This window comes from Tamandua tetradactyla, chromosome 6 (genome assembly GCF_023851605.1).
Source record: "Tamandua tetradactyla isolate mTamTet1 chromosome 6, mTamTet1.pri, whole genome shotgun sequence".
Classification (NCBI taxonomy): domain Eukaryota; kingdom Metazoa; phylum Chordata; class Mammalia; order Pilosa; family Myrmecophagidae; genus Tamandua; species Tamandua tetradactyla.
This window is the reverse complement of record NC_135332.1, coordinates 82,875,021-83,156,771: the sequence shown is the minus strand read 5'-3', so window position 1 is coordinate 83,156,771 and position 281,751 is coordinate 82,875,021. Positions and strand designations below refer to the sequence as shown.

Here is a 281,751-nt window from a genome sequence, read left to right as displayed (position 1 = left end):
TTTTTGATAAAATTCAGTTTCTCGATTTTTTTTTTTTTGTCTCGAAGACTCCAAGGCATCTGCTTTTGGAGTCCTATGGAAAAAATCTTTACCTACCCCGCGGTTATGGAGATATTCTAGGTTTTCTTCTAGAATCTTTATAGGTTCTGCCCCTACGTTGAAGTTCTTGACCTGCCCCAAGTTAACTTGAGAGTGTAGTGTGAGGTAGGGAGTGTCAAGGTTAACTTTTCCCCTGTTTTTTCAGCACCATAAACTGAAAGAAATAGAAACTTTTTCTTTACCCTTTATATTACTTTAGATTCCTTAGGATTTTCCTATAAGCACAATCATGTCATTCTTGAATAGTGACAGTTTTACTTCTTTCTAGTCTTTGTGGCCTTATTTCTTATTCTTGCCTTCTTCACTGGCTGAGACCTCCCATAAAATGACAAAGAGAAGCGGTAAGAGCACACATCTTTGCCTTGTTCCCAGTCTTTTGGAGAAAGGGTGCAATTTTTGGCCACAAATATGACCATAGCTGCATAGCTGCATATGCATGTGGACGTTCTTTTCTGTTCGTCGTTTTCCTGAGGCAGGACTGAAACAATATAGTTTTACCATGTAGGCTTCTTTGTTTTGCTACTGTGGTGGTATATATCGATTCGTTTCAAATGTCTGAGGAAGAGTTGGGGAAGTCATTGTGACCAAAGCTTTCGAAAGGAAAAGGTAAAAAAAAAGAAAAGAGAAAAAAAGCTCAAATTTTTTGAGATGCATGTTCACAAAAATATTTAGCAGTTAGATGTAACCACTAGTCAGTCTTAAAAGGAAAACCTGAACAAACAGATGTAGAAACTGTCAAGTTTAGTGGCTTCCCTGCTGATGGACAGGACTGGTGAAGCAGTTGGGAATGAAAGTTGGTGCCACAGCAGCTGCTGCTGCAGGTGCTGCTCTGGAGAGAGGGCGAGCTCTGCTTTGACGCTTCCCAGCCTTGGATGCATTTACTGCAGCTGGTAAAGTGCAGATCAGCTACATTTGTGGTGATAAATTCTACCTGGTCATGGCATGTTAATGATGTTTATAAATTGCTAGATTTGACTTCCTAGTATTTTAAGAATTTCTATATCCATGCTTATGAAGGATATTGGCTGTCATTTTCTTTTCTTGTAACATCTTTATCAAGTTTTGTCAAAGGAAAGCACTTGTCTTTCCTCTCCGCTCTGTAAGGTTTTTAAAGCTTGGCACATTTCTTCCTTCAGTGTCAGTAGAGTTCACCAGTGAATCTCTCTTGCATTTACTGTTTAATTTCTGGGGAGGTTTTTAATTAAGCTTCAATTAATTAACAGATAGCAGCTGTTATTGGCTTTTTCCCCTCTTGGCAGTTTCATAGCATACTGTTTTTCAAGAAATGTGACCACTTCATCTAAGTTGCTGAACTAGTTAATGTCAGGTTGTTCACAGTCTCCCTGTAGGAAGCTTTTGGGGTCTGTAGGATCTGTGGCGAGATTGCCTTTTTCATCCCTGATGCGGGGCCCAGGCAGGGACCATCGCACTACAGCCCATTATATCTTTTCTCAGGTATCTTTGGGACTGTCCTGTCCTGCATCTTGGGGCTCTGAGCTTTGCCCAGGAGAGTTGGGATCTGACAGGAGGGCATCCAGGTCTGGAGGAGGGGGTACTGAATCTGCAAATCTGAGCAGATCAGGCCTTACATGTAGGGGATTTGTAGCTTGTTCACTGAAGTTGTGCAGCGTAGCAGGATTTCCTGACCTGGGAAGGCTGTGAGTTGGGAACTAGCCTAAGAATGTTTCCCACGTTTTTCTAGTTTGCTACCTGCCAGAATGCAATATACCAGAAACAATGGCTTTTAAAAGAGGGGAATTTAATAAGTTGCAAATTAACTGTTTTTTAGCTATGGAAATACTCCAATTAAAGCAAGTCTATAGAAATGTCCAACCTATGGCATCCAGGGAAAGATATCTTGATTAAATAAGACTGATGAAGTTCAGGGTTTCTCTCTCAAGTGGAAAGACACATGGCAAACATGGTCAGAGTTTCTCTCTGGGCTGGAAGGGCATATGGCAAAGATGGCATCTGCTAGCTTCCTCTCCAGCTCCCCGGGAGGTGTTTTCTTTCTTCATCTCCAAAATTTACTGGTCGGTGGACTCTGTTTCATGGTTCTGTGGTATTCTGTCATCCATCTCTGCTCCCTCTGAATCTCCTCCTTTCTCCAAAATGTTTCCTCTTTTATAGGATTCCAGTAAAGTAATGAAGACCCACCTATCCTGTTTAACAGCAACTCTTGATTGAGTCATATCTCCAGGGAGATTCTCTAAATAAAGTTTCAAACATGCAGTACTGAATAGGGATTAGAAGAAACGGCTGCCTTTACAAAAAGGAATTAGGATTAAAACACGGCTTTTCTAGGGTATGTACATCCTTTCAAACCATCACATGCACAATACCATGAAAATGGGCCATCCCTGTCCTGTGTCCTGGGGAGGAGTCGGGCTGCCTTGGTTGGGGACTATCATGGTCAGGTTCATGTGTCACCTTGGCCAAGTGGTGGTGCCTGTTTGTCTGGTTAGGCAAGTGCTGACCTGTCTGTTGCTATGAGGACATTTTGTAGAATTAAATCATTATTACATCTGCTGTATCCACAGCTGATTCCATTTGTAATCAGCCAAGGGGCGTGCCCTCTGCAATGAGTGACGTTTAATCTAATCATTGGAAGCCTTTTAAGGAGGATTCAGAAGAGACAGTCTCTGTTTCTGCTTAGGCCAGCGAGCCTCTCCTGTGGAAGTTCGTCCAGACCCTTCATTGTAGTCAGCTTCACAGCCTGCCGTGTGGATTTTGGATTCTACATTCCCACAGTTAGGTGAGACACATTTATAAATTTTTTATCTATGGATATTTCCTGCTGATTCTGTTTCTCTAGAGAACCCTAACTAATACAGGGAGTTAGCCCTAGACTCTCCAACTTGTATTTACAGCTAAGTTCTTGGCTTTCAGCTGGAAATGGTTGGTCCTGGCCATCATTTGTTGGCAGCCTATGGCCTGCTTTTGGTATTTTGGAGTCTTGTGTGGGTGGTAGCCAACCCCGTTTACCTAACGTGACCCCACCCTCCTTCCACCCCCGAATATCCCATCGATCTGGTAGAAGTTGCTGACTTAGGGAGTAAACCCTGGGTGTGTGTGCATGTTTGTAGTTGGTTTTTCCTGAATGCCCCTTGGTTCCCTGTTAACTGGGGCGCCTTTTTTTATTTTAATGTGTCTTCATACATATATTATGTGGGACTCTTGGGGTCAGCGAGGGGGCTCCCAAGCTGGCTGCTCTCACTCACAACTTCTTTGTCCCTCAGATTTGGCTGCTCTCCTCGGAGGGAGCCCACATACTGGTCACTGTGCAGCTGCTGCTGTTCCCATGGAGGTGTCCCAGGTGAGTTGGGGGGCTGCCTCTGCTCAGTACAGCTCCCCCTCTTCCCTGCAGGCCTGCCCAGGCCCCAGTGCCCACTGTGGGGAGGGGGGATGTAGGGGACTTTAAAGACCCTATGGCCATACCTGCCTGTTTGCTTGTATTTTAGGGAGGAAAAGAAAAAAGAAATGCTTTGTTAGGACACTTATGCACGTTTATTATAGAAAATACATCCACATTCTTAATGTCTTCTCCTGCCTTGGCTCTGGAATTCTTAAGAATTTACTTTTTGGGGACTGTTCCCCTCCTCCCCCTCCCCTCCAGATGCTGTGTCCTGCTCCTCCTTGTGTCTCACCATGTCTGATCCTGATTGTTCATGACATGGCACTGTCTGTTGCAGGAGCTGGTGACCTTTGAGGATGTGGCCGTGTACTTCTCAAGGGAAGAATGGTCATGTCTGGACCCTGGCCAGAGGGCCCTCTACCGGGACGTGATGCTGGACAATTTTGGGAGCCTGGCCACGTTGGGTAAGGCTGTGCTCTTGGCCTCTGGGGGGCCAAGCTTGGGGGGCTGGGAACCAGAAGATCCTGCCCTGGGTTTCCTGGAGGGACCTCCCCAGGGCTTGCCCTGTTGCTGCTGAGGGCATCTCCCTCATGCCTGTCTCGAGGCCACCCTGCCTTCCTTCCTCAGGTCTGTACTCCAGCAGACCCTGTTCTCCCTTTCTGTTATCTTTGCTTAGGGGTGTTTTCTCCAGGGCCAGCCTGGCTCCTCTTGCTTTTGCCAACCCAGGGGCTTCCCCGAATCCCTTGAGCCTCCCTTTGTTCCTGTGCAAAAGAAGTTGTCTATTTTCTCTCCCGCAGGATTTTGTGGCCCCAGACCGGACCTCATCTCTTGCTTGGAACAGTGGGATGAGCCATGGATCGAGGATTGGGAGGGACCTACATTCCAGGAGGTGCAGCAGGGCTGCCTCCCAGGTGAGCCCCCAGGTGAGCGCAGCTGGTCTTGGGCTCGTATGGCTGGTCCTGTTCCCTCCCCACCCCCGGGTCCCGCAGAGAATGTTGGTGTACTTGCTTCCTTTTAAGTCTTTGACTTAACTTAAAAATCATGAGTTTTCGTCAGTGGGGGATGAATGTGCTTTCTATAGTAGGGAGCCTTGAAAGCACATTCCTGCCACCGAGCTCTGATGGGGTCTGCAAGGGCTGGGTGATATGCTTCTTGGTGCCTGTTTCAGTTTGCTGAAGCTGCTGGAATGCAATATACCAGAAATGGGCTGGCTTTTCCAAAGGGGATTCAGTAGGTTACAAGTTTACAGTTCTAAGGCCATTGAAAATGTCCAAATTAATTAAGACATGAACAGGATGATACCTGGACTCTGAAGAATGGCTACTGGCATCTAGGACACCTCTGTCAGCTGGGAAGGCATGTGGCCAGCATTTCCTCATCCTTTGCTCCTGGTTCTGTTGCTTTCAACTTCTGATTCCATTAGTTTTCTCTCTGTCCTGTGGGTCTTCTCTTAGTGTCTCCAGGACATTTTTCTTTCTAAGTGTCTGTGTTTCCTCTCAGCAAACTCTGGATTTCATCTCCTAGCTTCCCTTGGCTCTTTTCAGGTTCTGGCTCTTTCAGTTTCTGTCTTCCTCTTAAAGAACTCCAGTAAATTAATCAAGGCCCAGCTTGAATGGGTAGGGTCATATCTCCGTGGAAATAATTAATCAAAAGATCCCACTCACAATTGGGTGGGCCATATCTCCATGGAAGTAACCTACAGAATTGGGTCAGGATTAAAGGCACGGTTGTCCCTGCAAAGATTGGAGTAGGATTTAAAAGGGCCTGGCTTTTCTGCAGTATCTAACAGATTCAAACCAGTGCAGTGCCTGATGGTGACCACCACCCAGGCTGAGTCTCAGCACAGGCTTGGAGCCCTGAGTGTGGGGCCTGCTCACAGGGTCACTGGGGCGTAGCTTCGGAGTTCCCTTTACCCCATGTACTCCTCTGTAGACCTGGGGGCACCACGAGGATTAAATGAGGTAGCTGTTGTAGTAGGGTGATCATGGCTATCACAGTTGCAGAGGTGCTCGCAGCTCCTCCTGCCCTCCCACTGACCATGAAGTCTCCCCTCCGTGGGCTGTCTCCCAGTCCCCTTCAAGGGCACTGTGGTCACCCCCCTGCTACGTAGATGAGCCTGTGACCTGGAAAGGGGGCAGCCCCGTGGGTCCCCCATGTCACAGCCCCCATGGTCCCACCACTGGGAGGGTGAGCCTTGGAGGGTGTGGAGCACCCCAGCCAGAACCTGAGGCCAGTGGGTGTCCCCAGCTTCTCCCGGGCCGGGGTGACAGCAGCGAGGCCTGTTCCCCACCTACCTGCCCCAGGTGTGCTCATAGCTCCACAGCAGCTTACAGCAGCCTCTCCTTGAAGGAGAGGAAATGGGATGTTTTGTTTTGTTTTGCTTCTGATGTTAGATTCCCTCAGGAGTGGAATGAGGCGGGCGTGTGAACCTGAGCCAGGCTGGGAGGATGCTGCGTTGTGTGACACTGGACGGTGGGGAGGCGCTCAGGCACCTGACTCGGGGGCAGCCCGTGGCTTGGAGGGTGAGTGATCCAGATTCACGTGGCGCTCATGGCTTCCCAGCGGTGGGGAAGTTCTTGTTGAGGACGTGAGCAAGTTTGGAGTGAATTCTCTCAGTTTTAACTAGATCCTGGTTTCTAGACAAAGGTGTGTGTTTATGTAATGACATGCCACGGGCATGTGCTGTCGACTGCAGCCTGAGTCACTGCAGCACTCACGCCCTGTTCCCCAATCTGGCTGAGCCTTGTGGTTCATTCTATGTGGCAGGCTCCCCTGAACGAAGTCTTTACTACTCACTGCCAGTTTCTTGGCACGAACTCCCTAGTTAGACGCAGGGGAGCCAGTGTGACACATCTGGTTGCTTTTCTTCGCGTTTGTAAGCTCGCCCCCGCACACATGCTCTGAAGATAGACCTGGCCGTGCATACGTGTGTCCTTTTCTCCCACAGGGTTCCTGGCGGGGAGTGCCATTTACCAGAAGAGACGCTGCACCCAGCCGACCTGGGCTCGCAGGGAGGGCCACGGACAAGAAAGAGCCAAGGAGGATTCAGAATTTGGGAAGGACCTTGTCCTGAGCTCAGACACTGTGCCCTTTCCTGTGGCCGCCCCCGGGAGGCAGGCAGGCTTCCCGTGGGAGGTGTGCGGGCAGCACCTCGAGCGCCCGGCCCCTCGCGCCGAGAGCCCCCGTGGGAAGAAGCCCTTTGAGTGTCTGGTGTGCGGCCAGGCCTTCCGGTGGGTTTCAAACCTTCTGCGGCACCAGAGGAACCACACCAGCGAGAAGCCCTTCCGCTGCGCGGTGTGCGGCCAGGCCTTCAGTCTCAAGGACCGCCTCGTGCAGCACCAGAAGGTGCACTCCGGGCACAAGGCCTACGGCTGTGGCGACTGCGGCAAAGCCTTCAAGCAGAAGTCGAACCTGCTCAGGCACCGGCTGGTGCACACGGGTGAGAGGCCATTCTTCTGCCCCGACTGCGGCAAGACCTTCAGGACCAAGGAGAACCTCACCCACCACCAGCGCATCCACAGCGGGGAGAAGCCCTACACCTGCCCCGAGTGCGGCAAGGCCTTCCGCTGGGCCAAGGGCTTCAGCATCCACCAGCGGCTGCACCTGACCAAGAGGTCCTACGAGTGTGAGCACTGCGGGAAGGGCTTTCGCCACCTGGGCTTCTTCACGCGGCACCAGAGGACGCACAGCCGAGGCGAGCTGTAGAGACGCCGGGCGGGCAGGGCTGCGGGCAAGGCCTCCCTCCTCGCACCGTTGCCTGGAAGGAAAGCTTGGCAGTCCCACCACTGCAGGGAAGCCACAGTTCCGAGCTGTATGGACCTCCCATTAAAACTGCCACGGGGCAGAAGCGGCTGTGGGCAGCACATGGGGCCAGGTCAGCGGGGCCGGTGGTCCCTGAACACCCCGGTGAGGTGCCACTGCGGCACGGCTGGGTGTGTGCGGGCCCATATCCACTTGGGGTCCTGGCTCAGGGCACAGAGGCACCGTGCGTGTTCACCCCCAGCCCTCCTGTGCCTGCGGCTGCCTCCCCCACCGCCGCCCAGCCCCAGCATCCTCTCAGCCTTACCTGCCTCCTTCCAGCACACAGCCTTTGTCCTTCAGCCTCCGCCTTCCTCATGCGCAGCAGGTGACCAGAATGTTTGCCCAGAAAGGAAAGACCGTCCTGTAACCTCCACCCACAGGGCTTAGAAACGAGCACCTTTTTAATACTACAGGCTTTATCCAAGAAGACAGACTTGTGAGTTAGAAGAGTACAGAAAGGCCTTCTTTGTCAGCAGTTACTTAGAACCAGAGCTGAGGCCAGAGAAGAGTGGGCAGGTTTTCTGTTTGAAGAGAGACCTTGTGTCCCCATGATTCTCAGAGCTCTGGTTGCTCAGTTGCTGAAAGTTGAATTAACTCACAAATAGGATCTTCAGTAAAAGTACTGCGTGTCTTAATTTTGTTTCTTTGTATTTATTGATACAAGGAGGAGGTGAGAGATTTTCACCCAGTGCCATGAGATTAGGCAGTGGCATATCCATACCATACCTGACACCGTGGGTGGTGGTCCTGACTGCCCTCTCACCCCCGGGCACAGCCGGCTCAGGTAGATAGCAGGGAGATACCTGGTGTGTTCAGGAGGATTGTGCCCTCAGGCTGTGCTCAGCTGCAGGGGGTTCTGGACAGGTGTTGGCCCCCAGGTCCAGGTGTGGTCTGGCAGCTCTGGAAGGTCCTCACCAGCCCTGAGTCCTGCACAGGGACACAGGGAGAGGAGCGGCTGCCCCTGTCCCCACGGGAACACCCCCCACAGTGATGCTGGGTGGGGTGGGAAGGGTAAGCACGTCCAGGGAGGAAGTCAGCCTGGATCTCTGAGCAGCAGGAGACAGCCGTGTTTCGCCCAGGGAATTTGATGCGGAAATGACAGCCCTTTTGTCCTGACCTTATGATGTCCAAAAGTCAAGTCTGTTGAGGGAGGTTTGTGAGGTCACAGCTGGGAAGATGAAGGGGTCCAGCACTTGCCCTCCCACTCCTGCAAGCTATAGCTGAGGTTACCCAGACATTCCATGAAGGAACATTCCTTTTGGTTTCTTTTTTTTTTCTTCTTTTAAGAATTCTGGCTAACGAGTACAGATGGAATGATAGAAATGAGCTTATGGGAAATAATGGGGATGGAAGAACAGGTTCAAACACACCAAGAGAAAGCACCAGGCCAAATCCAGATTGGGAGATGCTACCGGACAAATGACCTTTCTCCAGTTAATCAAGCTTGGAGAGGAGGTGGAGGCTGCGAGGACACATGCAGGGTGGGACTGATGCTGCTTGGGACAAACCAGCCATGAAAAGACATTCCGAGACAATCATGGAAATTTGAACTTGGACTGGGTATTACGTGGGATTAAGGGATTCTTGTCATGTTGTATTAATGACATGGTCCTTAATAAAGATGTTCTGCTGTCTTTGGATTAAACAACGTGATGTCTGGGATTGGCTTTAAATTTCTAATGAAAAGGAGAAAAATGCTGGGAAAACAGTAGTCATTGACTTTGGGTGATGGATATGTCTGAAAATTTTTATCTTTTTTTTTAACAGGATATTTATATTTAGTTTATTAATGCATACTGAAGATAGTTTAAAACTTCCATTGAGTCATTAAGTTACAAAACTGCTTGGGCCAGACCTGGCAGCAAACCCAACTGGAGGAAGGCGTTGCTCCTGCAGGCTGAGGTGAGGGGGTTCGGGGTGGTGCCCGCAGCAGCTGTGGAGGTGTGGCCACCAGGTCCAGGGCTGGGGGTCATCCTAGTCTCCTGGGGCTGCTGTAACAAAATACCTCAAACTGGTTGGCTTAAAAGAACACGTGTATTCTCAGGTGTGGGAGCTGGACATCCAAAGTCCAGATGTGAGCAGGACCCATGGCCTGTAGGTCAGGGCCTTCTTTTCCTCCTTGCCCGGCCTCGGGTGGCCCCGAGTGATCTGGGGCTTGTGGCCACAGCACTCCAACCTGCTTCTACTTTCCCATGCTGGCCTCCCTCTGTGTCTCTGACTGTGGGTCAGTACTTCCTCATATGGGGTTTGGAGCCCACTTTAAGCCAGTAAGATGTCATCTTAATTCCCCCTTTTCCAGGAAAGGTCACAAGCACAGTTTGGGGCTTGAACATAGCTTTGGGGTGGACACAACTGACCCACAGCAAGGGCCTCTGCACTAACCTGAAATCTACAAAACAGAGCACTTGCATGGCCTTTATTTTTTATTTTTCAGTTTAAAAAATATTTATTGTGTGGGGTGGTGGGATGGTGGCTCAGTGGCAGAATTCTTGCCTGCCAAGCTGGAGACCTGGGTTCAATTCCTGGTGCCTGCCCATGTAGAAAAATATATATATATATTGTATATATCAACTGAGTAAAAGGCACTATGTACATATGTATGAGTAGTGGCAACCCTTAAATGAAAAGCACTGATAGTACCTGTCGTGGCCTTGGCACGACCCCATCTTGTGTGAGAGTGCACATATTGTTCCTCCATTTAAGGCTGTCTGGGCCGGGAAGCCTCTGCCTAGTTTCCTGCATAGAACCAAAGGTGAGGAGCCTCGAAGGCTCTCAGGTGCCCTTTGAATGCAAGTATGAATGGGCCGTCTTGGAATGGAGGAACTTAAATCTTCGGCTGTGTGGGGCTTGTGAAGACTTGAGTTTGGACTCTCCTGCAGGAACCAGCGGGCCTCGTGTCTGGGGTCACCTGTGTCTTCCTGTTAATCCTTCATGATGCATTGACTTCACAGTGCAATTGTACAGGATTAAATAAGAACGGTTCAGAATCCTGTAATGAACATGCCGATGGTCAGTGGATACCTATAAGCTATCTTAGCACTTAGGGGCAGATAGACAGTGTAGTGTCAGGGTTACAGTTACGTCTACCTCACACCTACTGCCTAATTAGGTTACAATTTTGGCATTTGTCTTAGTTTTACATTTCTCTATGGGCTGCTTAGCATGGGCCCTGGATGGAGAGAGAAGTGTTTCCTTTTTGGATCTTTCCATCAGGAAGCAGGACTGGAGCAGACTGTTAGAGACAGTCATAATCAACTGACTTTAGATTATTGCTCCGAGGCATTTTTCCTGCTAATATTTATGCATTGCTTGCTGTTTCACTCAGACATCTGAGAAAGTTTTGCTCTTAAAGAAACCTTGGCAAAGGTCCTTGGGGTTACAAACAATGCATATTTAACATATCAGGTCTTTACCTTATTGTGCCCTTACCATTCAATAGTATTAACTATCTTTTCATAAGAGAAAGATAAGTACTTCATTTTTTACTCTAATTGATAGCTAATACAAATGGGCCAGGCAGAGCAGGGAGGATGGAAATGCAGAAATGAAATTTTGTTTTGTTTTTTTATTTTTGTATGGGCAGGCACTGGGAATCAAACCCAGGTCTCTGGCACGGTAGGTGAGAATTCTGCCACTGACCCACTGTCACACCACTCAGAAATCAACTTCTTAATTTCTTAGCAGGCACATGCACAGGGCTCCTTCACTATATTACTTTTTTAAAAATATTTTTTTGCATGGGCAGGCACCGCGAATCAAACCCAGGTCTCCAGCATGGCAGATGAGAACTCTGCCTGCAGAGCCACTGTGGCCCATGGTTTTTGTTTTGGTTTGGTTTGGGTTTTTTTATTGTGAAAAATTACATGTATACAAATAAGCAACACGTTTCCAAGTGCATTTTTTTTTAGATTGGAATTTTTTTTAATAATTAAAAAAATTACAAGAAAGTAAGCAAACATCCTTAATATATGCTCATTCCATTCTACATATATAATCATAATTAACGATATCACATAGTTCCATATTCATCATCATGATCATTTCTTAGAACATTTGCATCAATTCAGAAAAAGAAATAAAAAGACAACAGAAAAATAAAAACAGAAAAAGAAAAAAAATTTACATACCATACCCCTTACCCCTCCCTTTCATTGATCACTAGCATTACAAACTGAATTTATTTTAACATTTGTTCCCCCTATTATTTATTTTAATTCCATATGTTCTACTCGTCTTTTGACAAGGTAGATGAAAGGAGCACCAGACACAAGGTTTTCACAATCACACAGTCACGTTGTGAAAACTATATCATTATACAGTCATCATCAAGAAACATGGTGTTCTAGTTTGCTAGCTGCCAGAATGCAACACACCAGAGAGGTATTGGCTTTTAATAAAAGGGAATTTATTTTGTTAGTTCTTCAGAGGAAGGGCAGCTAACTTTCCATTGAGGATCTTTCTTATATTGGGAAGGCACAGGATGGTATCTGCTGGCCTTCTCTCCAGGCCTCTGGGTTCTAACAACTTTCCCTGGGGTGATTTCTTTCTGTGCCTCCAAAGGCCTGGGCTGAGCTGCGAGTGCTGAGATGAGGAATGCTGAGCTGCTTGGGCTGTGCTACATTGCGGTCTCTCATTTAAGCACCAGCCAATTAAGTCAAACGTCCTTCATTGCAGCAGGCATGTCCTTACTGCAGATGTAAACCAGCAACAGATGAGGTTCACGTATCATTAGCTCATGTCCGCAGCAACAGAACTAGGTACGCTCACCTGGCCAAGTTGACAACTGAATCTAACTACCACACATGGCTACTGGAACATAGCTCTAGATTTTCAGGCAGGTCCCTCCAGCCTCTCCATTACATCTTGGATAACAAGGTGATATTTACTTAATGCGTAAGAATAACCTCCAGGACAACCTCTCAACTCTGTTTGGAATCTCACGGCCATTGACACTTTGTCTCATTTCACTCTTCCCCCTTTTGGTTGAGAAGGTTTTCTCAATCCCTTGATGCTGGGTCTCAGCTCATTCTAGGGTTTTTCTCAATCCCTTGATGCTGAGTCTCAGCTCATTCTAGGATTTCTGTCCCACGTTGCCAGGAAGGTCCACACCCCTGGGAGTCATGTCCCATGTAGACAGGGGAGAGTAGTGGGTTTGCTTGTATTGGCTGGAGACAGAGGCCACATCTGAGCCACAAAAGAGGTTCTCTGGGGGTGACCCTTAGGCCTAATTTTAAGCAGGCTTGACCTATCCTTTGTGGGGTTAAGTTTCATGTGAACAAACCCCAAGACGGGGGGCTCAGCCTACAACTTTGGTTGTCCACACTGCTTGTGAGAATATCAAGAATTCAACTTGGGGCAGTTGAATTTTCCTCCGTTCTCACCATTCCCCGAAGGGGACTTTGCAAATACTTTTCCACTCACTGATCAAATCATTCTGGGATTCATCAGGGCATCACTTTGAACAAACCAATAAAATCTCATGTCCTACTCAAGGTTCCATGTACTTATGTTGTTCAACCAACTATCTACATAAGTTATATTAGGGGATGCACTAGTCAAAATATAAATTTTGTACCAAATAAGCATTATTTTTTATTTAGTCTCAACATAAGTTGAAATTTTAAAATATTAATTACCATCTATTTTCAGCACCCTGCAGTAATGACATTCCTTTGTTCTTCCTCATGCAAAAAGATTTTTAAAATTTGTACATTTAGTCACTATTATTATACACTCTAGCCATTCCTAGATTATACCATCTCAATCTTTATCGTCTATCTTTCTTTGTGATTTCATTTATGCCTCCAGCCCTCCTCTCTCTATCATTCTCACATTCAGCTTCATTCAGTGTTTTAACATAATTGTATTACAGTTAGGTAGTGTTGTACTTTCCATTTCTGAGTTTTTATATTCAGTCATGTTGCACAATTTGTATCCCTTCAGCTCCAATTACCCAGTATCTTACCCTATTTCTATCTCCTGATGGTCTCTGTTACCAATGAAATAGTCCAAGTTTATTCACTAATGTCAATTCATATTAGTGAGACCATACAGTATTTGTCCTTTTGTTTTTGGCTAATCTCACTCAGCATAATGTCCTTAAGGTCCATCCATGTTGTTACATACTTCATAACTTTATTCTCTCTTACAGCTGCAGAATATTCCATTGTATGTATATGCCGCAGTTTGTTTAGCCACCCATCCATTGATGGACATTTTGGCTGTTCCCATCTCTTGGTAATTGTAAATAATGCTGCCATAAACATTGGTGTACAAATGTCCGTTTGTGTCCTTGCTTCCATGTCCTTTGAGTAGAGACAGCATATAGATGGGTCTTGTTTTTTAATCCATTCTGCCAGACTATGTCTTTTGATTAGGGAGTTTAAGCCATTAACATTTAGTGTTATTACTGCACGGGTAGTACTTTCTTCTACTATTTTGCCTCCTGGATTTTATATGTCATATCTAATTTTCCTTCTTTTTACCTTTACTCATAGTCTTCCTTTCTACACTCTTCTCCATACCTCTCTCTTCTGTCTTTTCGTATCTGTCTCTAGTGCTCCCTTTAGTATTTCTTGCAGAGCTGGTCTCTTGGTAAAAAATTCTCTCAGTGATGTTTTGTCTGAAAGTGTTTTAATTTCTCCCTCATTTTTGAAGGACAATTTTGCTGGGTATAGAATTCTTGGTTGGCAGTTTTTTTCTTTTAATAATTTCAATATATCATCCCACTGTCTTCTCGCCTCCATTGTTTCTGCTGAGAGATCTACGCATAGTCTTATTGGGCTTCCCTTGTACATGATGGCTTGCTTTTCTCTTGCTGCTTTCAATATTCTCTCTTTCTCTTTGACCTCTAACATTCTGTTTAGTAAATGTCTTGGAGTAGGTCTATTTGGATCTATTCTCTTTGGGGTACGCTGCACTTCTTGGATCTTTAATTTTAAGTCTTTCATAAGAGTTGGGAAATTTTCAGTGATAATTTCCTCCATTAGTTTTTCTCCTCCTTTTCCCTTCTCTTCTCCTTCTGGGACACCCACAACACGTATATTCATGCACTTCATATTGTCTTTCAGTTCCCTGAGTCTCTGCTCATATTTTCCCATTTTTTCCCCTATATGTTCTTTTTCTTGCTGGATTTCAGATGTTCCATCCTTCAGTTCAGAAATCCTATGTTCTGTCTCTCAAAATCTACCATTTTAGGTTTCCATTGTTTTTTTCATCTCTTCTACTGTGACTTTCATTCCCATAAATTCTGTGATTTGTTTTTTCAGACTTTCAATTTCTTCTTTTTGTTCATTCCTTGCCTTCTTTAATCCTCCCTCAATTCATTGATTTGGTTTTTGATGAGGTTTTCCATGTCTGTTTGTATATTCTGAATTAAACGTTTCAGCTCCTGTATCTCATTTGAATTGTTGGTTTGTTCCTTTGACTGGGCCATAGCTTCAATTTTCCTGTGTGATTTGTTAGTTTTTGCTGGCGTCTAGGCATTTAATTACCTTAATTAGTTTATTCTGGAGATGGCTTTCACTTCTTTTACCTAGGGTTTTCTTGCTGGATGAATTTGTTGTCTATCTGTTCTTTGACATTCAGTTCAGCTTTATCTGGACCTTTAGCTTAAGTTTTGTTTAACAGAGGAGAATTTTTCAGTTCTTGTTTTCTTGTTTCTTGCCCTGCTTGTATGGTGCCTTCCCCCTGCCCCCACACTTAGGAGGGTCTACTTAGGTATTATAGACTCCATCCGGATTTTCCCAGACCAAACTGTCCTCCTATTAGGAGGAAAGAGTTACCTGCATCGGTTTTCCCTGAGGGTGAGACCCAGCAGGTTGAAAAACTTTCCTGTGAAGTCTCTGGGCTCTGTTTTTCTTATCCTGCCCAGTATGTGGTGCTTGTCTGCCTGCAGGTCCCACCAGCATAAGATGATGCTGTACCTTGAACTTTGGCTGGGGGCGTGGTGGAGACAGAGGAGAGGTTGTAGGCTGTTTTTTTTTTTGTGTGTGATCAAAACTACAGGAGAACTTTATTAAATGTATAACTTTGTTGCACAAAAATTACTCTTTTCAGAGCCTGTTCTTTTTTTTATTTTTTATTTTTTATTTTTTTATTAACGGAAAGAAAAAAAAAAGAAATTAACACAACATTTAGAAATCATACCGTTCTACATATGCACTCAGTAATTCTTAACATCATCACATAGATGCATGATCATCGTTTCTTAGTACATTTGCATCGGTTTAGAGGAACTAGCAACACAACAGAAAAAGATATAAAATGTTAATATAAAGAAAAGAAATAAAAGTAGTAATAATAGTAAAAAACAACAACAACAAACAAACAAACAAACAAGCAAACAAAAACAAAAAAAACCCTATAGCTCAGATGCAGCTTCATTCAGTGTTTTAACATGATTACTTTACAATTAGGTATTATTGTGCTGTCCATTTTTGAGTTTTTGTATCTAATCCTGTTGCACAGTCTGTATCCCTTCAGCTTCAATTACCCATTGTCTTACCCTGTTTCTAACTCCTGCTGAACTCTGTTACCAATGACATATTTCAAGTTTATTCTCGAATGTCCGTTCACATCAGTGGGACCATACAGTATTTGTCCTTTGGTTTTTGGCTGGATTCACTCAGCATAATATTCTCTAGGTCCATCCATGTTATTACATGGTTCATAAATTTATCTTTGTAGGCTGGTTTTAATGGCTTCAAATTACCAAGCCCTGCTGTCTGAATTCCTTGAGAGAGGGATTCCACCTGAGTTGGGCTTCACCCCTCCCCTGGGGAATGCACAGACTCCAGACAAGCCCTCAAATGTGTTTTTTTCTGCCTGTGCCTGGTGCGGTTACAGCCTGAGTATCCCTGCTGCTATATCCAAAGGCAGTCAAGCCTTTGTAGAAACACAGCCACAGAAACCTCTGTTTCCTTCTCTTTTTTTCCCTTTTTCTGTCAGCCCTGCCCCCTTGGCACTGGGGCAAAAATGAGCGACCTCCACTTTGACCAGGTTCACCTGAGCTGGGGGCCTATGTTTAGTAGTCAGAATTTGTTAATTAATGCCACAATTGGTGTTTGGTTGGACTCAACCCCTGCTGCTTTTAAAGTCTCTTTCCTTTCCTCTCTGGGAAGCAGCCTGTGGGGGAGGGGCGCCGGCCGCCGTGTCTTGGGGAACTCACGGTTCTGGGGAGGCTCATAGCTGGTCCAGCTGGTCCAGACTGGGGTACACTGTGTGTCCAGTCACTGACGTGGCCCCAGGAGCTGTTCTGTACTGTGTCAGGTTATTTAATAGTTGTTCTGGAGGACGAACTAAAATGCACACATTGCTAAGCCGCCATCTTGGCTCAGAAATCCAAGTGCATTTTAACAAGTAGTTATACAACAGATTTCAAAGTTTGCTTTGGTTTGCAGCTCCATAATTTAAGGTTTTTCCTTTTAGCTGTTCCAGGATACTGGAGACCAAAAGAAATAGCAATATATTGATTTAGCAGTCATATTCATTTGTTAAATCCTATCTTCTCTAATATACTCTTCCTTCTCTTTTTTTGTGAAAAATAAGATATACAAAAAAAAAAAACCCAAAATTTCAAAGTACATTACAGCAATTAGTTGTAGAACAGATTTCAGAGTTTGGTATGGGTTAAAATTCCACAATTTTAGTTTTTTATTTCTAGCTGCTCTAAGATACTGGAAACTAAAAGATCAATATACTGATTCAGCACTCACACTTGTTTGTTAAATCCTACCTTCTCTGTATAACTCCACCATCACCTTTGCTCTTTCTCTCACTCTCTAGGAATATTTGGGCTATGACCATTCTACCTTTTTCATGTTGGAAGGGGCTGTTGATAATATGGAGTAGGGGGTTGGAACTAGTTGGTATATATTACATCTTGATAACAAAATCTAATCAAGACATCCTCATCTCTAAGTAGAGATGGGGTGGGGCATTGAAGTGGGGATGAACTTGTAGAAGTGCAGGGGAGGGGCCAGGTCTTCAAATCCCCACTTTGACCAGTCATTGGATGTAGACTGGTTTCAGGAAAATGGAGTAAATTGGGCCAAGTGGCTTGCTTCAGCTCAGGGCAATTCCGAGAGGACTGAGATGCAAGGGTTCTTAGCCAGCAGCACTCCCAGTTACAGCTGGGGAGTAACTTCTTTATTCCTCAAGGGGAATTTAAATGGTGATACAGCGTATCTTACAAACACCAAAGTGTTGAATTTAATTTATAGGATATTGGGGAAAAAACTGAATCAGGGAAATTGGTGCACTAAATTTGTACATGTGAACTAAATGTATTTAGCGCAATTGTAGAAAAAGAGCTGCCTTGAAGGGTAAAATAGAAGATTGAATGCATACAAAATATCTTTAACTATGATGGAATGAAGTTAGAAATTAATAACAGAAGAAAAGCTGGAAAACTCACAAATATGTGGAAATTGAACAGCACACTCTTAACTGTGGGTTAAGAAATCACCTGGGAAGCCCAAAAATAGATTGAGACTAATGAAAATGAAAACAACTTACCAAACCTTATGTGATTAAAAAAGAAAAGTTGAAAAAGGAAATTTGTAGCAGAAACATCTATATTAGAAAAGAAGGATCTCACATAGAAGCCAGAGATGGGTGAACCATTAGCTAATAAAGTTGAACTTCAATGTAAGGGAATAGATAGGAGTGAAGATGGTTCTCTAGTGTGTCTATAAGTAATATTACCATATTGAAGATGAACAAGATTGAAAGGGGTTGTATAGACCTATGTGTCCCACTGATTCACACTAGAAATAGGAATTAGTTCTTGCAAGAATTAGTTCAAAGATATGATTTTTGTACAAAGAGTGTTTAAGTTCAAGGTACAGGGGGAAAACTGCTACTACACGCTATGAGCTATGTTCAAAAGGAAACCATCAGCACTACCACAGCAACAGCAGAGGTAAATATTGGGGTGAGGGACAGGGATTAAGAGAAGGTTTAGATTTCCTATTTTGAGAGAGTGTGTTTGTTCATTTTCTTTCTCTTGGGAACAATGAAATTATCTAAAATTGAGAATGTTGATGGACTGTGGACTTTGGGCCCTCTACATGATGCCCATGAATGCAGGTGGCTGAAGGATGCACTGATGGAGAAGTAGATTGGTGAACATGGTGTATTCTTATGAATGAAGGCCATGGTGCTACAAAAAGGAACAAAGTCGTGAGGCATGCAATGATGTGAATGAACATGTGGGACATGTGGTGACACAAAATGAGCCAGAAACAAAAGAACAAGAAAGGTATGGTCTCCTTTAGAAAATGCTTATAAAAGAACAGGCCTAGAGCAGACAAATTAAGTCCAGAGTGGTGATTATTATTTCTGGATTTTGAGAGGCTGTTTTAAATACATAACCTGATATTTAGAGATAAGAATGAAGCTGAATAGGTTGGGGTTAAAGTAATTCAGAATATAGGAGTAAGGAGTGTCTGTATTTTGAACCACACACTCTTTGAGACCAATGGAAGAAAGGTTTATTTGATCTGAAACTGAAATTCTCTGTAGTGCATAATCTAATTCAATCTATCGGTATAGCTCATTTAAACAATTGAAACACAGGGAGCACAGAATAAGAAAGAGGTCCTTTAATCCTGTATAGATTATTGTAATTCCTGGATACATCCTACAGTATATTAAGCAGATAATCAAGAAATATTGGCAAAGCACGTTCTTGAAGATGATTGTATAATAATATAGCTTTCACAATGAGACTGTGTGATTGTGAAAAACTTGTGTCTAATGCTCCTTTTATCTACCTTATCATCAGATGAGTAAAACATAAAAATAAATAATAGGGGGAACAAATGTTAAAAATAAAAATAAATAATAGGAGGAACAAATGTTAAAATTAATTAAGATTGAAATGCTAGTGATCAATGAAAGGGAGGGATATGGAGTATGGTATGTATGAATTTTTTTGTGTGTTTTTATTTCTTTTTCTGAATTGATGTAAATGTTCTAAGAAATGATCATGATGATGAATATGCAACTATGTGATGATATTGTGAATTACTGATGATATATGTAGAATGGAATGATCATGAGTTAAGAGCGTTTGTGTTTGTTGTTACTTTTTTTAATTTAAAAATTAATTTTAAAAATTGGATAAAAAAGCCATGTATATATATATTGGCAAAGTCCCCTGAGGAATGGGAGAAGGAATATGGAACTATTAAAACTTTACCATCAGGTAACCCCCTGATACTGTGTCAAACTTTAGGGACACCCAAATTAATAGGCCATGCCCTCGATCATCAGGCTTACTCTAGGTAGCAGGGAAGCTTAGACTACCTACCACGCCTGCGAGTTACTTCTGGAGGACCTCTTTTGTTGCTCAGATGTGGCCTCGGTCTCTCTAAGCCCAACTTAAGCAAAATCATTACCCTCCCCCCCTATGAGGGACATGACATCCGGGGGTGATAATCTCCCTGGTGACATGGAAGATGACACCCAGGGATGAATCCAGAGCTGGCACCCTGTGATCAACAATTCCATCCTGACCAAAAGGGGGAAAAGAAATGTAATTAATAAAGTGTCAGTGGCAGAGAGAGTCGAGAGGCTACTCTGGAGGTTGCTCTTATGCAAGCTTCAGTTAGACCTTGCTACCTATCATAACCTGCCAACCCCCAACCAGAACTATTCCAGCCAATCCTAAAGAACACCTAGGGCAATATATAAGATTCCACAAGGGTTCCATGCACTAGAGTAACTTTCCAGAAACCTACAACCTCCAGATGGGTCCCTGGTCCAGATAAGTCCTGAAACTTAGCCCATCCTCTCCAGAACATCAGTTAGTTCCATCTCTCTACCCCATATTAGTGACAGACCCTTCCAATTTGAAAAAATTAGAATTGCCATAGCCTAAACACCCCTAAAGAGGAAATGGAAAGATCAGAGGTGATGGAGGAGTTATACAGAGAAGATAGGATTTAACAAATGAATATGAATGCTGAATCATTAAATTGCTATCTTTCAGTCTTCAGTATTTTAGAGCAGCTAGAAATAAAAAACTAATATTATGAAATTGTAACCCATGTCAAACTCTGAAACATGTTCTACAACTAATTGTGGTGTTGTGCTTTGAAACTTATAGCTTTTTTGAATATATGTTATTTTTCACAAAAAAGAAGGAAAAAAAGTCGATTGTGATGATAAAATATGTAACCCTCTAGTCTCCTATTTTCTGGAGCAGCTAGAAGGAAAAATATGAGAGGATGGTATGGTAGCCCACGAGAAATTCTGGAATCTGTCTTGTAACTACTTGTTGAAGAGTGCTTTGAAAACTATTGCTTTTTTATTTCTTTGCTTTGTATATATGTTATACTATACAATAAAAAAAGCTAAAAATAAAAAAAGAACCTCAATAACTTCAATATACCCCTTGAGGAACTATAAAAAGAAAAACAAACTAAACACAAGGTGAGCAGAAGGCCTAAACAGTAAAGATTAGAGTAGAGATAATTGAAATAGAGAACAGAAAAACAATAGACAGAATCGATGCAACCAAGAGTTCTTTGAAAAGATCAATAAAATTGACAAATTTTGAGCTAGACTGACAAGGAACAGAAGAGGATGAAAATAACTAAAACCAGAAATGAAAATGGGAGCATATACTACTGAACTTACAGAAATAAAAAGGATTACAAGAGAATGGTATAAACAATTGTATGCAAAAAAATTAGAAACCTAGATTAAGCTCTGCTCTCTTTTTAAAAATTCTTTCATCTTTTTGCTCCTCAGACTGAATTATTTCAATTGTCTGATGTTTGAGTTCACTGATTGTTTCTTCTGCTACCTCCAAAATACTATTAAAACTTTCTTGGGAGTTTTTAATTTCAGTTATTGTGTTCTTAACTTCAATGTTCTCTTTGGTTGCTTTGTAAAATTTCTGTCTCTTTATTGAGATTTCCATATGGTTCATTAATTGTTTTTCTGATTTACTTTATTTCTTTCTCCGTTTTTCCCTTTATCTCCTTGAGAATATTGCAAATCTTTTTTTTAGTCTTTGTCAAGTGTGTCCAAAATCTGGTCTTCTTGGTTGATGGTTTCTGGATTATTATCTTGTTCCTTTGGATGAGTCATCATTTTCTGTTTGTCTTTTAGTCTTTTGTTGCCTTTCTCCCTGTGAATTTTAATATTTAAAGTGTTACCTTGGGATTTAGTCCCTTAATTCTGTTTCTTAAATTTGTATCTAGTTAGTGATATAATAGAGATTTCCTTGGGTGGCAGGAGCTAACGAAAACCAATGCAAAAACACCTTTCAGTCTTTGCAAATTGACTTTGCTTTGGTTGGTGGTCTCCTTTGGATGTTAGCCCTCTGACCAAGAAGATCAGCCTGAGGTGAATGCAAAGGGCAGATCCCGCTCAGTTTTTTTTTTAATTATTATTTTTTAAATTAGAGACGTTGTGGGTTTATAGAACACTCATACTTAAAATACAGGATTCCCACATACTACCCCATCACCAACACTTGCATTGGTGTGGAAAATTTGTTACAATTGATAACACTTTTTTTGTAATTTTATTTTTAAAAAATTTTGTAATCCTGAAATATATGCAAAAAAGTGATAAAATTCAAAGTACTTTTAAGAAGTAGTTGTAGAAAAAATTTTAAAGTATGGTATGGGTTACATTTCCATAATTTCAGTTATTTCCTTCTAGCTGCTCAAATACACTGGAGACCAAAAAAGGAATATATATAATGATTTCAGTAGTCATAATCATTTATTAAATCCTAACTTCTCTGTTACATCTCCTCCCTATCATTTGATCATTCTGTCAATCTTCAGGGATATTTGGGCAATCACCATTCTAACTTCTTCATGTTAAAAAGGGTGTCAGACTTCCAGGGGTGTGGACCTTCCTGGCAGCGTGGGACAGAAATCCTAGAATGAGCTGTGACTCAGCATCAAGGGATTGAGAAAACCTTTTTGACCAAAAGGGGGAAGAGTGAAATGAGACAAAATGTCAATGGCTGAGAGATTCCAAACAGAGTTGAGAGGTTATCCTGGAGGTTATTCTTACCCATTAAGTAGATATCACCTTGTTATCCAAGATGTAATGGAGAGGCTGGAGGGAACTGCCTGAAAATGTAGAGCTGTGTTCCAGTAGCCATGTTTCTTGATGATGATTGTATAATGATATAGCTTTCACAATGTGACTGTGTGATTGTGAAAACCTTGTGTCTGATGCCCCTTTTATCTACCTTGTCAACAGATGAGTAGAACCTATGGAATAAAAATAAATAATAGGGAGAACAAATGTTAAAATAAATTTAGTTTGAAATGCTAGTGATCAATGAGAGGGAGGGGTAAGGGGTATGGTATGTATAATTTTTTTTCTGTTTTCTTTTTATTTCTTTCTCTGAATAGATGCAAATGTTCCAAGAAATGATCATATGATGAATATGCAACTATGTGATGATATTGTGAATTAGTGACTATATATGTAGAACGGAATGATCAAAAGTTAAGAATGATTGTGTTTGGTGTTTTTTTGGTATTTAAAAAGAATTTTTAATTAAAAAAAGGTGTGTCAACATTATGGCATAGGGGAATGCAACTGGTTGTGATGTTCTTGAAGAGACTCTGCTACCTCTGGATTTCAGGGAGTTCTAATTTTTAACAGTAGTCACATTTGTTGGAATTGAGGAAAGATTATAAACTTGTATTATAACTATTGTCCATAGTTTACTTAGGGGTATTTTCCTCATATTCCCAACCTGATATTTTTTTCATGCATGTCTTTATCTACCCACACACTAGGTAAAGGAAGTATCAGCCACAAGGTTTTTACAAGCATACGGTCACATGATAAAAGCTCTATAGTTATACAATCATTATCAAAGATCAAGGCTCCTGGATTACAGTTCAACAATTTCTGGTATTTCCTTCTTGTTAGTCTAATGCATTAAAAATGAAAAAGAAGCATCTATATTATGAGTCAGCAGTCATAATCATTTGTAAAATCCTAGTTTCTCAGTTATACATCCTCCCTCTCATTTTATCATTCTCTCAGTCTTCAGGGATATCTGGGCAATGACCATTTTAGCTTCTTTGTGCTGGAAAGGGATGTCGACCTTATGGGGTAGAGGAATGAACCTGGTTGATGTTCTTGGAAAGGCTGGTACCTCTGCATTTGAGGGCTTATCAGGCAGAGGAACAATCTGGAGGCTATAAGTTTCTGAATAAATAAACTTACTAAGTAACACTTTATAGAGTCTTAGATAATGCCCAGGGTATTCTTTTATTTTTCTTTTTAACTTTTTTATTGTATACTATAACATATAGTCAAAGCAAAGAAAGCAAAATCAATACTTTTCAAAGCGCTCTTCAGCAAGTAGTTTCAGGACAGATCCCAGAGTTTGTCATGGGCTACCATTATACTATCACAGATTTTTCCTTCTAGCTGCTCCAGAACATTGGAGGCTAGAAGAAGTAAATGTATTTTAATCATCAAAATCGACTTTTCCTTCTCTTTTTTTTTTTTTTTGTGAAAAATAACATATATACAGAAAAGCAATAAATTTCAAAGTGCAGCACATTTAGTTGTAGAACAGATTTCAGAGTTTGGTATGAGTTACAATTCCACAATTTTAGGTTTTTACTTCTAACTGCTCTAAGATACTGGAGACTAAAAGAAATATCGATATAATGATCCAGCACTCATACTTGTTTGTTAAGCCCTACCTTCTCTGTATAACTCCACCATCACCTCTGATCTTTCTCCCACTCTTTAGGGGTATTTGGGCTATGCCTAGTCTACCTTTTTCATGTTGGAAGGGCTGTCAATAATATGGGGTAAAGAGATGGAACTAGTTGATGTTCTGGAGAGGCTGATCCCTCTGCATTTCAGGACTTATCTGGTCCAGGGACCCATCTGAAGGTTGTAGGTTTCTGGAAAGTTTCCCTAGTGCGTGGATTTTTTGTAGAATCTTATGTAATTCACTAGGTATTCTTTAGGATTAGTTTTGGTTGGAGTTTGGCAAGTTATGATAGGTAGCGATATCTAACTGAAGTTTGCATAAGAGTGACCTCCAGAGCAGCCTCTCAACTCTATTTGAACTCTCTCAGCCACTGGTACCTTATTTGTTACATTTCTTTTCCCCCTTTTGGTTAGGATGGAATTTTTGACCCCATAGTGGCAGAGCCAGGCTCATCTCTGGGAGTCATTTCCCACATTGCCAGGGAGACTTTCACCGCTGAATGTCATGTTTCAGGTAGGGGGGTGGGCAGTAGTTTCACTTGCTGAGTTCACCAACTAGGGCAGGCACCAACAATCGAACCCGGGTCTCCGGTGTGGCAGGCGAGAACTCTGCCATTGAGCCACCATTGCTAGCCCTCACCAACAGATTTTTGACAAAGATACTAAGTACATGCAGTGGGGGAATAATAGTCTTTTACACAAATGGTGCTGGGAAAACTGGAAATCCACATGCAGAAGAAAGGAGTTTGACCCCTATATCAAACAATATACAAAAATCAACTCAAGGCAATATTTTAAGTTTTGAAAAATACTGTTTATCTCACAGGACATGGAATTATGAGAGTGTGAGCTGCATGACAGCCATATCTTTCGATCCTGGTATGGCTGCCTTGGTGCTTCAAATGGTTCAGAAAAAGGTTCAGTAAATGTTGGTTTTTGTGTTATTTTTGCTCAAATCCCTGCTATCTGACCCTGAAGACAAAGCCCACTTGGGCTCTCAGAGGGGAGTCTTCAGGGTTCAGGAAACCCCTGTAGGAGCGCTCCTAAGAAGGTACAGAAAGGTCTCAGGCCTCTACCACCCCACCAGAGTCCCTTGGTGATTACTAAGAGATGGAGGATGTATTAGGGTTCTCTAGAGAAACAGAAACAACAGGAGATATCTGTAAATATGAGATTTATAAAGATGTCTCACACAACCGTGCCAATGGAAGATGCCAAAAGCCAGTGGGGCAGGCTGTGAGGCTGGTGGTTTCGACAAAGGGTCTGGACAAACTCCACAGGAGATGCTCACTGGCTGAAGAAGCAGTGCCAGAGTCTCTCTTCTCCCCTAAAAGCCTTCAACTGATTGTGTTATCCCATTATGGGAGGCACGCCTTAGCTGATCACATATGTAATCAGCCACAGATTCAATCAACCAATGATTGGATCAACCAGCCATGAATTACCCTTGCAGCAACAGTCAGGCCTCCTGGTTCTGCCCCTTCCCCAGTGCACAGCCTTGGGCAATTAACAATCTTTTCAATACTGGCTCTCATCGTGAAACTGGGCAAATGATCCCCACCCCCTAAGTCCTTGTGAAGATCAAAGAAGAGTACATGCATGCCCTCAGAGAAGTGCCTGGCGGGCGTCCGCGCTCAGCAACTAAATATTAAATTGTGTGAGTTCCAGCCACCACTGAGCATAAAGTCTGACACCTGTTTCCTCCAAGTGGATTCTCTGTCCTTCGCCCCAACGCTGAGGATCCTGCTGGTCTTCCCACCCTGAGTGAATTATAGTCTTAAATGAATGATAGATGTTGTTTAAGGAGTGGATAAAAGTCATAAAGTTTTAAAACCAGCAAGAAGAAACATGGCCGCCTTCCGAACTATGTACAATTCCCAGGACTGACTGCTGCCCTTGCTCGAGTTCCGCTCACTTCCTTCAGTGAACTTCCGGCCCTTGTGGGCGGGGCCAGCGGAGCTGTCCATCCGGCACCTCCGCTAAGGAGGGGAAATTGCCCAATGAGCATCTCCGCAGAGGAACCCCCCCCCCAGGCGGAAATGCGTCATTTCCGTGGTTACATCAGCGTCGCGGTTGATTTTGACAAGGAAGGAGAGAAGTCCCCGCAGTTTGCCGGAGGTCCTTGGCCATAGACGGAGCTTGTGGCCGCGATCTGTCACCGCAGCCCGGGGCTCATTGCAAACGTGCAGGACATGAGCTGGGATGGGACTAATTACCTTTCATTCAAACTGCACGTAGCAGGGACGAAAGTTTCTAGAACAATTATTGTCAGTCCTGTCCGAGAGAGAATCTGCACCCGGGGATGCTGCTGAGACCGGAAGATGCAGAAGGGAGGAAAGAAGGGGGTATAGAAGAGGGGCAGGCGGCTATGAGAGAAAAGGAAAGACACAACAGAGAATGGACTGGAAAGCTCCAATAAAGAGAAATAAATAAAAGCAAAAAATTCCTTCATGGTAAAAATGTTTAACAACATGTGAAGAGAACAAGCTTTCTAGAAGAATCCAAGCTTGTATCTCTAAGGAGAAAAAAAAAAACAGTTCATGTCTGGGGGAAAATTGTAGTGAAGGCTGTGAACCATGGATTGTGCATGTTGGATGATTAGGTGGTATGTGAATATACATATAATTGATATATATACAGTATATACCAATAAAATTGCATTAAAATAATTTTAAAAGCTATTGTGAAGCAACTAGAAGGAAAAACCTAAAATTGTGGAAGTGTAACCCATATCAAACTCTGAAATCTGGTCTAGAAATAATTGCAGTGTGCTTTGAAATTCTTTTGAATATGTTATTTTTCACAATAAAAAAAGAAATTTTAAAAATTGTAGTGAAGGGAAATACATGTGTGTATATATATACTTGTGTATGTATTAGTATGTATATGGTATATATACATAAATAGACCTTTTTATACTACATATATCTTTATATTCCATATGCATGAAATATATTGATAGGTTGTAGTAGGAATGTAGGAAGGACCAGCAAAGGGTGGAGGAATCTAGAGGCTCAGAGGGCTGGGGGTGGGGGTGGGGTCTTTTGTTTTCTCTTCTCTGTCCCTCTTCCACACTCCACAATCCTGTGTGTTAGTCAGGGTTCTCTGGGAAAATAGAATGAACAGGAGATATCTGTAAATATGAGCTGTTATTAAAGTGTCCCATGCAACCTGGGGATACAAGAGTCCAAATTCTGTAGGGCAGGCCGTGATCTGGCAACTCCGATGAAGGTCTTTGATGAATTCCCCAGGAGAGGCTAGTTGGCTGAAGTGGAGAGATTCCCTCATCTGACTTCTCCTTTAAATCCTTCAACTGATTGAATTAAATATCTATCATTGCTGAAGGTACTCTCCTTAGTTAATTGTAGATGTGATCAGTCTTTGAGGCAAACAACTTACTAATGATTTAAGTCCAGAAAATGTCCCTGCACTAATGGTTAGGTCAATGCTTCCTTGACCAGACAACTGAGCACCATCACCCAGCCAAGTTGACACATAAACCGTCACACCCTGTAACTGCTCCACTGCCTTCTGACATGGGCCTGTACCATGAGCGTCGGTGCAGCAAAAATACTTTCCTGAGTACTTGTGAGGGTGTCTTTCTTGCTAAAAAGGGAAAAGAGGCCCCAGTCGTTACTAGTATTTGGTATCTTTGCAACCTAATGATGAAAGCTTAGAACCAGATTCAACTTTTAAAAAAAAAATTTTTATTCTTAAATATAACATATATACAAAGAACAGAAAGAAAAAGTAATGATTTTCAAAGTACATGTCAACAAGTAGTTACAGAACAGATCTCAGAGTTTGTAATGGGTTATCATTCCACCATTTCAGATTTTTCCTTCTAGCTGCTCCAAAACACCAGAGGCTAGAAGAAATATATATATTTCTTTTTGTGAAAAACAACATGTATACAAGAAAGCAATAAATTTCAAAGCGCAGTAAAATTAGTTGTAGAACAGATTTCAGAGTTTGGAATGGATGACAATTCCACAATTTTAGGTTTTTACTTCTAGCTGCTCTAAGATACTGGAGACCAAAATAAATAGCTATATTATGATTCCACAATCAAAATTATTTGTTCAACTCAACCTTCTCTGTATAACTTGACCAACACTTATTTTTAAATTAATTTTTTAGAAAATATAGCAACAAACAACCACCAACATTCTTAACATATGGTCATTCCATTCTACATATATAATCAGTAATTCACAATATCATCACATAGTTGCATATTCATCATCATGATCATTTCTTAGAACATTTGCATCAATTCAGAAAAAGAAGTAAAGACAACAGAAAAAAATTCATACATACCATACCCCTTACCCCTCACTTTCATTGATCACTAGCATTTCAATCTACTAAATTCATTTATTTTTAAAATTAAAATTTTTTTAAATACCAAAAAACACCAAACAAATGCAAACATTCTTAACTTTTGATCATTCTGTTCTACATATATAATCAGTAATTCACAATATCATCACATAGTTGTATATTCATCATCATGATCATTTCTTGGAACATGCGCAGCTATTCAGAAAAAGAAATAAAAAGAAAACAGCAAAAAAATTATACATACCATACCCCTTACCCCTCCCTTTTATTGATCACTAGCATTTCAAACTAAATTTATTTTAATATTTGTTCCCCCTATTATTTATTTTTATTCTGTATGTTTTACTCGTCTGTTGATAAGGTAGATAAAAGAAGCATCAGACACGAGGTTTTCACAATCACATATTGACCATCACTTTTGATCTTTTTCCCACGCTATTTGGGCTATGCCCATTCTTACTTTTTCATGTTGGAAGGGCTGTCAATAATATGGGATAGGGGATGGCACTAGTTGGAGTTCTGGAAAGGCTGGCCCCTCTGCATTTCAGATTTATCTGGTCCAGGGACTCATCTGGAGCTTGTATTTTTCCTAAGTTATCCTAGTGCATGGAACCTTTGTAGAATCTTATATAATGCCCTAGGTGTACTTTAGTATTGGCAGGAATGATTTAGGTTGAGGTTTGGCAAATTATGTTAGGTAACAATGTCTAACCGAAGCTTGAATAAGAGTAACCTCCAGAGTAGCCTCTCAACTCTATTTGAACTCTCTCAGCCACTGATACCTTATTTGTTACACTTCTTTTCCCTTTTTTGGTCAGGATGACATTGTTGATCTCATGGTGCCAGTAGCAGGCTCATCCCTGGGAGTCAGCTCCCATGTCAATAGGGAGATTTTCATCCCTGGATATCATGTTTCATAGAGTGGGGGATGGCAATGATTTCACTTGCAGAGTTGGGTTTAGAGAGAGAGAGCAATGAAAGCGGTTCTCTGGAAGTAACTCTTAGGCATACCTATAGGTAGACTAAGCTTCTCCACTACATACATAAGCCTCAAGATCAAGGGCTTGGTGTATTCATTTGGGTGTCTGTCATGGTCAGATTCATGTCGTCAACTTGGCCAGGTAGTGGTACCTGTTTGTCTGGTTGGGCAGGTGCTGGCCTGTCTATTGCAATGAGGACATTTCATAAAATTAAATCATGATCACGTCAGCTACATCCACAGCTGATTCCATTTGTAATCAGCCAAGGGGAGTGTCTTCTTTAATAAGTGATGCTCAATCTAATCACTGGAAGCCTTTTAAGGAGGATTCAGAGGAGACAGGCTCTCTTCCTGCTTCCGCCGGCAAGCCTCTCCTGTGGAGTTCCATTAGAATTGTTATCTTCACAGCCTGCCCTACAGATTTTGGACTCTACGTTCCCACAGTTACGTGAGACACTTTTATAGATGTTATATTTACGAATATTTCCTGTGATTCTGTTTCTCCAGAGAACCTAACTAATATAGTGTCCCTAACGTTTGACACAGTATCAGGAGTTCCCTGGTGGTTAATTTTAATAGTTCGATATTTTTTCTCCCATCCCTCAAGGGACTTTGCCAATCCTTTTTTTTTTTTTTTTTTTAATTAAGATCGATTTAATGGTTAACACTAAATTGCTTGGGGAAGAAGCATAAACAAAACACAATCAATCAATCAAACAAAAAACTCCACTACCAAAAGTATGATGAAAGAAAAAAGTGAAGGAAAAAGGTCAATGATTTTACATTGTGATACTTTCCTTTCAATCATTATAAGCATTTTTCAATTATGATTTTATCATTTTGCCTTTTAAATTTAAAGTATCCTGACCTCAATATAGGATGCTGTACAAAACCAGTGTTTTCACAATGTTTATGATGAATTCTAGACTGATTCATGGTTGAATAACAAGTTTACACTAAATGACGGCAGATGACAAATATAGGCTGCTCTTGGAAGCTGTGTGTCACACGGGTTCTGAAACTGACTTTGCAATTAGGTTTTACTGAGTCAGTGGGAGTAGAGGAGTTCATGCAATTTTTCAAATTATGGTTCAGAAAAAGATATATCCATATCTTATGTTTCTATTAATCCATATCTTATTTTGTTATTAAAGTATGTTGTGAACTCATATATATGTAAATATATACATGTATGTGTGTGTGGAAAATGCTTGTAAATTTCTTTCACAGACAGATTTAAGTAATACGTTTCACAGATTTCATAATCTGAGACAGTGCAATTCTATAGGGTCAAAATGGGACTAGAAAAGTACCTTTACATAAGCACTTTTTCTCAAGCACTTTGCACTTATTTTAATCCTCCTTAAAAGGTCAAAATCAAACTCTATTTTACTCACTTTGTAATAATCAGACTAAGGCATAGAAGGGTAATTTAGCCCAAATTCAACAAGTTGGTGAGAGCTAGGTTTAGAATAAATGAACACACTTTTCTAACTAATACTTTTTGATTAAGGCCAGATTCAACTTTATTAGGAAAATTCAATAATGTGGTATTTATTGCAGTTCAATGCTATGGAACAAATTCTTGCTTTTATATTTATTATTCCCTTTAAACTTTACAACTCTTTGAGGCGGGTGTTGTTCATCCCTTTCCAATGGAGCAACTGAGGCAAAAGGAAAAAAAAGCTCCTATCTATTGGGTGCATTAGCATGGAAGGACCCAGGGTTGGAAAAGTCACTGTGATGTGGGGGAATGATTTGGGTGAACATAACGGAAAATTTATTAAGAATTTACACTTTAAATACAGCCACAGTATCAACCTCATCACCAGCACTGTCTGGACATTCTGAAGTAGCACAGCCTGTTAGCCCACCCTCCAACCTCGACACTCAGGACTTTCAACCTATGTCCTCTGTATGCCAGTATGTCCTGGCCTCCAGCCCACTGGTCTTTGCACTTTCTTCTTGTCCATTAGCCACTTCCAGTTTTCACAACGTCCTTCTCCCTGGAAGATTCCCTAGTTCATCCTTCAACCAACATCGTAAATACCACAACCTGTTCTTCTTTCCTCCTTTCTGCTCGGCAAAATCTCGACTTCCTGTCTCTTCCAGACCTGCTTTCTTGCCTGTCTTATTGGATAAATCACACAATCCTGGATATTGTGCCACCATAAACTTATGGTCAGCTCCAACACTGCAGGAAGTCAGTCGTTCACTCAGTCATTCCATGTAAATTCGGTGCATGCCTTCTGAATAGTTAGAATACAGCACTGTACAGGACAGACAATGCTCCGTGCCATTTGCAACCAAGTATTGGGCCAAACTTTTCCATAAAGGGTCATATATAAAAACATTTTAGGCTTCGCAGGTCATCCAATCTCTGCAACAATTTCTCAACTCTGCCACACTAGTGAAAGCAACCACAGACAATATGTAAACAAATGCGCGTGTTCCAAACGACTCTAAAAATAGAATTTCATATAATTTTCACACGTCATTCAATTTGTGCTGTTCTGAATTTTTCTCTGCCATTGAATCATGTGAAGCCTCCTCTTAGGCTGTGGGCTGTGTAGAAGCAGGCAGAAGGTAACATTAGGCACGCGGGCTCCGGCCAGACCATCCCTGCTTTACATGGCTCTTCCTTAGCCAATGTTCTCCACGTCTCCAAACTTCCGCCTCCCCACCACTTCCTCAGCATAGGTGCGGGGTCTCACCTCAGGGCAAGTACAAGCCCTCTGCTCGGGGTTTTCCCTCATCAACCCTGGGGACAGCCTCACCTCCAGCCTCCTTTTCTCCTGCTGTGCTGTCACACACCCGCCCCGTCCTTACTTGGCCCGAGCTGGGAAAATGGCTTTTACAGCCCCCAGCCAGGTTTCCCTCCGGGGTCACTTTTGGTTTAATAACCCACCTAAGGACACGCCTAGCTGTTCAATTAAGGACCCTGGGGCTGCCTCTCGCTGCTCCAGCAACTGCGCTCAAGGCTCATCAGCACATCCCGGGAGGAAGCCACTGCAAAGGGGACGGCGAAGACCCGTTGCCTGATGAGCCCCGGAAGTCCCTCCCCGACTTCCGGCCCGCGATACCGCTCTAGGTGGTGGGTGGGCGAAGCCACTCGGTGGTTCCGCCAAGGTCCGTGCTGCAGAGCCGGGAGGTCTCAGTGGTTCCCTGCACTCAACAAGGAACCAATAAAGTGATGAAAATAATAATGGAGTCTATTAGAAATGCACCGAGAACTAGATAGAGTAGTAGGAGATTTTAACACATTCTAGGTCGGAACAGATGCAACTTGGCAAAAACATAAGGGCCCTCGACCTTAAGGACTGAGCCATTCAATCGATACATGACTTGACAGATTTAGGGGAAGATGTGTACTTCTGGGGGAATGCGCACGAACACCTACAAAGACTGAGTTACTCTGGGATGATATAAATAATGCAAATATTTTAAGATATGTGTTTTAAAGGTAGATTAAAATGATAAAAATTAGGAATATATTGACAAAAAAATAACGGCTGAAATTTAAGAAACATTGTCTAGATAACCTTTAGATAAAAAAATGACATTGACCTGGAAATTGCAGACTATTTATAAATCTACAAAAACAAAACCTTTCATTCTCCAATCTATAGGTTTGAGAAAAATATATATCCTTAAATGCCTTTTTGTTACTAAAGAAGACAAAAACGTTAGTCTTCTGAAGTGTGAAAAGGACCAATAGCACCTCTCTGCACCATAATAACCAAACAGATAATATGATATAAAAAAAATAGAATGTCCTTTGTAATAGCAACAAAAAAGGTAAAAAATATTGGAGAACTAACTTAAGACCTCTGGGAGAGAAACTCTGAAACTCTAATAAAGAACATGGGTGATGATTTGAGTAAATAGATATTTCTTGCTCTTGGATAGGATGACAAGATTATAAAGACATAAAGTTCTCCCTATTTAATTTATAAATTTGCTGCAATTCAGTCAAATTCTACTTGGATTTTTTGGATACAATGCAATGCATATGGGAAAATAAAAGTCAATGGCTAGCTAAATCAACTTTAAAAAGAAAAAAATGGAGCACATCCTATCAGCGTAGGTCCGAAAATTAACAAAGAACTAAAGCAGCAGCACAAAGAGCTTAGGGTCAGACTACTGTATACGTGGAAATTTAATAAATGTTAAAATGGTACCACAAATCAATAGCAAAAAAAAAAAATGGTTTATTTAGAAGGTGTGGAGAAAATGAGCTCATCAATGGAGAAAAATAGATTCCTATTTAACACCACACACAGGAATAGTGTCTGGATGAGCTAACAACCTAAATATGAATAGTAAAGTAATAGTTAGTAGAAAAAAAATATGGGAAATAATGTTTGTGACCCTGGGACAGAAGAGATGTTCTGCCAATTCCCATCAGAAAAATGCAAATTAAACGACAATGAAATGTCTCTTCACACTCCCTGGACTGGCAAAATGTAGAAACCTAGATCCCGCCAGCATTAGCATTTCAGGTCCAAATTATTTTTCTCTCATATGAAGTGAGAAGGTTGTATGGCATCTTCCCCAAGGCCACCTCCGGGAACCCAGTTGTCACCCCCGGAATGTTCTACCAGCCGCTGCTGCCCAGTTCCTCCATCTGGCCATCTCAGCAGCCAGGATGCGAAGCCCCTGCCCATAGAAGTCACCCCAAACCATATCCAGGCTTCTGGACAAGGCGCAACCCTCCACCACATCCTGTCACTAAAGTTCAAGGATATCCTCCATACACCTTCCTCCACACACCTGACCTTCGACTTGAAGGTGGAGAATGGGGGCCACCAGCAGTGGCCCAGCCTTGGAGGCATCATTAGGACCTGAGGCAGACAGGGAATGCTTGTTTTCACACCCCAAGGGGGTCAGCTGGTAGGCAAGGATGGAATTTAAGGAGAGAGGCTGCAAGTGGTGCCACATGGGATGCCCATATTTGGGTAGATGATTGGCTGGCGGCTAGGAGCAACATCAGTGTGGGCATGGCACCTTTTCCTGACGAGGCCCCTTAGGAAGCTAGAGTGCTTATGCTTGGCAGTGCCTGGGATCTCGCTCCACACTCCTGGCCTGGCACTCGGGAGGGCTGTCCTTGTCCACGATGTCCCGGGAAGCCCGAGGAGGGGCAGGGAACTGCACAGCTCCTGACGCTGGCTGGGATTGGCAGGCCAGGCTTGGAGCTTCTCTGAAAAATGGCTCCGTCCAAGGCCAGCTGGCTTCCTTTTAGCTCCACGTGCAAAGACCTCTTCTGGACATGGGTTTAATCCAAGGGCTATTGTGCCTTCTGTATGGGCCTCAATGCTCGCCACCCTCCTCTCCACCAGCTTGAGGCCACCTGGATGCCAGACTCGAGTGGGAAGGTGATACCTGATCTTGGCCATTCATCTGACAAGGGCTCATAGGATGGCCCTGTGGGCAGGTCCAGCTTCACAGGCTGGGGTCCGGACAGCTGCTCCAGACCTGTGCACAGAAGGCCCTGCACTTGGGTGGAGCTGGACTGACACCCATAGTCTGGCGACGAATCCTGAATGTTTGGGGGGGATGTGTGGCATGGACTTTCCTTGTTGCTGCACCTCTGCCCCTAGCCCCACCTTGTCAGACCCCCATCTGGGGCTCAGAGGAAGCTGGCTCTTTCGGCCTTGCAGGGCTTCCCTTTGTCAGACCTTTGGTCAGCACAGATCACAGGCCACAGGGGATGGGGTGAGGGGGGCCCTTAGCCAGCTGACTCCCCTCCACCTTGGCCTGACACTGCCCTTCTCTAGCCAGAGTCCTTGCTGAAAGTGACAAGAAGTAGTCAATACTCCACAATATTTTGGATTGTTTTCAATCTTTTCCCTTTGAATGATAGTTTTAGTGACATACAGTCTACTTCCTAAGATGTCACAATCCAGTGTTTTCCCATGCTTAGCAAGAATCGCCAGCTTCCAACTTGTGGTGTCTCTGGCCTCACTGCCTAACCTTTAAGCCAACTCCACATATAATAGATTCTGTTTTGCACCACCCTACTTCCAGGCTCTGAGTTTTGAATTCGTTAGAATTAAGTTCAAGGGATGAAAAGGAGCTGCAGTTTGAGCTGGCAAGATGGCTGTTCCAGTTGGTGCTAGAAGTGTCAGTGGCAAATAGAAATGCTGTCTGGAGCCCTAGGCAGGGCCCTATAGGAGAATCCCAATGCAGACCCTTAGGATTTTGGAGCAAAGCCTTACCATCTGCTGCAGATGTTTCTCCTTTTGAGAAACAACTTTTGGCCTGCTACTGGGCCTTAGTAGTGACTGAACGCTTAATCATGGGCCACCAAGTTACCATGAGACCTGAGTTGCCTATCATGAGTTGGGTGTTATCTGACCCACCAGGCCATAAAGTTGGGCGTGCACAGCAGCACTCTATTGCAAAATGGAAATGGTATATACGAGATAGGGCCAGAGCAGGTCCTGAAGGCACAAGTAAGTTACATGAAGAAGTGGCCCAGATGCCCATGGTTTCCACTCCTGCCACATTACCTTCTCTTTCCCAGACCAGAGCTATGACCTCTTGGGGAGTTCCTTACAGTGAATTGACTGAGGAAGAGAAAACTTGGGTCTGGTTTACAGATGGTTCAGCATGATATGCAGGTACCACCGAAAGTGGACAGCTGCAGCATTACAACCCCTTTCTGGGGTGTCCTTGAAGGACAGTGGTGAGGGGAAATGCCCCCAGTGGGCAGAACATCGAGCAGTGCACCTGGTTGTTCATTTTGCTTGGAAGGAAAACTGGCCAGAGGTGCGTTTGTATACCGACTCATGGGCTGTTGCTAATGGTTTGGCTGGATGGTCAGGGACTTGGAAAGACCATAATGGGAAAATTGGTGACAAAGAGGTCTGGGGAAGAAGTATGTGGATAGACCTTTCTGAATGGGCTAAAAACATGAACATATTTGTGTCCCATGTGAATGTGCACCAGAGGGTGACTTCAGCAGAGGAGGATTTTAATAATTAAGTGGATGAGATGACCCATTCTGTGGATACCAGTCAGCCTCTTTCCCCAGCAACTCCTGTCATTGCCCAATGGGCTCATGAACAAAGTGGTCATGGTGGTAGGGATGGAGGTTTTCCATGGGCTCAGCAACATGGACTTCCACTCACCAAGGTTGACCTGGCTACAGCCACTGCTGAGTGCCCAATCTGCCAGCAGCAGAGACCCACACTCAGCCCCCGAAATGGCACCATACCCGAGGTGCCCAGCTAGCCACATGGTGGTAGGTTGATTACATTGGCCCACTCCCTTCATGGAAGGGGCAGTGATTTGCTCTAACTGGAATAGACACATTCTCTGGATATGGGTTTGCTTTCCCTGCACACAATGCTTCTGCCAAAACTACCATCCATGGGCTTACAGAATGCCTTATCCATCATCATGGTATTCCACATAGCATTGCTTCGGATCAAGGAACACACTTCACAGCAAATGAAGTGTGGGAATGGGCACATGCTCATGGAATTCTCTGGTCTTACCGTGTTCCCCATCATCCAGAAGCAGCTGGATTGATAGAACCGTGGAATGGCCTTTTGAAACTCAATTACGGTGCCAACTAGCTGGCAATACCTTGAAAGGCTGGGGTAAATGTTCTCCAGGAAGCTGTATATGCTCTGAATCAGCGTCTGCTGTATGGTGCTGTTTCTCCCATAGCCAGGATCCATGGGTTCAGGAACCAAGGGGTGGAAATGGGAGTGGCACCACTCACTATTACCCCTAGTGATCCACTAGGAAAATTTTTGCCTCCTGTGACCCTGAGCTCTGCTGGTCTACAGGATTTAATTCCAAAAGGCGGAGTGCTTCTACCAAGAGAAACAACAATGATTCCATTGAACTAGAATCTAAGACTGCCACCTGGTCACTTCGGGTTACTCATGTCCCTGGATCAACAAGCCAAGAAGGGGATTACATTATTGTCTGGGGTGACTGATCCTGACTATCGGGGGGAAATAGGACTGCAACTACACAATGGAGGTAAAGAAGAGTTTTCTTGGAATATAGGAGATCCCCTGGGGCATCTTTTAGTACTACCATGCCCTGTGATTAAACTCAATGGAAATCTGCAACAACATAATCCAGGCAGGACTGCTAATGGGTCCGAAACTTCAGGAATGAAGGTTTGGGTCACCCCACCAGGCAAAGAACCACGGCCAGCTGAAGTGCTTGCTGAGGGTAAAGGGAACATGGAATGGGTAGTGGAAAAAGGTAGTGAGAAATATGAACTTCGACCACATGATCAGTTACAAAGACGAGGACTGTAATGCTGTTTTGTTCCTGTTACACTATTTAAGTTGTAAGAGATCAAGTTTAAGAATGAATATTACGGGCGGGCCACGGTGGCTCAGCAGGCAAGAATGCTTGCCTGCCATGCCAGAGGACCCGGATTCGATTCCCGGTGCCTGCCCATGTGAAAAAAAAATTGGAAAAAAAAAAAAAAGAATGAATATTACCCAAGGACTTGCACCCTGTTCTGGACAGAGTTACTGTGTTTCCAGTTATATTCAGGACAGTTGAGTACTGTTAGGTGAAAGAAAAAAATGTGTGTTTCAATGTTTTTTATTTAGAAATTAGGTATTGTTTAAGGTGATATATATAGCTGCCAAGTTGACAAAGGGGTGAACTGCCATGGTCAACTTTATGTGTCAATTTGGCCAAGTGGTGGTACTTATTTGGTTGGGCAAGTGCTGGTTTGTCTGTTGCGATGAGGACATTTCATAGAATTAAATCATGACCATGTCAGCTGATTCCATTTGTAATCAGCCAAGCGGAGTGTCTTCTGCAATGAGTGATGCTCAGTCTAATCACTGGAAGCCTTTTAAGGAGGATTCAGAAGAGACAGGCTCTCTTCCTGCTTCAATTGGTGAGCCTCTCCTGTGGAGTTCATCCAGACCCTCCATCGGAATCGTTGGCTTCACAGCCTGCCCTGCGGATTTTGGACTCTGTGTTCCCACAGTCACGTGAGACACTTTTATAAATTTTATGTTTGCGAGTGATCCCTGTTGATTCTGTTCCTCTAGAGAACTCTAAATAATAAACAGGGTAAAGGATTATTGTCATCCACATTTTAAAACTTCAACTTCTGTGTGAGACCAAAGGGAGAGATGTTTATTTGGTGCAAAATTTATATTTTGGCTAGTGCATTTCCTAATTTAACTTGTACAGTCAGTTTAATTGAACACCATAAGTACATGAAATCTTGAATAGGGCATGAGATTTTGTTGGTTTGTCCAGGAACCAAGATGCTTTGATAAATCCCAGAATAATTTGGACAGTGAATAAATAGTATTGGCAAAGTCCCCTTGAGGGAATGGGGGAAAAGGGGGCAATACTCAACTTCTCCATTTGGAGAATTTCTGATATTCTCACAAGCAGTGGGGACAACCAAATTAATAGGATGAGCCCTCAATCTTGGGGTTTGCCCCTATCAAACTTATCCCTGCAAAGGACAGGCTAAGCCTACTTAAAATTAGGCCTAGAAAAAAAAAAGAAAGGGTTGACCACAGTAGCTCACTGGCAGAGTTCTCACTTTCCATGCCAGGGACCCAGGTTTGATTCCTGGTGCCTGCCCATGTTAAAAAAAAAAAAAAATTAGGCCTAAGACTCACCCCCAGAGAACCTCTTTTGTTACTCAGATGTGGCCTCTCTCTCTCTAAGCTGACATGCAAATGAACTCACTGCCCTCCCCTGCTGCATGGGACATGACACCTGGGCTGTAAATCTGCTTGGCAATATGGGACAGAAATCCCAGGATGAGCCAGGACCCAGTATTAAGGGACTGAGAAAGCTTTCTTGACTGAAAAGGGGAAGAGAGAAATGAGATAAAAAAGTTTCAGTGGCTGAGAGGTTTCAAATGGAGGCAAGAGGTTATCCTGGAGGTTATTCTTATGCATTATACAGATATTCCCCTTTTAGTTTATAGAGTATTGGAGTGGCTAGAGAGAAATGCCTGAAACTGTAGAGCTTGTGTTCCAATAGCTTTGTTTCTTGAAGATGATTGTATAATGATATAGCTTTTATAATGTGACTGTGTGATTGTGAAAACCTTGTGTCTGATGCTCCTTTTATTTAGGGTACGGACAGATGAGTAAAATATATGGATAAAAAATAAACAAATAATCGGGGAAACAAAGGTTAAAATAAATTCAGTTGATTGAAACACTAGTGGTCAATGAGAGGGGAGGGTAAGGGGTATAGGATGTATGATTTTTTTCTTTTTTCTTTATTTCTTTTTCTAGAGTGATGCAAATGTTCTAAAAATGATCATGGTGATGAATACACAGCTATGTGAGGATAATGTGAGGCACTGATTATACACCATGTATGGATTTTATGTGGGTGAAAATCTGTCAATAAAAACATTTTAAAAATTATTATGACCTTTTAAGGCACAAAAATAATCATTACTTGATTTTGATGGCTATGAAAAAAGCTTTGAATATACATAGATCGAAATGGAAGAAGAAAATTGCTTGCTGTGCTCACTGAGTCATGACACTCATTGTATCCTGCAGACCATCAATATAGAAAGGTTTTTGTTTCAATAATGCTAGGACATTACAGTTTTCTGTGGCAAACAGTTCTTTTAAATTCATCGAAACAGTGTCTTTTCTTATTTTTTTAAAATATATTCAAAGCCTTTTATAACACTTCATTTAGCATATTTTTAAGGTTTGGGCTGGATGAATTGCATTTGCATGCATAAATATGAGAGGCTTAAGGTCACACACGTGATTCCTATCAACGAAATCATATAATAATGGAAATACTTCCAAAAGCTCCTGCTATAACAGAGGGTTCTTCAGGAAAGATAGATCTTTTTCACTTCTTGTTAAAGCATCACTTTTACTTTGAAGGAACTGTTTGAATTTTTTTTGAATTTTTTATTTTTAAATTTTGTTTCTTTTTTATTTTTTGTTTGCCTTTTGTTTTGTTTTGTTTGTTTTGTATTTTATTTTACAGGAGAGCGGCAGCATGTTACTGACAACCATTTTCATTCTTTAAAAAATGCTTCAGATCCATGGGCTTCGGCGAAGATGGTGGAACAGGAGAGACCGAGCTCACGTCTCCGCTGTGGAATAACTAGAGAAAAGGCAGAAAAGACCAGACAGCGGTTCCAGGGTTCGAGCAGCCAGAGAGGGACTTCCACACCGTAAAGGGGGACCTGGGTGGAAAAGCGGAGACGTTACAGCTGAAAGGATGGGGTGGGTTCATTTAGTCGTGATGGACTGAGCTGCCCGCTCCCGTATTCCTGTCTCCGCAACCAGCTGGGGAGACGTCGCAGAGCAAAGCAGAGCAGAGGCGATCTGACAGTCAGCAGGTGGGAGAGGCACGCTGTTACTCTTCCGGTGTCCTCTGTCCACCGGATTCCGCAGCGCTCACGATGTGCGCTGACAGCGAGGTAGGGACGAGAGAGAGAGAGAGAGAGCCTCAGGAAAGCACCAGCAGCCCCGCCTCCACCCCCGGGGCCCGCAGGTACAAGGGGCAGGGGTCCTGCGGGGCACCGTTAGCAGGGCGCTTCCCAGCGGCTGCGGGCTGGGGAAGGCGAAGCTTTCAGGCCCACAGCTCGAGGTTTTTCCAGTCGGAAGCCTGGGAAGCACCAGACCCATCCTGTCCTCACGTGAATTCTCCGTGGCGGTGCACAGCCCCCCCCCACCTCACCCCCGGCTGGCGGTCTCCAGCGCACAGGAGACCTGCTTCACTGACAGGCTTTTCACCTGGTTTGGACCCCGCCTACCCGGCTGCAGCAGTCAGGGCAAAAGGGGTTTGAGGGGAAGAGGGGGCCCAAGCACGCCATCTGCTGGAAAGACAGGCGAAGTGTAATCTTGCAAATTGCTTTTCTGCCAAATCACTTAACAGAAGTGCAAATGGGCTGGCATCTTCCGCAGTAATTCACTCTAAATAGGAATCAATTCAGCCTGACAAGGAATTGCTGATCAGCCAAGTGCCAAAAGAGACCTTCAACACAAGCCCAAACAAATGTAAAATCTTAGGTAAATAAAGGAAATCAACTTTCAAAAGAATCTTAGCAAGGTAATGAAATGCAAAGAAACAGCAGGAAATAACAACGAACATGAAGATGCAAGAAGACATGGCCAAGCCAAATGACCAAATTAAAAAGCAAGCGGAGATACAGAATTTGGAACAGCTAATCAAAGAAGTACATACAAATCTCCAAAATAACTTCAACGACATAAGACGTAAAGGATATGAAGAAGACACTAGAACAGCATAAAGAAGAATTTGGGAGAGTGAATTGAAAAATAGCAGGTCTTATGGCAATGAAAGTTACTGTAGATCAAAATAAAAATATCCTAGAGAAACAAAACAACAGATTTGAAGAAGCAGAAGGAAGACAGTGAACGAGGGTACAGGGCTATTAAAGTGAACACACAAAAGAACCAATAGTGGAAAAGAAGGAAAAATTGAACTGGATTTCAAGGAAATGATGGACAACAGGAAGCACACAAATATAAGAAGCACTGATGTCCCAGAAGGAGAAGAGAAGAGTAAAGGGATAGGAAGAATATTTGATGAGATAATTGGGGAAAACTTCCCAACCCTTATAAAAGACATATTTATGCAAATCAAAGAAGCCCAAAGAACTCCAAATGGAATAAATCCCAATAGACCAACTCCAAGACACATACTAATCAGATTGACAAATGCTGAAGAGAAAGAGAAAGTCCTGAAAGCAGCAAGAGAAAAGCAATTCACCACAGACAAGGCAAGCCACAGAAGAATAAATACTAACCTCTCAATGGGCACCAAGGAGGCAAGAAGGCAGTGGTATGACATATTTAAGATTCTGAAGGAGAATAATTGTCAGCCAGGAATACTTTATCCAGCAAAACCGTTCTTCAAAAGTGAGAGAATTGATGCAAATGTTCTAAGAAATGATCATGCTGATGAATATACAACTATGTGATGAAAAATAGACTGTTTATATTGTATGTTGATTGGTTTTATTAATTTAAAAAAAATTGAGAGAGAGTTTAAAATTTTCAAAGACACATAAATGCTGAGAGAATATGTTAATAACAGACCTGTATGTTGGCTGAAAAAAAAAAAAGACAGGAGAGGGAGAGCCAGAGAAGGGTGCAGAATTGAAAAGTATTAGTAAGAGTAACTTAAAGGATAAAAAGAGAGAAAGGAAAAAAAATGGATCTGGCTCTTCTAGTTTGCTAGCTACTGGAATGCAATATACCAGAAACAGAATGGCTTCTAAAAAAGGGAATTTAATCAGTTGCTAGTTTACAGTTCCAAGGCTGAGAAAATGTCCCAATTAAAACAAGTCTATAGAAATGCCCAATCTAAGGCATCCAGGGAAAGATATCTTGGTTCAAGAAGGCTGATGAAGTTCAGGGTTTCTCTCTCAGGTGAGAGGGCACATGGTGAACACAGTCAGAGTTTCTCTTTCATTTGGAAAGGCACATGGTGAACACGGTCAGGGTTCCTCTCTCATCCAGAAGGGCACATGGTGAACACGGTGTTATCTGCTAGCTTCTTCTCCGGGCTTCCTGTTTCATGAAGCTCCCCAGGAGGAATTTTCCTTCTTCATCTCCAAAGGTCGCTGGCTGGTGGACTCTGCTTCTCATGGCTATGTCGTTCTGCTCTGCTCCCTCTGAATCTCCTCATTCTCCAAAATGTGTCCTCTTTTATAGGACTCAAGAAATTTATCAAGACCCACCCAAATGGGTGGAGACATGTCATCACCTAATCCAGCTTAACAACCACTCTTGATTAAATCACATCATCCAAGGAGATGATCTGATTGCACTTTAAAACACACAGTATTGAATGGGGATTATTCTGCCTTTATGAAATGAGATTTTGATTAAAACATGGCTTTTCTAGGATCCATACATCCTTTCAAACTAACACAGTGGCAAATAAAAACCAAAGGATAAGATGGTTGGTTCAAGTACTGCCTTTACAGTAATAACTTTGTGAACAGATTAAATTCTCCAATTAAAAGATACAGATTGGCAGAATGGATTAAAAAGTATGATCGACTTCCAGAGAAGATGGCGGCTTAGTAAGACGCGCGGGTCTTAGTTCCTCCTCCAGAACAGCAACTAAAGAAACAGAAACAATACGAAACAGCTCCCGGAGCCACGACAGAGACCAAAAAGACAGCGTACCCCATTCTGGAACGGCTGAACGGGCAGGGAGAATCCGCTGCGGTGAGATACCCGAGGGGCGCGCGCTTTCCCGGGCCGGGGCGGCTGGTGACCGGGGTCCCTTCCACACACGTGGCTTCCCGGTCCGACTGGGAACGTTGGATAGCGGGGCCCTCCCGCCACACTTGGCGTCTCGGGCCAGCTGGGCAATTTGGACCGGTACTCCCCCAAGCCGCGGTGGCCGGCGACCCCCCCTCCACGCGCAGTTTCCCGGGCCGACTGCGAGATTCGGATTGGCAAGTTAAAGGAGCCACAGCATCTTTTACTGGTGGGACCCGCAGACAGAGGAGCGCCACGAGCGCCACCTACTGGGCAGGAAAAGAAAAACAGAGCCCAGAGATTTCACAGAAAAACCTTTCAACCAGCCGGGTCCCACACCCAGGGAAATCTGATCAAATGCCCAGACACCAGCAGAAAATAATGGATGACGCTCGGAAAATTGAAGATATGGCCCAGTCAAAGGAACAAACCAATAGTTCAAATGAGATACAGGAGCTGAGACAACGAATGCTGAATATACGAACAGAAATGGAAAACCTCTTCAAAAACCAAATCAATAAATTGAGGGAGGACATGAAGAAGACATGGGCTAAACAAAAAGAAGAAATAGAACATCTGAAAAAACAAATCACAGAACTTATGGGAGTGAAGGACAAAGTAGAAAAGATGGAAAAAACAAGGGATACCTACAATGGTAGATTTAAAGAGACAGAAGCTACAATTAGTGAACTGAAGGATGGAACATCTGAATCCCAAAAAGAAACAGAAACTATAGGGAAAAGAATGGAAAAACTTGAGCAGGGGATCAGGGAACTGAATGACAATATGAAGCGCACAAATATACGTGTTGTGGGTGTCCCAGAAGGAGAAGAGAAGGGAAAAGGAGGAGAAAAACTAATGGAAGAAATTATCACTGAAAATTTCCCAACTCTTATGAAAGACCTAAATTTACAGATCCAAGAAGTGCAGCGCACCCCAAAGAGATTAGACCCAAATAGGCATTCTCCAAGACACTTACTAGTTAGAATGTCAGAGGTCAAAGAGAAAGAGAGGATCTTGAAAGCAGCAAGAGAAAAACAATCCATCACATACAAGGGAAACCCAATAAGACTATGTGTAGATTTCTCAGCAGAAACCATGGAAGCTAGAAGACAGTGGGATGATATATTTAAAATACTAAAAGAGAAAAACTGCCAACAAAGACTCCTATATCCAGCAAAATTGTCCTTCAAAAATGAAGGAGAAATTAAAATATTTATAGACAAAAAGTCACTGAGAGAATTTGTGACCAAGAGACCAGCTCTGCAAGAAATACTAAAGGGAGCACTAGAGTCAGATACGAAAAGACAGAAGAGAGAGGTATGGAGTAAAGTGTAGAAAGAAGGAAAATCAGATATGATATATATAATACAAAAGCCAAAATGGTAGAGGAAAATATTATCTAAACAGTAATAACACTAAATGTTAATGGACTGAATTCCCCAATCAAAAGACATAGACTGGCAGAATGGATTACGGCCCAGCAATACCACTGCCAGGTATCTATTCAAAGGACTTAAGGGCAAAGACACAGACGGACATTTGCACACCAGTGTTTATAGCAGCATTGTTTACAGTTGCAAAGAGATGGAGACGGCCAAAGTGTCTGTCGATGTACGAGTGGCTAAGCGAACTGTGGTGTGTACCTACGATGGAATATTATGCAGCTTTAAGACAGACTAAACTTATGAAGCATGTAATAACATGGACGGACCTAGAGAACATTATGCTGAGTGAGTCTAGCCAAAAACTAAAGGACAAATACTGTATGGTCCCACTGATGTGAACCGACATTCGAGAATCAACTTGGAATATATCATTGGTAACAGAGACCAGCAGGAGTTAGAAACAGGGTAAGATAATGGGTAATTGAAGCTGAAGGGATACAGACTGTGCAACAGAACTAGATACAAAAACTCAAAAATGGACAGCACAATAATACCTAATTGTAATGTAACTATGTTAAAACACTGAATGAAGCTGCACCTGAACTATAGTTTTTTTGTTTGTTTGTTTGTTTGTATCTTTTGTTTTTGTTTTTTCTTTTTCCTTTTTTATATATTTTTTATTATTATTATTATTTTAATTTTCTTCTCTATATTGACATTTTTTATCTTTTTCTGCTGTTTTGCTAGTTCTTTTCCTAAATCGATGCAAATGTACTAGGAAATGATGATCATGCATCTGTGTGATGATACTAAGAATTACTGACTGCATATGTAGAATGGAATGATTTCTAAATGTTGTGTTAATTTCTTTTCTTTTTTTAATTAATAAAAAAATACAAAAATATATATATATATGAGTAACAAAAAGTCTTATTTCTACTTTCTCTACATTAATATTCAGTATAGCTTTTTTTTAATGCCAGTTAAAAACTGATGAGCAACTGCTTCTATTTGAAATGCTGTGTTCTGGTTGTGGCCGGAAGCTTTGAACTGCAACTTGACCTATCCTTTCTCCCATGGAACAATTGCCATTCAAACATGACAGATTCAGCAAAATACTAGTTAGGTTGAGCCCTGCTTGCCTCTACTCTATCACCTTTGAATGAATCAAATGTTTTTTGTTTGTTTTTTTAAAAAGTTTTTAGCTGATGTTCATGAAGAGCAATGTCCTTAGAACTATGCCATAATTAAAGAAAATCCTTTCTCAGAAGGTGCATCTTCACCAGAGCTGTCACACCAACCTTTGGGCCCTCTGCTGGAAAAGTAGAATCAAGTCTCAAATAATGCCTTCTTAATTGTATCCTCTAGTATTATAGGACAATAATGGTATCATACCTCTGTGAATGTAAAATTCCTGCACCAGCTCTATGATATGTAGTAGTGACATGCTGTATCAGATTTGTTTTCAATGACATTATTCTAGAATTTTTTCTTTCCAGATGATGATTGAGAAGCTAATAAAATATGATGTCAAGTACCATAACAGTAATAGAATTTGCTATTTTTTTACTTTTTTTAATGGGGTATGCTAGATGTCTCTATAATTTTGTTCAGATGCCTGCAGAACCTGGAAAAGCTGCTGTTATTGATATACAACATACTGTTACTGGTCTTTTTACATAAATTTGAATTTTTGGAAACTTTAGCTCTGCTATCAACTTTGGAAAAAGTATCCCAGTTGTACCATGTTGAGTTGGCATTGTACAGAAATTAGCAGTCATATTAGTCTAGAAAAGTTAAACTTCTTTTTTTCCATTTGTACAGGGGTAATGCACTGTATTAAATATGTAAGGTCTTCTCTACATGGGTTTGATTATGGAAACGAGTATTCTCTAAATAATGAAAAAAATGATGAGCATCTAAATATAGCATAAACTTGCAATATTTGAGTATTATGATATAATCTCCAAAAAATACTTGAAATAAATTATATGTATATTTCATAATTCAATTCATGTTATCATATGATCTGATTTAGAAGCAATGTTTGCTTAAATTTTTAAAAATCTGCCATATTTAATAATCTTATGTGACACATTTATAGAAACTGAAACAATAAAAGTGTAGTCAATGAACAACAACAAAAAAAGTATGATCCATCTACATGCTGTTTACAAAATGCTCATCTTAGACTCAAGGATACAAATAGATTGAAAGTTAAAGGATGGGAAAAAAATTCCATGCAAGCTACACCCAAAAGAAAGCAAACAGATTTTAAATGCAAAAATGTCATAACAGACAAGGAAGGACACTATGTGTTAGTAAAAGGAACACTTTACCAAAAAAAATAACAATTATAAATGTTTATTCATGCAATTAAGGAACTTCAAAGTACATGAGGCAAACATTGGTAAAACCGAAGGGAACGATAGACCTCTCCACAGTAATAGTAGGAGACATCAATGTACTACTCGGTTCTATAAGATAGAACAACCAGATAGAGGATCAATAAGGAAATAAAGGAGACAGGGAAGATGGCGGCTTAGTAAGACACCCGGATCTTAGTTCCTCCTCCAGACCAGCTACTAGGGGAGTAGAAACGATACAGAACAGCTCCCAGAGCCACAACAGAGATCAAAAAGACAGCGTACCCCATCCTGGAATGGCTGACTGGCTGAGAGAACCCGCTCCGGTGAGATCGCCGAGGGGTGCGGGCTTCCCCGGGCGGGGCGGCAAGTGGCCAGAGTCCCTCCCTTCTTCCTTCCCGGGCCAGCTGGCAGAATTGGGCAGGCGGTCCCCTCAAGCTGTGGCAGCTGGAGCCCCCACCACGCGCGGCCCCCCAGACCAACTGAGAGAATTGGATCGGAAATCCCCAGGCCGTGGAGAATGGTGACCGGGGGGGTCCCTTCCAAATACGTGACTCCCTGATCCGGCTGGGAACAGTGCACTCTCCCGGGGCCGCGGCGGCTGGCACCCTCCCGCCACGCTTGGCACCCCTGGCTGACGAGGAAATACAGATGGGCACTCTCATGGGCTGCGGCGGCCGGTGACCCTCCCCGCATTCGGACCCCCGGGCCAGCTGGCACTCTTCCAAGCCGCTTCGGCTGGCGAACCCCCCCCCATGGCAAGAGTTTTCCAAAGTTAAAGGACTCACAGCACCTTTTACTGTGGGACCCACAGACAAACGTGTGCCACGAGCACCACCTAATGGGCAGGATAAGAAAAACAACCTAGAGATTTCACAGAAAAAGCTTTCAACTTGTTGGGTCCAACACCCAGGGAAATCTGACTAAATGCCCAGATGCCAGCAGAAGATAACGGATCACGCTCAAAAAATTGAAAATATGGCCCAGTCAAAGGAACAAACCAATAGTTCAAATGAGATACAGGAGCTGAGACAACTAATGCTGAATATACGAACAGAAATGGAAAACCTCTTCAAAAACGAAATCGATAAATTGAGGGAGGACATGAAGAAGACATGGGCTGAACAAAAAGAAGAAATAGAAAAACTGAAAAAACAAATCACAGAACTTATGGAAGTGAAGGATAAAGTAGAAAAGATGGAAAAAACAATGGATACCTACAATGATAGATTTAAAGAGACAGGAGATATAATTAGTGATTTGGAGGATCGAACATCTGAATTCCAAAAGGAAACAGAAACTGTCAGGAAAAGAATGGAAAATTTTGAACAGGGCATCAGGGAACTCAAAGACAATATGAACCGCACAAATATACGTATTGTGGGTGTCCCAGAAGGAGAAGAGAAGGGAAAAGGAGGAGAAAAACTAATGGAAGAAATTATAAATGAAAATTTCCCAACTCTTATGAAAAACCTAAAATCACAGATCCAAGAAGTGCAGCACACCCCAAAGAGATTAGACCCAAATAGGCATTCTCCAAGACACTTACTAGTTAGAATGTCAGAGGTCAAAGAGAAAGAGAGGATCTTGAAAGCAGCAAGAGAAAAACAATCCATCACATACAAGGGAAACCCAATAAGACTATGTGTAGATTTCTCAGCAGAAACCATGGAAGCTAGAAGACAGTGGGATGATATATTCAAATTACTAAAAGAGAAAAACTGCCAACCAAGACTCCTATATCCAGCAAAATTGTCCTTCAAAAATGAGGGAGAAATTAAAACATTCTCAGACAAAAAGTCACTGAGAGAATTTGTGACCAAGAGACCAGCTCTGCAAGAAATACTAAAGGGAGCACTAGAGTCAGATACGAAAAGACAGAAGAGAGAGGTATGGAGAAGAGTGTAGAAAGAAGGAAAGTCAGATATGATATATACAATACAAAAGGCAAAATGGTAGAGGAAAATATTATCCAAACAGTAATAACACTAAATGTTAATGGACTGAACTCCCCAATCAAAAGACATAGACTGGCAGAATGGATTAAAACACAGGATCCTTCCATATGCTATCTACAGGAAACACATCTTAGACACAAAGATAAACATAGGTTGAAAGTGAAAGGTTGGGAAAAGATATTTCATGCAAATAACAACCAGAAAAGAGCAGGAGTGGCTATACTAATATCCAACAAATTAGACTTCAAATGTAAAACAGTTAAAAGAGACAAAGAAGGACACTATATACTAATAAAAGGAACAATTAAACAAGAAGACATAACAATCATAAATATTTACACACCGAACCAGAATGCCCCCAAATACATGAGGAATACACTGCAAACACTGAAAAGGGAAATAGACACAAATACCATAATAGTTGGAGACTTCAATTCACCACTCTCATCAATGGACAGAACATCTAGACAGAGGATCAATAAAGAAATAGAGAATCTGAATATTACTATAAATGAGCTAGACTTAACAGACATTTATAGGTCATTACATCCCACAACAGCAGGATACACCTTTTTCTCAAGTGCTCATGGATCATTCTCAAAGATAGACCATATGCTGGGTCACAAAGCAAGTCTTAACAAATTTAAAAAGATTGAAATCATACACAACACTTTCTCGGATCATAAAGGAATGAAGTTGGAAATCAATAATAGGCAGAGTGCCAGAAAATTCACAAATACGTGGAGGCTCAACAACACACTCTTAAACAACGAGTGGGTCAAAGAAGATATTGCAAGAGAAATTAGTAAATACCTCGAGGTGAATGTAAATGAAAACACAACATATCAAAACTTATGGGACGCAGCAAAGGCAGTGCTAAGAGGGAAATTTATTGCCCTAAATGCCTATATCAGAAAAGAAGAAAAGGCAAAAATGCAGGAATTAACTGTCCACTTGGAAGAACTAGAGAAAGAACAGCAAACTAACCCCAAAGCAAGCAAAAGGAAAGAAATAACAAAAATTAGAGCAGAAATAAATGAAATTGAAAACAATAGAGAAAATCAATAAGACCAGAAGTTGGTTCTATGAGAAAATCAATAAGATTGATGGGCCCTTATCAAGATTGACAAAAAGAAGAAGAGAGAGGATGCAAATAAATAAGATCAGAAATGGAAGAGGAGACATAACTACTGACCTCACAGAAATAAAGGAGGTAATAACAGGATACTATGAACAACTTTACGCTAATAAATACAACAATTTAGATGAAATGGACGGGTTCCTGGAAAGACATGAACAATCAACTTTGACTCCAGAAGAAATAGATGACCTCAACAAACCAATCACAAGTAAAGAAATTGAATTAGTCATTCAAAAGCTTCCTAAAAAGAAAAGTCCAGGACCAGACGGCTTCACATGTGAATTCTATCAAACATTCCAGAAATAATTAGTACCAACTCTCCTCAAACTCTTCAAAAAAATCGAAGTGGAGGGAAAACTACCTAATTCATTCTATGAAGCCAACATCACCCTCATACCAAAACCAGGCAAAGATATTACAAAAAAAGAAAACTACAGACCAATCTCTCTAATGAACATAGATGCAAAAATCCTCAATAAAATTCTAGCAAATCGTATCCAACAACACATTAAAAGAATTATACATCATGACCAAGTAGGATTCATCCCAGGTATGCAAGGATGGTTCAACATAAGAAAATCAATTAATGTAATACACCATATCAACAAATCAAAGCAGAGAAATCACATGATCATCTCAATTGATGCAGAGAAGGCATTTGACAAGATTCAACATCCTTTCCTGATGAAAACACTTCAAAAGATAGGAATACAAGGGAACTTCCTTAAAATGATAGAGGGAATATATGAAAAACCCACAGCTAATATCATCCTCAATGGGGAAAAATTGAACACTTTCCCCCTAAGATCAGGAACAAGACAAGGATGTCCACTATCACCACTATTATTCAACATTGTGTTGGAGGTTCTAGCCAGAGCAATTAGACAAGAAAAAGAAATACAAGGCATCAAAATTGGAAAGGAAGAAGTAAAACTATCACTGTTTGCAGACGATATGATACTATACGTCGAAAGCCCGGAAAAATCCACAACAAAACTACTAGAGCTAATAAATGAGTACAGCAAAGTAGCAGATTACAAGATCAACAGTCAAAAATCTGTAGCATTTTTATACACTAGCAATGAACAAGCTGAGGCGGAAATCAAGAAACGAATCCCATTTACAATTGCAACTTAAAGAATAAAATACCTAGGAATAAATTTAACTAAAGAGACAAAAAACCTATATAAAGAAAACTACAAAAAACTGTTAAAAGAAATCACAGAAGACCTAAATAGATGGAAGGGCATGTTCATGGATTGGAAGACTAAATATAGTTAAGATGTCAATCCTACCTAAATTGATTTACAGATTCAATGCAATACCAATCAAAATCCCAACAACTTATTTTTCAGAAATAGAAAAACCAATAAGCAAATTTATCTGGAAGGGCAGGGTGCCCTGAATTGCTAAAAACATCTTGAGGAAAAAAAAAAACAAAGCTGGAGGTCTCGTGCTGCCTGACTTTAAGGCATATTATGAAGCCACAGTGGTCAAAACAGCATGGTATTGGCATAAAGATAGATATATCGACCAATGGAATCGAATAGAGTGCTCAGATATAGAACCTCTCATCTATGGACATTTGATCTTTGATAAGGCAGTCAAGCCAACTCACCTGGGACAGAACAGTCTCTTCAATAAATGGTACCTAGAGAACTGGATATCCATATGCAAAAGAATGAAAGAAGACCCATATCTCACACCCTACACAAAAGTTAACTCAAAATGGATCAAAGATCTAAACATTAGGTCTAAGACCATAAAACAGTTAGAGGAAAATGTAGGGAGATATCTTATGAAACTTACAATTGGAGGCAGTTTTATGGACCTTAAACCTAAAGCAAGAGCACTGAAGAAGGAAATAAATAAATGGGAGCTCCTCAAAATTAAACACTTTTGTGCATCAAAGAACTTCATCAAGAAAGTAGAAAGACAGCCTACACAATGGGAGACAATATTTGGAAATGACCTATCAGATAAAGGTCTAGTATCCAGAATTTATAAAGAGATTGTTCAACTCAACAACAACAAAAAGACAGCCAACCCAATTACAAAATGGGAAAAAGACTTGAACAGACACCTCTCAGAAGAGGAAATACAAATGGCCAAAAGGCACATGAAGAGATGCTCAATGTCCCTGGCCATTAGAGAAATGCAAATCAAAACCACAATGCGATATCATCTCACACCCACCAGAATGGCCATTATCAACAAAACAGAAAATGACAAGTGCTGGAGAGGATGCGGAGAAAGAGGCACACTTATCCACCGTTGGTGGGAATGTCAAATGGTGCAACCACTGTGGAAGGCAGTTTGGTGGTTCCTCAAAAAGCTGAATATAGAATTGCCATACGACCCAGCAATACCATTGCTGGGTATCTACTCAAAGGATTTAAGGGCAAAGACACAAACGGACATTTGCACACCAATGTTTATAGCAGCGTTATTTACAATTGCAAAGAGATGGAAACAGCCAAAATGTCCATCAACAGATGAGTGGCTAAACAAACTGTGGTATATACATATGATGGAATATTATGCAGCTTTAAGACAGGATAAACTTATGAAGCATGTAATAACATGGATGGACCTAGAGAACATTATGCTGAGTGAGTCTAGCCAAAAACTAAAGGACAAATACTGTATGGTCCCACTGATGTGAACCGACATTCGAGAATAAACTTGGAATATGTCATTGGTAACAGAGTCCAGCAGGAGTTAGAAACAGGGTAAGATAATGGGTAATTGGAGCGGAAGGGATACAGACTGTGCAGCAGGACTAGATACAAAAACTCAAAAATGGACAGCACAATAATACCTAATTGTAAAGTAATCATGTTAAAACACTGAATGAAGCTGCATCTGAGCTATAGGTTTTTTTTTTTTTTACTATTATTATTACTTTTTTTCTCTATATTAACATTCTATATCTTTTTCTGTTGTGTTGCTAGTTCTTCTAAACTGATGCAAATGTACTAAGAAACGATGATCATGCATCTATGTGATGATGTTAAGAATTACTGATTGCATATGTAGAATGGTATGATTTCTAAATGTTGGGTTAATTTCTATTTTTCCCATTAATTAATAAAAAAAAATAAGGAAATAAAGAACCTAAACAATGTGATAAACAAATTAGACCTAACAGACATATATAGGTCATTGTATCCCTTACACCAGGATATACATTCTTCTCTAGTGCTCATGGAATTTTCTCCAGGGTAGATCATATGCTGGGGCACAAAACAGGTCTCAATAAATAAATAAATAAAACATTGAAATTATTCAAAGTACTTCTTCTGACTATAATGGAATGAAGCTGGAACTCAAAAACCACCAAAGAAATAGAACTTTCACAAATATATGGAGGTTAAACAACACACCCTTAAGCAACCAGTGGGTCAAAGAATTAATGGCAAGAGAAATCGTTAAATATCTGGAGACTAATGAAAACGAGAATACAACATATCAAAATCTATGGGATGCAGCAAAGGCAGTGCTGAGAGGGAAATTTTTAGCTCTAAATGCATACATTAAACAGGAAGAAAGGGATAAAACCAAAGACCTAACCGAACAACCGAAGAAGTTAGAGAAAGAACAGCAAACTAACCCTAAAGCAAGTAGAAGAAAATAAAGAACAAAGATTAAAGAAGAAATCAATGAACTGCAGAACGGAAAAAAAACATTAGAGAAAATCAATAAAACAAAAAGTTGGTTCTTTGAGAACAACAACCAGATCCACAAGCACTTAGCTAGACTCACAAAGGAAAAAAAAGAAAGAGAAGATGCAAATAAACAAAATCAGAAATGAGAGGGGTTTCATCACTATGGATCCGGAAGAAATAAAAAAAATGATGAGGATACTAAGAATGCACACCAATAAACTTAGAGAAAATGGACAATTTCCTAGAAACACATTGTGATCGTTAGTTCTGGTGTCAACCTGGCCATGTGATGGTGGTCAGACAAGCACTGGCCTGACTGTTGCTGCAAGGATAGTTCATGCCTTGCTGGTAAGCCAGAAGGTTGGTGTATGAAATCATCAGTCAGTTGGTTGCAGCTCTGGGTGATGACATCTGCCATCAACTAAGGCGTGTCCCCCACTAACAACATAATCCAATCAGCGGGAGACTATCAGGGAAGAAGGGATACTCTTTCACTGCTTCTTCCACCAGGGAGCCTCTCCTATGGAGTTCATCCAGACCCTTCATCGGAGCTGCCAACTTCACAGCCTGCCCTACAGATTCTGGACTCTTCCATTCCCATGGTTGCATGAGGCAACTTTATAAATCTCATATTTACAGATCTCTCCTGTTGGTGTTGTTTCTCTAGTGAGCCCTGACTAATACGCTGTGGCAGTTAGGTTCAGGTGTCAACTTGGCCAGGTGAAGGTGCCTAATTCCATTGCTGTGGACAGGAGCCAATGGCATGTGAACCTCATCTGTTGCTGATTACATCTACAGTCAGCTAGGAGGCGTGTCTGCTTCAATGAATGATGTTTGATTTAATTGGCTGGAAGCTTAAATGAGAGAGCTCAATGTAGCACAGCCTAAGCAGCTCAGCATACCTCATCTCAGCACTCGCAGCTCAACCCAGGCCTTTGGAGATGCAGAAAGGAATCACCCCAGGGAAAGTTGTTGGAACCCAGAAGCCTGGAGAGAAGGCCAGCAGAGATCACCCTGTATCTTCCCACATAAGAAAGAACCTCAGTTGAAAGTTAGTTGCCTTTCCTCTGAAGAACTATGCACTTTTAACTAAATAAATCCCCTTTTATTAAAAGCCAATCCATCTCTGGTGTGTTGCAGTCCAGCAGCTAGCAGACTAGAACATACACATATGAACATCCTACACTGACTCAAGAAGAAATAGAGGACCTCAACAAACCAATCATGAGTAAAGAGATTCAATCAGTCATCAAAAACCTTACAAGAAAAGCCCAGGGCCAGATGGCTTCTCAGGGGAATTTTACCAAACATTCTAAAAAGAACTAACACCATTCCTGTTCAAACTCTTCTAAAATTTTGAAGAGAAAGGAACTCTACCTAACTCATTTTATGAAGCTAGCATCACTCTAATACCAAAACCAGATGAAGATAATACAAGAAGGGAAAACCACAGGCCAATCTCCCTAATGAACATAGATGCAAAAATTCTCAACAAGGGCGGGCCGCGGTGGCTCAGCGGGCAAGAGTGCTTGCCTGCCGTGCCGGAGGACCCCGGTTCGATTCCCGGCCCCAGCCCATGTAAAAAAACAAACAAACAAACAAAATATAATAAAACAAGAAAATGTTTAAAGATGTTTCCCTTTCTTCCTCCCTTCCTTCCTTCCATCCTTCCTTCCTTCTCTGTCTTTCCTTCCCTTCCTCCCTCTCTCTTTAAAAAAAAAAAAAAAAATTCTCAACAAAATACTTACAAATAGAATCCAAAGGCACACTAAAAGAAGTATACACCATGACCAAATGGAGTTCATCCCAAGCATGCAAGGATGGTTCAACATAAGACGATCAATGTAATAGAACACATTAACAAATCAAAAGGGAAAAATCACATGATCAACTCGGTTGACACTGAAAAAGCATTCGATAAAATTTAGCATTCTTTTCTGATAAAAACACTTCAAAAGCTAGGAATTAAAGGAACTTCCTCAATATGATAAAGGGCATATATAAAAAACCCACAGCCAGCATTGTACTCAACGGCGAGAGAATGAAAGCCTTTCCCCTAAGGTCAGAAATGAGACAAAGATGCCTACTGTCAGCACTATTCTTCAACATTGTGCTAGAAGTTTCATCTAGAGCAATCAGGCAAGAAAAAGAAATGACAGATGACATGTAACTATGTTTGGAAAATCCCAAGAAATCCACAACAAAGCTACTTGAGTTAATAAACAAATTCAGCAAAATGGTGGGATATTAGATTAATGTGCAAAAATCAATAATGTTTCTATACACTACTAATGACCCAACTGAGAAGGCTCTTAAAAAACTCCTTTAGCAGTAACAACTAAAAGAATCAAATATCTAGGAATAAACTTAACCAAGGATGTAAAGGACCTTTACACAGAAAACTATAAAACTCTGATAAAAGAAATCAAAGAAGATCTAAATAGGTGGAAAGATATTTTGTGTTCATGGACAGGAAGTTACAACATCAATTCTACCCAAACTGAGCTACAGATTCAATGCAGTAACAATAAAAATTCCAACAATCTACTTTACAGACTTGGAAAAGCTAGTTACCAACTTTATTTGGAAGGCAAAAAACCCTCAAATTGCCAAAAGAAAATCTTTTAAAAAAAAGAACAAAGTGGTAGGACTTATACTTCCTGATTTCAAAACTTATTATAAAGCCACAGTGGTCAAAAGAACATGGCATTGGCACAAAGATAGATATATTGATTAATGGAACCAAACTGAGAGTTCAGAAATGGACTGCCAAATCTATGGTCAATTGATTTTTTTAACAATGCTCCCAAATCTACTGAACTGGGACAGAATAGTCTCTTCAATAAATGGGGCTGGGAGAACTGGATATCCATAACCTAAGGAACAAAAGAGAATTCCTACCTCATTCCCTATGCAAAAATTAACTCAAAGTGGATCAAAGCCCTAAGTATAAGAGTTGATACCGGGCGGGCCGCGGTGGCTTAGCGGGCAAGAGTGCTTGCCTGCTATGCCGGAGGACCTCGGTTCGATTCCCGGCCCCAGCCCATGTAAAAAACAAACAAACAAACAAAATATAATAAAACAAGAAAATGTTTAAAGATGTTTCCCTTTCTTCCTCCCTTCCTTCCTTCTATCCTTCCTTCTCTGTCTTTCCTTCCCTTCCTCCCTCTTTAAAAAAAAAAAAAAAAAAAAAAAAAAAAAAAAAGAGTTGATACCATAAAACTCCTGGAACATGTAGAGAAGCATACTTAAGACCTAATAATAGGAAGTAGCTTCTTAGACCTTATACCCAAAGCACAACCAACAAAAGAAACAAATAAACAGAAACTCCTCAAAATCAAATGCTTTTGTGCCTCAAAGGACTTTGTCAAAACCTGAAGAGGCAGCCAACTCAATGGGAGAAAATATTTGGAAACCATATATCTCATAAGGGCTTGACATTCAGGATATGTAAAGAAATCCTACTACTCAAAACAAAAGAAAAAACAACCCAACTATAAAATGGGCAAAAGATATCAATAGATTTTTCTCTGAAGAGGAAATGCAAATGGCTAAAAAGCATAAGAAGAGATGTATTTTTAGGGACATCTAGCTACTAGGGATATGTAAATCAAAACCACAATGAGAAATCATCTCACACCTATAAGAACAGCTGCCATTAAACAAACAGAAAACTACAAATGTTGGAGAGGATGTGGAGAAATTAAAACACTTATCCAAGGCTGGTGGGGATGTATAATGATACAGCCACTGTGAAAGACAGTTCAGTGGTTCCTCAGAAAACTAAATACAGAGTTACTCTACAACCTGGCAATCCCACTACTTGGTAATACCCAGAAGATCTGAAAGCAGTGACAAGGACAGACATTTGCACACCAATGTTCATAGTGGCATTATTCACAATTGCTAAAAGATGGAAACAATACAAATTCCCATGGATAACCAAAATATGGTATATACATATGACGGAATATTATGCAGCAGTGAGAAGAAATGAGGTTCTGAAACATATGACAACATGGATGAACCTTGAGGATATAATGCTGAGTGAAATAAGCCAGACACAAAAAGATAGACACTATATGATTTCACTAATATGAACTCCCTGGAAAATGTAAACTCAGACTCTTAAAATGTAGGGTGGAGGGGACCTAGAGACAGATGCTAGAGTAGGTGGAGCAGTTAACTAATATGCACAGACTTGTTAACAAGGTTGAACTTAAGGTCTGATAATAGATAGAGATATTGGCAGAGGTTAGTGGGATTATAAATAATATTGCCATATTGAAGGTAAATATGATTGAAAGTGGCTGTTTAAAGTCATATATCTCATCGATCAGTACTACAAATATAAACAAGCAATTGTGTGAACTACTTTAAAGGTATGACGTTTGTATAAGAAGTTAATAATAGCATATGGGAAGAACTAGCCATTACATACCATGGGTTATGTTTAACAGGAATACCTCCCTAGTATCACAGTAATACCATAGGTAATAATTTCAGGGGGGAGGATAAGAGTTATGGGGTGTTTAGGATTTTCTCTTTGGTGTGGGTGTGTCTGTTACTTTTCTCTGTGAAACAATGAACATTGTCTAAAATTGAGAGTGATGACTGTACAATGAAATGAGGATCCTGTGAGGCACTGATCACTTATTTTGGATAGAATATACGTTATGTGGCTATACCCGCAGATTCAAAACAAGCATAAAGCGCCCACCTGCAATAGATCTACACCCACAAGGATGGATTAAAAGAACTTAGGCTTTTCTGGGGTACAAACCAGATTCAAACCAGCACCCCTAGACGCCCAAAAGACATGTCCTTTTCATATGCAAAATGCATTCATTCCATCACAAAAGCTTAAACCATTTCAGAAAGAACAAATAAATACAAAGTCTTATTATAAAAAAATGCTTCAGTCATTCCCAAGTTGAATAACCTTTAAGTATTTTGTGAAGAAAAATATAATGGAAGAAAATCCATATATTCTATTACAAATATTCTGCTTCAAATTATTTATTTTTTTTAGGTAACTTCTTAGCCAACTGTTTAGTTGGTTGTTGCCTCAAAAGCCAACATGAGGCTATCTTCTTGTGGACTGGGTGATTGCATGATTCAAGTTAATTTCAGCTTGATTCATGAATCTTGTAAGTCACTTTTCCATTCTGTAAGGATTAATTTAATTAAAACCAGAGAATATAACCTGTATGTCCATGTAACTGATCTCTGTAAACTGCAAGACAGTACAAAGTGCTGAAAGCATATGGAGTGAGAGTTCTCCTGCGATGCTCTCTGCAGGCAAGTGAAGACTAGTACATCCCATCCTGGATGTGGGACTGTCTGGCAGAATGGTTGAGTGCTGGTACCAGGGTTAGTCCATATGTCATATGGCTACAACTCAGCTACATTCTTTCTTAATTTTTAGGTGAAATCAATATAAATTTAGTCCCTAATGTTTTCTTACAACACCTTTGAAGATAACCATTTGAACATACACTTACTTCTGTGGAGTTGATAACTGATGAATTAAAACATGGTTTACCTGCAATATAAAATGAGATGCATCTATATGAACTGACATGGAGGTTTTTGGACCTGCATAATGCTAAAATACTGAAGTGCTAAGTAATATCTTTGATAAAGTAATGCTTATATAAAAACATATAGGATAAAAAATTAGATGTAAATATAAATAAAGTTGCAAAATGTTAGTAAAATCTTAGTCAAAAAATTAAAAGAAAAAATCTTAACAGTTATTATCTCTTGAGAAGGGACTAGAACTGGAGAGTTAACCACGAAAGGCTGGCGAGGGGGCTTTCATTTTTTGTTTAGTGATTGAATTTTTAATATTTTAATATAGTTTTTATCAGTGCAATAAACTTATGAAACCCTTGAATAATTTTTAAAACATTTTAAAAATGTTCTTCACTATTCATTCCTCAAAAAACAGTCATCATGGTGAGTCTTTCCTTGCATTCTTTTCTTACTTTCCCCAATCACGTCCTCTCTGGTAGCCTCCTCCTGACTTCTTGCTATTTCTTTTCTCTTATTAGTAGTCCTGTGCCTTCCTTCCATGGAACCATCACTCCCCTTCTTCATCTTTTTTTTTGGGGGGGGGGGGAGGTGCATGGTCCAGGAATCGAACCCGGGTCTCCCACATGCAAGGCGAGCATTCTACCACTGAACCACCCATGCACCCTCATTCTTCATCTTTTGATCTCTACAAGTCACCAGAGAGAGCAGATTCTCTTTTAGAAGATATGATTGAGAGAATAATTACACTTTAATTTGTCGTGCATGGTTTGAATAGTAACTATTTATCCACATTCCCAGCTAGTGTATCACACATGCAAAATGAGCAACTCCATCCATGGCAGTTCTGCCATTCCCATTCTGAAGGTCTTCTTTTAAATTTTTCTACAGTGCCCTTTTATGTACATGTTTTAGTTTGTTAAAGCTGCCGGTATGCAATATACCAGAAACGGAACAGCTTTAAATAAGGGAGTTTGTTAATTTGCAAGTTTACAGTTCTAAGGCCATGTAAATGTCCAAATTAAGGCACCAACAAGAGGTTACCTTCACTCAAGAAAGGCCATTGCCATCCAGAACACCTCTGTTGTCTGCTAGCTTTTTCTCCTCATCCCATAAGGCTTCCTGAGGGCGGTGAGGGGGAGGATTTTCTTTCTGCATCTCCAAAGTTCACTGGCTTTGTGACCTCTATCAGCACTGAAGCATTTCCCAAAATGGTTCCCTATTAAGGGAGTCCAGTAAGCAACCCCACCTTGAATGAGTTAAGACACATCTCCATGGAAAATTCCTAATCAAAACTTGCCACTCCTAATTGGGTGGTTCACATCTCCAGGAAACAATAAAAAAATTTCCCACCTAGAAATACTGAATGAGGATTCAAAAATATAGCTTTTCTGGGGTACACAACAGTTTCAAACGGGCACAGTACAATAGTTTTAAAGTTTGATGAAATCCAATTTATCTTTTTTTCTTTTATAGGTTGTGCTTTGGGTATCATATCTAAGAATACATTGCCAATGTCATAAAGACATGCCCCTAGGATTTCTTCTAGGAGTTTTAAGGTTTTAACTCTTAAATTTAGGTCTTTAGCCCATTTTGAATTAATTTTTGAATATGGTGTGATATGGGAGTCAAAACTTCATTCTTTTGCATGTGGATTTTCAGTTATCTCGGCTCCATTCGTTGAATAGTCTGTTGTTCCCCCATTGAATGGTCTTGGCACTGTTGTTGAAAATTAATTGGCCATAGATGTGTGGGTTTATTTCTGAACTTTCAATTCTATCCCATTGGTCCATATATCTATATTTATGTTAGCCCCACAATATTTGATAACTGCTGATTTCTAGTATGCTATGAAATTGGGAAGTATGAGTTCTCCAGTTTTCTTCTTCTTTTTTCAATATTGTTGTGGCTATTTGGGGCCCCTTGTAATTTGATATGAATTTGAGGATACTTTTCCATTTCTACAAAACTGGCCACTGGGATTTTAAAAGGGATTTCATCAAATGTGTAGATTATTTTCGGTAGCATTCACATTTTCGAACGTTAAATCTTCTGAGCCACAAACACAGGATGCTTTTCCATTTATTTAGGTTTTTTAAATTTATTTCAGCCATGGTTTGTAATATTCAGCATGTGAAGTCTTTCACTTCCTCGGTGAAATTTATTTCTTGTTATTTTAACCTTTTTTATTTCATTGCAAATGGAATTGTTTTCTTAATTTCTGCTTCAGAGTGATCATTGCTGGTATATAAAACACAACTGATTTTTTGCATGCCGATCTGCAACTTTGCTGAATTATTTATTAATCTCTAGTAATGTTTTTATTGACTATTTGCGATTTTCTATATACAGGATCATGTCCTCTGAAAACAGAGATAGTTTTACTTCTTCCTTTCCAGTTTCAATGCCTTTTTTTTCAAACCATTAGTTCATTTATATTCAATATTTATATTATACTATGTCTTTAAAGCTACACATTTTCCTCTAACAATTTAAATACATCTCACAAATTCTGAAACATAGTGCTATTGTCATTTATTTCTAAAGAGTACTTACTTTCACATCTGCATGTTTTTGTAGGTGCTCTTTATTATTATTATTATTTAAATATTTTAATGTGGCTATTAGAAAATTTTAAATTGTATTTGTGGCTCCCATTATATATATTTTTAAACTTTTTTATTGTATAATATAACATATATAAAAAGCAAAGAAAGAAAAAAGCAATAGTTCTCAAAGCACTCTTCAACAAGTAGTTACAGGACAGAACCCAGAGTTTGTCATGGGCTACCATACCATCCCCTCATATTTTTCCTTCTAGCTGCTCCAAATATAGGAGGCTAGAAGGAATAAATATTTTTTATCATTACAATTAACTTTTTTGTGTGAAAAATAACATATGTACAAAAAAAGCAATAAATTTCAAAGCACAGCACAACAATTAGTTGTAGAACAGATTTCAGAGTTTGGTATGGGTTACAATTCCACAACTTTAGGTTTTTATTTCTAGCTTCTCTGAGATACCAGAGACTAAAAGAAATATCAATTTACTGATTCAGCAATCATATTTGTTTGTTACCTTCTCTGTATAACTCCAGTATCATCTTTGAGATCTGTCCCTCTCTTTAGGGGTGTTTGGGCTATGGCCATTCTAACTTCTTCATGTTGCAAGGGACTGTCAATAATATGTGGTAGGGAGATGGAACTAGCTAATGTTCTGGAGAGGCTGGGCCCTCTAGGTTTTAGGACTTCTGTGGCCCAGGGACCCATGTGGAGGTTGTAGGTTTCTGGAAAGTTACCCTAGTGCATGGAACCTTTGTAGAATCTTATAGATTGCCCCAAGCATTCCTTAGGATTGGCTGGAATGGTTTTGGTTGGGGTTTCACAAGCTATGATAGGTAGCAAGGTCTAACTGAAGCTTGCATAAGAGTGACTTCCAGAATAGCCTCTCAACTCTGTTTGAACTCTCTCGGTCACTGATACTTTATTAGTTACACTTCTTTTCCCCCTTTTGGACAGAATGGAATTGTTGATCCCATGGTACCAGGGCTGGACTTGTCCTTGGGAGTTATCATCCAGGCTTTCACCCCTGGATGTCATGTCCCATGTAGGGGGCAATTTCAATGCCTTTTAGTTATTTTTCTTATCCAATTGTTCCAGCTAGAACTTCCAGTACACGGTATATCAGTGATAAAATTGAGCATCCTTGTCTTATTTCTAATCTCTAAGGGAAAACTTTCAGTCTTCACCAATGAGTATGATATTAGCTGTGGGTTTTTTCATAAATGCTTATCATGTTAATGAGGTCCCATTTTATTCCTAGTTTGCTTACTGTTTTTATCATAAAAGGGAACTGAATTCTGTCAGATGTTTTTCCACACCAATGGATGTGATTTGTGGTTTTATTCTTTGGTTCTGTTAGTGTGGTACATTAGTGTGGTATATTATATTGATTGCTTCTCATATGTTAAGCCTCTCTTGCATTTCTGTTGCTTCCTATGAAACGGAGCTCGAACATATTAAGGAATGATGAGAAAGAAAGAAAGAAAGCCAGAAAGAAAGAAAGAGACCAACGGGTTCAGGGAGTCTGAAGTTTAGCCATAACAGACAACAGACAACTTTATTCTTAACTAGTTCCTGCTTATATACTGCAGGGTTTAGGTGACTAAAAGCATGCATATATTTCGTAAAAAAACAGTGCCTACTTATCAGTATATTACTCTCTACATACAAGAGATAGCTAACAAGACCTTGGGACTTAAGAAAAAACATTCTCTCCCACTCAGGCTGTCCTCCAATTAAGCAGATAGCAGTCTCCACAGTTTATTGCCGATGCCACTCCAAAGCCAGTTGCTCCCAATAAATTCCGCAGGTTTTCCATTAACCCTGGCTCCTACACATTTCCAGGAATAATCCCACTTGATCATGGTGTACAGCCTTTAATATACTTCTGGATTCAGTTTCCTAGTATTTTGTTGAGGTATTTGCATTAATAGTCCCAAGGGAAACTGGTCTGTAATTTTTTCTTGTGCTCTCTTTGACTGGCTTTGGTATCAGGATAACACTGTCCTCATAGAATGCGTTAGGAGGTGTTCCCTCTCTCCTATTTTTTGAAAAACTTTGAGGATTGGTGTTAATTCTTTAAATGTTTGGTAGAATTCACCAATACAACCATCTGGTTCTGGGCTTTTTTGTTTCTTCAGAGTTTTCTTATTAATAATTCAAACTCTATTTGTTCTGGGACTATTCACATGATCTATTTCTTCATGAGTCAGTTTTGGTAACTTGTGTGTTTCTAGAAATATGTCCATTTCCTCCAATTCATCAAGGTTATCTAATTTGTTGGATACACTCATTCATTACATTTCCTTGTCATCTTTTTTGCTTCTTCAAGGTCTGTAGTAATGTCTCCACCATGGCTTCTGAGTTTAGTAACTTGAGTCTTCTCTCCTTTTTTCCTAATTAGTCTAACTCACACCAGGGTGATCAATTCTTAAGCATTTATTAGGGAAACTTACAAAGAGGTGCAGCTACCTCACGATGGTCAGCAAGACAGCAAGAAGGTCACTCAAGTTTGCCTGCACCCATGGCAACCACTCTTTAGATTTTATAGGGAACTGGGACCAGGGACCCACACTGGGAGCACTGGCCAGAGACAGTAAGGGGTGCAGAGGCACCAGCCAGTGTGCCCCAAGATACTGCTACTTTTAGGTATCCTTTTTCTTTATTTGATACTGGCCCTGTTATTGCAGTCCTTTAACTGTTCCTTGGAGCTTTGAGAAAAAATGTTCCTGCCGGTTCTTGCTGGTTATTCAAAGCTTCGTGGGGGGAGGGAGCCCTGAAGTATCTCACTGATACTTTTACTGTGGCCCATTTGTTAGATTTTAGAATGAGTTATAATTGCATTAGCAAACTTCAAGATGACTCATAAGGTAGCTTTTAAAGAATATTTTATATATTTGATGTGTTTTAAAATATTACATGTAATATATCCACATTATAGTATATATTATGTTTCCATTCATTGCAGTAATTAGTTTTGATGCTCAAAGTGTTCCATTTTTATATTTCATAATACAAAATGTTTAAAAAAAAACAAAAATGTTCCATTTTTAGTCAACCAGAAGCCCTTCAGTTTTATCACTCTGTCCTTCCAATATGATCTTCTGAAAGGGTTCGGCAAGCTTCCTTGCTTTCTGTGACAACAACATGTCCCAGGCTCATTGTGTATATTTCCTCCCCGAATCACAAAGGAGCACTACTGCCTTTTAATGGGTACTGGTTATGGGAATTTGGGGAGGCCTGGATTTAAAGTAATGTCTCCCCAGACAATTTGTGGGCCTAGGACCACCACCAACCCAGAACCATTTTTAGGCTAATCTTTCAGCTTGGAATGGGTGGTATGGGGTGGTGGAATCAGGGCACAAAGGTCCTGTCAAGGTCAGATTCATGTGTCACCTTGGCCTGGTGTTGATGCTTGTTTGGGTGGGCAAGTGCTGGCCTGTCTCTATGAGGACATGTCATAGAATTAAACCATGATCACGTCAGCTGCATCCACAGCTGATTGTGTTTGTAATCAGCCAAGGGGAGTGTCTTGTGCAATGAGTGAGATTTAATCTAATCAGTGGAGGGTTTTTAAGGAGGATTCAGAAGACACAGTCTCTCTTCCTGCTTTGGCAGCGAGCATCTCCTGTGGAGTTCATCCAGACCCTTCATCAGAGTGGTCAGCTTCACAGCCTGCCCTATGGATTTTGGACTCTACATTCCATGGTTATGTGACTTTCATAAATTTTATATCTACAGATATTTCCTGCTGATTCTGTTTCTCTAGAGAACCCTAGTTAATACAGGTCCCATGGTGAGAAAGCACAGGATTTCTACCTATTTTCTCTGTTTGGGGTTCAGGTATTTCCTAGTTCATTCACACTACCTACGGTCCTTGAAGCATGGACCTTTCTTAAAGCCCCTGATCTGCGCTTCTGCCTCCATGGGGCCGCTGAACGGTGTCCTGCTGCCTGGACGTGGGCGTTTTGCGTTCCGGTTCTCCAAGAACCCTCTTGCCTTCCCACCGGGCCACTAGCACCGTCGGTGTGCCCCAAAGCGGGGCTTCGTGGTCCAGTCATGCACCCTCCAGGGAGGGCACGTTGCCCACCAGGTCCAGGAACAACTCCCAGATACCTGCGCCTCTCCACAGTCTTTGCGGCCACAGTTTTCGGCCTCACCACACTTTCCCGGGCCGCTGAAGCACAGGCCCAGCGGGTTCCATTCATCTGTCCCCACCGGGCCCCGATCGGAAGTCCCGAAGGACACTCTAGTCGCCCTGCATCTCGCTGGTCAGCCTCTCCCCGCTGCGCGCGCACACGACCCTCAGCGCGCTCAACCTCGGGAAGGCCCTTCCATTACTCGTCACCGCCCTCGGGACGAAACCCCTACACCGTGGACCCGCAGACAGGGTGCACAGCCTCGCGACCTAGCTGACACGTGGGAGGATTTTAATAGCCGGCCTGGACACTTGAGACAGGGCGAGGAAATGCGACGCGTGGACCTGGAAGGGGGCGGGCCACAGAGGACGTTTCTGGGAACTGTGGCAAAAGCTTTAACGTGAGCCGTGGATTAATGTTCTCCGCAGGCAGAATCTCCTGATTTTGGTCATTGTATTGCGGTGATGTAGGAGAATGTTCTTGCTCTCAGGAAATGCACACTGAATATTTAGGTCTCCAAACTAACCTCAGATAGTTCAGGAAAGTGCACGTATAGAGACACACGTGGAGAGGCAGAAGGAATGGGGAAAATGTCAAGTTTTGCATAGCCCGGTATATGGGAATTCCTCCTACTACTCCCGTACCTTTTCTCTAAATTGTAAATTATATTGAAATAAAAGTTACAATATAAAAAGATTAAAAGTAAAACCTCTGGTGGCTCCCCCCAGCCCTGTACCCTTTCCCCAGACCCCACGTCGGCTCTGCCACCCACCCCACCGGGTTTCTTCCCCGCGTCTGTCCACGTCTGCAACGTCTGTCTCCATCATCAGACTGTCAGCTCCCTGCGCTTCCTCCGTCCCGGGCTGCAAGGCAGGATGTCAGTTGTTGGTGGTTAGATGTATGCTGAGTCCCGACAGATGCACAGTGGAGAAGAAATTTCCCGCTTAGAAATTGGGAGCCTGAGGCGCTGCCCCTCTGCCAGCTGGAAATGCCAGAGCAGCGAGGACAGGCGCCCTGGAAATGGGGGTGTCAGACTTTTATTTAATTCACTCACCGACTGAGCATCCCGTCCACACGCACCTCCCCGCCCCTAGCTCTCCTTGGCCGCCCTCCTGTAAGGCTCAGGCTCTCCCGGCGGCGGCTTCTGCGGCAGGGTCGGTGTTCAGGGTCTCCTTCACCTGCGGAGTTGAAGGGGCCCCGGGTCGGGGCACACCCAAGGGAAGCTCGGGGCGGAGCATCTGCGAGGAGCCCGCGTCATCGGAGGCCGCACGCGACGAGCACCGCGAGGAGCCCCTGGAGCATTCGCGCAACCGAGCTAGCGAAAGGGCGCTGGAATCACCGCGCGACGTGGCCCGTGAGCCCGCGCGCGATGGGACCCTCGACGGGACCAGGGAGTCTGCGTGGGATGGGACCAAAGACGGGACCCGGGAACCCAAATAGGGCGCGATCAAAGACAGGGCCCGGGAACCCACGTGCAACGGGTCCAAAGACGGGCCTCGGGAGCCCGCGCGGGAAGGGACCAATGACTGAGCCCGGGAGCCCGCATGCGACGACTCTACGGAGGGAGCGAGTGAGCCAGGGAGCGCCGAGGGCGGGACGGCGGCGGGTGGTGGTGGTTGTGGCGGCGGCGGAGGCGGCTCCCACAGCGGCGGTCCCCCGGGGCCGCGGCGCAGCCAGCCGTGCACGCGCGCCAGGTCCCGCGTGTCCTCGTGCTCGCGCCGCAGCTGGTCGCGCTGTTCCAGCAGCTGTCGCCGGGTGTCGTGCAGCACTTGGGCCCGGCGGAGCAGCCGTAGCAGCTCCTGACGCAGCCGTCCGTTGTCCGCCTTGATGGCCTGAGTGTGCGCGACGAGAGCGCGCGCCGCCTCCCGCTCTGCGCGCCGCGCCAGGGACTGCACGCGCTGGCGCGCCTCCCGCTCAAAGGCCGCCTTGTCCTCCAGGAATCGCCGCTTAACGCGGTGCAACAGCTGCGTGTGTTCCACGCGCTTGTGTAGGAGCTCGCGCTCCAGCGCACGGATCCGCGCCAGCTGCTCCAGCTGCAACTCCTGAACGGGGCGGGCGCGGGTCAGCGCGAGTCAGCGCCCGACGCGCGCCCGAGGCCACCCGCCCCCACCCCCCTTCGCGGCTGTGCGCGCACTGGCCTTGTAGGGCTGCAGTTCCTGCACCTGGCGCGTCATCTGCGCCGCGCGCGCCTCCATTTCCAGCAGCTGCGCGCGCACACCGTCCTCGCGGCCCTGGTAAAGCGCCGCCAGCTCCGCCCGCTGCCAGTTGATCTGCGCCAGGTCCACGCGGTTCTGCTCCTCCAGTCGCACCACGGCGTGCGCGCAGCGCTGCGCGCGCGCGTTCACGTAGCTGGCGTAGAGCCGGTTCTCCTCGCGCAGGCGCAGCGCCTCGCGCTCCAGAAAGGTGTTCTCCAGCAGCACCTGGTCCACGCGTTCTTTGCAGGCGTCCAGCTGCTCGCTGAGCAACGCGTACTCGCGCTGCAGATACCGCGCGCGCTCTGTCAGCGGCTCCGCACCGTCGCCCGCCGCGCCCCGGCGCTCCGCGCTAGGCCCGCGCTTCTTCTTAGGCGCCATGGCTGGGACCTGGGGCACCCGGATGTGTGAGGGCCCCCGCCCCACGGCCCCGGCCCGGCCCCTCCCGCTGAACCTCCTGAGTACTCTAGGCCCTTAGGCCAAGGCGTGGGAGGAGGTTTGGGGTAGGCAAGGGCAGAGGGCCACCGGGTCGGGGCTGCGTCTTCCAAACTTTACCCGTCGGCTCCTTGCGGACCTTGGCGGTCAGTCCGGGCGCACAGGACGGTGATGTTGTTGTGCAGCGGGCACAGTCTCTATGGAAACAGAACCCAGTCGCCCTCCCCTCCCCCACTCCGTTGCTTGGGCAACGGCCTGACTTCCCCACTCTCCGGCCGTTCCCCCCAAGTCGGTGCCTGTGCCCCGCAGGGCTGGGGCCTGAGACGCGCCCAACGTAGGCTTCCAGAGGATGAAGCTGTACTGCCTTCCGATACTAACAAGGCCTCGCGCAGCTCGAGCGGTCCCCCAACTGCTCCCAGGCCGGAGACTTGTGCCCTTCACTTGTGTCGATCGGTGGGATCTTTCCCCCGGCTGTCCCACGTGGGGAAGGGTCTTTGCTCGGCTCCTGGCCTCCAGCGTTGAGCAAGCTCTTCCCGAATCCGCAGCTGTAAGTCTCTCTCTCGTTGAGTGGAGCGCTTCCGAGAGCTTTTTTCTCCAGTTTTCATCTGAAGCATTTCGTGAATCCCTTACTCGGCCCCTTCTTTCAAGGCGGGGTAAGAGTTGGGGTTACAAGGGGGCAAAGAGAGCATTCAGATGTCATCCGATTAACTTGCTCCTCTCCAGAGTTCCTTCCCAGCAGGCCTGGACTGCTTGAAGGGAATGGGAGACAGCAGGGATTTGACTGTCCATCTTTTAGCTGCTTACGCTGTGGAAAGAGAAAAGCACAACCCCCTCATTAACTCTGAGGCTCGCAGTGCTTAGCTGGGGTAGAGAAGACAGCACACTGCAGGCCAAGGCCACCGGGTCCAGCTCGCTGACCCTGACAGATGCCTCTGGAAGAGGAGCAGCTAGACAGCCTTAGACATACAGCCTAAATCTATATTTATTTTGAGTCTTGTCATCATATAAATTAGTTTCTGTCCATATTTGTTCACGTTTGCTGGATGTTCTAGTCTGCTAGCTGCAGGAATGCAATATACCAGAAACGGAATGGCTTTTTAAAAGGGGAATTTAATTAGTTGCTAGTTTACAGTTCTAAGGCCGAGAAAGTGCCCCAATTAAAACTAGCCTATAGAAATGTCCAAAAAATCAAAGGCATCCATCCAGGGAAAGATACCTTGGTTCAGGAAGGCTGATGAAGTTCAGGGTTTCTCTCTCAAGTGAGAAGGCACATGGTGAACACAGAGTTTCTCTCTTATCTGAAAGGGCCCATGGCGGACACGGAGTCATTTGCCAGCTTCTTCTCCTGGCTTCCTGTTTCATGAAGCTCCCCAGGAGGCATTTTCCTTTTTCATCTTCAAAGACTGCTGGCTGGTGGAGTCTCTGCTTCATGGTGCTGCAGCATTCTCTGCTCTCCCCGAATCTCCCATTCTCCAAAACGTTTCCTCTTTTATAGGACTCCAACAAACCAATCAGGACCCACCCAAATGGGTGGAGACATGTCACCTAATCCAGTTTAACAACCACTCTTGACTAAATCACATCATCCAGGGAGATATGATTACAGTTTCAAACATACAGTATTGAATAGGGATTATTCTACCTTTATGAAATGGGATTTTATTTAAAACGTGGTTTTTCTAGGGGGCATACATCCTTTTAAACCAGCACAGTAGACTATGGACAGACTCGAGGATTGTCGACTTGTAACTTTGGGCTGGAAAACTGCTTAGGAAAAGATCTTTGTAACAGGGGCGGGCTGCGGGGGGGAGGCTGGTTTTAGAGCTGTGGTCCTTCACTCCCACTGCTGGACACCTGCCCGAAAGGTGCTGCGAAGTTTTAAAACTAGAAACACAAGGCATTTTAAACCCCCTTGTAAATTTTTATTTTAGAAGTAACAAATGCATAAACTTAGAAACAATGCAGAAACTCCATTTAACATTTCCAACGTTGAAGAAACATTGAACCATAAATTCCTAAAACTGCAACTAAACGTTGGCTTTAAAATACTACCTTTTATTATGAACGTATCTAACTTCTGGAAAATTGGGGAAAGACCAAGTAGAATAAAAAAAAAAAATCAAATATCCCCTAGCCCCTGGAGTGGGGACTCCGCTGAGCCCATTTTGGGCATTTTCTTCTCCCCAGCCTGTCCCCAGCCCGGGCCTCTGCAGCCCTCGCTGCAGCCGCCTCCCCTCTCCGCCTCGCCCCCCCCCCCCCGCAGGGCCCGCCTGGGGCCCACCAACCCCATTTATAGATTGGGGAACCCAGGCTGCGAGAGGTGAAGGTCTGCAGCCGCTTGCTTGCCACCCCTCTCAGGCTCCTGTGCCGCACACATCCACCGCGGGATTTTCGGGGTGGTCTTGGCCTTTTAATTTCTGTTTCGACGTGAGGGACTCCGCTGGGCAGAGGTTCTGAGTGTTTAAATCATCCCAGCGTCCCGGGTCTCTCGGTGACTTCTCACTTCAAAGCACAGAAATGCTTAATTCCGGGGAAGGTTCGGTGTGCCACTCCTCTCTTTCTAGCTCCTTGCAGACTTGGGTCTTACTACTTCCTCTACAATCAAGACAGATACAATTTGGACAGCTGGGCAGGACGTCCTGCCGGGGTGGGGCCCGAACCTCTAGCCCCGCCCCTTCTATCTCCAAGTCCTGCCCCATTGGCCCCGCCCCGCCCGAACCTCCCGCTGGGCCCGCCCCCAACCACCCCCAAGTCCCGACACTGCCCAAGCCCCGGCCCCGCCCACCTCAGGTCCTGCCCCCGCCCGGCCCCGCCCCTCTGACCCAGGCCTCTGGGAGCGTGGATGACTTCAGGAATTACCTGGCTCCGGAACCAACCCCCACCCCCGCAGCTTCTCTCTGTGTTAGTGGGGGAGGGTCGCTGATGGCAGAGCAGTTCCTGCTGCCTCCCGGGGAGACAGAACTCACCTCCCGGCCACCGGAATCCAAAGCCAGGCGTTACCTGTGACATTACTCCCCGCCCTGGGGTCTCTATCCTCCCAGAAGCTTTGGTCCCAGACCACAGGGCCCCAGCCTCAGCCAGGAGAGGGTCTGCACTCACTCACCTCTTGGCTTGGGCACGGAGCTGGCAAAGGCCTGAGAGGAAGGGACCAGCTGTCTGTTCAGCCTGTGCCAAGGCTGCTGTCCTCTCCCTCACCCCACTGACCATTCCCATCCCCTGGGCCTATCTGTTGGAGGGGAGATGGTTCCTGGGACCCTGGAAGCTGCAGGCAGCACGTGGCATCTGAGGCTTTTCCTGGCTTACTGGCCACTCAGCTGGCTGCCCTCCAGGCCTGTTTTGCTGCTCCTTCTGCCCTGGCTGCCATTCCTAACTTCTCTTCTAAGATTTGGGTTGAGCTCCCTCCTCCCGAGCTGGGCTGACCCCAGGCTGAGCTCTCAGCAGCCTCTGCTCCCATTTCACAGATGGGGAAACCGAGGCACAGGAACACTGGGACTGGAGAGCAGAACCAGCCGCCCCCTTCATTGAATCCCACCCCATGGCAGCGGGGGATCACTCCCCTCTCCCCACCAAGGCCAGATGCACCCATGGAGTCAGGGCATATTTAAGTGGCTCCGAGCAGGAGCTGGGATCCACGGAGGTGGCGAGATGCTGGCCAGTTGCAGGGGTCCCAGGAGGCCTGGCGGAGGAGGAGGCCCGGATCCCCCCCCCCGCCCAGGTACCTCGCTCTTCCACCAGAAGCCCCAGGCTGATGGCGATCACCATGGCACAGGGGACAATGGGCATGAGGGCCAGCAAGGTCCAGCAGAGCCTGTCTGTCCACTGTGTCCTCTGGCCAGGGTCGAGTCCTGCAGTCCCCCAGGCCAGCTGGTTGCCTGGACTGTTCACCCCCAAATGTCCCCTTGCCTACACCCCAGTTCGCATTCTGCCTGTGGGCCTGCTCCACCCCTGCCTCCCCCTGGAGCTACGCCCTGCCCCTCGTGGCTACCCCCCACCCCCGGACCCAGGTACCTTTGAACCTATGCCAGATCCACAGCAGGCTCACGGTCAGCCCCAGGTGGAAGGCCCAGACCCAGGCCACGACGTGCGTCAGCTTCCACAGCCAGGGTGGCCCCCGCAGGAAGCGCTCTGGCCAGGCACACCCGTGTGCACAGACACACGCACACAGACGGCACCGTGAGGGACACGCTGCAACCCCTACCCTACCTGGGTGAGAGGACACGGCCCGAGCCAGCAGGAGCCCAGTGGGGTGAGGAGCGGGGGAAGCACAGGCTCTGCAATGGCATCTGTGGCGCCCCCAGGAGGGGTCGATAAGACCCCGGCCTGTGGCCCGGAGCCCAGGGCCTGGGAACTTGTGGCTCCCCAGTCTTCCCTGAGGGGTCAGGGCAGGCTGAGGCCTGGGGTGCAGCCGGGAGAGACTGCGTGTGATCCCCGCCCCCAGGAGAGTCCACCTACCCCTGTTCACGAAGAACATGATGAGAAACAGGAGGACACCCAGAATCCAGAGCCCTGCGTAGCCCCCGATGAAAATGCCCATGCCTAGCTCCACTCTTGGGCTCAAGGAGACCTCTGACACAGGGACTCATGAGAAGGGGGGGCCCCAGCTTGGAGCATGCCGCCCGGGGGACCCTCAGATCTGAAGCACAGGACCCGGAGATAATGCCATGACCACAGCCCACGTGTGCCTTGCCAAGAGGGGCCAAGGTGAGATAGCCGAAGTGGCTGGGGCCCCGGGTACCTGCATCCATAGCCGACGCTGGGAGCAGATAAGAGCACAGGATAGCTCTGGCGACCCAGGTGCTGGAGGAGCCCTCAAGGTCCAGGCCAGCAGGGTTGGAGAGGTGTGCATGAGGCAGAGGCAGGACAGTGGGCTACAGCTGTGACAGATGGGGACAGGGCAGTGGCACCCACTTGGACAGTGGCCCTGGTGGATGGGCGGGGCTGTGGCCCTCACACATGGACTGTGACATGGGTGGGTGAGGTCATGGCCCCTACACATGGTAGGGGAGCGACAGGGCCCACACTCATGGGTTTGGGAGATGGGGAGTGTGATAGTCTGGCTTCCTGACATTTGTGGAGGAGGCTTGGCCAGAGTTTCAGCCTGGGCAGTTTGCCCAGTTGCACCCTGGAGCACAGCAGTTAGTGCTCCCAAATGGAGCACGCCCATTCCCCCTCACCCTGAGTCTCCTGGCGTATACCTCCACAGACCATCCAGATTTCCTCATAGATTGGCTAAGAATTAAATACATTTTTTTTAATTTAGTGCAGGGTAAATGTGTGTTGATGATATGCTCAAAATAAAGCTACATGCAACAAATTTATGATTGACTAAAAGTGATGGAAAAACAAAATCTTCTGGACAAAATTTAGCTCTTCAAGGTGTGTCCTGGGGAAATTGAACTTGGGAGAAATAATGGCCCCCAAAGAAACCTCATAATGGCAGGCTTAAAGCAAACAAAAAACAACAACTAAAGGATGAATCAAATGTTTACCGAAATAAGTAAATAGAAAGAACTAATCCAAATGGAAATGATCACCGTGAAATAAAAAAGGAAAACCACAAAAGAAAATTATTACAGTGAAATAAAAAAGGAAAACGGAAAAAGTTGGAAATGGTTTGATTTTGCCCTGTAGACAATTGATGTCATAGTTCAACAGACATAATGAGGGTCATGCTGATGAATTCTTTCTTGCGGAAAATGCCCTGATGTTGGTATAATCCTGCTCACTGAAGGCAGGGTCCAGCCCTCCTGCACCCTAGGGAAGGCATTCGGGGGCAGGGCAGGGCTTGCTGCAACCTTCCGTCCGGCCAGGGAGTGTGGATTTTCAACCAGTCTCTATCCTGGTCTCTTCAGCCCCACTTGTGGACTTCGCTCGCTATAAGCACATCCAACCAGGATTCCTGCAGCTTACCAAACCAGTTATGAGTCCTATGTCTATTTCCCATTTTCCAAAACTCTGTCTTTGAGGCATCTGTAGCTTCTCCATTCATATTTATATTTATTATTAATTATATTGGGTGATACTACAACTTGTTCAATGAATTTCCCATTTCATCTAAGTTGTCACATTGTTGGTGTGAAGTTCTTAAGAATCCCTTATTTTTACTGTTTGCAGTTGTGTTGGGGGTGCAGACAGTAACAGCTCTCATTTCTGACATTAGGATTTCTCTCTTTTTGTTTTTCTTTTTTTTTTAACATTTTGTATTGTGAAATATACATACAATGAAGCAATTAATTTCAAAAGACATTTTAACAAGTACATCGCTACAGAAACAATTTCAGCGTTTGGGATGAGTTACAGTTCTACAGTTTCAGCTGTGTTCTTCTAGCTGCTCCAAGACTCTGGAGACTAAACAGAAATATCTATATGATGATTCAGCACTCATACTCACTTGTTAAGTCCTGTTTTCTCTGTTATAACTCCTCTTTCTCCTTTGATCCTTCTTCTGATCTTTAGAGATGTTTGGGCTATGCCCATTATATCTTTTTCATGTTGGAAAGGGGTGTTGACAGTATGGGATAGGGGGATAGAATTAGTTGAAGTTCTTGGAGAGGTTGACCCCTCTAGGTTTCGAGGCTTACCTGAACTAGGAACCATCTGGAGGTTTTAGTTTTCTGGAAACTTTTGTAGGAGCTCAGATAGAGCCCTGGGTGTTCTTTAAGGTTAACAGGAATGGTGGTTGGGGTTTGGCAAACTGTGGCAATTAGCAATATCTAGCTGAAGCTTGTCTAAGAGTTGCCTCCAGAATAGCCCCTTGACTCTATTTGAACTCCCTTAGCTACTGATACCTTCTTTTGCTACATTTCTTTTACCCCCGTTTGGTCAGGAAGGCCTTGACTCATCCCTGGGAGTCCTGTCCCACATTACCCGTGAGATTCACACCCCTGGACGTCATGTCCCACAGAGTGGGGAGGGTAATGATTTTACTTGCAGAGTTGGGCTTAGAGAGAGGCAACAAAAGAGATTTTCTGGAAGTAACTCTTAGGCATAATTATAGGTAGGCTTAGCTTCTCTGCTACAGAAATAAATTCCGTAAGAGCAAGCCTCAAGATCAAGGGCTTGACTTTATAACTTGGGAGTCTCTAGCTTTTGACAAAGTATCAGGGTTTCCTAGGTGGGAAAACATAATAATTCCATATTTTTTCTCTAGTCCCTCAAAGGACTTTGCTAATCCTTTTTAATTATCTGCCCACCACACTCTGGGATGGGTACAGATATTACGTTGAACTATACAGAATTACAAAACCTCGTTCCCATTCGGAGCCCCATGTTTTGGGGATATTTAAATGAACTATTGAGACTGGTTGAGTTACACTGTATACTACAGAACATTTAGGTTTGGGACAAAATAAAGCTCTCTTCCTTTGGTCTCATACAGCGGATTAAATTTTAAAATACAGACACTGTTATCCTTTACCCTGTATTCTGATTTACGTTAGTCCCAACCAGATCGTCTTCGTTCTTATCTCTAAATGAAGCCTGATCTGTTTTTTGGTTTCCTTAACAGTTGTTGTAGGTAGCACTGTTGACTTTCAGAGCTTCAGAACTCAAACTGTTAGGTGTCACGCAGGTACTCAAAGTTCCAGGGAAATTCTCTTTTAGTTTTAACCAGCATAGCTAGATATTATTGAGCTTTTCAAAGAATAAGATTTCAGTCTTATTGCATAGCTAGATTTTTTTTTTTTTGGCATGGGCAGGCACCGGGAATCGAACGTGGGTCTCCAGCATGGCAGGCGAGAACTCTGCCTACTGAGCCACTGTGGCCTGCCTAGATTTCAGTCTTATTGGCTCTTCCCATTTTCATTTTAATGAGTTCTACTGCTATCATTATTTCCTTCTCTCTATCTACTTTAGGTTTCATTTTCTCTTCTTCTAGTTTCCTTAGGTGGAAACATAAATCTTTCATATTTTCTAATATAAACCTTGGAGTGGTAAATTTCCCTCTTAAGCATTGCTTTAGCAGCATCCCTCAAATTCTCATATGTTGTATTTTCATTGGTTTTCCATTCAAAATAGTTTCTAATTTCCCTTAGGATTTCTCCTTTAACCCAATTTTCACTTAGAAGTGTGCTATTTAATTTCCAATTCTTTGGGGGGGGGGGGATTTTCCAAACTTCTTCCTGTTACTTATTTCTAATTATATTCTGTGAAGTTAGAGAATATAATTTTCAATAATTCTTTTAAAATTGTGGAGGTTTATTTTATGGTCCAGAACAAGGTTTATCTTGTTGAATGTTTGCTGCACACTTGAACAGAATGTTGTTGTCGTGCTGTGATTGGGTGGTACCAATGTCAAACAGGTAAAGCTGGATTGTAGCATCATTCAGCTCTACTACATCTTTATTTTCTGCTTACTCGTTCTGTCGATCACTGTATTAGTCAGGTTTCTCTAGAGAAACAGAACCCACAGGAGAAAATAAGATTTTTATAAAGGTATGTGAAGGCTGCAAGGCTGGTGGCTTGGATGGAGGGTCTGGACAAACTTCACACGAGAGGCTCGCTGGCTGAAGATGCAGTGAAAAAGTCTCTCTTCTTCCTTAAACGTCTTCAACTGATTGGATTATCTTGTTGCTAAGGGACACGTCTTAGTTGATTGCAGATGTAATCACCCACAGATGCAATCAACTAATACACCAGCATTCTGGTTTATCAACCAGCCATGAAATATCCTTGCAGCAATGGTGAGGCCAGTGCTTGCCTGACCAGAGAACTGGGCATCATCACTTGGCCAAGTTGACACCAGAACCCAACCATCATAATTATTGAGAGAAGAAAGTTAAAACTTCTGACCGTAATTGTGGATTTCGTTAATTTTCTTTTCAATCCTGTCAATTTTTGATTTATCTATTTTGAGGTTTTGCTATTAGGGTATTCACTCAGGATTATAATATCTTCTTGAGGAATTGATGCTATTGTCATAACAAAATGTTCTTTTTTAATCTCTGGTCATATTTAGTGTCCTGAAGCCTACTTTATAACATGTAACACAGATCTCTGATGACTAATATTTGCATGGTGTATCATTTTCAATCTTTTAAACGTTAACCTAGCTGTGTCTTTATAAAGTGCATTTCTTATAGATAGCACATACCTGGATTTTGCTTTTTAAAAATAAAGTCCAAAAAAATAAATTCATTAAAAAATAAAAATCAAGTCTTAGAATCTCTGCCTCCTAATAGGAGTATTTAGGCCATTTACATTTTATGTGATCATTGATATGACTGAGTTTAAGTCTACCATCCTGCTGTTTGTTTTCCATTTGTCCCATCTGTTTCTTGTTCCTTTTTTCCTTTCTTTTTCTGCTTTTTCTTTTCTGGATTTATATAAATATATATTTTTTAGTAATCCATTTTATCTAGACTAGGGCTTATTAGCTATATCTGTTCATATATATTTATGTTTATTTAAGATACAAATTTGTGTCTTTAATTTATCATTGTTTATCTTCAACAATAGTGTTTCACATATAATGAAAGAACTTAAAATAGTATATTTCCATTTTCCCCCTTCATATTTTGTATTGTCTTTATCATACATTTTACTTGTACATTTTACTCCACAACGTACTGAGTTGGGGCCACCTTCCTCTCTGGCTCCCCTGGCCTTCCTGCTTCCACCCTTGCCCTTCAGTGTGTCCTGTGCCCAGCACCAGAGTGACCTGTCTCCTCACATATGATAGACGTGCCACACATACACACATTTCATTAACGGTAACACCCTCCCATGTTCTGCCCTCTTCATCTCTTGATACGTTTGCTCTTGCCCCTGTGCCCCAGCCACACCTGCCTCCTTGTGGCCCCAACGTGCCAGGCACACACCCACCTCAGGGCCTTTGCCCTAGCTACCCCCATTGCCCCTCCTCCAGCGTCCAAAGGCTTGTGTTCCCACTTCCTTCCCTGGCATCCCCGCCAGACCCCACCCCCCACCCCGCCTTACTTTCTCCCCACCCCCACCTCATCCTCAAGCTCTGACCAGTTTCGCGGTGACCTCCGGGTTTTAGCAGCATCTTTCTCAGCAGACAGTCCTGCAAACTCACACCTGTCCAGCTTCCCTCTCCCTGCCCCTCTTCGGGAGCCTTGGCCTCTGGTTCCCACCCTCAGGCTCTGCCTGTGTACAGAGAGTCCAGGAAGTCCCAGGCCCTCGCGGAGCCTCAGATCCTGTGCACCCCAGGCATGAGCGGGAGTCCCAAAGAGCCCTGGAATGGAGGGTGAAACTGCGAGTGACACCCTAAACATGAGGACTACCTAGCAGAGCCCACAAGAACTAAGGTGGAGAATCGAAAAGCCCTGCAGGCAGCGGGAACAGCACGTGCAAAGCCCTGCGTTCACAGGGAAGGTTCCAGAGGCTGCAGAGCCTCCTGGATAGGGTAGGAGGGGTGCCCGCACGGCGCCAGGACCCAGCCCTGGGGGGGGGGGGTGGAGACTGGCAATGGGAGCTTGGAGGGAGAGGATCTGAGTGGGGTGGCTGGAGGGGGAGCCTGGAGAAGAGGAAACCTCGAGGAAGGGGGAGCCTGGAGGAGGGGAAACCTGGAGGAAGCGGAACCTGGAGGGGAGGAAATCTGGAGGAGGGGAAGCTTGGGGTGGGAGGAGCCTGGAGGAGGGGAAATCTGGAGGAGGGGGAGCCTGGAGGAGGAGGAGCCTGGGGTGGGGGGAGCCTAGAGGAGGGGGAGCCTGGGGTGGGGAGAACCTAGAGGAGGGGGAGCCTGGGGTGGGGGGAGCCTGGAGGAGGGGAAATCTGGAGGAGGGGGAGCTTGGGGTGGGAGGAGCCTGGAGGAAGGAGAGCCTGGAGGAGGGGGAGCCTGGGGTGGGGGGAGCCTGGAGGAGGGGAAATCTGGAGGAGGGGGAGCCTAGAGGAGGGGGAGCCTGGAGGAGGGGGAGCCTGGGGTGGGGGGAGCCTAGAGGAGGGGGAGCCTGGAAAGGCTCGGTCGAAGCCCGGATTGGGCGGAGCGCAGCCCAGACACCGCCCAACCTCCCGGCGCAGGCGCAAGGGGAGGTGCCGCGCCGCCGTCGGTTCCCAAGGCAACCGGCGCCCAGCCTCAGGCCCCGCGGTCTGGAGAGAGGCGCGGGCATGTGTGCGGCGGAGGTGGACTTGCACGTCGCCCAGCGATACCTGCTCAAGCGGCGGCTCGGGAAGGGGGTGAGCCGGGCGGGAGCCGTCCCGCTGCAGGCAGAGGCGGCCACGCCAAGGTCTGCCCTGAGGCCCCTGGCGGAGACGCGGGGGCTCTCCGAACTCCACCACCTGGGGGTGCCCGAAAGCCCGGCGCCTCGGTGCCCTCCCCGGGTAACAGGGTTCCAAGCGCAGCACCCCCAGGGGGCAGCCAGGGTGCCCCATCCCCCACCGTTCCCGCCTTCCTGGGCCCCCGGTGGTACCGGAGAGGGAAGGGGGAGTCCCAGCCTCGGGCAGGGCCGGACTGCCAGGCAGGCCAGGCTGGGGTGGTGGGAGACGGGCCCGGACCGCGTGTGAGTTCGTGTGCGTTTGTGACTGTGTGAACATGTGGGGTTATTCGTGTGGGTGTGGGTGTCAGTGTGAATTCTGCGGGTGTGAGTGTGTCATTCTGTCTTTGAAGGTGTGTGTATAATTCTCTTTGAGTGTGCAATTCTGAGGGTGGGTGTGAAGGGTTGTGTGAGTGTGTAATCCTCTGTGTGAAGGGTTGTGTGTGTGTGATGCTCTGTGAAGAGATGTGTGTGAGTGTAATTCTCTGTGTGTGAAAGGGGGTGTGTGTGTAGTTGTGTGTGTGTGTGATTCTGGGCTGGGACAAGGGGAGGAAGAACATTCCAGACCCTGTGCGTGCACATGCAGAGGCCTGTTGGAGAAACAGCTGCTGCTGTGATGGTGGGAGTGAGCTGGGGGAGAGCAGACAGGCCAGGGTGGTGGAGAGGGTGGACCCGAGGACTCTGGGACCTGCCAGACCCTTGGTTTTTTCTGGCAACATGAGTAGGCGCTAGCACACCTTGAAGGGCCTTCCTGCATTACGTGAAGAGGGGGTAGAAGGAATGGGGAGCAGAAGGTCTAGGAGGTGCTGGAGGGGCAGGGGTTGGGGGGCTAGTGAGGCTCAGCAGGGCAGAGGCCGTCGGAAGTGGCCGAATTCTCTATATCTTCTGAAGGTAGAGCCCTTAGGACTGGCAGGGGGCCTGAATTTAGAGGGGGATGAGAGAGGGGTCCCCGGTGCCTGAACAAGCTTCAGCATCTTCCCCCCAGGACTTCCCACCCATGACCTCATGGCCCCCCTTCCTCTCTCCAGCCCCTCAAGGTCTCACCCCGCCTTGACTCTACCCGCCCCACCCCCAGCTCCCCTGGCACACTCAGCGCCTCACTCAGCGCCTCACTCAGAGCCCCAGCCCCCCACCACACCAGGTCCCAGAGTAGGAAGGAGGAGCCTGTCTGCAGAGGGCAGCCTATGAGGGCAGGGGACGGTGGGCAGGGCTGACCCCCTCTCCCCCAGGCCTATGGCATCGTGTGGAAGGCGGTGGATCGGAGGACTGGCGAGGTCGTGGCCATCAAGAAAATCTTTGATGCCTTCAGGGATAAGACCGATGCCCAGGTGGGTGGGCGGGTGGGACGCGGCGGGGGAGGCTGGGGTGCGCCTGGCAGTCTGGGGCTCCCAGGGTGAAGGTGAAGTCCAGGTGCCGCAGTGGTTTTCTGGTGTTTCTCAGAATGGGGACCTCTCCACCTCCACACTCTTGACCCACCCCCCTCAGGTCGTGCAGTGTGTGCGGAGGTTTGGGTGGCAGGATTAGTCCGTTTAGCTCTGCTCAGGATATGGGCTTCCTTGGGGCTCAGCCCCTCACCTGTGTTTCTCTCTTACTCCAGAGAACGTTCCGGGAAGTCATGCTGCTCCAGGTGAGTGCCAGCCCATCCTGCCCACCGCCCGTGGCCCAGGGCAGACTTCTGTAGCAGCCCCTGACTCTCTTCCCAGGAGTTTGGGGACCACCCCAACATCATTCGCCTCCTGGATGTGCTCCGGGCAGCGAACGATAGGGACCTTTACCTGGTATTTGAGTCCATGGGTGAGTGAGGCCCCACCCCTGCCTCAGCACCCCCTTGCCCTGACCCCCACCCTGTGTGGCCCCCCAGGAGCTCTGTAACTCCTTGTCCAACCTTCACCAGATCCATCGCTGCAGCTTTCCCTTTTCCGCTCATTTCAACACAAGTGCAATGCAAAGTGAAATATTAAAATAACTTAAACCTTTATTGCTGCACCAGCAGAGACAGTGAAGGGGACTGAGGGGCTATAGGTCTGCTGGGTGGTCAGCGCCCGGTGGGTGCCAGTGACGGGTGAGGCAGGCCAGGTCAGGATGGGGCTGAGCTGCCACCCACTTCCCGGATTGGTCTGATCACTCTCTCCTGCCCCCTCATTCCCACGCCTTCCCCAGTCTGACCTCTATGCCCTAACCTGACTCCCCTGCTCCCCCAGACCCCGACCCCTGTGCCTCTCCCCTCCCCCAGCCTCTGACCTGTGGGCCCTGCCCCTCCCCCAGACCCTGACCCACACACCCTCCCCCTTCCCCTGACCTACACGCCCTGTCCATCCTCACAGACACTGACCTGAACGCGGTCATCCGCAAGGGTGGCCTGCTAAAGGACATCCACAAGCGCTACATCTTCTACCAGCTCCTGCAGGCCACCAAGTTCCTCCACTCGGGGAATGTCATCCACCGCGACCAGAAGGTATGACTACCACCAGCACTGCCCCTGCTGCACGCAGCGCCCATGCGGCCCCCAGCCCCCTGTGCCCCTTACCCGGTATGCACCCCCCTCAGTCCCCACCTCCCCTCCCCAGCCAGCCAATGTGCTCCTGGATGCCAACTGCTTGGTGAAGCTGTGTGACTTCGGCCTGGCCAGGTCCCTGAGCCACCTCCCCCTGGGGCCTGAGGGTCAGGCCCTGACTGAGTATGTGGCCACACGCTGGTACCGAGCTCCAGAGGTGCTGCTGTCTGCACGCCGGTAACAGCAAGACCCCGGACCCTGCCCCCTGCGGAACCCCCACAGCCTTCTGAGACCTCCATGACCCTCATCCCCACCTTTCCAAGTACCCCACTCTCGTTCCCCTCCAGCGCCCCACCCTGTTCCCTCACCATGTCTGCCTCTGGGGCTGGCCAGGCCTGCTATCCCCATGCTGCCATGCCTTCCTGCCTCAGGTACTCCCCTGGGGTGGACATGTGGAGTCTGGGGTGCATCCTGGGGGAGATGCTGAGGGGGACTCCCCTGTTCCCGGGCACATCCACCCTCCACCAGCTGGAGCTGATCCTGGAGACCATCCCGCCGCCATCCGAGCAGGGTAAGTGTGTTGGGAAGGGTCCCAGACACAGGGGTTTCTCTGCTGGGGCCTCGGTGCAGAGGAGTCAGCACACAGTTATGGGGACAACACCTGACAGGACTGTACAGGGAGGATGGGGTGGAGGAAAGGGACAGGGAGGAGGGGTGGCAACCAGGAGGAAGGGTGGTGACAGGGAGGAGGGATGAGGACAGAGAGGAGGAATGGAGAGGAGGGACAGGGACGGGGAGGAGGGATGTGGAGGGCCCAGAGAACAGAGGTGGAAGCCTGGGGCATGCAGGAAAGACAGCCTCTGCAGATGGAAGGCCCGGTGAGATGGGCCCGGGAACCCTAGCATGGGGCTGCAAAGCTGGCCTTGGGGACCCCCATAGAGGCCAAGCTGCAGAGGGTGCTGCGGAGGGCTGGGAGCCAGGAAGTGGGGATGGCAAGGCAAGGACCCAAGCTTAGGCCGTAAGAGGCTACGGCACCCAGAGCTAGGCAGGCCAGGTTGGGGAGCTGAGGCAGGAGGTGAAGGAGGAGGTAGCTGGAGGGGGTGGGGATGAGGGCATGTGTGTGTGGATATGTGCGCATGGGCACGAGTTGAAGGTGTGAGTGTGCAACAGCAGGTGCCCATGCAGGTGTACAAATGGGGTCCCATGACCAAACATAAGGAGTTTGAATCCTGCCTGTAGACACCCTGGGCACCCCCAGCCTCCCCTGCGCCCCCACCCAACAAGGCCCTACCTGGTCACACCACCCTCTGCCCACACTGCAGACCTCCTGGCTTTCCACTCGAGCTACAGTGCCTCTGTCCTGCAACATCTGGGGTCCCGGTGAGTGGGGGCGCCTTGCAGGGGCTGCCGTGGCCTTTCTTGCACCGTTGCTGGGGTTGGCCTGGGTCAGTTGTCCGCCCTGGGGAAGGAGCTCTCAATGCAGGTGCTCCAACAACGAGCCCCAGCGTTGGCCCTGCTCTGCCTGGCCAAATACCAGGGGCCAGCATGGAGGGAAGGAAGGCCAGAGGGAGCGCTGACCGAAGCCCAGAGTTGCTGAGACAGGGCCAGGAGAGGACTGGGAAGCCATCAAGACAGGAAAGTGGGGCAGGGCCTGACTGGGGAGTCCCGGGGCCGCAGGTGGGGATTGGGGTGGGGATAGCAGGCCGGGGCCCTGGAGAGGGGATGATGCACACGCTGCCCACAGGCCACGACAGACGCTGGATGCCCTCCTGCCCCCAGACACCCCTCCAGAAGCCCTGGACCTCCTCAGGCAGCTCCTGGTGTTTGCCCCAGACAAGCGGCTCACCGCAGCCCAGGCCCTGCAGCACCCCTACGTGCAGAGGTGGGGGAGAGGGCGTGGGTGGGGCCATGGGGCGGGATCACAAGGGTGAGCCTACAGTGTGCAAGATGTGGGCAGGAGCAGAACTGGGCAGAGTCACCAGGCTGTGGAGGGCCAGCCCGCAGACTTCGCTGCTGCCCGTGCCTCTGCCGCACCTGCTTCACTGGCTCCCCGCAGATTCCACTGCCCGGCCAGCGAGCCCACCTTGGAAGCGGATGTGCAGCTCCCAATGTATGAAGGAGTCCAGCTTTCCGCGCCCGAGTACCGCAGCCGCCTCTACCAGGTTCGGGCCCATGACCCTCCTCCTTCCCAACCCACATGCACCCTGCACCCTCTCCCTACCTCACAGGACCCCGGGGTCCCCTGGGCCAGGCCTTACACCTCTGAGCTCCTCCTCTACCCCTACAGATGATCCTGGAGCGGAGAGGGAACAGCCGTGTCTGGACACAGGGGGGCCTGAGGGGTGCCCCCCTGGGGGGCAAGCCCAGGGACTCCTGGCCCCAGGCACCCCCGCTCAAGCCTAGAGCCCTCCCCTTGGGGTCGCTCGCACAGAACCCCGCACCCAGGCCCCAGAGCAGCCACAGTCCTGACCCCGCACCCGGTGTGTGACCTTTGACCGGCACCCACGTGGAGCATGGCCCCTGGCCCTCTTGCCTGAGGCCCAGCTGTCGCAGCAGGACTCTAACCTGAGGCTGATGTTTCCACCCCACAGAAGACCCCGTTGGAGCCAAGAACATTCCCAGGCAGAAGTCGCCCCCCCTTCCCCAGCCTCCGCCTGTGGGAGGTCTTGGGAGGGGGACAAGGTCCACTGGGGCCACGGCAGAGGCGCCCTTGGCTCCTCCCTGGGTAGGTCCCCCTCCCAGCGCTGAAACTTTCAGGGCATCCGAGGTGCTGATGCCAGGCTGTGACCCTGCCATGCCCCATTCCCAGGTGAGGCCGAGCATCAGGGGGCCAGCGCCCTCCCTGGCCTCACAGGCCGCCGCCAGGGTGGTCAACCAGGCCCTGATGCGGAGGGACCAAAACGGGCCACGTGGCACAAGGGCACTCGGTGCCCGGAGGGTGAGTCCGGGCTTCCTGCTCGGGTCCCACCTGTCCACCCCCTGGGCTTGCTATTCTCGAACCCTGTACCTGCTCCTCGGCTCCCATCCAGGTACCTCACCTGCTTCCCCAGGAGGTCCGGCTAGAACCCCGGCCTGGTCGGAGAATGTTCACAGCCTCTGCTGCACAGGGGGCCCAGGCGGCTGCCAGGGCCTTGCTCGGGGGCTACTCCCAAGCCTACGGCACCGTCTGCCACTCAGCCCTGGGCCACCTGCCCCTGCCACCAGGATCCCACACCTGAGCCACCCTTTCTTCCCTCACCCCAGCTCTGCCCCAGTTCCAGCTCCAGCCCTTCAACCTGCACCCCTCAAGTTCCCAGTACTCTCTACCCCTGCCTTCCTCCTGCCACCCCACCCCCCTTGCCTGGCCATTCACGTTCTGGGGAACTTGTCTGGGCCTTCACTGAGGGCTAGATGAAGTGCCTACCTGTAGCCAGCCCTGGAGGCTTCTTCCAATAAAGTCTGGCTGTCCCCAGCCTAACTGCCCCTCTTTCAGTCTCCAGGGAAGGACTTCCTTCTGAGGCTATATCCGCCCCCCCATCTGAGGACCCTCTACCCCCTCCAAAGGCCCTCCTGCCCCTTCTGCCCCAGCACGCAGCTTTGAGCTTTCCTGGGGGCTCCTGTCACCTAGGAGTGGCCTGCAGAGTGCCCATGTGCCCAGCTCACGTCCTTTACCCATGAGGCGCCCTGGCTTGGCCCCTGGACAATGCCAAATGTGATCCTTCGAGATGGACTTGTGTACCTGGCACCTGCGACAAGCCTCGCTGAGCCGGGGAGGAAAAAGGGGCCTTGCCTAGCCACATCCAGACCCCTAGGAGACCCCAGTCCATGCCCTACCACCTCAGGTCTGGGACCTGGGGAAGGCCGAAGGTTTGTCTCCAACCTTGGTGGGGGGAGGAAATGCCCTGGGTGTCTTGTGGGGCTCAAGGCCACCAGCTGACAAGGGACTGGGTGGGGGTCCAAGGTGGGTACAGAGGCCTAGTGTTTGGCGGCTGACCCGGGTTGGGCTGTGTTCAGCAGGGCTGCAGACCTGGGCTCCCTCTGCTGCTTCTGGGCAGCAGACATGGAGCTCTCTATCCTTCCCGTGGCCTCACCTGTCCCCTGCTGGGTTCTCACCACTGTCTGCCTCAGGCTCTTGGAACTCAGCACACTGACCCCCTCCTCTCTGCAGCCCCTCAGAGAAGGAGCCTTCTTCATCTTCCTCTCCCTTGCCCACCCACCCCATCCCGGGTCTCTTGGCAGTTGGAGCGCCAGCAGTCCTGACCTCTACCCTTGCCCCCTGGATGAGTGCCTGGGTCCTCTTGCCACCAGGCACTGCACTGCATTCTCTGTTCCTGCAACCAGGCCACACCTGTCGGACAGCGAGCTCTCAGGAATGCCTCCAGACCAGGCGCTCATGGAAATAAGCTTCTTGTCACAGCCTTTGAGACCCAAACCCCTTCCCCTCACTGGGCCCCCAGTGACCTTTTCCACCCGAACAAACGTCCCTGGTCTCGCCCCCCCCACCACCACCCACTGCAGGCGGTGGCTTTGATGGGACATGGCGGCCCTCCCAACCTCCGGCTGCCTGAGGTCAAAACTGCTCCTTCATTTAGTGACTTTGTTTATTAAATCCTTTTTTTGTGTGTGGGGTGAATAGCAAAATAGATATACAGAAACGCTAATATCACTTTGGAGGTTTTCTATAAGCACTTGAACCAAAATGTGTTGTTCCACATCAATTAAAATTACTCTCTGGAGATTAAAAAGATACAAGAGAAAGGCAAGGGAGGTAGGGCTCAAACAACCTTTGCATTTCTAGGAGAAAGATGAGGCAGGAATATAGGTGGTGTTGGGGTCGCTGGGCGCCCACAGGGCAGAGACCATCCAGTGCAGAGCTCAGAGCCCCATGGGGTCCAGCCCAATGAGGGGCCTACTGTGCCCTCGGACACCACCAGTCTGTCCTCAGCCTTTCCTGGGTAGCAGGTGCCTCTGGCCCCATCTGTGAGGGGACAGGCACTCCACATTCAGGGCGGCAGGGGGCGCTTTATGAGGCCGAGCTGCGCACTGCGCATCCAGATTGGCTTCAATGTGCAGCTGAGCCAGCGCCCGCCCCTTACCCTCCCTGTAAGGACTGCCTCCCAACCATCACCCCAGCTGAGGCATCCTTTGGGTCTGAACCCATGACCCTGCACCCATCCCATTCTCAAACTGCCTGCAGCTGGCCTTTCCTTCCCCAAGCAAGAGGCTAAACCACAGAGAAGGCTGCTAGGAGACAGAGCAGAGAAGCGGCCAGGCACCGGGAGTCCAGTTGGGGAAACAAGTGACAGCAGCTGGAGATGGAAGCGGGAGAGGAGAGGTCCCCAGAGGGAGAGAGTCAGGATGCAGCAAAGCTGGAAGCCTTGAGAGGGAAACCCTGAGAACACAGAAGCCCTGAGAACAGAGGCCCAGAAAGTGAGGCTAGAAACTGAGGCTCAAAGAGCCTGGGGCCCCTAAGGTGAGGGCTGAGCCCACAGAGAGTGGAGGCAAATGGGTGAAGAAGCAGAGAACCCAGAGATCAAGGTGCCAAGAGAAGGGAGTTGGGGAACAGGGACACTGGGCAGTGCACAGCTGCAACCCTGAGGGAGAAGAATCCAGGTGAGCCTCGGGTGGAATGGGCCCAAACTGCCCCTGACTGCAGGCTCAGCCCGCCCTCTCAGGCACAGGGGCCTGGGTCTCCCTACCTGCAGGGCGCTCTGGGTGGCAGGATGTAGGCACCCTCACTTCTTGCCCTTGAACGTACCCAGGATCTTGGGCATGAACTTGCCCACCTTGCTGTCCCTGGGGTCATCCTCGGCCCGGCCCTCTGCTGCCCCGGAGCCACTGGCCTCCCCCTTGTTGCAGAAGACCTCGAAGCGGCTGTAGACGCGCTTCTCCTTGCGCATGCTCTCCATGCGGCGCAGCAGGCGGTCGCGCTCCTCAGTGCTGGCCGGCAGCGTGCGGCTCAGGCGGCCCTGCGTCCCTAGGCTGTCCGAACGGAAGATGGCTGAACACTTGTCCTTATCGGACATGTCTGGGGCCAGGACACCGACAGCTGGTGGGCTGCCGAGCTCAGGACTACTGTGGGCTGTGGCAGGGCCTGGTGCGGGGGCCCCGCGGTGCTTCTGGCCGTGGGCGCTGATCTGCTCGAGAATGGCCTTTGTGTCATCCCGCAGGTTGCTACTGTACAAGGCATTGGCGGTGGCTGAGCCCAAGCGCACCCGCGAGCCCCGCTCCTCTCCTGCAGCGGCCTCAGTGCTGTCGCCCCGGCCCAGCGACGGTCGCTGGGGGCTCTCCGGCTGCCCATTCTCCTGCGGTGCCAGGAAGCCACCCTCATCCTCGGCCCGCCGATCGCCCCTGCTCAGCAGCTGCCTGAGACGCAGGGAGCCCTTGCGCAATGCCTCCATGGCACCGCCCACTGCCTCCTCAGCGGGCCCGCTCTTCGGATCCTCCCCAGAGAAGGTAAGAGTGAGGCTGCCTCTTCGTTCGGGCACAGGAGGCCCTGGGCTGGCCCTGTGCTCGGGCACGGGAGGCCCGGGGCTAGCCCTGCGTTCGGGGTGAGTGGAGGTGGGGCTCCCCTTCTGCTCGGTGAATCCTGGGGTCGGGCTGCCTCTTCGCATGGGAAACCCAGGTGTGGGGCTCTCTTTGTGCTCAGGATAGGCTGAGGTGGGACCCCCTCTGGGCTCAGACTGGAGCGCCAGCTGTGTCCCGGGCCTCTCCGAAGGGGAGCTGTCCCGCCCTTGCGGGGAGACGGTGCGGCCTTGAGCCGAGAGGAAGCGGGAGGGCAGCCGGTCGGCGCCGCTCCGGCCCAGCGTGTCGAGTAGCTGGGTGGCAGTGAGTGTGGCAGCTCCTGGCTGCTGCTCGGCCTCCTGGTGCAGCCGCTGGGCAAAAGAGTTGCGCAGGTCCAGCAAGCAGCTCTCCAGGCTGCGGCGCTCGCCTCCTGTCCCGCCAGGGGCCGTCACCTCCTCGCGCCATGCCTGGGACATGACAGCTTGGCTGTGGTTGGCAAAGGTGACGGCAGCCCCCGCGGCGGCGGGGTCGCGGGCTGGGCCTTTGTACTTCTCCAGAAGCTCTGCCACCTTGGCAGAGGTAGAGGAGCGTACAGTCTCGCCGCCCAGGCCCAGAGTCTCGCTAACTGTCTGCTCCTTGTGCAGCAGCTGCACCTTCTCCGTGGTGGCTGCCCCGGTGCCGGCGGTGCCCTCAGCCTGCGATGCGCTAAAGATAAGTGAGGAGCGCAGCCGCGAGCTGCGCTGGAGCAGCGGGTTTAGGCGCAAGCGAAACGAGTCCTGCTTGGCCAGGCCCGCTTCCTCGGAGCCCTCGCGCTCTGAGCTGTCACCGCCATCGCCACCACCAGACCCGGGCCCAGGGCCCTTAGCTGGGAAGGCCGTGGGACCGCGGTGGGTCAAGGGAAGCAGGTCCCCAGCAGCCACCCTGCCCCCGGGGCCTAGAACGTCATCCTCATAGGCCTCAGCCTCCATGGGTGCCGGCAGGCCCTCCTCACCAGTGTCCTCACCATGGCAGCCACTCAGGTAGGAGGCGAGACGCCAGTGTCGCAGCCCAGCTCGCCCCTCTGGCCCAGCTCGGTGCTCAGGCTCCGCCTCTGGTGCGGTCTCCATGCCAGTCCTGGCCACCGCCTGACAGGGGAAGCGCTGGCCCAGGTTGGGGCGCTGGGGCCCACTGAGCTCCAGACCGTGAGGGCCGAGTCCGAAGGCGGGGTCCGAGCCGTGGCGCACCTCACGTGAGGCGCTAGATGGCACATAGTCCAGCCGCAGGTGCCCATCTGGGCCGAGCTCAGGGAAGCGTGGCCTGCTGCCCAGTGCCAAGTCCTCGGGCTCAGCAAAGCCGGGGCGGCCAGCCCGCAGCTTCTCAAACAGGCCCTGCGGGCGTGTGGGCGCAAGCTGCGGGTCCCACTGGTAATGCTGCTGGTAGAGCTGGTCGCGGTGGAAGTGGCTGGTCTGGAAACGGAAGTCGTCGCCGTGGCTGAGGAACGTCTGTCGCGACACCTGCCGTGCCGCCGCGAAGTTCTCCACGGCCCCTCCACCATCGGCTGCGGCGTAACTTTGCCGCTTGAAGGTGTCCATCTCCATGTGCCGGGTCTGGAAGAAGCCCCGTGGGCCTGCGAGCTCCCCGCCTGGCCCGGCCTCGGCCTCCAGCCGCCGTGACAGCGGTCGCAACCCCCCGTGTGGCTCCAGGGCACCCCCGGGGATCCGGGGCGATTCCTCCCGGCGGAAGGCTGATAGGAAGTGGCGGTCAGGGTCAAGGAACGAGGGGAAGCCCAGGCCCTCTTCCCGGGGTGGTGGGAACAGGAGGTGCGCGCGCTTGGGGAATGAGAAGGGGGTATGAACCCCGGGTACCGGGCCGCCCATGAGGGGCCCTGCACCAGCGTAGGGGGCCAGGGCATAGGTGTCCATGCGGGCCAGCGCCCCGGCGGAGGGCACCAGCGGCTCTGACTGGGCAAAAAGGATGCGGAACTCCTCATCAAAGCTGGAGACCAGTTCACCCTGGAACACGTGGGCCAGGCTGCGATGGATCTTCTCGAAGGACCACATGAAGCTGTGGGCGAACAGGTAGAGAGTCAGGGGCTGGGGCTGAGGTGGGGTGGGGGCACAGCGGATGGCTGGGGCAGCTGTGCGGGTGTCTGTGGCTGTCAGGCCCTGCAGTGACCCGGGCTGGGGCAGGGCTGGGATGCGGCGCACCTGTAGCTCCCGCTCATCACCACGGCGCAGTCCACCAGCAGGAACTTCTCCTTCACATGGCCCTTGAAGGACTTCCCGGTGCGACAGTAGTAGGTGGGGCCTGCCACGGTGCGCACGCGCAGGAACTAGGGGAGGGAGGGCAGTTAGGCCCCCTGCGAGGGTCTCTTCCCCCACCCCACCGGTCACTCACATCGACATGGTGCAGGTTGACGTGACACTTCTCCGCCATGTCCAGGAAGTGCTGCGCATTCATCTCGTCCAGCAGGATATAGACTGGGACACGGCGCCCGGCAGCCTCAAGGAGCTCGCTGAGCAGGTCCACATCCGTGAACATGTCCATCACCACGGCCACCACCTGTGGGGGGCAGGTCAGGGACCCAAGGCACACTGCAGCTGCCCCCACCCCTTCCTTCAGCCATGCCTCCATGGCTCAGGGGGCCTCAGGATTACTCACAGACACAGCTGGCTGCCAGCTGTCCCAGGGGAAGGTAGCCCACCAGGGAGGCAGAGTCGGGCCTTGGCTGGAGGGGCCTCCAAGGGAGCCTGGGCAGTGCTGGGGTTGGTCCATGGAGCCCCTGCATTCCTACCCCCAGGGATGGCTGAGTGCTGACCCCAGGCCCTAGTTCTTGTGGGGATGGGGTTCCTGTCCAAGGCCAGTGGGCAGGGTCCTTAGCATCTAAAGCTGCAACCTCAGTGGCTGGTGGGTAAACTGGGGGCTTCCTTTACTTTTTGCTAACTGCTTAGTGGGGGTAAAGTAGTCCTCAGCTGGGTCAGAGGCCGTTGGGCAAGATCAGAGAATTCCCAGCACTATCAACCCAGCTGAGTGGGGATCCTATCACACCATAACCCGCAGAGCTCCTGAGTTCCTGGGCACTGGCTAACCCCTAGATCTCTGCAGACCCCCACGTACCACTTAGCCTCACCCCCATTGCCACGGTAGTCCTTTTACTTTATCGCCCCTTTGCCCTCATATTCCTACTCATGCTTCAAGGCCCTTTGCCAGGCTGCCCTTCCCCATGGCTGTGTACCTGCTGGGCAGAGCGGATCATCCTGCGAGCCTCATCCTTGATGCTGGGGCTGTCAGGGGGGGGCGGTTGCACCAGGGTGGTGACCTCAGTGCCCTGGAAGCCGAAGGTCAGAGGCCAGCCCAGGTCAAGCTCAGGCACAGCCTGGTCAGAGTTCATGGGCCAGTAGGTGCCAGAAGAGCCATCCATGTCCACGTCCGGGGGGCTGCCGTCAGGGGGCTCACGGGCAGCATGCTGTGGGGGCTGCAGGTGGCGGGTCACATGTTCCAGCTCTTCAGGGCACAGGAAAGCAGGGGCCCCCTCGGATGCCAGGAAGCGGTTGTAGGCCTCAGGCCCGCCCTCGGCCAGTGCATCCACCGCCAGGCGGTAGTACTCTTTGTAATGAGGTGGCAGGTACCCAGGGGCCAGTGGGTTGTCCCCCTGCGAGGAACTCTGGGAGCGACGGGCCATGGCGGGACCGGGGACCTGGGGAGGGGGTAGGGAGATGTTACCAGTGGGATGTTCCCAGTGACCTGGGGTGGGCTTGGAGTTCAGCCCATGCTTGAGACCTGCAACACCAGCTGAGCCAGACTCCCAGAGAGGGCAGCCTCAGCTCCAAGATGCCCGCTGGGTGGAGACGCTGGCCTTGGCTGGCTGGGCCCTGCCTTCACTGGGATCCAGGCCAGATTCATTATTACTATTTTATACTTTTTTTTTCTGATTTTAAGACACATTTTTCTGGCTCCTGGTGTGATACCTACTGGACAAGCTGGCCTTGCCCCCACTACCTGCACCCACCACTGCCTGGGAGACCCAGGCAGGGCCCTTTGCCTCCCTGCACATTATCACCACCAGAAAAGCACCTGTCACAGGATGACATGATTCTGTGCCTGGGACGGGGTGAGTTGAGTATAAAGGATCTACGGTATCTATGACTGCCGTATTCTGGGGAGCACAGCCTTCAGTGACACCCCCGCCCTCCACCTCTGCCATTCCTCCTCCCCATCCTGGGCCTCATACTTACCCTCCAATTGGCTCCCACGGCAGACCCCTGTCCCTCGTCAAACAGTACCCTCCATCACTGCCTGTCTTTGGGCCCACCCCTCCACCCCTCCCTTGCTAATGTCCTCAGTGTTAGGAGCATTGAGCCCAGCCCACACCACTGTCCCATTCTGATAAAACCTCAGGGCCTCTGCAGGTCCTGCAGCCTCCTCGCAGCCTCTCGCCCTCTGCCTGGTTTGGAGTCCTTTCACCTCACCCCTGTCCCCGTATCCTTCCAAGTGTTCAGGGTCACTGTGTTCAGTGCCAGGTCCTGGCCTCCCCCAAACCTCCTGTGCCCCCCAGCGCTGACCTCCATGGGGTCTGGCTACTCCAGGAAGCCCTCAGAGCCAGCTGGGGGCCTTTCTTGGTTCCCGGCACCCATTTGCAAATGACCACGGAGACGCCTGGACAGCAGCCAGGCCCCTGCAGCCCCATCCCCTACCCTGGGCAATGCTGGTGGATAGGAAGTAGGGGAGGGCCGGCTGCATCAGGGTTGGGAGGAGTCACGTGCCTCAGAATGTTGGAGGTCAGGACCCTGCCATATGGGATGACCCAGGAACCTGTCCTGTCTTGTTTCCTTGGGGAAGCTAACTTGGGGTAGGGGGAGGGGTATACTCCTGTGCCATTCTGCTGTTTGACATTCCTTTGTGGGGGCCACTGTCTTATCTCACTGCATCCAGTGACCCCACTGCACTCATTGTGCCAAGCCCCAGAGAGTAAGGCCATCCTGGCGGTACCAGGTCAAATGGAGGCTGACAGGAGGCTGACTGCAGGGTGGGAGGGTGGAGGAGGGGTCACTCCTGCCTGAGTGCAGCAGGATTTAACGCTGTACCTGACGATGGGGAGAGGGGGAGGGGGAGGGGGAGAGGAGAGAGTTGAGGCTAGGGCACCAGACTGGGCTCGCACATTTACCACTACCCTGTGTGACATACCCTGGGCTCAGCGTCTGACCATACAGTGTGGGGGATAGCCTGTCTCCAGGGGAAAGGCTCTGCCCTGTCAGCTTATACTGGGGAGGGACAGCAATGTAAACTGTCCCAGGTATATGAGTGGGGTGAGGGAGGCTTCCTAGTACATGGAGGGCAGGAAGGGAACTGACTCTGGCAAGATGACGCCTGACCTCAAGCAACAATGATCATCCATCCCTGTAACTTTATTTCTTCCCTTGTTCCCCTCCTTGATCCAAATGCCCAGGGCTGGGGACTCTGCCAGCAGCAGTCACTCCTGGGCTTGCAACGGGAACTTCTCTGTGCCCCCTCCCACACAGGTACCTACCAAGGGCCTGCCCCAAGGCAGGGAGGGTCCCTGATCCCACCCCTGCAGTGACTCAGCAGGAAACCTGACCTCTGACCTCTTACGTGCATTCCAGACAAAACCTCCAGGCACTCCTGGCTCCAGGGGGGGGTCTCCCCTCACCCTCCAAGGACCATGCCTTTCCTCCCACACGGACAGGGAGTGGGGTTAAGGGACTTGAAGGAGGAGCCCGTGGGAAGGGCCTGGGGCTAAGGTGCAATGCCTTGCGGCCCTGCCCCAGCAGAGAAAGCCGCTGGGCGCCGAGGGGATCACCGTGGCAAGGCCAGGAAGGCATTAGGACCCGGGGAGTGGACAAAGGAGTGGGGGTCGGTAAATGGGGCGCTCCCGGGAAGGCCGGGGAGCTGTAGTTTACGGGGCGCTCACGACAGGGCTGAGGGGGTTAGCGGGCTCCAAGAAGTTAGAGGCGGGCAGAGAGGCTTCTCACTCGCCCGGGGTTCCACGCCAAGGCCCGGACCGCGCTTGGTCCCCCCTGGAACCTCGCGGCAGTGGGCAGGAGTCCCCAGGGAAGGGTCCAGGCGGCGCCCAGGCCTCGCCACCCGCTCCAGCTAGGCCGCTAGGGAACGAGCCAACCATAAGGCCCTTTCTCCCTCGGCGACTCCCGGGCGGGCGTCGTGCCCCCGCCCCGCATGCGGCGCCCCCTCGAGCCCTGGGCCTCGCCAGCGTCCCTCTCCCCACCGCAACCGACTTGGCCCGGCACCCGTACCTCCCATCGCGCGCGCCAGCTCTGGCCCAGGTGCGGGCGGGAGGGTGCCCAGGTGGGGCCGGGCCGGGGGAGGGGGCCCTACCTGGGCAGGTGCGCGGGGTCTCGCGACACGGGCAGAGGAGCCGACCGCCGCCCAGCGGCCCTCGCGGTCCGGTCGGGCCGGCAGCCACTCCCTGGCGCGCGCCCCGCCCCGCCCGCCGCTCCTGCCTCCTGCCTGCCCGGGCAGCACCTGGGGGCGGGGCGGCCCCACCCGCGCCGCGCCCGCATTCCGCCCGCCCGCGCCCCCCGGGTTCCCCGGCCCGGGACAGCGCCCCGGAGAGGCCCCGGAGAGGCCTGGCCCCGCGACCCCGAGCGCGGCCCCGGGATCGGTCCCCAGGACCCCGAACCCTGGGCGCCCATCCTGTGGCGGGAACCTCGGAGGCCCCTATGGCTGACCCCTGACCCTCGCCCCGGAAGTCGGTGTGAGTCGGAAGTTCCTGCTCCGTCGCTAGGAAACCGGCCAGCCGGGCCACGGGGGCGGGGCTTCAGGGCTCGGCGGCGACTTGGGGGCGGCAGGTGAGGCAGGTGAGGCTGTAGCGGCCCCGCCGAGCCCGGGATGGGGCCAGGCCCCGGGTCCCCCACGCGCACGGGGGATCGGTCCGCACGCACAGCGACTCCATTGTACAGACCGCCTCTCACGCGCCGACCTCGCCTGGACAGGGGACCTCCTAGGATTCTGGCGCGCGCACCGCCACCCACACGTATAGGCAGCCCCACAAGCACACAGGGGTCGCAAGGACAAACCTCCCGCATGGATCAGCGGACCCGGCACACACGAATCCCTGCACACTGACACGCCCCTGCCCGCTGCACACACCGAGCCCCCCCGCCACACACCGACCCCAGCTGGCACAGGAAGCCTTCGCTGCCCCATTCCTCAATACCCCCCAAGCACCTCAGACCCTCCCAGAGGGCATCCTGCCCTCCTTAGCCCCTGCCCTGACTGAACTATCTGTCCAAGCACAACTTACCTTCTTTCTGTCAGTCTGGAGACACCTCCTTTCTCCTCACTTCAGTGACCCTATTCTCTCTGCTTTCAGGGCCATCTTCAGTTTCCTTAGTTCCTCAAACCCTGGGTGGCACTCACCCACATGCTGAGTGCCCGGGCATGGAGTCACAGTGCCCAGGCAATTGTGGCCCAGGAGAGGCCTCCCAGGCGAATAAATGTTAGGTTAGCTGGGGGAACTTGGGGAGCCCTGACAACAGCACATGTCAGAGCCAGGGCAAGAGACGGCCGGGGGTGTGAGCAGTGCTTTTGGGTGGACTGGGTTCCAGGCATCTCTATCCCGAGGAAGGAGGAGAGGTACAGGGGTATCAGCTCTGACTTGTGCATGACAATCAGCTTGTCCAGCTGGGAGTCCAGTGGTTCAGAGCAGAGAGTTGGTGTCAGGACCCAGGTCCTGGGACCAACAGGATGGGGGAGGCAGCAGTGGGGCCATGCCCAGGATGAGGGGGCAGTCAGTTGGGCTGTGGCCAGGTGGTCTTGGCTAGCATTCCTAGGCCAAAGTCCACCCTGTAGACCCCACATCATGCGCAATGCTACCCAGGGGCCCATCCTCTGGCCACTCTGAGCTCACCCTCCATGGACCTTTCCACTGCCCAGGAAGATGAGCAGTAAGAAGGGGAGCCCCAAAGCCACAGCAGGGAAGTTGCAGAAGCCACTCCCAGAGGCCAGGCTGAGAACCACTGCTGGTAAGTACACCCTCTGGCTCCCAGGGTATCCCCATTGAAACCCTGACCAGGCCAGCTCCTCTGAGAAGACCCTTTACTCTGAGAGTGGCCCTCAGGGGATCTCTAAGTTGGGCTTGGGTGTGATAGACCAAAGGTTTAGACATCAATTCCAAACTCTAACCCTGAGTTTTGTACCCCTAGTGGCAGGGGTAGGGGCCAGGGGCCAGTGCAAAGGAGCACAGCTCTAGAACACATGGTGATGGGAACAGGGTAGAAATAGGTGACAGGGGCTGGTATGGCCTGAGTGTGTGTGGCCTCAAAGAGTGCAGGGCTTGAATTTATGTCGGACGTTCTCAGCTAAGTGTGTGGTCCACTCTGACCCTCTGCTCCACCCGAGTCATCCCGTTCTTTTCCCCACCTGCCACTTCTCTCTCAAACCATCCTCTCCATTAACACTTCCAGACTGAACCATGACATTTGGCCCTGGGGTGTCAGCCCTGCTGTGGGTCAGGAAGGAGACCTTCTCCCATGCCCATCATCCCCTAGCTGGCACTCCTCTTGTCCCCCCCCACCCCCACCCCACACCAGTTATCACTTCCGTTCTTGGAAACACATTTACATTATGACACTTTTCTTCATTGTCTGCTAAGCTGTCACTGCCCTCCAGACCTGGGCTCCTCCAGCACTCAGGCCTGTACTGGAGCCCACCTCACCCTGTGTTCCCTTGGACACAGCCCCTCTGCTTGCCATTGGGCCTGGCCCAAGGCCTCGGACTCCAGGGGGCATTCCAGTCCACAGGGCTGGCAGGGTGCTGGGAACTGTGCTCTTTCTTCCCTCCCAGGCTAGGTTAGACTCTAGTTCCCCCAAAATAGCCCCAGCTGCGTCTAAGGCTGCAGCCCTCCTGGAATGAGGATAATGGGCACCAGCACAGCGTACTGCTGGGCACACGCACCCCAATAAATGGGCAAGCAGACCAGGAAGCTAGCCTGAAAGCTGTCCACCTTGCCCAACCCCTCACCCCTTGCCCTACCCTGGACGGCTCCTGCAGCTGCCCAGGACGCCCATCCACGGCAGGGATTTGGTACCCTCCATGCTCCAAGCCTCATACTGCCCTGAACAAGTTTGCTGCTGCGCAGTTTTTGTGATAACCCTTGTAGCAGGCACCAGCCACTTTTGCAGGTGTGAAAATGAGCCCGCAGACAATCTTGCGGTCAGCCTGGCCACAGCATGCAGTCCGCAGGGTGCTCGTGTGACCACTGTAGCCCCATAGACTGTGGAGCCCCTCTTCCCTGCCCATGCCCCCACCCCTACCCATGCCCCCCAGCCTTACCTGGCTATGGGTTTGCAGCACCTCAAGGCCCCCACTCCCGAGCTGCTCCAGGGCCATGACCAGCTCCAGTCCCTCCACACGTACCCAGGCCTGTTCCTCTTGCAGCTGCTTTAGCCACAGCTGCTCCTCCTGCCACAGCTGCTCCCGCCACAGCTGCTCCTCCTGCCACATCTGCATCTGCAGCTGGACCTGCCGCCGGCGGTCCTCCAGCAACAGCTGTTCCTGGGCTAGGCACAGCTGGACCTCATGGAGCCTGAGTAGTTCAGGGCCCAGGCCCAGCATGGGGGTCCCGCAGCCCTCCATGTCCACAGTGGGGACTAATGCCAGCTCGGACCCCGGAGTGGTGGGTTCCTCTGGCCCTGTGGCTGCCTGTGGCCGCTCTGGACTGGCTGCCCTGGGGTGTCCCAGGGGAGCCGGCGGGGTGCTGGTCACGTGCCTCGCGGGTCCCACCCCCGCCTGGTCCCCAGGGCCACCTGCAGTGGGGGGCGGGGGCTTTGCCTCAGGGCCCTGCTTCCCAGCTCCCCGCTGGGCCCTGCCCGCCCTCCTGGCCCTGGGTTTGCGAGGTCGACCACGTTTCCCAGACATGGCCCTAGATCCAGCCCCTCTCAGCAGGCGCCTGCTCCCGGGGGGCCCTGGCCCATCGGACTGTCCGTGTGCTCAGGCCCTGCTTCTGCCAGGGTGCCCGCGCCCGCCCCTCGCCTGTGCCTACAGCGCCTGCTCCAGGCTCTGCTCTGCCTCTGGGCCCTCACGGGGCCCCACTCCGCAGGGCCGGGCCACGCCGGGAGTTTATAGGGCCCCAGTGGCGCGGTCGCTAGCCCGCCGCGGAGGCTGACTAACGTGCTGACACAGGGAGGCGCGACTTTCTGGCCGGGGCCTTGTTGGCCAGCCTGGGAGGGAGACCGAGAGAAACTGGAGGCGGCAGCTCCCCGCAGCCAGGCTGAGACCCATGGTGTGCTTAGGGACTTGTCTGTTCCTGTCTGGGGCGGGCACCCGAGCCTCCCCCACTCCCCACCCACCCCCGCCCGGTCCCTGGTCGCGGGAAACTCAAATCCCCAGTTCCAGGGCCCAGGATGCGCATCGCCAGCCACGCGCTGCCCATCGGAACCCAGCCCTGTCTGGCCTCAGGAGACCCCAGCCTCCCCAAACACCCTAAATCTACCTCGACTGAGGCTTTCCCACCCAAATCCTGCAGATCTAGACCCAGCCCACGTTTTCAGAGGCGCCCAGCCCAGGGGTCTCCTGCTGGAGCCAGGGTGGGGCTCAGCCAGCCAGGGAGAGGAGCTCTGTGGACTTTACAGGACAGAAAGGACAAGATCAGCCTGCCCTGCCCCCACCCCCCACCCTCGGACTTGCAGAGGCTCTGGGTGCCACCTTGGTTACGGGGCACTGGGCATGGAGTCAGGCCCCCCTGCCAGCTGCTGGAACAAGTGCCAGAGGAGCCCTGGCCAGCTGCCTCTGGGTCCCCAGGGATTGACCTGGGGCCGGCGGTGGGGGTGGGGGTACAACAGGGCCTGCCTGAGAAGCTGGCGTTGGCTGGACTTCCTGCTGGGGGGCTCTTGGGGCGTCCTCCCCAGCGTTTCCCCAGCCCCGGGCCGCTGACTCACCCATGCCCAGGGCCCAGACCCTGTTGGACTGGTTCACCCAGCCCAGCCCTTCCCAGCACCCATCTTCTCCACCCCACCCTTCTGCTTGGCCCTTGGCCCCACAGGCTGGAAGAGGAGAGCAGGGAGCACTGGGGTGAACAACCAGAGAGGGAAAGGACGGGAGCCGGGGGCTAGGAGGGGCCCTTGGAATAGCAGGGGCTTGGGAACAGCCCTTGGAAAGCCAAGCGCAGTGCCGTTTTTGCTCGCGGGCACTCACCCCGCACCCCGCCCCGCAACACCCGCGGGCTGGGAGCTGGTGTCTGCGGCTGTGGGACGCCGCCCGGCAGCTCGTTAAGTCCTCGCGTGTGGTTGCCTCATGAGGCCGAGGGTGGGGGCGCTCGTTAACAGCCAGGACTCAGCAGTCCTTCTGGGGCCCCATAAACCTGCCCGAAGTTGATGGGGGTGGGGGGTGCACACCCTAACTGCCCTGACTGAGCCCCCTCCCCAGGGAAGCCTGGCGCGGAGCTCCAGCCCCACAGGAAGCCCGGAGAGCCGCCGAGGAAGCCCCGCGTGTACCGGCGCGCCCCCCCAGGTGAGCGCGCGCCTCCAAGGGCTCAGCCTCGGCGCCCCGCAGAAGCTGCGCGCACGGCTCGGGTCCAGGCGGGTCTGCGTGTGCGCGTGTGAGGGAGCGCGCGTCCCCGCCGAGGGGGAGGGTCCCTCCCGCAGGGGCCGGGGGTGGAGGGCCCACCTTCCCGGACAGTGTGGTGAGGGCGTTCGCCCTCTTGCCACCCAGGCTCCTCCCGGGAGCCTCCACCCAATGGTCCCGGTTCGGCGGGTGGGCGCCGCCTTGTGGCAGGAGAGGGCGCCAATGCCGGGACGAGGCCCAGGTGGGGGGCGGGGACAGGGGCGGGCCTTCCATCCTGGGGGTTTCCTCCCCACTCCTGGCTCCTCGGCTCGGCCGTAGAAGCCGCTGGGGCCTCCTGGGAGGTTCTGCGGTGTCTGCAGCTCCCCATGACCCCGGGTGTGCACTAGCTCCAGCCTCCACGAGTGCCCAGGCCGTTCCAGGAGCGGAGGCGTCCAATGTGGAGTAGGTGCAGCTATGAGTAGGTCTCTGTGCCCCTCCTCCCCCAGGGGTTTGCGGGCAGTGGGGGTCCCACACAGCACCCTCGTCCACCATGCAGGTGCTGCACCTGGCCTGCTGGTCTGAGCAGCACCCACAGCCTCCCCTTGTTGCAGAGGCCCTGACTGCTCACCACCCCACCCAACACTGCTCTGCTTCTGGTTTCGCAGTAGGTGGGTTGGAGCAGCAGTTCTAGAGGTGGTATGCTTGGCCTTTAAGTGCTGGGCCACCCTCTTGGAAGGGTATCAGCTGCACCGTTAACCTTCTGTCTTAGGGTATCCTGGCGTGGGATCCATGGCCCCCTAAACACTTCACCAGGGCTTGTCTCCCCCGCAGGCGCCAGGGCCAGTGTGATGTCAAAATGGCCAGGGTCCCGGCCTGAGTTTCCTGGGCTGTTGTAAGTTACTCCAAAGCTTAGCAGCTTAAAGCAACACACATTTATTATCTTACAGCTCTGCAAGTAACGAGTCCAGCACGGTTTGCTGGGCTGCACTCAAGGTGTCAGCAAGTCTGTGTTCTTTGCTGGAGGCTGGAGGGCGGTCTGTTTCTAGCGGTCACCTGCATTCTTTGGCTTGTGGCTCCTCCCTCCATCTTCAAAGCAAGCGATGACCTGTTTGTACAGTCACAGTCCTCCCTGACCCTCCTTTCCCACCTTCTGTGGACCCTGTGGCTGCATGAGGCCTGTGCGGACAGTCCAGGGTTACCTTCACTCCTCTTTGCTAGTGACCTAGCACCATCACGGGCTCCAGGGAGCAGGATGTGGGCATCTTTGGGGTGCTGTTGTGACAAGTACTATACTTTGGATGGGCTTAGAATGAGCACTTGCCATCTTGCAGTTCTGAGATAAGAAGCCCCAAATCAAGATGTCGGCCAGGCCCGGCTCTCTCCTGGGATGGGTTGTGTGCTGCTGATGGTCAACCCTATCATGTGGCTTCTTCTCACTGACTGCACCCCACCTTCCCCTCTTCATGGGGCCTCCCACCACACAGGCTAAGGCCACCCTACTTCACCTCAACCTCATCCAAAATAGGGCCTTCAAGAAGCCTGTTCACAAACAAGCATCTGCAGGGCCCTGTCTATCCCTGGGCTTACACTCATGGGAATGCAGGTGAACACTTGAGCCTTTTTCTTTTGTGGGGGACACGAATCGATCCCCAACAAGGGCCATTATGCTACCAGCCGCAGACCCTGTGAATGCGATTATGACAGAAAGCCAGAGAGTAGCTCCAGCTCCGAAGGAGGTCCGTGGAGATGCACCGCCCTCTGCCATGTGAAGGTGGTCCCACCGCTTGTGGTCCTTCTGATGGTGGGTGTAGAGAAGAAAGCATTCGCCAAATCAGAGGCCCAGCAGAGGTTGTGCGTCTCTGCTCCGACAAGAGCTCTGACTGGCTCTACCACCCATTTACATATTTTGTGGTCCATCATGTTCTGCCGTAATTTAGAGTCTGCAGAAGGCAGACAGGTGAAGTGAATGGACGTTTGGGGGACCATCTCTCCTCCTTGATGGTGGAATGAATCTTCAGTCCCCCTGGGAAAGCATTCTTTCCGCCTGGCTCACTCTTGTGATGAGAGTGGGGCAGTTTCCTGGGCTCCTGCTTGGCCACTCCCCACTGGCCAGGGAGCCAAGTGAGCATCCTATTGGCAGCCACATGTATCCTAGTACATGGGCAGGTCCACAGACCCCCTGGTCCCACTCAAAACAGAGTTCCTGGATGTCCTCGCAAGGCTTCTGGGACCAGGGTCAGCTTAGTTTACCTGGCATCCTCAGAAGGCCCGCATGCCCTTTTCCCCACACACCTCCCTCTCGCACATGGCCACAGCCCCCTTCATGGGGGGCCTGGGGGAATACTGGGTGTATGAGCTCTGGAAACTGGCTGAGAGGCTTTGGTGGCATATGTCTGATTGCCAGTTGCCAAAGCATGATATTTTATCATTATGCAAATTGAGCTGCACCTGGATGGCATCCCATAGACCTTACCCTGGGAAACACCTATGTCTCGGTCATCAGAGCAGGTTCCTCTAGGCCCAGGCTTCCTGATGGCCACCCAGTGCGCCCCTTGACCTCTCCTGGACATTCACTGCCCCCCGACAGGAGGGAACTCGGCTGCATGGCCCTCCCTGCAACCTCCAATTGCTTTCTGGTCCTGCACATTTGCTATTTCTAGTCACCTCTAGTACATGATGTACTTTTTTCCCTTATATGCCTAACTTATTTCAGTGAACATAAAGTTTTCAAAGCTCTTCCCTGTCTCAGAACTTCATTTCTTCTTATGGCTGAATAATATTCCACTGGGTGTATGTATCACGTTTTGTTTATCCATTCATCAGCTGATGGGTATTTGGGTTGGTCTCAGTTTTTGCCTGCTGGAAACACTGGTGCACAAGTATCTTTTGAGACACTGTTTTCAGTCTCTTTGGATACATATACCTAGAATGGGAGTGCAGGTCATGTGGAAATTCTATATTTAACTTTTGAGGAGCCACCAAACTTTTCCACCGCAGCTGTACCATTTTACATTTTCACCAACAGTGCACCAGAGTTCCAATTTCTACCCATCCTTCCTTTGGAATTTTTATGAATGCAATCATTATCTGCAAATAAAGACAACCTTGTTTCCTTTTCATTGTGTCTTTTTATTTTTTCTTGCCTATTGGCTAGGACCTATAACATCTTGTAGAAAAGCACTGGCATCTCATTCCCAATCTAAAAGATAACACTTTCAACTTTTCACCATTAAGTTTGCTAAGAATTTTGCAGATTAATCTTTTATCAGATTAAGGAGGTTCCCTAAGAGTGGTTTTTTTTTAATCAAGTTTTTTTCTATTTTGAATAAGGTGAACCTATGATTTTCTTATTTAATTGTTAATGTGGTAAAAGGCTCTATAGATCAGACCAGAGAGAGTTTGCTTTGAGAATAACCCCCCTCCATAGTCTCAATGCTCGACACGACAGTCCTGGCCAGCTCACACTTTTTGCCATGGTGCCAGGGTCCCTGTGCTGTCTTCTTTTTCATTCCAGGCCTGAGGTTTCTGGGGAAGCTGTCCCTTGAGCCCTGCTCGTCTTAGTGGCAGAGGAGCTGCTTTATTTACAGTTCACCCTTACTACTGGGATAGCCCTTTGGGATTCCACCCAAAAGCTTTAAAGCATGTTCTGAATGATCATTTCTGCCCCCTTAGCCCTGCAGCCTAGCAAAGGCCTGCTCTGCTAGCCTTGCAATGGAGACTGTGCCTTCAGAACTGGCAGTCAGTTCCTGGTGCTGGCACCCACAATTCTTCACCTCCTTAGCATCTTTCCAGCCCTTTCAGGCACAGTTCTGGGGATTGGGTCGTGCCCCCAACAAAAGTCATGTTCAGGTCCCAGCCTCCAGCCCCGTGTATGGAAACCCATTCGTAGGCAGGACCTTGGAAGATGTTATAAGTTAGGGTGTCCAAACCAAATGAAGGCGCACCTTAATCCATGTGGCTGAGGTCCTTATAAGCCAAGGAAATTGGACATGGAAGGAGAAGTCACCGGGAGAGCCAGAAACTGGAAGTCAATGGAACCTAGAAGAGAAGAGAGAAGATACAGCATGTGCATTGCCATGTGACAACAGGGGGTTGCAGGCAGCCAGCCCCCAGAGGCCACAGTCTTCGCAGAGAAAGTACCGCCTTGCTGACGCCTCGATTTTGGACTTCTCTTAGCTTCAAAACTGTGAGCCAATGAATTCCTGTTGTTTAAGCCAACCCATTATGGTATTTGCTTTAGCAGCTAGGAAACTAAAACATACATTTTTTTAGTCAGTTTCCTGCTTTAGGAACAAGATGCCTGTGTACAATCTTTGGTTTGTTCTACTTTAGTTTTTTGTTGTTGCTGTTTTATTTTACTTTGTTTACTGGTACTAATGACATAAGAGTAATTTTTAACTTAACAACAAAATTTTCAAATATGAACGATTTCAAACTTTTCAGATTAGTTTTCAGCCATAATCCTAAAACATAGGATATCATAAAGCATATATTTTTAAAAACTTTTTATTTTAGTATATATATTACTAAAATAAAAAGTTTTTAAAAATATATGTTTTTAAAATATATATATATATATATATATATATTTATATATATACTAGTATATATATTGTGCTGGTTTGAAAGAAAGTATGCCCCCTAAGAAAAGCCATGTTTTAATATAAGTCCCATTTCATAAAGGTAGAATAATCCCTATTCAGTACTGTATGTTTGAAACTGTAATGAGATCATTTAGGAGTGTTTACATTTGCGATGTTGTGCTACCATCACCACCATCTATTACCAAAATTTTCCATCACCCCAAACAAATTCTGTACCAGTATTTCCCCAATTCCTACCCACTCCCAGCCCCTGTTAACCTGTATGGTAGTTTTTTACTCTATGAATTTACTTATTCTAATTATTTCGTATCAGTGAGATCATACAATATTTGCCCTTCGGTGTCTGGCTTGTACGCAATATCCTCAGGGTTCATCCATGCTGTCACACGTGTCAGGACTTCGTTCCTTTTCATGGCTACTATGCCATCACATGGATAAATTCCATTGAATGTGCACACCACGTTTTGTTATCTGTTCATCTGTTGATGGACAGTTGGATTACTTTCACCTTCTGGCTATTGTGAATAACGCAGTGATGAAAACTGGTGGACAGCTATCCATCCGAGTCCCTGCTTTCAGTTCTTTGGGTATATACTAGCAGTAGAGTTGCCAAGTCATATGTTATTTCTATATTTAACTTTTGGAGGAAACACCTGTTTTCCACAGCAGCTGCACAATTTTACACTCCACCAGTAGTGTATGAGGGCTCCTGTTTCTCCACATCCTCACGAACACTTGTCATGTTCAGGTTTTTGCTTTTTTTTTTTTTTTTTTTTTTTTTTTAATAATAGCCATCCTTGTTGCTGTGAAGTGGTATCCCTTTGTAGTTGTAATTCTTATTTCTCTAATGGCTAACGCTGTTGCACATTTTCATATATTTAGAGGCCATTTGAATACCTTCTTTGATTCAAAACCTTGGCCAGTTTTAAATTGGGTTGTTTGACTTTTTGTGGTTGAATTGTAGTTTTTCATAAAGTCTGTATATTATCCTTTACTAGATATATGGTTTCTGAATATTTTTTTTCTTTTCTTAGGTTATCTTTTTACTTTCTTGATAATGTTCTTTGAGGCACAAAGGTTTTAATTTCGATGGAGTCCATTTTATTTTTATCTAACTTTACTTTCATTTGTTGCTTGTGTTTTTAGTGTAAAATCTAAAAATCCATTGTCTAGTACAGGGTCCTAAAGATATTTTCCTATGTTTGTTTTTTTTAAACATTTTTAAATTGTGAAATATGATATATATATATATATACATATATATATATACACACACACAAAGAAAAGAAAAAAAAAGCAATAATTTTCAAAGTACCCTTCAACGAGTACTTACAGATTTCAGAGTTTGTTATGGGTTACCATTCCAGCATTTCAGATTTTTCCTTCTAGAAAGGAAAAATTTTTGGAGGCTAAAAGAAATATCAATATAGTGATTCAGCAGTCATCCTCCTTTGTTAAATCCTTTTACTCTGTTAAAACTCTTCTTTCTTCTTTGATCCTTCTCCCAATCTATAGGGATCTTTAGTCAATGTCCATTCTGACTTTTTTGTATTAAGAAGGGGTGTCAACACAGTTTGAACTAATTTGTTACAGCAGCCCTTAATAGACTGGTACACTCAGTAAAAAGGAGTTATATTTCTAAAAAGATAGAAAGAACAATATTAGAGGACAATTGGCAGTGTCTGCTAGAGGGAGTGAGAGAGGATAGGAAATTGACGTCTCCATTGCAGTGGCGGAGCTGGTGGGGGCGCAGCTCCTCTCAGAGGGGAAGGGCGTGAAAATGCCCATCACACGTGGTCGGTAGCTTCCCCAATATCTGCTTTTCCCCTTCCTTTCTAAGAGGGATCTCAGTTTGTTCTAAGGCATACCTGCTTGGCCAAAAAGTTTGATCTTCCAGTTTCCCTTGGGACCCTGAGAGATGAGCAGAAGTTTTCTGGAGATTTCTGGACAGCTTTTGGTTTCCAGGGGTGAATTCCCTGCCCCTTCTTGCTTCCCTGCTCTTCCTGTTCCTGCTGGACGCTCAAGAGTGAGGCTGCAGGGGCAGCAGCCATCGGTCAAGCATGAGGGGGAGACAACGAACAGGAGTCTCTCATCTGTGGACGGCCTAACCCTAGGCTTCTTTCTGCCCGAGAAAATGGACTCCTTACTTATTTAGTCCTCTTCATCATGGCAGTGCTGGGTCTCCCGGGCCTGCCCACCTGCTCTCTGCCCTTGTATCCAAAAGGTAACATGCAGATCCGCATGCTCTGCCCAGGTACACACAGGCCACGCCTTACCTTTCTTCCAGTGGGTAGGCGGCCTGGGGAGGAAGGAGACCACAGGAAGCTGCAGAGAAAAGCACACCTCCCACACTAACCAACCTAACCCTTTATTTTCAAATGCGAAATACCATTCAAGGGCTCAAAAGACATTTGGGGAAAACAAACATCACAAAAGCAAAGGACCAAAATGGATAAACTCAATACTTCATTAAGCTATTAACAGATAATTTAGGGAAGAGAAGAAGAAAATGTTTTCACTCTAGTTTGTAACTTCAGGAGGATTTGAATAGATCACTGTGAAAATGGAGCAGTCAGAAAAAAGAATAGAGCTTGCAAATTAGAAATATGGTTACATTTAAGAATTTCAAGAAATGGGTTGAAAAACAAAATGGACATGGCTGATGGCAAAATTAGTAATCTGGATGACAGAATTAAAGAAATCTTCCAGAATGTAGACTGTATAGACAAAACTGGAAAATAAAATTTAAAAATTGAGACAGAATAAATCCAGGAGGCCTGATCTCTGTATAAAATGGGAATTTCATAAGAACAGAAGACAGAGAATGGAGGGAAGGAAATAATAAAAGAAATGCAAGTGCAACAATTCACTGTGCTTCAGAAGAGACATGAGTCTTCAGGTTAAATAGACTCACGTGGTACCCATTAAGTCACATACTGACAAACTCCAGGGAAAAATTTTAACACTTTCAAAATAAAGAGTCTATCTACCAAAAAAAAAAAAAAAAGAAGAGGTGTCAACAGAAAAGGTTAGGGGAATGTAATTAAGTTGATAATCTTGGAGATGCTGGTCCCTCTATTTCAGAATTTATCTGGCCTAGGAAACCTCTGGAAGCTATAGGTTCCAGGAAAGTAAACTTAGTGCATGAGACTTTTATAGTCTTAGTTCGAGCCCTAGTTTCCCTATGTTTTTTTGTAAGAGTTTTATAGTTTATCTCGTTAGGTCATTGATCCGATTTGAATTAACTGCTGTATAAGGTGAGAAGTGAGGGGCCACATTCATTCTTTCACGTGTGGATTTCCAGTGTCCCAGCACTATCTGTTGAAGACACTATTTTTTCCTCATTGAATGGACTTGTCAAATATCAACTGGTCATAGCTGTGTGGATTTATCTCTGGACTGTCTTTTGTATTCCATTGGTCTATATGTCTGTCCTTATGCCAGTACCACACTGTTTTCTTTCCTGTAGCTTTGTAGGGCATTTCAAAATCAGGAAGTGTGAATCCTCCAACTTCATTCTTTTTTTTTTCAAGATTGTTTTGGGCTCCTTGCATTTCTATATGAATTTGAGGGTTGCCTTTTCCGTTTCTGCAAAAAAATCCTGCTGGGATTTAGATAGGGATTGCATTGAATTTGTAGATTGCTATTTGACAATATTACATCCTGCCAATATTAAGTCTTCCAATCCATGAACATGAATTATTTCTATTTATTGAGGTCTTCTCTAATTTTTTATCAATATTCATAGTTTTCAGTGTACAAGTCCTTCACCTCCTTGATTAAATTTATTTCTAGGTATATTATTTTTTAAAATCCTGTTGTAAATGGAATTGTTTTCATGATTTCCTTTTTGGACTGTTCACTACTAGTGTATACCCAACTGACTAATGTGTGTTTATTATTATATCCTGCAAACTCTCTGGATTTATTAGTTCTAGCTGCTTTCTTCTGGAATCTGTGTTTTTTCCTATATATAGGATCATGTCATCTGCCAATAGGGGTAATCTGACTTCTTTCTTTCCTATTTGGATGCTTTGCCTGGTTTTCCTGGCTAGAACTTCCAGTACAATGTTGATTGTCATCGGTGACAGAGGGCGTCCTTGTCTTGTTCCTGATCTTAGGGGGAAAGCTTTCAGTCTTTCACCATTGAGTATGAGTTTGCTATGTTTTTTTTTTTTTTTTTTTTTTTTTATCAATACCCTTTATCATGTTGAGAAAGTTCCCATCTATTCTTGGTTTTCTGAGTGTTTTTTTTTATCATGAAAGCATGTTGGACTTTGTCAGATGCCTGTTCTGTGTCAATTGAAATGATCACATGTTTTTCTCCTTAATTCCGTTATTACACTAATTGATTTTTTTTAATGTTCAGTTATATCCTTGTGCTCCTGGAATAAATCCAATTTGGGCATGGTATAGAATCCTTTTAATATATAGTTGGATTCAGTTTACCAATATTTTGTTAAGCATTTTTACATCTATATTTATATGGGTGGGATGTTGGTCTGTAATTTTGTTTTTCTTCTGCCATCTTTGTCTGACTTTGGTGTCAGAGCAATGCGGAACTCATAGAATGAGTTAGGAAGTAATCCTTCTTCTTCAATTTTTGGAAGAGTTTGAGAAGGATTGATGTAAAATAGAATCAGCAGTGATTCTATTATTTTATACACAGTATATAGATGGATCATAATTTTTCATCCAAACTGCCAATATCTGCTTTTAATAGGGGAATTTAATCCACTGACATTTACAGTAAAAACTAGAAGAAGAAGGATTACTTTTGCCACTTATATTTGTTTTCTGTATGTCTTGTATGTTTTTTCTTGTCCCTCAAATAGTACATTTTACTGCCTATTTTGTATTTAGTTGCTTTTTTATAGTGTATCATTTTGATTCCCTTCTTCTTTCCTTTTCACTGTTTTTTTAAAATTTTTTTATTAATCAAAAAAAAAGAAAAGAAATTAACACAACATTTAGAAATCATTCCATTCTACACATCCATTCAGTAATTCTTAGTATCATCACATAGATGTATGATCATCATTTCTTAGTACATTTGCATCGATTTAGGAAAAGAACTAGCAAAACAGCAGAAAAAGATATAGAATGTTAATATAGAGAAGAGAATTAAAATAATAATACTAATAAAAATATATATATATAAAGGAAAAAGAAAAAACAAAAACAAAAGATACAAACAAACAAACAAACAAACAAAAAACTATATTTCAGGTGCAGCTTCATTCAGTGTTACAACATAGTTACATTACACTTAGGTATTATTGTGCTGTCCATTTTTTTTTTTTTTTTTTTTTTTAAAGGAAAGACAGAGAGAAGGAAGGAAGGAAGGAAGAAAGGGAAACATAGACAGATAGAAGGAAGGAAGGATAGAAGGAAGGAAGGAAGGAAGAAAGGGAAACATCTTTAAACATTTTCTTGTTTTATTGTATTTTGTTTTTCCGTTTTTTGTTACATGGGCTGGGGCCGGGAATCGAACCGAGGTCCTCCGGCATAGCAGGCAAGCACTTTGCCCGCTGAGCCACCGCGGCCCGCCCTGTGCTGTCCATTTTTGAGTTTTTGTATCTAGTCCTGTTGCACAGTCTGTATCCTTTCAGCTCCAATTACCCATTATCTTACCCTGTTTCTTACTCCTGCTGGTCTCTGTTACCAATGATATATTCCAAGCTGATTCTCGAATGTCGGTTCACATCAGTGGGACCATACAGTATTTGTCCTTTAGTTTTGGGCTAGACTCACTCAGCATAATGTTCTCTAGATCCATCCATGTTATTACATGCTTCATAAGTTTAGTCTGTCTTAAAGCTGCATAATATTCCATCGTAGGTATACGCCACAGTTTGTTTAGCCACTCATCTGTTGATGGACATTTTGGCTGTTTCCATCTCTTTGCAATTGTACATAATGCTGCTATAAACACTGGTGTGCAAATGTCTGTCTGTGTCTTTGCCCTTAAGTCCTTTGAGTAGATACCTAGCAGTGGTATTGCTGGGTCGTAATCCATTCTGCCAGTCTATGTCTTTTGACTGGGAAATTCAGTCCATTAACTTTTAGTGTTATTACTGTTTGGATAATATTTTCCTCTACCATTTTGGCTTTTGTATTATATATATCATATCTGATTTTCCTTCTTTCTACACTTTACTCCATACCTCTCTCTTCTGTCTTTTCGTATCTGACTCTAGTGCTCCCTTTAGTATTTCTTGCAGAGCTGGTCTCTTGGTCACAAATTCTCTCAGTGACTTTTTGTCTATAAATGTTTTAATTTCTCCTTCATTTTTGAAGGACAATTTTTCTGGATATAGAAGTCTTGGTTGGCAGTTTTTCTCTTTTAGTAATTTAAATATATCATCCCACTGTCTTCTAGCTTCCATGGTTTCTGCTGAGAAATCTACACATAGTCTTATTGGGTTTCCCTTGTATGTGACAGATTGTTTTTCTCTTGCTGCTTTCAAGATCCTCTCTTTCTCTTTGATCTCTGACATTCTAACTAGTAAGTGTCTTGGAGAACGCCTATTTGGGTTTGTTCTCTTTGGGGTGCGCTGCACTTCTTGGATCTGTAAATTTAGGTCTTTCATAAGAGTTGGGAAATTTTCAGTGATAATTTCTTCCATTAGTTTTTCTCCTCCTTTTCCCTTCTCTTCTCCTTCTGGGACACCCACAACATGTATATTTGTGCGCTTCATATTGTCATTCACTTCCCTGATCCCCTGCTCAAGTTTTTCCATTCTTTTCCCTATAGTTTCTGTTTCTTTTTGGAATTCAGATGTTCCACCCTCCAGTTCACTAATTGTAGCTTCTGTCTCTTTAGATCTACCATTGTAGGTATCCATTGTTTTTTCCATTTTTTCCTCTTTTTCCTTCACTCCCATAAATTCTGTGATTTGTTTTTTCAGATTTTCTATTTCTTCTTTTTGTTCAGCCCATGTCTTCTTCATGTCCTCCCTCAATTTATTGATTTGGTTTTTGAAGAGTTTTTCCATTTCTGTTCGTATATTCAGCATTAGTTGTCTCAGCTCCTGTATCTCATTTGAACTATTGGTTTGTTCCTTTGACTGGGCCATATCTTCAATTTTCCGAGCGTCATCATTATTTTCTGCTGGTGTCTGGGCATTTGATCAGATTTCCCTGGGTGTGGGACCCGGCTGGTTGAAAGGTTTTTCTGTGAAATCTCTGGGCTCTGTTTTTCTTTTCCTGCCCAGTAGGTGGCGCTCATGGCGCTCGTCTGTCTGCCAGTCCCACCAGTAAAAGATGCTGTGGCTCCTTTAACTTGCCAATCCGAATCTCGCAGTCGGCCCGGGAAACCGTGCGTGGAGGGGGGGTCACCGGCCACCGCGGCTTGGGGGAGTGCCGGTCCAAATTGCCCAGCTGGCCCGAGACGCCAAGCGTGGCGGGAGGGTCCCGCTATCCAACGTTCCCAGTCAAACCGGGGAGCCACGTGCGTGGAGGGGACCCCAGTCGCCAGCTGCCCCGGCCGGGAAAACGCGCGCCCCTCGGGTATCTCACCGCAGCAGATTCTCCCTGCCTGTTCAGCCGTTCCAGAATGGGGTACGCTGTCTTTTTGGTCTCTGTCGTGGCTCCGGGAGCTGTTTCGTATTGTTTCTGTTTCTTTCGTTGCTGTTCTGGAGGAGGAACTAAGACCCACGCGTCTTACTAAGCTGCCATCTTCTCCAGAGGTCGCTTCACTATGTTTTTTTTTTTTGTTTTTTTTTTTTTTTTAAATATTGCTGCATATATAATCTGATTTTATTCCCATATCTCCATCACCTTGAGCAAGTTCTATCACTTTTTTTTTTATTAATTAAAAAAAGAATTAACAAAACAATTAGAAATCATTCCAATCTACATGTACAATCAGTAATTCTTAATAACATCACATAGTTGCATATTCATCATTTCTTAGTACATTTGCATCAATTTAGAAAAAGAAATAAAAAGACAACAGAATAAGAATTAAAACAATAATAGAAAGAAAAAAAACAAAAAAAACAAAAACAAAAAACCTATACCTCACATGCAGCTTCATTCAGTGTTTTAATATAATTGCATTACAATTGGGTAGTATTGTGCTGTCCATTTCTGAGTTTTTATATCCAGTCCCGTTGTACAGTCTGTATCCCTTCATCTCCAATTATCCCTTCTCTTTTTTTTTTTTTTTTTAATTAACGGGAAAAAAGAAATTAACCCAACATTTAGAGATCATACCATTCTACACATGCAATCATTAATTCTTAACATCATCACATAGATGCATGATCATCATTTCTTAGTACATTTGCATTGGTTTAGAAGAACTAGCAACATAACCGAAAAAGATATAGAATGTTAATATAGAGAAAAAAATAAAAGTAATAATAGTAAAATCAAAACAAAACAAAACAAAACAAAACAAAAACCTATAGCTCAGATGCAGCTTCATTCAGTGTTTTAACATGATTACTTTACAATTAGGTATTATTGTGCTGTCCATTTTTGAGTTTTTGTATCTAGTCCTGTTGCACAGTCTGTATCCCTTCAGCTTCAATTACCCATTGTCTTACCCTGTTTCTAACTCCTGCTGAACTCTGTTACCAATGACATATTTCAAGTTTATTCTCGAATGTCCGTTCACATCAGTGGGACCATACAGTATTTGTCCTTTAGTTTTTGGCTGGATTCACTCAGCATAATATTCTCTAGGTCCATCCATGTTATTACATGGTTCATAAGTTTATCTTGTCTTAAAGCTGAATCCATTCTGCCATTCTATGTCTTTTGATTGGGAAATTCAGTCCATTAACTTTTAGTGTTATTACTGTTTGGATAATATTTTCCTCTACCATTTTGGCTTTTGTATTATATATATCATATCTGATTTTCCTTCTTTCTACACTTTACTCCATACCTCTCTCTTCTGTCTTTTCGTATCTGACTCTAGTGCTCCCTTTAGTATTTCTTGCAGAGCTGGTCTCTTGGTCACAAATTCTCTCAGTGACTTTTTGTCTATAAATGTTTTAATTTCTCCTTCATTTTTGAAGGACAATTTTTCTGGATATAGAAGTCTTGGTTGGCAGTTTTTCTCTTTTAGTAATTTAAATATATCATCCCACTGTCTTCTAGCTTCCATGGTTTCTGCTGAGAAATCTACACATAGTCTTATTGGGTTTCCCTTGTATGTGACAGATTGTTTTTCTCTTGCTGCTTTCAAGATCCTCTCTTTCTCTTTGACCTCTGATATTCTAACTAGTAAATGTCTTGGAGAACGCCTATTTGGGTCTATTCTCTTTGGGGTGCGCTGCACTTCTTGGATCTGTAAATTTAGGTCTTTCATAAGAGTTGGGAAATTTTCAGTGATAATTTCTTCCATTAGTTTTTCTCCTCCTTTTCCCTTCTCTTCTCCTTCTGGGACACCCACAACTATATTTGTGCGCTTCCTATTGTCATTCAGTTCCCTGATTCCCTGCTCAAGTTTTTCCATTCTTTTCCCTATAGTTTCTGTTTCTTTTTGGAATTCAGTTGTTCCATCCTCCAGTTCACTAATTGTAGCTTCTGTCTCTTTAGATCTACCATTGTAGGTATCCATTGTTTTTTCCATTTTTTCTTCTTTGTCCTTCACTCCCACAAGTTCTGTGATTTGTTTTTTCAGATTTTCTATTTCTTCTTTTTGTTCAGCCCATATCTTCTTCATGTCCTCCCTCAATTTATTGATTTGGTTTTTGAAGAGTTTTTCCATTTCTGTTCGTATATTCAGCATTAGTTGTCTCAGCTCCTGTATCTCATTTGAACTATTGGTTTGTTCCTTTGATTGGGCCATGTCTTCAATTTTCCGAGCGTCATCCATTATTTTCTGCTGGTGTCTGGGCATTTGATCAGATCTCCCTGGGTGTGGGACCCAGCTGGTTGAAAGGTTTTTCTGTGGAATCTCTGGGCTCTGTTTTTCTTTTCCTGCCCAGTAGGTGGCGCTCGTGGCGGTCGTTGGTCTGCGGGGCAGTCGGCCCGGGAAACCGCGCGTGGAGGCAGGGGTCGCTGGCCGTGGCTTGGGGGAGTGCCGGTCCAAATTGCCCAGCTGGCCCGAGACGCCAAGCGTGACGGGAGGGCCCCGCTATCCAATGTTCCCAGTCAGACCGGGGAGCCACGTGCGTGGAGGGGACCCCAGACGCCAGCCACCCCAGCCGGGAAAACGTGCACCCCTCGGGTATCTCACAGCAGTGGATTCTCCCTACCCGTTCAGCCGTTCCAGAATGGGGTACGCTGTCTTTTTTGGTCTCTGTCGTGACTCCGGGAGCTGTTTTGTATTGTTTCTGTTTCTTTAGTTGCTTTTCTGGAGGAGGAACTAAGACCCGCGTGTCTTACTAAGCCGCCATCTTCTCCGGAAGTCTCCAAGTTCTCCTCCACTATGTTTTTAATATTTCCTTTCACTTCTGTTTTCTTGGTGGTTACTTTTGTAATTGCAATGATTGTCTTAAAGTACTAACGACGTAGTTACTCTAGTACCAACGAGTTTCAGTAGTATACAGACTCTTTCCTTCTGTGTATCTTCGTCCCTATTCCTCTACTTTGTGATTGTCTCAGATTGCATCTTTATGCACTGTTGGTCCAATTAACATAGATTTAGAATGTTATTTTACATATTTTCCTGTTAATTCATATGGGGGCAGTGACAAACCAAAACTACAATAGTGCAATATTTTATAGTTACCTATGTATGTAGTTATCCTCACTAGTATTCTTATTTCTTCTTATGGGCTTGTGTTACTGCCTAGTGACCTTTTATTTCAGCCTGAAGGACTCCCTTTAGCATTTTTTTTTTTTTTTTTTTTAAAGGAAAGACAGAGAGAAGGAAGGAAGGATAGAAGGAAGGAAGAGAGGAAGAAAGGGAAACATCTTTTAAACATTTTCTTGTTTTATTGTATTTTGTTTCTCCTTTAGCATTTTTTATAGGGCAGGTCTTCTGGTAATGAACTCCTTCAGTTTTTATTCATCTGTAAGTATCTTAAACTTCATTTTTGAAAAATAATTTTTCTAGATAAAAAATTATTGGTTGACAGTTGTTGGTTTTTTTTTAAGGACTTAAAATATGTCATCCCACTGTCTTCTGGCCTCCAGGGTTTCCAGTGAGAAATCTGCTGTTATTCTTATTGAGGACCCCTTGTGTTTTGGTTTGCTAAAGCTGCTGGAATGCAATGTATCAGAAATGGTTTGGCTTTTTCAAAGGGGATTAGGTTACAGATCTACAGTTCTAAGGCCATAAAAATATCCAAATTAAGGCATCAACAGGATGATACCTGGACTCTGAAGAAAGCCACCGGCCTCTGGGACACCTGTGTTAGACAAGAAGGCATGTGGCTGCAGGAGTATAGAGGGTCACATTGGGCGGGCAGGAATGGAGTACAGCTCCAGCGGGGCTTGGGGCTCCCCTGTCCTCTAAGAGTTGTTGGCACGAACTCTTCCACGCTTTGGCCCTGTGTGACTGGCCTTTCAGGGAAGGTCCCTGCTTGGGACCACTCACCTCACCTTTCCTCAGAGCCCCTACCTATATGTTTGCCAGATGTCATGGACCCAGGCCAGGTGGGTGGTGGGTGTTTAGGAGGCGTGCTGCACAGAACTAGGGACATGTGGCTGTGCCATGCTTGGGGACATGGAGAGCATTGTTGAGTCTGCACAGGAGGTGAAGGAGAGCCTTTGGGCCATCTCACCCTGGAGCACATGAGGATGCTGCACACAGGGGAAGATGGCATCCACCCAGCTGTGCCCTTTCACCTCACTCAGAGCCATCCAAGGAGGATCAGGCGGCCACGGTTATCCAGTGTGCCTTCCGGCAGCTCCTGGCCAGAAGGGAGCTCAGGCGGCGGCAGCAGGCCCACCAAGAGTACCTGGAGCAGATGGAGAAGTTGCAGCGGGAGGTGAGGCCAGGGCCAAGTGGGGCAGCCATGATTCCCTGTGCCAGAGGCCAGCGAGGTTGGAAGGAAATAGGTGAAGTCAGGGGAAAGGGGCAGGAGCTCGGGATGGAGGGATCATGATCTCGGGTCAGGGGTCATCACTGAGTAGGTGAGGTTAGAGACCTCAGGCCTGGGGGGGCAGCGACGTCAGAACTATGGGGGACAGTGACCTGAGGCTTGGGGGGACAGTAACCTCAGAGTGGGGGGCAGAACCCTTGAGGGGCAGTGACCTCAGACTGGGGCAGGGACCTCAGGCCTGGGGGACAGTGACCTCAGACTTGGGGGCAGTGACCTCAGACTCGGGTGCATGGACCTCAGTCCTGGGGCGGGGACAGTGACCTCAGACTTGAGGGGCCGGCAGGGACCTCAGGTGGGTGAGGGCGCGGGTGGCGTGCCCCTGGCCCTCAGAGGCCCGGGCCGCAGGCCTTCGTGGCCGCGGCGCACCAGAAGCAAGCGGAGGCACGGCGGCAGCGCGAGGAGGAGGAAGCAGCACAGAGACGGCGCCGGGAGGAGGCGGAGCGGCACCGGCGCCTGCTAGAGGCCGCATTCGACGGCAACCTGGGCGAGATCCGGGCGGTGCTGCAGGAGGTGAGCCGGGCGGGGGACGGGGCGAGGGGCCAGGGCTTCTGCGGGGCGCCGGGGCCCAGGTGAGCGCCCTCCGCGGCCCGCCCAGGCCGAGGAGCTGCTGACCCAGGAGGGCGTGGGCCGCGACGAGGCTGGCCAGGCGCGGCGGCTGCAGAGGCGCGTGGCCCTGGTGGAGGGCGCCGACAGCCACGGGAACACACCGCTGTCCGAGGCGGCGGCGGGCGGCCAGGCCCTGGCCATCCAGCTGCTGACCGAGCTGGGCGCCAGCCCCAACAGCAAGGTGGGCGACGCCCCCGGGGCCGAGGGCAGCCGAGCGGCCGGGCCTCCTCCCGGGCTCAGGGGTTCCCTCCGCAGGGCGCCTTCGGGCGGACGCCTCTGTTCCGCGCTGCTTTCGGGGGCCACCTGGAGGCCGTGGTGGTGCTGCTGCAGCTCGGCGCGGACCCCCGCATCTATGACGATGATGGGAACACTCCAGAGCAGGTGCCCAGGGGACCCCCCCCCCCCTGCCGCGGACGCCCCCAGGCCCTGGCAGGCCTCTGCCTGGCCTTTCCTGGAAGCCCTCAGTTTAAACCTCCACTGTCCCCCACGGTTGAGGAGTTGCTCCTTAACATTTTTGGAGCTACTCTCTTCTGTCTCTCTTTAAATCCCCTGCTGACCTTAGCAAACAGGATTGCTATCAGGGCTGGGGAAACTGAGGCTCCCACTTCAGGCCTTGGGAAAGGGCAGCAGGGACCCACCCATGCGCCCCTTACTCTCCTCCCTGTTTCCCCAGGAAATGGAGCCCCAAGGTTGGATGCACTCCCCAGCCCTGGGGTTTAGTGAGGCACTTGACAGTTACCCCCATGCACTGAAACCACCTCAGACCCGTGGGGAGTCTGCCTGCGGGTCAGCGGTGGTTTTCCAGGCGCCCTGGACACTCCCCACTGGGCAGTGCAGCCTGGGCAGTGCTCACTCTGGCCCGTGGGAGCCTGTGGGTGAGCGAAAGTCCCCTATCCTGACGTCCTTTAACTCAGCTCAATTTGAACCGCAGCCCCTCTCCCTGTCATTATGTGCTGCCCCCATCCCTAGCTAGGATCTGCCCTAATCTGTGAAGCAGAGAAGCTGCCTGGAAACTATGGGGCGCCCCCCATCCCCAGCTTCTGCCCAGTGGTCCAGGTCTTGGCCAAGCAGGGTCCCCAGGCCTGGCCTACTGCACCCTCAGGCCCCCCTCCTGGGGATGCTGCCTCAGGGCCTGGCCTCCGCCCTCTGGACCCAAGGGGTCTTTAAAGAGCCAGGAGCCTCTGGCTGCCAGTGCCCCTTCCAGGGGACAAGGCACCTGTCCCCCTTAGAAGGGATGGGCAAGGCCCCCAGGAGCCCAGGGTGGACATCCTCCTGCAGAAGTGCTGGGACAGACGTGCCCAGGATGGATGAGGGGACGAAGGTGAGGGGTGGCCTTCTGGACTGGTGGGATGTGGGTGAGGGGTTGCAGGAGCATGCAGGTGGGGAGCCTAAGAACATTCCAGAAAGAGAGAGCCCTGCTGATGTCTGCTTCTGCCAGGCAGAGGCCAGTGGTCTGAGCGCAGTGCTGTGAAGAGCAGATGAGTGTGTTTTAGACAGATGGAAATACTTCAAAAAGAAAATGGAAAAGAAGGCCCCTTCCCCTTTTTTGCAGAGGTTGCCTGGCTTTCATGGGTTGCTCAGGTTTTGGCAGCAGACAGGCTGGCATTTTAAGCTGTGTGGCCATGGGCAAGTTGCTTGACCTCTCTGAGTCTGATTTTTCTTTGTAAAACCAAAATAATAATAACTACTCTGAAGTAGCGCGGTAAGAATGAGAATTAGTGAACAGTGAATATAAAATGTCTGACTTGGAGCACACCACACAGGGTGTGATGTAATCATATAGTGTGAGGGGAGAGGGATGGAGACTGAACTAATCCCATGTGTTGAATCTCTCCTTTCTTTGTAACTGCCATTAAAATTACCAAATAACATAGTAAAGGTTAAAAAGAAAACCCTCACATTGCATCACGAAATCTGGGCAGGCGCAGCGTCCACCTGGAACGTTCTGGGGTGGGGGGTGCAGATCAGGTTGGGAGGAGGGGACCATGGAACAGACTGTGGAGATCAGCAGGGAGGTAAAGAAGGCAGTGAAGGCCTCAGACTCCAGGTCAGGGCCAGCGAAGGAGGCCAGAGGGCGGCTCGCTCAGGCACAGGAAAACCTGAGGTCTGTGTTAGCTGTGGAGCCCAGACAGCTCAGGAACTGGGAGGCTCGGAGCACTTCAGAAAGCAGGGGTGTTTGGTAGCCTGGTCTCCTTTCCCACCCCAGCAGAGGGCTGTAATTTACTCTCTGGAGTTTGAAGCCAAGGGACCCTGCCCCAAGAACATGAGGTCGAGCTCTGGATTGGAAGATGGGGATTAGGGGACAGTGTGCACACTGAGACCTCAGGCCCTTCCTCCTCTTGGTCTCCACAATGCTGGCTGCAGGGGTTCGGCCTCCACAGACACTCAGGTCAACTCACCACTCCAGAAAGAGGGCCCACAGGTTCTGGCAGCCGAGCAGACTCCTGATGCAGGGCCCGCCTCCACGGCCCACAGAGACTCACCCCCCAACCACCATGTGCCAACCAGCCAAAGACAGCTGCACATCGCCACGTGTGTTCAGCACACCACGCAGACAAAGAACCTGGAGGGAAAAAGTCGATGGACAGAAGGAAAAAAAAATCTAATTCATGTCTTCAGAGAGATAAGAGAAGATTTTGTATCCCAGGAACAAGAATAGGAGGCTATAAAGAAAGAAAAGCAGCCAACCAAACAGAACACTAGAACTCTAGGAAATTAAAAATATGATGGATATTAAAAATTCATTAGGAAACCTCACAGAAAGTAGAACCCCCACCACAAAAACAAATAAATAAATGGATGTTTGAGTTTGCTCGACTGTTGAAAGCAGATAATGTAAAATGGGTTAGCTTTTTTCATTCTTTTTTTTTAGGAATATATATATTTTTATTACCAACACAATCAACTTTTTTTTCTTTTTTGTGAAAAATAACATAAATACAAGAAAGCTATAAATTTCAAGCACACCACAACAATTATAGAACAGATTTCAGAGTTTGGTATGGGTTACAATTCCACAATTTTAGGTTTTTACTTCTAGCTGCTCTAAGATACTGGAGACTAAAAGAGATATCAGTTTTAAGATTCAGCATTCATATTGGTTTATTAAACTCTATTTTCACTGTGTAACTCCAGCATCACCTTTGATCTTTCCATCCCTCTCGTTAGGGGTGTCTGGGCTATGGCTTTTCTAAATTTTTCATATTGGAAAGGTGTATCACTAATATGGGGTAGGGAGATGGGACTATCTGATGTTCTGGAGAAGCTGGGCTAGGTTTCAGGACTTATCTGGTCCAGGGACCCATCTGGAGGTTGTAGGTTTCTGGAAGGTTACTCTAGTGCCTGGAACCTTTGTAGAATTTATATATGGCCCTAGGTGTCCTTTAGGATTGGTAGGAATGGTTTTGGATGGGGGTTGGCAAGTTACGGTAAATATCAATATCTAACTGAAGCTTGTGTAAGAGCAGCCTCCAGAGCAGCCTCTCAACTCTATTTGAACTCTCTCTGCCGCTGATACTTCATTTATTCACTTCTTCTCCCCCTTTTCATCAGCATGGAATTGTTGATCCCACAGTGCCAGGGCCAGACTCATCCCTGGGAGTCATCTCCCACGTCTCCAGGGAGGCTTTCAAGGGGTTTGGCTTTTAACAATGGGAATTTATTAGCTTACTGTCTTGAGGCTGAGAAAAATGTCCAAATCAAGGCACCATCAAGGTCATGTTCTCTCCTGGAAGGCTGGTTGCTGGTGATCCTGGCCTCCTCTACTCACGTGGCAGGGCACATGGCGGCATCTGCCAGTCTCTTCCGGGTTACTTTGCTCTCAGCTTCTGGCTTCTGTCTCCTCATCCCCTTTCTAAAGGTCTCCAGGAGTAGGATTAAGGCCCATCCTGGAGGAGGTGGGCCACCCCTTCACTGAAGCAGCCTCCTCAAAAAGCCCTCCTCAGTGGGGTCACACCCACAGGGATGGATTAGCTCTAAGAGCATGCTTTTCGGGGCGCATACAGCTTCACACCACCACAACAGACAACGGGAAACAAATTAAAAAAATAGATTTTTCAATCCAGCGGTTTCAGAAAGACAGAACGGGGTGGGGGGGGGAATGGTGAAAGAAGCTAATAACGAAGTTGTTCAAGAACGTTTCCCAGAGTTGCAGAGCGAGTGTCTGAGTTGTAAGTGCCCAAAACCCAGTGAAGTGAAGGTTGCAGCAAGAACTGTGACCAGGTAGCCACGGAACACAGACAGTGCTATGCGGAGACCCTAGAGGGCTTCCAGCAAAGCAAAACAAAAAAACAAAGGCAGGTCCCATGCAGAAAAGCGGGACCCTGAATGCCGGCTGCCCGGCGGCCCTGGGGCTGCCTCAGTGGACCAGCCAAGGCCTTCGATATTTTGAGAAAAAAATGCTTTCCAGCTAAACCATCAAGTGTGTATATAAAATGGAGATATTTTCAGACATAATTTCAAAAACATTACTTCCTCATCAGTGAGCGGAAAAGTATCTGCAAAGTCCCCTTCGGGGAGTGGTGGGAACGGGGGAAAATCAACCTCCCCAAGCTGAATTCTTGATATTCTCATAAGCAGTGTGGACAACCAAAGCTGTAGGCTGAGCCCCCAGTCTTGGGGTTTGTTCATATGAAACATAACCCCACAAAGGATAGGTCAAGTCTACTTAAAGTTAGGCCTAAGAGTCACCCCAAGCGAGCCTCTTTTGTTGCTCAGATGTGGCCTCTCCCTCCAGCCAACATGACGAGCAGTCTCACCACCCTCCCCCTGTCTACGTGGGAAATGAATCCCAGGGCTGTGGACCTTCCTGGCAACGTGGGACAGAAATCCTAGAATGAGCTGAGACTCAGCATCAAGGGATTGAGAAAACCTTCTCGACCAAAAGGGGGAGGATTGAAATGAGACAAAGTGTCAATGGCTGAGAGATTCCAGACAGCGTCGAGAGGTTATCCTGGAGATTATTCTTATGCATTAAGTAGATATTGCCTTCCTTGTTATTCAAGATGTAATGGAGAGGCTGGAGGGAACTGCCTGAAAATGTGGAGCTGTGTTCCAGTAGCCATGTTTCTTGAAGATGATTGTATATTGATATAGCTTTCACAGTGTGACTGTGTGATTGTGAAAACCTTGTGTCTGATGCTCCTTTTATCTACCCTATCAACAGATGAGTAGAACATATGGAATAAAGATAAATAATAGGGGGAACAACTGTTAAAATAAAAAACAAAAACATTGCTTCCTCCTTTTTAGACTTTCTTAGGATAAGGGAGGATGAGGGAGAAAAGCAGAAAGTGAAGATCTGGAACTCAGAACACAGGGTCCCAGCACGAGGCTGGGCACAATGACAACTCCAGGACAGCCGCTGAGCGCCAGGCCTCGGACAGGCCCTGCCCCTTTATTCCAGGGGGCTTTTCCATGACAGACCGGAGGTCGACAGTCCCAATGATGTGTCTGGTTATTTTCCGATACATGGAAAAATGCAGTGATAGGCAGGAAACTAAGGACAAGGAAAAGTATTAACTCCTCGTGAAACGAAAAGTTATACGAGAAGGAAATGAATTCAAAACATAATACGTGACTCAGAAATGAATAGTTTTCCTAGACACAATCAGGCAAACACAGAATGTCGGTTTAGCCAAAAATTAAGGCCTAACTACTGAACTTCATTGCATCTAAGATGCCATCAATTGCAAGATTTTGACACTATTTTATATAGTGTTAAAAAGGAACACTCTGTGTCAGTTTACTGGGAACTGTGATTTTTTTAAAGTGTACATTTCAAAGGAGCATTTAGTAAGTTTATAAAGCTGTGTACCCTCACCTGATCCAGTTTTCAAACATTTTCATCACCCCCAAAACATCCCTCAGGCCTGTGTGCAGTCAGTCCCCAGTACCGCACCAGGCCGGCAGGCACCTGTCTCTCCATCTCTCTGGATATTTGTAGTGAAACCGTGCTCAGTGTCATCCTTTCTGTCCATCAGCCACTGAGCACACTGTTTTTTTTTGTTGTTGTTTTTTAAGTAGGAAGCCTGCTTTTATTACAAATTGTACTTGACAAAGAATTATATTAGTGATAGAAAAAGGTAAAAACAAGGGTGAGGAGCCAAGTTCTGCATGGAGATGCTCATGGAGGATGCAGAGAAATGTTTGGAATCGGGTGGGCATCAGCAGTTAGAGCTCCAAGAGGGCAGGTAACTCCTATTCTGAAAACTGTCTTATGTTTTAGATTTTCCACGGCCAATCTGTCAGCTTCCTCATTGCCTCTGATGCCACGATGAGCAGAACATATTGCCACTGAATGTCCATTCCTCAGGAAGCTTGATCAGTCTTCTCAAGATCTGCTCTGTTGACAACATCTCTTCTGGAAGCTGTTTTCCATCCATTTTCTTTCCAGTTATCAATCCATTCTGTCATGCCTTTGATGTCAAACTTGCTGTCTGTTCCAGCAGTGAGTTTATTCAGGTTTTGGCCCTTCGCTTGCTCAATTGCTTTGTGGGCCGCCTGCAGTTCAGCTCTTTGGTTTGTCTGCCATCCAGAAACCCTCTCACTTAGATTTAGAGGATTGTCAGGTCCCCAGTAGACTCCCAAGTCCTGCTTTTGCACCATCTCTTTCATTTTTTTAAAAAAATTATTTATTAATTAAAAAATTAACAAACGAACTAAAACATTAGCATATATAATCAGTAATTCACAATATCATCACTTAGTTGCGTATTCATCATTTCTTAGAACATTTGCATCAATTCAGAAAAAGAAAAAGACAACAGAAAAAGAAATAAAACGAAAACAGAAAAAAAAAAGATTATACATACCATACCCCTTGCCCCTTGCTTTCATTAGCATTTCAAACAAATTTATTTTAACATTTGTTCCCCCTATTATTTATTTTTATTCCATATGTTCTGCTCGTTTGTTGACAAGGTTCTAGTCAAAATCAATTATAAATTCTGGGACTGAAAAATTTATTAACTGAAATTAAGAATGCAATAATTTGTTTTGTTCATTTAACTTTTTATTTTGTAATAATTTTCAACTTACAGAAGGTTGGAAGAATAGTACAAAGAACCCCCCATTCCCTTCACTCACATTCCTCAATTAATTTATATGGAAATGCAAAGGACCCAGAATAGAGTTAGAGTTAGATATGAACCAAAAGTATGAATGACTCAAAAGGGAAAAAAAATGATAAGTCAGATTTCATCAACAGAAAACATTTCTGTGCTTCAAAAGACACCATTAAGAAATCTCTTTTCTTGGATATACCATCTACTGGCATTTTAAAATCTGGATCACCAGTTGGTCTGTTTGCACAGGGTGACCCTAATGGACATAGAGCAGTGATTTCAGCAACTGCAGAAAACACTTTTTTCCCCAAAGTGAACCCGGAACATTCACCAGAACGGACCACATGCTAAGACATAAACCACATATCATGAAATTTCAGAGGTTTACTACAGTAGTCTATATTCTCTAACTTTAATTGAGCAAAGTTAGCAATACATAACAAAAAGATAATAAGAAAAATCCAAATGTTTAGAAATTAAGCAAAAACGAGTCAAAGAAGAACCACAATAGAAACTGAAAATATTTTGAAATGGAATTATGACATCAAAATATGGAATGCATATCCCAGATGTATGATTGTGTGAAAATATATGACCTGAAAATGCATATACTTTAAAAAGAAGGGCTGACAGCATGACAAGCAAACTCATTGCCCTCCCCCTCTCTACTTGGGACATGACTCCCAGGGGTGTGGACCTTCCTGGCAACGTGGGACAGAAGTCCTAGAATGAGCTGGGACTCGGCATCAAGGGATTGAGAAAACCTTCTCGACTGGAAGGGAGAAGAAGTGTCAATGGCTGAGAGATTTCAAACAGAGTCAAGAAGTTATCCTGGAGGTTATTCTTACACATTAAATAGATATCACCTTTTTACTTAAGGTATAATGGAGAGGCTGGAAGGAACTGCCTGAAAATGTAGAGCTGTGTTCCAGTAGCCAAGTCTCCTGAAGATGATTGTACAATGATATAGCTTTCGCAGTGTGACTGTGTGATTGTGAAAACCTTGTGTCTGATACTGCTTTTATCTACCTTGTCAACAGACGAGTAAAAGGTATGGATTAAAAATAAATAAATAATAGGGAGAACTAATATTAAAATAAATTTAGTAGATTGAAATGCTAGTGATCAATGAAAGGGAGGGATAAGGGGTATGGTATGTGTGATTTCTTTTCCGTTTTCTTTTTATTGCTTTTTCTGACCTGATGCAAAAGTTCTAAGAGATGATCATGATGATTATACAACTACGTATAAAAAATAGAATCACATTATGAATAAATGGTAGGAATTTCAAAAAAAAGAAGGGCTAAAAACAAGTCATGTGAGCATCCAAGTCAAGAAGTTGTAAAAACTTTGAGAATTAAGCCCAAAGAAAATAGGATGGAAATCATGAAGAAAAAAATAAACAGAAAACCAGTATGCAAAAGAGGAACTCAAACAAAAGTTGAAATCAATAATAAAATAGCCACATTTTCACCAAGATTGGTCAAGAAAAAAAAGGTACAAATTACCAATATCTAGAGTGCAAAGGAACCCATCACTAGATATGAAGCAGCACTTAAAACATAGCAAGGATGCTGTGAACAGCTGATGATAATGGTTTTGAAAACTGAGATAAATGGAAAAGTTCCTAGAAAAACAGGCTTACTAAAATTTTGCAAGGAAAAGAAATTCTATGAATGAAATGGAATCCATAGTTGAATACCTTCCCATGGTGAATCCTACCAAACAATTAAGAAAGAGTACTAACTTTATACAAAATCTTAGAACAGAAAAAGGGAGGACACTTTCAATTTAATTTTACCGTGGTGGTATAGCTCTGATACCCAAACATGACAAGAATATTACAATAAAGAAAAAAATCACCTGCCAACCTCCCTTGCGAACACAGACGGAAAATACTAAATAAAATGTTAGGACACAAAATGTTGCAACAATTTAAAAAGGTTAAAACATTGTAACAACTTGGGTTTGTTCCAGGAATGCAAGGTTAACATTAAATTAAAAAAAAAAATCAATCCATGTATTGACAACATTAATAGAGTAAAGGAGAAAAAAATATGATCATCTAAATATATGCAGAAAAAACTGACAGAATTCGACACTTTCATGATAAAGTTCTCAGCAAACAGGAATAGATAGCAATGGCTTTGATTTTGAGTGTTGTTTTCATTTCCTGGCTGCTAAAACAGACGGCATGCACTGGGCTGGCTGAAACAGCAGGGATTTGTGGCTCAGGTTTCAGAGGCTGGAAGGCTGGCAGCTGCTCGCTGGGGCTTCTCGGTCTTTCCGCCTCCTGACTGTGCGCATGCGCTCCGCTCGCAGACCCTTCTCTTCTGAATTTCCCTGACTTCCGGCTTCCGGCTGCCGGGACTTCCTAGACTTCTGGCTTCCGGCTGGCCCTGGGGGCATCTCTGTCCGTCTGACTCTCACTCTGTCCCTGAAGGTAGAGCCCCGTCTGATTCAGTCAGGTCGCGCATCTTTAAAGAAGTCCCGTTTACAGTGGGTCCACACCCATAGGACCAGGGCTTGGGACCTGAAGACGCCTTTGGTGGGGAAAATAATTCAATCCCCAACAAGTGTCCACAAAAAGATTTCAACAGTTAACATTATACTTAATGGGACGTCTTATAACTATTTCTCCTGAGGTCAAGAATCAGACGAAGATATCCACTTTCACTTCTATTCCACATCGTGCCAAAGGTCCCAGCCACTACGGGGCGCGGGGGCGGGGGGCAGGTGACCCCCAAACAAGCAGCAGGTAGACTGCACCTGACTTCTCAACAGCAACTGGGGCCCCCAGAAAACATAATAGTTTCAACATTTTGAAAATATGTAACTACCAACCTAGAATTCTATGCCTAATACAAATAATCACTCCAAAAGAAGGCCACAAGGGGAGTAAAGGAAACATGTAGAACAATTAAAAGGCATAAAATAAGGTGATATGTACTAAATATTTTATTCATCTCATTTTACACATGTGGAATAAGTGGTCCACTAAGGGATGAAGATTGTCAGATTAGTTTAAAATACCAACTACAATTTTGTTTATAAAAGACACCTCAAATATAAAGACACAGAATGCTTGAAAGTAAAATAATAGAGAAAGATATACAATGCAAGCAATAACCCAAAGAAAACTTGTGTAGCTCTTCTAGTATCAGGTGAAATAGACTTCTAAGGCAAGAAACATCTATGCTGGTTTGAAAAGATGTATGTACCCTAGAAAAGCCATGTTTTAATCCTAATCCCATTTTGTAAAGAAAGCTGTTTCTTCTAATCCCTATTCTGTATTGTATGTTTGAAACCGTAATTATATCATCTCCCTGGAGATGTGACTCAATCAAGAGTGGTTGTTAAACTGGATTAGGTGGAGACATTAGTTTGCTAGAATCCTATAAAAGAGGAAACGTTTCAGAGAAAAGGAGATTCTGAGACAGCAGAGAATGACATAGGCATGAGAAGCAGAGTCCACCAGCCAACAACCTTTGGAGATGTAGGAGGAAAATGCCAGGAGAGAAAGCTTGCAGATGATGCCGTGTTCATCATGTGCCTTTCCAGATGAGAGAGGAACCCTGAGTGTGTTTTCCATGTGCCTTCTCACTTGAGAGAGAAACCCTGAACTTCATCAGCCTTCTTGAACCAAGGTATCTCCCTGGGTGCCTTAGATTGGACATTTCTATAGACTTGTTTTAATTGGGACATTTTTCTCGGTCTTAGAACTATAAACTTGCAACTGATTAAATTCCCCCCTTTAAAAACCATTCCGTTTCTATTATATTGCATTCTGGCAGCTAGCAAACTAGAACAAAATTACTAGAGATAAATATGGTCCCTTCATAATTCTGAGAGTTTAATTTACCAGGATCATTTAACAATTTTAAATTTGAATATACCCATGAACATATGGCCATATGAAGCAATAACAAATAAAGACAAACTTGACAACAAGGAGAAATTGATGAGAAATCAATGACCCCACAATCACAGCAGACAATTTTAACACACCTCTCTTGGGTAGGGGCAGGGCATTTTTCATTATTGCAAAAACAAATTTTAATTTTAATCTTTAGTTTGATTTCAACATTGCTTTTAGTATAATGCCCACACCAGCTGTGCAGAAAGGGCCCTGGAGAGATGGTCACAGCAGCGCACACCTGCGGCTCTTCTTTGGTTCTCGAGGCTCCAGGGCAGCCAATATTGCTTCATCAGATCCATTCTTTAGCCGTTTCTGCGTGAGGGCAGAACACTCCACATATTCGACAGCCTTCAGGTCACGGGCAGCTTCTCAGCAGTCTCCGGAGTGACAGGTTTCTGTTTGTTCTTGGCAAGTTTCTCAATAGTAGAGGGGTCATCTCTGAGATCAGTTTGGGTCCCAACAAGCAAGGAAGGAGTCTTTGGACAGTGATGAGTTATCTCAGGTACCCACTTTCCTTTCACATTTTCAAATGAGGACAGAGAGCCCACTGAAAAACAGACTAGAAATACATCTGTTTGTGGATCACTCAGTGGTCGTAACCTGTCATAATCCTCTTACCCTATGGTATCAAAAAGTCCAAGGGTCTACGGCTCTCCACCAATCATAACTGTGACTGCAGAGTTGTCAGAACAGTTGGTCCGTGTTCAGATGGCAATGTGTTGGTTGTGGAGGGTATCAGGAGACATGTTTTACCCACAGCACCGTCACCCACGACAATGCACTTAATTGTCTGCATTGCTGACACAGTTTTGTATCCACTTTAAATACTTCAGATTCGATATTGACCTCAGTTCCTCTGCCAGGGCCAAAGACATACTCTTTAATCATCAAGAAACTGAAATCGAAACGCTGATATTTCGCTTATTACTTTCATGCTACCGGTAAAAAATACAGAGAGCTGAGTTATGTGTGGAGAAGCAGAAATCGTGAAATCCTGTTGCACTTCTGCTGTAGACAGGGCATTCGTTGTGGAAAACAGCCAGGCAGCACGTGCAATGAAATCCACATATATCCAGGGTGTAAGTCACAGTTCTCACCAGACCCCCGAAAAGGCGGGTGTGGAGGAGACAGGTAGGCAAGGCGGATGCACAGGCACCCAGGCAAGCACCCACTCTGTGCAGATCCAACAGGCGCACAGCGAGGAGGGGATGAGCTACTTCAAGATACCACGTGAGGAAATCAAAACGACAGTCACAGAAAATAACATCATATTTTTATTATTTTTTTTACATGGGCAGCCTCCGGGAATCGAACCCGGGTCTCCAGCATGGCAGGCGAGAATTTGGCCCCTGAACCACCGTTGCACCACCCAACACCATGTTATTTGACAAGGACACATAAAACAGAAAGATCTACAACAAAATCACATCAGAATGGCTGCCGAACAAGTGTGTCATGGAGAAGAGGGTCAGGGAGGCGCCCGCAGGAGGGTCTTGCTGAGCACAATGTGTGCAAGGAAACGTGCCAAGGCTGGCGGGAAGAGCCGTCGGCAATGGCTAGAGGGGAAATCCTTGGAATTCACACTGGGCCAGAACAGCTCCTGTTCAACCAGCTAGAGTGGAAACCTGGTGAGTAGAGTTTTCAGAAGGGTGGCGCCTCTGGTGGTGAAAAAGTTTAGTTCTAGACTAAAGGCTGCTCTGAACATCCACTTCACTGGGACCGAAATACACCAAGCCAGGGTGACTGCTGGAAAAAAAAGATTAACTAGGTTGCAGAATCTCACGACAATACCCCAAATACCCAGATACAATCAGACCTCGCTCATCATCTCAAGAACCAGTAAAACCTCAAGTCAAGTGGAAAAAGACAACCAACAGATACCAACGCTGAGTGAAGACTTGTGCTGGAATTCTCTGACAAGGACCCTAAAGCAACCATCATAAAAATGCATTTGAAGCAGATAGGGGAAAAATAGAAAATCTTAGCAAAGAAATAAGATATAAAGGGGACCCATGTGGAAATATTACAACAGAAAAATAAAATAACCAAAACAATAATGAAAAAACTTCACTGGAGACCTAGACCAGCCTCTCCAGAACATCAGTTAGTTCCATTAGTCTGTATTAGCGACAAACCCTTACAACATGAAAAATTTAGAATGGTCATAGCCCAAACACCCCAAAAGAGAGGTATGGAAAGATCAGAGGTGATGGTGGAGTTATACAGAGAAGATAGGATATAACAAAAAACAAATATGAATGCTGAATCATTAAATTGATATCTCTTTTAGTCTCCAGTATCTTAGAGCAGATAGAAGGAAAAACCTAAAATTGTGAAATTGTAACCCATACCAAAGTCTGAAATATATTCTTTAACTAAACGTGTTATATACAAAGGAGTTTCAATAAGATCAAACACCAATTTCTCCTCAGAAACCATGGAAGCAAGAAGGCAGTGGGACGAAATATTTAACACGATGACAGAAAACAATTGCCAACCAAGAATCTTACATCGGGGACATTTGGTAACCCATACCAAAGTCTGAAATATATTCTTTAACTAATTGTGGTGCTGTGCTTTGAAATTTACAGCTTTTCTGTTATTTACATGTTATTTTTCACAAAAAAAAAGAAGGAAGAAAAGTCGATTATGATGATAAAAATATATATTGAAGCCCTCTAGCCTCCTATATTCTGGAGTAACTAGAAGGAAAAATCTGAGAGGATGGTATGGTAGCCCATGACAAACTCTGGGATCTGTCCTGTAACCACTTGTTGAAGAGTGCTTTGAAAACTATTGCTTTTTTATTTTTTTCCTTTGTATATATGTTATACTATACGAAAAAAAAGTTAAAAAAAGACAAAAACAAAACTTCACTGGGTGGCCTCAGTGGCAGAATGACAATGAGAGAGAAAAGCACTGAACTTGAAGTGGAAACACTAGACATGACCCCATCCGAACACAGGAAGAAAATAGACTGAAAAGAAATGGATTGGGCCACAGGCACCTGTGGAACAGTAAAAAAGATCTGACACTCGAATCATCAAAATCCCAACAGGAAGAGAGAATGAATGTGGAGCCAAAAAGGCATTTGAAGAAATAATGGCTGGAAACTTACCAAATCTGGTGGAACCACATTCAAATAAACCTACAGAATCAAGAAGCTGAGTAAACACCAAACAGGTTGAACCCAAGGACACCTTGAAAACCCTGTCAACATTTATTGGCCATTTAGATATCTCCTTTTACAAACTGCCTATTCAAGTTTAGTGGCCACTTTTATCTTGGGTTGTCTGATTTTTTCCCTATTGATTTGTAGCAGATCTTTATATATTCTAGACCAAGCCCTTTATAATTTTCATGCATGGCGGATATCTTCTCCCCATCTGGTCTTTTCACTCTCTTAATGGTGTCTTTTGGCAGACAAATATCTGTTTTATTATGGTAAAATTTATCAATCATACCCTTATGGATTTTGCTTTTGATATCAGTTTAAGAAGTCTCTTCACACGCCAAGGACTTAAAGCTATTTTCTTACATAGCCTGGTGCATCTTTCAAATATACATCAAAATTTACTTTTGCATTGTTTTTGCCTGTGTCAAGTGAGCTGTTTATGCTGTTTATTTTTATATGGGTGTACAATTGTCCTGATAACATTCTCATCATAGGCTGTGCTCCCCATTGCTCTGTCATGCCCCCACTGATCATCAGTCCTGTTGCCATGTGTGTGTCTCTATTCTACTCCAAGGTCTGTTTGTCCATCCTGTGTCACACCAGGGAGCAGCTGGTATGGGTTACAGTATAGCTCTATAAGAAGTCCTGTACCAGCCAGAGAAGTTCTTTCCGCAGAGAATGTTTTTCATTAAGAGATGGTTTGGAAAGTTCCCATTCATTATCTTTTCCTTACTTCTGTCCTTATTCTCTCTCTCCAAATATGTATATGCTAGTCCTTCTCATGATAGGCTCCTTTTTTTTTATTGGAGAAGTTCTACCTTTATAGAGAAATCATGCATAAAATATGGAGTTCCAAACACCACCCCATTATTAGCACCTTGCATTAGTGTGACTCATTTGTTACAATTCATGGAAGAGCATTTTTAATAATTTACTATTAACTATAGTCCATGGTTCAATTTAGGGGTCAGTGTTTTATATCATTCTTTGTTAAAATATGTTGATTCTAGTAACATATAAATGACCCCAAATTTCCTCTTTGAATCACATTCAAATATACATTTAACTTGTGTTAGTTACATTCACAAGGTTGTACCACCACCACCATCATCTATTACCAAAACTTTTCCATCATCCTAAATAGGAACTCCGAACAATTAAGGAATTATCTTCCAAGTCCCTATCCCCCACCTCGACCCCTGGTAACTTTTATTCTAGTCTCTGAGTCTATGAACTGGCTTGTTCTAATTACTTTATATCAGTGAGATCATACAATATTTGCCTTTTGGTGGCTGGTTTATTTCACTCAACATCATGTCCTCAAGGTTCCTCTATGTTGTCACATGTATCAGTACTCTTTCTGTCTCATGGCCGAACAATATTCCATTGTGTGCATGTACCACATTTTGTTTATCCATTTATCAGATGATGGACACTTGGGTTGCTTCCCACTATAGTTTCATTTATTTCTGTATCAGGATAGACAAGGATATGCTGTGGCAAGAAGCAGTCTCCAAATACCAATGGCTTAAAATGAGTTAATTTATTGCTTCTGCTACCTGTCTGCTGTGGGTTAGCAGAGAGTTCCTGCTCTCACAGGCCTGGACTGACATAGCAGCTGCCCTCTTGAATACTGCTGATCTCTGCACCAGAGCAGAAGAAGAGCTCTAGGGGATCTTGCACCCATTACTTCTGCTCACAACCCAAACTCACTGGCCAGAACCAGCCACTTGACTCACCCAAGCACAACTGGGTCAAGAAGTGTAATCCCAGCCTGTCCTCAAAGGTGGAGGGATGGAAATAGTTAATGATCGGCGTACCTAACTACCATAGTCCTTTACTCTCCTGTCTATATTTTCCATACCTTTGTATCCTTGTGTTTATCCTGAATATTGTTTTCTGGTCCATCTTCCAGTTTGCTAATTTCTTCTTCAGCAGTATCTAATTTGTTGTTAAATCCATGCATTTTGTCTTACTTTTGGTGATTTTTTTTTCATTTCCCAGATCTCCGTTTGGTTCTTTTTAAGTATATGCCATTTCTCTACCAAAATTCTGTCTGGTCTTTTATCTTTTTGAACATAGTAAATATAGTTATTTTAAAGTCTGTAGCTGATAAGTGCAATACCTAGATCCTTGTGGATCTGTTTCTATTAGCTGTAGTTTCTGCTGGTTTTCATTTATATTACCTTGTCTTTTCTCATTTTGTTGCGTGACATATGTTTGATATGTGGAAATTATTTTAGGCCTAGGAAGATATTACCTTCCTTCTCCAAGGCACTTTTGCCATGCAGCAGAGGGTACTAGCAGTGTGAAATCACCCCATCAACTTCAGGAGCTGAGATGATTTGAAACAGAGCTGTAGTCCTTGGGAGGGCAGTCTAACTCTGGGACATCTCTACTCCGAGGATGCAGACCTTTGGCCCCATCCAAAGTGAGGCTTAGATTCATGCATTCACTTTCCACCATTTCATTCAATCATCGTACATTCATTCACTTATCCATCCATTTATGTATTTCTCTGTTCAGAGAATCCATCTATGTCCATCTATCCAGTCTGTGCTGGTTTGAAGCTGTTATATACCCCAGAAAAGCTGTGTTATTTTAATCTAATCTTGCGAAGGCAGACCTACTGCTAAGTGGGCCTTTTTTATTAGGCTGCCTCCATGGAGATGTGACCCACCCAATTATGGGTGGAAACTTTTGATTAGATTATTTCCTTGGAGATGTGACCCATCAAGGTGGTTCTAATTAGTTCACTGGAGTCCTTAAAAGAGCTCATGGAGAAGAGAGAACTCAGAGCTGAGACAGAGAGCAGAGGGATGGAACCAAGACCCAGATGTCTGCAGATGTAGGAGGAGCTGAGAGAGCCATCGGAACCCAGAAGCAAGGAGAAAAGGACAGCAGACGTCACCCTGTGCCTTTTCATGTGACAGAGAAACCCTGGACGCGATCGACCTCAACAAGGAATCCTCTTGTTGGTGCCTTAATTTGGACATTTTCATAGGCTTAGAATTATAACTTGTAACTTAACAAATCCCCTATAAGAGAATCCATTGTGGGCATATTGCATTCTGACAACTTTAGCAAACTGAAACCCTGTCTCTTTATCTTACAACTATTTATCCATTTGTTTGTCAATATAATGAGCTGATGTTAACCCATTAGTTTAATTTACTCATTAATTAACCCAGTCATTGGGCTGAGAACATATTTGTGCCAGGCACCCCAGGTGCTTGGGGTGCGCCCTGCACTAGAACAAGGTCTCTGCCTCTCTGAGCCAACTCTGTAGTGGCAGATGAACAGCCAATCGCACGCCCCATCAGGAGTGTGTAAGTGCTATGGAGAATGGAAACTGTAGGGTAGGAAAGGGGCCTGCAGTCCTGGGGTGGGCAGGGCTGGGGTTGTGACTTGAAGAAAGGAGGCCAAGGTGGGCCTCCCCGAGGTGACGTACAAGGAAAACCTTGAAGCAGGTGTAGGAGCGAAGGCTGGGAATGTCTGGGCGGGCCGGTGTAAAGCTGTGAGGGGGGCCCGCTGGCACGCCCCAGGTCATGACAGAGGCTGGCACAGCTGCAGCAGGGTGCAGCAGTGAGCGAGGGGGTTTTGGGATGTACTGTGCAGGGCCCTGTGGGAGCTGGTTGACCCTGGCTTTCCTGTGGCCAGCTCGGCAGCCAAGGCTTTGGGATAACTGCCCCCAGGGGCCACGCCGCACCTTGTAACTTTTACCATCCCACTTCCTACGCCACTCTGTTTTTTTCTCTGCACTTTTCCTGCAGCACATCCCAGGAATTCTTCCCCTCTCTGCACAGAGTCCACTGGGATCTCTGCCTCTTCCCCACCTTGGCCTGGCACAGAGTTGCTGCTGAGCGCTTCCCTCTTCCCCAGGCCGGCTCTGCTCTGCACAGCCCCCACTCTGGCAGCAGCCCCCTACTGCGTGTCCCTCACCCATGGACGGCCCCTGCCCTCTGCCCACCACTCGCAGGCTCAAGGGTCCAGTTCTACCCCATCCGCACACCGGCCATCAGTACCACCGTCGCTGCCTTTGCTTCTTGGTTCATTTCTCTGCAGTGTCACCCGAACCACAGAGCACTCTCTCCTTCATTTCTGGTTGTCTGCCCCCAACCCCTGTCTACCTGTCCACTAGTCAGTACCTCCGTGCCCTCCTCCGTCCTTTACTTTGGTCCACAGCTTCATGCCGTCCACCCCTCTACCTGCATTTCTTTTTCCCAGCCAGGCCACACATGGCCCCTCAGTCCTCCTGCCTACCAGGCCCAGTTCCCAGCTGGCCTGCCCTCTCCAGCCCCTCCAAAACCCCACCCTCGTACATGGTCCTGTGGCTGTCTATGAGCTGCCCTAGAGCAGGGCATGTGTGTAGAGGGGAAACTGCTGAAGCCTGGAGATTTAGCTTCCTGGTCCAGGGGGAGCCAGCCAGCCCCCAGAGAGGGGAGGCTGGAGCCTAGGGTTGGAAAGGCAGCAGGTGCTGCAGAGAGGGCGCCCCATGCACTGCTGGGTGCCATACAGGCTCTGCAGGCTGCCGGGTCTGGATGCTACGTTTTCACTCCTCACTACAACTGTAGGAGACTCACACCTGCTTTACAGGCCAGGGGAGAGGCCCAGGGAGTCAGGAGACTGGCTGCGGGTGTCTGGGGTTCTGAACCAGCCGCCGATGCCCCTTTCTACCTCTGGGGGGGTGGGTCTGCCTTAAGAGGAGCAGGCCTGTCCCTGTTAAGGGCTTCGGCCTGGGCACACAAGGGAAATGGCCCCAGGGAAAGAGAAAGGACCTGCTGGTGGGCACAGGTGCACATGGTACAGGGGCCCCTTGCCCAGGAAGCAGAGAAGCTGAATACCCCTCCGAGTGCTGGGAGCCCCAGGGAGGGGGGCCACGGCAGGGAGCCTGCTTGACTCTGGGCAGTTGTCTGTGCTTCTGGACCCCACTGTGGACAGCTGAGTACCACCACCTTTCTGTACCCTTTACTCTAAAATTGGGGAAGGGATGGCACCTGTGTCCTAGACTGAGGAAAATACTGCCACTGTCTCCTGTCCTCAGGTGGCCTCTCTGAATGCGGTGGTCAGCGTGCTGCAGTCCTGGGACCTCTGCCTCACCGAGGCCATGTTGGGGAACATGGAGGCCGAGAGGCAGCGCCGGGAGCAGGACGCCCAGCGGCACCAGGAGGCCGAGGCCCAGCGGTGAGGAGGCGGCAAGGGCAATTGGGGGCAGAGGGGTGCCAAGGCCACTGAACTGCTTCACTCTGCCACCCCAGCCTGAAGCTCAGGATGCAAGAGCTGGCAAAGCAAAAGCAGCAGTGCCACAAGGAGGTGAGAGCCGTTGCAGGAGGAGCTGTTGGAGGGGCTGGTGGAAGGAGCCCCTGGGGGGGGCCGCGGGGCAGGGCAGGGTGGCCGGCGGAGGGCGTGACCCTGGGGAAGCCCCGGCACCCAGCTGCAGCAGGCCTACTGCGAGCTCAACAGGAGGACGATGGAGCACGACAAGTGTGAGCAGAAGCACCTGGACAAAGCGGAGCTCACCCTGCAGGTGGGTGCCACTGCCAACTCTGGCTCAGAAGCAGCTGGCGCACTGTCTTCTTTCTGGGCACCCCTTCCTGCTCTGCAGCAGCCCAGGATGCCCCCCTCCCAGGCCTGGGGTCACTGGGCCTGTTTCCCTCAAAACATGGGCTTCACCTCCTGGAGGTGGTCTCTTTAGGGTGGAGGCGGGAGCCGGGGAGCCGGCCGGGTTGGGGGTCTGAACAGGGCGTGTGGGCAGAGAGGGTGGTGGTCAGTGTGGCCCCCTCCTCCAGGCCATCAGAGACGCAGAGGCCCAAGTGGACAGGCTGCGGCAAGAGGCTCAGAGAGCCGAGGAAGCGCTGGCCCTGGCCCGGCTGGAGCTGCGGGAGCGGAGCACGGAGGGTAGGCAGGGCTCAAGCTGGGAGGGACGGGGCGCGGGGCACGGGGCGGGGCGCGAGCCCTCTGGTGGCCCTACCCTATCGTCCCCGCAGAGGAGGAGGCTCCTGGGCTTAAATGCCAGGTGATCGAGCTGCATGACGTGCTGATGAAGGACGTGGGCGACCGCATCCGCGCCGATGGCCGGTCAGTGCTCCGGGGCCGAGCACGGGGCGAGCCCGGGGCTTGGTGCAGTCGGTAGTGACCTGCGGGCCGTCCCCAGGTGGCCTCTCGTCATTGACCCCTCGGGCCAGGCAGCCACCTTCCTACGCTACCAGGACACCAACTACGTGGACACGGTGAACCCAGAACACTTGCGGCCGGAGAAGCTGCGGCTGGCTCTGCTTGGGGCTCTCAGGTGACAGGAAGGCTGGGTCCCTGCACGCCCCTCCCCCGCTAGCCCCTCCCCTCCCCCACTAACCCCGTCCCTCCCCGCGCAGGTACGGGAAGCCACTGGTGCTGGACTTGCGCGAGGTAGATCTGTTCGCGGCAGTACAGCAGCAGCTGGAAGCTGTGCAGCCGGGCCTGGCACAGGAGCTGCTGAGCCGTGCGCTGCTGCAAGGCGAGCGCTACCTGTCGCTGCGGCGCAAGGCTGACGGGCCCGAGTACGGCCCCACGCAGTTCCAGGAGGCGCGCGTGGCGCAGTTCCGCCTGTTCTTTGTCACCCGCGTCCGGTGGCCGCCGGACGAACAGCTGCGGGCGCTGCTCCCTGTGCGCGTGCTGCCGCCCCGCGGGGGCCAATAAGATGAGCCCTCGCGCGCGTAAACGTGCCTGACAGGAGGTGGGGTGACCCGCCGTGGCAGGGGGACAGACAGACAGGGAAGTAAAACGTAGTCAACTTTATTCTCCTTAAGCCACAAAATAGAGTCTTTGGTTGTACAAACGTCACTAGTTACAGTCTCGCGGGAGGCGCGGCAGGGCAGGGCCCGGACCTCCTGAGGATCTCCCTAAAATACTAACACCCAGTTAAAAGACCCGGGGTGGGGGCGGGGGGATGCTGGCAGGACCCCCACCCCAAGTCAGGGGAAGGCCCCTAGGAGGGCACAGGGCCCAGGCCGCGACGTCCCGGCCGCATGGGCCGGCGGCTGCTGCACAGGGTCACATCCTCGGGGCCCCCGGCTCCCGGCGACGGCCGACCTAGCAGCACCAAGGCCACCTCTCCGTCCTCCTCCTGTGGGCCTGCGGTGGGTGGGCAGGACGGTGAGCCCGAGACCTCCACGGGGCCCGGGAGCTACACCCCTCCGAGTGCCCCACCACTCACCGGGGCTCGGAGATGTCTCCAAGGACCTCAACTCCTCGGCAAAGTCGGGGGACTGGCAAGGGAAGAGCGGCGCGGTCAGGGAGCAGTCGGGACCTGCCCCCACCCACCTGGAGTCGGGTGGGGGTCCCGGGAATGCTGGGGGACTCAGACCCATCCCAAGGGGGAAGCGGGTGCCCACACCCAGGACCAGGAGCGGGCAGCGGAAGAGGCAGAGCCGGGCCAGGCAGGCCGGGGCGGGCGGCGCGAGGGCAGGCCCGGGGGGCGCCCGCCGCCGGTACCTGGAGGTCGCACACAGGTCTGGAAGAAGGGAGGGCGGCAAACACCCTGTAGTCAAACTTCTTTCCAGACCAGGGCTTGAAAGGACAGCGTGAGGAGGGGGAGAGGCAGAGACAGCGAGAGGGAGAAGTGAGGGGGCGCCGCGGCAGGGGCAGGGGCGCCGCCACCCCCTGCCTCCAGGCCCAAGGGGGCGTGGGCTCCTCACCATGCGGCCAGGGGAGGCGCGGGGCTGCTGGCCGAGGTCTGCGGGGACAAGAACGGGGCGTTGGGAAAGGCCCACGCCAGGCGGGGGCCTCCACCCATCCCGGGGACTGGCGGACCTTCCAAGGGCGTGGGCGAGGGGGTGGGCGCCGGCGAGGGGGCCTCAGCCAGCCGCTCCAGGGGTCCCCGCTTGGCCCGGCCCTCCTGAGACTTGCTGAGGACCATCTGCGCGCGGAGAGCGTCCTGCTCCAGAGACTTCATCCTGAGGGGACAGGCGGGTGGGCTGGCGGCGGGGGTCGCGGAGGGTGCGGGGCTGCTGATAGGGTAGTGGCGCCTCCTCACCTGGCCGCCCTCCACAGCGCGCGCTTCTCGGCCTCTAGGGCGCGGCGCTCCGCAGGGGACAGGGCGCGCGTGGGCGCCGGCAGCTCCGGGCTCTGAACGCGGAGCCGCTCCTGGTGGCGCCGCTCAGCCTTGGCGGTCCGCACCGGGGCACCGCCTCCCGAGGGTGGGGAGGACGCCGGGCTGGGCCTGGGGCGGGCGGAGAGCGCCAGGCGAAGACCCGATTGGCTTCGGAGTAGCAGGGGCGGGGAGCCGGGAGCGCGTGGGTGGCGGGGAGCAAGCGGGCCTGGGGGTGGGACAAGCTTGGGGTGGAGGGTGGCAGGGCGGCAGCCCATTGGCCCCTCACCCTCCAGCAAGGCCTGGGCTGGCCCAGGACGGTTCCTCGTCCTCCTGCTCATCGGCCGGGTCCGGGAAGGGTCCTGGCTGTGATCTGGCAGCCGCCTCCTCCTGCAGCCTTTGCGCTCTCTTCTGCTGCAGCTTGCGGGCTGCCGGGAGGGCCCGGTTAGGTCGGGTCAGGCCCTCCTCACCAGGCCCGCCCCAGCGCCCACCGGCCGCTGCCCACCTTCCTCCTCCTGCATCTTCCGCAGGTCATCAGCGCCCACCAGTGACACGCGCTTCGGTGGCCCCTCCACCGGGGGCAACCGCACCTCCAGTTCGAAGTACTTCTGCCGCTCCCGGAAGGACAGTTGCTCAGGGGGTGCCGCGGGGCTGGGAGGCTGAGGGGAGTGGGCCCTGAGACCTGGCTGCCCAGCTCAGCCTCAGTGGGCACCGGAACCACTTGTGGGGAAACCGTGTGGCTTGGGGGTAGTTGGGGAATACCTGGGAGTGGGGGAGGGGGCGGTTGGGGAGCATCTGGCTGAGGTGGGGGGTGCTGTAGGGAGGGCTGAGCATGCAACAGGGCTGGTAGGGCCCTGGGCTGGCTCCTCAAGTACCTGGGCTAGGGCATCCTCAGGCGGGTGGGGGGTGGGCACGGCAGCGAAGGTGCGGTAGGCCTGCTTCACGTTGGCGGGCAGCTCATCGGGGGAGGGCGGGGAGGGGAGCTGGGGGTGGGGGATGTGTGAGCTGGGCCTGGGGCAGCTGTTGGGGCTGTACCCAACAGCCCCCCCAGCCATCAGCTGTCCCTGTTGGAGTCCCCGGGTCCCGCACGCTACCCCGGACCCCCACCCAACACCCTCCAAGGAAAAAACGCTTCGAGATGCCCCACTGGGACGGCGCACTCACAGGGAGGGGGCCACCTCTGCCCCTGAGGGTGGGGGAGCCCCAGGGCCAGGCTTGAGCCCATGGCTGGATCACCCCAGGTTTTGTCTGCAAAGGCAGGGGTGGAGAGCCAGGGGAAAGGTCGGACGGGGGTTCAGGTATCAGGTATGGGGTGGGGTGATGGGAGAAAAAGAGAGAAGGCAATGGGGACGAGGGACCGACTGGGGTGGCCCCTAAGGCGTAGGGCTGGCCACTCATAGGTCAGCTGTCTGCCCTAAGGGGCCGACAAAGGAGCTGGGCTGAGCCTGCATGGCCAGTGTCCATCCACACCCTGTACCCCCACTCCTCCAACCAGCGAGCTAGGCAGGAGATCAGTAGGGGAGAGGGTAGGGGCCAAGTTGCCCTAGGTGAGGTCTGGGAAACACAGGCCCTGTGGGACCCATGGACATGATGAAGGGCAGGGTGAGGTGTCCCCCAGCTCCAAGTGTGAGGGAGTAGCTACACACCCAGACCCCTCTGTGCTGTCACCACCCTCCCATCTTGGGACGCCTATGTCCTGGGGAACTCACTTGTGAACCACCAGGGGAACAAGGGACTCCAGTGGTCTTTGCCGATGTAGCCCCGGTGAGTACCTGGAGAGTGCAGAGCAGGGGAGTGAGGGCCTGTGCCCTGGAAGGAACAGCTGGGGGCCCCCGGCCTCTCTGGACCCAGAGCACCTGCCTTGGCATGGGGGCCCGTCCTCTCCCTGCTCCCCATTCTGACCACAGCTGAGGGGACCTCCCTGGGGAGGCCTAGACACGTGCTCTGCCAACACGAAATAGTCCTCCTAAAAGCCATGGCCTGGAGTCCACCATACTTGCCCCTCCTCCCACAGTGGGGGGCCTGGGGGAAGGCCTGGGGCAGTCAGCTGGGCCCTCAACCTCTGCTGTCCCCATACCCGCAGGCGGAGCTGCTGGGCCTGTCTGTGTGGGCACAGGGGTGGTGGGGGATGCAATCCAGGACTTCACAGGGAGAAACAGAAACAGAGAGACAGACGGGGACAGGCAGAAGAGGAGTCAGTGAGGTGGGTCACAGGGACAGACAGTGGTTTGGGGGCCCTAGCCCCTGAGATCCAGGCTGAGGGTCTTCTCCCAAGCAGAGCCCCAGGCCCTACCCACCGCTTGCTGCCGAGGAACCCCTGCTTCCCCCTCCATGGCCGTGTGGAAGTCTGCACCCAAGTCCAACAGGGGCCCCCTCACTGTGGCTCTGCTGTGCCGAAGCTCCTCAGGCGCTGCCCCCACCCTCCCCGCTGGCCTCCTGGAGGGGGTCTCCGGGCTGCAGCTAACTGGGACTGCCTCCAAGGAGGGCTATCTTTATCTCTGGGGGGAGGGCTGGCCACGGTCCCCGCCCAGGCCTAGGCTGGCATGTGCACCCCCGCCACCCAGCTGTCAGAGACCCTAGCAGCTGCTCCCCCTGCCCCCACCTCCACAGCACTCCTCCCACCAGGACTAGGCTGTCCCCAGGGGCCACACAGGTGGAGCTGGGCCCTCCCCCAGCCTCTGGGAGAAAACCAGGCCAAGGGTGGGGCAGAACTGAGGTAGTGGGCTGGGCTAGGGCAGGCAAGGCCCTGCCCCACAGTGCCTCAGTTTCTCTGTGTAGGAAGATGGGCTCGAAACCCATGCCAGGCTATGAGAAACACGGCCAGAGGGGATGGAGATTTGACCCAGGAACCAGGCACCTGGGACCCTGAGCTCCTCCCACCAACCCCTGTGCCTTAGACTGTCACGAGGCCCCTTGGGCTCCCTGGAAAAATCCCTGAGTCCAGCCCCATAGTTCTGGAAGCTGCCCAGTACAACACTTTTTATTGCCCCCTCTGCCCAGCTCCAGCCCAGCACACCCTTGGCCACAGCCTGGTGCCTCAGGTCTTCCCTTGAAGGGCCAATCTCACCCAAGAGCATCATGCCCTGAGGCTTGCCCAGGGAGGCTGTGGCAGAGGTGGGGAGGCTCTGGAAGGGGAGAAGCGTGGGGAGAGAGGAGGTGCTAGGAGAGGGCAGGTGCTGAGAGAGGGGAGGTGCTAGGAGAGGGCAGGTGCTGTGAGAGGGGAGGTGCTGTGAAGAGGGGAGGTGCTAGGAGAGGGCAGGTGCTGAGAGAGGGAAGGTGCTAGGAGGGGGGAGGTGCCAGGAAGGGGAGGGCAGTGGGCCTTCACTAAGTAAGCATGGAGATTGCTGGGCCATAGCAGGACAGCAGGGGCCACAAGTGTGGGTTTAAACCCGTGTCCTGGCTTGTCCCCACTCCTTGGACCAGGACAGAGGCTAGGACCCTCCAACCTTCACCTGTCCCTGACCTGGCTGCGGGTCTCCAACTTCCACTGAGCATCTGCCCCAGAAAGCAAGGTGGAGGACCAGAGGCCTCTCCTGCCTTGGGAGTCCTTGCCAGGGACCCAAGGTGGGCCCCAGAGCCCACGCCGAGCAGCCCAGCAACCCTGGGCACCCTGACCCCTCGGCCGAGCAGGCCTCGTCCCCTCCTCCAAACCCAGTCCCTTTAGACTGTGCTCTGGCACCTCGGCACTGGTCTGGGGGCAGCCTATGAGCGCCCTGGAAGGTCTATCCTTGGGGTCTCATAGTCGGGAGAGAACTGAGGCAGATGTGGAAACCAGACAAGCCAGTAGTCAGAGACAGAAGCTAACGGACCCTCTGAGTGCGGCCACCACTGGGCAGTGCTGCCAGGGCATGGTGGTCCAGCCCCAGGGGCTCGAGGCTCCCACCGTGGGGTAGAGAGAACAGAACTATGGGGACACTATCTGCCACCACAAGGGTTCTAGGCCTATGTGTCCAGGAATACGTGTGAACCCTGAGCCCCAGCCTTCCCTGAAGGTGAGGACAGGGGCCCCACATTGCATGGCCAGGCTCTGGGAGGGGAGCCCACTGTGAGGACACCCCAGTACTCACCGCGGCGTCCCTGGCCTCCGGTCCCCATGGCGGTGTCTGTCCGACTGGCTCCCTTTCCTGCAAGCAGAACAGATGGTCATGAGCCAACAGCCACACACTCCCTGGCCCGGGGCCGCTGGCCACAGCGACTCTGACCTTGCCAGGGCCCTCAGAGCACAGCTCCCGGTCGATGGAGGACACACTTTCCAGACTGTTCCGGAGGCCGATGCCTGCTGCGAAGGGGTTGGCAATGACTCCCGGCGATACCTGGGAGGAGAGGAGCAGGTAGGGGCCATGGTCCATCTCAAGGTCCTGCCATTGGAGACCACGTGCAGCTGGGGGTAGCTCCGCAGAGGGCTGTGTACCTCCGGGGTTACCAGCCTCGCTGGGCCCATCGCTGTCCCTGCCTGCAGGCAGTTTCCAGGGTTGCTGCAGGCACCCAGGGGCTTAGGGACCCATGACCTTGTTGCTCAGGGGACAAGGATGGGCTGGCTGACCGTGAGGCTACTCTGGGGACAGAAAGAACAGTAAAAAGCCCGGGGCAGGTAGGGAGGGAGAGAGGCCACCGCTGCTGAGGCTGGGCCTGAATGGGAGTCTGGAGCAAAGGCTTCTAAACTAAAAGCATTTTAAAAGAGAAAACCTGATTACTTCTGAACCTCACAAGATGAAATGATATTATCAGAACCCAGGTGCTGAAACAGTAGAAGGGGCTGGAGAAAGAAAGCTGCTGAGATGATGGCTTGTGGGGCAGAGGTAAGGGGACCAAAAGAACAGGGCATGGCAGGGAGAATCTGATCAAAGAAAACGTTTGATCATGAATCATGCCAGGCTAGCCAAGCCACCCGGAGTAACAGAGAACAGCTTCACCTCCCAGCCCACAGGGGACAGGAGGGAAGGATGGAGGCCAGGTGGGGAGGGACGGTGCTGACGGTTACCCCAAATGTGACCAGAGGCCCTACCAAAGGACGACAGCATTAGTTGGCCAGAACCAAAACCCATGTCCATGGTATTTTCTTAACAATCCATTTAAGTTGCTCAGCAAGGGGATGAACCAACAGCATCAGGCAACCAGCCAGAAAGCGAGGCAGGGGTGCTTGTGCCAGCTGCAGGGAATCTAGGCAGAAGCACTGGGCAGCCGAGGGGCCCCACTTAACTTTGAAACTTTTACCAAGAGAGCAGCCATGGGCTGAGCAAGCCGAGTGGGAGAGTGCACGGACGCGTAAAGCAAGGAAGGCCGTGGTTCACCTCTCTGATTCCAACAAAGACCAGCAGATTCAACAACAGCAAAAGACCAGGAGCCTGCCTTCCCTTCTCCTGGGATAACTTCGCCAAAAAGACATTAGGTGGGGTGAGGGACAGGGGTCCTGTGGGAGGGTCCGAGGGTGGCCACAGCAAAGAGACAGAATAGAGGAGACCTGCCTTCCCCGCCCAGGAGAGCCCAAAGCCAGCAGGAACACACACGCTGCCACAGACACAAAGATGCCACAGCCCACGCGGCATGCACCCGCGCCCACACGCCCACACGGCACGCACCCGCGCCCACAGCCCACACGGCACGCACCCGCGCCCACACGCCCACGTGGCACGTACCCGCGCCCACACCCACACAGCACACACCTGTGCCCACAGCCCACACGCCCACGCAGCACGCACCCGCGCCCACAGCCCACACGGCATGCACCCGCGCCCACACGGCACCCACCCGTGCCCACAGCTCACACGCCCACGCAGCATGACGCCATACTCTCTAGCATGTCCCAGACACAGCTGGAGCCAGGGACACCCAGCGGCCATAAACTGACACAAGGCCCAGATGGAGCTTCTGAGCATCCCTGTCCTTGGAGAAATAGCCGGCCAAGAGCTGGGCCTGAGGGACACCTTGTGCCGGACGGCAAAGACCATCAGGGCCTTGAAGTCAGACCAAAGGGACACCCTGGCCAAGCTGGGGCAGCCACGTGGACAAATAAAGAAAATAGAAAGTCCTGAGCCTGTGGCAACACTGAGTGGATGATTCCAAACAAGAAGACGGAAAAGCCATACACGTAGGCCAAGTGGGAATGCAGGAGTGCCAGGGCCAATGCCACCACCCAGTGCTGCCATGGGGCCTGGGGAACACAGCCAGCCCTCTGGCCCGTGCCAGAAATCACTTCTCACCTGCCAGGTCAGACAGAATGGAGGGAGCTACTGCCCAGGGCTGGAGGGCGCAGGGGCATAGGCAGCTGACCATGCCCGAGACTCCTTCCGGAAGTCCACCCTGGAAGCGCACCCATGGTCCTGCTGGCATGGGGACCTGCACCCGGGTGTGACATACAGCATGGCCAGCCCAAGCCCCACTGCACTCTCGTGTTTGGCCCACACTGTCACCAAGCAGTACATGAAAAAGCAACAAGTAAGAGCATCTGCCCACAATACTGTGGGCCAAACAGCGTGGGTGGGCACAGGTGGGCACTGTCGCCGCCCCGCCAGGGCTCCTGGGGAAAGAGGGGAGGCTCCAGAGGGAGGAGCCTTTCATGGATGCTTGTTTGGGCATTTGAGCCCCACGTCAGGAAAACACATTCATCCTCCCTCTGGGTACAAAGCTTTTCAACAAACAAAGGCATGAGACCAACGAGCCGTGAGCCATGAACCCGTGTCTTCAAGAACTGAAGGCAGGGCGGGCCACAGTCGCTCAGTGGCAGAGTTCTCGCCTGTCATCCCAGAGACCCAGGTTCGATTCCCGCTGCCTGCCCATGCAAAAAAAAAAAAGAACTGAAGGCAAAGCCCTCCCTGATGGCCAGAGGCGCAGGGCTTGCTCCTGAGGGATGCTCCTCGCCAGGAGCCGCCAGCATCTGGGAGGCCTTGGGGGAGGTGGTGCACAGGCTCAGAGGGACCAGCACCCCGACACCCACAAATACCCGGGAAGGCTCACCATGGTGGTTATCTCACAACATACAGCCCCATGGCCCATTGTGGAGCAGCGAGCCACAAACGCAAGCTCGTCTTCCGCTAAAGAAACAACACTACAGATTTGCAACACAGGAGGGCGTTTGAGGTGGCATTGCCCTTACCAAGACTCACTGCAGAGAAAGCAAACCTGCCCCAGGTGTGAAGCCAGGACAGAGCCCTGCACAGCCGTGCAGAGGGCAGGGAGGCCCCCCCAGGGGAGGGACACAGAGATAGGATGTGGGTGGTGGCCTCTGAGAACCCACCAACTCCCTCTGCCCTGTCCTCGTTCACCTCCTGGCAGCAGGTAGCTCGGCCCCTTCTCTCAGGACCTGTGGCCGGCCTTTCTGGCCCTGGCATACCTGGACACAAGTTCTCTCTGGCCCAGAGCCTGAAGAGAACATTCCAGATGACCCGAGGCGACATGTCTGGCCCAGGTGTGGTCCACAGCTCTCCAGGGCTGGCTCCAGCTCAGCATATGCCCCAGGTCAGACAAGGCAGAAAAGACCTGCCCCTGCCCACAGGGGGCCCAAGATGTGGCTCACAGGGGGCAGTGCACTGACCTCCAGGGCGTCAGAGGCACTGGAATCGAAGCCATCGCAGACGAGCACGGTGAGTGTGTCACCCACGGCCCGCAGCAGCTGCACAGCCTCCCCATGTGTCAGACCCAGCAGGCTCTGCTGGTTCACCTCCAACAGCCGCAGCCCCACGCGCAGCCGGCCATCCCGCCCAGCCGCCCCTGTGGGGCTCACCTGCGGGAACAGGGCAATTAAGGGGTACTAGTGGCAAGAGCTGTGCACTGACTCCGGCTCTATGAAGGGTGCAGGACCCTTACCTTGGAGATAAAGATGCCCTCGTCTGTGGGGTCGCAGGGATTTCCTGCGTGACCCTTGGCACCTCCGCGGATGCTGATGCCCAGCTTCTCCCCAGGGGCCTTCTGGATGCACAACTCCTGCGGGAGAGGTGCAGGCAGGGCTGGGGGCAGGGGCGGAGTTGGGGTGGAGACAAGACAGGGGTGGAGGCAGCCCCCACTCCATCCCTGCACACGCATCCTCCCTCCTGGGGACCCCCAAGCTTTCCCCCAGGGCCCCGCACGCACCCGCATGCCTGGAGGCGGTGGGTCCCTCCGCACGAGCAGGCTCAGCTCCAGGCAGGGCCGGAGTAGGGCACTGACTGCCTCCTGGTGCGCAGCCTCCCGCACATCCTGCCCGTTCACAGCCAGCAGGCGGTCCCCAACCCTCAGGCCGCTGCGTGCAGCCAGGCCCCGCGGGAGCACCTGTCCGGGAGGAGGGCAGCATCCAATGGGCTGGGGGCAGAGCCCACCCCGGCTAAGCCAGCCGGGCTGTGCCCCAGCTCCTGGCAGGGGCTGCTCTACCTTGGAGATGAACACGCCGGGTTCCTGGACACCAAATGGGTGGCTTGAGTGGTCGGAGCCGCCAACAATGCTGAGTCCGAGTGGGCCCCCTGCTCTGGGCAGTCGGATCTCCTAGGGACATGGGAGTGGAGCTGGGAAGGAGGTACGCCTTGGACTGAGAGACACCAGCACGGACTGCCCAGGGGCAAGGCCCTGGGAAGGCTGGTGCCCAGGCCCCCAAGAACACTGGGCCATGATGTAGTGGCCACAGCCAGGGCCAGGTGCGGGGTTGGAGTGAGGCAGAAAGGGCTCTGCTGCCCCAGCTGTGTGCAGCCTGCGACCTAGGCTGGCTGACTTCAGCCAGTAGGGGATCAGATGGTGCAAGGCGGGAGGCTGCGGGGATACCCCACAAGGTGGGGTGGCCCGGGTCCAAGCAACAAGGATGTGAGAAACTTGCCTTCCTGCCCAACAGGATCAGTGCCCCCAGGATCCCAGACAGGAAGTCTGGGAACACTGTGGCGCCCAGTTCAGAGGTGGCCATGGGGGGGTGGGGTGGGGATGGGGGTCTCACCTCCACCGGGTATGGTCCCTCCAGGGCAGCAGCTAGCAGGCTGGGAGACAGCCTAGGTAGCCCAGGCTCCCCAGTGGGGGCTGTGGGCACAGGGGCAGTGGTAGCAGAGGGCGGAGGGGAGGGCGGAGGGGGGCTGGGGGCGAGGGGAGCCCCGGCTTCCCGCTCCAGCAGCAGGGCAATGGTGGGGGAGGCGGCAGTAAGCAGTGCAACCGCGTGGTCATGCCGGGCCTCTGTCACGTCCACACCGTTGATCTGCAAGACGGGTGCCCGAGTCAGGGAGGCTGAGGGGCCCACCAGGCCTGGCCCCCGGCCTGCCCCACTCACCGAGAGGACGCGGTCGCCGACCTGCAGGGTCCCCGCCCGGTGTGCCGCACCCCCCTCGGCAATCCGGGAGATGAAAATGCTCTGCTGGGGGTGGGGGTTCAGGTGAGGTCCTGGGCCCAGGTTGGCCGCACCACTCCCGGTGGCCCCCCCTCCCCGGCCGCACGTGTGCCTGCCTCACCCCGTCGCCGGCCCGGTATGGCGTGGAGCCCCTGCCGCCCGCGATGCTGAAGCCAAGGCCCTTCTCGCTGCGCACCAGGCAGGCAGTGTGGCGCTGGCGCGGCGGCGCGGGCCCAGGGGCCTCGGGGGGCGTCAGGGGCAGGCGCAGGCCGCCTGCTCGCCGCTCCCGGGGGCTGTAGTCATCCTCCGGCCGCAGGGCCGTCACTGTCACAGCGTTCTCCGGCTCCACCATGCGCTCCCGCCACACCCGCATGCGCACGGCAGCGCCCGCCCCCCGCAGCGCCTCCACCGCCTCGTGGTGCTCCGCGCTCTGCAAGGCCACACCGTTCACCTGCGGGCGCGGTGCCGGGGCATCAGGTGCGAGCCTGCCCCCTGCCCCCCCAACCCCGAACTGACGGCAGCCATGGGAACACCCGGCTGGGAGTTCCCCGCCCACCCACCCCTCTGCTTTCCTAACCTCGCCAGAAACAGGCACTGCTGAGAAAGGGCTGGGATGAGCAGCAAGGCGGGGGCCTGGCTGCAGTGGCCTCCTGCAGCCACAGCCCCTGTCTCCACCCCCACGATCCTCTGGCCCCACACACTGCATTACCCACAGCCCCAGAGCTGCCTGGGTCTAGGTCTCCAGCTCACCTCCCCCCTCCTCCAGGGGCCTGGGCCACAGGCAGGAAGCCCTCTGGAGAGTGACTGCCTGGGGCTCAGGGCTCGTGCTCTGTCCTTACAATCCTCCACCATGCTCAGATGCTCGGTGGGCACTTGGGCACCAGGGCCTGCCCCCAGCCCCACCCATGGGTAGGATGCACATCCCTCCAACCCCACCCAGGAGGGCCTCCAGGCTCCTGGTGCACTCCCTGAGGCCCACCCAGGACTGTTTTCAGGCCAGCCCCAGCGCCTCCTCCTGGTGCAGACAATGCAGGCACCCTCTTTGTGCCAGGAAACCTGGAGTATACCCTAGGGATGTGCAGAGGAGAGGGGCTGGGGTGAAGGGAGCAGAAAACACCTTGGGGGCCCATATCACAAACTAGGAACAGGGGATAGAGGGAGGCAAGCCCACAGCCAGAGCCACGTGGCCCCCCAGAGGGTGTGGCCTCCACTCGCACCTGGCGAGGGAAACTCACCTCCAGGAGCTTGTCGCCCACCCGGACTCCGGCACGGGCCGCAGGACCCTCCTCGGACACTCGTGAAATGAAGACGCCCTGAAAGACAGACGACAGTCAGTGGCTGTGAGGGTGTGGCCCCTCTGTCCTGCTCTCTCCCGGTGGGTGGACTCTTCGGGGGAGCCCGTGGCCGCTGCGTGACCCCTTGCCTCTTGGCGGAGAGAGACCCTGCCCCTAGCCAGGCCTCGGCCCCAGCCACTCTGCAGAGGCTTGAAAGACACCGACAAGGACGGGAGGCAGGGAGGACTGCGACTTGGAGGGTCAGAGCACTCGGGACCCCACAGCTGACCCCCAGCCGGTCAGGAAAGTAAAGGCGAAGCTGCTGGGAAGGAGCTTAGATGCCGGTGTGCTTAAAGCGGCCAAAGACGCCAAAGTCTGGCAAAAACCCAGTCCAGGTGTGGGTTGGCTCAGCGCTTCCGGCCGTCCCTGTGAGGGGAGGCGTCCCCACGGCCTTCACAGCCAACACCGAGCAGGCCCCACGTGCAAGGAAAGCCTCCAGAAAAACACCGTAAGCTCGGAAGTTACCACCTAGCGGAAAAGCAGATGAAGGTGCAGGGAACCGCAGCAGTGAGGAAAGGAAGCAAAGCTGGGGTGAAGCACGTGGAGATGGGGGGGAGTGGGGTGGCCCCAGGGCTGGGCCTCACCTCATCGTCCCCCTTGTAGGGGGTGGAGCCCTTGCCTCCTGCGATGCTGATGCCCAGGCCTCCTGTCTGCCGCACAATGGTGAGCGTGAGCTGGGAACGGAATCAGGCGTGAGGGGTCTGGGGCTGGAAGGGACCTGCTGTGGGATTTTGTCCCACAGCCACACCTGCAATGAGCACTGCCGCCCTGGAAATGGTGCTCTGGGGCTTGAGGGGCATGGCCTAAGAAGGGCTTGCTGCCTCTCAGGATGGAAAGCTGGAGGCTGCCACTTGTGTGCACAGGGAGATGCAGACAACCCCTGCTGGGGCCAGCAGCACCTCCACACACCCACGGGGACTGGCTGGCCCAGAGCCGAGGCTGGGTGCCTGTCCACCTGTCCATGCAGGCCCCAGGAACCCAGCTCCCCTCCCAGGAGGGGGTCGGGCGCCAGCCGGAGGGAGAAGTGAGAGATGCGAGAGCCAACAGCTGGGAAGCAAGACCCGCAGCAGTCCCGGGCCCCGGGCAGAGCGCACCAATGGCAGGCAGTACAGACCTCCTCCTCCTCCACACGTGCGGGCTCTATCAGCAGGTTATTGGCCTGGTCGAAGGACACCCCCTGTCGGGATGGGAGCAGCGGGCATGCAGGTTAGCCACCGCCCGAGACTGCCACCACTGCCTGCTGCCCAGCCCAGCCGCGAGACAGTGAAGAGAGAAGAAGGCAACACCAAGCTCTGCAGCCCACAGCGCCTGCCCAGGCCCAGGGTGTGGCACCCCCACAGCAGATGCCTCTGGTCTGGATGTGTGAGTGTCGCTGCAGAGCCCGGGGGGTTGGGGCATAGCAGAGTCCAAGGGGACTTGGGGCAGGGGCTGGCCAGGGTCCTGACTAATTCTGGCTTGGGCCACTGGGGGCATGGTTTTCTAAGAGGCCCGGCAGGCTCCCTTAGGTGTCATGGCATCCTTGCAAGCCCCACTCAGGGTGGGAAGGGTCCCTGGCTTCTCTGCTCCTGAGGTTCCCAGCGAGCAGATGGGAGCCCAGTTCCCGGGAAGGGACAGCCAGGCCTGCACTTAGGGCAGCAGGAAGGGCCCCGGACCTGTGGGGAGGGCTCATAGCAGCTCTGCAGGAGAGGAGACCTGCCCAGACCCAGCACCCGGCAAGTCGGACACCAAGTGTCCTGGTGCGGGCACGCCAACAGGGCTGGGGAAGGCGCAGATGCCTGAACCCTCTGGAGCAGGGAGCGGCCGGCCAAGCAGCTTGGCTGTGGGACTGCAACCTGGCCGGGGCTAGAGGGTAGCGGGGCCGGGAGAGATGCGCAGGCCCCAGGCCATGGGAGCCTGGCTGTGCAGGGACTATGTGGAGACACCCACCTTCACAGATGGCACAGGGGCCCCAGCATCCCCCTTGTCTCCCTCCTCAGCTTCCTCCTCGGCCTCCTCCTCAGCTTCTTCCTCTTCTTCCTCCTCCTCGGCCCTGTCCTCGGCCGGCATGGCCCAGGGCAGATGGGGGCCGTTGTGCCAGCCCCCAGGGCCTGCTGAGCTCTCCGCATCTGGCGGCCTCCCCTGCAGCAGGGCCACTACTGCCTCGGGCTGGGGCAGCTTGGCGATCTTGAAATGCTTCTTGTAGTGTGGCGTGTCCTTGCGGATGAGCCGCTGTCTCCCGCCCGGCAGCGGCCACGGGGCCTCCGCTTGCTCCTTGTCCTCGCCGTCCTCCTTCGGCAGCAGCGTGTCCTCCGCAAAGTGGACTGTGGGCTGCGCACAGGACTGTGAGAGGTAGGGCCGGGGCTGCCTGCCCCCTGCCCCGGCTGCCCCCCGCGAAGCACACGGGCTCTGCAGACCAGAGGCCACGGTGCTCTGAGGCTGGGGTGTTCACACAGACCCAAGAAGGCCCTGCCAAGCCAGGTGGGGCCAGGCCAGATGCTTCCGGGCTTCCTGCTGCCCTGGGCAGAGCTACGAGACGGCGGACTCTGTGAGAGGCACCCAAGTGTGGGTCTGGAAGATCCTCTTAGAGGTGCTGGGAGAACAGGCCACGTGGGCCTGGGGCCCCAGTCCTCAGGGTACAGGTCTGGCCCATGCTCCAAGCAGCCTGAAACTGAGGCACTGCCAGGTGGGAAGGGACTGTGGCCACATGGGGCCCAGGGACACAGGGTCAGGGTGAGGGCTGAGGTGGAGACCGAGCCGTATGTGGGGGTAAGTGACCCCTATGCCAAGCTGAGGGGGAGCCTGCCCACACATCCACCACCCAGACCGATGGTGGCCACTGCTCTGTGGCCAGTTGCCAGCCCCCCGGCCCTGCCTGCGCTCACCTCCCCGTAGTCCTCCTCTGCATCCTCCTCGGCACTGGCTGGGGCAGCTTCCTCCTGACCCAGCTCCTCTGCCCCTGTAGGAGGGCCCTCGGGCTCTGCCTCGGAGACCGTGCTGGCTGATGGCCGTGAGTCCTCGCTCAGCCCAGAACCGGTGCTCAGTCTCTCCTCCTGCACGGGGCACTGCGTCAGGTAGGAAGGACCCCCGCAGGTGTTTCGTGGCCAGTGAACTCCCTACCCCAGGCCTCAACGATCACTTCCCAGCCCCGTTTCCTACGGCTCCCGCCCTGCGTGAAGGCACTGGTGGCCATTTTCCCAACGCCCCAGAAGCCGCATCCCCTTCCCGCTTGCACACCCACACTCGTTCTCGCCAAGCTCTCTCCTCTCCCCGCCCCTGCGGCATCCCTAGGCACCTCTGCAGCAGGCAAGGGGGGCCTGGAACCCGGCCTGGAGGCGGCGGCCTCGCTGCGGCGCTCCTCCATGCCTCTCCTCATCACCTTGAGCTCACTGGGGTGGGGTGTGGCCCGGCGCTGCAGGCCCTGCAGGAGAAGGGGATGATGGTGAAGGGGGTAGGGGCTGGGTGGAAGCACGCCCCCCTGTGTCCCCATCCCCCCATACCCGCTTCTCAGCAGCAGCCTCAGCAGCATCCTCATCCCCTCCGGGGGCCTCCAGGAATTGGATGACACTGACGCGGTTCGGGGGGGTGTCACCCCAGCTCTCGGAGGGGCTGCTTGGCTCATCCAGGTCCTCTGCGGGAGGCATACATCAGGCTCTTGGCCAGCCCCTGGCTGTGCCCAGGCCCGAGCCGACAGCGCCAGCACCTACCGAGGCTGGGTGGAAGTTGCTGGGGCAGCAGGTAGCATGTGAGCACCTTCTCGCCCGTCTGGGCATCGTCCTCCGTCTGGAAGCGGAGCATGGGCTGGGCCTGATTTTCAGCAAGCCATAGGGCCTTGAGGTTGAGGTGTGTGAGCGCAAATGGCAGACTCTGCAGCCTGGGCAGAGGGGCTTGGTCAGCAGGCGTGGCCATGTGGGCCGGGGACCCTGATGAACAGGAGGACGGGGCTCGGTCAGCAGGGACCCAGAGGGATGGCCATCAGGGAGTGGGCTCACCGGTTCCCGGCCACATCCAGCACGTGTAGTTCAGCCGTGTGGGCGAGCTCGGGCGGCAGGGCGGCCAGGCGGTTATCCCGCAGGGAGAGCACGCTGAGCGCCGTGCAGCCGCCGATCTCGGGAGGCAACGCCTCTAGGCGGTTACGGTCCACGTTGAGGTTGGTCAGCTTGGTCAGCTTTCCTAGGGAGTGGGGCAGCGCCTGGCCAAGAGTGGGGTGCCGGGCTCAGTAGAAGTCCCAGGGGCAGGAGGAAGGAGGTGGCAGCCCCCCAGGGCAGGGAGGGTGGCAGAAACGCAGTTTGGTTCTAGCCGGGGCCTAAGGACCCTTGAGAATTTGGATGTGGGACCAGCTCTCACCCCCTCCTACAGACCCCTCTGCACACTGCCATTGACTTGTCATCCCTGTCACCCAGACATACTGCTAGGCACATCTGAGCCCTGCAGGGGTCCAGAGCCCCTGCGGCCCCTCCCTGGAGGTACTCTCTGACTCAAGGCCATGCCGGCTCAACTGGTGCCCACCCCAGCACTCCAGCTGGCTCAGGCCCTGTCCAACCCAGTCTCCACAGCACTACCAAGCCCCAGGGCCACAGGGGCTGCCTGGAACGCCCCCTGTCCGGGCTCTGCAGCCCCTCCGGTTGTCCCATTGGCCCCGCCCACAGGCCCCTGCCCTGCAGATGAGTCTTCCCCAGCCTGGGGTCAGATGTCCCCTTCAATGCACCCCTGGGACCACCTCGCCCAGTTCTCTACCCTATCCCCACTGCCTCTGTTCTCCCCACAGCATATGGCCAGCTTCTGAAAGGGACCCTCAGCCCCTCCAAGCTGCTCTCACCGAACACAGACCTGTTTCTATCCCTGCCTTGCCTCTCACCTTTTCCCATGCCATGTTATATGGCTAAGAAACCGAAGTTCCTCACCCCAACATACAAGGGCCGCATGCCTCAGACCCTCTGACCAACCAACCATGGCCTTGTCCAGGCTGGGCACCTCCTGCTCCAACTCCACATTTTGATTGGAGGGCCAAGCCTCTGTATACCCCTAAGAGCTCCCCCGGCACGTCCATGCCATTGCTGGCACGTGCCGTTACCAACACATGCAGCTATTGACGCATGCCCAAGTATGCACATCACCGCCGATACACGCTTACACACACAGCCTAAACACACTTACACATGCAAGCCACTGCCAACACACATTTACATGCTATTACCACCAGCAACACACACCTTACGTACACGTTACCACCAACACGTGGGTGCTTACGCATACCCGAGAGCACACACCTATGTGCCCGCAGCACTGCCAAGTGTCCAAACTCCCACTGCCTCCTGGCACATCCACCCTCACTCGAGCAGCACCCAGGAACCCGAGTCCACCTGGTTCTCGCCACCTCCTATGCCAGCTGGCAGCCCCCCACCGGGCACCCCCGGGCAGCCATACTGTCAGCAGGTTCTCAGTCAGGATCAGCTCGGACAAGTTCTCGCAATCCCCAATGGCCTCGGTCACCTCCTGCAGGCCGTTCTGGTCCACTTTCAGGATGGAGAGCTGTTTCAGCTGGCCTGGCAAGGGGAAGATACGCACAAGCTGAGCGGGTGCAGGGCCGGGTGCACACAGCACGGACAAGCACATGGTCCTCGGAGCAGTAACCCATTCTGATCTTGAGCCCCGCCCCCTCCGATTGTTACCCCTCGCCTGGAGAACTCGAGAACCCAATGTCTCCAAATCCACTTGCATCCCTCCAACTTCCCCTGCACACTGCAGCCGAGGCGATTTCCCCACGTGGCAGACCGCTAACCATGCCCTGCCCATCCTGGGCTCCCCTCTCCTGCCTGCCACCGGGCCCCCTCAGCTCCTCAAAGGCAACACGCCACTACCACCTCCCGTCCCCCTGGGTCTCAGCCCTCCTCTCGGAACTCCTCCCCTCCTCGTCGTCAGGGACCCTGGCTTCCCTCCTGGGGCCCAGCCGTACTGACCAATGCCATCTGGTAGCCGCTGCAGCGAGTTCTGGGATAGCAGCAGGTCTGTGAGCAGCACCAGCCCGCCCAGCTCTGCAGGCAGCTCCTCCAGCCGGTTCTCTGACACGTCTAGGCACACGAGGCGTCGCAGATTCCCTAGCTCCTGGGGGTGGGGCACCGGGTTGGAGAGCGTGGTGGGGGGAAGGGAAGGCAGAAGATCCAAGGGGGAAGGGCAGAGACAGAGGGCACCAGGCAGGAACCCACACTCTTGCCCACTCGCCCACACTTGCTCACACTTGCCCATACTCACTCACACTCACTCACCGGGGGCAGCGCTGAAAGCTGATTCCGGTCTAGCCACAGTTCACGTAGATTGGGCAGAGCCCCCAGGGTGTCAGGCTGCAGAGGCAGGTGGGCATGGGTGTGACACGGACAAGGAACCCCCCACCCTGCCCGGTTCCATTCAGCCCCCCGGCACACCCCCTCTGCCGCACCAGCACTTCCAGATCATTTCCTCCAAGATCCAGCTGTTCCAGCTTGACCAGGAAAGACAGGGAACTGTGGAGAAAGCAGGGTGTGGGTTGGCCTGGTGTGGCTGCAGGCTGAGCCCCCAGGGTGCTGCCCCACCTCTGCCGGTGGGTGGAAGGACACTCACGAGGGCAGGGACTTGAGCAGATTCTCCCGGAGCTCCAAGGTCACCAAGTTGGCGAGGCTGAAAGAGAGGTGGGGAAGAGGCCGGGCAAGAGGAAGGGTATGCGGACTGGCAGAACCCTCCCAGCCTGGGACTCCCACCCGGCCTGGGGACACTTACTTGCCCACATCCCCTGGCAACGTCTGCAGGGACACGTCATTCAGAGCCAGGTGGGCCAGGCTACGCAGCTGGGTGAAGCCATCAGGGAGCCTGCAGGGGGACTGCTACCTCAGATACCCAGGCCGGGGCTGCGTGACCCCGTACCTAGCTGCCCACCCACCACCAGCTTGGGCCCACCTGGAGAGGGGGTTCCCGCTAAAGTCTGCAACCTCCAGGGCCCTGCAGAACTTGATGCTTTCGGGGATCTCCGGGATGTCTGTGACAGAAAAAGGAGCATGGAGGGGCGGACAGCCTCCCAGGGCTCTCCAGCCCTGCTGCACCCACTGCGTCCCCAGGTCCGCACCATTCCGGGACACGTCCAGCTCCACCAGCTGCATGAAGTTGGCCACCTCAGGGGGCAGCCGCTGAATTTCGTTGTCGCTCAAGCCCAGCTTGCGCAGGTTCAGCAGTCGGAAGAAGGGCTGTAGGAGTGATGCGGTCAGTAGAGGCCCGCCCCAGGGTGGACAAGTTCCCGGACACACGGCTTTGAGGGTCCTGGGTCACCTCTGCTTCCTCAGGGCCCCACAGGAGCCCCCACTGCAGCAAGGGCAGGACAGCGGGCCCATGCACCCTGCCACACACCTCACCCCAACCATGGCCACCATCGGGCCACGGGCTGGCCTTGGTCTTTACTCACAAGTTACTTCCTTACTAAACTCCCTGTCCCAAGTTTAACCTAGGGAAGTGACCTACACCCAAAATCCCCTTGGTCCCTCCAGGGGGCCCACAGGCTTTCTACTGTTCCCCAGCAACCTGCCTGAGGCAGGTCTATCAGGTCTTGATAAGCGGTCACCAGGCAAAAATGTGACAAAAACAGTGGTGCAGGCTGTGGGGCAGCACAGTGGGACCTGCAGGAGACCAGAGAGGCAGGGCTGGCAGATTCAGCCCCCAGACTGGAGCCACGCCCTCAGCAACAAGCAGCAGCCCCAGGCAGCAGGCCGCTCAGCACCCAGTCTCCGCAAAGGAAATCCTTTTACAACCTGTTTCCTTCAGCCTCCTCTCCGGAGTGGCGTTAAGAGGAAAGCAAACCAACCGGAAAGAGCAACAGCAGGGCCAGGCACCCTTGGCAGGAGGAGGTGAATGGAGAACAGACCTGCGTCAGGGTGGGCACCGAAAGGAGAATCCCCTGCTCCACGCAACCCGAGGAAAAGAAAAGAAATCTTAGGAGGACACCAAACTTCCTATTTCCAGAGAAGCCAAGCAAATCAGTATGTACTGGCCAGCTCTGGGCTGCCCGGGGCATCAGCGTGGGCTCACCTGCCTCCCTGATGCGAATGGGCTGCCCCCACGGGTTTCGCCCGCGCCTTCTTCTTCGGGCTTAGCGACACTCCCCCCCCCCCCAACCAGACAGGCACCTGATGACCGCTGCTACCTGGTGCCAGCTGACCTAGCCGGGGAGGGTGGGGCTGGACCGGGTGGGACTCTGGCCAGAAGGAACCAGCAGGGCCGGCTCGAAGGCTGCGTGCCCCACCCGGGCCAGAGCCTGCTGAGAGCTGGGGAACGGCAGGCGGCCGCGGCCGGACAGTCCCCGCCGTTCCTGGAGCCCGGAGCTGGCCTGAGGCGGCCGGGCGCGCGGGCGGCAGGTGCTGCGGCTCACCTTGGGCAGCTCCCGTAGCTGGTTGGCGTCCAGGAGCAGCTCCTCCAGGCTGCGGCTGTAGCGGTAGATCTCCTCCGGCACGGCCTGCAGTGAGCAGTGCCGCTTGTCCACCGACTCCACGTGCCGGTTGCAGCGCCACAGCGGGATGCACTTGAGCATGGTGTGGCCGGGCGCCGGCTCAGACCGCGGCGCGCGGCGGGCTCGGGGCCGGGGGGCGGGGCTCGGCCCGCATCGGCGGCCCGACGGAGCCGAGGGAAGGGCCGCCCGAGGTGCGGAGGGGGCGGGCCGGTGGCGCTCAGATTCCGAGGCGGCGGCTGCGCATTCCGCCCGGCCGCCTGGTCCCGGAGAATGCGGCCCGCCCGCTCGTGCGCGGGGCCTCCCGCCCGCCCGCCCGCCAGCCCGCCGCAGCCGGAACCGCGGTCGCTGCCCGCCGGACTGCCCCGCCGACACCCGCCCGGCCGCCGCGCAGCCCGCCGGGAAGCCGAGTCCCGCCCTCGCCGCTCCATCGCGCCGGGAACTGCGGTTCCCACAAGACCCCGCGACGCCGCCCTCCCGAGGACCCGTAGTAGTCCCGCGCACAGCCTGCCGGGAAACGCGGCCCGCCCCCTGGCACAGCGCAGGGGCAGCCGAGGTCAGCCGAACCGCGCGCGGAGCGCTCAGCCTTCATCTCAGGTCGGCCCTCCGCCCACGTCCCTGGACCACTTCCGTCTTGCCCTGCGTGTCTGCCGAGCCTGGTACCGCGACTCGCCGGGCAGATCTGTCATTCCTTAGGACTGCAGGGATTTTAGCCCAGCCTCCTGGGTTCCCAGTGCAAGTAACTGCGATGGTTGAGGCAGCTGGACTGCACCCAAGTACTCTGGGCACAGCAAGCCACCGTCCCTCCAACTTCGCCACGACAGCCAGGGCTGCAGGCCCGAGTCTCTCAACGTGGGAAACCCCACGTACCTGCTGCCATTGGATGGGGGGTGTGTGTGTATGTGTGTGTGGTGGCGGTTAATACATTCTTCTGCTTCTTTCTCAGTTCTCACACCCAACTGCCGCCTCCTGCCTCTGCAGCAGCTCAACTCTAGAAACCCGGATAGCAAGCCTACTGCCAACCGCCTCATCCTCAGCAGACCAGCCCAAGAGCCCAGGGCCTTGTCCTGATGCCTCTAAAGCCCCCTGCTCCAGTCCCCAAAACTAGGTTGTGGGAACCCACAAACACAGGACCAATGTCAGACACACGGAATGTTCACAGCTAGCAGCTTCTGCATTTTTATCCACACTGGAGGCCAGGTTAGGCACAGCACCTGGCCCCAGGAATACCACTGTGTCATTCTGGAAAACCCAGAGGGTACAAGGAGCAAGTCTGGGACAGCCAAGGTCACGCTGAGAGGTCACTGTTGTCAAAACGCTCCTGGTCGTACACTTCAGCCACCACCTTGCGGCCAGCAAACCAGCGCCCATTGAGGGCCTGGATGGCCTTGTGAGTCTCTGAAGCCATGGAAAATTCCACAAAAATCTTGACAATAATCTCCGCATCCTCCTCCTCGCCCTGCTTCTCCTGATAGATGATGACGCGGTTCACAGCACCAAACTTGCCACACTCCTCTGTCACCTCCCCCTCCAGGTCATCGTCGATGTCCTTGGGGTCCACCATATTGCGCAGCACCATCACTGTGGACTGGGGGGCAGGGAGGACAGCTGGGAGCTGTGGCCAGCCGAGACGCCCTCCCCGGGGCCACCCAGCCCTGCCCGCCATCCCCTGCCCCCCAGTGCCCACCTCCTGCTTGCGGAGCAGCTTCTGCATCACCATATGCCGGGCACTGCTGCCTGAGATGCTCATGTGCTCCTGTTCACTCAACATCTCCGGTCGCTCCGACTCAGGGAACAGTTCCTCCTCCTCCTTCTCCTTCTTGGGCTCCAGCAGCCCCAGTGTTGGAGGGCTGGCAAGGATGGGGTTTACCACCCCCACAGAAGGGATGGTGACCGGAATGGGAGGGCGGGCTGGGGTCACACCTGCAGTACAACCAATCAGGTCCAGCAGTCACTCCCCCTCCAGGCCCTTCCCAGGGAGGGGCAGAGAGCCAGTCCGCCGTGACCAGCCTGCCTGGGGCTGGAGGCTTCCATCTACTGAGACTCACCTGTGATGACCCCAGGGGCCTGAGCAGCCATGACAGCCTGGGGCAGAGCCCCCAAGGGCTGAGCCAGAGTCAGTGCGGGTGACACCAATCCCGGTGTGGCCAGGGTGCCCAGCACCGCCGCTCCAGCCACTGCTTCCTACAACCCGAGAAACCACCATGCTAAGTGACTTGGTCCAAGGCCACACTGAGAACCAAGCGCAAGGGATCTGCAGGTTTGCCCACGGCCCTTAACAAGCCCTCACCTGAGCTGTGATTTTGGCTGTGGCGGCAGCAGCGGCCACAGCAGCTGCAGGTGGGAGGCCTCCAGGCGTGGCAGGTGTGAGCAGGGGCATGGGGGGTGTGACAGCCTTGCCCACCCGCAGGTACTGGCCACCCAGGTCAAAGAGGTTCATGGAAGACACAGCATCCTGGGAAGACTGGGCCTTCTCATATTCTGCAGGGTGGGGGCAGTAGTGAGGACAGCCATCCTGGTCCCGGAAGGCCTCACCTTGGCCCGCCCCACCTCATGAGCTTACCGATGAAGCCATAGCCCTTGTGCTTGCCAGTTGTGGGGTCCCGGGCCAGGGTGCAAGACTTGATCTTTCCAAAGGCCTCAAACACACTTTTGATGTCATCGTCCGAGAGGTCCTGGTGCACAGATGCCACGTAGATGCGGTTGAAGGCCCGGGCCTCCTCAGCCAGCTGGTCGATGATAGGCTGGGCCTGCCCGATGTTGCTGGGCCTGCCCACCTTGGGGGAGGGAAGACCAAGGACCACCAATGAGTCTAGGCCCGGCCGCCCCAAGCTCTTTGGGTGCCAGAGTAGTGTGTACCTCCCTTGCCCTCACCTTGATGTTCCGGCCTCCCAGCATCACCGAGTTCATCTGCTCTAAGGCCAATTGCGCGGCCTCAGGGACCTCATACTCCACAAAGGCAAAGCCCTGCGTATAGGGAAACGCCTGTTAGGCCAGGAAGCCCAGTGCAGGGACAGGCAGAGATGGGTGGGGGCTGACCCAACAACTTACCTTGTGCTTCATAGTAACCGAGTCCCAGGACATGTCGATGCTCTTGATGGGCCCAAAGGGGGCAAAGGCCTGGCGGATGGTGTCCTCACCCAGCTCATAGTAGATGGACCCCACGTAGACCCGGCACATGATGGCCAGTGCCCGCTGCCGCTGAGCTGCCATCTGGAGCAGGACAGAGTGGGAAGAGAGCCACTGGCTCATGAGGGAGGTAGGAGACTGGGAAGCCCACATCCCACCTGGCCCACCCATACAGCTCCACTGGGGAGGACTCCCCACGCGGCAGCCTGAAGCAGGCTCAGCACCTGCAAATGGGGTGGTGGGAGTCGGCAGGACCCCAGCCCCAGGAAGGCCAGGCCCAGAGGCAGGACGCAGACGCACCCCACCCATCCAGGTCCCAGGCAGACTTGGCAGCAGGGCTGACAGGGTGGCTGGGAGTGGGCTGTGTGCCCTCCCACCCAGCCCATGCCATTCAGTCTGGGGTGTCCTGGGCTTGGCAGGGAGGTCTGCCCACTATCCCCGCCACGCCTGACGACGGAAGTGGGAAGGAGGAGCTGTCCAGGCTGAGGGGACCCACTGGTTTGGAGGCCAGAAGAGAAGAGGGCTTAAGAGAGAACAGACTTGGCCCAAAGAACCCCTGGGGGAGGAAGGCAGGCAGCAGGAGCCCAGACAGCCCCCTGGGGAGAGCGAGGAGCAGGTGTTTGTGTAGGGCCAGCTGGTAGTCCTCAGTGCTCTGGGCTCCACCAAGGCACCCCCAAGACGCTCCTCCCCATCCCAAATAGAGTGGCCTAGAGCCCACATCTGCATACCCCTTTCCTGGACCCCTGGGAAACTCATGAGGTGTCTGAGACCCCCAGGAGAAGGCCCAGGGCCCCTTGGAGCAGAGATGGTGAGCAGGTTAGGCAGGTTCAGGACCCTGGTTGGGGCACACGTTGCCTCCACACTGGGGAGGGACTCTTGCCCCCTCAGTGGGCAGGTCTCCTTCCTGGCCCTCACAGAAGACATGTGAGGTGGGGAGCCAGAGCTTGGGATGGCAGGCCACCAGGAGAAAATGAACTCTAGTCGGGACTTTACTCCCACAAGGAATCCCTTGGAAAGAGGCCACAGAGGCCAGGGTTGACAAAGAAGGGAAACTGGGTCCTGCCCCTCTCCACATGACAGAGGCTCCCCTCACGAAGGAGGGTCCAGCAGCCAATGGCCAGCTTTTTTCCTGAGAAATCAGCTGGTCCAGTAGACCCTCCCCCTCCCCACCAAGAGGAACCTCATCTCTCCCAGAGCAGGAATCACAACCTTCCCAACTCATGGGGCTCCCCTAGTGGAACATAGCTTCCTTGAGGTTGGAACTGTTCCCTTCTCAAACTGGGCTTCTCAACAAATAGGACTCAGGATCCCTACATAGACCTCGGACCCCCAAAAGTGGGACCATGTCCCCTTCTCACAGCAAAACTCCCTAGATGTGCAACTAGGTCTGTCCTCAGGTAAGAAGAGGTCCCAAAACAGAGCCACATCTCCTGTGCAGTGGGGGGCTCTCCAAAGGGTCAAGGACTCCCCCTTTCAAACAGATGCTCTCCAGTACTAACCCTGGGTCTGTCTGTTCTCTCAAAAAAACCAAGGTTCCTAGAAGATGGAGCCAAGGCTTTCCTGGAGACGAGCACGCCCAGAGATGGGATCACATCTACCTGCCCCTCAGAGGAGACCCCCGAAGATGGGCCTGGCCTCCTCCTCTGCCTGCCTCTGGGGGAAGAGGAGGCCATCTCCTCCCCAGCTCCTCTGCCCACTACAGCCAGGGCCACAGGCTCTGCTCCTCCCCGGACCCCCTCCAGCTCAGGCTGCCTGCTCCCTGGCCATAAGGCCTTAACCCAAAAGCCCCGGCCCCAGCCCAGCCCTTCCCTCGCTCGCTCAGGCCCCACCACCCCCACCCCATCCAGCCATCCTCCCTCCAAGGGTCTGAACAGGGCCGTGAGTTGGGACCCTTCTCTCACTGGGGCCTGACCCCAACCCCAGTGCCCAGGCAGCCTGAGACTGAGCGAGCGGAAAGCCCATCTGTGTGGCCCGTGCGTGCAGGCGGCATGGGCACGGCTGGGCCTGCGCTGGCAGCGACCCTCCCTGGCCGGCTGCCACAGCTGCCCTCTGCAGTTACCTGGCCGGTTAGTTTTAAGGCGGGCCCTCAGGGCAGATGGAGGCCTCCCCGGGGCGGTCCCGGGGTGGGTGCCCGCACCACTGGCCCGCAGGCCTGGCGCTCTGCTGCGCACGTCCCGAGCTGGCGGGCTGGGCCGGCCAGGGGAGCAAGGTCCCCAGCCCGCGGGCTGCACTGCCCCCCTCTAGCCCTGACTAAGGACATGAGCCCCGGAAGAAGTGAGCATTTCTATTGACCGATTGCAAAGGTGAGAGAGGATCTCCAAAGCCCATTGTCACTGCTGCCATCTGAAAGACAGTAAAGACAGAGTTCAGTCTGTTGGAGCCGAGCGGTCTCCAGCTCTCGTCAACACCTCACGCAGACAGCGGCAAGGCCCGGAATCCCCGCCCTGCCAGGGAGGCCCGCCTGTCTTCCCGTACTTCGGCCATGGCACCTGCCCAGGGGGGCCTCAGAGCCCCAAGTGCCCAGCCCGCAACCTGGCCAGCCGGGGCGGAAGAAGCCACAGTCAAGAGCCAGGCAGCCCCTGGCAGCGTGAATGTCTGCGGGCCGGGCGGGATGGGGCTCGAGGCCCGGGAACCTGTCGGCCTCAGCCTGGCCTCTTCCCCCGCAGCATCACAGCCTCCAGCCACAGGCCTAGAGCAAGGCACTGGAGGCGCCTAATGGACTGTCCTCCTTGGCCCTGGGCTCAATCCCTGGTAGCGTGGACTCACTGCAAGGGCCAGGTCTGAGTACCTGGCCACGAGTCCACGGGACAGGAGGAAGACCCCGACATACCACCACCCCAGCCGTGCACAGAGGCAGGGGGCCCAGAGGCACCATATGAAGACCAAGAGGAGCAGCCAAGAGTTGGGGGAGTGGGGCTGGGTGATGGAGAAGGGCAGAGGCCCGTAGGCACCCAAGGGGTCTAGAGGACACAGGTGGGAAAGGCTGGGCTGTTCATGCCTCAGGGAGGACCCCGGGGGTCCTGAGAATGAGTCCTTGAGAAACTGCAAACCATAAAACCTTCTGGGGGCGCAGCAGGAACTGGAGGAGGAAGGGTTGGTGGGTGGGCAGGGTGTGGGGCAGTGGCCTCCAGCCCGGCCGGCCCTGCAGTGGCGGCCACGGGGCAGGGCAGCCAGAGCGGCTCACCTGCAGGTTGGTGAGCTGCTGCTGCTGGTGGGCGATGGTCTGCTTCACCAGCACACTCTTGATGCTCTGCTCCATGGCGTACTTCTTGGCCTGCAAGAGACAACAGTGAGGGGCCCTGGGCCCGGGCCCAGTGGGGAGGTGGGCCTTCCTCCACCCTGACTGCCTGCTCCGGCCCCCAGCTAGCCAACCCAGCCCTCAGTGACCCCCAGAGGACACACTCACCTTCTGGAGGGCCTCTTGCTGCTCGGGCGTCAGGGGCGGCAACCCCAACTTTGCGGCCGTGCTCTGCCCATTCTCCATCTTGATGGCGTCTGTGCCCTGCGTGGGAAACAGGGGTCTTTAAGCAATAGGCCCCAGAGACCGCAGCCTGCCAGCCTCCCCTGCAGCTGCATGTGGCCTCTAGCCCACCCATTCCCAGTGACTATCCCCTGCCAGGCCTGCCTGTGGGTTTGCTCTTCTAACATTCCTGCTCCAGTTCTATTTCCCCCAGGACCCCTGGGTAGGTCAGAGACTGAGGCAGACAAGGTTCTCTGGGCTCTGGGCCAGTATGGAGAAGCTGTGGGGCTGCAACGGCCTCCTCAGGAGCCTGAGATCAAGGCAGGTGCCAGCTATAGGAAAGCTGCCCAGTTTTGTGCTGCAAGCCTGAGCCCAGAAGCCCCTTCCCATCCCTGGGTAGAGCCGGTATCGGCTGTTCTCTAAGGCAAGGGGAAAGTCAAAGTATTCCAGATTTCCTATGGCTCCTCACTCCCAGACACCCTTGAAGTCTAGAAAGCCCTGCCCAGCTGCAGGCACAGCATTCCAAGGCAGAGGGGGTCCGGGGACCACCCAGGGAGAAAGCCCAGAAAAGGTCCTGGCACACCTCTCTCATCCTCTCCTCCTGGGCACAGCCCCCACCCTTGACGTGGGGACTTGAGGGGCTCCAGCATCCAGCCCACCTCACAGATAGCGTTCTCACCTCCCAGAAAATCCAGGCTGCTCTCCCAGGCCACAGACCCCAGCCCTGAGAGGGGCTCCCGCCACCTCCCCAAAGCACCTCACAGACTGTGCTCAGCACTGGGAGGAGAAGTAAGGAGCAGGCAGTTGTGAGGAGCCAGCACCTTGCTACCCACCAGCAGCCAGCACGGCAAGCAGGGGCCCAGTCACAGCAGGCCACAGCCCTGAGCAGGCTCCACTAGAATAAAGTATCCCATCCTCCCATCAGACTGCATGTCCACAATTTTTGCAGGGAATCAGGACAGTCATGGGATTCCGGGGTGGGAGTGGGGCAGCCTGGCTGGTTGGCTAGAGAGAGCAGGGGGCTTGAGCCCTCCATGCTGAGATAAAGCACGACTGCCTATCTACCTGCTCTGAGTTGCACGTGGCCCTTGCAGGACTGTGTTCTGCAAGCCCCAAGCAGGAAGCTCTGAAAGGGGTTCAGGGAAGGGGAGGACTCAGTGCAGGCGTAAGAGGTGAGGGTCACACAACGGCAGAGGCTCAATGGAGGCAAAGGGGCAGGAAGGGCTGGCTGACCCAAACCCCGAGATCCCCTTGCAAGCCCCTTGTGCTTGGTCTGTGAGTCAGGGTCACATGGGAGCATCAAGCAGGCCCAAGGGTCAGTCCAAAGATCGTGTGTGGGTGGACAAAGCACCCGGCTTGGCCAATGTCCAGGTCTGACCTTGTCCCTCCCCCAACAGCGGGCCCAGTGCCCAGTTTGCTGTGGTGGGAGACAGGCCCCTGAGCAAGGGGCCAGAGCTCTAGAGCAGGCCGTCGCCATGACGATCAATGCCAACCCCTTCAGCCCCCAGAAGCTTTTCAATCCCCTCTTTGTTTTGGCAAACAAAAGGCCCTTCTCCCACCAACCAGTGGCCGGCTGGACAAGCAGCCAGGGCTGGGGAGAGCCGGCTAGAGGAACGCCCTGGCCCCTTCCCATCAGCTTCAGCAACCACAGCGCCTCAGGATCCAGGCTGCAGTGTATCAGGGGGGCAGGGGGGCCAACAGAAGGCCCTGCCCCAACAGGACTCCAGGCCAGCTTGCTGAGTCCCCATGGAACCCTCAGGAGACGGGTGCTGCCATGGAGAAGCACAACGAATCCTGCTTCCCGGCCAACAACGAAGCCCAGCGCCCTCCCACGGGGCACATGTGGCCCCACCCTAGAGCGTGCTTGCTGCCCAGCCTTGAGATCCACCACACAGGCTCCCACCCACCCTGAGCAAGAAAGATGGCAAAGGGCTAGGTCCCACCACTGCCTGCGTTTTGCCCTTTGCACACTGCTTTACTGTTTCACTTAAACTGGCTATCCACATCTAAAGTGTTGAGATCTGACATTAACACCTGTACACTTTGCACTTGGTTAAATGACGTCCTAGGACCACGCATCTAGCTCTCCACATGACACTGACAGCTGGAGAGCCCTCTGGCTGAGGTCAGTGCGCTCCCAACACCCCCTAACCATAGCCACTGCTGGCCGACCTCAGACACAGTTAGTTACAGCCCCAGCCCCAGAAGCCAGGTGGGCAGGGGATGGGAGAGACGGCGGGGAAGGCCCCGTTCTGGGAGCCAAGAAGGGAGAGAAAGGTCCTGGGGCTCTTCCCAACCTCCCCCTAGCCGAGCCTCCATCTCGGCCCAGGAATGCACAGGCGGGTGGACAGGCGGGTGGACAGGCAGGCCTGAGGGAGAGTACATTCAAAGTCAGTACCTGTGGAGGTTTCCATTTGTCTCCCGCTGCCACCACCGCCGCCGCCGGCTCGGACCCCCCTCCTTGCTGGCCATTTACCTGCTGTAGGCAGGAATAAGACGTTGTAAAGGACAGTCCCACTTCCACAGCCCCCACCCCACAAAGGCCCAACTAAGAGCTGAGCTCCCCACAGATGAGCAGAGGACAAGAACGAACTCCAGCTTGGCCCCTGAACTCTTCTGATGCTTTTACCCACCTGATCCCATGCTGCCCACTCCTTAAACCCACCAGGACACCTGCAACTGCCCAGGGTGCTCGTATGAGAGGCTGTCCTGGCAGAAACCAGAGCATAACCCGAGGCAGTCCAGAGTTAGCAGCAAGTCCCCAGGAAGGGGCCGGAAGGGCAGAAAGCTAAGCTGTGCTTCCTTCCCCAGGTCAAGGAAAGCCGTCTTTTCCTAGTGAGAGCAGCCCTCAAGCCACACAGCTCTGTGATCCTGCAGATCTGCTCTGCTCCCACTGCATGGACTATACCAGGCCAGGCTGGACGACAAGCTACCTGACTAGCTTGCCCCTGCCCCCTGCCCCTGAGGCAGGCAAGGCCACATCCTGGCACCAAGCACACTACCCTGGGCCCAGCTGACAGCCCTGCATCAGTCCCAGTGCCTCCCCAGGCTCTGGCCCAGCCCAGGGCTCAGGCCCCTGACCCCCATCCACCTCCTGAAGACTGCACTAAGAGGCCCCTGGACAGCTGGGCCCAGGGAGGTGGTCTGAAGTACAAAACTCCCTCCCCTAGCAGCCAAACTGTCCAGGCTGCCTCCTGGGAGGACAGCCAGATGGAAGGAGCAGCATCCACTACAGCTTCGGGGGCAGCAGCGGCAGAGGCAGGCTGAAGGCAAGAGCTGCACCGTGGAGCCAGAGGCAGACACACACGCCCTGCTGCAGTTCAAGGGCAAGACCTGCAGATTATGAGGCAGCTCCGTGGGGACAGACATGCCCAGGAGATGCTGCACTCTAAGAGAAAGTGAGCAAAGCTAGAGGCTGGGCCAGTATACCCAGGAGCACATTCTCTGTGGCAATGGCCACCAGGGTGGAGAAAAAGCACAAGTCTAGGTGCCAGAATGGACCCACTTAGCCCTGCACCTCTTTCTGCCTAGAGCAGCACCGACTGCTGTGAGTGCAGGTGGGCTCCAGCAGGGCCACTTGTCTCAGCCCCAGCTGAGACACACACATTCTGGGTGTGATACCCCAGAATGATACCGAAGGGGAGATACCTCTGATGGTAGCTGGGGTGAGTGACTGGGCCCAGCTCTGACTTGGCCAAGCTCTCTGGCAGCTCAAAGCACACCCAGAGCAGAGGCGCCAACCCTGGCAGGTCTTACAGCCTACCGTAAACCATCACTCCAAGTGTGGGGAACAACCCAATCCTGAGACCCCTCTCTGCAGGGTGCACCTGTGGCTGCATCCCTAATTCCTGTTCCCCTAAAGGACAGTGCCAGCCACCTTGCTCTGCACAGGGCCTCCCACCCCCACGCACACAAGAACAGAGGCCCTGAGCCCATGTGGCCTGGAATTCAACCCTAACCAAGTACTAGGAAAGGATGGAGCAACCTACTATCTATCCTCACAGCAACCACACGCTCAGATCCAGGAGGTGATGAACAGGCAGGTATGGTGGTCACCACCCATCCTGCGCCCAAGCAGTGGCATCTCCTTTAAAGGGCAAAGTTTGCCACAAGTGCCAGCTCCAAACCCCAGCTCCACCACTCATCAACAAGCAAAACATATTTCAGTTGGAAGACAAACAAAGCCTCAATGTCTTCACCAGTCAGCAGGCTGTCAACTGGTGCATGTGTCTTCCACGCTGCTGTGGGTCAGCAAGTCTGACAGTCTTTGCCCACACTGGGCAAGCAGTAGGAAAGCTGTCAATCTCTCCAAGGGTTGGCTACAGGAAGCTGCTTCCCAGGGCTCAGTCCCTCCATGGGGACTGTACCACTTAACACAGGGCCAGGCTCTGTGAGGGACACTATAGGTGCTGCAACTGCAACAAGACAACACTTCCCAGGAGCCACCCGCTCCGCTGCGGGCTGTGAGAGCACCTACACAAGACTGCTTCCGTCATTAACAAGTGCCAAAAAGAAAACAAAGCACAGGGTAGGAAAGGACTCAGTCTGATGGCCAGAGAAGGCTACTCCGGAAGGTGAGAGGGCAGTGACTGTACTACTGGGAGCAGAGAGGGTTCCAGTGAATTGAGCTGTCAGAGGAGGGGGAAGAATGGAGGCAGGGAGTCTGAGAGACTCAAATATGCAGGGCCTCAGGTGGGAGAAGGCATGGCTTCCTGGTTCCTTCCCCACCAGCATTCACAGCTTCCTGTGTCCTTCCCCAACACAGCATTACAATGAGGGCACTGATGCCCAGACTCTGGTCGACCAAGTTCAGCCAACTTGGTTTTACATTCCGTAAGAGCTAATCACAACAACTGTCTTCCTAAGTCCACGGAGGTCACCCCAAGATGGGGAACATACACTCACTATGCTCACCTGGGATAGCAGGACAACCTTTCCATTCAAAGGGTTAAAGGGGGGTTGGTAATCCTGCAGGCTACACCTCACTCCTGGAGTCTGAGTGTCAGTGCAGGGTTGGACCTGAGCCTTCACAGTTAAGAAAGTATCTTGCGAGGATTCCAATAAGTGATGAACACCACACCTGAAAGGGTTCAGGCTTATCACAACCGGCAGATCCCTACGATGATGACACTTGTGTAACTTTTCTGGCCCACGAGTAGAGGGAACTATCTAAGGCAGCCAGCTCCAGTCACCCACCCCCACTGCAAGCTGAGATGGTGTTTTCATTGTTCTGCAGCGCTTAAGACATCCACTCTTGCTGGCCTCCTCATTTCTACTTTCCCACGTGTCTCAGCCTCCCTCTCCTGCACCAACCCTCTAGCCACTGCCTGAGGATGTTCCCCAACTCTCCAACCCTCTTCTCTTTTCTCTCTGACTCCCCCATGACAAAGTCATTCATCATTACGGATTCAATAGGAAACAGGATGTGGTACAAAGAGGACAGTGAAGTTGGCCAGACCCAAGAGTTACAAACTGGGCCACCCTCCCAAGTTGGGAAATGTTGGGCCTATGCCTCCCTCCTGTGGAAGGGGGTGGGGGATGGTTTCTTGCCTATAAGACAAAGTACAGTCACTTCCAGGAGTCAGCCCCCAGCCCAGGGCCTGGTTGGGGCAGGATAAGCACTGCCCCCGACTCTCAGGTACCTCTGAGAAGGACAGCTACCTGCAGGACTGTCCTGCTCAAGCAAACCTAATCATGCTTTTGGACTGTACGTTGGGGGGCAATGGCTGCAGCCATAACAAATCGCAGCTCCAGAAAGAGAGCTAATCACATAAGCAAGTGGAAAGAAAGAAGAGTTAAAAGACTTTCCTGTGGAGGTGTTGCTTGAACTGCGAGCAGACCAGTGAATGGGTGTTCTCCGTCACGGTCAACACTTCCTGTGGCTGAGGCTGAGGCTGAGGGAAGCCGGGAGAGAGGCACCTTCATTTGGGTGCCCACGCCACTCTGAGCATGACTCCCTCAGGGACCCAGCACATGGCACCATGGTCTCTGAACAGGGTAAGGGCTGTCTCTGTCACAGTGTCCCGAAGTCCTCCCACAAACTTGTTCAAGAAACAAAGCGACCGTTCAAAAAACCCGAGGAGAGACACATTCTCCCCTCCCTTACTGAGGTTGCAGGATGAAGTGCCCGTTAGCCAGAAGTCAACCACTTTCCTCTAGAACATCAGTGAAGGGCTAGCTCGCAGTTATGAACTCCCGGGAGCCAAGGCCACACGCCTTGCTGAGCCTTGACGCTTTTCAGAAGGTTCTGCCCGCAAGCCATCACTCCCAGAGGCCCCGTTTGCGACCGTGGTCACGGGGGACAAATCCCCGTCCCTCGCCTAGCCCCCCGAGGAAGCTTTAGACTTAGCGGGCAAGAAACGAGGCCGCGTGCCGCGAACGCCTCCGACCAAACCGCAACAGCGCCGGGATCGGGACCGCTGAGACCTGCATGGGACACCGCCCCCACCGGACGCGACGCCGCCCCGCCCCTAGCAGTCTCTCGGAGGCCCCAGCCTAGCTCGCTTTGCCGCCGGAAGCTGCAGCCGCGGGCCGGAAGCTGCAGCCGCGGACGGGCCCCCATCGCGCTCCCGCCCCGCCCCCGCCTCGCGCGACAAAGCACCGCGGGAGACCACGCTGGCCAGGTGGAGGCCACGATACCTCCGGGGCCCCCTCTGGGCCCCAGGTCGGACCGAGGACCCGCTCCCACCTGCTGAGAGGTGGCCCGCGGACACCGCGGACTCACTTACGAGAGCTATGGTCGCCGTCGCCATCTTGCGTCCGTCGCGGCCACCGCGCGCGCCCCCCACTCCTGCTCCCTCTGCAGTCTCGCGCGATCTGGGCTCTGGCGGAGGCTCCCGGGAATGTAGAACTCTCGCGATAATAGGTCTTTCTTCCAGCGACGTGGAAGAAGGAAGGACCCGGCTTCCGGTGCGGGGAGGGCAATCCTAACGACCCCAAACGGAGCGGGTGGGGGAGGAGGCGGGGCTGGGGCGAGGGCGAGAGAGGTCCGGTGCGCGCGCAGGAGCCGGGAGGTCGGGGGCGCGCGGGGGCGAGGTCGCGGGCGGGCGGACAGGCAGGGCAGGGAGGGGTGTGAAGTGCCTCTCCCATCTTTCCCCAGTTTGTCCCATTCAGCCCCTCAGCGCCCAGATTTGCGTTATTTCTCCCTTAGTTCATCCCGCGTGCCCCCCGTTTCGCTGGTGCTTTTTCCCAGGTGTCATCCACGCGCAGTTCAGCAATGAGACCGGGAAGGACGCCCACCCACCCCTCCACGGGGCAGAAGGAGCCCCGCAGCCGCAAAGCCCATCCCCTCAAACTATCACGATGACATTAGTGAGGGAAGAACTGCCATATTTCATCTATTTTAAGTCTTGCATTTTTTTTTTTTTTTTTTGCCTTTTAATGTCGTTAAAAAGTCAGGGTCTAATAATGAATGGTGTATTCTTGTAGAGTTGGCAGCATTTTCTCTTTTCTAGTGCCTCGGGAAACAATAGTGCTTTTTCAAGCTGCCGCTGAGTCCCTGAACTGCCTTTAAAAAGCTCAGCATGGCCATCCGTGGTGTTGGAAGAGCTGCTGTGGACAATGCCATATCTGCACCCAGTCCCGAGTCGAATTCAGTTTTCCGACCCAGAAGAAACCAATTCCATAAGCTCTGGCACCTGAGATTGTTGGCCTAGAAAACCTCAAAGTGGCTTCCCCAGCTGGGCAGGTCTCTTTTCAAAACATATTGAATATAAAAATTTTTTGTTAAATATGGAAGATTTACCTCTTTCTCCTTAGACCCCTCTAATATGATAGGAAAGGGTTTTTACAGGCAAAAACAAAACCCCAAAACAACAAACCCCATGAGGACAAAAAGGTGGGAATCTTGTGGAACTGGAGCTAGGTGGACAGTGGTCACTGCCTTAGCAGACTACAGCATTGGGCATGAGAATGCAGCTGGAAAAAGAGGAAACCCCAGACCTCTCTGTTTCAGAAATGAAACAGTGTGGCTGGTAGGCACTGCACCCTGCCCCAGCAGTAACTGGGAAGTGAGTCCCAGGAGAGGAGCTCAGAAGCCACCTGGCCAGGGTACAACCCTGTTCTGAGTCTCCTTGGAGAAGAGGTCTCCTCTCTGTAGCAGCTCCCAGCTCAAAAGAAAAGACTGGTAGTTAGGGGTACCCCAGCAGAACATCCCAGCCAGATCCCGACCTCACACTCAGCAGCCACAGGCTCTAAGAGCATCTCACTGGTCATGTGATTGAAAATCCCAGGGTCCCCCAGACACTGGAGGAGAGGGGAAATTAACATCGGAAGAGAGACTCAGAAGGAACAGAGATGAAAAGGGAAACAGAGAAAAACAAAAACTAAAAACAAGATCCACAAAGCTATAAGCATAGATGTTGCATCCAAAAACCCAGAACAAGAGGCTATAAAGGGACATTTGGCAAACGAGGAAGAGCTCTCACAAATTAAAAATATGAGATAAAATGTACAATTCAATACAAGGGTTGAAAGATAAAGTTGAAATCCACCAAAGCATATAACAACAAAAGCAGAAAATGAATCACTCTCCAGTGCCTAGAACCAGCCTGGCACACTGATGGTGTGATTTGAAGCTATGTGGACCCCCAAAAGATCATGCTCTTGAAACTAATCCATTTCTGTGCGTGGGACCTCTTGATTAGGTTATTTCAGTTGAGGTCTGCCCCAGGTGGGTATTAATGCTCTTACTGGAGTTCTTTATAAGAAAAGCTGAGAGAGAAGCAGACAGTACCTGAGAGACAGAAGACAGAGAAAGGACACAGAGGCTGAGAGAGAAAGCCATGGAAGCAAGAAACTGAAGGCCAAAAGAGAAGAGAGAGACCGGCAGACCCTGGTCTCTTATGTGGCAGAGGAATCCAAGATCTAGCTGGTCTACAGGGAGAATGCATCACCTGCTAATGCCTTGACTTGGACAGTTTCATGGTCTCAAAACTGTAGGCTAATAAATCTCCATTGTAAAAGCCAACCCATTTATGGTATATTGCATTTCAGCAACTTTAGCAAACCAAAACAGGTGGCCTCCCGAATCGCAGAGGATGAGGAAGGGGTGGGTGGGTCGGAACTCTCCACTGCCACCAGGGCAGCCACAAGCACTACCTCTTGTCATAGCTCCCCTATAAAATTTAACAGTGATGTATAAGGACGCCACTCAGAGGGCTTGTATGCCGGGCACTGTTCTGATTACTTTATGCACATTAACTCATGCAACCCTTACAACATCTCAGAGGAGTGGGAACTGTTCCATGTCCATTTTTACAAAAGAGGAAATGGGCGCAGAGACGAGCATCACCCAGCAGAAGTTTTGGCACACAGGCCAAATGGCTGCAGAGCTCATGCCTTCATATCCCATAACCCTCCGTACCTCACAAAAGGTAAGGCCAACATTTGACCATGGGATTTCCAGAAAGTAAGGAGAGGAGAGAATCTACAAAGAAATAATTCAAGCAAATTCCTAAAACTGAGGAAAGCAAGTTTCTGGGCTGACAGGGGCCCGTGGAGGGCCCAAGACCAAAGATAAAGAGGTCTACACTGAGACATCTCATTGGGATTTCCAAAGCACTGGAGAAAAGAGATACTAAAAGTTCCCGAGAAAGAAAAGTGATCACAGACAAATGGTCAGAATTCAGGAAGGCACAAGATACTTGGAACTAGAAGATGTCACCACACCCTCCAGATTCTAGAGAGGAAATGATTTTCAACCTAACCAAACTTTTGTACCTAATTAAATGCTTTCAAGCAAATGTGAGGAGAGGATAATGACAAACAGGCACTATACTCACTAGAATGGCTACTATTGAAATAACAGAAAATAACAAGTGTTGGAGAGGATGTGTAGAGATGGGAGCCCACTTCTAGGGTATATATCCAAAAGAATTGACAGCTAGGATTTGAACAGATATTTCCACAGTGATGGTCACAGCATTATTCAAAATTGCCCAAAAGTGGAAGCAACCCAAGTGTCCATCAACTGAAGAATGGATAAACAGAATGTGGCCTATCCAAACAATTGACTTTATATCAATCTGTAAAAAGGGATGAAGTTCTGGTACACGCAACAGCAGGGATGAAACTTGAAGACATCATGTTGAGTAAAATAAGCCAGACACAAAAGGACAAATCCTGTGTGATCTCTCACTGATATGAAGTAATTAGAGTAGGCAAACTCAGAGCTGAAAACTAGAACACAGGTTACCAGGGGCCAGAGTGAGGGTAGGCAATGGGGAGCTAATGCTTAATTGGTAAAGAGCTTCTGTCTGACATGATGGGAAGGTTTTGGTAATGGATGGTGGTGATGTTAGAACACTGTGAATGTAATTAAAAGCACTGAATTATATTTGAATGTGGTTAAAAAAGGAAATTTTAGCTTGTATATATGTTATACAAATAAAAATTTAAAAAAAACAACATAGGCTGTGGACCTTAATGTAAACTGTGGACTGTAGTTAATAGTGTAATTGTAATGATACTGCTTCATCAACTTTAACAAAGGTACCACATTAATGCAAAGTGTTATAATAATAGGGAAGACTGGGAATGGGGTATGTGGGACCTCTACATTTTCTGCATGGTCTTTTTTGTAAACCTACAACTTCTCTAATAAAAAAAAATGGTTTTTAAAGACAAACAGGCAGAATCTCCATAAACTCCAATATATTTCCTCTCAGGAAACTTGGAAGATGTTCCTCCTCAAACTGAGGTGAAGGAAGGAAAAGGAAAGCCCAGGCCATGGAGGCAAGGAGGAAGAGGTGGTTCAGGGTGCTGGGGAAGGGGTGACCAGGATGAAAGCTATGCCAGAAGCCCAAGGACAAGCAGCCTGGGGCTGAGGACTGGGACAGTGGGGGGACCAGGGAAAAAGAAATGGAACTGGATGGTCAATTACACAACGAGCTCCCAATATTGAGAGGAGAGTCACACTTCTGTAGGGGACTCCAACGATGAATTAATGACAAACATATAAAAAACTAAGCAAACAAAAGAATAGTAGGCAATTATTAACTCCAGTGAAAACAAAAACTTGTGCAAAAAAAGGAAATCTAATCCTAGAACACCTTGCTCTCTGCTGAGATCGGTGAAGATGAAGTGGCTCTAGTGTCTGCACCCCGGGACAATGCTGGGGTTGGGGAGCAAGGCAGCTGATTCCCCCCTGCCTCCCCATGATGCCAGAAGGGGACCCCAAATGTAGCGAAAACAACAAACGACAGTAAAAGCATGCTTGTGGGTTTGTGAAGCACAGACCATAAATGCCCAAAGAAACAGCTAAGAGGTGAATTTGGGGAGGATCAGGGTAGGAGATGGCTTTTATTAGCCTAGGGGGGAAAACATTTTGCTTGTAAAACAAAGCATATCTATACACACACAAAAAAACTTTGAAAAAGAATGAAAGATAAACATAGTCATGAGTGAGCAACGCGATGGTAGCGCTGAGGCTTCCCGAGTAGATTTAGTCCCTGGAACTGTCTCCTGCTTCAGTCACTTCCACTGTTAAGACAACACGGAGCACACGTTCCCTTCTAGAATGGGGATGTTATACAATTTGGAATTTTAAGTTGAAACAGGTGTGAGAATTTGAGCAACTTTGTAAATCGTATCGGAATGTTTGTGATAATGTGAGAGTCAACATATTTGTACATTTAACTGACTGGCTATAGCTTGGTAAGTCTGTGGTTTGATTTTGGTGGTTGGGCAGGGTGATGGCTAGGCAGAATAATGCCCGCCCAAAGAATGCCCTTGCCTTGTGCCCAGGACCTTGGGTGTGTGATGCCACATGGCAGAAGGGACTGTGCATTGAGGCCAGGGCTGGACATAGGAGATGATGCAGGATTGCCCAGCTGGACCCGCCTTATTGCAGATCCTAAAAAGCAGAAGGTCTTTCTGGGCTGTAGAGAACCAGCGATACCCACTGCCATTACCGGTATTGAAGGTGGAGGGGGGCCTTGAAACAAGGTGTGTCGCAGCCTCTGGAAAATGGGAACAGCCCTCAGTTTCCACCCAGCAAGAAAACGGGGACCCGGGCCTCACAACTGCAGGGGAGGGGACTCTCCCGGAGAACCTTGAGAAACTAGCACCGCCTGCCAGCAGCTCGGATGCAGCTTGGTAAGATCTGGTACTGGACTTCTGACCTCCAGAACCAAGAGATCATAAGGCTGTGTCGTTTTAAGCTACTAAGTTTGTGGCAATTTGTTACAGCAACATTAGAAAACTAATGCAGGTGGTGAGCTTTCCTGATTTGGCTTCTGAAATGCTTAAAAAGAAAAAGGAATGCACCAAGTTTATACATGCAACTCAAGGGAGTTAGCTAAATTTGACAATGGAGGGGAGGTGGTTCAAGGGGTGACCAAGAGGCCAGGATGAAGGGAGGACAACGGAAAGGACACTGAAACCTTCAAGATTTCAGACTGGAGTGGACGGGAAGACATATGGAGTCAGGAGCCGTGGCATCCTCAAGATGGTGGGGAAGTTGTGAGAGCTCCATCTTTCAAGGAAGCAGCAGGGAAGACACTTGACCCTGATCCCTGACCCTGCCAGGCCAAGGTGTGCAGGAGAACAGACAGCCCTTGGGGGGTTGTAGGGACGGGAAGGGCACTGGCAGTGGGGGCCGCAGTCCCAGTCTCGGAGCAGGTGAAAGGAGCTGGCGGAGGGGCCTCCCAGGGGGCTCTGCAGCAGACCAGAGGCCTTCCTGAAGACAGCCTCAACCAGGGGGTGGAAAAGCCACGGGGAGCCGGGGCCCCGGGCTTCGAGAAGCGTCTCTGCCTTCTGATTTGCCTGCCGTCTGATCTGCCTACGGGGTCTGAGCCCTGCAGGTGTTCTGGGTGCTGACCCCGGGCCCGTGCCTGCAGGGGCTGCACCCCAACTTGAGAATGGGCCTCAGGTTCTCGGCACGTGTCCACAGCACCAACAGGGGATGGCTGCTCTCCCAAAGCAGGCAGAGCAATCCTCAGGGCAGACGTCTGTCCAGGGCTGAGCCCCATTCCCCAGCCCTCTGGCTTGGGGGCCCAGGTACTGGCCGGGCAGCTTCCTGGGTATGTGGGGGCTCTTGGCCAAGGACAGTGGCGGATCACAGGACAGGGGGCTGAGTGGCAGAAGCCAGGGGTGGCAGGGTGGGGAAGTCCTGATCCTAAGGACACAGGGGCACCTAACCACCAGCCCCCAGCCCAAGCTCCCTCACCCCCAAATAGCCCCACCCCACAGCGCCCCTAACCCAGGGCTCCCTGCTGTGGGAAGCAGGAGAACCCTCACTGGCCAGGCACTTGTCCCTAGGCCCCAGGGGCGCAGGGGAAGAGGCAGGCAGAAGAAGCCCTGGTCCCTGCACTTGGGGCAGGTGCTGGGCTCTACCCGACGTGCACCTGCCTTGGCCGGCCAGCAGCACCCTGGCTGGTCCTCAAGAGCTGGGGTGTGGGGTCAGGGCTGGGCCCCACGGTACTTGTGGAAGGTGCTCTCCAGGAAGGCAGCCAGCTTCGCCCGGTCGTCCTACAGCAGGGGAGAGGGCGTGGGGGCACAGAGGAGGGCGTGGGGGAATGGAGGAGGGCATGGGGAGCACGGAGAGGACCGTGGGGGGGGACAGAGGAGGGCAGCCCACCCTGCACACCCTCCCTGCCGGACTCTGCAGCTGCCAGCGTACCTCGTGGACAAAGCCATAGTGCACCAGCTCTGCTGCCAGATCCTTGGCGCTGTCAGCTGTGGCAAAGGGCATGGGGCGAGGCATGAGGCCCCACTCTGTGCATGCCCACCCCCCGCACCCCCCCAACCAGGCCTACTTGGGAGCAGGTCGTAGGTGAGCTGTCGGTGCAGCCTGTCCTCTAGCACCAGAAGCAGAGTGAGCTACGGAGCGGGAAGCGGCCATCGGTGGGGGCAGGGAGGCCACACTGCCAGACCCCTCCTCCTCCTCCCCAGATCTAGCAGCCTCCCTCCTCCTCCTCCCCAGGCTGGGCTCACATGCCAGCGTGCCCTGTCCTCGCTCCTCTCCATGTTGCACTGCATCTGGATCACCTGCATGGAGGAAAGGCACCAAGGTCACCCACACAGAACCTAACGACCAAGGGCAGATGTTGCCTCCGCGGTGCCCCCAAAGGACAGTAAGGATTGGGAATGGGAAAATCTCCAGTGGAAGCCCATTGCTCGTGGCCTGGCAAGTTAAAGAAAACTTCCAGAAGAGCGGACATTAAGGCTGGGCACTGAAGGATGAATAGGAGTTTTTGGAGGTGGAGAGAACTGGGACAGAGAGAGAGCTATAAGGAGGGCCCATGGTGGGCAGGTGAAGAGAGCAGTCAGCAGGCTCAGGACAGAGCAGGACCCGCCCCAGAGAGCTTGGGGTCAGCCTGAGACAGGGACACACCCTGTGGGGGAAAGCTGGAGAGAGAGGGGCAATCTTGATTGATGGGATGTAAATTCTGGCTCTATCGTGAAGGGAGGCCAAGGCTGAGTTTGAGCCAGTGTCCTGGTGAGGACCAAGTGGCCTGGACCATGGCCATGCCCTAGGCCAAAGCCCTAGCTTCTGGGGACCCAGTGGGTGTGGACATGGAAAGGGAACAGAAGGAGTGGAGGCTGACCAGGAGAAGCCTGTGGCTTGGTGGCGGACACAATGCATGGGGGCTTTGGGACAGAAATGTCAAGGGATCGGCCAACAAGAGGGTGGGATCAGGGAGGTACTGGGGGCGGGAATGTGAGAGCCCTGAAGGAAGGTGCTTGGAACACACTGGGATCAACGGGGTTAGCTCACAGCGGGCTAGGAGGGCAGGGGATAGATGAGGAGCCTGGGGAAAAGGGGGCTGAGGCCAGTTTATCCTCACTGTCCCGAACACCCCAAAAGGTCTCGTTCCTGGTCCTAGTCTCTGGCAGCCTGAGGGAGAGCTGGGTTGGGGGAACTCAGAGGCTCACGGGCTAGGCACTGCTTGTCAGGGCGGGGTGGGGGGTGGGAGCCGAGGGGCACACAGCACACCAGGTGTGGGGCTCACCTTTCTAGTTTCCGAGTCAAAGGGTTCTGGGGTTGGGGTCTTGGCCTTCTGGGCCTCCTCGGGGGCGGGGGCCAGCACGCGGGGTAACCCCAAGGGCCGAGTGGTGGCGAAATTCATCAGGGGGTAGATCCCGTTCCTGGGGGCACACCACGGGCTGGCTGGGGGCTCAGGGTGGCAGCCACCTGCCCCCTGCCACATGCCAGCGCTCACCTGACATCCTCCAGGAATTTGTCCAGCTCCAAGAAGGAGACTTCTGAGTACCTGGCCCCAGGGGTAGGAGGCACATCAGGGTGGCCGGCACGTGGGGTGGGCCCCGCGGAGTGGGGGGTCTGGGATGCCGGGAGCTCACCGCCACTGCACCGGGGGCCCACGTGCCCGGGGAATCTCGGCCAGGACGGCATGCAGGTCCATAGTCTTGGTCTTTTCCTCCACCATGTTCTCGGGCATGAGGTCTGTGGGCGACAGGGGCACTCAGGAAGGCAGGCCCGACCCGAGGGGCCTGCCGGGCACCTCCCCCAGGCATGCTCCCTCCTGCCCCAGGCCGCCCCCGGCCGTGCCCGGCCCCTCACACTGGTGCTGGATGAACCGGTGGGCAGCCAGGAGCTTCAGTGAGTGCACCTCAAACAGCACGCGGTGGAAGAGCAGGTTGTGGGCCGAGGGCCGGCGGGCTGGCTCCCGGGCCAGGCAAGAGAGGATGAACTCCTGGGGGTGGGTGGGGTCACAGTGAACCCCCTGGGGGCAGGGATGTAGGTGGGGCCTCGGGCCAGGCTGGGGAAGATGAAACCCTGATGGCGGTGGGGGTGGGGGGGGGGTGGGGGGGCACAAGGGCGGTGGAAGGCAAAAGGGAATCGGTTTTCCAGTTCTTCCATCCTCTCTCCCCAGGGACAGAGCAGGGGCTTTCACCCCGGAATGTGTGCCCAGACCGGGATCTGATCCTGCAAATGCCAGGCACTGGGGCCCTAGGTCCAGAACTTCACTTAGCCCACACAAAAATCATGTGCCAGACAACATCATCATTCTCAATGCTCAGAGGAGAGCTGAGGATGCTGGGAGGTGGGAGGTGCCAGAGGATCACCCTGGAAACCCACCTGAGCTGTCCGGGCAGGCCCAGGCACCTGCAGGTCGGTGAAGCCCATTCTGCACCCACCTACCTACATACCACCAGTGCCTCCTTCCGCTTCCCCAGCTCAGACCAGGTCTCTGCCTGCCCCACCCCCGGGCCCTCCACTGTCTCTCATTTCTGTCCTTTCCCTGTCATCCTCGATCCAGAGGCCACATAGAGTGCTGGTTAAATGTCTGCCCCCTGCCGCCGCCCCACTCTCCCCAGCCCACAGCCTTCCCCACCTATCTCCTGGAAGCTTAAAGACAGGGACTGGGTGCCAATGGCTCCACCGCTGTCTCGGAGGCCTTGAGCAAAACACTTGAACTCTCAGAGCCTCAGTTTCTTTATCTACAAAATGGGCATCATAAGAGTGTCTCCCCACCAGCCCTGCCCCATCAAGAAAGGGCAGTGTCTGCTCCCTCCCTCTCGCTGAAAACCCTCCCATGGCCTCTGGTGCTGTTGGGCCTGCACCTGGCTGTCCTCCTTGGCTGCCCCCCAGCCCCTGGACCCCCAGCCCTATCCAGTTCCCAGGAGCCCACTGCACACCGGGATCTCCATGAAGCCTTCAGGCCTTTATCTGGGTGGCCCTTGCACATGCGGCTGGCTCACCTCCCCAGGTGCCCTAACCCTGCACACCTCTTGCCTGCTCAGGTCTGGCCCTGGTGGGACAGGAGGAGCTGGAGCCACCGGCCCCACATTAACTAGCTGGAAGGGGCAGGACAGCTGCTCACCCGCATGTTAGGGTCACTCAGGGAGTGCCTGGCACGGGTGATGGCCTCCTCTGTGACTCGGGTGTCTCCGTTGGCCTGGATCTCCAGCACGGCCATCTGGGTGCAGGACCAGGTCAGGCATGGGGGAGGGGCAGCGCAAGTGAGAACTGGGGGCTGGTGAAGCCCTGTTAGGAGGGCACCTTAAGGCCCCGGGGCCAGTACCTCCAGTGCACACATCCCAAATGAGAAGATGTCCACGGCAGTGCCGTCAGCAACCTCTGAAAGGCAAGCAGGGAAGGGCGGGTAGCGCTGGTGCCCGCGCGCGCAGCCCCGGGAACGCGGCTCCCGATTCCGACTCACCGCCGTACTCCGGCGGGAAGAAGTGCAGGTTCCGCAGTTCCTCGCGCTCAGAGCGGATAGGGCGTCGCAGATCGTCCGGCAGCGCTGCGGGGGAGCGCGGAGGGGCTGAGCAGAGCCCCCTCTCCACGCCCCCCTCCCCCAGTGTCACCACGCACCATTGGAGAAGATGCGGTACCACACTGCGCCGGCCGCCGCGGGGAGAAAGAGAGGGTTTCAGCGCGCTGGGGCTTTGGGCGTCCCGCAGCCTTGGCCCCCGCGGGGGCCCCCCGGCCCCGGCCCTCCCCGCCCCGCCCCGCACCAGAACCGATCTTGATGAGGCCGTTGTGCTGGATGAAGATGGTGTCACTGGTCAGGTTCCCGTGGATGATGGGGGGGCTGCAGGAGTGCAGAAAGCTGCCGGGAGGGGGGAGAGCAGACGCAACCGGGTCAGGGGCCATGCGGGAGGTGGGGGCGGGCGAGGGGTGGGCAGGCGCGGGGGCGCTCACCTGAGCGCGGACAGGATCTGCGTGCACCAGCGCTTCCAGGCCTGGCGACGGGCGGACGACTCCGTCGGGCGGGCGCGGGAGAGGCGGCTGCGTGCCGGTCCCGAAGGCCGCCCGGCCAGGCCCCCATTCCCACGGCCGCCCAGCGCCGGACCCCGCCCGCGTCCTTGCGTACCGCCCGCCCTCCGCCCTTGTCCCCAGGCTCCCTGCGCCCGTTCCCGCTCCGCGTCCCGGGGGCCGTCCCAGCCCACGCCCCTACCCGGGCGTTCATGGCCTTGTGGTTCTTTTTGGTCTTTTTGAGGAACTGCTTGAGGCTGCCGGACGACACGTACTCTGTGATGAAGATCACCTGTGGGGCTCCAGGGCTCAGCGCTCCGCGGCGGGGGACGGACCCACGCAGCCCCGGCCCCGCGTCCCACGGAGGCTCACCCGCGCCCGGGTCTCGTCCGCGTCCAGCCAGTACTTGTGCAGTTTGACGATGTTGGGATGGTCCACCAGCGCCAGCTGCTCGAACATGGTCTGGACCTTCTCCTGGGGAGGGCAGGCGGTCACCGGCGGCCCGGAGGGGTTTCGGGGTGGATGGGGGGGGGCGGACAGGGGCCGGCCGGCCTTACCTCATGCGCTGCGAAGGCCTTCCTGTCCCCAAAGTGCAGCTCGCTCCACACCACCTCCACCCCCTCCTCCGTGTCCATGGCCAGGAACGCGCTCTGGATCCCGGGCATGTTTCCCTGGTTCACCTGGGGCCGGGGAGGGACAGGGGCGTGGGCTCGTGGGGGGGGGTGCCGAGGTGGGGTCGTGGTCTCTGCCCACCCCCTCCCCTCCCTCCCTGCGGTCAAGCCAGGAGGTCTGGGGGAATCTGGGCCCCTGAAGCAGGGTTAGGATGAGGGATTTGGAGCAGCTTTCAGAGAGCTGAAAGGGGCTCCCCGAGGTATGGTGGCTGGGCCCAGAGGCACTGGAGGTGGTCCCAGGAGGGCGGTGATTCTCAGGGAACCGGGGGCTCCCCACGAGGGCGTGGGATTCCCCCCCAAGGGGTCCGAGGGCCGCCAAGACTGGGGTCGCCCAGAGCGAGGCCGCCGGGGAGGGGATCGGGTGCGGCCGCTGAGTAACCCTCAATGCCCCACAGCCGGGCGTGGCCCTCCAGCCCCCTCCGGCCCGGGAAGGGCGGTGACAAGCCGCGTCCCCCGCCGCCTGCGCCCACCTGCTCCCGCCGCTTCTGCCAGCGGCCGCATGGGCTCTCCTCCAGGATGTCGCTCTCGTCCTCGCTCTCGTCCTCCCGCTCCCGCTCCCGGCCGCGCCTTGGCGCCGGCTCCGGGGCCGCCATGGCTCGCTGGGCCAGGCCGCCGCCCTGAGCGCGATCCGCCCGCCCCTGCCCCGGCCCCGGCCCCGCGCGCAGACGTCCGAGCCCGGGAGCCGGAGCAGAGCCGCCGCCGCCTGGAGCCGCCACCCTGGCCCTGGGAATTGTGAGACGCGAGCGCGCAGCTGGCCTGCCGCGGGCCGGGGGTGGAGCTGGCGCGCCCCCTCCCGAGCCCCTCCTCCCGCACCGCGGAGCCCCCGGAGCCCCGCCCACGCCGCGCCCCGCGGAGCCCCCGGGAACCCCGGCCCCGCCCCGCCCCGCGGAGCCCCGCCCCCGCGGCGCCGCGCCCAACCCCGCCTACGCGTGGGTCCCGGGCCCGGCGGTGTCCTGCAGCCCCGCAACTGGCGAGTCCCGTCTCCTGCTGGCGGCAGCTGCTGTCGCTGCGGGGAGAGGAGGCCCCGGGACTATCCGGAGCAGAGCCGACAGCTCGCGAGGGCTTGCGGCGGCGGGGGCCTGGAGCGAGGTCCGTCGGGGCCCCCCTGGGCCCGGCGGCGGTGGGAGAGCGTGGGGGATGGGGGGGGCAGCGCTCTGGGAATCTCTCCTTTTCAGACTTTGGGCTGCCCCCTCCTCTGTCTGCCTCCCTAAACCCGGCCTCAGACGGCATTGCAGCCTCCGCTTTAGCCCTGGGGCGGGCCTGGCCTGGAGCAAATGCCCCCAGCAGCTGCTCTGCCCCAAGCTGATCTCTAAGGATCTAGGGGAAAAGCTAGGGCAGGGGCATCTGCAGAGCCCACCAGGCGGGGACCACTCCAGCTGCAGGCCCCATGGGCTCAGAAGAAGAGGCCAGTGCTGGCCACCAGTGACCCCACCCAAAGGAAAAGGTGGGAGATGACTGAAGGTGGCAGTTCATGTCCAGCGACCTCCTTCTCGGTCCACCCTCCCACCTGCCACCTTCCAGCCTGGGGATCCCCCTCACCTCCTCATTTTCTTCTGATAGTTGCACTGCCCTCCCCACAGGGCCAGTCCTGTCTACATCAGCTGCGCTCTGGGGTCCTCCATTTAAGGCCCCTTGTCCCACACACCCCACCACTTCCTGCTGTGTCCTCCCTCCTAAGTCCTGCCAGCTCCTCGCCTCCCCTTCACTTTTTCTTTCCAGGTGCCCACGGAGCCTCAGACTTCCACTCTGCAGCTGTACTCCCTGCTCCTCCCATTGCACTCGGCTCGCAATATGGTCACCTCTCTTTCCTGACAATCTTGGCTCTACCTTTGACACAGCTGCCTTTTGACCTTCCTGTTCCATGGATGTCACCTCTCCTGGCCAGCTTCCTCACCTGCATCTGGCAGCAGCCTCCGCCCTGCACCACCCCAGCTTCTTCCCAGGACCACGTAATTCTGTACAAGTGCCGCTTGCCGACTCTGTGCAACAAACGGTTAACTCCACAGGGTTACCCAAACTCTGCGCATTCCAAAGAAAGGACTGGCCCTTCAGCATCCCCTGAGGCCAGGGAAGGTGCTGCCTGATGAGCTTGTCTCTGTCCACCTGGGCCTCGGGCATTGAGTAGTTTATGCAGGGGGAGGAGGAGGGGCTGGAGACGGACTACCCCACTGAAAACCTCCGGCTTGACCTCAGGCCCCGAGCGCAGGCCAGCCTTCCAGGATGGCACTTGTCCAAGTGTGTGGTCACACATCGCTGCCTGGAGGAGTTGTCACTGTCCTGACATCCCAAGGAAAGGACACCCGGCAGCCCCGTATTTTGGGCCCTCCTGCGTTCTGCCCTATTCTTCCCTGCATCGTCAGCTGAGACTGGGACCATGAGTAGAGTGGCTTCCTGAGTTCCGTGAGTTCCTTGGGTGAGCCACTGAGCCTTCGAGCTGGGGACCCCTGCACACCCTCTGACGGCCCCTTCCCACTGGCTGCAGTGGCCAGGTGCCCTGCTGAGCCCCTGCCTGCAGCGCCTGCACCCCTGTCTGCTGCACGGTTTTCTTGTGTCTCTTTGTCACCATCTGAGTCCCTGGTGGCAGCCGGGCCCGGGGAGGGCAGAGGCGTCTTCTCTTCCTGCAGTGCTGAGGGCATGGCCCGGACCCACATCTGTCTGTGTGGGTGTGGTTTGAGGAAGCCCCCAGGGGTGGGCACACTGAGCAGACTCTCAAAGCATTTCCTCCCCCTTCTGTGTCTACCCCCGCACGCACATGCTCTCTAGTGCATTGACGTGTGTACCCCAAAAAGGTAAATCCAGCTACTCATGCCGGTTCCTGGGAACGTGACCGTATTTGGCAGCGGGTTCCTAACAGATAGTTACGGATCCTGGAATGAGGTCATCCCGGACTTAGGGTGGCTCTAAACATAATGCCTGGTGCCTCTTTAAGACACATGGAGGGAGATGAGACTCGGGGTGCAGGGAGCAGGCCACGGGGCCATAGGCCAGAGACCGGAGAGGTGTCTAGGGGCCAAGGATGCTCGAGGCCCCAGAAGCCAGGAAAGGCCAGGAAGGAGCCCCACTAGAGCTGTCAGTGGGGGCATTGCCCTGCCCCCCCCCCCCCCCCCCCCCCCCGCCAATCACAGGTTTCTGGTCTCCAAGGCTGAGGGAGAATGAATATCTGTGATTTTGTCACCCAGCTTGGGGTCTTCCCTCTGGCAGCCCCAGGGCACATGCCCACACCCCTACGCATCATCTGCAGGGAGAACGGGACAGTCACAGGTGACTTACATCCCACAGCAGGCCGAGGACAGGCCTGGGGTCCTCAGGCCATGATGGGGGCTCCCCCATTTAATATCCACACCCCCAAAAGGAAGGTCCACCCTCACCACTCACAGGCCTGGGTGCAGGATGGCTCTCAGCCCCGCCTCTGCCCGCTTGTCCCTGTGTTTTCCAGAGGCCTTAATGACGTGCTGGACTTTCCTTTGGGGGACGCCCTTTCTCCCAGGAGCCGCCCTTTAGCCACTCCCTGTCCCTGTATAGGGACAAGAATGGAGAGGCAGGTTGGAGACCTCGCCTCCTGCCCATCCCAGGGCTCAGGGCTGTCTGCTCAGGCTTTCTCCAAACTTTTCTCCTTGTGGGACAAGCAGGTGATGGACCCTCAGAGCTCCTGCCTGTCCCCAAGGGTCTTCCTTTCGCCATGGCTGGATGCCAGAAATCCTGCAGTGGCAGAAAGCAAGGTGGCCTCACCTCTTATCATCTGACCCTGTCAGAGGGAGGCTCCCGTGGTCCCCAGTGATCCTGCCTCTTGCACCTCACCCCTTGGTGCACCCCAACCTGGGCATGCACTGGACCTGCTACTCAATTCCAAGGTGGCACATGGCAGAAGCATGTACTTTCCAAGACAGGGACAGGCACCGGCTTCCATCCTGCTGGCTCTCTGCTCTTACTCACTTGTGCAAAGGGAAGACAGCTGCCGCCCAGGAGGTCCCTGTGGCAAGGACCTGAGGTCCCCCCCTTCCCCGTGCCTGCATAAATGAGTTGGGGAGCAGAAGGTCCCCTGGTCAAGCCCCGAGGTGACCATGGTCCCAGCCCATGAGTCCTTGAGTGGGGACAGAGGCTAGAGTGTGGAGGTAACTTGTTACGCAGCAGTAGCTAGCTTCATGGGGAGACGCGGCTGTGTGGGGTCAGGGGTCTCCAGCCTCCTCTGTGTCCACCTTGTCCTTGGGACCTCTTGCTCCAAGCCCTTTTTTGGAAAAGAGCAGAACGAAAGTGTAAAGTGTGGGGTGGAGGGCCAGATTTATAATTGCAGCGTCACAAGCCCACGGAAAGAACCCGGCCCCGGGGTGTCCACCGAGCAAGCGTACCTGTGCCCACCCACAGCTGCGGGCTCACCTGATCCTGGCCACATCGGCGTGATTCTGTTGCTCTACCGTGAACTGACCCCATGCTGGGGCCGTTTCCAGTTTGGGTCGTGATACACGGCCGCTGTGAATGGCGTGTCCTTTGGCTGCCATTTCCACCAGGTACACCTTGTCGTGGGCTGGGGACTCCCGCTGCAGTGCACAGGCTCTCCTCTCGACACCCGAAGTGTTCCCCAGGGCCCAGCAGCTGCAGGCACAGGAGGCCTGGAGCAGCCCTGCCCAAGGGTGTCTGCTACCGTGACTCGCAGAACCAAATCAGCCAGAGCTGAAAACCCACTCTGAGGGGACCATTCTAGAAACGTCAGAGACCGACGATGGAAGGGTGATGGAATGAATCCCGGGACACCACAGAAGGAGGCGTTTTCCCTGAAGCAAAGCACGAACACAGATGCCGGGGAGACCCTGGCAAAGCCACCACGTTTGCTGAAAACAGATGCCCATGGGCTTTTAAGTCACATGCAAGGCCGGGAAGGGTAGCTGCTGGTCCCAGGCTGGGCCGAGGGGCAGACTGTCACTTTCCTGTCATATCACCTAGTGATGGAGAACCCCCCTTGGGGAGACCCCCCCTTGGGGAGACCCCATTCCACCTCTTGAGAGCCCACCCCTTAAGACCCTGTGCTGGTTTGAATGATGTTATGGACCCTAGAAAAGCCATGTTTTAATCCTAACCCCGTTTTGTAAAGGCAGCCATTTCTTCTAATCCCTATTCAGTATTGTAAATTTGGAACTATAATGAGATCTCCCTGGAGATGTGATTTAATCAAGAGTGGTTGTTAAGCTGGATTAGGTGATGACATGTCTCTACCCATTTGGGTGGGTCTTGATAAGTTTCTGGAGTCCTATAAAAGAGGAAACATTTTGGAGAATGAGATTCAGAGAGAGCAGAGCAGAACGACATAGCCACGAGAAGCAGAGTCCACCAGCCAGCGACCTTTGGAGATGAAGAAGGAAAACACGCCCTGGGGAGCATCATGAGACAGGAAGCCAGGAGAAAAAGCTAGCAGATGATGCCATGTTCACCGTGTGCCCTTCCAGATGAGAGAGAAACCCTGACCGTGTTCACCATGTGCCTTCAGATGAGAGAGAAACCCTGAACTTCATCAGGCTTCTTGAACCAAGGTATCTTTCCCTGGATACCTTAGATCGGACATTTCTATAGACATGTTTAATTGGGATAATTTCTCGACTGTAGAACTGTAAACTAGCAACTTATTAAACTCCCCTTTTTAAAAGCCATTCCATTTCTGGTATATTGCATTCCGGCAACTAGCAAACTAGAACAGATCCCTCTTGTTTCCCTGGAGTTGGGGCCGTGGGGGGCCCAGAGGGTCAGTGCCCCCTGCCTCCTCTCTGACCCCTCTATGTCTGGGCCCTCCTCCTTCCCTCCAGCTGACCACAGCCCGTCTCCCCTGGGTCCTAGGCCAGGGAGGAAATGCTCCTGGTCATGCCCGCAGGGGCACATCCTTACTGGAAGAGAATTTTGAGGAGCAGGCGCCAGGCCGTGCCCTAGGCAGTGCACAGTGCCAGCCTTGGGGAGGAGGGTGGGCCCCGGTGGGATCCTCCGAGAACCACTGCATTCTCAGTATCGGTCTGTGTTGTTTAAACACTTTTTTTGCAGCAGAAACTTAGAAGCATCTTTGGGATGGCAGGGTGGGAATGGGTTGGAGGGCCCAAGCCCAGCCACGGCCAGTGACCCGACTGGACACACGGGGAGAGGTGGGGGTGGGGTGTGCAGTGTGGGGCGGGAGGGTCTGTGGATCTGGAGAGGGTGGTAGTGTTGGGGGCTGACCCCCCAGTGGAGAGGGACAAGTGCAGAGGACAGCAGGAGGGTCCAGCCTTGGCCCCTGAGGTGACGGCTCGGAGGCCTCCACCAGCGAATTTGGGGACAGCCCTGGGACTAGGCGTGGTCCAGGACAGGACATGTAGTTGCCCCAGAGCCCCACCCCCGTATGCGCCCCACCCCTGCACAAGCCCTGCACCTACAAGCCCCTCCCCACCCATATAAGCCCCACCCTGTGCAAGCCCCGCCCCACAAGCCCAGCCCCTCCCCTCCCTTGCTCTCCTGTCCCTCCTGCAGGCACCTCCCACCATGCCTGGGTTTGGGAGGCCCCGCCTTCCCTCCTCCTGCCCCGAGGACATGTACAGAGACCCCCTTTTCCGGGTGTCCTATTGGTCTGCCTTCCCAGTGGGATGAGAGTCACTCTTTGCTCTTTTAAGAGGATGGAGACCCAGCTCCCGGAAGGGCTCAGAGCTAGTGGCTTGGGCAGATCGATGCCACGAAATAAATGCTAAGATGAAGAAAAGGGCATGAGCTGTGACTGCAGGTCACTCCTGACCGGCCCCGCGCGGTCGCGGCTCGCTCTGCCCCCGGGGTCCCTGGAATGGCCTGGGCACTGGACCTGGGCTCTGCCTCCCGCCACGTGGCCATGAAGACCTCCAGTCCCCTCACTCAAGCCTCAGGCCGCTGGTGTCCCCCTCCAGGCGGCCCCGCTCAGCTCATCGCAGGTGGGGAGTTGGGGAACAGGGCTGCATCCTGGAGGCGGGCGTGCTAGTGCACGCGTGTGTGGTGCCGTGTGCATGTGTGTGTGTGTTGGGAGGCACTGACTGGAAATGATCAATTGCTTCAAATTTATTATCAACGGTTTGAGAAAGGATTTCAGGAGGACGGCAACGAACCAAGCAAGTCCAGAGGGTAGGAGAAGCACACGGCGCTGGCCGCACTGACCCCAGAGCGCTGGGACACTGGGTTTTGGCATACCTGTCTGTGCTGGTGTGAAAGGATGTATGGACCCTAGAAAAGCCATGTTTTAATCCTAATCCCATTTGGTAAAGGCAGCCGTTTCTTCTAATCCCTATTCAGTACTGTATGTTTGAAACTGTAGTTAGATCATCTCCCTGGAGATGTGATTTGATCAAGAGTGGTTGTTAAACTGGGTTAGGTGGAGGCCTTGTCTCCACCCATTCAGGTGGGTCTTGATTAGTTTACTAGAATCCCATGAAAGAGAACAAGAGAGAAAGCTAGGAGATTCAGAGAGAGCAGAGCAGAACGACATAGCCACAAGAAGCAGAGTCCACCAGCCAGCGACCTTTGGAGATGAAGAAGGAAAATGTCTCCCAGGGAGCTTCACGAAACAGGAAGCCAGGAGAAGAAACTAGCAGATGACGCTGTGTTTGCCGTGTGCCCTTCCAGATGAGAGAGGAACACTGACCGTGTTCACCATATGCCTTTCCAGATGAGAGAGAAGCTCTGACTGTGTTTGCCATGTGTCCTTCCACTTGAGAGAGAAACCCTGAACTTCATCGGCCTTCTTGAAGCGAGGTATCTTTTCATGGATGCCTTAGATTGGACATTTCTATAGACTTCGGTTTTAATTGGGACCTCTTCTTGGCCTTAGAACTGTAAATTAGCAACTTATTACATTCCCCCTTTTAAAAGCCATTCTGTCTCTGGTATATTGCATTCTTGCAGCTAGCAAACTAGAACACCATCAAATTGCTATAAGCACTGTTTGGACATTCTATTTTTAGTCATTTCAAACCTTGTCTAAAAGATCTCACAGATGGAATGGCAGCTTGTCAGAAGACGTGAGAACAAAGAAACCTGCAACCAGTCGCCCTGCTCCCACCGGCCTCTGGAATTCAGCATTTCAGGCAGCTGCGGGGCCGGACTTTGACCAGGAAAACGCAGGGTCTCCACCCACAGCGCCAAAGACCAGGATAGGCGCCCACTTCTCTTGTGGGGATGATTTACAGTTAATTCCTAGGCAGGCTGTTTTGTTTGTTTCCTTCTTTGGTTTTTGTTTGCTGCATAGCCCGGGTCACATTTCATTCTTTTTCCCTGTGAATATCCCATTGTTGTGGCACCATTTGTTGAATTTTGCGGGGGGTGGGGTGGGTGAGGGGGGTGGGGCGGGGAAGCGCATGAGCCGGGAATTAAACCCGGGTCTCCCCGCATGGCAGGCGAGAATTCTACCACTGAACCACCCTCGCACCCCCTGTTCCTAGGGAGGCTGTTTTTAAATAGCTGCTACCGATTAAAGATGGGACATTACAGAACAAATTAACTTGTATAATGACTAACGCGATATAATATTTTTTTCTTCTCATTTTAAAAATAGTTTAAAATTATGCTTTCGACTTTTTTTGTGGCGTATTATTATATAGCAGGATCTTTAGTTTCTGAACACGGACTTTTTCTTTTTCTTGTGCTGCAAAAATAGAACCAGCACCAACGGCCTCCGGGCGGGAAGAGCCTGGCTTCTTTTAGAGCCAAAAGAGGAAGAACCACCCCCAAAAAGTGCCTCTCGCAGGGCCCAAGGGTGGTGCCCCGTGCCTGGGAAATGTTCTCTCTCCTTTGTCCCAGGAACCGACAGCCCGGCTACTGGGCCCTGCTATCAGTTTGCCAGCCTGTCTATTCGACTGTGCCAGCAAATAGCCAAATTCTTTGAATAGTATTAAATATCTTAGGAAAAACAAGCATTTGTTATCTGCATCATTAGCCCAAACATCCGGAGCTCTCAAAGCCCTTTATCACAGGGAGAAACAATCAGAGGGTATGCAAATCTCCCAAAGTGCGTGTAAAAGACATGGGATAGGAAAGGACGAAGCTCACCAGAATCTAAGGGCAGGGTCTTTGGAGAGGGTGCCCGGCGGGCTGGGGGTCTGCTGCCCTCGTATCTGCAGTTTCCTCCTGCCACAGGCTTGTCTCCACCCTCTCTTCTTTCTCTACTCCATAAGCACCGCACCGGACAGCAGAGAAAGAGAAAGTGACTCTACAATTGCCCTGGCTTCACCCCTAGCCTCAGGCGGCGGCAGGGACAGCTCCAGATTTGGTCCCCCCTGCGGTGTTTAAAACACACGTCCAGGGGTGCAGGGGCATCAGGTTCTCAGGTAGGAACCTTTGAGGCTCCTGCTCTTCCAGGGCGTGGCCTCTCCAGCTGTGTGTGGGGGCTCTCCCGTCCTGGGTGGGGGTCAGAGGCGAGACCCCAGGTCTTGCCTCCACTGCTGCTCCGGAGAGCCAGCGCTCTGTGTACGGCAGCCCCACTCCTCTCTGTGGTCGCTTGTACGACCTCCTCTTGGCCCTTGGAACGTCCGATGAGGCTAGGGATTTTGGGGGGCTTCTCTGTCTTTTACTATTTCTGGAAAATTCTAAGCCATTAGCTTCTCAGATATTCCCTCTGCCCTGTTCTCTCCTCTCCTCAAGGACTCCGCTAGCGTGTGTTGGATTATCTGGCTGTGCCCTTTGTCTCTTCACCATGCGCAGCTGTCTGTCTTTGGGTGCTGTGTCTTCTCGTTCCTTCCACGCTGTCAGTCAGCTCTCCTGCACCCATAGTGCATCCTGCAGCTAGCTCTACAGTTTCCCTTAGATCATCTTACATATGCTTTATGTCTCTTCCTATGGTTTCCAGTTCCCTAACATTTACTGGCTTGGCATTTTTTCTCTCCATGGCGACGGGGGTTGTGTTACAGTCTTTGTGGGTTTGTTTTCTCCTTTCCGGGGAGCCTCACTCTGGCGCCTTAGCCTCTGGTGTGCTCCGTTCCCCTTGCCTGTCTGCCAGGATGTGTTTTAAAGCATTTATATGAATGAACAGGGGGTGCCAGCCCGACAGCTGCATCTTTCAGAGAGGACCTCGGTGTACTCGCAAGAAGGTCCCCCCAAACGCCTGACCAAAACTCAAGGCTTAAGACACTGGGGGCCACCCCGGGGAGGCTTCACCCTAAGCAGATGCCTTAGTTTGGACATTTTTATAGGCTTAGAACTGTAAAATTTTTAACTTATTAAATTCCCTTTTTAAAAGCTGTTCCATTTCCGGTATTTTTGCATTCCAGCAGCTTGGAAACTAATACAGGGAGGGAATCTGCAGGGCACTGTTCACTGCCCTGTACCTGGGGACCGAGAGGAGCTCTGCCTCGGCAGGCGTGGCTGTCTGCTCTGCCCCTGGGTCACTGGGCATGGGGAGCCCTTGGCGTGCACCCACCTCTCAGCGTGCTTCTGGAACACCCACTTACGGGCTGTGGGACAGGGTTTGTGGCATCTCACTCCTCAGTCTCCGTGTCTGCTTTCTGCTGTCCCACAGGGGAGGGAGTGAAGGGACGGGGGCAGGGCTGGTCCTGGGCGAGACCACAGAAGGGGGAGACAAACGTCAGGCAGCATGTTCCTCCATGGCAGGGATTGCGACAGGCCCAAGGGGAGTTGCAGGAGACCGGAGAACCTGTGCAAAGCCCGTGTTTTCAGCCTGTTGTCTTGCTGCAAAGGACTACTCTGAACATAAAAAGCGGAAATATGAACTTTTATTATTTTTTGGATGTTTTCTATATCAATCTTAATTTCCTTCCAGATGGAAGGATGCCTGAGGCCGACTGGGAGAAAATCTTATGCTCAGATAGGAGAAAAAAAAAAAAAAGCCATGTGAATGTTACAAATGACAAAAAAAAAGCAACCAAAAAACCCTCTGCTATTTCCATTGCATCACCATTGCTGCAGTGTTGGGTGCTTAGATGCTGTCCATGCGTATTTTCATTTATGCTAACAATGACTGGGTGACTTAGATGCCGCTATTATGCCCATTTCCAAAGAAGACAACTGAGGCACCGAGAAGTTAAGTGACTCACCAAAGAGGATGTGGCTATTAAGGAGCTGTGTCAGGGTCTGAACTCGGAACTTTAATCCCAGAGCCTTCACTCTCTTTTCCCAGTGTCCGTAAATAAAGCTTTATGGGAACACAGCCATGCTTGTTGATTTGTGCAGCGTCTATGAGAGCTTTTGTGCTACGATGGCAGAAATGAGAGTTAGGGCAGAGTCGGGATGTCCTACAAAACCTAAAACAGTTACTATCTGGTCATTTACTGAAAAAGTTCATCAATCCCTTATCAATTATAAGGTTGCAACCGGTAGTATTTATCAGCCCAGATTTAAAGAATTATTGTAAGGCTTAAATAAATGAAAAGGAAAAAGATGGCTTAAGAAACCCAAAAAGACCATGAAAAAAATCGACATTTAATTTTAGCTTCTGCCACAGAAGGCAGGTGTCTGTCCACTCTGTCCATTGCAAACTGTGCCCTGACCTCACTGGCCTCCCAAGGTTTCCACTCTCAGGGGCTCAGCCCCCACAGGTCCCTCCACTGGAAATGCCAAGAGCCTTTGATTAGAACCGTTCTATCTACCCCCTTTGGTTCTCGAGCACAAATACCTAGAGACCGGAGAGCAGTTTTGACCAGAGACCCTGGATCTCTGCATCGAGACAGTGAGTGGCAAGAGATAGGACCGGGCGGTGCTGCCTAGTGTGGGTCAGAACTTCCTCGTCGCCCACATGGACATGTTCTGCTGCCTGATGGTCTCGCTGTTGCAGAGGGTCCTCTCCCCTCCCCCCCCCCACTCAGACCCTCACCCCTCAGGAAGTGCCCAGAGGCAGCAGCCGGGACCCCTCCCACCTCCAACCAGGGACACAGCTATAAACTCTCTCGCAGCAGTGAGACAGATGCCCCCGATATCCAGACCCAGAGACCCGAGCCCACAGGGACCACGGCAGGACTTCAGCAGTGGGGGAGGGTGGAATACAAACGGGCAGCAAGGAAGAGCTTCCGAAACGGAGGGTCAGGGAGGGAACCTCAGAAGACTCCCTAAAAGCAGCAGAAGCCGGGCAGAGAACACCCAAATCAACTGTTTGGGGACCCAGGGGACAGGGAGGACATTTCATCCCAGGGCAGTGAGGGATGGAGAGTGAAAAAACGTGGACAGAGACTGTTTCCAGCCCTGGGTCCCAGCGCCCACTCTCCACCTCTGAGGAAACACCAGTGGGAGGCCCAACCTTGCCTGGAACAGCTGCAGACTGGGGCGGCTGGGGCAGTCCTCTGCCCTAAGTAAAGTGGGGGACACATTGAGTCAGATTTTGGCTGGTGAAGGGAGGGCACAGGAACCCCCAGTTTCAGCCTCGCCTGGTCAGACGCAGCCTGGGCTCCAGGACAGAACTCAGCCTCTGAGGACAAAAGTCTGTCACTGAACAGCACCACCTGCTGGGCGGACTGGAAAATGCAGGGCCTTTCAGAGCCTCCCCAGGCCCCGTCCCCAGGCGCTGTCCCCAGGCCCATTGGAGCTGCCAACCCCTTGCTCAGGAACCCAACCCTCTTTTGGGTGAGAAACATGGACAACCCAACTGTCAAGCAGTGGCCTAATACAAACCCAGGCAATAGCTAAATCCTAGACAAGAGAGAGAGAAATGGATCTTCAGAATAGACACGTCAAGATAATCAGACAACCAAGTATCAGCAAAAAATTACAAGGCACGCTAAAACTCAAGACAAAATGGCCCTCGTGGTGATGAATACACAACTATGTGATGACATTGTGAGCTGTTGATTGTATACTTTGGATGGACTATACGGTGTGTGAAGATATCACAATGCATTTTTTTTTTTCTTTTTTGCCAAAGAAAGTGTAAACACTAAGTGTTTACTAGGTACATAGTAGGAGAGCAGATGGACTAGCGGCCCAAAATCTGTCTCCCAAAACTACAGTCATTCTGATAGTTTTATTAGAGAAAAGATGGGCAGGTTTAGGATTCAGAGCACAGTGGCCCCAGGTGATGTAATTTGAGGTGGCCTGATTGTTGTGTAGGAAAATGGCAGAGAGGTATATGTGATTTCTACTTTAAGTCTAAGCTACTGTGCCTGACAGGTGGGCCCACTTTGGTTAGATCCAGCCTCAGTTATCAAGATAACTTTAGATTTGGGGTGGGCTAGCTCTGGGCTGACCCAAGATACAAGTATTTTTTAAAAAAGAAAAAAAGTCCTGTTCGCACACCCACACAAAAAAGCCTGTTTGAGATTTTTATACAAAAGGAATGAAGTTGTAAGGTATTTATCAACGATGTGAATGAACCTGTGGGATGTTTAGTGAGGGAAAATAAGCCAGAAAGAAAACAGCAAATATTGTATGATCTCATTTAGAAAATATTTATAAGAAAACTGGGGCCTAGGTTGTAAGCTCTTATAGCAGTCACATTTAGTCCAGAGTGGTCATTGTTATTTCTGGGTTCTGAGGGGCTGTTTTATATATGTATAACCTGGTATTTGGAGGTAAGAATGAAGCAGATCAGGTCGGGATTAAGGTAATTCAGAATACAGGGGTAAGGAAGACACTGCATGTATTTTAGAACTTCACCTACTCTTTGAGACCAAAGAAAGAAAGTTTTATTATGTCAAGAACCTAGGATTCCTGTAGCACATAATCTAATCAAACTGTCTGGCTAGACCATTTAAACAATCCAAACACAGGGAGCCCAGAATAAGAATGAGGGCCTTTAATCCTGTATAAATTAATGTAATGCTTGAATATATCCCAGAGTATATTAAGAAGACAATCAGAAAGTATTGTCAAAGTCCCTTGAGGGATGGGAGAAAAATTATGGAACTATTAAACTTCACCACCAGGGAAACCCTGGATACTGTGTCAAATATTAGGGACAGCCAAATCAATAGGCCAAGCCATTGATCCTGAGCTTATGTATATAGCAGAGAAGCTTAGCCTACCTATAGGCAGGCCTAAAAATTACATCTGGAGGACCTCCTTTGTTGCTAAGACGTGGCCTCAGTCTCTCTAAGCCCAACTCTGCAAGTGAAATCACTGCCCTCCCCACTATGTGGGACATGACATCCAGGGATTAAAGTCTCCATGGCAGCACGGGATATGACCCCCAGGGATGAGACTGGCCCTGGTACTATGGGATCAACAATGCCATCCTGACCAAAAGGGGGAAAAGAAGTATAATGAATAAGGTATCAGTGGCTGAGAGAGTTCAAATAGAATGGAGAAGCTACGCTGGAGGCCACTCTTATGCATGCTTTAGTTAGACATTGTTATCCATCATAACTTGCCAACCTTCAACCAAGGCCATTCCAGCCAATCTTAAAGAACACCTAAGGCATTATATAAGATTTTACAAAGGTTCCATGCACTAGGGTAACTCTCAAAAATCTACAACCTCTGGATAGGTCCATGGACCAGATAAGTCCTAAATTGCAGAGGGGCCAGCCTTTCCAGAACATCATCTCCTTCCATCCCCCATCCCATATTACTGACAGCCCCTTCCAACATGAAAAGTTAGAGTGGGAATAGTCCAAATACCCCTAAAGAGAGGGAGAAAGATCTAAGCTGCTGGTGGACTTATACAGAGAAGGTTGGGTTTAACAAATGAGTATGAATGTTGAATCATTACACTGATATTTCTTTTAGCTTCCAGTACCTTAGAGCAGCTAGAAGTAAAAACCTAAAATTGTGGAATTGTAACCCATACCAAACCCTGAAATCTCGTTCTACAGCTAATTGCTGCGATGTACTTTGAAATTTGTTGCTTTTATGTATATATGTAATTTAAAGAGAAGGAGAAGTATAAAAAGAGAAGATAGGATGTAACAAATGAGTATGACTGTGGAATCATTATATTGATATTTCTGTTGGTCTCCAGTGTCTTGGAGTAGCTAGAAGAAAAAATGAATAATCACGGAACTGCAACCCATACCAAACTTTAAAATCTCTTCTATAACCACTTGTTAAAATGTACTTGGAAATTTATTGCTTTTTTGTATATATGTTATATTTCACAATTTAAAAAATATTAAAAATAAAATAAAATAGAAGAAGGCAAATAACTCTGACAGGAGCATCAAATCAAGTCATTCTCATTCATGGCTGCCTTATTCTAATGAGTTAAAACAGTTGGACAGATGTGCTATGCGCCCCTGAAAAGCCATGTGCTTCTAATCCAATCTTGGTATAACCTATTCCCGGTCCATGAACCCTCAAAATTCCCGGCCCATGAACCCCCCAAAAAGAAATAATAATAATAACAAAACAAGAGTATTATAAAAATATGAAAAAAAAAACAACAACAACAAGACAAACTATTGTGGGGAGGTACTTTTTTTTTTTTTAACATGGGCAGGCACCGGGAACCGAACCTGGGTCTCTGGCATGGCAGGCGAGAACTCTGCCACTGAGTCACCATCTCACTGCCCTGTGGGTAGGCACTTTGGATAAGGTTGTTTCCGTGGAGATGTGACCCGACCCTTTCAGGGTGAGTCTTAATCAGCTTACTGGAGTCCTCTACAAAGAGAGTAAAAGGCAGAAAATATATAGAGAGTTTAGAGCTGATACAGACGGTAGAGAAACACAGACGTTTGGAGATACAGAAGGAAAACTCCCCAGGAGATGCCAAAAGCTGAGAGAGCTGTTTGAAACCAACCCATGAGAGAAGGGCTAGCACACATCACCATGTGCCCTCTCATGTAACAGAGAAACTCCCGAAGCTATCACCCTTTCTTCAGTGAGGATATCCTCCTGTCGATGCCTTAATTTGGACATTTTCATGGCCTTAGAACTGTAAATTTGTGACCTAAAAAAATCTCCTTTGTAAAAGTAAAAAAGAAAGAAAAGAAAAGAATAGCCCAGTCAGAGGAATAAATAAAGTTGAGGGAGTTGAAGGAGATGCAGAATCTGGAACAACTAATCCAAGATGTGCAAAAAAATCCCCTGAATCAATTCAGAGAAATGAAGGAAAATGTGTATAAAGAGATAAAGTATATTAAGAAAACACTAGAAGAGCATAAAGAAGAATTTGAAAGAATACATAGAAAAATAGCAGACTTTTGGAACTAAAAAACACTGTACATGAAGTTAAAAATTTACTGGAGACTCACAATAACAGATTTGAAGAGGCAGAAGAAAGAATCAGAGAGATAAAAGACAGATCGACAAGTCTGAACAGACAGAAGAATAATGGAGAAAAAATGGAAAAAAATGGAAAAATTTGAGTAGGGCTCTCAGGGAATTGGCTGACAACACAAACACACGATACTCACCATGGAGCCCCAGAAGGAGAAGAGAAGGGAAAACCGGCACAGAAGGGATAAACAGAAGCATTAACGAGACTGGCCCTAAGAGAACTACCAAAGGGAGTTCTGCTGGATGAAAAGAAAAGACAGAAGAGAGGTCTGGAGGAGGGTACAGAATTGAAGAGGTTCAAAAGAGAGACAGAAAAAATAGATCTGATAAATCAAAGGATAGGGACTTCTGGGATGATGACAGAGTAGAGTGGATTGAGTTCACCGTGCTCCTAGAACAAGATAGGAGGTGGGAAGAGAATGGCCAGGACTGGGGTCCTGGGCTTTGAGTAATCAAAGCATCTCTAGGGTGCTTGGGGGAGGAGAGAGGCAGGAGTGGGGCGGGGGCGGGGGCTGGGGGGTGTGGGCAGAAAGAGGCAAACCTTGGTATCGCCCCCTGCTGGTGAGATACGGTAAGTGCAGAAGTGCAGGCTGGCTGACTCTGGGTCCACCTAAGTTATTTTTGTCCTAATATTCTTTTTTTCTTTTTCCCTTCTTTCTTAAAATATGTATTTTATATATTTGTACTAGTAATATTGTTATTTTAAATTGTTTTTATTGTATATATTTTATACATCTACATTTTTAATTGACTATTTTTTATTATATAGATTTTATTATTCCCTTCTAGTCTTTTTTTTTTTTTTTTGCATAGGCACCAGGAAACAAACCCAGTTCTCCAGTATGGCAGGTGAGAACTCTGCCTGCTGAGCCACTGTGGCCTGCCCTCTATTCCATTCTGTTTATTTTTATTGTTTCTTCTTTTTTCCCTAAATTTTCTCTTCCTTTGGTATACTGTAGTCTGAATTCATTCCCAATATGTCTTGGGGTGTCTCCTTCTGACTTTGGGTCCTACTACTGTTGAGATTTGTCTTCCTGTTGTTATTTTTTCCATATTTTTATAATATTCTTATTTTATTATTATTATTATTCCTTTTTGGGGGATTCATGGACCAGGAATTGAGCCTGGGTCTCCCACGTGGTGAGTGGCCATTCGACCACTGAAGTACTCAAAAGAGAGGGAGAAAAAATAGATCTGAATAGATCTGAAGTACTCATGCACCCCTGCATAGCTTTTTTTTTTAATAATTTATTTTTTTATCACTGCAATTGACTTTTTATCTTTTTTTGTGAAAAATAACATACATTTTAAAACAGCAATACATTTCAAAGCACAGCACAATAATTAGTAGAACAAATTTCAGAGTTTGGTATTGGTTACAATTCCACATTTTGAAGTTTTTACTACTAGCTGCTCCAAGACACTGGGGATTAACAGAAATATCAGTAAAATGATTCATGACCATACTCATTTGTTAGACCCTACCTTCTGTGTATAACTCTACCGTCACATCTTTCTCCCACTCTTTAGGAGCATTTGGGCTATGCCCATTATAACTCTTCCGTGTTGGAAGGGGCTGTTGATAACATGGGATAGGAGGATGGAACTAGTTGATGTTCTAGAAAGGCTGGCCCCTCTGCATTTCAGGACTTCTCTGGTCCAGGAACCCATTTGGAGGTTGAAGGTTTCTGGAAAGTTACTCTAGTGCATGGAACCATTGTAGAATCTTATATAATGCCCTAGGTGTTCTTTAGGATTGACAGCAAGCTACGATAGGTAGCAAGATCTAACTGAAACATGCATAAGAGTGACTTCCAGTGTGGCCTCTTGACTCTATCTGAACTCTCTCAGCCATTGCTACCTTATTTGTGTCACTTCTTTTGCTTCTTTTGTTCAGGATGGCATTGTTGATCCCAAAGTGCCAGGGCCAGTCTCATCCCTGGGAATCATCTTCCCCAGCCTAGCTTTTAATAGACCCTCAAGTTGAATTGTATTCCCTATATGAGATGCAGGCCTTGGTTTGACAAGGAATGACTGAGAAACTAATGCAAAAGGAAAACTTCAATGCAAAACCCCCTAAATACAAAACTTTAGACGAGTGAAGGAAACCAACTTGCGAAATAACCTTATTAAAGTAATGAAATGCTGCGAACACAACAGAAAATCATAAAGCATGTAAAGATCCAACCAGATATGGCCCAGCTAAACAACAAATCAAAACTCCAGAGGGGACACAGAATATGGAACAACTACTTAAGGATATTTGTAAGGAAATAAAGGATATCAGGAAAACACCAGAGGAGCATAAAGAAGAATTCAAAAGATTTAATAGAAAAATGGCAAATTTCACAGAAATGAAAGATACAGTAGCCCAAACTAGAAATATACTAGAGAATCACAATATCAAACTTGAAGAAGCAAAAGGAAGAATAAATGTGCTAGAAGACAGAACAATTGAACTAGAGTGCAAAAAAGAACAAATGACAAGATGGAAAAAATGGAACTGGATCTTAGGGAAATGATAGACAACAAGATGTATGCAAAAATAAAAATCACTGGTGTCCCTGAAGGAGAAGAGAAGATATAATCAGGGAAAACTTCCCAACCCTTATAAAAGGCATAAATACACAAATCAAAGAGGCTCAATGAGCTCCAAATAGAATAAATCTGAATAGGTCTATTCCAAGACACATATTAATCAAACTGACCAATGTTGAAGAGAAACAGAAAATTCTGAAAGCATCAGGAGAAAAGCAATCTACTATGTGCAAGGAAAAACACTTAAACAGACTTTGGACTACTCAACAGGCACCATGGAAGCAAGAAGGCAGTGTTATGATATATTTAAGATCCTGAACAAAAAAGGTTTTCAGCCAAGAACTCTTTATCCAGTAGAGTTGTCCTTCAACATTGCTCTGGTTTGAGAGCTGCTGAAATGTGATATACCAGAACTGGAATGGCTTTTTAAAAGGGGAAATTTAATAAGTTGCAAGTTCTAAGCCTATAAAAATGTCCAAACTAAGGCATCCAGGAAAAGATAACTTAGTTCATGAAAGGTTGATGGGTATACAACACCACTCTCAGCTGGGGAGTCCCATGGCTGGCATCTGCTCATCCCTTACTCTTGGGCTCCGTTGCCTTCAGCCTCTTTTTCTGTGGGAGTTCCTCACCTTGCTTCCCCAGGGCTGGCTTTCATTTTTTGGCTTCTCTTGGCTCTCTCCAGGTTCTGGATGGTTTAACATCTCATGGCGATGTCTGCTGGGCTCCAAGCAACTCCAACTATCCATGTCTCTGTTTTCTGAAGCAACTATTATTGAAGCATCTACATCTGTTCTCTTTGTTGGCTCTGAGGCTTCGGTCATTTCTATTGTTCCTGATTCCAAAATGTTTCCTCTTTTAAAGAATTACAGTTAACTAATTGAGACACACCTGAAATGGGTGGAATCACATCTCCATTAATCAAAAGGTCACACTCACAATTGGGCATGTCACATTCTGTGGAGATAATCTAATAAAAAGTTTTCAACCTACAGTATGGAATCAGGATTAAAAGAAACTGCAGCTCCCACAAGATTGGATCAGGACTAAAACATAGCTTTTCTAAGTACATAATACTTTCAAACCAGCACATATATTGAAGGAGAGATTAAAATTTTTTAAATCTTCAAAGACAAACAAAGATTGAGAGCACTAGTCAACAAGGGACCTGTCCTACAAGAAATACTAAAGGGTGTACTATCAGCTGAAAAAAAAAAAAAAGACAGCAGAGGGAAGTCTGGAAGAGAGCACAGAATTGAAGAATACCAGGAATGCTAATTTAAAGGATAAAAAGAGAGAGACAGAAAAGAATATATAGATCTAACAAATAAAAACTAAAGGATAAGATGGTACAGTCAATAACTGCTTTTACAGTAATTATTTTGAACTTTAACAGACCAAACTCATCAATTAAAAGATACAGACCAGCAAAAAAGGATTAAAAAATATAATCCATCTATATGTTGTTTACAGGAAACCCATCTCAGACCCAAGGACAAAAATAGATTGAAAGTGAAAGGATGGAAAAAATCTCTGTGCAAGCTGTTACCAGAAGAAAGCAGAGGTAGCTATATTAATATCAGATAAAATAGACTTTAAATGTAAAGATGTCATAAGAGACAAAGAAGGACACTGTATACTAATAGAAAGGACAATTCACCAAGAGAAAATAACAATCATAAATGTTTACACTCCCAAACAAAGAGCTCCAAAATGCAGGAGGCAAACATTGTGTAAACTGCAGGGAGTTACAGACATTTCAGCAGTAATAGTGGGAGACTTCAATACACCACTCTCCACTCTAAATAGAACAACAGACAGAGGTTCAACAAGGAAATAGAGAACCTAAACAATGGGATAAATGAATTAAACATAATAGATATATGTAGATCATTACTCCCCCAAACCCCAGGATATATATTTTTCTCTAGTGCACATGGAACATTCTCCAGAATAGATCATATGCTGAGACACAAACTGAGCCTTTATAAATTTGATGAGATTGAAATTATCTAAAGCACTTTCTCTGACCACAATGGAGTGAATCCGGAAATTAATAATCACCAAAGACCCAGAGCTTTCACAAATATATGAAAATTAAACAACACACTCTTAAGTAATCTGTGGGTTAAGGAAGAAATTGCTAGAGAAATCAAATATTTAGAGATGAATGATAATGAGAATGCAACATATCAAAACTTATGGGATGTGGCAAAGGCAGTGCTGAGAGGGAAATTTATTGCACTAAATGCCTATATTAAAAAAGAAGAACATGCAAAACTTGAGGACTTTAATTGTTCATCTGGATAATTTAGAGAAATAACAGCCAACTAACCCCAAAGCAAGTAAAAAAAAGAGAAGTAAGAAAGATTAAAGCAGAAATAAACAATCTGGAGAACAATAAAACAATAGAAAGCATCAACAAAGCCAAAAGTTGGTTCTTTGAGAAAATAGATAAAATTAATTGTCCCCTAGCTAGACTAACAAAGGAAAAAAGGGAGAGGATGCAAATGAGTGAAATCAGAAAAGAGAAGATGGTCATTACTATGGATCCTGAAGAAATTTAAAAAAATCATAAGAGAACACTATGAACAACTATATGTCAACAAAGTAGACAACTGAGATGAAATGGACTAATTCCTAGAAACACACAAACTATCTACACTGACTTGAGAAGAAATAGAAAATCTCAACAAACCAATTACAAGTAAAGAGATTCAATCAATCATCAAAGGTCTTCTTGCAAAGAAAAGCCCAGGACCAGATGGTTTCACAGGTGAATTTTATCAAACATTCCAAAAAGAACTAACACCAATCCTGCTCAGACACTTGCAAAAAATTGAGGCAAAAAGAACACTACCTAATTCATTTTATGAAGCTAACATCACTCTAGTACCCAAACTGGATAAATATGCGACAAGAAAGGAAAACTACTGACCAATCTCCCTAACGAATATAGATGCAAAAATTTTTGGCAAAATACTAGCAAATCAAATCCAAAGACACATTAAAAGAATTATACATCATGACCAAGTGGGGTTTATACCAGGAAAGCAAGGGTGGTTCAACACAAGAAAATCAATCAACGTAATATAACACATTAATAAATTGAAAAAGGAGAAATCACATGATCATATTGATTGATGCTGAAAAAGCATTCAACAAAATCCAGCATCCTTTCCTGATAAAAACACTTCAAAAGGCAGGAACTGAAGGAAACTTTCTCAGTATCATAAAGGCATATGTGAAAAACCCATAGCCGGCATCATACTTATCGGCGAGAGACTGAAAGCATTCCCCCTAAGATCGGGAATGAGACAAGGACACCCATTGTCACCACTGTTATTCAACATTGTGCTAGAAGTCCTAGCTGGAGCAATTAGACAGGAGAAAGAAATAAAAGGCATCCAAATCAGTAAGGAAGAAGTAAAACTTTCATTATTTGCTGATGACATGAGCCTATATATAGAAAACCCTGAGAAATCTATGGCAAAGCTACTTGAGCTAATAAACAAATTCAGCAAAATGGCAGAACACAAGATTAATGTACAGAAAGCAGTAATGCTTCTATACACAAGTGTTCTAGTTTGCTAGCTGCTGGAATGCAATATACCAGAGATGAAATGGCTTTTAACAAGGGGAATTTAATGAGTTGCTAGTTTACAGTTCTAAGGCCGAGAAAATGTCCCAATTAAAACAAGGCTATAGAAATGTCCAATCAAAGGCATCCAGGGAAAGATACCTTGGTTTAAGAAGGCCGATGAATTTCAGGGTTTCTCTCTCAAGTGAGAAGGCACATGGCGAATACAGTCAGGGCTTCTCTCTCAGCTGGAAGGGCACGTGGCGAATATGGCGTCATCTGCTAGCTTTCTCTCCTGGCTTCCAGATTCATGAAGCTCCCCAGGAGGCATTTTCCTTCTTCATCTCCAAAGGTCGCTGGCTGGCGGACTCTCTGCTTCATAGTGTTGCTCTCACTGAATCTCTCTATCCAAAATGTTTCCTCTTTTATACGACTTCAGAAACTAATCAAGACCCACTCATATGGGTTGAGACATGTCATCTCCTAATCCAGTTTAACAACCATTCTTGACTAAATCACATCATCCAGGGAGATGATCTCATTACAGTTTCAAACATACAGTATTGAATAGAGATTATTCTACCTTTATGAAATGGGATTTATATTAAAACGTGGCTTTTCTTAGGGGGCATACTTCCTTTCAAACCAGCACAACAAGCCATGACCTAACTGAGGAGACAATAAGGAAAAAATCCATTCAAAATAGTAATGAAAATAATCAGGTATCTAAGAATAAGCCTAAACGGGGATGTTAAGGATTTGTACACAGAAAATTGCAAAAAAATTACTAAAAGAAATTAAAAATAACATAAATAGATGGAAAGACATTCCATGCTCATGAATAGGAAGGTTGAATGTTGTTACGATGTCAAGTCTATTCAAACTGATCTACTGATTACCAATAAAAATCCCAACAACCTACTTTAAAGACTTAGAAAAGCTGTTTATCAAATTTATTTGGAAGGGAATGAGACCCTGAATAGCTAAAGATAATTTTAAAAAGAAGACTGATTTGGAAAAGCTTTCACTTCTTGACTTTAAAGCTTACTGTAAAGCCACAGTAGTCAAAACAGCATGGTATTGGCACAAAGATAGAGGTATCAACCAATGGAATAGACTTGAGAGTGCAGAAATAGACCACCAAATCTCTGGACAATTGATTCTCGATAAGGCCTCCAAATCCATGGAACTGGGACAGAAGTATCTTTTCAGTAATGGCATAATAAATGGGCATGGGAGAATTGGGTATCAATAGCCAAAAGAATGAAAGAGGACCCCTACCTTATACCCTATAGAAAAATTAATTCAAAATGGATCAAGGACCTAAATGTAAGAGCCAGTACCATAAAACTTCTAGAAGAAAATGCAGGGAAACATCTTCAAGATCTAGTAATGAGAAATAGCTTCTTGCACGCCCCGCAGCAGCCGACCCGCCTGCCTTCCTCTCCCCTCTTTGTCCGCCGGGCCTCTTCCCCCTCCTGCTCCGGCGGCTCTCCAACCACCACAGTGCCCTCTTCTGCCTTCACCGGCTCCTCCGCCACCAGCCTCGACAGCCTTGCCACCCTCACTTTTCCTCCTCCAGAACAGCTACTGGGGGAGTGGAGACAATACAGAGTAGCTCCCGGAGCCACGACGGAGATCAAAGGGACGGCGTACCCCATCCTGGAACGGCTGACTGTCTGGGAGAACCAGCTCCGGTGAGATCACCGAGGGGCGCGGGCTTTCCTGGGTGGGACGGCAAGCAGCCAGAGTCCCTCCCTTCCTCCTTCCCAGGTCAGCTGGCAGAATTGGGCAGGCGGTCCCCTTGGGCCGTGGCGGCTGGCGCCCCCACCATGCGAGGCCCTCCGGACCAACTGAGAGAGTTGGGTCGGAAATCCCCAGACTGCGGAGAACGGTGACCAGGGGGTCCCTTCCAAACACGTGACTCCCCGGTCCGGCTGGGAACAGTGCACTCTCCCGGGCTGCGACAGCTGGGGCCCTTCCGCCACGCTTGGCGCCCCGGGCCGACTAGGAAATTCGGTCGGGCGCTCTCCCGTGCTGCGGCGGCCAGCGACCCTCCCACGTTCGGACCCCTGGGCTGGCTGGCACTCTTCCAAGACGCTTCGGCTGCCGAACCTCCCCTACAGCGAGAGTTTTCCAGAGTTAAAGGACCCACAGCAACTTTTACTGGTGGATCCCGTAGACAAACGTGTGCCACGAGTGCCACATACTGGGCAGGATAAGAAAAACAGAACCCAGAGATTTCACAGAAAAATCTTTCAACCTGTGGGGTCCAACACCCGGGGAAATCTGACTAAACGCCCAGACGCCAGCAGAAGATAACGGATCACGCTCAGAAAATTGAAAATATGGCCCAGTCAAAGGAACAAACCAATAGTTCAAATAAGATACAGGAGCTGAAACAACTAATGTTGAATATACGAACAGAAATGGAAAACCTCTTCAAAAACGAAATCGATAAATTGAGGGAGGACATGAAGAAGACATGGGCTGATCAAAAAGAAGAAATAGAAAAACTGAAAAAACAAATCACAGAGCTTATGGAAGTGAAGGATAAAGTAGAAAAGATGGAAAAAACAATGGATACCTACAATGATAGATTTAAAGAGACAGAAGATAGAATTAGTGATTTGGAGGATGGAACATCTGAACTCCAAAAAGAAACAGAAACGATCCGGAAAAGAATGGAAAAATTCGAACAGGGTATCAGGGAACTCAAGGACAATATGAACCGCAGAAATATACGTGTTGTGGGTGTCCCAGAAGGAGAAGAGAAGGGAAAAGGAGGAGAAAAACTAATGGAAGAAATTATCACTGAAAATTTCCCAACTCATATGAAAGACCTAAAATTACAGATCCAAGAAGTGCAGCGCACCCCAAAGAGATTAGACCCAAACAGGCATTCCCCAAGACACTTATTAGTTAGAGTGTCAGAGGTCAAAGAGAAAGAGAGGATCTTGAAAGCAGCGAGAGAGAAGCAATCCATCACATACAAGGGAAACCCAATAAGACTATGTGTAGATTTCTCAGCAGAAACCATGGAAGCTAGAAGACAGTGGGATGATATATTTAAGTTACTAAGGAGAAAAACTGCCAACCAAGACTCCTATATCCAGCAAAATTGTCCTTCAGAAATGAGGGAGAAATTAAAACATTCTCAGACAAAAAGTCACTGAGAGAATTTGTGACCAAGAGACCAGCTCTGCAAGAAATACTAAAGGGAGCACTAGAGTCAGATACAAAAAGACAGAAGAGAGAGACATGGAGAAGAGTGTAGAAAGAAGGAAAGTCAGATATGATATATATAATACAAAAGGCAAAATGGTAGAGGAAAATATTATCCAAACAGTAATAACTTTAAATGTTAATGGACTGAATTTCCCAATTAAAAGACATAGACTGGCAGAATGGATTAAAAAACAGGATCCTTCTATATGCTGTCTACAGGAAACACATCTTAGACCCAAAGATAAATATAGGTTGAAAGTGAAAGGTTGGGAAAAGATATTTCATGCAAATAACAACCAGAAAAGAGCAGGAGTGGCTATACTAATATCCAACAAATTAGACTTCAAATGTAAAACAGTTAAAAGAGACAAAGAAGGACACTATATACTAATAAAAAAACAATTAAATAAGAAGACATGACAATCATAAATATTTACGCACCGAACCAGAATGCCCCAAAATACGTGAGGAATACACTGCAAACACTGAAAAGGGAAATAGACACATATACCATAATAGTTGGAGACTTCAATTCACCACTGTCATCAATGGACAGAACATCTAGACAGAGGATCAATAAAGAAATAGAGAATCTGAATATTACTATAAATGAGCTAGACTTAACAGACATTTATAGGACATTACATCCCACAACGGCAGGATACACCTTTTTTTCAAGTGCTCATGGATCATTCTCAAAGATAGACCATATGCTGGGTCACAAAGCAAGTCTTAACAAATTTAAAAAGATTGAAATCATACACAACACTTTCTCGGATCATAAAGGAATGAAGTTGGAAATCAATAATAGGTGGAGTGCCAGAAAATTCACAAATACGTGGAGGCTCAACAACACTCTCTTAAACAACAAGTGGATCAAAGAAGAAATTGCAAGAGAAATTAGTAAATACCTAGAGGCGAATGAAAATGAAAACACAACATATCAAAACTTATGGGACGCAGCAAAGGCAGTGCTAAGAGGGAAATTTATTGCCCTAAATGCCTTTATCAGAAAAGAAGAAAAGGCAAAAATGCAGGAATTAACTGTCCACTTGGAAGAACTGGAGAAAGAACAGCAAACTAATCCCAAAGCAAGCAAAAGGAAAGAAATAACAAAGATTAGAGCAGAAATAAATGAAATTGAAAACATGAAAACAATAGAGAAAATCAATAAGACCAGAAGTTGGTTCTATGAGAAAATCAATAAGATTGATGGGCCCTTAGCAAGATTGACAAAAAGAAGAAGAGAGAGGATGCAAATAAATAAGATCAGAAATGGAAGAGGAGACATAACTACTGACCTCACAGAAATAAAGGAGGTAATAACAGGATACTATGAACAACTTTACACTAATAAATACAACAATTTAGATGAAATGGACGGGTTCCTGGAAAGACATGAACAACCAACTTTGACTCAAGAAGAAATAGATGACCTCAATAAACCAATAACAAGTAAAGAGATTGAATTAGTCATTCAAAAGCTCCCTAAAAAGAAAAGTCCAGGACCAGACGGCTTCACATGTGAATTCTATCAGACATTCCAGAAAGAATTAGTACCAACTCTCCTCAAATTCTTCAACATAATCGAAGTGGAGGGAAAACTACCTAAATCATTCTATGAAGCCAACATCACCCTCATACCAAAACCAGGCAAAGATATTACAAAAAAAGAAAACTACAGACCAATCTCTCTAATGAATATAGATGCAAAAATCCTCAATAAAATTCTAGCAAATCATATCCAAAAACACATTAAAAGAATTATACATCATGACCAAGTAGGATTCATCCCAGGTATGCAAGGATGGTTCAACATAAGAAAATCAATTAATGTAATACACCACATCAACAAATCAAAGCAGAAAAATCACATGATCATCTCAATTGATGCAGAGAAGGCATTTGACAAGATTCAACATCCTTTCCTGTTGAAAACACTTCAAAAGATAGGAATACAAGGGAACTTCCTTAAAATGACAGAGGGAATATATGAAAAACCCACAGCTAATATCATCCTTGATGGGGAAAAATTGAAAACTTTCCCCCTAAGATCAGGAACAGGACAAGGATGTCCACTATCACCACTATTATTCAACATTGTGTTGGAAGTTCTAGCCAAAGCAATTAGACAAGAAAAAGAAATACAAGGCATCAAAATTGGAAAGGAAGAAGTAAAACTATCACTGTTTGCAGACGATATGATACTATACGTCGAAAATCCGGAAAAATCCACAACAAAACTACTAGAGCTAATAAATGAGTACAGCAAAGTAACAGGCTACAAGATCAACATTCAAAAATCTGTAGCTTTTCTATACACTAGTAATGAACAAGCTGAGGGGGAAATCAAGAAACGAATTCCATTTACAATCACAACTAAAAGAATAAAATACCTAGGAATAAATTTAACCAAAGAGACAAATAACCTATATAAAGAAAACTACAAAAAACCGCTAAAAGAAATCACAGAAGACCTAAATAGATGGAAGGGCATACCGTGTTCATGGATTGGAAGACTAAATATAATTAAGATGTCAATCCTACCTAAACTGATCTACAGATTCAATGCAATACCAATCAAAATCCCAACAACTTATTTTTCAGAATTAGAAAAACCAATAAGCAAATTTATCTGGAAGGGCAGGTTGCCCCGAATTGCTAAAAACATCTTGAGGAAAAAAAACGAAGCTGGAGGTCTCGCGATGCTGGACTTTAAGGCATATTATGAAGCCACAGTGGTCAAAACAGCATGGTATTGGCATAAAGATAGATATATCGACCAATGGAATCGAATAGAGTGCTCAGATATAGACCCTCTCATCTATGGACATTTGATCTTTGATAAGGCAGTCAAGCCAACTCACCTGGGACAGAACAGTCTCTTCAATAAATGGTGCCTAGAGAACTGGATATCCATATGTAAAAGAATGAAAGAAGACCCGCATCTCACACTTATACAAAAGTTAACTCAAAATGGATCAAAGATCTAAACATTAGGTCTAAGACCATAAAACAGTTAGAGGAAAATGTAGGGAGATATCTTATGAATCTTACAACTGGAGGTGATTTATGGACCTTAAACCTAAAGCAAGAGCACTGAAGAAAGAAATAAATAAATGGGAGCTCCTCAAAATTAAACACTTTTGTGCATCAAAGAACTTCATCAAGAAAGTAGAAAGACAGCCTACACAATGGGAGATAATATTTGGAAATGACATATCAGATAAAGGTCTAGTATTCAGAATATATAAAGAGATTGTTCAACTCAACAACAAAAAGACAGCCAACCCAATTACAAAATGGGAAAAAGACTTGAACAGACACCTACCAGAAGAGGAAATACGGATGGCCAAGAGGCACATGAAGAGATGCTCAATGTCCCTGGCCATTAGAGAAATGGAAATCAAAACCACAATGAGATATCATCTCACACCCACCAGAATGGCCATTATCAACAAAACAGAAAATGACAAGTGCTGGAGAGGATGCGGAGAAAGAGGCACACTTATCCACTGTTGGTAGGAATGTCAAATGGTGCAACCACTGTGGAAGGCAGTTTGGCGGTTCCTCAAAAAGCTGAATATAGAATTGCCATACATTGCTGGGTATCTACTCAAAGGACTTAAGGGCAAAGACACAAACGGACATTTGCACACCAATGTTTATAGCAGCATTATTTACAATTGCAAAGAGATGGAAACAGCCAAAATGTCCATCAACAGAAGAATGGCTAAATAAACTGTGGTATATACATACAACGGAATATTATGCAGCTTTAAGACAAGATAAACTTATGAAGCATGTAATAACATGGATGGACCTAGAGAATATTATGCTGAGTGAGTCCAGCCAAAAACTAAAGGACAAATACTGTATGGTCCCACTGATGTGAATGGACATTCGAGAATAAACTTGGAATATGTCATTGGTAACAGAGTCCAGCAGGAGTTAGAAACAGGGTAAGATAATGGGTAATTGGAGCGGAAGGGATACAGACTGTGCAACAGGACTAGATACAAAAACTCAAAAATGGACAGCACAATAATACCTAATTGTAAAGTAATCATGTTAAAACACTGAATGAAGCTGCATCTGAGCTATAGGGTTTTTTTTGTTTTGTTTTTTACTATTATTACTACTTTTATTTCTTTTCTCTATATTAACATTTTATATCTTTTTCTGTTGTGTTGCTAGTTCCTCTAAACCGATGCAAATGTACTAAGAAACGATGATCATGCATCTATGTGATGATGTTAAGAATTACTGAGTGCATATGTAGAACGGTATGATTTCTAAATGTTGTGTTAATTTCTTTTTTTTTCTTTCTTTCTGTTAATAAAAAAAAAAGAAAAGAAATAGCTTCTTAAACTTTACAAGCAACAAAAAGAAAATAGACAATTGGGAACTCATTAAGAGCAAGAGCTCTGGGCCTGAAAGGACTTTGTCAAAGAGGTGAAGAGGCAGCCAACTCAATGGGAGAAAATATTTGGAAACCACTTATCAGATAAAGTCTTGACATCCTGGGTACCTAAATTATACAGCTCAACAACTAAAGAACGAACAACCCAACTATAAAATGGACAGAGGATATGAATAGACCCTTTTCTGAAGAGCAAATATAGGTGGCTAAAAAGCAAATGAAGAGATGCTCATTTTCATTAGCAATAAGGGAAATGAAAATTAAAACAACAATCATATATCACATCACATCTATGAAAATGGCTACTATTAAACAAACAGAAAACAACAAATGTTGAGCGGATGTTGAGAATTGGAACACTTATTCACTGTTGGTGGGAAGGTATAATGGGGGACAGTTGCTGTGGAAGACAGTTTGGTGATCCTTCAGAAAACTAAATATTGAGTTGTCATATGATCTGGCAATACCAATATTTGGTATATACCTAGAAGAGCTGAAAGCAGTGAAACGAACAAACATCTGCACACTGATGCTCATAGTGGCACTATTTACAATTGTCAAAAGATGGGAACAACCCATCAACAGATGTGTTATTTTGGATAAGCAAAATGTGGTATTTATATATGATGGAATATTATACAGCACTAAGGTGAAATGAGGTCTCGAAGCGTATGACCACATGGATGAACCTTGAGGTCATAATGCTGAATGAGATAAATCAGATACAAAAGGACAGATACGGTCTGATTTTGCTGTTATGACTTTGGTAAAGGTAATCTCAGAGGTTATGCTATAGACTATAGCAGACCTAGAGGTACACAATAGCTAGAGGTGAAGGAAAGGCTACCTAAAGAGGTTGAATCTAACTGCAAAGGAATGAATAGAAGTGATGGTAATAATTAGTGGGTTTATAAATAACATTGCCACATTGAGGATTAATATGATTGAAAGGGGATGTATAGTGCTGTGCATCTCAATGATTAAATTTACAATTATAAATAAGGTATTGCATGAACTATTTCAAAGGTTCAATAAAGGACAAAGAGTCAATAGTAGAGGGATATAGCGTAAAAACTAAAAATGCATGCTATGGCCAGTAGTTAACAGGAAAACATTAATAGCACCATAGCACTACTGGGGCAACTAATTGACAGGAGGAGAGACAAGTGATAAGGGAGTAATTGGGTTTTTTAAAAAATATTTTTATTGAAAAATCTTCACACACATACAGTCCATACAATCAGTGGATCACAATATCATCACATAGTTGTATGTTCATCACCATGATCATTTCTATGAATTTGCATCACTCCAGAAAAAGAAATAGAAAGATAAAAGAAAAACTCATACATCCCACACCCCTTACTCCCTGCCCCCATTGACCTCTAGTAGTTCCATCTACCCAATTTATTTTACCCTTTGTCCCTCCTATTATTTATTTATTTATTATCCATATTCTTGTAGTCATCTGTCCATACCTTGGATAAAAGGAGCATCAGACACAAGGTTTTCACAATCACACAGTCACATTGTAAAAGCTACATCGTTATACAATCATCTTCAAGAATCAAGGCTACTGGAACACAGCTCTTCAGTTTCAGGTACTTCCCTCCAGCTACTCCAATACACCGTAAACTAAGAAGGGAGAAGGAGTAGTTTTTTTGGCATGGGCAGACAGCGGGAATCAAACCCAGGATCTCCAGCATGGCAGGCAAGAACTCTGCCTGCTGAGCCACCGTGGCCCACCTCAGGGAGTGGTTTTGATTTGATAGTTGGTGACGTTGTGTTTGTTGGTTCTTTGTCATTATGGACCAATGAAAAATGTCTAAAGCTGAGATCTATAAGACATGGTTTGTTTATTTTGGACATGAGTCATGATGCCTAATAGATGGAGGGAGCCGAAAGGTGCCATGACTGAGAAGCAGAAAGGCGAACTGTGATACATTTATATGATGGAATGTGGGGAGGCTACAAAAAGGAATGACATCAAGAGTTGCACAACAAACTAAATAAACCTTGGGAAAAATCTGTTGCACAAAATAAGTCAGAAACAAACAAACAAACAAAAAACCAAATATGTAAAGTCTCTCTCAGAAAACATTTATAAGAAAATGGGAGCCTAGATTGTAAACTCTTATTGCAGCTACGCTTAGTCTGAAGTTGCAAATGTATTTCTAGATTCTGAGACAGTGAGCTGTGTGTGTTATCAACTGGTATTTCCCTGGAACCTTGAGTCACTCTGTGACACCCAGGACCCAGAAACGAGGTACAGCAGCCCTGAAAGTTAGCATAACTATGTACAATAACAGTTAAAGTAACCAAAGTAGAGATCAGGTCTCAATCAGACTTTACAATGAGGCCGATCTGGTGGGGTCTAAGGTAAATTAGAATGCAGGGTAAAAGGTGACAGCCTGTGTACTCTAGACCTTCAGCTGCTGTATGAAGCTAAAGGCAGAGAGTTTCATTATGTTTGAAACCTAAATTTTCTGTAACAGATAATCTAAATAAACCTCTCTATATAGCTCAGTTAAACAACACAAACTTCTGGAGTGAGGGCTTCTAATTCTGTATAGCTTAGTGTGATACTAAGATACATCTCAGACTATGGCAGGGTGATAATTAAAAGATATTGGTAGAGTCCCTTGAGGGTCTGCAGGGGAAATTATATATATATATATTTTAAAATTTGGAAACATCCAGCAGAGGTCACTCTTTTTCATTACATTGACGAATGTTAACCATTCATCAATTATATATATATATATATATATATATATATATATATATATATATATATATAAAATTCTGCCATTTGGGAAACCCCAGTTACTTTCTCAACCACTAGGATCTCCCAAGAAAATAGGTCAAGTATCGGATTAAAAAAAATTTTTTTTATTGTATAGTATAGCATGTATACAAAGAAAAGAAAGGAAAAACAATAGTTTTCAAAGCACTCTTCGACAAGTAGTTACAGGACAGATCCCAGAGTTTGTCATGGGCTACCATACGATCCTCTCACATTTTTCCTTCTAGCTACTCCAGAATATAGGAGGCTAGAAACCTTAAATATATATATTTTAATCATTACAATCGACTTTTTCCTTCTTTTTTTTTTGTAAAAAATAACATATACAAAAAAGCAGAACATTTCAAAGCACAGCACCACAATTAGTTATCGAACATATTTCAGAGTTTGACATAGGTTACAATTCCACAATTTCAGGTTTTTACTTCTAGCTGCTCTAAGATACTGGAGACTAAAATAGATATTAATTTAGTGATTCAGCATTCATATTTATTTGTTAAATCCTATCTTCTCTGTGTAACTCCACCATCACCTTTGATCTTTCCATCCCTCTCTTTAGGGGTATTTGGGCTATGCCCATTCTAACTTTTTCATGTTAGAAGGGCCTCACTAATATGGAGTAGGGAGATGGAACTATCTGATGTTCTGGAGAGACTGGGCCCTCTAGGTTTCAGGACTTATCTGGACCAGGGACCCATCTGGAGGTTGTAGGCTTCTGGAAAGTTACTCTAGTGCATGGAACCCTTGTGGAATCTTATATATTGCCCTAGGTGTTCTTTAGGATGGGCTGGAATGGTCCTGGTTGGGGGTTGGCAGGTTATGATAGGTAGCAATGTCTAAATGAAGCTTGTGTAAGAGCAACCTCTAGAGTAGCCTCTCAAGTCTATTTGACCCTCTCTGCCATTGATACTTTATTAATTACATTTCTTTTCCCCCTTTTGGTCAGGATGGAATTGTTGATCTCATGGGGCCAGGACCGGATTCATCCCTGGGAGTCACCTCCCACACCTACAGAGAAACCTTCACTCCTGGGTGTCATGTGGGGACATAGTGGGGAGGGCAATGATTTCACTTGTAGAGTTGGGCTTAGAGAGACTGAGGCCACTTCTGAGCAACAAAAGAGGTCCTCCAGACGTGAGGACAATATGTGGCATGACTCCCAAAGATGAGTCTGGCCCTGGCACTGTGGGATAACAACACCTTCCTCACCAAAAAAGGGGAAAGAAGGGTAATAAAATAAGACATCAGTGGCCAAGAGAGATCAAATGGAGTCAAGAGGCTGTTCTGGAAGCTGCTCTTATGCAAGCTTCAGTTAGACAGTGCTGATTGCCATGGTTTGCTAAACTCCAACCAACGTCACTCCTGTTGACTCCTAAGAACACCTAGGGTCAAACTGAGGTCATGCACTAAGTGTGCTTTCCTGGAACCTATAATTACTGGAGGTCAAATAAATCCTGAGGGCGGGCCGCGGTGGCTCAGCGGGCAAAGTGCTTGCCTGCTATGCCGGAGGACCTCGGTTCGATTCCCGGCCCCAGCCCATGTAACAAAAACGGAGAAACAGAATACAATAAAACAAGAAAATGTTTAAAAATGTTTCCCTTTCTTCCTTCCTTCCTTCCTTCTATCCTTCCTTCCTTCTCTCTCTGTCTTTCCTTTAAAAAAAAAAAAAAAAAAAAAAAAAAAAAAAAAAAATAAATCCTGAAAGTCAGAAGCACCAGCCTCTCCAAGATTATCAATTAACTTCATCCCCCGATCCTTTAGTGTGGACTCCCCTTCTGAACAAGAAAAAGTCAGAACAGGCATTGCTCAAAAATCCCTATAGATTGGGTGAAAGATCAAAGGAGAAGGAGGAGGCATAACAGAGAAATGGGATTTAACAAATGAGTGTGGTTGCTGACTCACTATATTAATATTCTTCCAGCATTTTGGAGCAGTCAGAAGGAAAAATCTGAGATGGTGTGATGGTAGCCCATGACAAACTCTGGGATCAGTTCTGTAACTACTTGTTGAAGTGTGCTTTGAAGATGATAGCTTTTTTCTTTCTCTGCTTTGTATATACGTTATATTTTACAAGAAAAGAGAAACTAAAGAGAGAATTGTAATTAATTTTAGCACAAATAAGGACAATTTAATCCTATACGTGATAATTGATGTGATCCAAGAATGGAGGAGAAAGACTCAGAAGGACATTATTGGGACATAGGAAAAATTGGAATACAAAGTGTAAGCTTTATATCAATGTTAAGTTTCTTGAATTTGATAACAGCACTTAAAGTGCTTACATATGTGAATATCCCTTTTGTAGAAAATAGACATGGGAAGTATTATGTGTTCAAGGAGAATTATGTATACAACCTGCTCTTAAATAGTTAGAAAATGATAGACAGATAGATAGATAGATAGATAGATTGATTGATTGATAGACAGACAGGTTGATATAGCAAAGGTGGCAAAATGTTAAAATTGGTGGATCTGGGTATCTGGGTAAGTTGGAGTATGTGGCAGCTCTTTATATGGAGTATTATTTTTGCAACTGTCCTGTAAGTTTGAAATTATTTCTAAATAAAAAGTTAAAAAAAACCCAACAGTTGGAGTCCACTCAGATTCAAAGGTAGGACACAGAAATCCCTACCTCTTGATGGTAAGGGTGTTGAAGAATTTGTGGCCACCTTCAACCACAAAACATATTCTTTGGGATAAATTCATCTTGGTGCAAATTTATCATTTTTTTATACACTTACAGATTTAGTTTATTAATATTTTGTTGTAGCTTTTATGTTCATAAGTGAGATTGGCTTGTAATCTTCCTTTTTTATTATGTTCTTGGCTAGTTTTATACCAGAATCATAAAATGAGTTAAAGAACACATCCTAACATTGTATGTTTTAGAATGGCTTTTTAAAATTAATTTATTTTTTATTTATGATACATAACCACATACAAACACAAACATTATCATATGATCATTCTGTTCTTGTTATATAATCAATAACTATCATCACATAGTTGTACATTCATCATCATGATAATTTCTTAGAACATCTGCATCAATTCAGAAAAAGCAATAAAAAGAAAACAGAAAAAAATTCATGCATACCATACCCCTTACCCCTCCCCTTCACCAATCACCAGCATTTCAATCTACTAAATTTATTTTACCATTTGTTCCCTATTATTTATTTATTTTTAATCCATATGCTTTACTTGTCCATCGATAAGGTAGACAAAAGAAACATCAGACACAAGTCTCTCACAACCACAGTCACACGGTGACAGCCATATCGTCATACAATTATCTTCAAGAAAGACAGCCACTGGAGCACAGCTCTACATTTTCAGGCAGTTCCCTCCAGCCTCTCCATTATACCTTAACTAAACAGGTGATATCTATTTAATGTGTAAGAATAACCTCCAGGATAACCTCTTGACTCTGTTTGGAATCTCTCAGCCATTGACACTTTGTTTTGTCTCATTTCACTCTTCCCCCTTTTGGTCAAGAAGATTTTCTCAATTTCTTGATGCTGAGTCTCAGTTCATTCTAGGATTTCTGTCCCATGTTGCCAGGAAGGTCCACACCCCCTGGGAGTCATGTTCCACGTAGAGAGGGGAAAGGCAGTGAGTTTGCTTGCTGTGTCAGCTGAGAGAGAGAGAGGCCACATCTGAGCAACAAAAGAGGTTCTCTTGGGAGTGACTCTTAGGCCTAATTTTAAGTAGGCTTAGCCTATCCTTTGTGGGATTAAGTTTCATATGGACAAACCCCAAGACTGGAGGCTCAGCCTATTTCTTTGGCTGTCTTCACTGCCTGTGAGAGTATCAAGAATTCTCCTCTTGGGGAAGTTGAATTTCCCCCCTTTCTCACCATTCCCTCAAGGGGACTCTGCAAATACTTCCCTATTCACTGTTCGAATTGCTCTGGGATTTATCTGGGCATCAGTCTGGACAAACCTACAAAATCTCATGCCCTACACAAGGTTCCAAGTACTATGGTGTTCGATTAGGCTGTCCACATAAGTTATATTAGGAAATGCACTAGTCAAAATATAAATTTTGCGCCAAATAAACATGTTTTCCTTGTCTCACACATACGTTAAAGTTTTATAATATTAATTACCATCTATTAGAATGTTTTTTTTAAGATGGGGATAGTCTGCTTCTTAAAATTTGGTGTAACTCATCTATAATATCATTTGAGCAGGTCTGTGAGAATATTTTATACTGTTGAATTTATTCATTTAATGGTTATAGGACTATTCAAGCTTTCTATTTCTTCTTGAACTCACTTTTTCTAAACTATATACTTTATACATTTGTCAATTTCCCATAAATTTTCCAATTTATTGGCATAAAGCTGCTGTTAGAATTTTACCTTTTTTTTACAGCTCCTATTGAAAAACATATCATACATAAACATAATGATATGAACAGTTTAAGGAATAATAGTAAAGTCGATTTTTGTGAACCCACAAAACAAAAAGGATAAGATGGTTAAAGTAAGAACTGCCTTCACGGTAATAACTTTGAATGTTAATGGATTAAACTCCCCAATCAAAAGACACAGATTTGCAAAATGGATTAGAAAATAGGATCCCTCTTCATGCTGTTTACAAGACACTCATCTTAGACCCAAACATGCAAATTGGTTGAAAGTGAAAGGATAGAAAAAGATATTCCATGCAAGTAGTGACCAAAAGAAAGCTGGGGTAAGCTATACTAATATCAGACAAAATAGACTTTAATGAAAAATGTTATAAGAGATAAAGAAGAACACCATATGGTAATATAAGGGCAGTTCAACAAGAAGAAATAATGATCATAAATATCTATGCTTCTATTCAAGGTGCCCCAAAGTACATGAGGCAAACACTGGCAAAACTGAAGCGAATGATAGACAACTCTACCATAATAGTAGGACACTTCAACACACCAGTCTCTCCAAGATAGAACATAAACAGAGGATCAATAAAGAAACAGACACCTAAATAATATGATAAATGAACAAGACCTAACAGACATATATAAAAAAAAGCATCCCAAAAGAACAGAATACACATTTTTCTCAAGGATAGACCATATGCTGGGACATAAAACAGGTCTTAATACATTTAAAAAGACTGGAATTATACAAAGTACTTTCTCTGATCATAATGGAATGAAGCTGGAAATCAATAACAAACGGAGAACCGGAAAATACACAAATACATGGAGATTAAACACGCTTTTAAACAATCAATGGGTCAAAGAAGATATTGCAAGAGAAATCAGAAGCTATCTCGAGATGAATGAAAATGAGAACACAACATATCAAAACTTATGGGATACAGTAAAGGCAGTGCTGAGAGAGAAATTTATAGCCCTAAATGCCTACATTAAAAAGGAGGAAAGAGCTATAATCACAACCTAACTGACAACTAGAGAAAGTGGAGAAAAAACAGCAAACTAATCACAAAGCAAATAGAAGGAAAGAAATAACAAAGATTAGAGCATCAATTAATGAAATGGAGAATAAAAAAACAATAGAGAGAATCAACAAAACCAAACATTGGTTCTTTGAGAAGTTCAATAAAACCAACAAACCCTTAGCTAGACTGACAAGACAAAAAGAGAGCAGATGCAAAAAGTTAAAATCAGAAATGAGAGGGGGTATTATTACAGGCCCTGAAGAAATAAAAAAGGTCATAAGAGGATACTATCAACAGCTGTATGCCAACAACTAGACAACCTAGAGGAAATGGACAACTTTGTACAACCTACACTCACTTGAGAAGATATAGAAGGCTTCAACAAACCAATCACAAGTAAAGAGATTGAATCAGTCATCAAACACCTACCAACAAAGAAAGACGACTTCACAGACAAGATTTTCCAAACATTTCAAGAAGAATTAACTGCTCAACTCTTCCAAAAAATTGAAGAAGAGGGAACACCTCATTCTTTGAAGCCAATATCTTCCTAATACCTAATAAAGGCAGATAAGAAAATTTCAGACCAATCTTTTTAATGACTATACATGCAAAAACCCTCAACAAAATACTTGTAGATAATCCAATGGCATATTAAAATGATTATACGCCATAACCAGATGGGTTTTCTCCCAGTTATGCAAGGGTGGGTCAACACAAGAAAATGGAATAATGTAATACACCGCATTAACAAATCGAAAAGGAAAAACCACATGATCATCTCAATTGATGTGGAAAAGCGTTTGACAGAATTCAACATCCTTTCTTGATAAAAACACTTCAAAAGGTAGGAATCCAAGGAAACTTCCTCAACATGATAAAGGACATTATGAAAAAACCCACAGCTAACATCATACTCAATGGCAAGAGAATGAAAGCCTTCCCTCTAAGGTTGGGAACAAAAGGATGCCAAATGCCACCACTGTTATTCAACATTGTGCTAGAAGTTCTAGTTAGGATAATTAGGCAAGAAAAGGAAATAAAAGACATCTAAATTGGAAAGGAAGAAGTACAACTCTCACTGTTTGCAGATGACATGGTCCTATATTTAGAAAATCCAAAAAAAACTACTGCAAAGCTACTTGAGTTAATAAATGAGTTCAGGAAAGTGGGAGGATACAAGATAAAGACATAAAAATCAATGGTAATTCTATACACCAGTAATGAGCTATCTGAGGAGGAAATCAAGGAAAAAATTCCATTTACAGTAGCACCTAAAAGAATCAAATACCTCCTAGGAACAAACCTAACCATGGATGTAAAGGACTTGTACACAGAAAACTAAAATAGAATTGCTAAAAGAAATCAAAGAAGAGAATAAATGGAAAGACATCTGTGTTCATGGATTGGGAGGCTAAATGTTGTTAAGATGTCAATTTTATCCAAAAAGCTCTAAGGATTCAATGCAATATCAATCAAAATTCCAACAGATTACTTTGCAGAAATAGAAACGCTGATTATCAATTTTATTTGGAATGGTAAGGGGACTCAAATAAGCAAAGCCATATTGAAAAGGAAGAATGAAATGGGAAGACTTACACTTCCTGACTTTAAAGCTTATTATAAAGCTTTATTATTATTATTATTATTATATAGTGGTCAAAACAGCATGGTATTGGCTGTTTTGATCAATGGAACATATTGATCAATGGAATTGAATTGAGAGTTCAAAAATAGATCCTCAGGAATGATACAGATGTCACAATGTGACTGTGTGATTGTGAAGGCCTTGTGTCTGATGTTCCTTTTATCTACCTTGTCAACAAAGGAGTAGAACATATGGAATAAAAATAAACAACAGGGGGAACAAATGCTAAAATAAATTTAGTTTAAATGCTAGTGATCAATGAAAGCAAGGGATAAGGGGTATGGTAGGTATAATCTTTTTTTTTCTTTCCTGTGTTCGTTCTATTTCTTTTTCTATTGTCTTTTTTATTTCTTTTTCTGAATTAATGAAAATGTTCTAAGAAATGATGAATATGCAGCTAAGTGATGATATTGTGAATTAATGATTGTGTATGTTGTTTTATTTTGTTTATTTTTTAAATTAATAAATAAAAAAGAGCAGAAAACAAAAACAAAAACAAAAAATAGATCCTCAGATCTATGATCAATATTTTTGACAAGGCTCCCTAATCCACTCAATTGGGACAGAACAGTCTCTTCAAAAAATGGTATTGGGAGAACCGGATACCCATATCCAAAAGAATGAAAGAGGACCCCTACCTCACAGCCTATATAAAAATTAACTCAAAATGGATCAAAGACCTAAATATAAGAGCCAGTACCATAAAACTCCTAGAATAAAATATAAGGAAACACCTTTAAGACCTAATGATAGGACGTAGCTTCTTAGACTTCACACCCAAAGCACAAGCAATGAAAGAAAAAAAATAGATAAATGGGACCTCTTCAAAATTGAATACTTCTGTGCGTCAAAGGACTTTGTCAAAGGTTGAGAAGGCAGTCTACTCAATGGGAGAAATATTTGGAAAACATGCATCAGCATCTGATAATAGCTTGACATCTAGAATATGAAAATAGATCCTACAACTCAACAATAAAAAGACAAACAACCCAATTTAAAAAATGGGTGAAGGACATGAATAGACAATTCTCCAAAGAGGAAAAATAGGTGGCTAAGACCCATCTTTGTTCTTTTGAGTCAAAGACCCCGAAAGTGGGCCCTCAATCCCAGAGTGATTTGAACAGTGAATAAAAAAGTATTTGCAAAATCTCCTTCGGGGAATGGTGAGAAAGGGGGAAAATTCAACTTCCCCATGTTGAATTCTTGATATTCTCACGTAGTGTGGACAACCAAAGCTATAGGCTGAGCCCCCAATATTGGGGTTTGTTCATATGAAACTTAAACCCACACAGGATAGGTCAAGCCTTCTTAAAATTAAGCCTAAAAGTCACCCTCAAGAGAACCTCTTTAATTGCTCAGATGTGGCCTCTCTCTCCAGCCAACACAACAAGCAAACTCACCACTCTCCCCCTGTCTACATGGGACATGAATCCCAGGAAGGTGTGGACCTTCCTGGCAACGTGGGACAGAAATCCTAGAATGAGCTGAGTCTCAGCATCAAGGGATTGAGAAAACCTTCTCGACCAAAAGGGGGAAGAGTGAAACGAGACAAAATAAAGTGACAATAGCTGAGAGATTTCAAACAGAGTCGAGAGGTTTTCCTGGAGGTTATTCTTATGCATTAAGTAGATATCACCTTCCTTGTTATTCAAGATGTAATGGAGAGGCTGGAGGGAACTGCCTGAAAATGTAGAGCTTTGTTCCAGTAGCCATGTTTCTTGATGATGATTGTATAATGATATAGCTTTCACAATGTGATGTGTGATTGTGAAAACCTTGTGTCTGATGCTCCTTTTATCTACCTTGTCAACAGACAAGTAAAACATATGGAATAAAAATAAATAATAGGGGGAACAAATGTTAAAATAAACAGATTGAAATGCCAGTGATCAATGAAAGGGAGGGGTATATGGTATGTAAGAATTTTTTTCTGTTGTCTTTTTATTTCTTTTTCTGAATCGATGCAGATGTTCTAAGAAATGATCATGATGATGAATATGCAACTATGTGATGATATTGTGAATTATTGATTATACATGTAGAATGGAATGATCATATGTTAAGAATGTTTGCGTTTCTTTGTTGTCATATTTTATTTTTGAAAATTAAAAACAAAAAAATGAAAATAAAAAACCCCACAAAAAACAGGTGGCTAGCAAGCACGTGAGAAGATGCTCGAGCTTACTAGCTGTCCTAGTTTGCTGGTTGCCAGAATGCAACGTATCAGAATTGGAATGGATTTTAAAAAGGGGAATTTAATAAATTGCAAGTTAACAGTTTTTAGGCAGTGGAAATGTCCCAATTAAGGTAAGCCTGTAGAAGTGTCCAATCTAAGTGTTCTATTCCAGGGAAAGACACCTTGATTCAGGAAGGCTGATGAAGTTCAGGGTTTCTCTCTCAAGTGAGAAGGCACATGGTGAACACAGTCAGAGTTTCTCTCTCAGCTGGAAGGGCACATGGTGAACACGGCATCATCTGCTAACTTCCTCTCCAGCTCCCCGAGAGGTGTTTTCCTTCTTCATCTCCAAAAATCGCTGCTCGGTGGACTCTGCTTTGTGGTTCATTGATGTTCTCTGCTGTAGCTTTCTCATGGCTCTGTCATTCTTCTCTGCTCTCCGAATCTCCTATCTCTCTTGTTGTTCTCTAACTTTTTCCAAAGTGCTTCTTTTTTTAAAGGATTCTGGTAAAACCAATCAAGACGCCCCTGGAATGGGTGGAGACACGTCTCCACCTAATCAGGTTTAATACCCAAATTGATTGCGTCACATCTCCATGGAGATAAGCTAATTAAAGTTTCAAACATACAGTACTGAAGAAGGATTAGAAGAAATGACTGCCTTTATAAAATGGGATTTGGGTTAAAACATGACTTTTCGAGGGTACAAAAATCATTTCAAACCAACATACTCACTATTAGGGAAATGCAAATTATTTCCTGAATGGTGTGTAAATGGGGTAGAAAAGAATTGTGTAGTCATGTCACTAGATGCACACCTGGAGGTGAAAACACAGGACTCTATAACACGGTGAAACCTTCTGGTGGAAGATGACTGATCGACACTACAAAAATAATTAAGTTCTTTTGTGAGTCAGAGCAAATGTACATCACTTTTACAAAGAGTTAATAACAGAGGGGTATATGGAGAAAATGCACCTACTGAAAACTATGGACTACAGTTAAATATCTTAATATTCTTTCATCAACAGCAACAAATGTACCACACCAATGTTAGGGGTCAACAATGGGGGAGGGAGGACTTCTTTTATATTTTTATTTCTTACTTTTCTTCTTGTGGTAATGAAAATGTTCGAAAAATTGATTGTGGTGATGATTGCATAACTATGGGATGATACTGTGATTCATTGATTGATATGTCAGATGGACTATATGGAGTGTGAATATAACACAATAAAATTGCACAAACTAGGGTAGGGCACTGTGGCTCAGCAGGCAGAGTTCTCGCCTGCCATGCTGGAGGTCCGGGTTCAGGTCCCAAGGTCTGCACATGCAAAAAATTAAAAAAAAATACAAACTGGGTCACTAACTTTCTGGGTAAGGGGTGTGGCATATATGAATTTTTTTCTGTTTTCTTTTTATTTCTTTTTCTGAATTGATGCAAATGTTATAGGAAATGATCATGATGATGAATATACAATTATGTGATGATATTGTGAGTTATTGCATACATATCAAGAATGGAATGATCATGTGGTAAGAATGTTTGTGTTTGCATGTTGTTATGTTTAAAAAATAAATAAATTTTAAAAGATTGCATGAAATAAAGAGAAGCCATCAGTTAATGGAAAGCAGTCCACGCCCATAACAAAATTTCATGATTGAAAGGAATGCATTTAATACATTTTGGAAAATGATTTAACTTGTGTACATTTCAGTTTGCTGTGCTACAGGCCCTAGAAAAAGGGTTCAAGAAGGTAATGGAGTATTCAAATCTGATCACCTGCAAATTCAAGATGAAATAAAAAAAATCGGTGAGAAGTCTGGGTTAAAAGATGCTGAGAGCACCAAGAGGTTGCAATAGGAGGGAGGATAAATTCCTTCTGGGATAAACAGGTGAAGCCGATCAAACTACTGAGAGAAAGAAAGAGAACATTACTTAAGAATGTTCAAAAACTGCAACCAAAAAAGAAAAAAAAAATACGTATATATATTAGCAGGGGGAAAGGAGAAAATAAACAAAAGATTAGGGCAATGTGGGAAAATTAAAAAAAAGTGTCAGATGTCCTTGAAAAGCTGAGAAGGCTGAAGGGAGAGATCACCTACTGCTTAGAAAGTGGCAAGAGGCGCAGTCCCGTGTCTGGGTCGCGCACGCACCTGCTCAGCAGCTGCAGGTAGGTGAGGTTCTCGTGCGTGTTGGGGTCGAAGAAGCCTTTAGTGTCGTCGCTGGGGTCCGACAGCACGCGGTTCATGTCCTCGTCGAAGTAGCCGCGCTGGTAGGCCACCTCCACGGGCAGGCGGTGGCTGTGCACGGGGTCGATGACGCCGCCGGTGGCGATCTGAGCCTCCAGCAGGCGGACGCCGTGGTCCCTGACGATCAGGTCCTTCTTCATGGCCTGGAACAGCGAGATCTGCCCGCCGGTGTAGGGGTCGGAGTAGCCGGTGACCGCGCGCTCGGCCGCCAGCAGCTTCTCGCGGATCTCGCCGCCCACCACGCCGGCGGCCACCGCCTCCTCCACGGACAGCCGCTGGTTGCTCACCGGGTCGATGACGAAGCCGGTGGCCGCCTGCGCCTCGAGCAGCACCAGGGCGGTGCCGGGCCGCAGGAGGCCCTTCCACATGGCCTGGTAGATGCTCAGCTTCTCCGTGCGTCCCGGCTCGTCGCGGGAGGGTGCCAGGACCCCCGCGATGCAGCCGGTGCCCTCCAGGTAGCGCTTGACCGAGTCCATCTCCCTCACCTCCTGCAGGGTCTTGGTGCCCTGGGCCAGCTCCTGCAGCGTCTCGGGGCGCAGCACCCGGGAGATGCCCAGCTTGTAGGCCGATACCTGGCGCCGCAGGCCGCGGAAGGACACTTTGCTCAGCGTCCCGTCGGTGTCTTGCACGGCGCGGGTGAGAGTGGAGAGGAGAGCGGGCAGGGCCAGGGCGCCGGCTAGGTGCTGGGCCAGCAGCTCGTCCCGGCGGGCCGGGCTCAGGTAGGAGGAGAAGAGAACGTCCCAGGCCGACACGCGCTGGCCCGGGAAGAACGCAGCCTGTACTTCCAGGGTGGCCGCGCGCAGGGCCTGCTCCTGGCTCTGCCTGGCAGCGTCAGGTCCAGCCTCGGGCTCGCTGGGGGCGGGACCCGCGTCACCGTCAGCGCTCCCGGGCGGCCGGGACTCCTGGACCCGGGACTCGGCTTCCCGGGACGCGCCGCCCGCCCCCTCCGCCTCCGCCTCCTCCACGATGGCGGTCAGCCTGCGGGTCAGCGCCAGCAGGGTCAGCGCCCCGGAGCTGAACTGGGCCAGCAGCTCCTCGCGGGTGGTGGCGTGCACGTAGTCGGACGTCAGGACGTCCCACAGGGGCACCGGGCCGCCCCGGAAGCGGCCCACGCGCATCTCCACGGTGGCCTTCCGCAGGGCGCCGCGAGGGTCCGGGTCGGCCAGCAGCGCCGTCAGGGTGGCGCCCACGCCCTGGGCGTTCAAGGAGCCCTCCCGGAACCGCCGCAGCAAGTCCTGCCGCAGGCTCTCGCGGACCTCGCGGTAGAACAGCAGCTCCCAGACCGAGAGACTCTGGCCCTGCAGGGCGCCCGCCTCCAGCGTCACCCGGACGTCCCGCAGCGCGCGGCGCTGCTCCTCGCTCAGCTGCTGCACTGCGGAGCCGGGCGCCGCCAGCTGCAGCATGAGGAGCCCCGTGTCGGGGTCGCGCACGCACCTGCGCAGCAGCTGCAGGTAGGTGAGGTTCTCGTGCGTGTTGGGGTCGAAGAAGCCTTTAGTGTCGTCGCTGGGGTCCGACAGCACGCGGTTCATGTCCTCGTCGAAGTAGCCGCGCTGGTAGGCCACCTCCACGGGCAGGCGGTGGCTGTGCACGGGGTCGATGACGCCGCCAGTGGCGATCTGAGCCTCCAGCAGGCGGACGCCGTGGTCCCTGACGATCAGGTCCTTCTTCATGGCCTGGAACAGCGAGATCTGCCCGCCGGTGTAGGGGTCGGAGTAGCCGGTGACCGCGCGCTCGGCCGCCAGCAGCTTCTCGCGGATCTCGCCGCCCACCACGCCGGCGGCCACCGCCTCCTCCACGGACAGCCGCTGGTTGCTCACCGGGTCGATGACGAAGCCGGTGGCCGCCTGCGCCTCGAGCAGCACCAGGGCGGTGCCGGGCCGCAGGAGGCCCTTCCACATGGCCTGGTAGATGCTCAGCTTCTCCGTGCGTCCCGGCTCGTCGCGGGAGGGTGCCAGGACCCCCGCGATGCAGCCGGTGCCCTCCAGGTAGCGCTGGACCTCCGCCTTTTTCCTGACATCTTCCGCTGTGGTTCTTCCCTTTTCCAGTCCTTCTAAGATATCCTTCGTGATGATTTTGGATGTAAAGAGCTCCGAGGCTGTGATTTGCCTCCTAATTCCTTTGAACCATATTGTTTTAGTGGTTTTTTCTTTTACTTCAATTATTTCCAAAATTATTCTGACTACCTCCTCCAAAGCCCGTACAGTGTCTGTCCTGTATTTTTTCACCAGCTCGTGTTTCTTCTCCTCTGTGATGTACTCAGAGTTCAGGAGTTCCCACACGGACCGCTTCTGGCCTCTGAACCTTCCCACAGAGATCTGCACCCACTCTGCCTCCAGTGCCTTTTTGGTGGCCTCGTCAATGTAATCACCATTTGTTTTGTCCTTGTCTATCGGGAGAAGAAGCCAGTCTGTCTCCTCATCCGTTTTGCTCCTGCCTTGCAGCTCCCGGTACGTCGCTTTCTCCTGCGTGTTGGGATCCAGGAATCTTTTGATTGGGTGCTTCTCATCGGAGATGAGTGTGCATATGTCCTTGTGCAGGCACCCACGCCGGTAGGCCGTGTCCAGTGGCAGCCGGTGGTTGTGCTGGGGGTCGACGACACCCCCCGTGGCAAGCTGCACCTCTAGAAATCTCAGCGCATCTTCCCTTCCCACCAGTTTCTTTTTCATGGCCTGGAACAGTGAGACCTTGTCCCCAGTGTCTGGGTCAAGGTAGCCTTTGGCTGCCTTCTCCGCGGTCAGGAGCCTCTCGCGAAGCTCTTCACCCACCAGGCCGGCAGCCACAGCCTCCTCCACAGGCAGCCGCTGGTGGCTGCGAGGGTCCAGCATGAAGCCTGTGGCCGCTTGTGCCTCCAGCAACTGGGCTGCGATCCCGGCAGAGATAAGCCCCTTCCTGCTGGCCTCATAGATGCCCATCACCTCCTGTGCCGGGGGCACGGTCACTCCTGCAATGCAGCCAGTGCCCTCCAGATAAGTTCTCACGTGCTTCAGTTTGTGGAGGGTCGGTACCTGGCTTGGATCCCTCAGTAGCGCGTCCAGTGTTTTCTTGTCAATGACTCCGGAGTTGAATAACTCGGCGGCCGTCACCTGCCCTGTGGGCCCTGTCACCCAGACGTCTTGGCTTTGTTTTTCCGTTTCTTCCACCGTCGCGGTGATGATGGCCAACAGTTTCTCCAGACACAGGCTCCTGGTTCTGTACTGCTGGACAAGTTCTCGTTTCCTCTCCTCTGTGAAGTATTGGGAGGACAGCACATCCCAAATGGAGACTGTCTGATTGGCAAACAGCCCCACGTGCATCCTGGCTGTGTGCGACCGCAGGGTTTCCCTCGTGGCCTCGTCGACATACACGTAAGGTTCTCCTTTCTTCACAATTTGCAACATGTACAGCCCTGTGTCGGGGTCGCGCACGCAGCGCTCCAGCAGCTGCAGGTAGGTGAGGTTCTCGTGCGTGTTGGGGTCGAAGAAGCCTTTAGTGTCGTCGCTGGGGTCTGACAGCACGCGGTTCATGTCCTCGTCGAAGTAGCCACGCTGGTAGGCCACCTCCACGGGCAGCCGGTGGCTGTGCACGGGGTCGATGATGCCACCCGTGGCGATCTGAGCCTCCAGCAGGCGGATGCCGTGGTCCCTGACGATCAGGTCCTTCTTCATGGCCTGGAACAGCGAGATCTGCCCGCCGGTGTAGGGGTCGGAGTAGCCGGTGACCGCGCGCTCGGCTGCCAGCAGCTTTGTGTAAGTTTCCTTGCTGAACATCCCCGCGGAAAACGCCTGCTCCACGGTCAGTTTCCGGTTTTCCACGGGGTCAATGACAAAGCCGGTGGCCGCCTGCGCTTCGAGCAGCACCAGGGCAGTGCCGGGCCGCAGCAGGCCCCTCTGCAGTGCCTCCGAGATGCTCATGCGCTCCCCAGTGGCCTGCACCAGCACCCCGGCGATGAAATTGGACCCCTCCAGGAAGCGCTTCACGCCGCGCATCTGCATCACATCCTGCACACTCGTCCGGCCCAGGCTCAGGTCGTCCAGCGTCTTCTTGTCGATGAGCCGGGACCTGAACAGGTCCCGGGCTGACACTTGCTTCCGCAGCCCTCGGAAGGTGGCCTGTGGGGGCTGCAGGTCCACGGCCTCCACCAGGGCGGCCACGGCACTCACCACCTGCCGTAGGGCCGTGGCCCGCCCTGAGCGGCACTGTGCCATCAGCTCCCGCCGCCGTGTGGCGCCGATGCATTCGGAGTGCAGCAGCTCCCAGGCGGACACCACCTGCCCCTTGAACCTGCCCGCGCCCACGGGCACACTCAGTGCCCGCAGCGCCATGGCCGTGTGCTCGTCCACGTCGGGCTCCACGTCCCGGTTGAGCGGGAGCAGTCGCAGGCCCGTGGCGGGGTCCAGCATGCAGCACTCCCTGAGCTGCTGGTAGGTCACTTTTTCCTGCATGTTGGGGTCGAAGAAGAACTTCTGCTCATCGTCCGTTGAGGTCAGCACCCGGCTGGTCTCCTCATCCAGGAGGCCGAGCCTGTAGGCAGCCGCCAGGGGCAGGTGGACATGGTGGACCGGCTCCACGGCGCCCCCTGTGGCCAGCTGTGCCTGCAGGAGGGGGAGGCCCTCGCTCTGTGGCACCAGCCCCTTCTCCATGGCCTGCCACAGGGAGAGGGTCGCCCTGGAGAAGGGGTCTGTGTACCCAGCCACTGCCCGCTCAGCCTGCCGGAGCTGCCCACTCAGCGCCCCACTCACCAGGCCGGCCCGGACAGCGCCATCCACCGAGAGCCTCTGATTGGTCATGGGGTCGACCAGGGCTCCACAGGCCACCTGGGCCTCCAACAGCCTGTGCCCCAGGCCCGCGGGCAGGAGCCCGTCCCGCACAGCCTGGGCAATGCCCATCTTGGTGCCGGATGGCTGCAGCAGCACCCCAGCCACGCAGCCCAAGCCCCAGAGGCAGGTCTTCACGGCGGGCTGTTCGGCCACCTCGCCCAGTGTCTGTCTGCCTTGGGCCAGGGCTGCCAGGGTCTCCTGGGTGATGACGCCCATGTCCAGCAGCCAGACAGCGGGCACCTCCCCACGTGGGCCAGGCACTGTGATGTGGGCCTGTGCCAGGAGCTCCGCCCTCTGCATCTGCTCCAGCACGGCCGCCCGTACCTGCTGCGGGGTCCTCCGCCCCGCCCTGACGTCTTCCAGGAAACCCGTGCGCTGCTCCTCGGTGAGGTGGCAGGAACCAAGCAAGTCCCAGAGGGTCATACCGTCCTCGGCGCCTGGCACGGCCTGCAGCGCCTGCTGGATCTGTTCGTCCGTGGGGATGGTGGGGGCACTTTCTGGCAGGGGCAGGAGGCAGAGGCCCGAGGCCTCATCCCTCACACATTGCTCAAGAAGCCGGGCATAGCTGATGTGCCCCCGGCCATCCGGGCAGGGGAAGGTCTGCAGGGAGCCAGCCAGGGATGCCTCCGTCTTGCTGTCAATGCAGCCGTGCTGGGTGGCCGTGGACACAGGCAGGTGGAGGTGGCTGGCGGGGTCAATGACCCCTCCCGTGGCCAGCTGAGCATCCAGGAGCCGGGAGGCCTGCCCCGCAGGGACAAGCCCTTTCTTCATGGCTTGGAACAGGGGCACCCTCTTCCCAGAGAAGGGGTCCCTGAAACCCACGAGGGCCTCCTCGGCCCGCCGCAGCTGGAGGCACAGCTCTGGCCCCACCAGCTCCTGTCGCACAGCCTCGTCTACAGACAGGGTCTGCAGGCCGCAGGGGTCGGTGATGGTTCCGGTGGCCGCCTGGGCTTCTAACAGGGCCACAGCCACGCCCGGGCCCAGCAGCTGCTGCTTCATGGCCTGGTAGAGGCTGAGCTTCCGGTTGGAGGGCTGCAGCAGCACGCCGCCCACTGCACCGGTGCCCCGCAGGTGCCTGCGCACGCTCTCCAGGTGCAGCAGAGCCTCGGGATGCAGCGCACCCGCCAGCACGCGGTTTAGGAGCTCCTGGTCGATAACGCCTGCCTCCAGGAGCTGGTGGATGCTGACCCGGCCCCTCAGAGCAGGCAGCGAGATGTCGGTCCACCGCCCAGTCTCACGCTCCAGCAGCTGAGCCACTTGCTCCAGCGTGAGCTCCCGCCTCCGGTACCGCTGCAGCAGCTGCCGCCGCCGTGCCTCGCTGAAGTACTCGGAGTTGATCAGCTGCCAGAGAGAGACGCGCCGGCCCCGGAAGCGACCGTGCTGCACCAACAGCAGCTGACCCTGCAGCGCCTGCCGGGTGGCACCGTCCACACGCTCGGGCTGCCCGTGGCTGAGCGGCAGGAGGCGGAGCCCTGTGTCGGCGTCGGTGATGCACTTCTCCAGCAGCTGCAGGTAGGTGAGGTTTTCATGCGTGTTGGGGTCGAAGAAGCCTTTAGTGTCGTCGCTGGGGTCCGACAGCACGCGGTTCATGTCCTCGTCGAAGTAGCCGCGCTGGTAGGCCACCTCCACGGGCAGGCGGTGGCTGTGCACGGGGTCGATGACGCCGCCGGTGGCGATCTGAGCCTCCAGCAGGCGGACGCCGTGGTCCCTGACGATCAGGTCCTTCTTCATGGCCTGGAACAGCGAGATCTGCCCGCCGGTGTAGGGGTCGGAGTAGCCGGTGACCGCGCGCTCGGCCGCCAGCAGCTTCGGGTACACGTCAAGCCCAATGGCACCGGCCCGCAGTGCCTCCTCCACTGAGTACTTCTTGTTTTCCACAGGGTCGATGATGAAGCCGGTGGCCGCTTGTGCCTCGAGTAACACCAGGGCGGTGCCCGGCCTGAGCAGCCCCCTCCTGCGGGCCTCGTAGATGCCGAGCCGCTCCTGGGAACCAGGCAGCAAGAGGCCAGCAATGCAGCCGGTGCCCTGCAGGTACCTCTGCACGGAGGCCAGGCAGCCCACGTCGTGGGCCGTGGCCTCCCCCCGCTCCAGCTGTTCGTACACCTCCCGGCCGATGACCTTGGACTCCAGTAGTTCTCCCGGCGCCACATCCTCCCTCAGTCCCGGGAAGGTGACCCTGGCGGTCACTGCTGCCTGCTTGACGGCGGCCTTCAGCTGGGCAGCCAGCTCCTCCTCTGAGAGCGTCCCTTCCTGGTGCTGTTGCATCAGGGCTGCCCGTTGCTGCGCAGGGACTGCCTCGGAGAAGAGCAGGTCCCAGAGGGCCATGGGCCGGCCCCGCGATGGCCCCACGGAGACGGTGGTCATGGCTGCGCTCAAGACCTGCCGGGTGGCATGCTCAATGAACGGGGTCCCCCGAGCACTCCCTGTGAGTGGTAGGAATGCGAGGCCCGTGTCCGGGTCAGTGACGCAGTGGGCCAGCAGCTGCCCGTAGCCCAGGCTCTCCTGTGTGCGGGGGTCTGAGAAGCCGCTGGCCCGTGACAGGCAATGCTGGGTTTCCGTGTCCAGGCAGCCCAAGCGGAGGGCGGCTTCCAGGGGCAGCCGGAGCCGGCGGGATGGACACACCAGCCCTCCGGTGGCCAGCTGCGCGTCCAGCAGCCGCAGCGCCAGTGGCTGATCCACCAGCCCCTTTTTCATGGCCTGGAAGAGGGGGATGTGGGCGCCGCTGAAGGGGTCCAGGTAGCCTGTCACCGCCTGCTCTGCCACCAGGAGAGGCCCATGCAGCTCCGGGCCAACCAGGCCTGCCCTGACCGCCTCGTCCACCCCTAGCTGCCGGCCCGAGGTTGGGTCCACCAGTGTTCGGGTGGCGGCCTGGGCTTCCAGCAGGGGCAACGCAGCACCCATTGGGAGCAGGTGCTCGGAGGCTGCCTGGAAGAGGCTTTTCTTGTGGCCGGCAGGCAGCAAGATGACCCCCGCCATGCCACCGGTGCCCTCCAAGTAGCGCCGCACCTCTGCGAGGGCAGCCACGTCGGGACCCGCCAGCCTGCCCTCCTGCAGGCCCTGGGCCGTCTCCACGTCCAGGATGCCGGCCTCCAGCAGCTCGGCCGCACTCACAGCCCCGCCCAGGCTGCAGAAGGTGGTCTTCACGGGCAGCAGGGCCAGGCCCGAGCCAGGGGCCACCACGCACCTGCCCAGAAGCTCGCCATAGGGCAGCTGCTCCAGCGTGTTGGGGTCACAGAAGCCTGGGGAGCCCTCATCAGGCTCGGGCTCAGGCTCCGACAGGTGGTGCCAGGTGTCCCGGTCCAGCAGGCCGAGCTCGCAGGCCGCCTCGGGGGCTACACGCACGCCCCGTGCAGGATCCACCAGGCCGCCAGTGGCCAGCTGGGCCTGCAGCCAGCGCCATCCCAGCGCCCGGTCCACTACCTCCTTCCCGATGGCCTGGAAGAGAGCCAGCTTTTCACCCCCATAGGGATCAGGGTAGCCGGTGACCGCCCGCTCAGCGGCCAGCAGCTTCTCCTTCAGCTCCAGCCCCACCAGCCCCTGCCGCAGGGCCTCGGACACGGGCAGCAGCTGCCCCAGGGCGGGATCCACGAGGCCCCCGGTGGCCGCCTGGGCCTCCAGCAGGGCCTGCGCCAGCCCTGTGGGAAGGAGGCCTTGCCTCATGGCGGTGTAGAGATCCAGGACCTGGCCGGAGGTCTCCACCTGCACCCCAGCAATGCTCTTGACCTCGGTGGACAGGGCTGCTCCAGCCTGGGCCTCGGGAAGGACGCTGGTCCCCAGCATGGCCTTCCCGGCCTTGGGGATTCTGGCTGGCTTAGTGCCGTTGCTGACCAGGATGTCCAGAGGAGTGGAGTGGCCGTTCATGATGCCTGGCTGGTTTGCAAGTTTTGCCCAAAGCCTGCTCTTGTCCGCTCCCTGTAGGGGATGCAAGGGCTTAGTTAGGGACCCTGCAGCGGCCCTGTCACATGGCTGCCAGTCGCTGGGGATGCCACGCCTGTCCCAGACCCTACCCAGCTGCTCTGGAAGCCAGTCCCTCCCTGCTGGGAAGGCCTGAAGCTCCACCCACCCAGCCCGTGGCTCCACCCACCACAGGCCTCAGCCCCGCCCCCTTCTCCTTGGTCCCAAAATGCTTCCAGGCCCTGTTTCCGCCCCCTGCCTGCCCCACTCAGTGACCTTGGCCTGCTCATAGACGCTGGCACCCCATCACCCCCTTTCTGGTAGCCTCCTCCAAACAGTCCCAGAACCCCTGCCTCTGAAACAAGCGTCCCCTGTGCTCGTCCTGCATCCATCTCCTGCTGCTGGGCACCTCCTCCCGCAGCCTTCCAGGCCTCAGCAAGCGATAGTAGCAGTCACTAACCCCTGCTCTCAGGGACCTATGTACGCTCCGCGGCCTGTGCGCCACGGGCAAGCCCCTTTGGTGAGACAGTGTGGTCGGACACCACGGGCACAGCATCCCACGCTACTGAGCTGCGTGGGGACCCTGCTGTCTCAGGAGGGCATGCCATTGCCTGGGGGAGACAAAGAGGTGGCTCTGTGCCGCCCTGGGACAGCACAGGGGGCAGGCGGGGGCTGAGTCCCAGGGCCTTGATGTCCCACGGTGGGTTGGATGCTGTGAGGCACCCCCGAGAATGAAGGGCGCACCCCCATCTGCAAGGAGTGCTGCAGGCAGACGGGGGACTTCTGCCACCGAGAAGCCTCACCACGCCAAGGTCACTCCTTCCTGGGGCAGCCAGTGACTCGTCACTCAGCCTGGGGTTGTGCACGCCTGCTCCCCATGACCCAACTTGGGGCAATTCTGAAGGGCTCACACAGCCCCCACAGCTTCCCACCCCCATGGGCCAGCTGAAGCCCCTGGCGAGGAATCCCAGCCCACTGCCCCCATGAAATCCTGCTTCTGCCCCCACTTTCACAGATCTTGGTTCTGGGAGCATTCTCAAGTAAACTTCCTGCAGCTGATCTGCTCAGATTCACAGACAAGTTGATGCCAGGAGGGTGTGGGAAGGTGGCCCCTAAGACGGACTGGAGCTGGCCTTGACCCAGTGGCTGGGGAAGCCATACCTGTTTCAGACCCTACCCACCTGCTTTGGGAGTTAGTCCCTCCCTGCCAGGAAGGCCTGAGGCTCCACCCACCCAGAAGCCTTGACCCTGCCCCCCAGCCCATGGCTCCACCCACCACAGTGGGTGAGACTCTCGCTTGGGGTTGGAGGCACATGCTTCCTCCAGCCAGAGGAAACAAAGCCATGGCTCACCTCTCCCCAGGGGCAGGCTAGACTGGGCTGGGGTGCAATAGCAAGTGCACTTGAGAAATGGGGAATAAACAACTAAGGATAGTGGAATGGGGAGGCTTTAGGGAGAGATAACAAGAAACTGAGAGTGATGAGGATGGAAATTAAAGCCCAGTGTGATTGAAGAACTCACACTTCCTCATTTTGACACGACAAAGCTATGCAATTAAAACAGGGTGGTCCTGGCCTATAGAGAGGCACATGGACCGAAGGAATAGAACTGAATCCCGAGAAAAATCCACACATCTATAGCCAAAGGTGCCAAGCCCACTCACTGGGGGAAGAGTAGTCTCTTCAACAAATGGTGCTGGGAAAACTGATGTCCACATGCAAAAGAATGAAGGGGGGCTCCCCACCTGACACCATATACAGAAATGAATTCAAAAGGAATGAAAGACCTAAATCTAAGAGCTAATAGTATAAAATTCTTATAAGAAAACAGAGAAACATGTTCAGGAACTTGGATTAGGCAGTGGATTTTTAATCTTTATATCAAAAGCATGAGCAACAAAAGAAAAAAATAGATAAGACGGACTTCATCAAAATTAAAAACTTGTGTACATCATGATTGATTTGTTTTCCAGTGCCTGCCCAAGCAAAAAAAAAGACATGATTGAGAAAGTGAAAAGACAAACTACTGAATAAGAGAATATATTTTGGAAACCATATATCTGATAAGAGTTTAATGTTCAAACTATATAAGGAACTCCCACAACTCAACAACAAAAAGACAAACAACCCAATTAAAAACTGGGCCAAGGATTTGAATAGACCTTTCTCCAAAGAAGATATTAGGATAGCCAATAAGTATACGGAAAGATATTCGACTTCATCAGCCATTAGAGAAATGCAAATTGAAACTACAGTGAGACACCACTTCACACCCACTAGGGTAGCTGTTATTAAAAAAAAAAAAGAACGGAATATAAAAAGGGTTGGCGAGGATGCAGAAAAATAGAAATCCTCATACATTTCCAGTGGGAATGTAAGATGGTGTAGCTGCTGTGGAAAAGGCTGGTGGTTCCTCAGCAACTCCACACACCTAGATATATGCCGCCCCCCACCCCCCAAAGAAGTTGGAAGCAGAGACTTGAACAGACGATATTCTGCAGTGTTCATCGCAGCATTAGTCACGGTAACCAAGAGATGGAAGCAACCCAAGGCCATGGACAGAGGGGTGTGGAGTGAAGGTGTGGCTCATCTGTTCGATGGAATATCACTCAGCTATAAAAACAGAAGTGCAGAGCTGGTACACACCTCAACGTGGATAAAGGTTGAAGACGTCATGTTGAGTGAGATTAGCCAGACGCAAAAGGACACATATCATCTGAGTCCTCTGATCTGAAATATTTGGAATAAGCAAATCCGTAGAGACAGAAAGCAGAATAGTGGCTACCGCAGCTGACCTTGAGCCTGTTTCCAGACCAGAAGCCACTGACAAAGGAGGGCCTGGTCCCCAGAAAGAAGGACCTGCCCCATCATGCAAGGGCAGGTGGGAAGAGCACTAAAGGGGATTCAGGTGGGGGTGCACCGGGGAGAGGAGACCCCTTCTGGGCACCCCAGTAAGTGGGTGTGTGAGTCAGGTGGCAGGTGGGGTAATGGGCCCTAGTCTAGAGTGGCTTCCAGGGGTCACACCCCTGATTCCTGGTGCCCACGTGGGATGGACAGATGTGGCAGCGGGCACAGCTTCCCCCTACCCCCAAGTGGAAGCCAATGAGCAGGGGAAGGAACCTGACAGCAGTTCAGGAGGCCACCACATCCTCCACACAGTGATAGCTGGAGAATATGCTTACCCTAGCAGAGCTGAGCAATTTACTCTTTGTACTTAGTTCCCAGGACATCAACCAGACCTTCTCAGTTCTGTACACAGGAGTAAGATAACAGAATGGCAACAAAAACACACTGTGGCCCTGTGAATCAGTGACTCACTCTTCAAAAGACAGAAGTCTGACCTTCCTGAGGCTCAGCTAAGAAAAGCGTCCTGAAGACCCTGCATGTGAGAACTTGTACGTCAATATCTAAAGCTCATCACTGACGCTGGAGCAACTAGACGTGCTGGAGAAAACGCAGGACTGAGAAATTGCTTGTGCCTTCCTCACAAAGATCCAGCGTCATCGCTGACCTGACAACAACGAATCTTGTGAACGTTACTAGTTTTGACCTCTCCCTTCTTTCCTTTACCTATAGAAACCCTAACCCACATCCCTACTTGGAACTGGTCTGGGGAAGATTCCTCCAGTTCCTTGCAAAGTGCACTTGCAATAAATGACCTTTCACACTGAAAAACGTGCTTCTCCTTTGTAGCCCTCTATGGACACTGCTATGCTTGTGGTAGCAATTTGGCGACCACGGAGGGACCTCCATGCTGCTTTGAGATGCAGCCCTGGTCTGTGTCTCATCTGCTGTGGGGTTTCTTTTCAGATTCCTCAGCTCCATCCCTAACACCTGCCCAGATATTTCCCTGGAGGACTGTAGCTGGGGGTTCCGGGTGAGGCTTCTGCTGTGGACGGATGCTAGGGGCATTTGTGTGATGGTGATTTTAAAGTTAGAACTTTCCCCGTGCTAGGTAGTTGCATGATATTTTCTCTTCTGGTTTGTGTTTCCTTTCACTTTGCCAGTCTGCTCGTGAGAAGGAGACTGCTGAATTGGTCTGGGTTCATAAATGCAGACTGGGTGGCTTTGGGCCCCACCATCTGTGACCCCAGATTTGTGGCTTCCCGTTGGTTTTGTACTTTTGTATTTTTAAATGGGGGGAAGCCTTTTGGTATTGAAGAGCTCCTTGTTGACATGCTTTGTCTACATGGTTCTTCGTTTTGCTTTTAAGCTGGAAAACCAGTTAACTAAAAAAGCTCCTTGTTTGCCTGTCTTGTCTTCCTGGTTTTTCTTTGCTTTTAAGTTTGAAAATATGTTGACTTTGAAAAAACTCCTGTCTTAATGTTTTGTCGTCATGATTTTTGTTTGTTTTGCCTGGCCATGGGCGACTCTCAGGATGAGCCAGGTATGTGTCCTATGGGTTGTATTTTGAATAATAGGTCTAAATTTGGAGGGAGGCCCCTTAAAAAAAGAAATTGATTTTCTCTTGTAATACTGCTTGGCCATGGTACAGGCAATGGTGAAACGTAGCCTAAGAATGAGATACTATCTTGCAATTAGATTTGTTTTGTAAAAAAAATCACAAATGAAGGCGGTGCAATGGTGGCTCAGTGGCAGAATTCTCGCCTGCCATGCCAGAGACCCAAGTTCATTTCCCGATGCCTGCCCATGCAAAAAAAGAAAGGAAAAGAAAGAAAAAAAAATCACAAATGAGATGAGGTGCCTTATATTTATAAATGAGATGAGGTGCCTTATATTCAAGCTTCTAAAAAATTATATAGTGGTTGTGAAACATTGAAGAAAGGAAAATTTTTAAAGAAAACAAATCTATATGTGCCATTAACTCTTGTTAAAAAATGATAAATTAAAGTTTCAAAAATGCATTGACTAAAGTGTCTTAAGAATGTAGCATTACTCTCACAATTTTGATTTTTTTTTTTTTTTTTTTTTTTTTTTTTTTTTTTTTTACAGAGAGAAGGAAGGAAGGATAGAAGGAAGGAAGGAAGGAAGAAAGGGAAACATTTTTAAACATTTTCTTGTTTTATTGTATTCTGTTTCTCCGTTTTTGTTACATGGGCTGGGGCCGGGAATCGAACCGAGGTCCTCCGGCATAGCAGGCAAGCACTTTGCCCGCTGAGCCACCGCGGCCCGCCCCACAATTTTGATTTTGATGGTAATTGTATGTGGTGAGGTGTTCGCTTGAAGACAGTTTCCAAAATTATTTGGCTAACTTAGGTATGAAGGATATAAAGGATGTGTTCTTATTAAAAGGAAAAAGAAAGGGTAGTTATGTTGTAAAATAAAATAAATGGTTGGGACATTAGGAAAAAATTAAGTCACAGAAGGTTCATGGAGAAGGGAATTATGGTCAAATCTAGGAAAGATTTGATGGGTCTAATTACAAAATTTTTAAAAGCTTTAGTAGAAAATAATATACTGATGCAAAACTAAAATTTGGTTTTCTCTCTGTTGAAGTGACAACGTTTTCTTGGAATATTAGTCTATTCTTAGTAATAAAAAAATCAAAAGTTTTTTTCTAAGAAATCAATGTAAAAAGCAGAAAGTGTGTTTTATCAAAATAACTTCTTATACTTTATTGACTTTATCATGCCCTTGGTTGTTTAAGAAAACAAGTTGCCTCACTTTTTGAAAAGCTAGGTCTTTTCCTTAATTTTAGTGAGTAAAGAACCAAATGCTATCTCAAACCTGGTAAGTTTTGGCATTTTGCCTTCTCAAGGTCAAACCCTGAAGGATATGACTTCATTCCAAAGAGTTGCAAAAAATTCATTCTTTCACCTTATAAAAATAAGGTGCAGAGTGGGCCACAGTGGCTCAGCAGGCAGAATTCTCCTCCGCCATGCTGGAGACCCAGGTTTGATTCCCAGTGCCTGCCCATGCAAAAATAAATAAATAAATAAAGTGCTAAAAATAGTTAAGTTCATTTGCTATAAGTTGCATTTAAAATGTTTAAAAAATATTTTTTAATTAAAAATAATTTCCTCACCTTCTGTTAGATACTGATCTGCATAATATTAGCCAATATAGCGCTACTAGTCACAGTTTTCTGTTTCCTAGTTAAACATGTGAAAAAGAAATTGAACCCCTGCTTTAACTGAGGCACTTGGCCTGTTTAAACCCTCCTAGAGCTGCTGCGCACACTGTCTCCCCATCTGAGTTACTGGCTAGACCCATTTCTACGTCCCTGAAACTGTAAAGGTATCAGCTGTACACCTGGACCTGTTCCAGAAATAGAAGGGCACCTGCTATTTCTGAAAACAACTCACTGCTGCTATGAACACCTGCAGCTCTGCCTGCCGAAAGGGACTTGGTGGCTTTTTAGCTCTTCAGTGGACCTCCAACTGGCTCTGTTGCACAGTGCCAGGGGGCGCTGTGTGACTGGCCGGTGGAATCCTACAGCCCTCCCGCCCTGTTTTCCAGAGGACCAGCAATGCTGTGCTGTAACTGTACAAAGAACATACCTTCCAGAGCTATGATTGCCAGAGGGATGTAATTAGAGCCTGAAAAGATGCAGTTGGCACTAAAGCCTGCTCCTATAGGGGACAGCATGTGTGGTATTATAAGCCTAGCACCCATTGCAGCTCAGGGGAAAACTTGCGCATTAATTAGTATTAAGTACTGTACCTACATCCCTGGTGAATATGAAAATATCTCCTCTATACTAGATGAAATGCAAAGTGATATTGAGTATGTTAAAAAGCTTAGCAAACAACTCATTTTCTAAGCAGTCAATGAACCTGCCTATGAAATAGAATCACTCTCAAAAGTAGTCTTTATTTTGCTTGCCAAATGCTTATCTTTCTGTTGCCTATAACGGCCTTGTAAGTTTATATCTAGAGCGTCCTCCAAAATAATATGAAAGTTTTCTTCACCCATAATCAGCAGGAAACAACTACAGAAGATGAGGCCCTCCCCCATTTTCCTTATATGAAGAATACTCACAAAATATGTCTTCTTGAGAATAAGAACAGTAAAAATGCAAGGGGGGCGGGGATTGATAGCTGGAGAATATTCTCGCCCTGGCTGAGGTTAGTTATCTGCTCTTTGTACGTCGCTCCTGGGACATTAACCAGACCTTCTCAGTTCTGCTTACAGAAATAAGACAACAAAATGGCAATAAATCCCTGCGGCCCAGCAAATCAGTGACTCCATCCTTGAGAGACAAGTCTGAAATTTCTGAGGATCAGCTAAGAAAAGCGTCATGAGGACCCTACTCATAAGATTTTGCACTTCAATATCTAAAGCTCATCACTGATGCTGGAGCAACAAGACGTGCTGTATATGACCCGGGACGAGACATCTGCCCGTGCCCTGCTCACGAACATCCAGAGTCACCGCTGACCTGACAAAAATGCATCATGTGAACAGTATTTAGTTTTGACCTCTATCCCCTTCCCTTACCTATAATAACCCTGTATCACATCCCCACTTTGAACCGGTTTTGGGAAGATTCCTCCAGTTCCTTGCAAAGTGTGCCAAGACCTGTTTTTCCTTCGGGGCTCTGGGTCAGGTGGCCCCTCTATGCGAAGAACCGACTTTGTGGTCACAGCATCAGGGCCCAGTGGGGTAAAGGGCCAAGGGCTGTGTGACATGTTGCCTGGGGGACCACAGCGGCCTGGTCACCCCACGTGGCCCAGTTCCAGTGCCACAGAAGGCCGTCAGCTGAGGGGGCCAGGCACAGGCTGGCCAGAGTGCAGGCTTTGGGGTGGGTGGTCCATAAACCCGACGGAATTGAGGGGGCTGTGCGGTGGCTCACAGCAAGCCCCAGTGGGGGTGTCACAACCCAAACTCCTGGAGTTTTAGAGCAAGACCGCGACACGACTCAAGAAGTCATGCCCCTTTCTAAACAGCAGCTTCGACAAATTGCCTTTGGGCCCCGAGACACAGCGCCTGGCTGTGGGGTCCCCGGAAGCCCACACTGGAACTCCCCATCACTAGCAGGGGCCTTTTGGGCCAACTGAGTCATGAGTCAGCTCTGAAATGTGACCCGGACACAGTGCTGTGTCCTGGGAGGGAGAACACGGGGTCCCACCCAGGGGTGGGGCTGGCGTAACCCCACCCCATCACTCCCACGTGGGAACTTGGACCTTCCTCGGCTCCGGCGCTGGTTCCCAGAGGTGTGGCTTCTGTGGAGCACAGACAGTCCTAGTGGGCCCAAGGCTCCGGCCACTCCGGCACACTGACTCCTTGAGGGACTGATGGCCTGGAAGGGGAGTCGCCAAGCCTGACTGCGAGCCCACGTCTTGGTCAGCAGGAGGAAGGGACAAATGCAACCACCCTGGCGGGAGAAGGTGTGGCGCTCAGGGCTCAGATCCCCGCAGACTAGCCAGCAAACGTGGGGCGGGGCCACAGGCAGGAGGCTGGATGTGAGCAGCTTCTCAGGATTTTCTCCAGGAAGAGGTGGCCGCAGCCGGGAGGGACTGGATCCTCGGGGTGGGGTATGCAAGTGGTGGCTGCCCCGTGGGACCTGGCTCACCCAGGATCCCCCCGCCCCCTGGGTGGCCCTCCTGAGCCCCCTCCCTCACGCTTTGGGGGACCCCTCTGGACCTGGCTAGGACTACCTTCTTAGGCTCTGTGCACCTAAATTACCCATGCCAGCCGGCGTCCAGGCCAGCCTTGTGTCCCATTGGAGCACCATGTAAGGGGTCTACTGGGGACAGAGGTAAGAGGCGAGAGAGGCAGGGGACCCACCGGCATGTAGGGGGGAGGGCACGCGGAGCCAAAGTGGGGGTGGCTTGGAGGCCATGGGTGGTCCCCGGCCTGGATAGCAGGCAGCCAGCAGGGACAGGCTACTGCTGCGAGGCCCTGGCTGGACAAGTACCCAGAGGGAGGAGAGACAGTGCTCTGAGCAAGTGGCTCCAATTCCCTGAACAAAGAGGAGATTCAGGGAGGGAGGTTCTTTTGGCTTAGAGACCCATGGAATGTGAAAGCACTCTAGGGGGTGGGGCGAGCAGCTCAGAGGAGGGTGCTGGCAGCGCTCCTGGCTTAGCCACTCCCTGCCTGCAGTGACCTTTGGTCTGATAAGATTCTACCTGGCCCTGCCCTGCCCCAGCAGGCTGCTCGCGAGGGGTCCAGGGTAGGGGCTTGGAGTGGGTGAAGGTCACTTGCTGGACAGGAAGTCTGGGGTTCAGGACAGACCTGGGCATTTAAGAGGTATTGCTGGCAGATTGTCACCAGGGTGGCAGAGGTGTCCAGAGAGAGGGGGCAGGGTGGTTTCAGGAGCGGGGAAACAGGAGAGACAATCGTCCCAGGAACCAGAGAGGTGGCAGCCAGCAGGAAGGGGCGGGCACATCTCCCAGCCTGGGAGGGGAGGAGGCCTTTCCTGGGGCATCCCCCGAAATGCCACTCTTAGGGTCCCAGCCTGCCTGGGATACACACAGAGAAGCTGCGACCTTGGCCTAGGTCCCCCTGGACGCAGAGTGCCACCAACCTGCACCTTGACCCACCCCTCCCCAGGGCAGAGAGATCAGACTTGACAAAAGTCTGCCAGGGCAGAGATCAGACCTGACAAAAGTCTGGCAGGATTTGCAGTGTCCAGGAAGCAGGGCTGGGGGACGCGCTGTGTCTGCTCACCCAGCAGCAGGGGCGGGGGGTGCTCCCCATGGGGCGCCGAACCTCCCTGCCCAGCACCCTATAAGGGGCGGCTACTGTGCCTCCCAATTTGTCAGCCTAATTGCCGGGTACCTGCCCTGCCCGGCACTTGCTAGCAGTCCGGGAAAGGGGCTGTGCCCGAGAGGGGCCAAGGGGGGCTGGCAGGAACCCAAGGAGGAACCTGCCCTGCAGGGCCTGCCCAGAGCGCCAAACCCGCTTTACCGGGAAACCACTAGGTGGGTGGGACCCCCACCCCGGTATGCATCTCCCACACCCAGGCGGGAGCTCTGCAGTCCCCCACCCCAACCCCGTATCCCGGGCTCGGAGAGCGGCCCGGACCCCGGAGCTGTAAGGACCAGGCCGGGGCAGCTCAGGAACCAGGGGTGTGGGATGGGGACACCCTGCCTGGCCACGCCAGGAGCTCCCACGTACCGCGAGCCCACACCCCGGCCTCGCACCGACCGCGCGGGGGTCGGGGGGGTGCTCAGTGTCGCTCGGGACCCGCCGCCCCCGGGCCCACGCGCCCACCTGCCAGTCCGGCGCTGGGGCTCGCTGGGCAGTCAGCACCTCTGTCCCCACCCGGGTCCGCACTTCCCCGCACGCCCCGCGCCACCCGAATTTAAACCTGCGCTGAGGCCCCGCCCCCAGGAGCCCGCCTTCAGCCTGGGGAAGGCGGGAGGAGGGGGGTGGTTAGGGTGGGGGCGGCCCCGCGGCCAGGGGAGTTTCTGGGTGGGGAGAGGCGGGGGGTGGGGGGGCGGACAGCAGGTCCCGAGGTGAGGAGGCGGGCCGACCTGGCGAGGGGCGGGGTGGAGCAGGGAAGGAACCGGGCGACCCCGAGGGCGCGTCTATACAGTGCTAAGAGCCGGTAAATGCTGCTTTATTGACTGAGTAGACCCCCTCCGGCTCGCTCCCAGGGTCGCGGCTCTGTCCCAGTCCCTTCGCTCCGAATTCACTGCTGCTTGAGTCCAGGGCAGGCTCAGCTGGGGGTCCGCAGGGGCTGCCCTGGGACCCCTCTGGCCTTGGCCTTGTCACAGCTGACCTCTCTGTGGCCCGGGCAGGCTTGCAGCCCTGCCTGAGAGGGGGGACAGACCTCACTCCAAGGGTCCAGCCCCCCTCCTGGGCCTGGGCAGGGTCCCAGCACCCACCGTCTGAGGCTGGAGGGGAGGCAGGGCCTGGGTTCGGAACAGCAGCCTCTCATGGGTCCTCTGGCTGGTGCCTCCCTCCGCTGCCCCGAGATCCAAACTGGCGGCGGTGGGCTGGCAGGACTGGCGGAGGCCGACCGTCCCCACTGAGGCGCCCCAGGGCAGGGCTAGGCCTCTCCTCTGTTCCCCAGACCTGGAGGCTCCCAGGGCACGGGCCTCCCCCCAACCCAGCCCTCACCTCTGCCGGAGTGGTTCTTGAACAGAAACTCATCCAAAGCCACCAGCCGTCTCCAACAGGCACCATGAGGACACTTTTAGGCGCCTGCACAGGCTCAGGAAGTAGGGGAGAGGGGGTCAGGTTGGGGGGGTCCCAGGGACCACCCCCACAGCTCTGTCCTCCCTGCACCCGCCGGGCCCTGGCTCATACCTACTCATGGAGTCTCCCTGGGCCCTGGGCAGGCCTCTGGCCCCCTGTGAGCTTGTCCGCATTGGTGTCCATGACACTGGCCATGCCACATGACCATTGTCGGCCGCTGCGGAGCCCTGTCCCTGACAAAGTGGGGTGCTTCAGCTTGGGTCCAAGTCCCCTCCAAGGTGCTGCCAGGGCACTCCCACCTGCAGCCCTGCTCACTAAATGCCAAGATGGGGCCCGCGAGGTCCTGCTGGGAAGGGCACATACCCTAAGCCGTCCAGGCAGTGCCCCTGCCAAACCACAGACGCCAGGTGCACACCTGGGCGTGCTGAAGGAAAGAGGAGCAGGTGGCCAGTGTGGCGCTGGGCCCGGCCCCTCTCACCCGCTTGGGGTGGGTGGAGAGTCCTCTGCCCCTCGCCCCTTCCAGGTGTGAGCAGGCTGCATGCGGCTGGCCCTGTCTGGTTGTGCCCCAGGCTTCCACCACCACTCAGGGCCCCACTGGTTCTTGGCCCCTGAGCTCCTCTCCCTGGGGCAGTCCCCGCTATAGTGACCTTCAAGCTCCCCTGGTCCCTGGGCTGCCCCTGGTCAGGGCCGCTCTGAGCCAGTGCCTTCCCTGGGGTTAGAGGGCAGTGCTTCAGCCTCACCTAGGCAAGAGGGAGGGGTCAGGAAACAGGGTGAGGGTGGGAGCGGGGTCTGTAGGCTCAGGGCCGCCCACAGCTCTGTCCCTGCCAGAGCTGGCGCCTCCCCTGTGCTGGCCGTGGGCACCCAGAGCCCCACAAAAGCCCCAGCCCAGCCTGGCAGGCCACCCAGTACCCCAGAGCACCTGCGGGCCGGAGGGCATGGTGGGGAGGTGGGCTCCCCACGGCCCCTCTGTTACCTGGGGCTCAGCCGGGTGCAGCCAGTGCAGGGGTCTGAGCAACCTCTCCACAGGGTGGCCCAGGAACAGCAGGGCCTCCCCCAGGGGCTTGGAAAGGAAGAACAGGACGCAGGGGGGCTGGCAGGCTGGGGCTCGGGGCCCAGGGGCAGGCTGACCTCTGCCAGCAGGCCAGGTGGCCGCTGCCTGCACGGATCCAGAGCCCTTCTCGCGGGGCTTGGCCCCACCCCACAGCAAGGACACCCATGGGGTTGCTCTCCCCTTGGCTCCCCCAGAGACCCCTGCCTTCAAGGGCCATACTTACCTGCCCTGCCCCAGAAGAGTTCCTGCTGCTTTTGACACCCCTGCCCCCTTCCTGAGAGCTTCACATCTCCGCCTCTCTACCCGGTGCATGATGCTGCCCCCCCCCAGCAAGGGGGAGGGGTGTCCCCCGGCTGGCTTCACCCAGGTGGTCCCTGCTTCCTGGCCCTGGGCCTTAGTGGAGTTCCCTTTTCTGGTGAGGGGAGGGTTACTCCCCAGGCGGAGAAGAGGGCCTGAAACTTCAGAGCAAGAAGTAAATCTCGGGAGCACCTGTGTAGTCCCGGCTTCTCCCATTTTACAGAGGGAAGGAGGGGCCCTGTCTGCAGACCCCCAGCTGCAGCTTGGGATGGCAGGGAACACAGGAGAGAAAAACCCCTGCACCTCAGGGGGAGCTTTGATATATATCTTGCTCCAGATGTATTTTTCTTTCCAGTTATTGCATAAACATCGTCAACCTAGCTGGGGCTCCAGTTGGACAGAGACCACCCGTTTCCTCTCCCCCCCACCAACCCAGTTTGGAAGGGCGGTGCCTCCCTCCCCCATGTCCACCCCCAGGCCAGCAGCCAGGACCTCAGGGTGGGGTCTTAGGGTCGTTAGAGGAAACAGGGGCAAAATCCTGAACTGGCCTTGAGAAATCCTTTCTGGAAAATCCTGCACACCCAGCTCCCCTCTGTTCCCTGCTGTCCTCACGTCACCTCCCATAAGGGTGGGTCTCCTGTGCTAGCCCCCCCCACCCCCCACCCAAAGTCCCAGGTTGTCCAGCCTCCCTGAGGTCACCCTGTGCTCCCACAGGACTCTGGGGCATGTTCTTCCCTCCCCCAGGGTTCCCAGGCACCTGCAAGGTTGGCCGCCCTCACCCCAGCCCCCGCTCTCTGGCTGCCAGCTCCACCGGATGCCTCAGGTCTGGTCGGCCGGCCGCAACATGGGCACCAGCCCCACGTCCTGCTCCCAAGTCTCTAACCAGCAGCCTCCCCAGGGGTTGCACCTCTGCCCGCAACATGGCTAGGGAGAGAGAGGACCCCGGGAGCCTAGCCAGGGGCTCGGCGCCCTCCCCCACCCTCCTACCCCGGCTTCCTCTGCCCGCCAGACCTGCTGGGTACTCAGGGAAGTAGGAGAGATCAGAAATCCCTCCGTGTCATCCCAGCCTGCTCCACGGGACCTTGGTCTGCAGCCATCTCAGAGGGCAGGGGACAGAGGAGACTCCCCGCTGAGCTCAGCCTCCAGGCCCCAGCACCCTCTCGGGCATCCAAGGTGGGTGCAGGCACCTGTACTGGGTTCTTGGGCCTTGCACGCTGGGACTCTGCCCCCTCCAGTGGCGGAATGGGATAGAGAGCCCCTGTGTCCAGGGCGGCAGCTGCTTCAGCCGGGGACCCAACCACTCCCACACCAGCTGAGCTCTGTTCTCTGCAGAAGAGGACCCTGGAGGGGGCACCCAGTGAGGGCACCAAGTGAGGACCCATCTGCCCACCTGTCCCACTCACCCACGAGCAGCTCTGCCAGCCTCCGGCGGGTCTCTCAGACCCTCTCCAGGTCACCCTCCCGTGCAGCAGCCCCCACCTTGCCCCCAGCTGTCCCTGCCCCCAGCCGTCCCTGCCCCCAACTGTCCCTGCACACAGCACAGCCGCCTCCAGGGCCTCGGGTCCCAGCAGGCCCTGCCACGGCTTGGCCAGGAGCTGCTCACTTGGACCCAGCTGAGCCAGGAGGGCTCCAGGGGCCACCTTGAAGCTCTGGGCTGCCAGGACACGCCTCTCCAGGAGCCCCCACCTGGGACCCAGACATGCCCATCAGCCTGTGCACCCCATGGAGTCACCTGGTCTCCCCCACACCTGTGCAGCCTTGCCTAGCCTGCTCCCCTCCCGCACGGCCTCACCTGGCCTCTGCAAACTGCACCAGTGGCTCCCTCTGGCACCGGCACCCATGAGCCTGTGGGTCAGCCCATTGCCCAGGGTAAGGGTCTCTGGTGTCAGGTACTCAGCGTGAGCTCATGGAAGTGGATTGGGGATCCAAAGGGTGCCTCCACCAGCTCTTACCTCCCGTTCCTGCAGCTGGGCAGCAGCCCTGCAGTGTTGGGGGGCAAGGGCAGCGGTGAGGCCTACAGTGCCTCCATGCCTCCCGCCAGCCCACGGGGCTCCAGGGGCCCTGGGTCAACCCTAGGCCGAGCCCCAACCTCGCCCGCTGGGGTCGGCCGCCCTCCATGGCTGAGCCCCACCTTCACAGCCTCTGTCACCTCTGTCACCTCAAGAGTACATGCGCCCCACCAGTCCCAAGATGCAACAGCAGGAGCAGACCCAGGGGAGCTGCTGTCAGAGGGGGCTGGGGGCCTGCACAGCTCGAGGGTGAGCTGGGAGGCCCGGTTGTCCATGGCAGTCAGGGAGGGGGGAGGGACCGAGGGAGGCCGAGGGGGACCCAGGGGACCCAGGGACAAGCCAAAGAGTCCCGACTGGTGGTCGCCTGCTGGTCCTGCCAGGCAGACTTGGGTTCCTGTCTGTAGTCACCAGTGGGTGAGTGGAAGCGGGAGCCCCTGGACTCGACCCCGTCTGTGCCCAAGTGCGCCTGCTCCCGGCTCCCCCTTCCACCCGGTCCCCGCCCCTTGGCCTTGGCTCCCACCGCCACCAGCTTCCTGGGAAACAGGCCGGGCCATGCAGGTTGGGGAGGGGCTGGGGGAGGGGCTGGGGCTTCCCACCCCTTCACTTCGCTCTCCTGCCCACGAGGCTGGCTTTGGGGAGCTCAGTCCCATCTGCAGTGCTCAGGGGTTGCTGGTTCCCGTGGCAGGGTGCGGGGCCGACTGGAGGGTGAGGGGCTGCTGGCGATGGGGCCAGGCCGCCCTGTGAGGGGCCTGGGGTTGGCTCCGCCCTGGCTCCTGGGACCTCCACCTCCCCTGCAGCTGCCCAGCCAGCCCCCAGGGACCTCTGGGCTCCATCACCCCTAGTCCTCGTGACCCTCTCTGGCCTCTCCATTCTCCTTCAGGCACCCCACCCTTGGGGCCAAGCTTCCCAGCACCCAGACATGTCGGTTCCTGGCTGCACCCCCTCCCACCTGGGCCGGGAACGAGCCCACTGCTGTGCCTGCAGGCTCCAGACCCCATCTCCAACCCTACTAGAAAAGCAGACTCCAGCTCAGCCCCTCCGTGCCCCTGTGATGGGAGACGGGTGGAAGCACAGAAGCTTCTGAGCCCCCTGTGCAGGAAGGGGTTGTGTGCCAAGCTTCCAGGAGCTGGGCATTTTGGCAACTTAAAGAGTGACGCTCAAAGGTCTCTGAAGGCATATGGAGCCTGGATGTGCCTCATGGTGGGGTGGACAGGCAGGCTCCAGCACGAGCAGAAGCTCTTTCTGTAACTCATCCACCCACCCATCCATTCACCCCTCCCCACTCTTCCATCCAACTGCCCATATGTCCACCCATATGTCCATTTGTCCATCTATTTATTGATCCATCCATCCATCCATCCATTCATTAATCCATCCTTTCTTTCATTAATTCATCCATTAATTCACCCAGCCGTCCAGCCATTGACTTCATCATCCAACATTGGCCTCCACAAGGGAAGGGAGTAACTCTGTGCCAGGTCAGCAGGTCAGACAGGGGGCCCTCCTGTCTCCACAGCCATCTCTGCCTGGAGACCTGGAGGTGTGGACTTTTCTGAACTGCCTCTTCCCCCGCCTCCACCCAGCCCCGTGACCATCCAGCCCGGCCCCTGCCCAGGCTCGTCTTCTCTGTGGGTTTTATGCCATGACCCTGGGAACTTTCCATCGGAAAATGTTGGGTGGGGTGGGGTGGGCGGACAGACAGGCTAGGGCAGGCCGAGTAGACACGCTGTGGGTGGATGGGTGGCGGTTGCTGTGGCTCCCCTGGGAATGGTGCCTCAGGAAGGCCCACCCTACCAGCTCCCAGCTTTCAGCCTCCACCCCCAGGTCCAGGGAGTGCCGAGGTGGGGGCCCTGTCGGAACCTCTGGAGTCTCGGGCCTGCTGCAGCAGCTGGTTCTCACAGGGGGCTCAGGCCCTGTGTTCACAGGGGCCCAGGGAGCGCTGAGGCCCAGCCATCCGTCTCCCACTTGTGGGCCTGGGATGCCTCCATGGGGTGGGAGCGTGGGAGTCCTGGCTTGGACCCCCACCCAAGCTTCAATTCATTTCTATTTAACCTCCATGGCTGCTACCCTGAATGGTCACCTTCCCTTGATGCTGGGGGCCAATCTCTACATTGCCAAAATGCCCAGGTCCTGGCAGCCTGGGCTGGCACACAAGCACTTCCTGCACACGGGGGTTTGGAAGGCTTCCGTGCTCCCACCCGTTGCCCATCAGGGGGCCACGGAGTGGCTGAGCTGGAGGCAGAGGCTGGAGTGGCCCCAGGCTGCTCTGGCTGAGGAGAAGGGTGGGCCAGGTATGTGGGGGGTGACTCTTGGGAAGAAGGGGCTGGCGTCGGGGGCCGTGGGGGTCCCCTGGGAGAGCTGTGTCAGGAAGAGACACCCCTCACCCCCGGCTGGCAGGGGCTGTCCCTCGAGATAGGATGTGGCTTCTTTCACAAGATAGACTTACTAGGGAGAGAACATGGCAAGACTGATGGTTTGCACACGTGCCAGATGTGTGCTAGAGAGCCCCAGGGCACTTGGGGGCATCTGATCCAAGGTACCCACAGCCCCTGTTCCCAAGTGGACGCTTTCCTAGAACTGGTGGTCCCAGCAGAGAGCCTGGACGGCCTCACAGGGCAGCCACCGAAACCACATCAGCTGCATTAAGGGGGGGCTTGTGGAGGGAGGTGGCGTCACCAGGGCTTGTCTCGCAGCCTCCCAGCCCTGTCCGCCCGTGCTGGCTCTGGCCGCCTCCCTGCTCTGCAAGTCCCTGCGGCTCCGGCTCTGCTCCCCTGCCCCCTCCCCACAGCTCCTATGAGCTCTTGGGCCTGACCCCCACAGTGGCTCCCACGGGACCCACACCCCTGCCATCCCCACCCAACAGCTCCCCATGCTCCACCCAGCGACTCCCAGCTCCCTCCACCCCCCACCCAGCGGCTCCCAGCTCCCCCTGCCCTACCCAGCGGCTCCCAGCTCCCCCCACCCTACCCAGCAGCTCCCAGCTCCCCCCACCCTACCCAGCGGCTCCCAGCTCCCCCCACCCTACCCAGCGGCTCCCAGCTCCCCACGCCCCACCCAGCGGCTCCCAGCTCCCCACGCCCCACCCAGCGGCTCCCAGCTCCCCCCGCCCCACCCAGCGGCTCTCAGCTCCCCACGCCCCACCCAGCGGCTCCCAGCTCCCCCCACCCCCCAACCCCGGTGGCTCCGGCTCTGCACTACCACACTCACCGCCGCTTCTATCTGGCAGCTCTGAGGAGACTCGTGCCCACCCCTGCACCAGGCCCTGTGTAGAATAAGAGGGTACGAGAGGGGTGCAGCCAACTACACAGGAAGCATGCGTGTATTTGGCTGTCTCTGTTCCATCCCTGGGACATCTCCCCAAGCTGTCTTCAGGGGTGCCAGGACTTAGCTTCAGGACAACCACACAAAGCTGGGGGCGGGGAGGGGAGCCTCACATCAACCTCTCGGCCCCAGACCCAAGCTTATCTCCAGCTTCCAGACCAGGAGAGAGAGACCATCCATCTGTCTTTGTCATCATTCTAGAATTCTTAGCACCCATTCCTTGGACCAGTTTCTTATCAGTTGAGATTGTTTTGGTTGTGAGTGACAGAAAATTTAACAGAAGGTGGTTTAAGCCGAAGCGGGAATTTGTTAGCTCACAGAAGCAAAAAGGCCACAGGGTGTGGGCTTCAGGAACAGCTCGATCTAGTGGATCAAACAGTGTCCTGGGGACTTCCGGAGAAGATGGCGGCTTAGTAAGATGCGCGGGTCTTAGTTCCTCCTCCAGAAAAGCAACTAAAGAAACAGAAACAATACGAAACAGCTCCCGGAGTCACGACAGAGACCAAAAAGACAGCGTACCCCATTCTGGAACAGCTGAACGGGCAGGGAGAATCTGCTGCGGTGAGATACCCAAGGGGCGCGCGTTTTCCCGGCCGGGGCGGCTGGCGACTGGGGTCCCCTCCACGCACGTGGCTCCCCGGTCTGACTGGGAACGTTGGATAGTGGGGCCCTCCCGTCACGCTTGGCGTTTCGGGCCAGCTGGGCAATTAGGACCGGCACTCTCCCAAGCCGCGGCGGCCAGTGACCCCCGCCTCCACGCGCGGTTTCCCGGCCGACTGCCGTGCAGACAGACGAGCGCCACGAGCGCCACCTACTGGGCAGGAAAAGAAAAACAGAGCCCAGAGATTTCACAGAAAAAGCTTTCAACCAGCTGGGTCCCACACCCAGGGAAATCTGATCAAATGCCCAGACACCAGCAGAAAATAATGGATGACGCTCAGAAAATTGAAGATATGGCCCAGTCAAAGGAACAAACCAATAGTTCAAATGAGATACAGGAGCTGAGACAACTAATGCTGAATATACGAACAGAAATGGAAAAACTCTTCAAAAACCAAATCAATAAATTGAGGGAGGACATGAAGAAGACATGGGCTGAACAAAAAGAAGAAATAGAAAATCTGAAAAAACAAATCACAGAACTTATGGGAGTGAAGGACAAAGAAGAAAAAATGGAAAAAACAATGGATACCTACAATGGTAGATCTAAAGAGACAGAAGCTACAATTAGTGAACTGGAGGATGGAACATCTGAATTCCAAAAAGAAACAGAAACTATAGGGAAAAGAATGGAAAAACTTGAGCAGGGGATCAGGGAACTGAATGACAATATGAAGCGCACAAATATACGTGTTGTGGGTGTCCCAGAAGGAGAAGAGAAGGGAAAAGGAGGAGAAAAACTAATGGAAGAAATTATCACTGAAAATTTCCCAACTCTTATGAAAGACCTAAATTTGCAGATCCAAGAAGTGCAGCGCACCCCAAAGAGAATAGACCCAAATAGGCGTTCTCCAAGACACTTACTAGTTAGAATGTCAGAGGTCAAAGAGAAAGAGAGGATCTTGAAAGCAGCAAGAGAAAAACAATCTGTCACATACAAGGGAAACCCAATAAGACTATGTGTAGATTTCTCAGCAGAAACCATGGAAGCTAGAAGACAGTGGGATGATATATTTAAATTACTAAAAGAGAAAAACTGCCAACCAAGACTCCTATATCCAGCAAAATTGTCCTTCAAAAATGAAGGAGAAATTAAAACATTTATAGACAAAAAGTCACTGAGAGAATTTGTGACCAAGAGACCAGCTCTGCAAGAAATACTAAAGGGAGCACTAGAGTCAGATACGAAAAGACAGAAGAGGTATGGAGTAAAGTGTAGAAAGAAGGAAAATCAGATATGATATATATAATACAAAAGCCAAAATGGTAGAGGAAAATATTATCCAAACAGTAATAATACTAAAAGTTAATGGACTGAATTTCCCAATCAAAAGACATAGAATGGCAGAATGGATTACAACCCAGCAATACCACTGCTAGGTATCTACTCAGGGGACTTAAGGGCAAAGACACAGACGGACATTTGCACACCAGTGTTTATAGCAGCATTATCTACAATTGCAAAGAGATGGAAACAGCCAAAATGTTCATCAACAGACGAGTGGCTAAACAAACTGTGGCGTATACCTACGATGGAATATTATGCAGCTTTAAGACAGACTAAACTTATGAAGCATGTAATAACATGGATGGACCTAGAGGACATTATGCTGAGTGAGTCTAGCCCAAAATTAAAGGACAAATACAGTAAGGTCCCACTGATGTGAACCGACATTCGAGAATCAGCTTGGAATATATCATTGGTAACAGAGACCAGCAGGAGTTAGAAACAGGGTAAGATAATGGGTAATTGGAGCTGAAGGGATACAGCCTGTGCAACAGGACTAGATACAAAAACTCAAAAATGGACAGCACAATAATACCTAAGTGTAATGTAACTAGGTTGGAACACTGAATGAAGCTGCACCTGAAATATGGTTTTTTGTTTGTTTGTTTGTGTGTTTGTATCTTTTGTTTTTGTTTTTTTCTTTTTCCTTTTTATATATATATATATATTATTAGTATTATTATTTTAATTCTCTTCTCTATATTAACATTCTATATCTTTTTCTGCTGTTTTGCTAGTTCTTTTCCTAAATCGATGCAAATGTACTAAGAAATGATGATCATACATCTATGTGATGATACTAAGAATTACTGAGTGCATTTGTAGAATGGAATGATTTCTAAATGTTGTGTTAATTTCTTTTCTTTTTTTGATTAATAAAAAAATTAAAAAAAAAAAAAACAGTGTCCTGCTGTTATTTTTCTCTCTCGTGACTACATTTTCTCCTATTTGGCTTCATTCTCAGGCCATATGTAGAAGTTCCAGCAACTCTAAGCTCACATCATTACAGCAGGAAAAATGACACCCAGTTGCCTCTCTCCTAGCAGTTCTAGACTAAGTTTTTTTTTTATTGATACAACAATGTACAAGCACATAACATTCTTAATATGCAAACATTCATACATGGTGTACAATCAGTGGCTCACAATATCATCACATAGTTGTATATTCATCACCATGACCATTTTTTAGAACATTTGCATCACTCCAGAAAAAGAAATAAAAAGGAAAAAGAAAGAACTCATACGTAACATACCCCTTACCTGTCCCTCTCACTGATGACTAGTATTTCCATCTATCCAATATATATATTTTTTAATTTTAACATTTGTTCCCCCTATTAATTTATTTTTAATCCATAAGTTTTACTCATCTGTCCATACCATAGATAAAAGGAGCATCAGACACAAGGTTTTCACAATCACACCATCACATTGTGAAAGCTATATCATTATACAATCATCTTTAAGAAACATGGCTACTGGAACACAGCTCTGCAGTTTCAGACACTTCCTTCTAGCCTCACTAATACACCTTAAACTAAAAAGGGGATATCGATATAATGCGTAAGAGTAACCTCCAGGATAATCTCTCGACTCTGGAATTTCTCAGTCATTGACACTTTATTTTGTCTTATTCCTCTTCCCCCTTTCGGTCAAGAAGGTTTTCTCAATCCTTTGATGCTGAGTCTCAGCTCATTCTAGATTTCTGTCCCACGTTGCCAGGGAGGTTTACACCCCTGGGAGTCTAGACTAAGTTTTGATGTCTCTCAAGGGAGAAGAAGTGGTGTCTGGGGGAATAATTGGGTTACACTCACCAGGGGACGGATAAGAGGATGATGACAGGGCAAAAGGGCACAGAGCTGAAAGTTGGGTCTGAGCCAGGATGTGGAGGGGGGAGGAACGGTTGGCGAAGGTGGAGGATGACCTCACCGTTGACACTTGGGGATGGGGTGTCCATGTCTCAGCAGGTGCCAAAAGAGAGGAGGGCAGTGACTCAAAACTGCAAGACCCCTTCCTGGCCCCCGGTGCACCAGAGAGCCTGAAACCTTAGACAAAGAGGGTGGAACCAGCCGGCTGAGCCCAAGAAGCCGTCAGAATCGGGGTGCGAAAACAAATTTACTTCAACGTCAAAATTAATACAGCGACATTTCTGACACACCTATGTTTGCAGACGGAGTCTTTGCCACTTAAGCAACTCAAGCTGCAGAACCGAAGAGGCTTCAAGTGGCTTCCAAGGCAGAGCAAAGGGGGCTCAGGCCGGGTTGGGGCAGCCACCGCATGATCAGTGGAAAAGTGGGGCTCGAGGTCAGTGGGTGGGGTGGCACCCACTGTCCTCATGCTGGAGCCCCGCACCTCTCCTCACGAGGAGGGGACCCGCCCTCGGCAGTGTGACCTCATCCTAACTAATCCATTGGCAGCAGCGCAATCTCCAAATAAGGTTCCATTCTGAGAGTCTGGGCTTGGGGCGTCACCATGTCCCAGCTCCTTGCTTTAGGATCTGCTCCTGCATGGCTCGGGGCCGGCTCCGTCCCACACTGCCCGGGTGGCCCCAGGCCCCCTCCGGCGCCCTGTGGCTAAAGCCTTCCTTGTCTCAGAAGCTCCATGGAGACAGGGTGCCCTCTCATTCGGACTGCTGTGCCCTGGGTGCAGGCACACAGCAGGCGCATAATCGGTGCATAATCAGCGTAGCCACATGAACTGAAGACTCCTCCGGGTGGAAGACCCCTGTGAACCAGCTCCCAGGGGCACATGACTTCTCTGGGGACGCGGCTCAGTTGTGGGCTGTGGTGCCCGGCCCCCCTCCCTAGCGGTCCTGCAGCGTCCAGAGGCTCTCCCTGTGGCCAGAGATGTGGTGGGAAGCTGCCGCAGCTGACCACAGCGTCCTCACCTCCGCACGGGGCTCGGCCCACTGGAGACTCCCCCCGGATCCTGAAACTCAGTCGGGCCCCGTGATCCTTCCAGCAACTTCTCTTCTGCTTATGTTTCTGTTGCTTATAACCAGATGTGGTGGGTTGAATCGGGTCCCCTTGATTCCAACCCACATTCCTGGGGCTGTTACCTTTAAGTGAGCTGGATCTTTAGCCATAGGACTGGAGGCCCCATAAAGAGAAGGTACCAGAAGCAGGGGTGGTGACGGTCACAGGGAGCAGCCGGAGCCTGCGGAACTGGAGGGGCAGAAAGGAGAGGACGTTGCCAGGTGCCGGGAGGTGGTGAGCAGGATGTGGGGTCCCAGGAGAGCTGGGGCTGCCAGTGCCTTGCTCGGGATGACCATGGCCTCTGGATTGCAAACCGATCAACGCTTCCCGTGCGGTGTCTGTGACACGGTATTGGTGACAGCAGCTCCGGCCAACGAAGGTAGTTTTGGGTTCTGGAAAGTGGGTGCTGCTATCACAAATACCTAAAAATGTGGACGTGGCTTTGGAGTTGGTTCGTGGGTAGAGGCTGGAAGAATTTTGAGGCACGTGGCGGAAAATCCCTGGATCGCTCTGAAGAGACAGTCGGTGGAGAGAGTGTTTGTTTCTTTGGTTTGCTAAAGCTACCGGAAACGCGGTGTACCAGAAATGGGTTGGCTTTGACAATGGGGATTAATCAGCTTACAAATGTACAGTTCTAAGGCTATAAACATGTGGCATCAAGAGGAAAAGCCCTTCTCTGAGGGCAGGCTGCTGGCATCTGGACACTTCCGTTACCTGGGAAGGCACATGGCCAGCATCTGCTGGTCCTTTGGTCCCAGGATTCGTTGCTTCAGCTTCTGATTCCAGTGGCTTCCTCTCTGGAAGCATCTGTGGGTCGACTCTTAACACCTCGGGGGCTTTTCTCCCTCTGCGAGCTCTCTCTCTGCATTTCTGTCTGCACGCTCTTGGCTTTTTTTCTGACTTCTGTGAATGGGCAGGATCACATCTCAATTGAAAGAACCTGACCAAAAGCTTCCGCCCACCGCAGTTCGGACCCCACAGGGATGGATGAAAACCGCACAGATCTGCTGGGGTTCACGACAGCTGCAAACCAGCCCAGGGTTATTAGTGGCAGATGCGGTGAGAGCTCGGGAATTGGTGAGTGCTGTAGAGGAAGTTTCTGTCATTTCAAAGAATATATAACTCGCCACAAGCAGGATGTTGGTAGAAATACGATGCTCCTTGCTTGCAGGGAGGCCTTAGAAGGAATGACGAATGTGTGGCTGGAAGCTGGTGGAAAGGCGATCCGTGTCATAAAGTAGCAGAGAATTTGGCAAAATTGTGTTCTGACACTGGACAGAACTTGCAGCGAACTTGAATAGTTTGCTGAGGACATTTCCAAGCTCATTGTGGAAAGTGTGGCCTGTGGAAAGTTCTCCTTGCTGCTTATAGTAAAAACAGGAAAGGAATAGCTGAGGACTGAACTCTTGGGCACGAAGGAACCAGCAGTGGAAGATCTGGAAAATTCTCGGTCTTTCCAGAGAGCATGCTCTGAGACCAAGGGTGGAAGCGGCTTTTTCAGGGCCCTCCTTGAACTCCGGGTGGCAGGTTCCCGGGGGAGCAGAGCTCTCGTGAGGGTGCAGCTGGGCAGACACAATCGCACAAGTCAACTCAGAAGTCTAAATTGGAAGCCTGTGCATCCTGGAAGGCTCTGTAAAAAATCCTTTTGTCTGGTGATTTGGGGCCTCTTGAAGTACACGTAAAACTGAAAAGGTTTTGAGAATTTTGCAGGAGCAGCTGAACTGCTAACCTGGAGGAGGAAAGACGAAATGAAGGGACACCGGTCTCAAGGGCAGAGACACGGAAGCCGCGTTCTGGACGACAGAGGCCAGCTTCGGCCAAGCCGCCAGGTCGGGTGGGATTTCCACCCCAGCACGTGGGGAGGGCAGGCTGGGGGTCCCAGCATTAGGGAGGGGGCAGCCACCACCCCAACATGCGGAGGTGAGGGGGGGTGCGCCTGGCCCCTGGGGACGGGGCGGGCTGGGTTCCGCAAAGGTGCTTGGGGAAGGTGTGGCCACCATTCCTGCAGCCCGAGGCCAGAGCTTGTGTCCGCGGGTGACTCAGGCGTGCCCTGAGGGAATTTGCCCTGCCACGCTTCAGCCTCACTTGGCCTCTGCTTTCCTTCCAATCTCTCCCTTCTGGAAAGGGAATTCTTACCCCGTGCCTGTCCCGGCATCGTACCTTGGAGGCAGGTCACCTGATTCCTAATTCTCACAGGTCTCTACGTCCGGGGGGAGAAATCTGCCTCCGGACGGACCCCACCGGGACTGCTTTGGGAGGTGATGTGCTCCTGAGAGTTGTTACTCTTACGGCTTTGGGGCTCTTGGAATGGGGTGAATACATTTTGCACATGGGAACAACATGTCTTTCAGGGGCTCAGAGGAGGTACAAGAGTGGGGCGCCTTCTGAAAAGCGGGGCTGTTGCGGTGAGACGTGGCTGGGCTGGGGCGTGGGGTAGAGGGACCCCTCGTTCCCGCAGACAGTTGGGGAGGAGGGGGGAGCCCCTACCTCCCAGGACCTGGGACATGTCAGGCGGCTGCTGGGAGCTGGGGCTTCGGGGACAGAGTGGTGTGCCTGAGGGAGAGGCTGAGAACACAGAAGCAGGACTTTCCCTGAGGCTCCCTCTGCCCTCTCAGCCTGACCAAGCTGCCTTCCCTCAAGGGGCCCCATGGTGCTCCCTTCCTTAGGGGGCAGCAGCACAGCCAGGAACCCTCCTGCCCACCATCACGACCGGACCCCACCCCAAAGCCGAGCCCCGCTGGGGCAGGTGGCACTGGCCTCCACGCCGACGCAGCCGCCCTGCTTTCAGAAGTGCAGGAGTGGGGTGCTGGGGTAGCGTGCGGGGTGGTGGATTTGGGGGACCTGGGACAAGCAAGGCCACGCATAGTTTCAGTCTGTCGATGTGGGTGCACAAACCGGGGGTTCCGGAGAGAGGAAAGGGCCCAGCTGGGTACTGGAAGCCCCTCCGAGGCTGGCTCATGAGGACGCGGACCCCTAGGTCTGGCCACCTGAGGCACAGCCCCGACTTGCCACAGTGGATGAGGGGCAGATGCCCCAAGGATGGGCCACACCCCCTTCCGTGAGGCCTGTACCCCGCGAAGCTGTCTCTTCTGGGGTGCAGTGCCGTGGTTCCAGCCCAACCTTGGCAAAAAGGTCCCTGATGTTGGGATTGTGCAGGGCCTCTGGCCAGCTGCCAAGTTCCCCTCTCCTGTCCCTTGAGGCAGCGGGAGCTCTCAGGCCAGTGCCCCCCACATGCAGCCCGTTCTCAGCACCCCTGGCCTCCCTGGTGCCACTGCACTTATCCGCCCAGGTCGCTGACTGTCTGTCCAAAGTCCCAGCCTCTGCACTGGCCCCATGGACCTTGGACAACCCCGCACAGTGCCGAGTTCTGCCCTCAGTGGGGAGGAGCTGCCTCCTCTGCCTTCACCCAGTGGAGCTGTGTGTATATGTGTGTGTGTGTGAGCCCTCCCAGTGGGAGCTATATCTGGCAGAGCCAGTACAAGGTGTGAAAGCCCCCCTCTGCATGGCCCAGTGGGGTCGTGTGCTCCTGAGGCCTGTGTGCAGGGGTGGGGGGTGGCAGCAGGGAGGAGGAGGCACACGGAGCTCTGGGCCACCTGCTCATGAAATTTTGCATTTTCCTTCCAACCTGCTTGCACCTGATGCAGCTGCACACGCCCAGCCTGACGGCTGTGAATTGACAACTTTCAGTTATCATGGGGTCCCGGGACCCCTGGTCTCCTGGCTTCCCTGCCCCTTGGTCAGGTGACCGGTCACTTGCCAGAAGAGGGCATGGGTCTGCCTTGAAGCCTTTGGGGTTTGTACCAGGATCCTCCTTGTGGGATGTTCTAGTTTGCTAGCTGCCAGAATGCAATACACCAGAAATGGAATGGCTTTTAAAAAGGGGAATTTAATGAGTTGCTAGTTTACAGTTCTAAGGTCAAGAAAATGTCCCAATTAAAACAAATCTATAGAAATGTCCAATCAAAGGCATCCAGGGAAAGATACCTTGGTTCAAGAAGGCTGATGAAGTTCAGGGTTTCTCTCTCAAGTGAGAAGACACATGGTGAACACAGTCAGGGTTTCTCATCTGGAAGGGCACATGGCGAACACTGTCAGGGTTTCTCTCTCGGCTGGAAGGGCACATGGTGAACACAGCATCATCTGCTAGCTTCCTCTTCTGGCTTCTTGTTTCATGAAGCTCCCCGGGAGGCGTTTTCCTTTTTCACCTCCAAAGGTCGCTGGCTGGTGGACTCTCTGCTTCTCGTGGCTATGTCATTCTCTGCTCTCTAAGAATCTCCTACTTTCTCCAAAATGTTTCCTCTTTTATAGGATTCCAATAAACTAATTAACATGTCTCCCCTAATCCATCTTAACAACCACTCTTGATTGAGTCACATCTCCAGGGAGAAGATGTAATTACAGTTTCAAACATGCAATACTGAATAGGGATTAGAAGAAACAGCTGCCTTTACAAAATGGGATTAGGATTAACACATGGCTTTTCTAGGGTCCATACATCCTTTCAAAGCAGCACAGGGGGTTTGACCTGATTCCTATTTGCCGAGGACACTGGAATCCAATGAGGGTGGCCATGTCCCAGGAACGGGCTGAGTTCCCCTGAGGCCTGGGCCAGCTGCGGAGCCTTCCCTTTGCTCTGAGACCTGCTCAGAGGAGTCGAGGTCCCTCAGGAAATAGCCTGGCAGCCTGTAAAGAAATGCATCAAGCTTGTATCACCCATGTTTGCTGCTAGTAACAGTGGCTTACACAAATTGGGGTTTTGTCTTCTTCCCTAAAATGAGTCCATTAGGGGTCATTTTTGTCTGGATAAGCTGCTCCTCAAAGTCATCTGAGTTTCAGGCTCTGTCTGTTTCTGACCCACCAGCCATACGCTTAGCTTCAACCCTCATGTTGAGAAGGTGGCTGATGGGGCTCCAGCTGTTATTTCTGCTTACCAGACACGGAGAAGGAGAAGGTCAAGTGCCAAAGGGACCCTCCCTCCAGCTGTGTCTCTCCCAATATGTGAAACGGAATAACCCCATGGGGGCAGTTTGGCAGTCCCAACCAAAATCACAAGTGCCTCCAGCCTTTGACCCCGGGCAATTCAGGGGCTTTTCCCCTGCAGACACACCCATCCTCTTAGCTAAGATATTTGCACAGAATTATTCACTGCAGCACGAGTGGTTCCATTGGCCATCAGCAGGGGGCCAGCTAAGCAAACCGAGGTTCAGTCACACTGCCAAATACAGGGCAGCACTGAAAAGGAAGGGACCCACTCTCGGGTCCTGCTGTGGGGAGGCCTCTAGGACATGGGGCTTGGAGGAGGAAGCGCACAGCAGGGGCACAGGATGCGACTTTCCCTGTAGGAAAAGGAAATATGTATTTGTAGCCACATAGAAAAGCACAAAAGGATTTGTGACTGTAGTTTTCATTTAGGCTCACCACCCAGAGTTGAAATTGCTGAAGGCAAAGGGGAGTGTGGGTGTCAAATGAGCAGATAGAAGTTTCCGGAGCAGCTCCTTTTTTGGTACACTTGTGGACTTTTCTCCCTGCATTGGCATGTGAATGTCTCCCCAAAGTATCCAGGAGTGGATCCTGAGGAAGGATGGTGAGGGTGTACTGCTGTCCCAGAGGTGTGAAAGGAAAGCACCCTCGTGTTTTCTTTTATGGGAAGGGAGGGAAAGTGCTCTCTGTCTCCGGGCTGCTTCCCAGCGATTCCTGGAGTGGACCCGAAGTGGCCTGGTTGAGCTCCACTAGATTCCTGCACCTACCACGGCCCAGAGCTCCCAGGCTCCAGCTCCACTGGAGGGCTGAATGGGGCATCACAGGACCCTAGCACCCAGCTCAAGTCCTAGCAGGTGGCACTGGCATCATTAGACCTGCTCTGGGACCCCCCAATGCCACTCTGTCCACAGCAGGAAGGGTGAGGCATAGCCTTTTCATAGTGCTGGCAGCTCCTCTGACCAGACCCATGGTGCCCAGGGACAAGTGTCAGCTCAGACCCTCCTGTCCAGACCCCGCCACCCACACAGCCTTCCTTGTAAATGACTCCAGGCCCCTGGGGGAAGCTGAGGGAAGTCTTGAAGTCTGATCTTGAGGAGTCCTTCCTGGGGAGACCTGGCACCCCTTCAGTTCAGGGGTCTGTGTCTATGGCTGACCGGGTCTGGGGGCTGCAGTGAGGCCACCTGGGGCTGCCCGTCCGTCCTGGTCTTGGACCCTAGGGCTGATGGGATGGGAGCAGAGACCCCTGAGCCCCACAGCCCTCCCCCTGCCTCTGCAGCTGTTCACTGTTAATGGGTTGATCGTGTCCCAAGAAGGATGTATTCAGTCCTAATGCCCCAGTCCTGAATGTGACCCTACTCAGAGGTGAGATTTTGAAGGTGCTGTTAGTTAAGAGGGGGTGGGCGAGGATGGGTTCTGGCATCCTGGTAAGGCCATGACACTGGACACAGACAGACAGACCGAGAAGATGACTATGGGACCAAGGCAGAGACTAAGTTATGCCACAAGCCAAAGACCAGCCCCCTGAACCTGCAGACTTGGGGGGAACGTGGCCTGATCACCTGGTCTGGGTTCCAGGCCCCAGGAGCCGGGGACAGCAAACCTGTTGACTTGATGTCCTTCCTCGCATCTACCCTGGGGTGCCCTGGGGACTCAGATTGGCCGCCCCTTGGTCCTGTCAGGGCCACTGCTGTCTGGGGGCCTGGTGGGGCAGGTCTGCCACTGCCCTCCCTGGGTCTGGGGGCAGCAAGGCCCCCCTCAGCCGCCTCCCCACACCCAGCGTACCTCAGTGCCCCCACCCTCAGGCCCGCCCTGGGCACAGGCCCTGGCACGAGCGCCAGAGGGAGCACGCGGACCTCCCGCTGGGAGGACCTGACTAGACGCTGCCGGCCCTTCATGCAGCGGGTCAGGGTGGGCCGTGGCCAAGCCCCCGCCCCTGCCAGACTTCCCAGCCAGACCCACCTGCGGAGGCCCAGGAGGGGTGCGGACTCCAGGAACCCCCAGTGAGAAACCCGGGACACTGCAACTGTTGCCTGGGTAGAGGGGCCCCAGGAGGGGGGATGTGGGGGGGGAAAGACCCCCCCCAATGCCTCTCCTGGCACCTCCCTCCCCACCCACTGCAGTCATGCAACTGCCGCCTGGTCAGGTCTTGGAGAGAATTTCCCACCCTACAAAGGTCCAGATGGGTGGGCTGCAGTGGACAGTGGGTGAGGGCCCTGTGGGGCCCGGGGCCCTGCCCTCCCCTCCAGACTGGGGGCAGACAATTCTTGGGGCGGCCTCCCCTCGACGGGCCTTCTCCCCAAGGCGGGGCGCAGGCGGGGTGCCGGGTCAGCCAAGGGGTCCCCGGGGGGGAGAGGCGAGGGCGGGGAGAGGTAAAGGGATGCTGGGGTGGGGGAGGCCCCAGAGTGGGGCTGGGGGAGGAGACGCCCTGGAGGGGGCGCGGAGCTGGTCTCCGGAAAGGCGGGGCCAAGGGCTTGGAGGTTCATAAAAGAGGCTGAGAAAAGCAGCCCTGAGACTTGGGATGGGGGGGGTGCGGAGGGAAGGGGATACTTCAGCAGTATAAAGATGACGCTGCTGAAGGAAGAGGAGAAAGGTTTGAAGGGTGGACATGGCCACCGGGGTGGGGGGGGGGCATGTGTCCCTGGCTGGGGCCCCGAGAGTGGCCCTATAGCACACAGGGGGGACGCCCCTACACGCTCCCACCCAGGCCCCTTCCCCCCAGTCCCCCTAGCCGCCCCCCGACCTGACCCTGAGCCAAGTGGCCTCAGCTCTTACAGCAGGGCCTTGTGGGGACAGGAAGGACAGGTGACAAAGGACCCACGTGGGAGGCACAGCCGGGACCCCAGAAATGGGCAGGAGGGTTTCCCCCAGGGCCAGGGAGGCAGGAGGCTGACAGCTGTAATGGGCATCCAACATAATACCAAAAATGCAATAAATGACTTAAAACCAGCAAAAGAAAATGTGATTTATCCACAGGAAAGCAGAAGATGCAAAAAGAAGTAAGAATAAAAAGTAAGGAGTAAAGTATATGAAATAAGATGGCGGAAATAAATTCAAGTGTGACAGTGGATGCGATATATGTAAATGGCCACGTTCGCCGACTAAAAGGGATTCTTAGGTTGGGTTTAAAGTAAAAGAACAAATACACTCCAACAACTTGTGGTCTAGAAGAGACCATCTTAAGACAAAAAAGACCGTATGGGCTGAAAGAAAGCAACCCTAATCTCGGGTAAGTGGACTGCAGCCCACAGCAGCGCCTCGGAAATGCGGGGACAACATCCAGCAACGATGCCCACATCTCAGCAACCGGCAGCTCGGAAGACAGGACAACTGGGGACTTGAGCAGGAGGTGAACTCTTCTGACGTGTGGATTCCTGGGGACTGGATGGCCACATCACAGACGGCTCACACACCTGTGGGGCCCGCAGGGAGGGGCTTGGCCACTTCCTGAGCCTCAGAGAAGCCTAAGAATGCCCCAGATGGTCACGACTGCACAGAGCGTCCTCTGCCGAAAGTGCAACGCAATTGACGATGGACAACAAATCCCATGAAGCTCAGACTTCTTTCTTCCCTCGCAGACCCCACCCCCACCCCACATCGGGGCCCCAGGCACGTGGGCGCCCCCTGCAGGCGAAACTGCGCGGGGAGCGGCCCTGTGTCCACGGGACGCTGTCCACTTGCCTCGGCCATGGCCGTTCCCCTCCGAGGCCAGGACACGGGTGAAGCGTGGCCCGGGCTGCTCCACGGGGGGCTGCAGAACCACCGAAAGGGGCTCCCCTCCAGTCCGCTCACTTCCCCTCCAGCCTGCTCACCCCATACTCTGTTTTTCTGACAGAGTAAGGAGAGTCCACATAATGTAGGATCTAAACCATGGGTCTCTTCGCAGCATCAGCCCAGCCTGTGTTCTAAGAACACATCCCACATGCTTAGAAGCGAAATGAGTTACAGATAACCCTTAAGTTAAAATGGAGACTATAGAGCAAATTTAAAACTGAGAACCAATAATAATAAAACTATCACATAAATTTTGTAGGATACAGCTAAAGCGGTCCATTAAAGGAAATATAATGTTTTACATACATTTATCAGGAAATAAGAAAATTATAAGGCAAAAGGATTAAGTTCTCAATTCAAGAAAGTGGTAAAAGAAGAATGGAGCAAAGCAAAGAAACTAGAAGTAAGAAAATACTTAGGGAAGAGAAGAAATCAATGAAACAAAAGATCAAAAGTGATAGAGAAAAACAAAATAAAAAACTGGTCCTTTGGAAAGATTAATAAAATGAAGAGAACTTTGGCAAAAAATAAAAATGAGAGAGAGGTCAGGGGGAGCAAAGGGAGAGGAAGAGCAGATATAAATTTAAAAATTAGAGAACGATGACAATGAAAAGGAAAATTACAGATATTGACAGAATTTACCAAAAAAATATTGAGGCATTTGAATACCTAGATATAATTCCTAGATATGCACAAAACACCAAAACTGGAGACTGTGAAAAAGAGAACTTCAACAGACAGCAAATGAAAAGGTGGCGAAAACATTTCTTGCCACAAAAATCCAGGCCCAGATAGTTTTAGAGGTAAATGCCACAAAACTTTAAAAAAAAATACCAGTTGTTCTCCCCACCCCACCCCCTCAAAAAAGGAATAGAGAATGAGATAAAGCTACCAAGCTCATTTTATGAGGCTCCAAAAATTGAGGCTCGTTACAAAACCAGGTATGGCAAATATGGGGCAACGAAGTGCAAACTCATACAACTTATGGACATAGATGCAAACAATTCAAATACATTGTTAGCTAATGACAGGTAACAGCATAATTTTAAAATAGTGCATTAGGATCTGGAATGCGAGGGGGTCCGACATCAGACAATTCATCAACGCAATTCACTTCATTAATAGACTTAGAGAGAAAAAACAACTGATACAAAAGAGCACGTGACAAAGTTGAACAGCTGTTTGTGGTTATAAAAAACAACTCCCCACCCCGAAAACTCTTAAGATACTAACAATAAAACATAACTTCCTTAACTGGCTTATTGTCATTAATTGAAAACAAACTGCATTTATTTTGGCTTTTGGAAGTACTTCTGCTGGCTTCTCTTTAGGGTGGGAGAAGGGCACAAGGCTGGCAAGCACCCCTCCAGCGCACGTGGCACCCAACATCTGGCCAGTGCTGGAAGGAGTAAAAAGAATCGAAGTCAGAGGCCTGGGAGCAAAGCAAAGCAGATGCCATCATTGTCTGCCTACAAAAGGCAGCAGACTCTTACCGGCAAATGGCTAGGACTTCCTCTCTGGAACTCAGCAGGAAGTGAATGGCTTGGCTGAAACAGGGGCCCTTGCATCCTGCCCCCACATGGGAGGTGGAGACCCTCGGCCCAGTGTGAGCCACTGCGGGGGGCAGGGGGCTGGGGTGGGGTTGGGAGAGGGGCCGTGGCCTCGGCTTCCAGGCCACCACTCCTGATCTCCAGATTCCCGGGACCAGCCAGCCTCCTGCCCTTCCCTGGTGGCGGACTGCAGAGCTCCTTGGAGCCCCAGGTGGGGAGAGAGCCCACCTGCCGGGGCCCATTGTGAAGCCCAGCCCCTGCCCGCCCCCTTGAACCCACGCTCAGGCTTGCAGGGGAATTGCAGGTTGGTTCGGAGGCCATTTCGGGGCTGTGGGCTGTGGACCCCAAGTGGGAACTGGCCTCCAGGGCGCGCGTGGCTCCCTCCTAACTTCTACTAGTAGACAGGTGGGTTTGGGCCTGGGTACGTGCTTCTCCTTGGGGTCTGATTACGTGAGGATCTTGAGAATCGTTGCTGTTTAGACATGACAGTGATATGGTGCTTTTATTTTTTAAAAGAGCCCTCGCCTTCCCCAGACATCTGGTGATGGGAGATGGGAAATGGGGGCGGGGGTGGGTGTGAGTTCATGGTTCTCGAAGCTGGCCATGGGGCGTGGAAATTCCTTATTCTCTTCTCTCCAACCTTGTATGTGTTTGAATTCTTTGCTATGGAAACGTGAAAACAGACACAACACCACTCGGCTTCTCACCCATCTGATTCCCGCCAGCCCCGCGGGCCCCACCCTTTCATCTTGTCCAGACAGACTCCCAAGATTTGCAGCTCTTCTTAAGTTTAACACCTCCTGACTGTGCTGCAAGGACTTCAGCCCCACCTGGGACTTCCAGTTCCCTCTGCCTTGAGCCACGTCGTTAACCGGAAGGGTTGCAGGTGCCCTCCTAGCCGACACAGGTGCACTGGGACAGGTGTGCCGTGCTTTCCCACGCTCCACCCCTGCTGGGAACTAAGACCTAACAGGCTTCTGCCATTCCACCGTTCCACTTAGGGCTGAGAAGCAGTAACTTCTCTCACCTTTCTTAGTCCCTGGGTCGGACCGTTTCTCTTCCCCTTCCTTGCTGCTTGCAAACCAGCCCATTCCTGTCCGTGTACAACTCTCTCTGACTGAGATAAAATTCACACATCGCAGCCACTCAGCCCTTTCAAGGGCACCATCCTGTCTCCACGATCTTGGGGAGCACCTCTGTCCCTGCCCTGCCTCTCTCTCCCGACTCTGCCTCCCAATCCCTGCAACCACTAACTTAATGTCTGTCCCTGTGGTCTGGCCTGGACATTCTGGACATTTTATATTACTGGAATCATACAATAGTGGCCTTTTATGTGTAGGTGTGTGTTAGTTTGCGAGCTGCCGGAATGCAGTATACCAGAATTGGAACAGCTTTTTCAAAGGGGGAATTTAATAAGTTGCAAGTTGACAGTTCTAAGGAAGTAAAAGCATCCAAATTAAGGCATCAGCAAGAGGTCACCTTCACTTAAGAAAGGTTGGTGGGTCAGGAACACCTCTGTCAGCTGGGAAGTCACATGGCTGGCATCTGTTGGTCTCTTGCTCCTGGGCTCCATTGTTTTCAGCCTCTGTTCCTTTGGGGATTCCTCCCTTTGCTTCTCCAGGGCTGACTTTCATCTCTTGGCTTCCCTTGGCTCTCTCCAGGTTCTGGCTTGCTTAACATCTCATGGCGACATCTGCTGGGCTCCAAGCATCTCCAAACATCCGTTTCCCTGTTCTCCACATGTTCTGCTCTGAAGTTTTTGGCAGCTCTGAGGCTTCTGTCATTTCTGTCTCTCCCCAAAATGTTTTCTCTTTTAAAGGATTCCAGTAAACTAACCAAGACCTACTGGGAATGATTGAGTCACACCTCTATCTAAGCAAAGGTCACACCTACAATTGGGTGTGTCACATCTCCATGGAGATAATCTAATCAAAAGGTTCCAACCCACAGTATTGAGTCAGGATTAAAATAAACAGCTGCCCACACAGGATTAGATCAGGATTAAAATATGGCTTTTTCTGGGCTACATAATACTTTCAAACCACAACATGTGCTTTCCCCTAGCATATGTTTTCAAGATCCCTCCCTGTCATTGCTGTGTCAGTAAGTCACTTCTCACAGCTGAGTGACATCCCACAGGGTGGATGGGCCACATCGTGTTTCATTCATTTGCTTATGGGCAAGTGGGTTGTTTCCACTCTGGGGCTATTTTGAACACTCATGTACAAGTTTCTGTGTGGACATATGTTGTCAATTCTCTGGGACATATAACCAGGAGTGGAATTTCTGCGTCAAATAGTCATTTATGTTCAAATTTTTGAGGAATGGCTAAACTATTTTTCAAAGTGGGTGCACTATATTACATTCCCAGGAGCAATGCATGAAGGTTCCAATTTTTCCACATTCTCGTCCACACTTGGTATTTTCTATTTTTCTGATTATAGCCACCCTAATAAGTATAAGGTGATGCCTCATTATGGTTTTAATTTGCATTTCCCTGATGGCTAATGAAGTTCAGCACCTTTTCATAGGCTCATTGACTATTTGTATATCCTCTTTGGGAAACTGTCAATTCATATTCTTTGCCAATTTTTTAATTGATTTTTTAATTGTTGAGTCCCAAATATTCTTTCTATATTCTAACTACAAATTTCTTACCAGATAAATGACTTACAAATCACCCTAGGTTGTATTTTCACTTTCACAATCGTGTCCTTTGACACAAAAAGGTTTGAATTTTGATGAAGAGCAATTTATTTATTTTTCCTTTGGTTGCCTGGGCTTCTGGGGTCATATTTTATCCAGGAAAGCATTGCCTAATCCAAGGCCATGAAGATTTAATTCTGCGTTTTCGTCTATAATTTTATAGTTTTAGCTTTTACATTTAGGTCTTTATCCACTTTGAATGAATTTTGTATATGGTGTGAGGTAGGGTTCCAACTTCATTCTTTTGCATGTGGACATCCAATTGTTCTGCAGCAGCATTTGTTCACAAGACTTTTCTTTCCTCTTTTAATGATCTTCACACCCTTGTCAAAAGTCAGCTGACCATAGATAGACACATGCTGTATTAGTCAACGTTCTTGAGAGAAATAGAACCAACAGGACATATCTGTAAATATGAGATTTATAAAGGTGCCTCACACAACCACGGGGACACAAAAGTCCAAAATCCATAGGGCAGCTTGTGAGGCTGGCAGCTCCAGTGGAAGGTCTAGACAAACTCCATAGGAAAGACTCGCTGGCTGAAGAAGCAGTGAAAATTCTCTTCTTCCTTAAAATTTTCAACTGATAGGCTTAAATCCAACTGGTGGGATTCTCTTGTTTGTGGAAGGCACACCCTTAGTTAATCATAGATGCAATCAGCACACAGATGCAATCAACTGATTGATGATTTAATACACCAGCCCTCCTACTATGAATGTATGGTCTGATATTTCCCTGGAACTTTGGGTACCTATGTGATGCCTCGGACTCAGAGTAGGAGTTCTTCAGTTCTGAAGGTGAGCATTGCCACATACAACAACTGTTAATGAAACTGAACAACAGATCAGACTTCAATTAGAGATTAGAATGAAGCCGATTGGGTTGGACTAAGGTAAATCAGAATGCAGGGGTAAGGAAGATATTGTCTATATTTTAGATAGCTTAATGTAATGTCCAGATACATCCCAGAGTATTTGAGCAGATAATTAAAAAGTATTGGCAAAATCTCTTGAGGGACAGGAGAAAAAATATGGAACTATTAAATATCAGGGATACTGGAGTAAATATTAGGGACTCCTGAGTCAATAGGCCAAGCCCTTCATCTTGAGGCTTGCTCTTGTAAAGCTTATTTATGTAGCAGAGAAGTTTGGCTACATATATGCCTAAGAGTTACTTCCAGAGGACCTCTTTTGTTGCTCAGATGTGTCCTTTCTCTAGCCCAACTCTGCAAGTGAATTCATTACCCTCCTCCTACATGGGACATGATATCCAGGGGCAAAAGTGTCCCTGGAAATGTGGGCTATGACCCCCGGGGACGAGCCTTGGCATGTGGGATAAATGATGCCTTTCAGACAAAAAGTGGGAAAAATTGTAACAAATAAGGTACCAATGACTGAGAGAGTTCAAATAGTGTTGAGAGGCTATTGTGAAAGCTACCCTTATGGATAAGGTATTGCTACTTATCGTGGTTTGTCGAACCCCAACCAAAACCATTCCTGTCACCCTAAAGAATACTGGCTTTATCTGAGATTAAAAAGGTTCCATGCACTATGATTAATTTCCAGAAACCTACAACTCTAAGTGGGTTCTGAGCCATATGTTCTGAAACTGAGAGGGGTCACCCTCTTCAGAATATCAACAAATTCTATCCCTTATACCATGTGAATGACAGCCCTTTCCAACATGAAGAAGTTAGAATGGGCATAGCAAATACCCCTAGATTGGGAGAAAGATCAGAGTGGAAGGCGAATTGATAACAGAAGATAGGAGTTAACAAATGTGTATGATCGCTGAATCATTATATTGATATTTCTTTTAGTTTCCAGTGTCTTGGAGCAGTTAGAAGTAAAACCTAAAATTGTGGAATTTCGGATGCACAGGTGGTTTAGTAGTAGAATGCCTGCCTTTCATGCGGGAGACTGGGTTCAATTCCCAGACCATGCACTCAAAAAAAAAAATTGTGGAAGTTCAACCATACTGAACTCTGAAATTGTTCTACAAAATATGTTGCTTGTGCCTTGACATTTAGTGCTTTTTGTGCATGTTATTTTTTACACTGAATAAATAAATAAGCAAACCAGCCTTTGGGTTTATTATCAGCCTTGAAATGTCTTTGCAGTAATGGTTAGCCAGTGCTTGACTTACCAGACAACTTGCACCATCTTGGTCAAGTTGAAACCTAAACTTGACCATCACAGACACCTTGTCAACTTGGCAGCTGTACACATCACTTAAACGAAAATTAATTTTAAATAAACAATAATAGACATATGTTTTGCTAACAATACTTACTGTTGGATAAATAGAAACATTAAATCTCTCAAAATAGGATGCAAGTCCTTAGGTGACATTCACTTTAAACTTGATATCTTATACTTAATACTGTGACATGAAAACATAAGAAGAAACAGTAGTTGTTTTAGTACAAACACAAAATACTTAGAACAAAACAGTGAGGAATAGTCATACAATCATGTTTGTTTCTGTATGGATTATGAGGTGTAGTTATATTTATCATACTTCTTCCATACTCATTCAATGTTTTTACTTCAGCAAGAATTCAGTGGCATGGTTCTTTGCCTGGTGGGATGACACAAACTTCATTCTGAAGTTTCGGGCCATTGGTAGCGCTGGATGGGTTGTTGCGTTTTCATTGGCTTTAATACAGGGATGATAGAAATAAGAAAACCTAGGAGTCTCCTGTATTCAGGAAAACTTTTTTTACATCATAGTGTAGTTGCAGTTTATTTCCTTGATGGGATAATCCAGTAGTACAGCAATTCTTTTTGTCTGTTGATTCAGAGGATGAGAGCCAAGTGGCCAGGTGGCAGACTTTTATTTTTTTAATATTTTTATTGAAGATTTCACAAACATAGTTCATACATGGTATACAATCAGTGGCTCACAATATCATGACGTAATTGTGTATTCTTAATAATATTTTTTAATGAAATAAACTACAAACACAAACATTTTAACTGATCATTTCATTTTGTTATATAATGTAATCAAATCATCACATAGTGTATTCATCATGATCATTTCTAGAACATTTGATATTAGAAATAAGAAATAAAAGAAAACAGAAAAAAACTATATACCATATCCTTACTCTTTCATTGATCATAGGTCAAGTGGCAGTCTTAACTTCAGCTCAATTGAATCATTGTTGTGTCTTGGTAGGAGACATTTTTTTTGGAACTAAGACCTGTCTACAGCGAGTAAGGTTGACGGATAGAAGCAAAAATTTCTAGTAGATCACTAGGGGTGGTGGTGAGTGGTGCACTCATTTCACATTGATTCTAAGATAAACTGGTATAGAGAAAACAGGATAAGTAGATGTTATTCAGAACATACATAGCTCTGGAGAGACTGTCCAGCCTGAAAGGTATTGCACTAGAAGGAGTATAATTGGATCTTCAAAGGCCATTCATCTTTCAACAGTGCTTGGATGATGAGGAAATGGTAAGACTGGAATTCATGAGATTGTGTCATTGCCACATTCATTTTATGAAGTGGGTTCCTTGACAGAAACGATGCTGTGTGAATACATGATGGCAACAGGCATCTGTAAGTGAGATGGTTGTTTTGGCAGAGCATTGATGCAAGATATATCTCTGGATATGTGTTATTCAGTTAGAAGAAATCATGCCTTCATGATGGAAGTGGCAGGTAACAACTGCCAGGTAGAGGTTGATCACCTAGGGCCTGGAGTCATATTGGGTTTGTGCTGGAGATTGGGCATCAGTGCCTGAGTTGGCTTGGTAAGTGAACGTCAGTGTTGGAGCATGATACCTCATCGTACACTTGCAGTTGGTTCATGACTATTGGAAAAGGCGGGGAAAGAGGATGATTTGATCAAGAAAGGTTTTATCCATTTGTTATTAAAACTTTTCTGCTGAAGTATTGGTGACCATTCCATGGGAACAAATAATTATACTTTTTTGCCACTCAGAAATGTTTTTCAGACCTCTTTGTCACCATTTTGATCAGGTCTTAAGTCCTGACTCCAGCCAAACATCAGCACAGCCCATGAGTCAGTATATAAATGCATTGGCGATTCTTTCAAGCAAATGAACAACAGGTGGATACTCAAGGTTCTTCCCTGGGAGGATTTCCTCAAATGTACTTAGGGACATTGTGGAAAGGAGTTGTAGTGCTGCAGTGTCCACTTTGATGGTATGAATTGTGCAGAAACACCTGTGAACAGGTCATGTTTGTCATCAAAAGCATAGTTGGTGGAAAAGAGAAGGTAATGTGGCAGGAGTAGGAGATGGGCATTTGGGACTTCTCATGCAACTTATTGTGTATTAGAACTGCTTGGCCCTATTTGTATATACCATTTGCATGTTATGATGGAGTGTGCTTAATGCAATTATGGCTTGGGGGGTCAGACACATAGCTATGATAGGCAAATCAGGTTATGGTAATTGGTGGATGGTTAAATATTCAGTCACTATAAGGCCAGAGCAGGCAAAACTGTTTCTAAGGAGAGAAGTTCATGCAGAGGATGGTAATGCTTTATCCAAAACCTTGGGTCGATTGTGATTCTCCTGGAAACTGCACTGACTCAGACAGCATCTTATTGCCAGAATTAGCACCAATGGATCTGTGGATATATGGTCCAAGTGACAGAGCAGCTTGAACAGCAGTGGACTGATACGAGCCTCTCTTATTCTGGTCCACTCAAAATAGCAGTTTTCTGGTTTCTTGGTAAATGAGTGAGTAGCAACTAAGTGAGGAAATAAGAGGTAACTAGGCATTGTTCTCTTTTTTGTATATGCAGGGCAAATACAAAGCTTATCCTTCACGTTAAAGGATTATTAAATATCATGGCTTGGACCTAAGAAATTTCAAAAGGTGGAAGTCTTGTATTTTGTTAGATTTATCTCATTCTGATACAAATGCTTAAATAAGTCTAGAGCGGTTGCTATTTTTAATACCAGTAAATCAACATGATATATCGTATAATGGGATGTGATGTCTTGTGGGAGGAAGAGAAATCAAGGTTTGTGGACAAGATTATGACAAAGGATGAAGAATTGATATATCTGAGGTAGGACAGTAAAGGTATATTGTTGACTTGTAGCTAATAGAAAATTGTTTTGGTGGTCCTATAACAGTTATTGAAAAAAACATTTGCTGAAAATAGTTGATACAGGTAGAGGAAATGTGTTGATTTGCTAGCAATGATACACATCGGGACAAAGCTGTAATGAGTCTACTGGTTAAGTTTTGATAATTCAAGTTCCTCCAGGATATTATTCTCTGCAGGAATAGAAGATTGAATTGGAATGTGATGCATTTTTCAAGTCTTAAGACTTGTGGATAATTTTGAATCAGGAATAATTTGCTTTGATTTACTATTTTGTAGGTAGGAAGTTTGGTGGCTTCATTGATTTTATTAATAGCCCTACTCCAGAGTTAGGGAACAAGTAGGGATTTTGTAGTTTTTGAGTTTGTGATTTCAATTATGCATTCCAGAATGAGGAAATAATACAGAATGTGTCTAGGGACCACTGACCCACTGTGAGATGAATTGAGCTAAAATCATAATCTGATCATACTATTTGATAGGGGGATAGAGTGATGTTTTGGGTCTTGGAATTAATGGTACTTGAGTAGTGTCTAGTAACTGAAATATTGATCATTTCTTTGCCCAGTGAAGACCTGGTAGAGGAAAGTCTCTTGGGAAGGTTAAGTGGAAATTTGGGACAGAGAAAAGGTCCTTCCAAAAATCCAGTTAATTCAAGAGGTTGGTTGAAACTGTCTAGTCTGGGAATTGATTAAGGGGCTTTTGTTTTTGCAATTAAGTTAGAGTTTTGTTCAAGTGATCTAGAATCTTTTGCTTATACAGTCAAATAAGAATTTAGTAGACTGCCATTATTTTATTTTGGTACCTATGATCTATAAGCAATGCACAAGTTCTGTGAGTCAGATTATTATTTTAACTGTGGTTTTGAGTTGCTGTCCCTTATGATAGCCACACACTTGTCAGGAGGGATTCAGCTTGGCAATGTCTTCTGCCAATTTGGATTAACATTCAATTGTGTTTAAGAATTCAGTCAGTGACAGCAGTTCCACAGTAATGTCTGACCTTCAGAGAAGGGTGACTCAGGGCTTTCAGTGAGGCGGAGCTTTTCCACAAATGTATTCTTCAAAGTCCTGGTGAAAGATGTGTTCCCTGGAAATTCCTGGGGTTGTATGAGCTGGTCTTCCATGATAAGTTCGATCTCGCTGTGCTGGTTTGAAAGGATGTATGTCCCCTAGAAAAGCCATGTTTTAATCTAAATCCCATTTCATAAAGGCAGAATAATTCTTATTCAATACTGTATGTTTGAATCTATAATTAGATCATCTCCCTGGAGATGTAACCCAATCAAGAGTGATTGTTAAGCTGGATTGGGGGAAATGTGTCTCCACCCATTTGGGTGGGTCTTGATTAGTTTCTGGAGTCCTATAAAAGAGGAAACATTTTGGAGAATGAAGGAGATTTGGAGAGAGCAGAGAATGCTGCAGCACCAAGAAACAGAGAGTCCATCATCCAGCAACCTTTGGAGATGAAGAAGGAAAACACCTTCCACAGAGCTTCATGAAACAGGAAGCCAGGAGAAAAAGCTAGCAGAAAACACTGTGTTCGCCATGCGCCCTTCCAGCCGAGGGAGAAACCATGACCGTGTTCACCATGTGCCTCCTTGAATGAGAAAGAAACCCTGAACTTCATCGGCTTTCTTGAACCAAGGTATCTTTCCCCGGATGCCTTTGATTGAACATTTCTATAGACTTGTTTTAATTGGGACATTTTCTCAGCCTTAGAACTATAAACTAGCAACTTACTAAATTTCCCTTTTTTAAAAGCCATTCTGTTTCTGGTATACTGTATTTTGGCAGCTAGCAAACTAGAACATTTGCTAAGCTTTTGGATCCTCTCATCTACATTATGCCAGGGCAGTTCTGGCATTTCAGCTTCATATAATGTCAGCCTCTTTTTGATCCATGTTTCAGCTACCACCCAGGAAACTGTTCCTGCCTTTTCTTACCCCTTGGGCTACACATTGAATGCAGAATCCCTGTTTAGTGGGCCCATATCTATAAATTCAGTGTGATCCAACTTTATATCCCTTCCACCATTATCCTATATCTTTAATATCCATCCTCACACATATTCTTCTGATTTCTGTCTATATAGATTAGAAAACTCATGCATTTTTTTCTGGCATGTAGTGTACCGTCTCCTAGGTCACACTTTGTACCTCATCTTTCTGGGCTTATTGGGACTTTATTCTAGTTATAGGTCATGAAGAAAAGAGGAGTGGTGGAGTTGAGTCATTAAAAGAATTAGAAGTGTCTTTCAAGGCAATTGCCTCAGAGCATTCCATAGCAGTTTTTTTGTGATGAAATAGGACTACTCATTCCAGACAGAGGAGGGAAGGGTATTTCCCCCAGTGGAGGTGCTGACAGTTTTAGCAGGCACTGAAGCATTAATCTCCTTAGGTGGAGGTTGGATGACAGAATCCTTTGGGTGGACGAGATACCAGGAAGTTATTTCCTCAGGGCAGGCTGGAGGTGGGGCTGCTGTTTCCTCAGGGCAGACCATTACAGGTTTATTTAGCAAAGACTTAGCAGAATAGTGGCTTCCATGTTCCCACTGCCATCATTATCAACTCATATGATCCCACCCCAAGTTTCAGAATCTTATTCTTTTCCAATCAAACTCTTCCTTTAACAGCAGACACCCTGCAAGGTTGAGAATTTAGTTTTCGTTGTAAACCTGCTACTCCCACAATGAGACTCTGGGTCTGGTTTTCGGAGATCTTAAGTCTGTGACCACAGGAAATAAGATTTTCTTTCAGGGGACATATGGAAACTTTTACAGTAACAAAATTGTAAATTTGAAGCCTGCAGCTCATCCTCTTCCCTCATCATTGTACCCAGCATATCTAAGAACAACCAGCCAACATCATTATACCTCTTAATGCCACAAAACTCTGTTGATGTGTCAAAAGCTCTCACCTAGAGATTTGCCTCATATAAGCGTACAGTTAGCAGAATCAAACGGTGACATTTTGTGTATCTCCATTGCCAACTCACACCATGGACTGCCAAGGCCATCTTGATTACTGGAAATAGAGTCATTAGTGCCTTTGAATCTAATCAGAATAGAGAAGCAATTGTAAAAGCCCATTTTTAAGATTCAGTTTCTCAAGAACCACTACTGGCACAAAGCTGTATTCATCAAGGTTCTCCAGGGAAAGAGAACTAACAGGAGGTATCTGTAAATATTATGAGATTTTTAAACGTATCTCATGCAACCGTCAAGATGCATGAGTCCAAATCCCAGAGGGCAGGCTGCAAGCTGGTAACAGAGATGAAGGTCTTCGATGACTCCCCAGCAGAGTTTGGTTGGCTGACATAGAGATGAAAGTTCTCTCTTCTGACTTTTAAAGCCTGCAGCTGATTGGATCAAGTGCCTCCCATTGTGAAAGACACTGCCTTTCCTTGACTGTAGATATAAGTAGCCATTGAGCAATCAATTCACTGATGATTTAAGGCATGAAATGTTTTTGCAGTAACAGGTTGGAGCTTGCTTGATCTCACAACTGGGCCAAGTATACACATGAACTTGACCATCACTGGGAGTTTTTAGCTATTATTCCCTCAAAATTTTTTCTGCTACCTTTTCTCCCAGCCTTCTGAGACTCCCATTATGCATACGTTGGTGTGTGTGATGGTGTGTCACAAGTCTCTGAGAATTAATCTGAAGATTAATTTTTCATCTTTTTTCCTTCCTGTTTCTCAGACTGGATCATCTCAATTGGCCTATCTTCCTGTTTACTTGTTATTTTTTCTACCTTCTTAAATCTGCTTTTGAGCCGTTCTTCTGAATTTTTCATTGCAGCTGTTGGGATTAAATCATGTCCTCCACAAAATACATGTTCAAGACTTAATAGACATTCTTGTGGGTGTGAACCCCTTTGTAAATGAGACCTTCATTAGTTAAAGTGTGGGCTTGTTTGTGAAGAGCATCTTCAAGGCTGGGCCATAACCCATATGCTTAGAGACCTTATAAAGGGAGGACATTAGGGCGTAGTCTTCAGAAGAAGCCAGAAGCCAGCAGAAGCTGGAAGAGCAGAAACAAGGAGAGAACATGTGATGTAGAACAGCCATTTCAGCACGCTACCAACTCCAGGAGAGGA

General features: G+C 49.8%; 10 protein-coding genes, 1 long non-coding RNA gene, 1 other non-coding gene and 1 pseudogene across 38 annotated transcripts in view; 4 read left to right on the top strand and 9 right to left on the bottom strand.

The window, feature by feature from the left end:
• The window catches only part of ZNF707 (zinc finger protein 707), an 8,968-nt gene extending 1,442 nt beyond the window's left edge, over nt 1–7,526 (top strand). The window contains exons 2-8 of one of the 3 annotated variants that reach the window (XM_077166615.1): nt 2,230–2,404; nt 2,756–2,854; nt 3,339–3,415; nt 3,792–3,918; nt 4,252–4,365; nt 5,848–5,976; nt 6,402–7,526. In XM_077166615.1, coding sequence (XP_077022730.1) covers nt 3,401–3,415; nt 3,792–3,918; nt 4,252–4,365; nt 5,848–5,976; nt 6,402–7,159 — 1,143 coding nt within the window. In that variant the 5' untranslated portion in view covers nt 2,230–2,404; nt 2,756–2,854; nt 3,339–3,400 and the 3' untranslated portion in view covers nt 7,160–7,526. Of the gene's footprint in view, nt 1–2,229; nt 2,405–2,639; nt 2,855–3,338; nt 3,416–3,791; nt 3,919–4,251; nt 4,378–5,847; nt 5,977–6,401 lie in introns of all 3 variants that reach the window. The other 2 variants (XM_077166613.1, XM_077166614.1) reach the window with 2 other exon arrangements.
• Nucleotides 7,527–60,194: 52,668 nt separating this feature from the next.
• TRNAA-UGC (transfer RNA alanine (anticodon UGC)) lies at nt 60,195–60,265 on the bottom strand. Its single transcript has one exon. It is a non-coding gene; the product is annotated as a tRNA-Ala (tRNA).
• A 4,786-nt stretch (nt 60,266–65,051) lies between these two features.
• CCDC166 (coiled-coil domain containing 166) lies at nt 65,052–69,127 on the bottom strand. The gene is made up of 3 exons (XM_077166593.1): nt 69,051–69,127; nt 68,442–68,885; nt 65,052–68,345 (listed from the first exon to the last, which is right to left on the bottom strand). Exons 2-3 carry the CDS (start codon nt 68,874–68,876, stop codon nt 67,425–67,427), a joined length of 1,356 nt encoding a protein of 451 aa, XP_077022708.1. The 5' UTR covers nt 68,877–68,885; nt 69,051–69,127; the 3' UTR covers nt 65,052–67,424.
• Nucleotides 69,128–71,223: 2,096 nt separating this feature from the next.
• Nucleotides 71,224–73,871, bottom strand: LOC143686180 (uncharacterized). Of its 7 annotated transcripts, none has more exons than XM_077163168.1 (6): nt 73,666–73,871; nt 73,383–73,563; nt 72,939–73,133; nt 72,650–72,775; nt 72,035–72,064; nt 71,224–71,538 (listed from the first exon to the last, which is right to left on the bottom strand). In XM_077163168.1, exons 2-6 carry the CDS (start codon nt 73,462–73,464, stop codon nt 71,435–71,437), a joined length of 537 nt encoding a protein of 178 aa, XP_077019283.1. In that variant the 5' UTR covers nt 73,465–73,563; nt 73,666–73,871; the 3' UTR covers nt 71,224–71,434. The 7 variants fall into 7 exon arrangements, with proteins under 7 accessions (XP_077019283.1, XP_077019282.1, XP_077019281.1 ...); XM_077163167.1 differs by having other exon boundaries at nt 71,224–71,525; nt 72,034–72,064; nt 73,383–73,496; XM_077163166.1 differs by having other exon boundaries at nt 73,383–73,496.
• A 6,067-nt stretch (nt 73,872–79,938) lies between these two features.
• MAPK15 (mitogen-activated protein kinase 15) lies at nt 79,939–85,968 on the top strand. Of its 3 annotated transcripts, XM_077166591.1 has the most exons (14): nt 79,939–80,066; nt 81,373–81,471; nt 81,741–81,770; nt 81,847–81,937; nt 82,468–82,598; nt 82,711–82,874; nt 83,069–83,208; nt 83,960–84,017; nt 84,382–84,519; nt 84,694–84,799; nt 84,925–85,117; nt 85,229–85,362; nt 85,447–85,575; nt 85,667–85,968. In XM_077166591.1, exons 1-14 carry the CDS (start codon nt 79,998–80,000, stop codon nt 85,853–85,855), a joined length of 1,671 nt encoding a protein of 556 aa, XP_077022706.1. In that variant the 5' UTR covers nt 79,939–79,997; the 3' UTR covers nt 85,856–85,968. The 3 variants fall into 3 exon arrangements, with proteins under 3 accessions (XP_077022706.1, XP_077022705.1, XP_077022707.1); XM_077166590.1 differs by having other exon boundaries at nt 85,229–85,575; XM_077166592.1 differs by having other exon boundaries at nt 79,964–80,066; nt 81,352–81,471; nt 85,229–85,575.
• A 1,235-nt stretch (nt 85,969–87,203) lies between these two features.
• On the bottom strand, nt 87,204–99,152 carry FAM83H (family with sequence similarity 83 member H). Of its 3 annotated transcripts, none has more exons than XM_077166584.1 (5): nt 98,409–99,152; nt 92,335–92,796; nt 91,497–91,661; nt 91,307–91,431; nt 87,204–91,163 (listed from the first exon to the last, which is right to left on the bottom strand). In XM_077166584.1, the coding sequence occupies exons 1-5, from the start codon at nt 98,991–98,993 to the stop codon at nt 88,352–88,354; spliced, it is 4,149 nt and encodes a 1,382-aa protein (XP_077022699.1). In that variant the 5' UTR covers nt 98,994–99,152; the 3' UTR covers nt 87,204–88,351. The 3 variants fall into 3 exon arrangements, with proteins under 3 accessions (XP_077022699.1, XP_077022700.1, XP_077022701.1); XM_077166585.1 differs by lacking the exon at nt 98,409–99,152 and adding an exon at nt 95,451–95,536; XM_077166586.1 differs by lacking the exon at nt 98,409–99,152 and adding an exon at nt 93,335–95,270.
• Nucleotides 95,662–138,941, top strand: IQANK1 (IQ motif and ankyrin repeat containing 1). Of its 3 annotated transcripts, none has more exons than XM_077166589.1 (14): nt 95,662–95,932; nt 97,011–97,099; nt 100,500–100,583; nt 116,984–117,117; nt 117,577–117,741; nt 117,827–118,018; nt 118,093–118,218; nt 137,040–137,179; nt 137,254–137,308; nt 137,430–137,522; nt 137,785–137,893; nt 137,983–138,073; nt 138,150–138,284; nt 138,367–138,937. In XM_077166589.1, the coding sequence occupies exons 2-14, from the start codon at nt 97,015–97,017 to the stop codon at nt 138,668–138,670; spliced, it is 1,713 nt and encodes a 570-aa protein (XP_077022704.1). In that variant the 5' UTR covers nt 95,662–95,932; nt 97,011–97,014; the 3' UTR covers nt 138,671–138,937. The 3 variants fall into 3 exon arrangements, with proteins under 3 accessions (XP_077022704.1, XP_077022703.1, XP_077022702.1); XM_077166588.1 differs by lacking the exon at nt 95,662–95,932 and adding an exon at nt 96,289–96,578 and having other exon boundaries at nt 137,439–137,522; nt 138,367–138,941; XM_077166587.1 differs by lacking the exon at nt 95,662–95,932 and adding an exon at nt 96,289–96,578 and having other exon boundaries at nt 138,367–138,939.
• LOC143686179 (cell division control protein 42 homolog pseudogene) lies at nt 129,043–129,616 on the bottom strand (annotated as a pseudogene).
• Nucleotides 138,751–159,407, bottom strand: SCRIB (scribble planar cell polarity protein). 10 transcript variants are annotated; one of them, XM_077166574.1, is made up of 38 exons: nt 159,034–159,407; nt 157,741–157,858; nt 157,575–157,653; nt 157,398–157,487; nt 157,242–157,298; nt 157,081–157,144; nt 156,911–156,985; nt 156,605–156,749; nt 156,072–156,190; nt 154,637–154,836; nt 154,352–154,518; nt 154,145–154,275; nt 153,940–154,065; nt 153,530–153,697; nt 152,595–152,975; nt 151,783–151,845; nt 151,253–151,342; nt 150,570–150,647; nt 149,456–149,785; nt 149,278–149,361; nt 148,954–149,205; nt 148,404–148,514; nt 148,128–148,304; nt 147,864–147,980; nt 147,592–147,780; nt 144,263–144,373; nt 144,128–144,184; nt 141,770–141,832; nt 141,225–141,308; nt 140,936–141,043; nt 140,566–140,719; nt 140,350–140,488; nt 140,007–140,192; nt 139,784–139,926; nt 139,669–139,706; nt 139,466–139,540; nt 139,188–139,239; nt 138,751–139,105 (listed from the first exon to the last, which is right to left on the bottom strand). In XM_077166574.1, exons 1-38 carry the CDS (start codon nt 159,190–159,192, stop codon nt 138,960–138,962), a joined length of 4,926 nt encoding a protein of 1,641 aa, XP_077022689.1. In that variant the 5' UTR covers nt 159,193–159,407; the 3' UTR covers nt 138,751–138,959. The 10 variants fall into 10 exon arrangements, with proteins under 10 accessions (XP_077022689.1, XP_077022691.1, XP_077022690.1 ...); XM_077166576.1 differs by having other exon boundaries at nt 149,299–149,361; XM_077166575.1 differs by having other exon boundaries at nt 149,278–149,358.
• An 851-nt stretch (nt 159,408–160,258) lies between these two features.
• PUF60 (poly(U) binding splicing factor 60) lies at nt 160,259–172,547 on the bottom strand. 4 transcript variants are annotated; one of them, XM_077166570.1, is made up of 12 exons: nt 172,426–172,547; nt 168,096–168,176; nt 165,644–165,739; nt 165,422–165,511; nt 164,530–164,580; nt 162,160–162,321; nt 161,983–162,075; nt 161,672–161,885; nt 161,399–161,589; nt 161,157–161,292; nt 160,796–161,031; nt 160,259–160,696 (listed from the first exon to the last, which is right to left on the bottom strand). In XM_077166570.1, the coding sequence occupies exons 1-12, from the start codon at nt 172,447–172,449 to the stop codon at nt 160,397–160,399; spliced, it is 1,674 nt and encodes a 557-aa protein (XP_077022685.1). In that variant the 5' UTR covers nt 172,450–172,547; the 3' UTR covers nt 160,259–160,396. The 4 variants fall into 4 exon arrangements, with proteins under 4 accessions (XP_077022685.1, XP_077022686.1, XP_077022683.1 ...); XM_077166571.1 differs by lacking the exon at nt 164,530–164,580; XM_077166568.1 differs by lacking the exon at nt 168,096–168,176 and having other exon boundaries at nt 172,426–172,523.
• Nucleotides 172,548–174,853: 2,306 nt separating this feature from the next.
• Nucleotides 174,854–184,628, bottom strand: NRBP2 (nuclear receptor binding protein 2). Its single transcript, XM_077166573.1, has 18 exons — nt 184,504–184,628; nt 183,920–184,042; nt 183,735–183,836; nt 183,565–183,654; nt 183,309–183,349; nt 183,122–183,216; nt 182,979–183,002; nt 182,824–182,907; nt 182,686–182,741; nt 182,485–182,580; nt 181,221–181,353; nt 181,001–181,103; nt 180,862–180,912; nt 180,652–180,787; nt 179,633–179,686; nt 179,455–179,518; nt 179,319–179,374; nt 174,854–179,167 (listed from the first exon to the last, which is right to left on the bottom strand). The coding sequence occupies exons 1-18, from the start codon at nt 184,624–184,626 to the stop codon at nt 179,099–179,101; spliced, it is 1,500 nt and encodes a 499-aa protein (XP_077022688.1). The 5' UTR covers nt 184,627–184,628; the 3' UTR covers nt 174,854–179,098.
• A 42,978-nt stretch (nt 184,629–227,606) lies between these two features.
• Nucleotides 227,607–247,087, bottom strand: EPPK1 (epiplakin 1). Its single transcript, XM_077166567.1, has 2 exons — nt 247,015–247,087; nt 227,607–236,914 (listed from the first exon to the last, which is right to left on the bottom strand). Exon 2 carries the CDS (start codon nt 236,861–236,863, stop codon nt 228,056–228,058), a length of 8,808 nt encoding a protein of 2,935 aa, XP_077022682.1. The 5' UTR covers nt 236,864–236,914; nt 247,015–247,087; the 3' UTR covers nt 227,607–228,055.
• LOC143688525 (uncharacterized) lies at nt 244,984–258,729 on the top strand. Its single transcript, XR_013178109.1, has 3 exons — nt 244,984–245,557; nt 250,302–250,465; nt 258,537–258,729. It is a non-coding gene; the product is annotated as an uncharacterized LOC143688525 (long non-coding RNA).
• Nucleotides 258,730–281,751: the final 23,022 nt, after the last annotated feature.

Coding starts and splice junctions, on each gene's coding strand:
- EPPK1 (XM_077166567.1), bottom strand. CDS start 236,863: ATGAACGGCCACTCCACTCCTCTGGACATCCTGGTCAGCAACGGCACT.
- NRBP2 (XM_077166573.1), bottom strand. CDS start 184,626: ATGGCGGCCCCGGAGCCGGCGCCAAGGCGCGGCCGGGAGCGGGAGCGG. Junction 182,742..182,823: donor CTTCCCGCCGGAGTACGGCG/GTGAGTCGGAAT, acceptor CTTGCCTTTCAG/AGGTTGCTGACGGCACTGCC. Junction 181,104..181,220: donor CCGGTTCATCCAGCACCAGT/GTGAGGGGCCGG, acceptor TGTCGCCCACAG/ACCTCATGCCCGAGAACATG.
- PUF60 (XM_077166570.1), bottom strand. CDS start 172,449: ATGGCGACGGCGACCATAGCTCTC. Junction 165,740..168,095: donor ACAAATGGAAACCTCCACAG/GTACTGACTTTG, acceptor TTTCCCACGCAG/GGCACAGACGCCATCAAGAT. Junction 162,076..162,159: donor CGGTTACTATGAAGCACAAG/GTAAGTTGTTGG, acceptor CCCTATACGCAG/GGCTTTGCCTTTGTGGAGTA.
- SCRIB (XM_077166574.1), bottom strand. CDS start 159,192: ATGCTCAAGTGCATCCCGCTGTGGCGCTGCAACCGGCACGTGGAGTCG. Junction 157,299..157,397: donor TTGCCAGGGGATGTGGGCAA/GTAAGTGTCCCC, acceptor CCTCTCTTTCAG/CCTCGCCAACTTGGTGACCT. Junction 139,707..139,783: donor CTCGCCCACGCCCTTGGAAG/GTCCGCCAGTCC, acceptor TTGTCCCCGCAG/ACCTCGGCCAGCAGCCCCGC.
- CCDC166 (XM_077166593.1), bottom strand. CDS start 68,876: ATGGCGCCTAAGAAGAAGCGCGGGCCTAGCGCGGAGCGCCGGGGCGCG. Junction 68,346..68,441: donor AGGAACTGCAGCCCTACAAG/GCCAGTGCGCGC, acceptor CGCCCCGTTCAG/GAGTTGCAGCTGGAGCAGCT.
- FAM83H (XM_077166584.1), bottom strand. CDS start 98,993: ATGTCTGGGAAACGTGGTCGACCTCGCAAACCCAGGGCCAGGAGGGCG. Junction 91,662..92,334: donor TGATCCGCTCTGCCCAGCAG/GTACACAGCCAT, acceptor TGCCCCCCACAG/GTGGTGGCCGTGGTGATGGA. Junction 91,164..91,306: donor GTGATGAGCGGGAGCTACAG/GTGCGCCGCATC, acceptor GTTCGCCCACAG/CTTCATGTGGTCCTTCGAGA.
- MAPK15 (XM_077166590.1), top strand. CDS start 79,998: ATGTGTGCGGCGGAGGTGGACTTGCACGTCGCCCAGCGATACCTGCTC. Junction 82,875..83,068: donor GTGCTGCTGTCTGCACGCCG/GTAACAGCAAGA, acceptor TTCCTGCCTCAG/GTACTCCCCTGGGGTGGACA. Junction 85,118..85,228: donor CAGTCCTGACCCCGCACCCG/GTGTGTGACCTT, acceptor TCCACCCCACAG/AAGACCCCGTTGGAGCCAAG.
- LOC143686180 (XM_077163166.1), bottom strand. Junction 73,134..73,382: donor CATGTTCTTCGTGAACAGGG/GTAGGTGGACTC, acceptor CCTCTCACCCAG/GTAGGGTAGGGGTTGCAGCG. Junction 71,539..72,034: donor GCTCCGTGCCCAAGCCAAGA/GGTGAGTGAGTG, acceptor CAAATTGTATCT/GTCTTGATTGTAGAGGAAGT.
- IQANK1 (XM_077166587.1), top strand. CDS start 96,499: ATGCTGAGTGCCCGGGCATGGAGTCACAGTGCCCAGGCAATTGTGGCC. Junction 118,219..137,039: donor ATGGGAACACTCCAGAGCAG/GTGCCCAGGGGA, acceptor TCCTGTCCTCAG/GTGGCCTCTCTGAATGCGGT. Junction 138,074..138,149: donor CGCATCCGCGCCGATGGCCG/GTCAGTGCTCCG, acceptor GGCCGTCCCCAG/GTGGCCTCTCGTCATTGACC.